This window comes from Podarcis bocagei, assembly GCF_964188305.1.
Source record: "Podarcis bocagei genome assembly, chromosome: 4".
In the NCBI taxonomy this organism is placed as follows: domain Eukaryota; kingdom Metazoa; phylum Chordata; class Lepidosauria; order Squamata; family Lacertidae; genus Podarcis; species Podarcis bocagei.
The window spans coordinates 27,037,979-27,326,336 of record NC_138128.1 but is presented as its reverse complement, the minus strand read 5'-3'; the positions used below and the strand labels follow the sequence as shown (position 1 = coordinate 27,326,336).

At 43.0% G+C, this 288,358-nt stretch overlaps 2 protein-coding genes and 4 long non-coding RNA genes across 13 annotated transcripts in view; 2 read left to right on the top strand and 4 right to left on the bottom strand.

Annotated features, from left to right (window-relative positions):
• LOC308585174 overlaps positions 1–94,858 on the bottom strand; it is a 345,848-nt gene extending 250,990 nt beyond the window's left edge. Inside the window, exons 1-2 of the long non-coding RNA XR_014007113.1 lie at positions 94,452–94,858; positions 31,419–31,499 (exon numbers count right to left, since the gene is read on the bottom strand). This is a non-coding gene — a long non-coding RNA (uncharacterized lncRNA). The remainder of the gene's footprint in view (positions 1–31,418; positions 31,500–94,451) is intronic.
• Positions 94,859–118,836: 23,978 nt separating this feature from the next.
• Positions 118,837–134,118, bottom strand: LOC308584944 (zinc finger protein ZIC 4-like). 8 transcript variants are annotated; one of them, XR_014007051.1, is made up of 4 exons: positions 132,709–134,118; positions 127,407–127,874; positions 124,874–124,999; positions 118,837–118,851 (listed from the first exon to the last, which is right to left on the bottom strand). XR_014007051.1 is itself a non-coding variant. In XM_081190333.1 (4 exons), the coding sequence occupies exons 1-4, from the start codon at positions 133,895–133,897 to the stop codon at positions 126,871–126,873; spliced, it is 1,566 nt and encodes a 521-aa protein (XP_081046459.1). In that variant the 5' UTR covers positions 133,898–134,116; the 3' UTR covers positions 125,009–126,870. The 8 variants fall into 8 exon arrangements, 6 of the variants coding, with proteins under 6 accessions (XP_081046457.1, XP_081046460.1, XP_081046459.1 ...); XR_014007052.1 differs by lacking the exon at positions 118,837–118,851 and adding an exon at positions 123,202–123,631; XM_081190333.1 differs by lacking the exons at positions 118,837–118,851; positions 124,874–124,999 and adding an exon at positions 125,009–127,015 and having other exon boundaries at positions 127,532–127,874; positions 132,709–133,347; positions 133,459–134,116.
• A 4,357-nt stretch (positions 134,119–138,475) lies between these two features.
• Positions 138,476–147,569, bottom strand: LOC308585225. Its single transcript, XR_014007170.1, has 4 exons — positions 147,124–147,569; positions 145,122–145,185; positions 141,325–141,409; positions 138,476–138,511 (listed from the first exon to the last, which is right to left on the bottom strand). It is a non-coding gene; the product is annotated as an uncharacterized lncRNA (long non-coding RNA).
• Positions 147,570–147,639: 70 nt separating this feature from the next.
• Positions 147,640–153,154, top strand: LOC308585006 (zinc finger protein ZIC 1). Its single transcript, XM_081190457.1, has 3 exons — positions 147,640–149,691; positions 150,815–150,978; positions 151,891–153,154. The coding sequence occupies exons 1-3, from the start codon at positions 148,701–148,703 to the stop codon at positions 152,086–152,088; spliced, it is 1,353 nt and encodes a 450-aa protein (XP_081046583.1). The 5' UTR covers positions 147,640–148,700; the 3' UTR covers positions 152,089–153,154.
• Positions 153,155–157,961: 4,807 nt separating this feature from the next.
• Positions 157,962–179,473, bottom strand: LOC308585197. Its single transcript, XR_014007139.1, has 3 exons — positions 179,254–179,473; positions 178,203–178,268; positions 157,962–158,994 (listed from the first exon to the last, which is right to left on the bottom strand). It is a non-coding gene; the product is annotated as an uncharacterized lncRNA (long non-coding RNA).
• LOC308585187 lies at positions 161,654–252,943 on the top strand. Its single transcript, XR_014007130.1, has 2 exons — positions 161,654–161,972; positions 252,253–252,943. It is a non-coding gene; the product is annotated as an uncharacterized lncRNA (long non-coding RNA).
• Positions 252,944–288,358: the final 35,415 nt, after the last annotated feature.

The window sequence follows — 288,358 nt, the reverse complement described above, 5'->3', positions numbered from 1 at the left end:
CCCTTTTTTAAAATGCTGACTCTTGTGGGGGTGGGGCAGGTTATTGGGTTGTTGTTTTGATTTTATGCATTTGATATTTTATGTGAACTGTCCTGAGACCTTCAGGTATAGGGCAGTATAGAATTTGAAGAAGAATTTGAAGAAGAAGAAGAAGAAGAAGAAGAAGAAGAAGAAGAAGAAGAAGAAGAAGAAGAAGAAGAAGAAGAAGAGGAGGAGGAGGAGGAGGAGGAGGAAGTGAGGGAGGCATCACCATGCTTCACCAAGGGATATGTTGCACGTGTATGTATGTATGTATGTATGTACATATGTATGTATGTATTATTGCATTTAATAATAATAATATCTTTATTGTCATTGCCCCCTTCGGGAACAACGAAATTACTTGACTGCTCCATAAAAACACTAATTAAACAATACAGTATAATACAGCAAGGGAGATTAGATGACTTTCAAAGTCCGGGCTTCCCATTCAGGGCCGGGATCGCTCTGGAGAAGAAGCTGTTCTTAAGACGGCTCGTTCTTGTCTTCATCATCCTGTATCTCCGTCCCGATGGCAAGAGCTCGAAGAGACAGTGACCAGGATGTGATGGATCTTTTACTATGTCCAGTGCCTTCCTATGGCACCTTGTGGCATAAATCTGCTCTAAGGTGGAGAGTGGGCAGCCAACAATGCTCTCTGCTGCCTTAACAACCCTGCACAACCCCATCCTGTCCCGGGTAGTACAGCTTCCGTACCACACACATAAGCCATAAGTGAGCACGCTCTCAATGGCACAGTGATAGAAGGCAAGCAGCAGTTTCTGCGGAAGATGGTTTTTCCTTAGTATTCTCAAAAATTACAGTCTCTGCTGCGCCTTCTTCACAAGCCCCCTTGTGTTGACACTCCAGGACAGATCCTCTTGTAATTCAATGCCCAAAAATCTGAACGTTGTTACCCTCTCCACACAGACCCCATCAATCAGAAGTGGCTGGACTTTGCTCTTCTGTCTCCTGAAGTCCACCACAAGCTCCTTTGTCTTCCTTGTATTTATGAGCAAGTTGTTAGCTCTGCACCACTCTATCAGCCCACCTTTCCTACAAGGAGCTCAAGGGGGCAAACCTGGTTCTATTCCTCCCCATACTATCCTTACAACACTCCTAAGAAGTGAGTTAGGCTGATAGACTGTGACTGGTCCAAAGCCCAAGTGTTCTATGGTTGAGCAGGGATTTGATCCCTAGTCTCGCAAGTCCTCGTCCAACACTCTAACCACTACACCACGCTGCCTGTGTGTGTGTGTGTGTAGATGATAGATAGATAGATAGATGATAGATAGATAGATAGATGATAGATAGATAGATAGATAGATAGATAGATAGATAGATAGAGAAACAGAAAAACAAAAACTGCACATATGTTGTTACTACGATTATGATTATGATTATGATTATGATTATTAATTTATTTACTGCCTTCTGAACACTGTCTCGAGGGAATTTACACATAAGATAATTAAAAGCAGTGCTTGTGCAGGTGAGAAAAAACAGGGAGAGTATTCTGGGTGGCGCTCAGGCTTAGAAGGGAGAGCTCCTGAGGCACAGAGGAGCTGGCTGACAGTTGACCTGATCTGTGGATTCAAGAGCTCTCGGCTATCCCTTCTCAGGCCAACATTGTGATAAAGGATAGTTTTGAATGCACTGATCAGCCGAGCTGACAGCCCACCCAACCTGCACCTTCAGGGGCTGCCAATTGTTGCTCCTCAGGTGGAGCAGCTGCCCAGAGCTATCCCACCTGCCTCCTGAGAATGGAGAGCTTTGAAGACACAAACACATGCACTAACAACATTTTGTTGCGGGCCCTTTGCCTGTGTCCCTACTTAAGAAAGCATCTCACTGCCCATTCTCTGTTCAGTTGGAGAACAGTGGACAATTTGGTCGAAACCTCCCCCTGAACTATAAATAAAAGGAAAGCAATCAAGCAAACACAGCTCTCAAGATACAAGTCTCCTCTTTTTAGCATTCTGACAAAAAGACGGGCCGTTTCGTGCGAAAGAGCATTCAAGAAAACATGTTGAGCATCTGTGGATGTTCATGCCTAACTAGAGCTGCCATGTCTTTTCATTCCCACTGTATTTTTTGCGAGCACTGCCATCACTTTGTGGGACATCACTGAGGCACCATACAGTGACCACTGCAGAGAGACAGAGACAGAGTGTGGTGTTCTTTCTTAATCATGGTGATATCACAGCCAAGGTGCATCAGCACCATCATGCATGCCAGACACAATATAATGACTTCGCACAAGACCCCTGCCAGAAAGCATTTACAGTATATCCCAAACGCTTCACTGTCAGACTCTACTAATAATTTGTAAAATCGCCCCGATATATTTCTAGGCCTTGCTTTCCTTAATACGAGACACAATCTGAGAAAGTTCGAGACTGACTCCAGGTCATTTTGATCCATTTCAATAGTATGCTAAAACTGCAATAGTATTTTTGTAATGTAAATTAATTTGGGAGGTAACTCAGGGAAGGCAGAAAACAGAAAGAAGGTGGGCAGAAATCAGTGACTGTTTTGAAATACCCAGCTGAATAGCTCAGGCCTGCTTTCCATGTTGTTCGGAAGTAAAGAGAACTCATAAGTAAAATCTATAGACCAGGCATAGGCAAACTCGGCCCTCCAGATGTTTTGGGACTACAACTCCCATCATCCCTGACCACTGGTCCTGTTAGCTAGGGATGATGTGAGTTGTAGTCCCAAAACATCTGGAGGGCTAAGTTTGCCTACACCTGCTATAGATGCTTCTGGATCCTGCACATAGATGGTATTTGCACATTCCATGAGATGCACCTTCAGTGGGAAGCTCCCTTTGAGAGAGGTGTATCACAGTTCTCACTTGTAATGGGTATGAGTTACTCGTGCATAAACTGGTGCCCTTCTCGGTTAATTTGCCTTGTTAAAACTTTCTGACTGCACAGCCCCTTCTCATGGTGGCTGCCTCAGTCACTGGCAGAATCCGTCAGTGGGCGTTTCTTGAACCTCTTCCAACATAAAAGTTGTTTGACACCCAGTCTCCTCCTCCTCTCACTGCGCGGGAGTCTTCTGTGCAGGGAAGGCGTGGGTAGCGGAGGACCTGGGCTCTCCTCACTGATGTCCAGTGAAGAGTCCTGGATCCCTCTCTTCCACTTCCCCCATCTGCCTCCCTTTATCCCCGGTGTTGCGCTGATTGGTTTCCCCCTCTACTGAGCTGTTTCTCCCCCTGCTGCTGGGTCCTTCGCCAGCATCATCTGGGAGCCTCCCCTTCGCCTCTCGCTCCAATGTCAGTTCCCTGACATCACTGAACCACATGTGCACACAGAAACTATAAAAATGTGCCCAGCTCTTCGTATCAGAAGTCATAGCTCATCAATTCTTTTTTAAAAAATGTAACCAAATCAAACCACAAGCAGCTGTCTAAAATAAAACAAAATGGTCTAGAAATGATCTAAAAAATATATATTATTTATTTATTCATACATACCAGTACATACATACCCCACCCATCTGGCTGGGTTTCCCCAGGCACTCTGGGTGGCTTCCAGCAAAATTTTAAAATACAATAATTCATCAGATATTAAAAGCTTCCCTAAACAGGGCTGCCTTCAGATGTCTTCTAAAAGTCAGATAGTTGTTTATTTCTTTCAGTTGTGGTGGAAGGGCATTCCACAGGGCGGGCACCACTGCCGAGAAGGCCCTCTGCCTGGTTCCCTGTAACTTCACTTCTCACAGTGAGGGAACCGCCAGAAGGCCCTCGGTGCTGGACCTCAGTATCTGGGAAGAAAGATGGGGGTGGAGACGCTCCTTTGGGTATACTGAATTCTGAACTGAGTTACCTGCCTCCAAAGCTAGCAGCCTGCTTACAGAAGCACACCTAAGGTCCTTTGCACCCTTGGCAAGGAGCTGTATTGCAGTCCCAAACAAGGAGGTATATCGGTTCCCCCCACCCAGAAAAAAACTGAGAAGCGGGCAAGTTTGCCTGGGCAGGGTGAATGTGCTTCTTTGAGGCTTGAAAGGCGTGCCCTTTGCTACTCTCTGCTTTCCATGCACTCCTGCAGCAGTAGCTCTTCCATCTGGAGATGCTGGCAGATTCCTTCTGTGTAGGGCTGGCATATGTCGAGGTTTTCCCTGACACGTCCGGGACTCGGACTTTCAAAATGGTTCAAGGAGAGAAACTGTGATGCCAAATGCTGCAAAAATAAAGCTCAAAGACTTTGTTTTGTGAGATGTTACCAAAAAAAAGAGCTCAACAGCTTGCCCAGGCCACAATTTTGGACAAAAAATAAAGGGGTCAACTTTGTCCAGATTTTCACTTTTGCGAATATGGCAACCCCACTTCTGTGGTCCAAGCAGGTGCTGGAGTACTGAGCCTGGGTGGGGTGCTCTGGGTGTCACAGGAAGATTCTAATGTATGACGAGTGATTTTAGTGCCCCCTCCTGCTCTTGAGCCCCCAGCAGGGGCTGTTTTTGACAACCCCTAGGTATGCCTCTGCTTGCTTATACAGCCATACCTCATGTTATGTTTGCTTCATGTTATGTTCTTTCAGGTTATGTCCCGCGGCAACCCGGAAGTACCGGAAAGGGTTACTTCCGGGTTTCGCCACATGCGCATGAAGCCCTAAATTGCACTTCACGCATGCACACAAGCGCCAAATCGCGCCGCGCACCTGCGCAGATATGGCGTTTCAGGTTGCGCTCTTTTCATGTTGCGAACGGGCCTCCAGAATGGATCCCATTCACAACCAGAGGTACCACTGTAAATTGGAATTTGATGGAGCTTACCCATTCAACAAAAGCAATATGTTAAATTCTTTCCAGGATTGTGCTACTCTAACATGCAGGTTTGGTGACAGCAGCCACAAAATTAAAAGATGCCTGCTTCTTGGGAGAAAAGCATTGACAAACCTAGATAGCATCTTAAAAAGCAGAGACATCACCTTGCCAACAAAGGTCCGTATAGTAAAAGCTATGGTTTTCCCAGTAGTGATGTATGGAAGTGAGAGCTGGACCATAAAGAAAGCTGATCGCTGAAGAATTGATGCTTTTGAATTATGGTGCTGGAGGAGACTCTTGAGAGTCCCATGGACTGCAAGAAGATCCAACCAATCCATTCTGAAGGAAATCAGCCCTGAGTGCTCACTGGAAGGACAGATCGTGAAGCTGAGGCTCCAATACTTTGGCCACCTCATGAGAAGAGAAGACTCCCTGGAAAAGACCCTGAAGTTGGGAAAGATTGAGGGCACAAGGAGAAGGGGACAACAGAGGACGAGATGGTTGGACAGTGTTCTCGAAGCTACGAACATGAGTTTGACCAAACTGCGGGAGGCAGTGGAAGACAGGAGTGCCTGGCATTCTCTGGTGCATGGGGTCATGAAGAGTCAGACAAGACTTAACAACTAAACAACAACAAGAAACATGCAGGTTGCATGTTAGAATATTCAGCAAAATAAAAGAACCTCCTGACATACACAAACCAGGATATCCGGGACAAAGGACAATGTTGCAGTGCCCAGAAGCTCCTGTATCCCATCTGCACATTCAGTGAGGCATTTGACAGGGAGGCATTCCTGCACTGCTGGGGGTTGGACTAGATGACCCTTGGAGCCCTTTTCTAACTCTATAGTTATTTGAGTCTATCTGGAAAGGAGTGCTTATGCATAGGCAGATGTATGCATGAAAGGGCTCCTTTTTCAGCTTTTCCACTGAGCACACAGGCATGAGGGTTCAAAGCAGGAGGGTGTGTTGATGTCAGTAACAAGAGTAACACATACAGTCCCACTCCACCTGCCATGCATTTGCTATATGCATGGAGGGAATACCTGGATGGGTTCACACCACATAGAAAACTGCTTTGAAAATGAGGGGGCTTTCAAAAGCTACTTCAAAGGCTGGGAGTGATGCAAAAGAAGTCAAATTTTGATGTGTGCAACATCCAGGCTCTTAGCTAAAAGCACCTTTTTTGGATCACAGGATATGTGAACTGTTTGTAACCTGCAATTAGTAATGATGTACAGTCCTGAGCTGGAACAAATTTACTTCCATTTTTTTCAGGATTCTGAAAGTTAGATCAAATATTCAGTGCCTTCACTAAGGAATATCTCTGACTTTTTGTTATGGCTATTTGACATTCAGAAAACTTTGATTTCACTGTTTGAAAGCTGACTTCAGATTTTAATTCTCCAGAATTTTAATGTTTGACCATTGGTATTGAATAGTATGTGACAGCAATGTTTGGTATTTGACAATAGCTCATGAAAATTCGTTTCTGACGTTTCCAAAGAATCAAAGCAATTTCATTCTTAAGACCTGCCAAAAAGTCAATGCAATTCTAAGCAATGTTTATAAAATTCAGATTTCATAGGATAGGGGTAAATTTTACATGCAACACTTTAAAGAGGAAATCCAAGTGGAAGCACTGGGATATTTTTTCAGCAAATTTAATTTATTTTGTAAATTCCATTTCATATTTAATTCAATCAAACATATTTATCCATTATACAATTTTTATTGTATTAATGCAGCAACCTAGAACCTTTCCAGTGTTAAATAAAACACTGTTCCTACTCCTAATTTTACCCCTGATTTAACTAGGCCCTCCCCAGTTCATCTTGTGTCAGTGATGACGAATTGGAAGCATCATACAAGGGATCTTTAAGTCCTGCCATCTATGTATCTAACAGAGATAAGAGGTAGCAGCATTTTATTAGTTTTTCTACTTCTCAAGTTCTAATCTCTCCTCTCTCCCTGTTCATTTCTATCTTGGTTTATCTCCCTCAGGTCAGTGATTTAAGACCTGATTAGGGTCCTATTCAGTGTGCAGAATCATCACACATTTAAATTATGAGGTATCAGTCCCTCACACCATATTTTTTAATGTATTTGCTTAACATAAATGCACCTTTCTTAAGAACCTGCACTTAGATGCAGATGACACACAGTATAAACTATTAGAGTGTTTAACATGCTTAAATCTTTATATGTAAAATAGGAAAATATGTGTAACAACCACTAACTGCATATTTCAGTTTCATTGGAGGGGGGGTGCAGTGTTTTCTCCCCTCCTATCAGCTGAAAGATACAAGGGAGAAATTTATCTTGTATATTATCTAATAGGCCTTCCAGAATGAAAGACCACAGGAGGTAAGGCTAACAAAATTAATATGCAAAGAATTTCAACACTAGGGGCCTATAATTTTCTTGTAAATGGTTTCACTTTAAGGATGAAACAATATAGGACAATACCAATTTCTTTCTGGCTTTCTTTCTTCTTTTTTTGCAGATAGATGGAGCTTTAAAAAAAAATTAACACATGACAGCAGGTGGGACGAAACTAGACAAGTGGATATTCAAAGTAGGCAGACTGCAAATTTGATTTGCTTAGCATTTTGCTAACTGATTTGAATTCATTGATATGTTAAAAACAACGTGGGTAGGTATATTTAATTAAAGCTAGATTGGCTATCATTCAGACCTGAAGTAAACATTTAGTATACTTACAGAATCATTAAAATGCATGAAAAACAACATAGGCTTCAGAATAAAAGCCTGACAACAAGAATGTGGGGATTCAATATAAGGGATTATAAATTTGGTTCAGATTCTACTGTCATTATGTGATATCTCACCCCTAACTGTTAAACTGAATCCATTATTTACTGTTGGCTCTTACATCCTCCCTTTGCCACCTTCTCACCCACCCTCATCTCAAAGAAGAAAACATGTTTATACTCAGGGACATGTTACACTGTTCCAAATAAAGGAATCTGAAGTCACATGGTCAGTGGAGGTTAAATCCATTCTTGCCTAGGTTTATAAAATAATCTTTGGCGTTACTTGATTCATTCTTCGGAGCTACTTTGTAATCAGTCAGGAAGAGCTAGGTGTTGTTTGTCTTGTAGTAAAGAGCTCGATATGATTAGATTTCTAAAATATATTCCAGCACCCCAGGAAATAGTTCAATGCAGTGCTAGTCCTATCAATTTAAAATAGGTTAGTGTCAGACAGCCTTTGAAACTAACAAATCAGTTCAGTATAATTTGAAATTTTAAAATCAGGACTTTGAAGAACTGTCAGGCTGCACATCTTGGTCTGATTTTCTCATAATTTGACATTCAGATGTGTCCAAATTCGATCTGTTATGGCAAGAAGACAAATGAGTTGAAATGCTTGCATTGCTAAAGAATGCTTTTTATGTTGCAAAATTAATAATTACATAGGGCTGGACTCAGAGAGTTGAGAGAGGGTTGGGTCTAGGGGTGCCTTTCCACTCATAGAAAGACTCATTCTGTGAACAGAAGGATGCCTTTGGATGTAATCATCTCCTCTGGATCCAACATATAGTCTTCTGGGGGATTTCTCCACCTCCAGTAAGAATTGTGCAATGGCATGGATGCTAACTGGAAATAAATGCTTGTTTTGTATAAGAAGTGATGTTCTCAACTGAAGAAGCTGGCCCCAATCTACAGACCACTGTCCTAGATCCCATAATCTGCTGTGCATTGGCAACGCTATGTTGGGGGAACAAAAACCACTCCCGGTGATTGCCATATAGTAAAAGATCCCTGCATCTGAATTCACATCAGTTTGGACAGCTGTTCAGAGAGGAGAGAATAGCTATCTGCACCCCACTCCCACTGTGAGCATCTCTATAGTCAAAATACAATCATCACAGAGGAGGAGATCCTCCCATTGCTCTCCAGTCAGCACAAGATTGCTTCTAGGAACACAGAATCAAAGGGAGCTGCTATACACTGAGTCAGACCATTGGTCCATCTTGTTCAGTGTTGTCTACACTGACTGGAAGCAGCTCTCCAGAGTTTCAGGCAGAGTTCTTTCCCAGCCCTACCTGGAGGTACCAGGGTTTGAACCTGGGACTTTTTGCGTACAAGGCATGTTCCACCACTGAGCTGCAGCCATTCTGTTTCCATGTGCAGTGGTACCTTATAAAGTTATTTATGCAAGAAGCAGGACAAGGGACCATATATTTCTGCATCCCATTGATGGTTTGCACATATAGAACGGCCATATGTAACATCTCCAGCAGTTGTGCAGGAGATTCAGAAGAATTGTATGTTGGCAATAACAGGGGGACATTGTCTCTGTGGAATGGCATAACATCATTATAATCTCTAAAACTCCTAAACAGGCTTGAAAGTATACACAGTCAACAAACCCTGAGCCTCAAATAAGCATCTGCAAGTAATTGGTTTCACTTTCAAACAAATCCTGATAGGAATAAAAGTATGCATATATGCTGAAGCTTGCACAACTGGAGATTTGCAGCACAATTTTCATATGAGGGTAACACAAATGGAGTGGCTGGGTTTTAGAAATATGCACAAGACACATAAAAAGGACCCCTGACTGTTAGCTCCAGTCACAGACGACTCTGGGGTTGTGGCGCTCATCTCACTTTAGTGGCCGAGGGAGCCGGCGTACAGCTTCCGGGTCATGTGGCCAGCATGACTAAGCTGCTTCTGGCGAACCAGAGCAGTGCACGGAAATACCGTTTACCTTCCCACCAGAGCGGTACCTATTTATCTACTTGCACTTTGATGTGCTTTTGAACTGTTAGGTTGGCAGGAGCAGGGACTGAGCAACGGGAGCTCACCCTGTCACGGGGATTCGACCTTCTGATCAGCAAGTCCTAGGCTCTGTGGTTTAACCCACAGCACCACCCGCGTCCCACAAGACACACACACATCAGGTAAACTACTGAACTGAAGGAGCACAATACACAAAACTGCTCCAAGATGCTTTCTTTGCAAAGTCTGAGCACATGAAGAAAATTCTTTACATACTTGAAAAACAAGCTGAGTATAATTATTTATTAAATTTCTATGCTGCCTTTCAAGCGAATATCACAGGGTGGTCTACAGTCTAAAACAGTGTTTCCCAACCACTGTTCCGCGGCACACTAATGTGCCGCGAGATGTTGCCTGGTGTGCCGTGGGAAAAATTAAAAAATTCGAAAGATTTTTTTTTTAAGTCAAATTTTCGATTGGGGCGCCGTCACTAGATGTCCCCTGGGGTTCCCTCCCTCCCTCCCACTCTGCGCCTCCCTCCTCCTCCTCCGGGGAGGCCCTTCCTGGCTCTCGGCCAAGGCTTGGCGGCTGCCACTCACTCACTCGCTCGCCCACCCGTCCCTCCATCCCTGCACCCGGCCTCTCCCCCTCCGTCCCCGGCGCGGGGGCTGCCGGGATCCGTAGTCCCCTCGCCCTTGGGCTCCGCGCCCGCGCGGGGTGCGCAAACTACGTTTCCCAGCGTGGCCTGGCGGGCCGGGCATTTTGTTTGAAGCGCTCTTCTCCCGGCCATGGAATGAGCGCAGGGGCGGCGGCCGGGCGGGCAGGGGCTCTTCCGCGCAGACCCCGCACAGCCTGCCTGCGCCCCCGCGGAGATCGGGCGGCAGGATGGAGCCCGGGGATCCCCGCGGAGGCGGAGCGGCGGAGGCGGAGGCTGCCCCCCAGGTAGGGCTGCGTCGGGGGTTTTTTATTTTTGCAATGCTGCATCCGCGCCGGAGGGGACGCATCGGACCGCGGGGAGACCCCTTGGCGGGCGTGCAAGGCAATGCATGCGTGCAGGCGTTGCATGGAGTGCAGTGCAATGCAATGGCAACGCGGCGCCCTGCATGCATGCATGCAACTTCCACCGGCGCTCCGGACTTGGCAGGTGAGGGGGGTCCCCAGTGGGTGGCAGAGAGAGCCGGGAGGGCGAAGGGGAGCCGGGGGGGAGCAGCGCTGCTCCCCGAGCCGAGCCAGGGGGGAAACTTCGGCGTCGTTGCGCCGGGTGTTGGAAGCGGAGGCTGGCGGGGGCCCCTCACCTGCAAAACCTGGTCGCCTCTCATATATTCCGTGCATTGCATTCATAGCCCACTTTCTCCTCCAAGGAGCTCCCGGGGGCGCGCGTGGTTCTCCCCGTGTTATCCTCGCAACAACAGCCCTGCGAGGTGGGTCAGGCGAGTGGCCCAAGGGAGCACCCAGGGATTGTCCTGGCCAGGTGGGGTGATTTGAACCCTGCTCTCTGCCCGGTCTTCGTCCTCATTTAGCCCCCACATGTGCATGACTGTGCATGACTGAGGTTTCCCCCCCTCGTCTTGGCTATGGTGTGAGTCTGTCCTGTTAATTAATGGGGTTCTGCCTTCGGAGAAGATGAGCCAGCCCTCAAGGAGGTGATTATGTAATTTGCTAGCAATTCATGTCCCTCCCGGCGTGACGCTGCGCGCTGACGTCACGGGGCTGTAATGGTGGTGTGCCTCGAGATTTTTTTCATGAAACAAGTGTGCCTTTGCCCAAAAAAGGTTGGGAAACACTGGTCTAAAAGTGAAAATCACTGACACTCCTTTTCCTGGCTTGAAGGTTCCCCTGAGCCAGAAGTAGCCACCCTAATAGTCTCCAGCTCCCATCAGTCTCAGCCAGCATGGCCTATAGTCAAGGATGATGGGAATTGTAGTTTAACTAACCAGTCAGAGAACTTCCCATACGGTACTAATTTGAGTATGGACAGGTGTGAATTCTATGTGAAGATGTGTCACATAGGATAAAAAGAAGGAAGTGTATGACTTATGTTGAATTCCCATTCAGGCAGAAATGGGGCCAGAGTCATTATTGCCTGCATGTGGAACGACTTTACAGGAGTAGATTTAGAGCTATGGTATTACAAAGTGTGGCAAATTGCTTTTTTAGAAAAATTAACCCCTCAAATTGGAGCAGCCCAAGGTCTGGTTTTGTTTTGTTAACAAAGGGAAGATAGAAAATTAATCAAGGGAGTTAAAGATGATGCCCAAAAAAGGAGGTAGAAGCAGAAATGTCAGTTAGATAAGCAAGAAGGAAGCCAAACTAGGTTGATGGAAGAGACCAGGGTGCAGAAAACAAGAAAATATATGCATCTAAAGATGTGTTAATTGCATTACAAGATTAGTATAAATGCTGTATGCTGTATAACTACAAATCATTATATGCATTTCAGTGAATCAGCACATGTAGAGTCCACAACAAATAACATTGTAGCAACAAAACAGTGCTTAACTTGGAAACTGCAAAATACACAGACAGAAAAACAGGGGTCTATCGCTACTCCCAAGGCTGCTTTTCACATATATATTTTTTTAAGCATGACATGTTGCAACTTCATTACATTCATTTGTGTGCAATGTGCAGTTCATTCACTCCACAATTTTGCCCTCCCTGATCAATCAACTAAAATTTCAGTTGATTTATCCCCCAATTAAGCTGGTTAAAGCTTACAGCCCCACTATGAAGTTATTCACATATTTCAAAGGCAAACTCTAGCATGCATTACCTTATAAATATAAGTCACTCTGAGTTACCTTATAGGAAAAGCAACTAATAAATACCATGAATAATAATATTATTAATAATAATAATGTAAAATGGATACAGTAAGCCCATATGGATTCATGCAAGCTTTAACAAGACCCATTTCCCACCTCAAACCTTCTTTTTCTTCATCTTAAAGGGGCTTTTTATTTTAAAAAATAAATAAATCAGGACCTACTCAAATCCACCAAGATATTTAAATACCAATTGCCTTGGTGATTATTAGTTCTAGGGGACTTTGTATTTAATGTCGCTGCATAATTTAGGACTTTGATCTGTGGTCCACAATAACAATAGCAACAAGAATGTATTATTTATAAGTGTATAGTATTGCAAGTTCAAATTCTTCCAGAAGACTAAAAATCAAGCTCCATTTGTTCAATACAAAAAAGCTTTTGCAATGTAATCTCAGCAGGTTGATTGGTGCATTACATAATGCAAAATGTGTGGGGGTTGTTTTTTAAAAAATCTTTTTACATCCTATAAACATGTTAAACATTTGGGGTGTTTGTTCCATTTCCCAGTGCACGCCTAATGTATGATCTTGTGCAGTATTTAATAAATTAATGGAGGCAATATAAAATTGAATTACTTCTTCTATAATCAAATTAATTATATATTAACTGTTCCCAGGGCTATAAAATATGAATGCCTACTGACAGCAGTTCTTGCATTATGCTGCAGTTTTCAAAGAAAATGGTGTTTCCCCTAACAGAACGAAAATAAAGTCTATAAAAAGAACTGCCAAAAATCCAGTACAGTATCACACATAATCCTGTTTAATTGTGCTTTCGTCCTTAAATAGTCACAAATCTCATGGTATTGGGAAAATCGGTTTTTCTCTTTTCCTTTCCTTGGAGTAAAAGTTATAGTTTATATAAATTGGTTTTTCAGTGGTTATTACTATGGGCATACATCAGTCACAAGGTTTGATTCAGGCCCTTTTTGGTGCTTCATAAAAAAAAATCTGCCTTGGCCTAAGGTGCTTTTAAGCTGCTGGGTTCATTTTGGCATCTGCATCATTCACCATTGAGAAATTTACTCATTCCCCCCCCCCCCTTTTGATAGGATGAAATTTGCAGGCAAGGTCACCCCTTCTGAAAGCATGAATCCAAATTTCAGAAGGGTAACTGGAGCAGGTTTCCTGCAATTCCAGCCATTACAATTTTGGGTTGATTATAGAGTAAACTGGTTTTCCCCAACCTTATGTCCCCATATGAAGGTGATGACTAAACCCCCATCATCCCCAGTCAGCATGACCAATAATTAGAGATTACAGGAGTTGTAGACCAAGAGCATCAGATGAGACGTGGTTGGAGAAAACTGTAGAATACAAACCAGGAATGTAAAACATGTTTCCAACTTACCTTGCTGCTATAATAATTCTTAACAGCAAGCATTCATAATGTCTCTTTAAGATTGCTGCCTTTAATTGCAGTACACGATAAATACCTATATGCATTTTAAAGGCTTTCATTTTAAAGATGTTCTCCATGATGTGCTGTTATTTGAAATTTATTCCTATAAGGATTTATCTTTTAAAAATTCTAGGTTTCCTACAATTCTAATCTTTCTATATTTAGGGAGATGTTGACATGGTGAAAAGTTTCAGGAGGGCTATCCTATTCCAATATGGTACTATATGATTCCTTTGCACCTTTGCCACATCCTTTGAATTACACCACAGTCTATCACAGCATTTCCCAACCTTGGGTCCCCATATGTTGTTAGACTACAACTCCCATCATCCCTAGCAAACAGGGGGATTGGTAAGAATGATGGAAGCTGTAGTCCAATGACATATAGGACCCAAGGTTGGGAAAGGCTGACCTATCATATGCAATAAGTTCATTAAAAACATTAAAGCAAGACTGGTTCAAGACATTTTGCTTCCAGAGGCAAAGGACAAAATGGCGTCCAAAGCCGATGACATTATACTGGGGCAGCATCCTCTGCTGCACACAAGGGCAGCAAACTATTTTGGAGGAAAAGACAGACCTCATGGCAAATACAGCTCTTTCTGACATCTTTCTATCATTTTCTGCCCCCACCATCCACCACCTCATACAGCTGCCTCACTCTACCTTTGGGTAGGGCCAGCCCTGCCTTAAAGAAACCTGCAGCCAAATATTTGCCTAGATATTTCATACAATGTGTCAGCTTCAATCTCCCTTGAATCTGCTCTTCCTGGCCATGACTACCTTTCCTTTTCATTATTTCAGTTTCATGCCATCCTCTTTGTTCTTGTGTACAACTTCATCTCCCAGCCTCTATTTCTGTCTCTCTGTCCTCCACCACCACTATTCTTGGTCTGATGACTTCTCAGGCTTTGCCTCCCTTTTTCTAGGCATATGCAGCTTCCACTCTCCCCTTCCTTTTGCTTCTGTAGGATCTGCAAAGCTCAACCAATGGCAGGCAGAGTTTCTTTTGCCTGCCCCTTCACCTCTGTGACATTAGAATAACTCAGCCAATCAGTACCCAAAGCTTCACCACAACAGACATCCCAGAAGCCTACACCACAGTAATGCTGAGCAGGGCTTTCAGTATGGCTGCCCCTATTCTGTTGAACAGCATTCCTGTCAAGATACAAAAGGCACCAACTATCTGCAATTTTTGGAAAGAACCGAAGAACTTTTTGTTCCAAAAGGCTTTCCCAGCTGAATAAATGTGTCTTTTTCACGTGTGTCCACTTGTTAGAGTTTTGGTGTTCTTTCAAATGTATTTATTGTTTTGGTATTTTTAACTGTTTTTAATTATTTTATATGTAGATCATCTTGAGACGATGGTTTGAAAAAGTAAAGGTAAAGGAACCCTGACAGTTAAGTCCAGTCGCAGACGACTCTGGGGTTGCGGTGCTCATCTTGCTTTACAGGCCAAGGGAGCTGGTGTTTGTCCACAGACAGTTTTTCCGGGTCATGTGACCAGCACGACTAAGCCGCTTCTGGCACAATGGAACATCGTAACCAGAGTAGCCCACAGAAACACTGCTTACCTTCCCACCAGAGTGGTACCTATTTATCTACTCTCACTTTTTGGTGTGCTTTCGAACTGCTAGGTTGGCAGGAGCAGGGACTGAGCAACAGGAGCTCACCCCATCACGGGGATTCGAACCGCTGACCTTCTGATCGGCAAGCCCAAGAGGCTCAGTCGTTTAGACCACAGCGCCACCCACATCCCCCAACAATGGTTTAGAAAGCAACTAATAAATCAATGTTAAATAATAATAAAAAATTCATAATGCATATGTGTGTGTGTTCGTGTATATTTTCAGATGTTATTTAAACTCTAACTTTTTAATGTGAATGACTTTAATATGACTTCTATTCAAACAGTAGCAACTTGTAATCAACAAACATTTTCGTTCTTTCTTTCTTTTTATGATGCTCCGTATAAATGAATTATACAGAACTTTGAGAACTACTGAGAAATATCACATCATTAAAAAAAATATCAAGTTCCCTAGGGCTCATGTGAAGCACTAGAATCTAGATGATGAGATGAACCCAACTTCCACATTATTGTAAAACTGTCGCCGACCATGCAGGGGGAACGATGGCTGCATCTGTGGCGCTGCAGATGAGAATATTTTTCTGCTGAAATAGGACATCTGGCACATAAAAATATTGTTTTCTTTGTCAGAAGGAGTGCTAAGGATGTTGTATATAAACTAATAGCTGTGGGATACGTTGCTACAGAATGCCTGTTTAAAAGGCATTTTAAATAAGTGTGATATAAATCCATTTTTTTCTCCAATTCATAACATCCCTCTGTTAAGTCAGTGTTCCATTTATTACAGTGTAATTTTCTTCAGGCAGGAAAGCTGCAAACTTGTTTACCTTGCAATTGATTTTATTTGCCAAATTACACACCAAATTGTCCCATGGGCTTGCTGAATATATGGGTGCTAACAATGAAAAATGTGCATAGTTTTAATACCAACTTTGTAAATTGCCTTAATAATAGCCTGTGCGATGCAATAGTATTTTCAACCAGTACTTTTAATTTCTAGCTCATAAAGCCTTGTCATTGAACCCCAAGGGTGTAGCTATAAAAGTAAGATTTAATTTTATATATAATGTAGCCTAAATTAGCTTTAAAGCAATAGGAGAAACATCCGGTTCCAAGAGATAAGACTGAAATTATTATAACTCGATGAAATTTCCTATAGTAAAATTAATCATTATTTCTACTTCAACATAATTTGACATACAATTGAGACTAATATAGATCTAATCAGAGCTTATACTTTAAATGACATTGTAATGGCTACAAGGAAGTTATACAAAAGTTCACTGTGGAAGTGTTTTGAACGCATCTATTTTCTGTCATATTTCCCATAGCACTATGAATTTGTAGCAGGATCTTGTTCATGCAAAAATTCCTTTTCATTTACACACATGTCTCTTTGAACTAAATAGTGATCAGTTTTAACAAGCGTGTCTTGTCAAAATGAACAGAGGTACACAAGGACATAGAGCGATCATGTTTTTAAGAGAAAACAGATGACCCTTCCTATATACAGTCCTGGGAGACATGAAGCAACATTAACTGAACTCCTTATGGTAGGTGGCAAATAACATGATGTGTTATGTAATGTGATTCATCTCTTTAGCTCTGGTGAGCATGATTTTAAAAAATAAAAATACAAGTAGTCAGAGCAGGGCAACCAGCAGTGGAAGATGTAATCCTTGCCCCTACCACAGTCCTTATCCAAATCAGAAATCTCCCAATGAGGGCCAATTCAGACTGGGACCACCAAAGATAGGGGGAATGTAGTAACACCTCTCCCCCCCCCACATCAGTGCCCCCAGGCATACCGGCTACAGTGGTACCTCGGGTTACAGATGCTTCAGGTTACAGACGCTTCAGGTTACAGACTCCGCTAATCCAGAAATAGTATCTCAGGTTAAGAACTTTGCTTCAGGATGAGAACAGAAATCATGCTCCGGCAGCGCAGCAGCAGTGGGAGGCCCCATTAGCTAAAGTGGTACCTCAAGTTAAGATCAGTTTCAGGTTAAGAATGGGCCTCCAGAACAAATTAAGTTCTTAACCCAAGGTACCACTGTATTCATAGTTTAAAAATAAAGTGTGCTAGGGCTAAAGATGATGAAACAATTTAAAACAGGGTTCAATGGAAGGAGGCAGATGCTACTAACAGCAGAAGCCCCAGTGTCTCCTCTTTCTACAAAGGCTTGACCAAAGAGGTATGTCTTTAGTTTGAAGAGGAGTTTGGATTTGATATCCCGCTTTATCACTACCCTAAGGAGTCTCAAAGTGGCTAACAATCTCCTTTCCCTTCCTCCCCCACAACAAACACTCTGTGAGGTGAGTGGGGCTGAGAGACTTCAGAGAAGTGTGACTAGCCCAAGGTCACCCAGCAGCTGCATGTGGAAGAGCAGGGAATCGAACCTGGTTCACCAGATTACGAGTCCACTGCTCTTAACCACTACACCACACTGGCACAAAAGACAGATAGCATCTGACAGAGATGCATCTTGGAGGGGGCGACCACAGGCAAGGCTGTCTCACATGCCCCAGCCCCCAAATCACACTTGGTAGATGAATTGTGAGAAGGACCTCTCCTGTTCCAAATCTAAACTGTCCCACTGCTCCTCGGAAGATTCAGCATCCTAACCAGGAGCAGGGAGATGGGGAGGCTCCCACCATTCCTCATCTGTGCAGCTCTCCTCAGCTCGGTCCCTGACAATACCCAAGCAGGTTGATTTGGACTTCTTGCAGATATATGGAAACTATATCAGTCAGGATTTTATATATCAGTTTATATTTGGGCTACGAAGTGAAACAAACAGTGCAGATGTTTTAAAACTGTTGTTATGTGTATCCAGCCAACAGTGTCCATCCCGCATCCTAGCTGCTGCATTCTGTACCAGTTGCAGTCTCTGGGCTGCCTTCAAGAGCACATTGCTCTGGAAATTGCAACTGGAAGTTGTCTATACAGCAATGGCTGCAGCTGGCACACCTAGCCACTGAAGCCACTTGGGTTTAAGTGGCAAGGTTAGATCCAGCAACAACTCCATACTAAGCACTTCTTCTTACAAAAGGAGTGCAACCCTGACCAGAGCAGTTCATGTCCCCAGTTCCTGGATCTAACAACCCACCCACACATAGCACTTCTGTCTTAGCCGGACTCACTTTCAATTTATTGGCCCACATCCAGCCTATTACTGCCTGCAAGCAATGGGCCAGAATCTGAACTGCTTCTTCCATGATGATACCACAATCAATTCTATCAAAACCCACTGAGAGGTCAAGGGTAATGACCCTGTCTCCTCCCCCATTAAAGGTCATCAGTTAGGACAGGCATCTCCAAACTCAGCCCTCCAGATGCTTTGGGACTACAACACCCATCATCCCTAGTTAACAGGACCAGTGGTCAGCGATGATGGGAATTGTAGTCCCAAAACATATGGAGGGCAGAGTTTGGAGATGCCTGAGTTAGGAGAACCTAGACAATCCTAATGCCATACCTGAGTCTGAAGTGAATTGAAATAGATTTAGAATACAGTGGTACCTCTGGTTACGAACTTAATTCATTCTGGAGGTCCATTCTTAACCTGAAACCATTCTTAACCTGAGGTACCACTTTAGCTAATGCGGCCTCCCACTGCCGCTGCACTGCCAGCGCATGATTTCTGTTCTCATCCTGAGGTAAAGTTCTTAACCTGAGGTACTATTGCCGGATTAGCAGTCTGTAACCCGAAGTGTTTGTAACCCATGGTGTTTGTAACCCGAGGTACCACTGTATCCATTTCCTCCAAGCATGACTGTAGTTGAACTCCCACCACCCTCTTGGGTACCTTGCCTGAAACAGGGATATTAGCAGGTGGGGCATAGTGGTTCAACACTTCTGGGTTCAAAGAGGTCCTCTTGAGTAGGAGCCCACCATTGTCTTTTCAAGGGTAGATGGTGCTTCACTCCACCATAGCAAGGTGTTCACCACTCCCTGGACCTACCCAGTTGGTCTCTTATTTCTCATGGTCAAGACTGTGCATATGGTAGGCCTTCCCCTTTGAGCATCTTTCCCACATCGTCACACCACAATAGTTGAAACTGATGTAACACAACCTGACTACATAATGCTCCAAACACTATTAGAAAAGAAGAAGCATTTCATTCTTGCAACATCAAAAAAAAAAAATGTTTCTGATTTGAGAGAGAGAGAGAGAGAGAGAGAGAGAGAGAGAGAGAGAACAGATTTCACTCATTAAGAATTTGGATCGAGCAAAACAATAGTGTTAATGATTTGTTTATGACTCATTAAAACAATGATATCACCAGAGCTAAAGCATGTGTCCTTGGACAGCCCATGTTGTGTACTTTGAAGCCCAGGCTTCAGTCCCTGCTCTCTCTTTTTGAAATTGGCATAGAAATGGAACACATGTTTAGCTCAAAATGGCTTCTGACTGAACTGTCTCTGTGGGGGGTTTCTGTAACATAAAGTAAAGTTAACAAGCACAAGCACTAAATCATGGTATGTGATGAACAATTGCATCAACAACAATGAATGTTTGTACTTGGGTGCTTTGCAAAAATGGTTGCTGATTTTTCTCATAACGTGGCGGTTTTAGGTAGAATAGGCATTGGATCTGCATCAACACAATTGTCAACACAATCAACTTTCCTCAAGCTTCAATAGTGACTGAAAGGAGAGTAGCATTTGTCTTACACTTAATGGTTCTAGCCAATATTGCTTGATGCCCCCCCAAAGGTCACCTTAGTCAAGTGCTTGATTATGGGGGGGGGAACCTTCCCCCAAGATCACAAGCACCAAGATCCAACAATCCTTTATCAGCTGAATGTGGAATTAACTGAAGCAATTGGCAAAACATCCCAACCAAGGGCTTTTCTTGCAAATCCACAAAATACAGATCAGTTCACTCCTTTGCATATCCCTTTTGAGTGATTACCATGTATGAGTCATCAAGATGCTGATACACAGATGGTCATATCAGCCCTACAGATTGCCTCTCAAAATCAGGAGGTGTCACTGGTGACAGATGATACCAACATCCTTCTGATGCTTCCTTCTGGTGACACATAAAGCCAAACATGGCAAACATTTATAGCCCTGCTCAGTTGTTTTCTATCCCATTTTGAACAATAGGAGAGCAAGGAGTGGGGCTGCAGGTGTAGCCCCAGATTAATATTGCACACTTGATATTGTGCATACACCAAAATGTCTGTAGAGAGAGACCTTGGTGCATATAGCTGTAGGCATATAGTGCATATAGCTGAAGACTTCCAGGGGATCTGCAAACCCCGTTTGCACAGACATCAGGGGAACAGCATGAATTGTTATGGTAGGCCTACTTTGACACGGTCCAGCTCTTTGCTCCTGTGTTGTTCAACATGGGAGTGGAGAAGACTCAAACAAGGTCCATATAAGCTCCAAAAGCATTATATGCTTGTCAAATATAAGAGACTTTTGGGGGGAAATATTGTTCACCACAATTTGTTCCTCCATGTGGGTATGATAAGCATGTCTGCTTCCTTTGACCATGGCACAGCTAACTTTCAAATGGTACCATAAAAAGCCAGATTACAAAATGAGAAGATAAGTAATAATAAGCAATAATAATGAATGGACAAAGATTAAAGGTGGATAGGGATGCAGGTGGCGCTGCCGGTTAAACCACAGAGCCTAGGGCTTGCTGATTGAGAATGTCGGCAGTTCGAATCCCCGTGACAGGGTGAGCTCCTGTTGCTCAGTCCCTGCTCCTGCCAACCTAGCAGTTCGAAAGCACATCAAAGTGCAAGTAGATAAATAGGTACCGCTCTGGCAGGAAGGTAAACGGCATTTCTGTGCGCTGCTCTGTCATGCTGGCCACATGACCCGGCCACATGACTCTGTCATGCTGGCCGGCTCCCTCAGCCAATAAAGTGAGATGAGCGCCACAACCCCAGAGTCAGCCACGACTGGACCTAATGGTCAGGGGTCCCTTTACCTTTACTTTTACTTTAAAGGTAGATAAACTCACCAAGCTACATACATTGCTACAGACACGAGATCTGAAAGAGTACGGTTGGAAAACTCAGGCTTCTTTTCTTCCTACTATGTCTGATAAAGCACTTATTCCTGGTAATGTTATGAGTGCCATACTTCCTTGATTTCAATGGCAGATGTGACATCGGGGGGGGGGGCGTTTTGCAAAAAGTGGCAGCTTGTCCTTGGCAACATAAGCGAAGAATCATGGATTTTTGTATTTTGGAGAATGTTTTTTTTAAAATGTCAACAATTTGTTTGTGTCCAGATTTTCACTTCTTGAAATACGGCAACCCTGAATAATGTGCTTAATGTAATCTGATTTCAAGCAGGTGTCCAGATGGTACAATGGTTTGCTCATCCCATAGACGTGGCTTAGAATGTGTAACAGCGTATGGTTTCACACGCAGCTAGAAAGGCGAAGACACAGAAGAAACTGCTGTTGAATCTGATTAAAATTATGGCTTCAATAATATCTAGTGCAAATGGTGTCATAGTCTAATCCTATAAATGGAAGTCAACAACACAATATGATCATAAACTGTTATGTTGTTCCTTTTTTGTACGTAAACAGAATTTTTTTTAAAATAATAATAATAGTATTTGAAATGAAATATGTTTTGTTTCACACCAAATTTCAGTTGTTGCTATTTTAAAAGTTATCATAGCGCATCGCAAACGTTTTAGGATATATCTTTCTCTGCCCCTTTCATTTAAGTCTTTGTTTCTGTACCTTTTCTTTTTTCAGGAATAACCTACCAGAAACTTTAAAGAATTGTGTGAATGGTCGAAAATGTAAAACCTCTGGGCCTTGAGTGTGGTCAGTAGCAAGGCCAGTAGCAATGCCTCTTTTAGCCCTCTGCGAGCATCATTGCTATGAAAAGGAAACATAAATAGAAGTGGCTGTGTAGCCACACTTTTAACTCCACCCCTATTATCATGTGGCTCCTCCTTTATGCTCTTGTATTTGCTTAACATATATAAAGTGGTACCTCGGGTTACATACGCTTCAGGTTACACACTCCGCTAACCCAGAAATAGTACCTCTGGTTAAGATCTTTGCTGCAGGATGAGAACAGAAATTGTGCTCAGATGGCGCAGCAGCAGCAGCAGCAGGAGGAGGCCCCATTAGCTGAAGTGGTGCTTCAGGTTAAGAACAGTTTCAGGTTAAGAATGGACCTTAACCTGAGGTACAACTGTGTAATGTGGGGAGTCTCCTATGCCTGTGAAGACTCCCAACTCATTTTAGAACACTAGAAGATCAGGATGCTAAAACATTTGGGGAGCCTCCAGGAATACCAGAAGCAAAGCATGCAATTAAAACAAAAAATTACATCCATTGTTCCTAACAACTCTACAGAAATTTAAAATGACGCATGAAAAAGGCACACTTCTTAACACATTGCATTACGGGCTTTTATGCAGATCTATTTATTATTGGACTTTTTCCCCAGGTTCTCTTTCAGCTCTGAGCTTTCAAGACTCAAGTTAATTCCATTGGAGTCAATATGTACCCAGATCCCTTAGAAAAGAATGTGATTTACTCTTTTTTATATTCTTTTTGTCAGATGATCCACAATAATGCTTCTGTTTCTTTGATGCATTTTGCTTTGATTCTACTGCTATGTTTTGGTTTTGGTTGCATTATTTTGAGCAGCAAAAAAGAGGACACATTTGACTACTACTTTTAACTATGGATCACTATGATGACTGTACCCATGAAAAAGAGGACATGCCCTGGAAAAAGAGGACATATGGCAACCCTAAATTTGCACAACCTAAACAATATGTTTTATTAATTTATATGAAATGAACAAAATAATAAAAAGCAAGGGAGAGGTGTACACTCACACTCTGTCTCTTGGGGAAGGGGGGAAGAGGTGAGCCAAGAGGGGTGATGCCCTGGGCACTTGCACAAAAATCCAAAAGTACCCACGGGCCTCAAAAGGTTGGTGACCCCTGGCTTAAACACTCCAATAGATTGTCCAAATCCTCTGCTCTCACAGCAGATCCTAAGGAGATAGCAGGCATCCCCATGATGCTTTTCAGAGTCAAAGCCCACCTCTCTGACTTCCTTCTCTGCCTGTCTCCCTGGCAATCAAAACTGCCAGTCTATGCTCCACACAGACTCCTAGCTTTCATCATCCCCAGCTGGGAGAGGAGAGAAGATGAATCACACTTTCCTTAGCCAGTTCTTGAGAGCCATCAGCCTATAATTTCCCTAACAAAAGAGATACTTGCTAGGGCCATTAAGATAATCCCTAGCAGTCCTGCTGGTCTGACCACTTTAGCAGAGCCTTGCCCAGATCCCAGTCTTACAATCACCAAATTGGAAGGGGCTCTGGAAGTCTCTCTCTCTCTCTCTCTCTCTCTCTCTCTCTCTCTCTCACACACACACACACACACACACACACACACACAAAACTTCTTACAGCTGCATCAAGAGTATCAAACAGTTGCTTCACCCTCAGTTAGATCAGCCAAAAATGAAGTAAGCTGGTTACTCATTAGTCCTGCCTGCCCTGTGGAATGCTCTTCCATCATATGTCAAACAACTGTCTGACTTTTAGATGTACAGTAGTACCTCGGGTTACAGACGCTTCAGGTTACAGACTCAGCTATCCCAGAAATAGTACCTCAGGTTAAGAACTTTACTTCAGGATGAGAACAGAAATCATGTGGCGTCAGTGCAGCAGCAGCGGGAGGCCCCATTAGCTAAAGTGGTACCTCAGGTTAAGAACAGTTTCAGGTTAAGAACGGACCTCCAAAATGAATTAAGTTCTTAACCCGAGGTACTGCTGTATAGGGAAGTTTCTAACGTTTGATGTTTTACTGTGGTTTTATAATTTGTTGGAAATGGCTCAGAATGGCTGGAGGAACCCAATCAGGTGAGTAGGGTATAACTATTATTAATTATTATTATTAATTATTATTATTAGTAGTAGTAGTAGTAGTATTACAGTACTATTACTATTATTATTAGCAACCAATCAGTTAACCTCAATTGACTTTGACCAAATTAATAAATATGGAAGAATAAACCAGAATCTCAGCTGCAATCAAATCCAAATATAAGAGTAGTCTGAAACCATTTCAGATAGGTGATAGTAAATTTACTTGCATTAACACATCTTGGAATTTGATTTTAACAGCTTGATAATTGCATAAACTGATTACCAAGTTGTTTAAGTAAGTTAATCTTCCACATCAGAGAAGCATTGCTTTTTTGCCTCTTAATATGAACATATATCTGTTGGAACCAGTTCCCAATGAACAAACTTAAGTGGACATCGATCACGATGCAACCATTTTGATAAAGTTCTAAAAGGGGGGAAACAAAATGGCAGCTAGGAACGTTCTGCTTAATGTAACCCCATGTGATCCCTAGCTGTTGATTACAAGTGACAATCATCGTCAGACTTCATACAGAAGGTATTTTTCTACAGAGCTTGTATTTGATTGCTGACTCAACGTCAGGCTCCAAATAGAAGCTGGTATGCCACGCAGTCCGTCTCTCTATGAACTGTGCAAACCATTTATTGTCTGACTCACATTTAAAGAATAAATTGCAGAAAGAATGTGCCAAAACCAGCAAAGGGGGGTGGGGGTTGTCCATTAATCAGGAACTTATAGGTGAAAAGAATGGGGAACTGTTTGTTAATTGTGAACAGCAGTTAATGCATTTGATTTCAGGACTTTGAATGACTCTCAGCTGTTCTCATGTGGGTCTCGCATTTTTCTCAAAGCTCACATCAAAGTTGATTTAAGTTGAAACATTTATTAAAAAGCTGCAAGGGAGCTTGTTTTTCTCAAATCATTTTATTTAATACTATGATATTCCTTTAAAAAATATAACAGCTTCCTTTGCTTAAATGCCTTATTAAAACCAATATTTCATTATATACATCTATATATATGTATATCTTGTGTGTGTGTTACAAATGAGCATAGTTCTGAAGTTCCATGAAGTTTGGCCAGTGTACATATTTTATCCCCACGCATGTCAGAACTGTTAGCACTAAATAGACATGTTCATCTTGTTTTCTATAGTATTATTTATAAGGTGGCTTAAAACATTTTTCTGGGGGGGTGATTTGAGACCAGTTGTCAAATGCTGATACAACTTTTTTCTCTCTTGTTTTCACTTCTACAGTGGGCATTTTCAATGTACGATTTAGATCCAAAGTTCACTTCCTCCACTGAAGGAAGCATTTGGTTACAACCCACAGACCCTCCTGGCAGAATCCAGACCTGGCATAGGCCAGAAAGGAGTATGGAAATTTAACTGATGCCTTAAATTTGCTTTCAGTTTATATTCACAGTCTCCTCTGGGGAGAGGATGAAGAGTGGACACCATAGTTGTCTCCTTTTCTCACAGGACTGATGGTGCACATGTGGAAGGGGCCTTGAAAAAAATCCCATATTTGATATATTGCTCTCTTGGATTCACTGATGTCAAGGGTGTTGAGAACGAAAACACCCACAGTAGAGAAAATGTTTCCTTTGATCTTCAGTTGATCTGATGGCCAGAATATACATTAAGCTCTAGGAACCATTCCGTGTTGACTGATCTTTAGCCACTTCTCCCTTTGGCACCTGGGCCAACCTATTGTGGCTAAATTAACAGGTTATAATTATAATCATTAATAAATTAATGGTTGGCATCATTGGAGCCAACACATTTCATCGTTGGAATGGGCAGCAGAATTAGGTCAACATCAAAGGCTCAAAATTTTACACAGGAATTTTTTTAGAATTCAGACTACATGAAATTGTTCTCAAATGAGTAGGAAATTTACAGCAATAAACCACTTAAAAAAACTTTTTACTCTCACATCTTTCAAATCACACACACATGTGGGACAGGGTGTTCAAAAGTGTTTGTACATGTAGGTTATTTAATGCCTAACAAATCAGACTTCTAAACTAGTCCATTAATTAGAAGATTGAAAACAACTGGTTTAAAGAAATTCTCAAATATTGGCAACAGACATTTAACTGGGTACATTTAAAATTAGCATGACCCTTTACATAAGTAAAATAATGAAATCATACTTAAAGATAGACTGTTGTAAGTACTGTGTGTATTCATACACTAAAACACTTTTTGCCTTCTTGTGTCCTTCACTGCTTTCTGCTGCAATAAGATTTTTTTTTTGCTTATTTCGACTAGGAACATAGGAAGCTGTGCATGCTCTAACTCAGTACTAATAAAAAAATTCCTTCCAGTAGCACCTTAAAGACCAACTAAGTTAGTTCTTGGTATGAGCTTTCGTGTGCATGCACACTTCTTCAGATACCTGAAGAAGTATCTGAACAGATATATGTTCATATTAAGAGGCAAAAAAGCAATGCTTCTCTGATGTGGAAGATTAACTTACTTAAACAACTTGGTATCTGAAGAAGTGTGCATGCACACGAAAACTCATACCAAGAACTACCGGTAACTTAGTTGGTCTTTAAGGTGCTACTGGAAGGAATTTTTTTATTTTGACTATGGCAGACCAACACGGCTACCTATCTGTAACTGTAACTCAGTACTGTCTGCACTGATTGGAGATGGTGAGCACTGAACCATGAAAGTAGCCAAGGAGGGGGCGGGAAGGGGCAACTGCCCCCCAATTCAATAATAATACATAGCAAACTGAGGTTCTGCCCCCCTAACAAAAATCCTGGCTACGCCCATGGACGAAATCTGGAATCTTCTGCATGTACATGTTTTAGCACTGAGCTACAGCTCCTTCCTCTAAATGTATTCTCTATCAAACCCTCTTGCCTCCTGAAGTGTTTTGCCTACTTTCTTTGAATCCCTTGTAACACAGGGATAGAGAGCCTCCCATTGCCTAGACAGCCTACATCTCTTTTCAAATGGACACACTGCAGGGTAATGGAGAATCAATCTGCCATGAGCTTTCATTTTCGGAATGAGACAGAAGGATGCCAACGACAACAATTTCTCAAGGGTAAAATATATGTATTAGATGCAGGTTTTGTGTGGACTATGTAGGAAACACCTGCACAGTCTCCAGGGATTCCAGAATAAGGTGGTGTGTGTATGCAGCCCAAACAAAATTACCCTGAAAAGGAAACCAAAGCTGCAAGTTTCAGAGGACAATCCCAATCCAATAGAAGTTAACAGAAACAAACTTCATAGAAATTTAAATTGGAGCCTAAAGCATAAAAAACCCTAAAAACAATTTCAGCCCACTCTAGAATGAAAGTTGGATTAAAAGCTTCTAATTTACTTCAAACGTTTTCTAATTTTTCTTTGCTTTTCTCTGGCAGTTTGGTTGTTTTTTTTATCCTAGTTGGACTTATTTTGTGATTCAGACTGCTGAACTAATTTGAGAGCATTGCATGTACTAAAAACATTTTTTTTAAAAAAAAGGCTTTTAGCACCCAACATCTCTCATGTAGGGACAGTTCATAGGGATGAACAGGCAGAGATATGAGATAAATGCTCAATGAAAGAGACCACTCATGGGACTGACAACATAGTCTCTGAAGCGCTCTGAGTCTGTTAATAAAGGTAGCTGAGATTTTTAATTGAAAGTTGAAGGAAGCCTATAAATGGCTTAATCAGGTCATTGACAGACACTGGAGGGTTTTTCCCCCAAGGGTCCACCACTGCATTAAACCTCTACTTTTAAACAAGATAAATTCTAGAGGCAGCTTGTTCTGACAGCAAGGAAAGGCCATACAGAGAAAGCATTGACTTTGTAGATAACAAGATCAAGATTACAGCCCACTGAAATCAATGGGAGCTTAAGTCGTCGACTTTTATCGACTTAGAAGTTCATCCAAAAATATTTTAAAAATCAGCGTCCTGAATGTATGCACCCCTTGGAGTCCCATAGTGGGCAGTGTGACTTATAGATGTTCAAGTGGGCTGAGGGGTATATTATTAGCATTCTATTATCATTTTTATTACTTCTAATATCCATGGAAGACTTTGGTCTATTAAGTGTGCTACCAATCCTTATAATTCACACCCCAGTCGTATACTAATCTTCAGTTCATCTAAGCACGTATTTTCCTAAAACACAAAATCAATGTCACTAAAATACTAGAACAATATATTTTTATGGAGAAGAGCATTCTGGCAATTGCCCTCTGACTTTAAGTGCACAGAGAAAACGTAGTATGGCAAAAATAGTGAAGCAACAAAAATATTGAGAAGCACATAAAGGCTGCATATATTCCACCCAATGCCAAACCACATAAAATTTCAGATAGCTCCAGTGATCAAAACCAAACCAAACCAGTGACTGAAACCAGGGATGCCCCGAACCACTACTGGAAGACCAGGATGTCCTGTTACTGCACAGACATGAGAGTGTTACAGATATGGGAGTTATTCTATACCAGCTATCTAAGTTAGGCCACTCATACATTCATGGAATTGTAGAGTTGGAAGAGACTTTGATGATCTTCTAGTCCAACTCCCTGCAATGCTGGAATCTCAACTAAAGCATCCATGACAGATGACCATCAAACCTCTGCTTAGAAACCTCCAGTGAAGGAGAGTCCACCACATTCAGTTAATTGCTCCTGTTTAATTTCTCCTTGTTTTTGGAATCCTTGCATAAGTATCTACAACAGTTAAAGATGATAAAGAGTCATCTTAATGACTACCTAATTTAGTGACACATGAATTTTCGTAGACAAGTTCATTAGGTGCACTGAGCTCCATGCTCATCAAATGAGATCACAGTAGTCCATATAATTGCATTCCCAAAGGTTTAATTGAACGTTGAATCTGTTCAAATCCATCAGTCTCATTTTAGGATCACTGTGATCACAAGAGTTACTCTTCCTAATGATCCCAAAGTCTTCCTAGAGTGTTTACAAGAACTGAAGTAATCTTCACTTAATTAAGTAAGAATTCTGTTTCAGATGTGAGTGAACATCCAATTTAAACAAAGAAATACCAACTTAAAAAAAAACCTTAAAACTTTCAGATCAGCGAGTGGACTAAATTTTAACACTGCAGAGAACCCATATACACAGATACATTGGATGCACAATGGATACTTTTTAAAGATATATGAAGTCAGTATAATAATTACTAACAGTGTTTGCTATTAAATAAGAGGCCAATTTTCCCAGCATCAAACCCTGGGTCTTTCCACATCAGTAAGAATTTTGCTACTGAAAGCAAATATTTCATCATGCATATTGTAAGACTACACGTATCTAAATACTGTATTGAGCCAAGGTGCTAATATGGATTTCCATGGGAGTGTGGGATGGGGGAAACTTACTCCCATAGATCAATTTGTTATTTTCTAAAGATGATATTCATATTTCCAATATCTAAATCTTTAGACAGCTATCTAGATGAGTATATGTATACTGTATAATAAACTATTTTATCTCCTGCTATGAGACCTTGGGCAGATCCACACCATCCATCTAAAGCAGGGGTCAGCAAACTTTTTCAGCAGGGGGCTGGTCCACTGTCCCTCAGACCTTGTGGGGGGCTGGACTATATTGGGGGGGTGAATGAATTCCTATGCCCCACAAATAACCCAGAGATGCATTTTAAATAAAAGCACACATTCTACTCATGTAAAAACACGCTGATTCCCAGACCGTCTGCAGGCCGCATTTAGAAGGCAATTGGGCTGGATCCAGCCCCCAGGCCTTAGTTTGCCTACCCATGAGCGAAAGCACATGCAATGCACCTTTAAAGCATATGACTTCCTCCAAAGAATCCTTGGAACTGCAGTTTGTTAAGACTACTGGAAACTGTAGCTCTCTGAGGGGGAAGCTATGGTTCCCAGAACTCTTTGGGTGAAGTCATGTGCTTTAAATATGTGTTTGATGTGCTTTAAACCTATGGTGCAGATCAATACTGCGTGGCCTTTTCTGATGTACTCTACATGTAACCACTAGGCTCCCTGTCAGTATAAGACCACCTAAGCCAATAAATACCTGCATAAACATGTGGCAACATATTGAAGAGGCATATTCGCAACATGAGCTACATAAACCCATTCTCTAAATGGGACTATTTTAAAAGATCTTGAGTACAGATGTTTCAAAGTGGAATTTAAGGTCTCCCTGGGTCTCCCTGACTGGTGATCACTCTATTATAGGCTTAACTCTTTAAAGCAAGAGTTCAGGTGCTTGCATTCCCCTCCCCGTCCTTTCACCCGACATGCAATCATTGTTACATTTCAACACACTTCTCTCTTTTTTCCTTTTTTCCCTTTTTGGTACCTAGCACCTTACACAAAATGCAAACAGCTGCAATTTCACTGCCCAACCCTTCCTTCTACCCTTCCAACATTTGTTCTGTTAATGTAGGTTAATTCGGCAAATAACACTTCTGTAAATTGTTCTTGCAAACTGCTACATCATTTATGTAAGGACTTCCGTGAACTTTGAAAAATTAATGCCTTTAATTTTGGTTGATGGCAACATCACCAGAGCTCTGTAAATTGCACTTTAATGAGATTTTGCTACAGGGGATAATCTGCTACTGACAGAGTAACATCTTGAAAACATCTGTAGACCTATAATTTCTCTATGACGATTAGATCCCACCACAAGACTCCAAATACAGAGCCGAAATAAAGGGGGAAATGCAAAGTTCTAAATGACTATACAACCTGTTCTTTTGCAAAGAAGAGATACACAATGAAAAGTTTTGTGTGCTCAAAATAAATCAAATTTTCTGACTAATTAACATTTAGCTTTATTTAATTAAGAAAGACTATTACTGTCTCCACTGCTGTGCATCTGTATATAATGAAGGGAACAGCAGTAGGTATAAGATACCACGGAGGGATATGCCCAAATATCTCTGCACTATAGGTGTAAAGGAACGTCTATTATTGTTAAGTAACTGACATCAGAGTCTTTCTTTAATGCTCTCATAAATAAATGGAAGATTTTCACAGATGCTTTACACATATGGTTTCTTATTTGTCTCTGATGGAGACCGGGAGTTAGATTAGGTGTCAGAATTAAATGATTTAAATAGACAGCTGCATAATGAAAACTACTAAATAACACCTTTTAAAACAATTTCTATTTATAGTGATAACTGAACTCACAAAAGGGTGATAAATCTTGCCCAGGTTTGCTCGCTGTTTCAAATCCATCCTTTTGAAAAACTTCAAGAAGAAATCTCCATCCTGCAATTTGAACATACAAGGAGGAGAGTGATTAGGTAGGATAAAATAAGAAAGAGAGAGTCTCAAAATCCAAGTCTAATTTTAATACAAGAGTCAAAAAAATTCCTTCCAGTAGCACCTTAAAGACCAACTAAGTTAGTTCTTGGTATGAGCTTTCGTGTGCATGCACACTTCTTCAGATACACACAGGTGTGTATCTGAAGAAGTGTGCATGCACACGAAAGCTCATACCAAGAACTTTAAGGTGCTACTGGAAGGAATTTTTTTATTTTGACTATGGCAGACCAACACGGCTACCTATCTACTACTTTAATACAAGAGGTTTTTTTTTAAAAAAAAGCACTTGGAGAAATGTCAGTGAAAAAGATTTGAGACTAAACAGAAGTCAAGAGAAAAGTAATCTTGTTTGTTTGTCTGTTCGTTTTCTGCATTCATATGCCACCCGAAACAAAGAGGTGTCTTGGCATTCAATCAATCAATCAAGAAGGTCTGGACATTCCATTTTAATCAGCATATATTCTAGCATCAAGAGGTGACCGTGGCTCTCTTCAGATGGTAAAGGGATGGAGGCGCCAGGTACGAATGCATTGACTCCACCCCTTCTGACACCTTTACTCATGCCATGAGTCAGAAGGTAGCAGTTTGACATGTTGAAGCTTTTGTTTCCATGGGGACTACCCAGGAGTTTCCGAACCCCAATTAGGCAGAGCTTTAAAATGTGTTGGGAGCCTCCACAGAAACAAAAAGGGGTTCCTGCAACATACAGTCACAACCCACAAGTCGGAAGGCAACAGAAATGGGAATTGATGTTGGATGGAGCTGGCTCGCTCATCTCCAGCGACCTCCTTGCATGCAGGGTGCCCTTTCTTTCACAAGTGGTATATCGACTATTACTAGCTTCCGTCAAATGAGTTAAACGGAGCAAGTAGCACAATTCATGGAAGGGTCTTTTTCATGGTGGCTCCATGTCTATGCAATGAAATTATTAATCATTATTATTATTATTATTATTATTATTATTATTATTATTAGTTTGTGAATTGCTTTCTGTATATAAGTCCCAAAGTGATTTGCAAACATAGCCTGGGGAGGAAAAGCTGAAATGCATTTTTTAAAGAAAGAAAAAATACAAGAACAACCAAGTACAAGAACATAAGAACCACCCTTCTGGGGGAGGCCAGTGGTCCATCTAGACCAGCATCCTCTTTGAGAAGCCCTCCAGCAGGACTGGAGTACAGCAGCACTCTCCCCTAATATAGTTTCCTGCAGTGGCTACCAGGCATGTTTGCTATATACTAGCTCCAGTGTCAGAGGTGGTATGCTGAGAATGATAAATGGGGAGATTGTTGCTTTGTTCATGTCCTCATTCATGCCAGGCTTTCTATAGGCCAATGTGAGAATAGAATACTGGACTAAGTGGACTTTTGGTTCCACTTCTGTTCTTCTTTACTTATTACTGAAGGAAAATAACTTAATTCATAATATAAATTTCTCCTTCCCAGGCCTCATAAAAGGTGCCATGTATCCACAGAATGGGACTTCCATTAATTTGACGATATACATTTGAAATATGTTGATTCCTAATTCAAATTTTAAGTTTGCAATCTGCATCACGTGTTAGTGCAAAACAGCAAATTAAGTCTTCATGGAAGGATGCTTTTGACCAGCTTTATACTTCAGCCTCCAAACTTGAAAATTCTTATACGGGATTTCACATTTCAACATTAAAAGTAAATGATTTTTAACATGGGGAATCAATAATGGCAAAATTCTGCTTTGATTCTCTTGGAACTGCTTTCTTCCTTTCAGATCCCCACCCTGTATAAGGCCAAATTCTTTATAGATAATGTATTTGTGTTATTATAAATAGTTATTTGTATGCCTCATTTCAAAACATGCTGTCCTTAACTACCCTCCATTGTTATTATTTATCTTATAGGCAGACTTTCTTGACAGTCTTCTGAAGCCAGTGAACAATATAAACATTAAAATGCAATAGAATTATACTGTATCCAAACCATTTTTAAACAAAATAGAAAGATGCATCAGCGAGCAGCAACGTTCAGCAATAGCTTCAGACAATGGCAACAATTTTTCAGAAAGATATTTATTAACAGCATTTTTTTAGAAGTAGCCATCCTTCTTTTACAAGGTTACCATAATCAGAAACAGACATTCTGCATGGACAGCAGTCTTAAGAGAGACAAATAAACTGGTTTTTCATCACTCCCTTTTCACCACTTCACAGTTACATGTCAGTCAATTCATGTGATGAGTTGCTTCTGGATCCATGTTGTGGAGAAGTAATCCTACCCAAACTACACTCTACTGGGAGCTAACAGTGATGCCACAGTTACTTCTGGTTTAATTCTCGGGTTCCATGTGGTCCCCTCAACCAAACGTTATGGTTTGATGTGGGAACCAGCCATGGAAAAGCTACACCCACCTTGCTCCAGAAATATAGAAACTTGGTCTAAACGTTGCTGAGAGAGCCTCTTTATTGCCTAAGCTAGCTCAAATTAAACAGTTGCAAGAACAGGAGTCTTTCTTTTTCTTTTCTTTTTTTTAAGAACATGAGGGATGGCATCATCTGCCAGAGCACCTGGTGTATGAATGAGGGGATAAGAAGGCTTTCAAGTGTTATCATTGCTGCTTGCGACAGAGGAAATCAGAATGAGGAAACAAATCAACCAGAAGTTGGACACTCCTGTCCTTTGATAGGGGCTTTAAATGCCAGCACTACTTTTCAAAATTGTTTGCGTTTCTACCATATAACTAAAGGTCGCATTTCAACTCAGTGTCTTTCCCAGGCTCCATCACACTTTGCCCGCTCAACTTATACCGCCAAGAGTAAGCACGACTGAGTTAAAAGGAACTTATTCACAGGTTACCATGCACAGGGTTGTAATAATCCTACATGGCCAATCAGCGCTCAGTTCTCCATTGCCAAATTCCAACACGCTAAGAGAATTGGGTAAGGGTACTGTGGATGTAGCTCTCAAACTGTCGTGATAAGCTCCTGCACTTCAAAATTTACCAGTACACCACAGATAGCTATGATATAGAGCTTTCTAAAAGAGCTGCCTTCTAAACCCACCTTCACATAAAAATTACCAGTCAGTTAAAAGACGAAAGCATAACAATGTGAAATAGCTTCATCACGCTGCACTGTCTCAAAAGCTTCCATTGGCTAGATTTTCAAATATCATCAACTATAATCAAGGCAATGCTCTTCCCCCCAGCCCCCCACTTTAGTGCTCCATATAGAGAAAACCGATTTCCTAGCTTCTTGGACGTTTCTATCTGTGTGCCACCAGTTGCTTCAACTCGCTACACAGCAACCATTCAACCATAGGGGATTTGATGCATAAAACACAGAGTTACCATTTCGCTTAAGAAGAAAAAAGAAAAGGCTATCAAGACAATAATTTTCAAAGCTGCAGGGAAATGCTATGGCAGAACACGAAGACATTCTTCTGCAGGGGGAAGCTCATATATTCCTTAGTTAAGCGGACCACCTCTCGTAAAAGGATCTCCCCAAACTCGCAGACGTTTGTACAGGAATGGCATTTAGTCCAGCCATTTGCAATACCTCAGTTAATAGCTGCTTGTCCAGGACTTTGAGCCTGATAAATGTTCATTTATCTGAGCCAACACCAGCATGCATTTTAGCTCCAATCACAGAATGAAACCCAGTTAGTTTTTTGGCAGGCATGGCTTCAGATCTACAGCCCCAACACCAATGAAAATTCAGATTTGGCTGCAGAAAAGGGCTCACCAGTCTGACCACAGCTGGCATGTTATGGCAGTAATTCTGGTGTGCTATTCATCAACACAATATAGACCTATTTTCCCAGTGGTCTAGTCCTGTTCCTGGTAAATGAAATAATGCCAAGACCAGAGGCGTGTTGGTTTTTTTACTGCTACAGTAAGTAGGATTCTAGCAGCAAAGACGGAACTAGAATGCAACATCTGTATAGATCACAAGAAGATAGAGAAACAGCACTATTGCAATAAGTGACATATCACCAAAATTAGATATGTTTCTGTATCTCCACAAAAAAACCCCAACCCCCAATTATTATTGTTGTTGTTGTTGTTGTTGTTGTTGTTGTTGTTGTTGTTGTTGTTGTTGTTGTTATTATTATTATTAACACCCCACCCATCTGGCTGGGTTTTCCCAGCCACTCTGAGCGGTTTCCAACAAAATCTTTAAAATACAATAAAACATCAGACATTAAAAACTTCCAAAACATAGGACATCCATCATTTTGCACATTGTGTTGGTTCTATAGGAAGAAAGTTGGTTTCTGTTTTCTACACATACACTCGTGACTGGTGGAATAAAACTCGACACTCGTGTTGATAATGAAAGGTCCAATCAAATCCTGGCCACTGACTGACAGGGCTATGCAAAGTGGCAATGCCATTGTTGCACCCACAGCCCTACTGCCTGTGCTGCCCAGGGCAGAAGTGGGGCGGGAAGATTGGTGCAGCTGCTTTGACCTGGCCTGGATTAGACCGGATGCCATCATGTAACACAGTAAAACCATCTCAGGATCCAGTGGGTCCTGGGCCAATTAAGACACTCCCCACTTTTGTTGGGGCATGTGCAGAGTGCCCCTGCAACACACCAGGAGAGTGTGCCAATGGAACAGAAAACCACCAGACAGTTCAAGGTAGGGTCATTTCCTTTACTGACAGTATAATGCAGTATAATCCACAGCTTATAGGTTACATACAGTAATATGCAGTCCTTCCAGCAGCATACAGTCTCTTTTCAGCATCCCAAGATACACTAGGCTCTGGCCAAGGACAGGGGCCGAGAGCAAACTTGCTTCAAGCCCAAGTGTATTTTATACTTTAGATTGTGCTGAGTCACTCTCACATGCTTGCTGACTCACTCTCATGTGATTAACCAGTTGCAAGTGCAAGACAAACACACCCAGGCATGGGGAATGCACCTGTTAGAATATATGGCATTAAAGTGTAACTACATTTTTTAATATTAAAAAATCTGTGATACAAATAATCAATGTTGTGAACTGATTTTCTAATGCTAGGCAACTTGGGGAATCTTGGGGGTGGGGAAAGATGTGTTATATAAATGAACTGAGCAAATATCTACATACAATGCAAATGCCTTTGCGTAGAGTAACATACCCTGAAAAATAAACTGTGCTCTGAGAATGCATATCCCATGGAAGCCAATGGGAATTTGGTCACATTACATGGAAATAGCGAGAATGGAACCTTTGCCTTAAAAGCTGATGGGGGTTTTCCCACTCAAAAGATCTGGTTTTAAGTAAGTTGATTGTTGTATCAAAGATACATCTGAATTTTAATTGCAAGTAGTATTTCTAGGTTTGGTAGTTTGCATCTGTTTTCCTTGGGAACGTGTTACCAAGATGTGTACACAAGCAGAGCTCATCATATGTTACAATTAAGGGGAAGCATTTCTAAATACATCTGTTATGGTTTTTGAGCTCTTAACAAGCAGGGAGGTCTTCCCTCTGCACAGCTGATTGAATAATGGTTAGCATATATTTTTAGAAAGTACGTCTGGAAATATATATATTTTTTCCCCTGATCAAAATGAAGGTGTCTCTCCTCTTCTTAGCACTGCCAAGTGTGTGATTTACACACAGTTTAATTATTCAGATGTTTATTATGTTCTACATAATGAAATTTGGACCCTCATATTTCCTTCCTACATGCTCAATGCAGGCTGCAATTATAGCCACAGATATCTGTTTATTTGATGAATTTTGCTTCTTCGGCATAGTTTGATAAATATGGAAATAAGTCAAAACCTACTTTATATACAGTAATTAAAGTGAAAAATCTAGTCATGATGCAAATCCTTAATTGGACTCCAGGAGAGATATGCAGAATTTCTCTTTAATAATATGGGATGACTGGGGACAGAAAAACAAAGCACACTAAAATATGGTTTAGAAGAACAATTAATCACAAAACAGAAAACAACCAATTTAGCATGGCTCATTCAGTGACTCTCAAGGCTCAGGTAATGTTCTTTTAATCATCTGCCTCTAATATTAAGGTGGTGTCATGTTCTACAGAAATAAAGCACAATAGATATTCTTGTATCCTGTTAGAAGCATGTTCCCAGTTTTAATTTGTAAACACCCGCCTTTTCAGACAATCAAATTGCTCGGACTACTTAATGACATGTAAGCGAACGATCAAAGTAATGTGTAAAATGGCTTAAACTGTGTTATTTAATGCATTAATTCATTAGCAGAAAACTCTCTACTTGTCTCAGGGTATTCTGAATGGCTTCCTGTGCATATTTCATTTAATTTTAATAAAATGCAAACAGCACCATTAGGGTGGTATGTATGGGTTGTTTTTAGCCCAGGAAGTAGCATACATTTGTTAGGCAATATTAAATTAATGCATATCAGGCTAATACAGTCATAACAAAAACAGAAACCTACAAGGGAAAAATAATAATAAGGCAAATGAAGAAAAGGTTCTTTTTCAAGCACTGAATATATAGTTAATCAGCCAAAATTAACCATCATTGTCACTTAATTTGATTGTGAAAATATTGTTCTCCATATAGCTTTGTGTAATCTCCCATTAGGGGATGATGAGCATGGTTTAATGAGGAGATGCTGGATTTATTGCTCTACTTTATTTAAACTACAAACTCATACGATCTTGGGGAGGTTGTTTTTATTTGTCTAGGGGGTTTCCGTTATTCTCTGAGTTTTTCTTCCCTTCTTTTGCTTATTTTATCTTAAGTATTTCCACGACAATGGCAGTTGCCACTGTGTGTCTTTTTTATTAAAAAAAATACTAATAAAAGGAATGTGGATTAATATTTGTCTCTCTCTCACACACACACATCCGCCTTAATTATACACCCAAATGCCTGCTTTGAGATCTAAAGCATTTTATAGAAAGTATTAACTGTCTGGAGAACTGGGATTCTTGATTATGCTGCAGAAAGCCCTGTGGTCTGTCACATCATCAGAAGGACTAGTCTTCTGTTGCCCAGATGTGCCCATTGGTTGAATCCATGACTGCAAGCTACCATGCTGAGAGGAACTGAAATGAGAGAGGCTTGATGTTCACTGTTCCAATCACTGTTAAAACTCTTTCTGAGTGAGGGTCCCTACCCTTCTTTGACAGATAACCTAGTTTTAATGTTGTCTTCTCTTGACCACCCTGAGATGACCTGCTACTTTTTTTGCTGTGCACCTGCCATAAAACTTAAAAGCTTCAGAAATGCCTCTGGCTTTGAAGTGTCCTAATAACAACAATCTAACCTTTGATGAGTCCCACCCCCTTCCTTGTGCCACATGCTTGAACGTCTCAGTTAACCTAAGTGCCATCTGAAAACTCTCCATTATTACAACACAAATCAGTTTATAAAAATGCAGTCATTGTTTCAATCATCCTGCAAATTAAGTTGGTGTACATAATGACAAGTAATTGACACACCTATAGGATGATTTGGATATCTGTGTCTGATTCCTATGAATTAAAAAAAAAATGCTGATTAGTTTGGTTACCATACACAATACATTTTAGAAGTTAATCACTGCCTAGCTGTATTCCTTCAAATGCAGTCTAGTTGTATTATTCCTTTGACTTTGTGAAACAGCTGTTGGCTAAGCAACATCTCTAGCAAGTTAACAGTGATGACAAGTGCCTCTTCAAACCACTCCTTGAGACAGTTGTGTGAAGGCTCACTTCCCTCATGGACCGTGTATACTAAAATCTATGGACTCTGACTTTACCATACTGATGCAAACAGACCAAAGAAAAAAAAGGGGGGGGAAATGTCCTGACAATTGAATGTAATATGTATCCAAGTCAACATTCAAACAACTTCTGTGTATGGCCCACTGAGTGGAATTCAACTGATACAGAAATACTATGCAGGAGATATACTGTAAATAGTGATGTAGGATGAACTTTTTTTTCCAGAATTTCCCACAAAATTTCTCACCATTTCATTTTCTGTGTGGAATATTTTCTGTTTCATCAGTTCATTAGTAACAATGAACGGAAGCCAACGAAACATTAATATTCTTAATAATGTGGACTAGACAAGGTAACTGTTAGGTGGCTTTGTAGCTGTCTGACTAACTGAACCCCAAGAGTGCTAGCGAACAGTTCCTTGTCATCCTGGAAAAAATGACAAGTGGGGTGCCACAGGGTTCTGTCCTGGGTCCATTGTTCCTTGACATATTTATAAAGGACAGGGATGAAGGAATTGAGAGTATGCTCATCAGATTTGCAGATTACACCAAACTGTCAATGTGGCAGAAGACACAACAAGGATGACCTTCACAATTGGAGAACTGGGCCATAACTCACAATATGATTTTCAGTAGGGACAGATCTAAAGGTTCTACACTTAGGCAAGAAGAACCAGCTGCACAAATATAAGGTGAAGGAATCCTGAATTGCCAGTAGTGCTCGTGAAAAGGATCTAAGGGTCTTAGTAGAACACAAGCTTAACATAAATCAACAGTGTAATACCATAGCAAAAAAAAAAAGCTAATGCTATTCTAGGCGGCATCAACAGAAGTATAGTGTCCAGATGATGGAAGTAATAATACCATTCTATTCTTCCTTGAACAGACCACGCCTGGAGTACTGTTTCCAGTTCTGGGCACCACAATTTAAAGAGGCTATTGACAAGCTGGAACGTGTGCAGAGGAGGGCAACCAAGATGATCAAGGGTCTAGAAACCAAGCCTTAAAGGGAATTGTTATAGTTGGGTATATGTTTAGCCTGATAAAGAGGAGACTGAGAGGAGATATGATAGCCATCTTCAACTATCTTAAGGGTTGTCACATGGAAGATGGAACTCTGAATGGTAGGACCCAAACCAATGGCTTCAAGTTGCAATAAAGAAGATTCCGACTAAACATCAGGAAGAAATTTCTGACAGTAAGAGCTGTTCGACAGCAGAATGGTCTCTCTTGGAAGGTTGTAGATTATCCTTCCATCTGTCATGAATGCTTTAGATGAGATTCCTGCATTGCAGAAAGTTGGACTAGAATCAGGCGTAGGCAACCTAAGGCCCACGGGCCGGATGCGGCCCAATCGCCTTCTCAATCCAGCCCACGGACAATCCGGGAATCAGTGTGTTTTTACATGAGTAGAACGTATGCTTTTATTTAAAATGCATCTCTGGGTTATTTGTGGGGCATGGGAATTTGTTCAATTCCCCCCCTCAAAATATAGTCTGCCCCCCCACATGGTCTGAGGGACGGTGGACTGGCCCACGGCTGAAAAAGGTTGCTGACCCTTGGACTAGATGGTCCTCAGAGTCCCTCTAGCTCTACAATTCTATGATTCTTTGAATATCAGCTCTAACACAGTGAAAAGACTTGATTCCTGTGACAGGACAACTCTCATAAGAAGCTGACTGACATGAATGGTACTCCCCATATTGACCACAACAGAAGCCATGATACTAATCCAAGTGGACCTCCTTTAAAAAAACTACCACAAGCTGAGTGCCAATATGTTTCCTAAGAGTCATCTCATTTGAATCTTATTTCAGGATTGGAGCCAAAAAGCAAACAGTCTGACTGACTGTTTAAGGGTAATGTCAGTTTCACAAAGATGCTCTCTGTTTAGAAACTGCCAGGGCTTGTTTGAATGAAATTTGTCCTCAATTGGCTCAGTGTTCTGGCCTGTGGCTCTTACAACATTGCCAGAAAGAAAGAACGGACTGAGTGATAATGGTGGAACCAATATACATTTTTTCCTTTGTGGCGCAAGATTCAAAACTCTTTGTTCTCTGCCCCAAATCCAGCATCTGTGACTCTTCCCTGGGTGACAAGCACAAGCCCTTGAAAGACATATGGAAAATAAGTCCTCCCACCACCATCACCAGGGGGAAAAATCATTGCTTGGTTTGGAGCACCAGCAGTTTACTGAAACTCACTCGCTTACAACAATGTTCTTCAAGCTTGGATTCCCAGCTGCATCTGGTCTACAACTCCCAGCATTCTTGACTAAGTTGGCTGTGGATGATGAGATTTGTAGCCCAAGAACTCCTGGGGACTTAAGGTTGAAGTGCATTGATTTAGAAGGATAGGTTCAAAAAAGGTTCTGTAATTATAGAATAAAATTATCCTACTCCTATGACATTAAATGTGTGCAAAATCAAAGAGTGAGCAGAATCGCACCCACAATCATTACTTCTGACCTCTACATTCTGTGTATTATAATTACTACTACTACTACTACTATTTCTTAAATTTGTATCCCGACCTTCCTCCTGAAGCAGCCCAGGGCACCAAACAAACATTAAAACAATACAGATAAAAAATTTAAAAAGCATATTTAATACCATTAAAACCATATGACATTAAGGATATTTAAAAACAATTTTTAAAAGCAGTCATATACCCTCACAATAATTTCAAGGTTGCCAGTAACAACCTTGAAATTTGACTCTCTGCAGAATACGGAATTGAGATATGGCAATCTAGAGCTATGCTTGTCCCTCACATTGTCAGCCTATAGGCGGCAACTGAAGACGTAGCTTTCCTTTGGAATTTTGGAAATTAGGTATGTGAAGAGCCCATAAATCTGATATTGGCCCACTGCTGTACTGAAATTACAAGGGTTGTAATTTTTGTGTATATTGGGGAAGTGTTTAGGGTTTTTAATAATTAGGAACATGGGGAACTGTCTAATACTGTGTCAGATCAATAGTCCATCAGTCTCAGTATTGTCTACACTGACTGGCAGTGCCTCTCCAGTGTTTCAGAAAGAGCATCTCCCAGCCCTACCTTGAGAGACTGGGAACTGAGCCTGGGATCTTTCCCATGCAGGGCAGATGTTGTATCACGGAGCTATAGCCCTTCACCAGCTCGTGGCGCTTTCAGTTACTGCTTTTCAGCTAGAACATTATGTGAGCTATCCAGGTATCCTGTGGGATGAAGGGCATTGGGAAAATGAAGTAATAATAATGAGTGAAAGCAGCAGCCACTCCCCCTCAGATACCAATGCATTGATTATCTGCCCCAGAGGTGGCAAACCTATGGTCTTCCAGATACAGTTGGACTACAACTCCCATCATTTCTGACCACTAGAAATTCTGGCTGGTGCTTAGGGATGGAAAGATCAGTCTATTTCTGGTCAGTGTCAATATGTGATTATTCACAAGTCTGTTCCATTTCATTCCATTTCAGCATATGTGTGTGTATTTTGTTAAGATTTCGGTTACCTCAGGATTTACTTTCCTTCAAAATAAATGTAACTTATTGGCATTTTCACTGGCTTATGTTGACACCAAGAGCCACTGTCTCATCAAGTTATGTGTGTCAAACCATCTCTTTCTTACACACACATCGTAGTTCTGAGTCTCCCTCTTTCTTAGACAGTACATTTAGTTTATATTTCACCACATATTTTAGCACTTAACTTGGTTGCAAGTAAAAACATCCCAGAAGTCTTTTTAAAAAGTTATCCTACAACAGCATATAATATATAATGCAACAGGAAAAATATAAAAAAAATCCCCCTGCAGTTTTACTAGTACTGATGAAAGCCTACCCTGGTGGGTGGGGGCGGGAGTGAGTGTGTGAGAGAGGGGGGGTCTTTCTTCCTAATCCCTAATATGTTTTAGAATTAATACTCACTGAATTTGTAACAACCCAACACAATTCTGCTGAGGGTGAAGTGTTGTGTGTATATACAGTGGTACCTCGGGTTACAGACGCTTCAGGTTACAGACGCTTCAGGTTACAGACTCCGCTAACCCAGAAATAGTACCTTGGTTTAAGAACTTTGCTTCAGGATGAGAACAGAAATCGCGCGGCGGCTTTGGGATGTGCCATTAGCTAAAGTGGTACCTCAGGTTAAGAACAGTTTCAGGTTAAGAACGGACCTCCAGAACGAATTAAGTTCTTAACCCGAGGTACCACTGTATACTGATTACTTTTCAAAAGGGAGAGAGAATAGTTGTTCAACCCATTTGGGGATGAAGAGGATGAAAACGCTTTCAAACTTCTAACATGAATTATAGAATTGTAGAGTTGCAAGGGATCCCGAGGGTCATCTAGTCCAATCCCATGCAATGTAATGCAATGCAATCTCAACTAAAGCATACATGACAGGTGGCCATCCAGCCTCCGCGTAAAAGTCCTCCACCTCCAGAGGGAGACCATTCCACTGTTGAACAGCTCTTATCACCAGAAGGTTCTTCCTGCTGTTTAGTTGGAATTTCCCTTCTTGGAACTTGAAGCCATTGGTCTTACCCTCCAGGGCAAGAGAAAACAAGCTTTTTCCATCTTCCACATGACAGCCCTTTAAATATTTGAAGAAGGCTATCATATCTCTTCTCAGTCTCAGTTTGGTGTCATCTGCAGTTTTGATGAGCATCCCATCAACCCATTCATCCAACTAATTTCTAAAGACATTGAACAACAATGATCCCAGGGCAGAACCCTGTGGCACCCCACTTGTCAGTTTTTTTCCAGAATGATGAGGAACCATTCATGAGCACTCTTTTAGTTCAGTTAGCCAGCTACAAATACACCTAACAGTCACCTCATCTATCCCACATTATACTAGCTTATCCTCAAGAATATCATGGGGGACTTTGTCAAAAGCCTTGCTGAAAGCAAGATACATTACATCCACAGCATTCCCCTGATCCACCAAAGCTTGTAACCCTATTTTTTTAAAAAATCACTTTTGCTGGCATGGCCACTGTTTCTTTTCCTTTCTGAACAATAGCATTTCCTAAAATTATTTTATTTATCTGTTTTTTTACAACAACAAAAACAACAAATCTCAAAATGAGCTAAAAAAGGTTATAAATGCAAAACAACAACAACAAATGAATCAGTAAAACCATAACCAATACTAAAAGTAAATTAATGTTATATTTGGCATGATACTAGACTTCTTTGAGATGTGCTACATGTGATGACACATTGATTGATTGATTGATTGATTGATTGATTGATTGACTGATTGATTGATTAATTACAATTTCCCCCAACTCACTGGGTCCCAACAAGGTTTTCCTGAATAAGAATTGATTGAGCTTTGTGTACCACTCCACAATTTATTCACATCTGTTTCAATGTAATCGTATTAGGTGGCATAGCTATAGCAGCTAATGAATTTCCATGAGAACCCTTTTCCAAAAGAAGATGCAAACAGATGCCAACGTTTAAGAAAACAAATTTAAGATTAGAAAAATGAGAAACAATATTTAAGAATCAAACAGTAATCTAACCTAGAGGTTACCAGAGCATATCCAACAGTAGTTAGGCTGTTCCTGTCCAAATAAGGGTGCAGTTGGGCCACTGAGGTCACCTGAGGATCCAGGAGTACAGTGGTACCTCGCAAGATGAATGCCTCGGAAGACGAAAAACTCACAAGACGAAAGAGTTTTTCATTTTCTTGCAAGTTTGTTTCCTTTTTCTTAAAACCGCTTGAAGAGGTGCAGTTGCGACTTGACCGTGCTTCGCAAGATGAAAAATTCGCAAGACGAAAAAACTCACAGAACGAATTAATTTCGTCTTGCGAGGCACCACTGTAGCTTTAAACTATGTACCCACTCCAGAGGAAGTGTAACCCCATCAAGAGCAGGCAACCCCATATCCATCTGGTCTAAAGAACCACCCACTAACAGTGCCTCCGTCTTATCTGGGTTGAGCTTCAGTTTGTTGGCTCTCATTCAGTCAATTACCAAGGCAAGACATTGGTCCAGTACATCTACTGCCATGTCCGCAGATGTAAAGGAGAAATAAAGCTGTGGGTCTTGCAGATATGAACCACACATGTCTACAAATCACTCCCATTCAACTTTTCAGACAACCACAACTATGGGGATTTGAAGGTCCACTAGAGAGAGATGGCAATAGAGATTATTCTACTGGTATCCTCTAACACATACCTTAACTACTTCTACATTTGAGCTATGACTTTATTAGAATTGAGGTTGATAAGGAGCATAAGAAAGTTCATCTAGCTCCACATTGTCTTCTCTGAGTGGCTGTAACTCTCTGAGGTTTCCAGCAAATATATTTCCCATCACCTACTACCTGATCCTTTTAACTGGAGGTGCTGGGGGTTGAAGCTGGGACTTCCTGCATGCTAAGCATGTACTCTAACTCCATGCTGTGGTCCTGTCCCAAATGCACAGATGAGTAGATAATACGTTCAAGCACACCAACCTGTCCAAATTCTGAGCTTGAGAAAGCAATGTGCATGAATCATAACTGACTTGCTTACAGATGAAATCAGAGATTTCCCAAATCACTTCACATTCTCACGATACCACTAAGAACATGAAAATCGAGGGACAACTCAAAACGCATACACTTTAGGAGGCTGTGAGGGCTAAAGTTCATTTTGTAGAGGTTATAGGGCTCTTCTTTGTACTTTTTGGCTCACACGCAAAAATATGAACTTGCCCAGTGAACCATCTCTGTGCTCTTTTCAGGGTGGCGGGGTAGGGAAAAACATGCCATATGTTTGAAGGCATTTCCCTCTCTTCTTCTGCCAGAGAACGGGCAGATAGCCAGAACCTGCTGCAAAGAGGCAACATTTGGCATTTGGAATAAATTCATCAGACGCTTCACTGAGGCAGACTCCAGCTAGCACTCCTCTTTTGACATTTTCTTATACTCTGTGATATTTCACACTACCGGTCTAATGGTGGCGACAAGAACAAACACTGTGCAAGGAAGTTCTATTCTTGATGCTGGAAAACGTTTTCTAGATCTAAGCGAAAATGTGGTCTGTTTCCCCCCCTAACAAGGGCTGTTATCATTTCTAGCATTCCCTATGTTTGCAATTCAAATGTTTAAAATGGCTAGAATGTTCTTCAGCTGTCAGTCCCACATTAACAATGTTTCCAGGGGAATTTAAATGTCCAAAGATGTGACATTATAGCCATGAAAGTCGTGACAAGGAGATTTCTCACATCAACATGTTATCTTTGGGTTTTCCTCTGTCTAAATGCTCAGAGCTAAATTGGCATATCTTGAAAACACTGGCATTAAGAAATATAGGAAGATGTCTTATACTGAGTCAGACCATTAGTTCATCCAGTGCAATATTGTCTACATCAGTATTCTTCACACTTTCAGATCCAGGAACCACTTTTCAACCAAAAATTCCATGTGGGGACCTATTTCTTAATCTTTTGCCATATATTTGCATGGTGGTTGTGCTCCTTCTACCATCTACCTTGGATCAGACCATGACCCGCTTTATGGGCCCCAACCCCCCATTGAAGATTAGTGGGCTACATTGACTTGCAGTGGCTCTCTAGGGATCCAGGCAAGGATGTCTGAAGATGTAAGGGATCGAACCTGGAACATTCTGCATGCAAAGCAGATGCTCTATTCCACTGAGTTTGGCTCTTCCCTAAACTGGCTCTGTTAATTTCGACCTCGTTTAAATCGTCCTTCAAGAAGTAAAACTAAAACAGACACCATGTTTGTTGCTTGCAGCCAAACAGTGGAAACAATGAATGAATGAATATACAAATGCGCAATGCTGGACTCAGGTACAAGAGTGTGGAGGAAAAGGGAGAGGTGCGAGTCCCATCACTTTCCAGAACTGAACTAGGAGACTCTCTCAGGCCTTACCACCTGTCCTGACTCTTAATTTCCAGATTTAAAATAATTTAAACCCCTTTGGATCTGGAAGGAACCTGATGGAAATGGGACTGTGACTGGTGGACAAGAGTGTGTGTACATCCTCTACTCCCAGTATGTTTCTGTGTGCTTTTTGGAAAAAATGCACTGTATACAAATACAGTTTGCTCTTATATGACACCTCATACCAACGGATAAATAAATATTAGATATGTGCAGGCTTTAGGGTCTTATCTTCATTGACTAGGTTTGTCATCCATACTGTTTGTTTCAATAAATCCAGGTTTTGTGGATATGCTTTATGTTTAAAAAAAGATCTGTAACCTCTTGCTTTAAAGTTGGGATCCCTGTTGGGAAATTTAAAAAGATAGCTACAAATTACATAAAATGCTTACCAGCAAACCACTGAGAAAACGAGGAGTGAACACCTTGATCTAATCAAAATAAGCATTGTACAAAAGTCATCCAGCCTTAATTTTTCAAAAGCTATTAGGCTTCAAATTAAATGGAAAATGAAAATAAAAATGAGCTTGCATGGCAAGTGGAAGCTAAATTTGGTCCATTTTTGTTGGGGGGGGGTTATTCTGCTTTGCAAGCCCTTGCATTTACCATTTGACAATTCTTCTGATAAAACACTTGCTGCAATCAGGTGAAGTAGGTTATTAATGGTTCTAAAAAGATATACAGGATTGCCTCATCCTGAGGCAATTAAGGCTGCAAAGTAAGTGTATTTAATATCTCCAAGGGCCTGACTATAATGAAACAGGTGATCTTTCTAAAATTGCTGTTGTTTATCTCATTTAGAAACCTTTTACTTCTTCTTTTAAAAAAAATAATAAGGACTCCATGACTTCTGACTCCTTTGGATAAAACAGTGTACCCAAAACTTTTAGAAGCAGAATCCCCTTCAGGAAAATTAAACCTTTCAGACATCTAACATTTTGCCAAGATGTGTACATTTCCAATGCCCCTACATGCTGTCAGTTCACATTCTGAGGGCGAATGCAGTGAAATATTCCTTTTCTTTTCGCATATACTGTGACTGACAGTGAAATGGCCTCTCAAGAGAATTCTTTGGCTTGGAATAGAAGAGTGTGAGGTATTGTTTATACGTCCTATCCAGTGATAAAAATTGATTACCTATTTGGTCATAACATTTGGTCAGTTCTTAAAGCTCAGTGATGAACCAGGATGAAATATTTCTGAAAGAACGCCATCATGATCTCCTGGGACCCCATACATATCTTTTCATTTCCAGTTTCACCAGTACTCCACTGATTCTCCTGCTGCCAAGTTTGAGGTTTCACTAGTTCCTTTGTTTCCTTCATAGACGGAAGGGTGTGAGGGGTGTGGAGGCAATAGTACTTTCTAACAAGGGCATAAAATCATTTGGCAGGATGGGAAGTATTGCAGAGCACCTCCAAATGACGTTTTTATTTAGCATTCTTTCTCATTTGTTTGCTGAGAGATTAGACTATGGTGGCTATTTAATGAGCATTCATTCTGATTTGCTTGCTGGGAGGTTAGTTGACATTGCATCAAAGCAACTGTTATCCCATACTTTCAAGTGCATTTTCCTGACACTTTCCTTATCACAAAAAGTCTTATCTCTTTTTAGGGGAGGAGGAGGTTGTTGCACAAAACCTCCCAACCAACTAGAATCGTACAACCTGAAGACACCAATACATTATTAAATCCCACCTAAAATGAGTGACCATCTGGTAGCATCCTAAGCTATAACCTGCTCTCTCTCTTTTGTTCTGTCAAGTCTCTAAATATCCTTTGCAGCGTTCCCTACTCTCACAGCAATGCTCTACATTGGGTGCTTCCATGACTCCCTGAATCTGCCATGACTGTTTCCCAAGTTTACAGAGAAAGATGAAGGATGCCACAATTATGTACTTGCCCTGACAGGTAAAATTGAAATATAAAACTTATCAGTCACTTTATTTCAGTAGATTTCTCTTGGATATTTTGGAATGCGTTTAGTCTGGTGCTATATTGGAGGTGATGCCCTCCAGATATTGCTGAGGAACATCTCCCATTATCCCTGATCATTGGCCATGCCAGTTGAGGCTGATGGAAATTGTAGTCCAATAACATCTGGAGGGCACCATATTGTGTACTTCTGTGAGCACTCTTTCCAAAGCCTGTTCATATATTTTTGTTTGTTTCCTACCACGTGGTTAGTATCGCTAGTGATTGGGGATGTATAGTTCATTGTCGGAACTGGTGGCCTGCTGCTAATGAAAGCTGGTCCTGCTAGTCTGAAGGCTGCATTACATTTATTTTGAATATAATAATCATCTGCATACTCTATGTATTGTCTTGGGAGATAATAATGAGAAACTTAAACAAGAAGAAAGAATAAATATGAGAGCCTTTACAGAAAAACATGATTGCATTACCAGATTTAAACAACTCTGCTGCTCACACAGTATGGATAAACAAACATGCAAAAAAAAAAAAGTCCAGAGGAGTCACAATTTTGCGACTTCTTTTATTTAAATGCCTTCTGTGCTGCCTAATAAAAATAAAGGTGGCTAGAAAGGTAGCTAGCCAACTCCAAACTATTAACCAGGACTGACTATGGGCATAACTTGGGGTTTTGGTGATGCCATAAATACCAATATCAGGGTCAAAATAGCAAGCATTCAGGGAAGCAGAATGGAATCATATCCTACTGAACAGCAAAATTGCTGGAGGAGGAAGGCCTCGAAGTCTAGACAACTACAAATAGCCTCTAAACCTTTCCATTTAAAGGTGTCATGGGGCAAATGAGGTGCCTCACAGTACTGTACTCATGTCTGGAGCCCTTTGTAGCTATTGGGAAGAGCTTATTCAGCCTTCTGACAATTTGCCTCTCTAGGCAAAATGTCAAAGGGGGTATATTAATCTTCCAGGCTCATGGAAGATCTTTCCTTCAAATTACCATGCATTCTCACATTTGGTTGCTCATTTCTTCTTCCACTGACAGATCCAGGGCAGGGGCCCAGGCACCTGTTCTCAGTTTCTCCCCAGAGAATCCTAGGGAGAAATAATCTTAGCCTGGCCTTTACAAATCCCATGCCTCCTCCTTCCACAGTATCCTTGGCTCCTTCGAACACCATATGTTCCCGATGTATTATCTACTAGAGACTTAGGCTTGGGACAATCGAGATCAATACTTGCTTGTGGGAACCATAAAAGCCACCCTTGCTCACACATTATTCATCAAGAAATCCTAAGGTGTAGAGGTGGGCAGGTCTTTATTTCTGATGGTCAAGACTCAGTATTTGTTTTCTAAAACTGCCACTCAAATCACAGTGATTTGGAGAAGGGGAGTTGAAGTAAAGAGTTATTCTTCATATGGGTCATCCTTTGCCTTTGAACTTTGGCTGTGAGAGCAGGCAATAAGCAGCAGAGGTGGACTTTTGTGGTGGCATGCTTTTTTCCCTCTTGTGAAATGAGAAGCCACTTTGAATGAAATTTGAGATCATTGTTGCTTTACAATAAAAAAGCAAATGAAATCCTTATGGCACTTTGGAGTGCTGACATGGGCAGTGTAAATAAAATGAAAGTAACATGAAATCAGAGCTTATTCAACATTAATTTTATGGATTTGCATATTGTGGAACTGAACTTGACTGTTTGAAAAGTATGTGTGGTCCCTTGTGTGGGTGTTAGGTCTTTGAACATTCAGCATGCTCAAATGTGCTGGAAGTCAGTCTAGAATGACTTCAAGGTAGTAATTCAAGACAGAAGGTATGAAAGTGAGGCCATGCCTCTGCAGTTCTGGGGGGCGGCAGGGGGAATCACAGCCAACCTTTATCCCATCCATTGTCGCAAGAAACTCTGCGAGAGAATGGTATTTTCCCAAGCTTGCATCATCCTTGCACACATTGGTTTCCCACAGCTCAGCAATCCATTTCATTATTCTTTCTTCTAATAATCATCAGTCAAATGCCACAAATCTTTGCCCCCCACATCTCATTCCTGGCATCTGGTAGTCAGAGACGCAAGTCATAGGCAGTCTTCCCCTTGGATGCTATAGTGCGCAACCAAATATGTTGGGGAGGAAGTCTTTGAGGAAAAACAAAACCTTTTCTCCTGGGACACTTCTGTGCAGGCCATGCATAGCCTGTCATGTACATTCTGCCAAGAGGCGGGGGGGGAGGGACATTACATCATGAATGGATGAGGACTCGAAATAAGTTCCAACTTGCGAGCCTGAGAATAAAGGAAGATATACATATAAAATAATAATATCCAATCTATAAGGGGAACACCATTGGATCAGACCAAAACCTGTTTTCTTCGGACACTTCTATGCAGGCAGAGTATAGCCATTTTCAAGTGGGTCCATTTGTGGGAACATTGGGAACCACTGATCAGTACCATACAGTAATAAGGGGCCTTTTTTCCTTTTACCCAAGAGCTTTATTCAGCCTTTCCCAACTTTTCAAGGAATGCACACACTGGGCATACACAGTTTAAGAGGAGGGTTATTGCCCTCTCTCCACTTATTAAATGTCGATCTGATGACTAGGAGGAGGTGATTTGAATCCCCACCAGAATGCTGAACTCTGTCCACTCAGCACTCAATCTACCTTTCTTTCCCACTGCCTCCAGCATCAGGGGCCGGGGCAGAAATTGTGTTGGGGAGTTGCCACCCTTGCCATACAGTGTCCAGTAAAAATATTGAATTCCACCTCTCTATAGCAGCAAAAGCGGGTCGTTTGTTCTCACAAGCACCGCCTCCGTGAGCCAGATCAATGGATAAGAGTTCCCCTTTGCATATGGGAAACTAGAGCTGCGAGGGTGTGATTCTGGCTCTCACACTGGAGCAGGAATTCCAGCCAGGGCTCAACAGAAGTTGCTGTGGATAGGCGGAAATTCAGCACGTGACGAATTGCCCATCACTGAATCTCCCGCTGGGAAGTAACCACACCTCTTGAATACCTGTCCATCACGCAGTTATTAAAGGCACATGTGAAGTTCTGCTAGAGCAGCAGGTGCCAATCCTACGACCTTCCCCTCCAAGTGACATTTGATCAGTTTCCATTCATACATAAGCGGCTGAATCCACGTCTAACTAACCGATATTAAAAGCATTCACAGGAGCCACTATGGCGCAGTGGCTAGAGACCTGCCGTGTAATCATAGACATTTCTACTCAAGTGAGCCCATGGGGTTCGCTCTCAGACAAGGCGGTATGGGAGCGCTGTTCACACCTCCTCTCTGCCACGAATTTACCTAGCGGCCTTACGCACGACTCCCCATCTCAGCACACAGTCGGCATTATGGCGTGCATCGAACAACCTTACAGGGTTATTGCAAGGACTGAAGCTTAAACGCCCACCCCACCCCCCACCCCATGACAGCATTTCCTATGCCTTTACGAGTTCTGCTAAGAAGAAATTTTGGAAGTGACTGTTTCCCCGGCAGGATGATGAGTATGGCAAAAAGTTTCGCTTGCCAAAATTCTGCACAGGCAAAACAAACATTGACACCTTGAAGAGCTACCCAGACCCCTTGAAAATACCCAGAATTGTTGATCAGCAGTGGTGCACCCAGGGTTATTTGGACTATGGACTTATTGGGGTGGTGGGCTCTTTAGATGTGTCTAACTTCAAAGTGTGGTTAAGACAGCTTTTGCTTTTGCTTTCTTGCCTAATCTTCGGAGTAGGACCCCGGGCTTCTGCCCTCTGATTCTGACCGCACCACTACTCTGGAGGCGCCACAAAGGAGCTACGCGTAAAAGCTGGACGGGTCCACTCCACTCCACTTCCTCCCCGCCCCCCAGGTGGCCTGGCAAGAATGAGAGCCAAGGAAAGCGCCCTTCTCCCTCGCTCTCCTCCCGAAGGAAAGGGGGGGGGAGTTGACACCAACTCCTCGGCAAAGTAGGTTAATGAGTGTCTCGCCGCGCTCTCCTAGCAGCGCGCCTTCCTTCAGGTGCTGCGCGCTCGAATCGGTCTGCTTTGTTTCCCCCTTGCCCGGCAGCCCAGAGTTGCGGCATATTGATGAATTTTCTCTCCGGAACGCGCTGAAATTGACTTCTGGGGCTGCCGCCTCGACTTAGACCTGGGAGGTGGGAGAGGGGAGCTCCAGTTATCAGGAACCTATTAGCAGCGCTCGGGCATGTCAGGTACGCGCCGCGGTGCGCTTCGGAAATGGAGCAGGCGCAGGAATCCGGGTCGCTGCTCTAATTAGAGGCATCCGGGGTGTGGTGGCGTCTGCGAGAATCCTTCGCAAAGGATCCTCCGCCCCTAACGGGATTAATAATAATAAATAATAACAATAATTTTTATTTTGGCTTGGTTTCCCCAGCCGCTCTGGGCGGCTCCCAACGAAATATTAAAATACAGTGGTCTGTTAAACATTAAGTTTCCCTAAACAGGGCTGCCTTCAGGTGTATTCTGAAAGTCTGGTAGTTGTTCTCTTTGACATCTAGTGGGAGGGCGTTCCACAGGGCGGGTGCCACTACCGAGAAGGCCCTCTGCCTGGTACCCTGTAACTTGGCTTCTCCCTGGGAGGGAACCGCCAGAAGGCCATCGGTGCTGGACCTCAGTGTCCGGGCAGAACGATGGGGGTGGAGACGGTAAATGTTGCGCCCAGGGTTTCCAGGGAGGCTTACTCGTAAGGAAAGTGGGCTCTGGGGCCCCCTCGAAAAATCAAAGAGCCCCGGATTCCGAAAACGTTGCTGGCGAGTCAGCAGTTTATGAGCGTCTCAGGACTATGGAAAAGTGCAGACAGATGAGCCGGTCTGGATGAAACCATCCTCTTTCCGCTGAAACTGACTAACCTTAAGACAGACTGGAGACAAAGTAGGAGAAAGCTTTTCGTAGGCAACAACCGCTTTTCGCTCCCTTGCGCGCGCATAATCTACGCCAGCCCCCAATCCTCTCCTCTGCGCAGCCATTATACTTTGACATAGGATCAAGGAGCCATCTCCGAGTTCGTAGGGAGATCCATAGGCCATTGAGAAAAGCAACACGCATACAAATACTGCAGTGAGGATCACGTCACTTGGATTTCTTCTTTTTTTTTTAATCCAAATAATTTTGATTTGTTTTTTGGATTTCTGCTGGTCAGGCAGCTGTTCATCAGGAGAAGGTTTCCCCGGCACGGGGATGCTGAATAGTGAACGCTGCATCTGTTGAGTTTCTGCTTTGACATGAAAACACAAGGGGCAACAGCACGAGGAATTACCCCTCCACCTTTAGATACTAATGCTACCATCCCGAACATATTTCCCTGGGAACAGAAGCAGCAGCCTTACACCGCATCCCTGACCACGAGTCATTCTAGCTCAGTTCTACACTGACAGCAGCTCTCCAGGGTTGCAGCCAAACGTGTTTCCTGACTTGGAGACGTCGGGATTTGAACCTGCAGCCTTCTGTATGCAAAGCAGGTGCTCTGTCACTGAACGTCGGCCTCATTTAGTATTGACGCTTGTTAAAATCAACCCGATTTAGATTGGCCTTGCTCAGCCTGGCTCCTTCCAGGTGTTTTAGACTTTCCAAGGCTGCGCTGACTGGGGCTGGTGGGAGTTGTAGTTCGAAACAATCTGGCGGGCACCAAATTGAGGAAGGCTGCTTTAGGACTGGACTGCCAGGCTGCAGTCCTGGGCACACATTCTTCAGGGTCAGCTCACCGGGTGAGACTTAACTTCTGAGTGCATCGGGTTGGGCTGTAACTGATTTCAAGTGACAAGAGGTAGTTAGGATTCCCCGCTTTCACTGCATGAATCTGTTCAAAGCGGCTGGTTGGCAAGGGGAAATGGTGCCCTAAAGCCACTTTGGGACTGCATGTGCACGAGAAAATATGCCACTCTCATTGATGTCACTGAATGTGGTCAAGAAAACCATTTAAACCAGAACTCAATCTGTTGATTTCCCAGACACCTTCCTTGAACTTACGATTGATTGTACATTCTGCAGCCAAGATTCCAGCACTACTCCTCGAGACCACGCCAAGGGTCTCCAAAGAAAGGGCATGGAAGCGCAATACGGTTTTAAGAGACGCGGGTCGTCTCCAGCGTTTTTGAGATCCCTGTCAGATTCTAAGGGCATTTTTTGGGATAAAGAAGCACAGTCTAGCATGAAATACAGGGGACTTAACTTCCAAAAAAAGATAAAGCATCGAAGAAACTTATTGCGCATTAAGCATCAACACGTTTATAAGGTTTCGTTGATGTCACAGACGAATCGCAATTATTATAAGGTGCCACAACGAGCCTCTTTGTTAATTTAGCCTCAGCTAGTTTACAGTGCAAGTGAATTTTCAAAGGTCTATGAGCTAACGCATATTTTGCCCTCGCTGGGACAGCAGCGAACAGAGATTTGAAGCGCAGCCTCGGATCAAACCATCATTCTCTGTTTCTCCGACGCTACAGCAAGCGGGCGCGGGGGCTTCCTTGGGAGTAAAGTTCCATCCAGCACAATGTCGCTTCCGAGGAAACAGACACAGAGGCGGATTGAACAATACCTTGGCTTTTAAATCAGAATGATGAGAAAGTCCTGGCTTCATTTCCCCACCTTTATCTATAGCCGTCCAAACCCCAAATCCTTGGATTCAATCCTAGACAAGGAATGTTATGTTCCCCATTTCCATCTGGGGCAGCGCGTCTGTTATAAGAGTTACCAAGAGCGCGGGGAGGGCAGGGTTGGGCTCGCGTTCTGCCCGAATTGGTAACTCTTCTAACATTTCCGAAGGGGCGACACAAGAGGAAGGCGACTCTCTTCCCCACGAAGCTGATGTCTTGAAATGAATGTCTTCACAAAAGTGTTCAGCGGCCTCAGTATCAGAGATGGCAGCCAAACACCTGTTCCCCAAGCAAGTTTTCTTGGATGAACACGTGGATTTACTGCCTACTAGCTCGCCTAGCCTAAAACCCAGGGCTGGGGTATCTGAGCTGGACTACGCTGCCCATCATTTCTCATCATTGGCCAATGTAGCATAATGTTTAGAGTGTTAGGCTAGGTCTTAGGATACCAGGGTTCCAATCCCCACTCAGCCATGAAGTTCACTGGGTGACCTTGGGCCAGTCACCATCTCTTAGCTTAACCTACATCACAGGTTTGTTGTAAGGATGAAACGGGGAGGTTGAGAAACACGTTACACCACCTTGAGATCCTTAGAAGATCAAAATGGTATGTAATAAATAAAATCAAATGAATAAATTACCCATGCTGGCTGGTGCTGATGGGGGAGTTAGTATTGCTGTCTTCGTCTTCACTCTTTCCTGAAAGTAGTAACCTAATCCTGTTTCTATTATTTCTTCAGACGTTAGTCTCACTGTGTATAATGGAGCTTGCTCAGAGGGAAGTGTGCATAGGATGGCAACATCTGCCTAAAAATATGTTACTGAACTTAATCCACATTCTTCCCCTATTACCCTAAATCCAATCTATTCCTCTTGAGTTTACAACAGGAAAGACATCCTATTTAGCCCTTCCCATCCCTATCTCTGGTGCTCAGATTCTGAGGCTAAAATCCTACAGTGGATCCTAGACATCTCTACCTAGGCATAAGCCCCACCGAAGTCAGTGGGACTTATTCACAGGTATGTGAGCCTTAACTTGGATCTTATTTGCAGATAAGGGGGCAACCCTGACCGCGTCTACGCAGAAGTAAGTCTGCTGAACTCAGTGGGACTTGCTCCTGAATACACATCCATGGGGTTTGCTGTTAATAGTATAATAGAAATGTGGTGCTAAATGTTTAGGTAGAGTAAATATTGGGATTTAATTAGAACTTGTATGTTAAGCCTGGGCTAAAAGACAGTTTCGATGTGTATTAGAAAGGGGTTTTGAGGTGTTTAATTAGGGTTTGTGTGAGAAAGCTGTATGTCAGGCTTTAAGAGTGTAATCAAGATCTATGTGTATTGGAATGTATGTGTACCTACTTCTGAGCATCAACAATTAGCATGTGAAGAGGTAAACCTCCTAAGTGTATATCGGTCTTTAATCCTGCTCAATCAACAAGTGTTGATGAACTCAGGGGAACTCCTTTGTCAGGTGACACCTGGGGGGATAAACTAAACACTTCAAAGCATCGAAAGAACTGACCATTGGGATGCAACTGAATAAAGAAGGCTTAGTGTTTAGGAACAGCAGAAGGAGTGGACTGCTGCACTGCGGTGGGGAACAAACCCCTCTTGAGATGACCATGCAGAGTGAAGGTGTAAAGATGCGAATAAATCATATTTCTTAACGCTAGGGCAGCATCCTCCATTAGCCAAAGGAGCACAAACCCCTTGGGCTCTTGCCACCGCTCGCAGAGAGGGGCAGGCACCTGACTTTTGTAACAACAATACATTGCTTACAGGTGAGTGCCAATTCATTTGACTGGAGCTTACTTCCACGTAAGATGGAGTAGACCAATTACATTTTTTATTCCTGACCATTTCCGTTTCAACCTTTGCCTACAAATTACCAGTCCCAACTCTTTGGAGTGAGGAAGGCCTGGACGGTTACTGAAATAAATGAATAAGTTCACCTACCACCACCACCACCCGAAAGACAGCGAGGCGTACTTTAAATTGAACTTCGCCATGCTCCATTCCTTGGAAATGCTACTTAACTCTTATTCCCTTGGAATTTACTCCCGACTAAACATTCTTAGGCTGGGGGCGTCAGTCCCGTGGCCTCAGAGGTTTTAAGGCTACAGTCCTCAACGCATGTCCCAGGAAGTAAGTCCCACTGGGCACAGTGGGAGCAGCCGCAGCTGTTCAGGGAGGACTGGGAAAGCCCTTCACCTCGACAGTGACTACCCGTTCGCGCAGACAACGCAGAGCTATAGGCAGTGGCGTAGCGTGGGGGGTGCAGGGGGGCCGGCCGCACCGGGCGCAACATCTGGGGGTTAGGGTTAGGGGGCGCAAATCCACGGGTTAGGGAGCGCAAATTACTTGCCTTGCCCCGGGTGCTGACAACCCACGCTACGCCACTGGCTATAGGGACCAACGGTCTGAGTGTTGGGTCCCATCTTCCTCTCCCTCTATCCCTACACAGGATTTAGCAGCACACTGATTTAGGAACTAAGCGCAGGGTGGCTTATTTTGCCGGCGTTCGTTCCTGGGCCCCGCTCGATCCTAAGCACTCTTTTATGGATGTCTGTTCCACTGAGATGGCTTCAAGCTTTCTTTCTCCCAAACTTCAGGGTATCCCTAATCAATGAAGCGAGGAGCAGGGCCTTCACTGAACTCTATTTCGTCTCCAGCTTTTTAAACGGAACCAAAACTAAAATCTGGGGTGTTGGTATGGTTGGTGGGGTCTCCGGCTACCTCAAGCGCACCTGCTTAACTGGCTTGTGGGTCAGCCAACCTGGGATCCAGGGGCCGGCGGGGTAAATAACCCCCCTCGTGCCCCCCAATACCACCCACACCCCCAGAGGCTGACTGAAAGCCGGACCCCCCCCCCTTACAAGCCAGCAAACTTCTTTGATCGCGAAGTGGGGCTGACCAGAAGCTATGAGGGCGCGGGGGGAAGTTTCTCGCGAGCGAGGCAACAGAGAGACGCGCTCCATTTTCCTTGCTGTCGCTTTCCTGCTGCCTATTAATTGACGAGAGGACACGCAGGGCCGAGGATGGGGGATAATAATCGTGGGATGATGAGCATCAGAGCCGGATGATGATCAGGGGGAGAAATGACAAAAGGAGCGAGAAAAGTTGCCCGCGCGCCTTCCCCGCTGCTTGGGCAGCGCCGCGCTCCTCCGAAAACGTCCTAGGCAGCAACTTTTCCTTGCCTCGCCTTGTTTTTCCTTGGCGGGGAACAAAAAAAAGTGTTTCGGACCTCAAAAACAGCAACAAGAAGAAGAGCCCTGCGTTTCCTTTATGATGATCATCGCCAGCCACAATCATAGTAATAAGAGAAACCCTGCCTAGGCAAACGGCAGGGCATTGCATCGCCCCGATGTTTTTCCCCTAGAGGGCTTTTTGCAAAACTTTTCTTTTCTCTCTCTCCCTCTCGCAATCACGACAAACAACAACAACAACTCTGGCGCTGCTGTTCGACGCAGGGCGTGGAGAGGCGGCGGTCGCGGCTGCTTGGCGGCTGCTGCTGCTGCAGAATCTGGCCGCAAGATCTATTGGGCAGACAGATGGAATTCCCATCGCAGGCCGGCCAAAGGGCCGCGGACGGGACGCAAAGGAAATCCAGCCACAAAGCAGTTCAAGCTTCTGAAGTCCCCCGGGGTGCAAGGAAGGGAGTTGGGGCTGGCTGGCTGCAGCTCAGCGCGAGGCGGGGGGGGGGGGAGGTGAAAATAGCGAGGAGCGCTTAAGCCAAGCACTCAAAAGTCTCGCTGCCAGGGAAGCCCCTTTATATTTGAGAACAAGCGCTGAGGGTCTTACCTGGGGGCTGTACTTTTCGGGTGCTTATTTAATTCAAACCGAAATTCATTTAAGTGGAAATCGTGTCCTGTTGACCTTTGGCAGGTGTCCGAGCAAAAGGCTGCGGACTAACTTACTTAAAAGCCAGGGTCATTGAAGCTGATGGGATTTCTTTCCCAGTAAACAGAGTTGTCAAGGGTAGGGGCCCCCTCCCTCAATAGTTGTTGTTTTTTTTTAAAAAAACTGGTTCATCCAAGGGAAATATCAGATTTCAGACGAAGTATTATTACTTCAGATGTTCTTACACTGTTTGTTTGTTTGTTTGTTTGTTTGTTTGTTTGTTTATTGCTAAGTGCCTTTGCCTTCCTAATCCTAATTTTGAATGGCCCACCTTAAGGCAACGTTAGCACTATCACTTTCCCCTGATTTCAGCGGGAGAGTTACGCACATGCTTAATTTGCTCCTAGTTGTTAAGCACCCTTTCCTGAGAGTAAGACGACTGAACCAAGCAGGGCTTCCTTCTTAGTAAACAGGATTAGGAATGAGCTGTACAATACAGTGCTTAAAGTTGGCGGGATCGTGCCCATAGAATCTATAAAGTTTATAGATTTATGGTAAGAAGATCCCGTCACCCTTCTTTTTTCTTTCTCTTTTTGCAAAAAGGAGAATATTGTTTCATTAAAAAGTAGGACAGCTTATTCATCAGTGATTTGGCGTCATGTTTGGTGAAGCAGTTTGAGGCGAGGGAGAGGAACGAAATTATTCCGGTATGTCATGTATCTGGTGTGGAATTGCAATCCACAGCCCACTGAGTGGAATTAAGCCCACTGAGGCACGTTCCAGCCAAAGTCAAGCGCATTTAAAGCTGCGATCCTAGGAATTTCCACTAGAGAGGGAGACCAATAGAATTTGATGGGACTTACTTCTGAGTAAACATACAGATGCATAGGGATGCAGAAGTGATTTACGTTTGACTGGGTTGGGGGGAGGGGTTCCTGATTAATCCTATATAACTGCAGAACTTCCAATCCTAAAGAAATGTATTTGAAAGTCGCTGTTTTAATTATCTGACAATATTTATATGCTGCTTAATAGACAAAAACCTCTAAGCGGTTTACACCTACAAATCCCATCTCATGCAATTGGGCTTGCACCCAGGTAAGCGCGCTGTATGATAAGGATTGTTCTTACCATGATACTAAGGCTTCTTTGCTGTTTTTCACGCACTTACACGAGAGCAAGCCCCACTGAACTCAACAGGCCTTACCTCTGAGAAAACATGCATAGGATCATAGGAGCCAACTTCTAGGGGCGGTGGGAGCTTCGGCCCGCACAATAAAATATTTGAGGGGGCCGGGCCCTCACAAAATTAATGCGCATTCCCATTCAAATGGTGTGTGTGCACTGCCTCATGTGACTGATTATGCAGGGAGGGGTTGACCTGGGCCGTCACAAAATTTTATTCAAGTTGGCACCCCTGCATAGGATGGCGCGCAGTGAATCTTTTCAGTACATAAAAGGGTAGGAAGACTTTGCGTTTTCTTCCACATACGCGTGGAGAGGGTTTGAGCCTTAGCCATGCGCCAAATAACATCACAAGTTTACAGTTGTGTTCCTGGTCTTTTCCTGCAGCCCCGATCCTATGCACGTTTTAGTGAGAAGGAAGTCTCTCTGATTTCGTCATGTGTTACGTCCAAATAAATGCGCTTAGGATGGCCATCCTCGACATTGCGTGTTTCCTCCAAACACACTCACACGTTCTTCTGGGGGGGGGGGCTGCCTTCCTTCTTGAAAGCAGTTGATGAAACGCTTCTAATTGCTCCAGCCCGCCATCCATTCAGGAGAACAAAAGTTAACATCATTTGACTTAATTAAGTTTTGTTCGTCGCTCTTTTTAAAAGGCCAGGTCTGTCATGGTTGTACAGACAGCAAGCTGCTGGCGTCAATTCCCCAGAGCAGCATCTGATACCGTTCAAAGTAGGTTACCCACCTGTTGGCGGGCTGTGCCTCGTTTATGGGGCGACGGCTTTTTAGCTCTCGACAATTTAACGCTTTGAGAAAGCCGCAGTTCGTCTCGGGTTTCCTAGATCCGCTGGCAAAGTGAGATCCTGCTGTCTAGAGGGCTTTGAAGGAATCTCAGTCGGACTGCCCAAAGTTCAGCGGAGGTCAGGGGAAAATCAGGGACCGCGGGGTATTGTTGCCACCTTTGGGGGCTGTCGCGGCTCTTGTGTCTTTGGCACCTGCGGTGGCAAGGAAAAACGTCTGCAGGTGAAGGTTTTCCGCCTTGCAAGATGCGAGGGGGAGAGGGCGGGTTGCTTATTTCTGTGTTTCGTAAAGCTGTTAAAGGCACAGGTGCCCTGATCTTTTAAAAGTTGGCAACCCAGTGTGCATTTGACTTTTTCTAGCAACTGGTCATAGAAGCAGCCCCAGTATGCAGAAACAGGAGTGCAAGAAATATGTATTTCAGCATGAGGTAAAATAAAAGTCTCTTCTAAAACAAAGAAAAATATGAGATCCCGAAATATCCCGCGTGCGTGTATTCTAAACCTGTGCCTTTTATCCAGCAGTGGAAGATTCAAAACGCAGCTAAACTGAGATGCCAAAATGTAGGCCACATTCATAAGCATATTATTGCTTGGAGAGGGGAAGGCCGAAGTTCAGTGGTAGGGCACCTGCAATGCATGCAGAAGGTCCCAGATGCAATCCCTGGTATCCCCAGGTAGGAAGGACTCCCCTGAGAGTAGACACTGCTGAACGAAGGTGGGCCAATGGTCTGATTCGGTCTCAGACAACTTCATACGTTCCTAAATGCTGGATAGCTCACTTGGTTAGAGCGTGGTGCTGATCACACCAAGGTGGCAGGTTCGATCCCCGTATGGGACAGCTGCATATTCCTACATTGCAGGGGGTTGGACTAGATTATACTCAGGGTCCCTCCCAACGCTACAGTTCCACGAAGAGGGTAAGTGACTATCCTGTTGGCCTCATTAAAAAACTTAAGGCATGATCTGGCCAGAGTTAAACAACCCTGAATGCAATTATCTAGGAGAGAGCCCCACGGAACACATACCCTATCCACACTGACTCAGAAGTAAACCAGAGACGGGAAATCTATGGGATGTGCGCCCATGCAAATGGTGATGGGTTCGACTGGTGGGCTGCAGTAGAATGCGCACTCCATAGGATGCGAGTCCTATTGAAAGCACTGGGACTTATTTCCTAGGAACCAGGCATAGGATTGCGCTAATTGCCTTTAAAATAAAGGGATGTCCGTCTGTCTAGACTAGACGCACCGTGCGCAACGAGCTTTCAACGCCTGATCATAATAAGTTAACAAACCGTGAATTGGAAGAATAGATGAATGGAACTTCCCCCAAATCGAATTTCCGCCGGTTTGTGGGGGTGGGGGCGATGGGGCAGAGTGCGATAGGGGTGCCTCTGTGCGCCACGAGAACCAGTCTCCAGCTTGTGGGGTTTGAAAAGACTGAGACGGTTTTGAAGCGAAGCTATCCATCATCTTCACTAAAGTTTCCCGATTAAAAAGTTGAGCTTCGGAGGGGACTTCAAAGGCTAAAGTCCTCCTGCATAGACTACCAAAGAGATTTCTCTGACTTGTTGCAGGAGGGGGGCGAAGATAGGGGGCTTGACAGGGGTCGAAACTTGTTTGTTCTGGTGTCTATATCTGTCACTATCTGAAGTACAATCCAGCCAAGACGCAACAACAGCCCTTGGAATTTTTTTCTCCTTCTTCAAAAGCTTCAGATTTAAGAAGTAGATGTGGGGGCGGGAGGGAGAGATTATCAATCAAATTAAGCAGTTCAGAGGGGGGGAAATAGCCTATTTATTTAAAGTTATTCTGACAATCCCGTTGCCAGTTTCAACAATCTTAGTACAGATATGCATTTTGCCAAGAAATTTCCCACAAGGATTGAGGTTTTGGCACATGACTCTTCAGTATATTAGTTCAAATTATGTCCCAGTGGTGTTCTCTCTTTTTTCCATTTTAGTCCCGAAGGTGTTCTAAGAGCCAGATGTTAAAAGGGTGGTTGTTTCTTTCAGTAACACTCCGCTATAAACTCTTTAACTTTGTAGTTCTAGGCACACTTACTTGGGAGAAACTGCTTTCACATACGTAGGATTTCCTTCCAAGTATTGTGTAGTTAAAAATCCTACTGATTTCAGGGGAAGAGTTAAGCAAATGCCTAGTTCTCACTCCCGACTGATATCAAAGGGACTTAGTGCAATCCTAAAATGTCTACTCAGAAGTAAGTAAGTTCAGTGGAAATTACTCCCATTATATAGGATTGCAGAAAATGACTTAACCTGGACTGAACCGTGTCCCTTCTCATTCACTAGGGCTGCAGTACTGTATTTAATTATCTGTATTTATATATATATATTTCTACCCTTCCTCTTCACCTGACGGACTCAAGGCGCCTTACAGATAAAATAAGAACCGCTAAAAACATAGGGAGGAGAGGAGATAATTAAAAACCGATTAAACATTTATCAAATTAAAACTTTATACAGATATAAAATCTATTAAAATCACACCAATAATTAGTCAGTTCCCAAAAGCCTGTTGGAACAAGAGAGCCTTCACTTGCCGCCCAAAGGACAGCAATGAAGGAGCCGGTCTAGCTTCTCTAGGGAAGGAGTTCCAAAGTATGGGAGCAGCCACCAAGAAGGCCCTCTCCTGCAAGTGGGGCCCAGAGAAGGGCCTCCCCCAAGATCTCCAAACCTAGGCAGTTTCAGATGGCTTGAACCTTAGCGGTTGTCGGGCTTTATCGGTCATATCCAGGACTCTGAATTGTGCCCAGAAACAGACCGGTAGTCAAAGGAGCTGTTGCAACAGGGGAGTTGCATGCTCCCTATAACTGGCCCGGGTCAGCAATCTAGCTGCAGCTCCTTGAGCCAGCTGAAGTTTCTGAGCACTTTTCAAAGGCAGCCCCACGTAGAGCGCGTTACACTAATCCAAGCCGGTTGTAACTAAGGCGTGGAAGAGAAGTCCCCCAGCACCACCTTCGGGTTGGCCCCTCTAGGAAGGAACGGCGGAGCCACTATAAAACAGTGCCCCCCAAATCCCTGTAGTCCCTTACCTGGGAGTAAGTCGCATTTGAACTCAATAGACTTACATCTGAGTAAACATGTATAAAATTGCTCTGTAGCTAATGTGGTTAGATGTACTGTTTCCTACCTTCTTCCTGTAATTTCGTGCTTAGGATCACTTTCCACCCATCCCGTTCTTACGAAAGATGCTTTACAACAGGACTGGGATGAAGTGAAACAAGCGCAAAGAACTAAATAAATGTTAATAGCGAGCCGCTTCTCTTATAAACGGAATCTTGGTTTCAGCAAGGAAAAAAACACCTTGGATTTTCAATTTACAGATAGCACTCTAAAGATTGCCTAATTGTATCTGACCCCACCTTTCCACTTACCAGATAAGAAATTAATGCCCATAAGATAAATACATTTGTTCCTGTTCAAAATAATCCTTCGCAAACTCGTTGTGAAACAAGTGTTTGATCATCTTTCTCGATGATCTTGGGACCGTTTGGACCTGTTCTCAGATACTTAGTGTCTTCCTCCCATCCACGCTAATGGAAGATTTGAGGGCAGGAGGAAAAACAGAATGACTGGTAAACCACCCTAAGCGTATTTTCTCCCCAGTTAATTCCGTGGAGTTTATCCTCTGGGAAGTGTTCCTAGGACTGCAGTTTTAACCATCGAAGGAAGGGGGTTTGGAGGGGGGATGGGGAGGAAAATGTTTAACGCAGCACTTTCTGATCACTTGTAAAGAAAGAATGTAGATCCCAAACCGTTCTGCAAAATCGTCTTGTGTGATTCATCAGCACAAGCAATTTGCGCTCTTTCCCCCCTAGAACTGCCTAGCAAAGCCTTTTGAATGCTGAAAAGTTTTTAAGCTTGCAGGTACTTAATTGTTTCCGGTCTGAGTGAATTGCAGCCACTTAGTTTTCAGAAAGACAATTAAAAAAATAAAGAGGGGGGCAGTACCATAAGGAGAACATTCTGGATTTAGAACAGAGTCTTCAGCACCGTTTTTTCTGGTTACATTTATTTGAAAAATGTGGCCTGCCCTTATGCAAAACTTTGGATTTGAGTGCATTAACATTTAAAGCACTTCAAGCTTCTTTATTGTTGATCTGGTGTATCTTAATGTGTGATTTCTGGAGTGATTTCCCTTCGATTCTAAAACTGCAGTTGCTGAGTGCTCAGTCGCTCGCGAGCAAGTCCTGTCGGAAGCTGACTTCTGAGTAAATCCCGACAGACTCTTGCCGGAGGAAATGCAGCTTATGGTTCGAAGTTGTCTTCCTGTTACCTGGATCTCAACAGCACCGAAACAGATGAAAAAGGGACGGGGCGGGGAAGTCTGGATCTTCGTTTGCTGGCTTCCTACTCCCCCAGCGTTGCAAATAAGCCATCAAATCTCCGGCTGAAGTTTTTGCTGGTGGGGAGGGCGACCGCTCCAACTTGTGCCACCTCTTGTAACTTTAAAACGGGGGAGGGGGAGAACTTTTCACAAAGACAAGTACGGGGGGGGGGGAGGCTGGGATGTGTGGAAGAAAGGGAGGAGAAAGCCAGAGAAAGAAAGGGAGGGAAAGCACCTCTGTTTAACAAGATAATTCTTGCTTGCAGTTTTATTTCTCCTTTCGACTTCCTATTCTTTTGTGGCGTGACACGGCGCTTTTTCTTTCCCCATCGGGGACCCTTTTCTCTGCTCCGGCTCCCCCTATTCTGAACTGTTTTACAGGCTGGCTTTGTTACTTGTCGGGGCGGGAGGGGAGAGGAGGGAGAGAAGAAACAGCGGAGAAAGTCCCGCTTCCCCAAAGCAGCCCCACCAGCCTCAGGGGGCTGTGAGGTTGCCTACGCATGCAGAACATCCCAAGCTGTTTTTGTGCATCGGGCTGGCTAGGGGGCAGCGGGGCGCTTGCACCCAATCTTCCCTCGGACAATAGGAGGCTGGACAGCTGCACTGCCGCCACAAAAGCTCCCCTCTTCTGCCCGCTCTGTTTACTTAGTGTTGCTTGTGACCTCTGGGCTGCACTTGTTGCTAATACAGATGCTTATCAAGCCCGTTTAATTGGCTTTCTTCCTAACGCGAAGGCCCGGCGCTCTTTTCCTTTTTTTGCTCCCCCCCCTCCCCCCTGCCAGTGTTTCCAAACAATTTAATTGACTCTTCGTAATATTCATGTGCTTTCTCTCTTCCATGTCTTTGTTGTTCACCAAAAGAAGAAGAAAAAAGTGAGAGATTGGAAAAAGCTGGGGTTTTTTAATAAAAAGAAAACTAAATATGTGGTTTCCCCAAATCAGGAAAGTGAGGGGATAAGAAAAGGAGATTCCAGGTGTATTTATAAGTGCAGATCTCCACGGGAAGAAGTGGTATTTGAGAGAGAGAGAGAGAGAGAGAGAGAGACACCCAAGTGAGTTTGAGTTGAATGGGAGAAGTATCTCCAGAGATCTATGATATGGAGATCTGGAAAGAAACCTAGACCTCTCTTCCTCTCCCTGCTCCCCCGCCCCCATTTATTCTGTTAAATAAGCTGAAAATAACACATCCAATAATTTTTGAAAATCTATGGAACTTATATGGGAAGACCCACAGGCTCCCACAAAGCTGTGCATGTTTCTTTGTGAAGTTAGGGGACAGTGACTATGAATAACGACATGAATCAACAGCAACACAAAAAGCCTTTGATTTCACAGTCCAGAAAATATGAAATGTAAATGAGTACAAGGTTGTTCCTATTCTGATGTTTCCTTATCCTTATCCTACTTAACAATAAAATGTTGTTGAAATAAAAGTTCAAAAGAAATGTTAGTTGAATAATGGCACAAACATATACATGTCTACTGAGAAGTAAGTCCCCTAACTCACTAGGTAAGTGAATGCAAGACTCAGTCTTACATAATACACACATATATATCATGGATTTATACACATGTGTGTTGCATATGTGTTTACAATAAGATGATAAATACAAACAAAACAATTGTAATGTAGCCAGGAGAACCCCAGTTCAAATCTCACCTATGTCCTGAAAAAGGTTGCCTTAGGCCAGAGGTTTTCAAACTTCTCGAGTCCAGGGCTCCCTTGAACAACTACCGTATTTTTCGCTCTATAACACGCACCAGACCATAACACGCACGTAGTTTTTAGAGGAGGAAAACAAGGAAAAAAATATTCTAAACGAAATAGTGGATATATGATTTTTGTGGTTCATGCTGTGGCCACAGACATGTGATCTGACAGTGAGTTTGGAGTAGCCCAATGCAAAAATCCTGAGGAGCCATGTGGATCCATGCTTTGTAACCACAGAGGAGGGAAGGAAAGGGAACCATGGATCCTCTGCTCACGACTGCAGCAGATCCCCCCTGCCACCCGCAGGCATTCGCTCCATAACACGCACAGATATTTCCCCTTACTTTCTAGGAGGAAAAAAGTGAGTGTTATGGTGCAAAAAATACGGTACATTCTTTTTGTGGCACGCCTGTGGGGCTCAGGAGCCCAGCTATGTTATCCCTTGCCTACAGAACTGCCAGCCCCTCACTCTTTTCCCAAGACCTTCCCTTGTGGAGTGTTGCCTCAGCCTCCTCTCCCCTCTCATTGGGAGTCCTCCAGGCAGCTGCTCCTGCTGCCTTCCCTGGTCTCTGAGCTGTCCCCACTCTGCCCCAAAGAGAGGTGCCTCACAGGGGCCTGGGAAGAGGATGCCCCCAGCCTTAATGGTGCAATGGAGGCTGGCCAAAGGTGAATGTAAGGCCAGCAGCACCTTATCTTGAGAAGCAGCAGTGGGTGCTGCCAGGCCTGCATGGTGGAAAGGCTTCCCTTCAGCACCAGACATTCAGCTCCCAGGCAGGCCTTGCACACAGCAAGCACAAGAAAGGCCAACACAACCCCTGCCTGCCTGCCTGCCCAGCCTCCCTCTTGTCTGTCCCTTCCCAGCAGCAAGGACTGGCTGGCTGGGCTCCCTCATCCAGTTGCTTTCTTACTCCGAAGCCACCTCAGCTTCTGGCAACCCACATCCCCCGGCCAGCCTCAGAGCACCATTCGCCCTGTGGAACTTATAGCCAGGGCTGCTGCAACAAACAGCTGTGCAAGCCTTTGGGAGGCAGAGGGAGGGAAGGAAAGAGGGACAGAGGCCAGTGTTGTCCACGGCACCCTTGACCACCATTCAAGGCACCCCATGGTGCCATGGCACACTGGTTGAAAACCACTGCCTTAGGCAAATCACTCTCCCTTAGCTTCAGCATCTTCTCATCTGCAGTAAGATGGTAATGTGTGACTTTTGTCAACTTTACAATGTAAAGAGGCATGGCTTTGGACACTTTGCTAAGTGCTATATAAATGCTAAATTTCAATATATAATCTATCTAGGACACCACATATTGTCATTTTAACACTTAGTATAGAGCATTGTCCTATACAAAACAGGACTTTGGGTACAAATATGGTTCTCTAAAAAGCACAGGAATCCATCCTGGTCCAACAGAAAACTTTCAAAAATCTGCAGCCAAGCAATACCTGGATTACGACTGATCAAAGTGTCACAAATCAGTGAGCAATAACTCAAAAGCCTATTCACTGTTTTGGGACATTCTGTTGGCCTTAAAAACAGTATTGTCCAATTATAAATATGGGGAAACTATATCTCTGTCTATGCTGCTGGATTGTACAATCTGGTAAAATACACACCTATGTGCACATTTGGGCATACATATTATCAATGTGGCCCTGAACCAGTCACAAAAGGACTGCTGGAGATGCATGCTACTTTCCTATCTGGCATGGAACCAAGTAGTACTGTTTTCCTATTGAGATTGTAATCTCTTCACAGCAGATCTGACTCTTTAGGAAAGCCCTGGTGTGAAAAGGTAAATCCAACCCTCTGGCGTCATCAGCTGAGATTCAAGACTACCTAGTGTAGGACAAGGAGTCATTCAAGAGACCTTATCTAGAAGATATGTAATACTGCCTCCCAGGAGCTAGCTCAAAATTACTTCACACTACCAAAAGAAAAAGAAAAAAGGATGGGGAGGTGCAAGTATCAGGGTAAAAGTTTCCTCTGTCTATCATCTTCAGCTAAATGATACTGTTCTTTGGACCTCCAAAATCCCTGGTAGAGAGAGTACAGGCCTACTTGGAGGTGGTTTTCTGCCCTCTGCTATGTATCTTTAGAATTAGCAATACAACAGAGAGGAAAAGTATTGCTATGTTGCCTTCTCTTCTGCTGGTTAAGTTACGGAAGAGGAAAGAATGCTTGGACTCACCAACCAATGAAAACCAACAATTTAGTGCTACCTCATTGTGGATAGGATTAAAAGGCAAGGTACTCATCCTTTACTGCTTGCATTAAAGCCAAGAAGACAAGATCACGCTGCTGGGATGCACTGCCATACTAATATTTGAGATAGAAGCTCAGCAGAATAGTGGCATGGATGGGAATGATGACATCACCACCCTATTACACATAATACAAGCTCTCCTTCCCCGACTTGGAGTAGTTGCAAAACTCACTCATCTGCGGCTGGGAGTGGAGGTTTAGCAAGTCATTGTTACTTTGGATAACAGACAGGTAACTGGAACATTATACACTGCTGGTAACATAGGCTCAGCAAAGTGCATGAAGTGAAAGGATGGTTGATGTTAAATTTATGACCCATCCTTCATCCATGGTGGGTTACAACAATTTAAAATTCAATATTAAGAACAGTTAAAACAGGGGCAAGAGAGAGACTCAATTCTAGTGGAGGCATTGTCCTGATGCTCAGACCTTGGCCACTCACATGACTGCCACTTTAAAGCTTTGAATGCTTGCTCAGCAGGACAGTGTTTGCAGGAAAGGTCTATACCCTGAGATTCTAAGGTTGTATATGAGTGCTTACCCTTGTTGACCTCTGTAGAATTTATTTCAGAGTAAATGTCCACATGATTGCACTTCACATATGTTTACTTGGATGCAAGTCTCACTGAGTTCAGGGGAATGTAATTCCTGTCACTATGCTTGGATTTGTCGCCTTCATACTTGGAAAGCCATTTCACATTCAGAGCAGTAGAATCCATTTCCCACCAGGTGTTGTTGTTAATTTTCACGGTAGCCAAGTTTGCTAATGACATCAAATTGTTAGGTTGGTAAGAATAGAAAAGGAACTCCAGAAGGATCTCTCTAAAGTGGGTGACTAGGCATTAAAATGGCAAATGAGATTGAAAGTTAGCAAGCAGATTCATTGGGACAAAAATCCAGATACATACTTATGGGGTCTGAACCAGTGACTGACCAGCAAAGGGACCTTGGGGTTGTGTAGCATGGCTTTGTGAAAATGTTGATTGGGTGTGTTGTGGCTGTGGAAGGTGAATGTTAGGACTCTGGCGGAGGAAGAGGAGTGCGGGAGGAACACACTGCCCCCAGCAGCATGATCCCCAGGGTGCCATCACGGCTGACCCCCCCCCACCTGTGCTGGGTGCCCCGCTGTGTTAGGATTAGGGTTAGAGTTCCTTAAGAAAGGGACTGAAAATAAATCAGTATCATAAAGAAGTTATACAAATCTATGATGTGACTGTGCTTAGAATAATGTGTTCAGTACTGGTCAAAAATAATATTGCAGACAATAGTAAAGGCTCAGAAAGGGTCAACTGAAATTATATTAGAGATGGAACAATCCTCTTTTGTAAAAAAGTTATAACGATTGATGCCTTTTGGTTAAGAAAAACATCAGGTAAGGAGGCGGGAACATGGTGGGGGCATATACAATCATACATTATGTGGAAATTATGCTCCTTCTTTCATAATACTAGAATTCAGGGTCATCCAACGAAGTTGAAAGTTGGAAGATTCATGACAGACAAAGGAAAGTACCGGTACTTTACATAGTGCACAGTTAAACTATGGAATTTGCTCCCACACAACATGGCAACGGCCACCAACTTGGATGGCTTAAAAGGAGCTTTAGATAAATTTCCCGAGCTTTATCTGGTTACTAACCATGATGGCTGCATACTGCCTTCAGTATCAGAGGTGGTATGCCTCTGAATACAAGTTGCTGTGGAGCACAAGCAGGGGGAGTGTTATTGAAGTCATGACTTGCTTCTGGCCTTCCTATAGTATCTGGTTGGGTACTGTGATAACAGGAGGATGGACTAGAAGGGCCTTTGGTCTGATCTAGCAGTGGTATTCTTTTGTTTTTATGTCCATCATTACCAGCACCATTATAACTTTTGCTTACATGCATCTCCTCCACTAACCCACATTCAACTCAAGCACAATCACGTATACGGATAGCACCAGGAAATAATAAAATGAATTGATTTAAACATAAAAAAGGTATGAAAAGGGCAAAAGGCCCCAAAAGAGACTTGGAAAACTGCAAAAAGGGTGATAAAAGAACGGGGAAAGGTAGCAATCCCATCAGCCTTCGCACCAACCTGTGAAGAGCTGGAGTTTGAGAAAGGAGGTTTGGGAGGCGGCAATTGTGGTGGAGTATAGTGGAGTTTTTCTTGGCAAGGATTTGGTTTTTTAAAAAAAGATTGTTGGAAGGAGTTTTTTGAGGAGTTTTATGAGATGACACCAGAGGTTTAGAGAATGTTTACAGGCTTTTTTGATGGTGTTCCCCACAATACGCCATTTAATGTATATGTGCGGTGGTACCCAGGAACGTAACCCCTGTGTACGTGAGAGGAGACAGCTGCATTTGTTTTCCTTCTCAAAATCAGTTCTAGGTTGTTGCTGTTGTTTTAAAAAAAAATGCAGCCTAAGAGAGAAAGTTGATGGTTGCTTATTTTTGCAAAATCCCTGAATTCGGGTTCCAGGGAAGCCCACTTCCCTCAGGGGGCTTGCTTGCTTGCATGTTGTGGCTTTTCCCCCCGCTTTGGAAGTGCTCTTCCCGTTGACCATGTAGTATGGTCTGGTGTTGGGACAGCGCCTCCTCTCAAGGAGAAAGCTTAGCTGGGTCTGCCTACGCGGAGGGGAGGGGAGTCGGCAAACACTTTGTAGTCTGCCTCGTCCATCTTTAATTCAGAGACGTATCTCTAACTCCTGGGAGCGCCGCCTTTGATCTCTTTCGATTCCACCCCCTTTTTTTCCTTTTAAAAAAAGCATCGGATCTGTGTTATGGCCTAAAATTCCTCGCTTTTCCATAGAAACATCTCCATTCCTCGGGGATATTGATGTTTTCTTCTTCCTAGGGGTTATGATATGGTAAATCAAATTCAGAAAAGCCGGGACAATGGCCAGCATTCATCGGGGCTGCGGCGGAGGGGCGGCGAGCCTCGCTCCCGTCGCCCAATGAATCAAAATATTGTTCCGCCGCCGGCTCTTGAAGGCCTTTCAGCGCCTCCAACTTTGCGCCCGGAGGCAGCAGGTTGCGCGTTGCCACGGCGACCCTACTGTAGGCCGCCAAGAATAAGGCCCGGGGAAAGGGAGGCTCCCTCTCGGCCAGGCCGCCACTTCCGATGGAGCAGCCACTCGCCTCGGGGACCTCGCCTTGTCAGCGCAACAATGGGCAGCTCCTCCGCCGGCTCAGGGCTTCCCTCCTCCCCGCTCCCTTTCTCGCCTTCCCTTGCCTTTGATCTATTTAAACAGAAAGAAAAGAAAGAAAGAACAAAGTCGGCGGGGAGGGAGTTTGCTGGGGGGGTGGAGGGGAGAGAATGTATTTATTTATTTTGCAGATGCACAGCGATTTTGCTTCAAGGAGAAGGAAGATCGGGGTTGCCCTTCTGCTTTCTGTTCCTGCCCCATAGAATGGCCGGCTTTTTCTTTCCCACTTTATTCTTTTTCTTTTTTTACACTTCCCCTTCGGCAATCTCTAGGGAAAAGACGGTAGATAGTACAGACCCTCGGCCTCCCCCACCAGTGCTCCTCTATAAAGAGGGGGAGACACAGGAAGTTCGTGTTCTCCGCCAGGGGGCGCTGAAGTGAAACAGCCTAATAGCCCTTCCGGGTCAAAGGCCACAATGTGTGTTAATTCCATATTATTAGTTATTGCTATCATCATGCTACGCTGAAAGCCGTCAGGAATGTGCACACTCAACAACAGCGTGGCTGCATTTCCTTTGCAAATCATGCCATCTCTGAATCTAGATATTTCAGCACAGCATTACAAAATTGCTCGACGAAAACGTTAGCTCTGCCTTAACTGATTTTATTAGAGGTGAAGAAGAACGAGAGTCGGTATCTGCTCTCTGAAGCATCCTTGCCTGATATTCAGGGATAGTTTATTAGTACACCCAATATTATTTATTATTAATCGTGTCGTTTATTAATCATTTATAAAGCCCTTGCGTACAGTATTTTTTTTAACAGACAATATTCAATAAAGATGAAAAAGACATTTAAATGTCACAGGACTGTGTTTCTTATTATTGGAAGAAGAGGAAGGTTTTTTTTCCTTTTTAAATCACTTGTCCGTTGGCATTTCTTTTTCTCAGACAACTTTACTGACACAAAGTTGACATAAATTCAACAAGCATGAAATGCCTATTTAAAATGGGGAATTGTCACCCATTTTATGAATACTACCTGCACTATTATTTAATTAATTGTGCTATTTCTAGTAATGCAGCCAGTCTTTTCTAATGATTACAATTTCCTGGCTCTTTTTAATGTGTGGTGCAGATGTACTACTCTGTCTAATCCTAGCTGAACTGATTGATCTATGCAAACTTTGCATGAGTAACCATGAACAGAAGCTTTAGGAATACTGAGCTTGCTTTGAAGCCATGCTTTAACACCCCGCCCCCCGCCCCCCACTTTCTCTAGGATTATATGAGCGCTTGAAATATGCAACCTGGGCCTATTGTTTGTTTATTAATTTATTAGCATTTGACACGGTGTCAGTAGGAAAAGTTGGAGTGCCGGTGGGATTTTTGTTTTGCTTTGTTTTTTAATGTTGCTCTGGAGGGGAGGGATTTGACATCTCTTTCTTCCTCTGAAAAGAGACAAGAGATGGTGCCACAGAATGGGGAAATGTGAGTGGAGAGTGGACTTGAAACTGTGAAGATTAGGCCTTTTCCCATTTTTTGCCACATCGCTAGGGCAGCTTTGTACCTTCATTTGTCCCGCTTTACTTACTTACCAACTTACTTATTTTTGTATGAATGCTGTTTCGCACCCTGTATGTCTGAATCAGAGATTCCCAAACAATTACAGTGGTACCTCAGGTTAAGTAGTTAATTCGTTCCGGAGGTCTGTTCCTATTCTGAAACTGTTCTTAACCTGAAGCACCACTTTAGCTAATGGGGCCTCCCGCTGCCGCCATGCCGCCAGAGCACGATTTCTGTTCTCATCCTGAAGCAAAGTTCTTAACCTGAAGCACTATTTCTGGGTTAGCGGAGTCTGTAACCTGAAGCGTATGTTACCGGAAGCGAATGTAACCAGAGGTACCACTGTACCAACAACTATGTGTTACCCCCAAAATAGTCATTTCTTTTCAACAACCTTTTTTTGTCTTTAAGCGGGAATCTGCAAAGACATACTTTAAATAAGCATCACCACATAACTGCGTACACACCATACATTTAAAGTGTGTGCGCACACAAACAAACAAACACAAAATCCTAGGAACTGTCGTTTACCCCTACCAGAGTGACACTTTTCAGCACCCTTCAAAAATGACGGTCCCAGCATTCATCAGAGGGGTGTTTTAAATGTATGGTGTGTACAGGTTCTGCTGTGAATGCATTCTCAAAACTCTCTCAAGACAAGCTGTAATGGAAAAGGGCCTTTAACTCCCTTCCATTCATGACTGCCAGTCTGAGTAGGCCAGTTGGGCCAGAGGCTTTCAGGTAGCCTGTCACCACTACCCTCTTAAGAGCTGATGTAAAAACCTCTTTCCCTGGATAGGAGTGCTTTCCGGGGATCCAAGGCAGATATTTATGAGGAGAAGCCAGTGAGATGTGGGTAGCTTATCTGTCTCTCCCTGAGTCCAATGTAGTTTGCATTTTTCTGTCAAACCCCACTTATGGACTGCACATGGTATGGACCAAGCTGAGTGGAAGATTCCCTTTGAGAATGGCCTCCATTCAGGGTCCCTAAACATCATTTGCCATGCATTAGCTGTCATTCTGTGTATCATATAGAGTATAGCTACATCAGAACCATTCATTCTTGGTTACAGATGGCACTATCATGGATTCTCTCCACACAGTGCAGAGGATGCATGTAGTAATTCTTTACGTCCTCTGCCTGGACTGGAATGGCACATCCTTTGTCTGGCCATAGCTATCTATGTAATGTCCCAATTGGATTTCTGTAAGGTGTTATATGTGGGGCTTCCTTTGAAGACAGTTTTGAAGCTTCAGCTGCCACAGCTGCCAAGTATTTTGACTGGCACAGTCAATTTGGATCACATTTACCCAGTGTTAAAAGAGCTGCGCTGTCTGCCTGTCCGCTTCTGAGCTCAGTTCAAAGGAATGGCATTAACTTTTAAAGGCCTAAATGGCTTGGGACTATGGTACCTGAAGCAGTACCCTCTCCTGTTCCATCCTGCCTGCATTCTCAGATTGTCAGCCAAGGCCCTTCCCTCCGCCCCCCTCTCCCACTGCCCTTGTTGGATGTGGAGTAGGAGGACACCAAAAAGAGGCCCTATGCACATATGGCACCCACTCTATGGAATATCTTCCCTAGGATGGCTATGCTTTTATTTTAGGTGCCAGACAAAGCTTTTTCTTCTATTTCACAGGCTTTAAAATTATACACATTTTAAAATCTTGTGGGTTGCTTTGTGTTTTCTGCTAGCTTGGTATATTTCTAGTTATTACTATGTGATTTCACTGCTTTTGGTATTTCAATTGCATATAATGTTTTAATTCTGGTGAAGAGCGGTATACAGAATTTTTAAATAACTCATTTTATCTGGATATATATATTTTATCTGGATATATTGTGTTATAAATTTGTTTTTATTGGAAAATTAATAAATTATATATATTATAAAATTATATATATATAAAATTTATTACTTTTCCAATAAAAACAAATTTATAACACAATTAAACATTAGGAACTCATCACACGTCTTTTTTCTTTTAGACTTCCATCAACATGTCTGATAATTTTCTGTAGTTATTACATATCTTCACATTTCTTAACTTATCTGGAGATTTTAGATGTACTTTCCTGATCCCAAAGTTATTAGTTGAGAAATGGGGGGGGGGGGATCCATGCAAACAAAAATCTGTTTCAGATTGAGAAGCTGGTGTATTTAAGATGAATGATTTCAGGAACTCCGCTGATATCCGCTATGGACTGAGAAAAGCCCAGGATGATGGAGAGCAGGAGTAGCCCCACGCTCCTCCCCTATGTGAGATCTGCTGCCAACATAGGGCAGAGACATGCAAGAAAATGGGGCAGGGGAGAGAGAGAAAGAGAGGCGCAAATGAGAGAGGGAGGGGTAGATTTTATGTTCTGTGCTGGGTTGTGTCAGCTCATGTGACTGAGCTAACACACTTAGGATCCAGCACAAATTTCCCCCTCTATTGTTCTACCACAACCGTGCCCCTTTTTGGGGACTCACACTGGCCTTGGCTCAGCTGGCTGATCCAGAAAGTGCAAGTTACACTGGCTGTTTGGCTGAGCTGGAGTTGGGGATTTACCGTATTTTTTGCACCATAACACTCACTTTTTTCCTCCTAGAAAGTAAGGGGAAATGTCTGTGCATGTTATGGAGCAAATGCCTGCGGGTGGCGGGGGGGATCTGCTGCAGTCGTGAGCAGAGGATCCATGGTTCCCCTTCCTTTCCTCCGTGGTTACAAAGCATGGATCCACATGGATCCTTAGGATTTTTGCATTGGGCTACTCCAAACTCACTGTCAGTTCACATGTCTGTGGCCACAGCATGAACCACAAAAATCATATATCCACTATTTCGTTTAGAATAATTTTTTTCTTGTTTTCCTCCTCTAAAAACTACGTGCGTGTTATGGTCTGGTGCGTGTTATAGAGCAAAAAATATGGTAATACTGGCTTCTTCTTCTTCTTAATTATTATTTACTTATACCCCACCCATCTGGCTAGGTCTCCCCAGCCACTTCCAACAGGAGATTAAAAATACATTAAAACATTATTATTATTATTATTATTATTATTATTATTATTATTATTATTATTTACACCATACTGCAGAGTAACACAGTATTGTTACCCAAGTTGCTGAAGGGGGGTAGTGTATGATAACCCTGAAGTGTAGTCCAGTATTGTTAATTGATTTTTAAAAACAAAAAACAAAAACTGAAATGCAGTGAGGAAGGGGCTGTGAACTGCACTGATTGTAGCAACACTAAGCCTACCTAAATGCGAATTGGCTGAGCTAGAGATCTGCTGCATCCTAAAGAGCTCCTGCCAGATCTTGCCATGGGATTGCCCAACAAAGCAGGGAATGAGGAGGATTTTTAAAAAATATATAGATTGATTGATTGATTGATTGATTGATTGATTGATTTTCTCACTCTCACCCCCGCCCACACTCCCTGCTTTGTGTAACATCTTGTCCGATGACAAATTCTGAAGAACTCAAAAGCTTGCTCAGCTTTCATGATGTTTCAGTTCTACTGCCCAGCTGTGGATCTTGGAGCTTTTTCTCTTAGGAATCAGTAATCCATTTGGCTTTTCACATATAGTTTTGTACATAATGTGATGTTACAGTTAGTTAATGGTAATGTCCTGCTATTGGACAGGTGAACAATCTCTGTTGGTCTTGTGACCCTTGGATCAATCTTCTCCCAAAGGAGACAGCTGTTGCCAGACTTTAGCAAATACATACAATACATAGTATAAATACATAAACACACACATAATGTCACAGCAATATTTTGCTTGCCCAGACTCTTCCCAGACCACTAATCTCCAGTTCCTGATTCTGGATAAAATACTAACCCCCAGATCAAGCAGGATGAACAATTTAGGATGTGGTGGATCTCTGGCTCAGCTGGCTGGTTCCCAGTGTAAGTTAAACGAGCAAACAGGATGGTGTAATTCAATGGTGTAACTCAAACACTATTTAAATGCTTGTTTTTTCTCTGTCAGGTTTAGGCAGGCTCAGACTTATGCCTGAACAGAATTTGGACCCAGTGTACTTTACACTTGCTTAACTTAAAGGTAAAGGTAAAGGACCCCTGACAGTTAAGTCCAGCTCTGGCAAAACCAGAGCAGCGCATGGAAACGCCATTTACCTTCCCATCAGAGCAGTACCTATTTATCTACTTGCACTTTGACATGCTTTCGAACTGCTAGGTTGGCAGGAGCTGGGACCGAGCAACAGGAGCTCACCCAGTCATGGGGATTCGAACCGCCAACCTTCCAATCGGCAAGCCCTAGGCTCAGTGGTTTAGACCACAGCACCACCCCTATTCCTTTGTTTAACTTAAAGGTAAATGTACCCCTGACCGTTAGGTCCAGTTGCGGACGACTCTGGGGTTGCAGTGCTCCTCTCGCTCTATATGCTGAGGGAGCCGGCGTTTATCCTCAGACAGCTTCCGGGTCATGTGGCCAGCATCACTAAGCCACTTCTGGCGAAACCAGAGCAGCACATGGAAACGCCGTTTACCTTCCCGCCGAAGCGGTACCTATTTATCTACTTGCACTTTGATGTGCTTTCGAACTGCTAGGTGGGCAGGAGCAGGGACTGAACAATGGGAGCTCACCCCATCGCAGGGATTTGAACCGCTGACCTTCTGATCAGCAAGCCCAAGGCTCTGTCCACTCGCTTCACTTAGGCGAGTGTAATTTACTCTGGCTTCCCATACATAGGGCTGCTCCCTTATTGGGCTACTTTATCTCTTTGGTTGTGTTTTCACACAACCATTAGACACTTCAGAAGTATCTACCCAATTTCTGTGGTTTTTACATATATCCTTTGACCAGGAGTACATTTTTCCTTAAAGCAGTATGATTGTCTATTAAGCCTAAAGATTTCCTCTACTGAGTTTGAGAAAGCAGTTCTTACAGTGGCTGAAAGGGCCCCCATGGGAGAACTCACCCTGGTTTACTGCCCTTTCTCACCTCTTTATTGGAAATTGAAGCTTCATCCAAGCCCATAAAAACAGTGAGGTGTGAGGATGTGGGAGAATGCCTTCATCAGTCTATATGTGTTGCTACTCATTTCCCTAAGTCCAAAGGCACACAGCAGAGTCGACTTGGCATCAGTTGTTCCAGCTTGCTGCTGTCTTCACCTGAGATTCTCTCACCATGTTTGCTGCTGGGAGAATAAAAGCCTCCTGAACTGTTTCCCAAAGGAAATGTAAAAAAGACCTATGTGAGGAGGAGTCAAGCTGAGAGGGAAGGCGTCAGGCTTGTGCATCCACAGGAATTTTTCAGGGGGAAGTAAATACTCTAAGCGAATAACCAAACATACATAAGTGTCAGCAGAGAACAGATCTACAATTTCTGCTAGATCAGGTGACTGAGTGGGTAGACCTGGCTTTCCAGGTCCATCCTTCCATTGGTTCTCAATGGGTAGACCTGCAGTCCATCTATGGGTGTATGCAGCATCCAGGCAACCTCTTTCTCACTCACTTCTGTCCCTGGCTTCCTTCACAGCTTCCAGCCTTCAAAGAATTGCACTGTTGCTTTAATCATTTCAAGTTGTGTTTTTTTAAAAAACCAAAACAGTTAACAATACTGGACTACACTTCAGGGTTATCATACACTACCCCCTTCAGCAACTTGGGTAACAGTACTGTGTTACTCTGCAGTATGGCGCAACCCATACTCTTACTCTTAGGACTGTTCTGCCTCCTGCAGTGTGGCATAATAATGATGGATTTAATCAGCATTGGCATTAGCAGAGTAATTCTTAAAGAAAAAAATACAAACTCATAAGAAAACCTTACTTTTATGAAATAAGACCTAGGTTAGAATGATCATGGGTATCTTCCTTTATCGTTACATTTTATTTTTTTACTTTGCACACTCCCCACCTCCCCATCACAGCTACCTGTGATACCTGGATACCTGAATTGCTTTCTGTTGGGCAGCAATAACTTCTCCACCAGGAAATACCAACAGAAAGTGCTTAAAAAACAAAACAAGAGTCTACATCATGAGCGTTTCATTCTAGCCTTCTCTTTGTCTCATTGGCTGAAACGGCTTTCCTAAATGCCAGTCATTGCTATGGATTCATTCATTGTCTAAAAACACTGGAAGGTGGGAACAGGCTAGCTTCTCACAAAACAAGGGGTGAGAATGGCACCTGCATGTTTTGATTCATTTGCCAGGTTCAACAAATGGTAGAAACTTAGGCAGCAATCTTAACCTACCCCCCAGCCTAATGGGGCTTTATGGAGCAGTGGGACCACCAGACCACATCTGCATCCCTGCCATGGCAGCTGAGAAGGTCAGATAGATCACTGTGCGAGCCTGAAATCACACCCAGTGCCATCACATGCAGTCGAGGATTGGGGCTGCTGCTACTGGGGCATTTCTGCCCACCTGCACATTTGATGGGCAGGAGGAGGAGCTCCACATCAGCATGTTTATCAGGCAGAAAGAAGACTGGCAAAGTCCAGCAGTGTAGAGGCCTGTAGTGGTTCAGACAGAGATGAGTGCTCTGTGATATAGAGAAAAACTGTGGGGTGGGGGCTTAGGGAAATGGGACTGCAGAGAGTCCTTTGGGTATGAAAATTGGAGGGGGGAGATGCACCAGGGAACTGTGGTAACAGGGAAAGAGGAGCAAGCATGCATTATGGGGTACAGAGAGAGGTCTGTAGCGGTTCAGAGAAGTCTGTAGTGATAAAGAGGAAGCATTCAGATGGGAAAGCAGAGTTAAGAGCGAACTGATTAAAAAGAAAGCAAAGAGTTATTGTTAAAACAACAACAACATTTAACCTAACAATATGACCTGTTTGCATTTGGTTGTTGCTTTTTTAAAAAAGCAACAGCTATATAACATATAATATATCTATCTAACTTATTTATTTAATATAAATATACAGTAGCAGTCAGATTGATTGGCGTTCCGCATCCCTGGCTATTTTATTTCCAAATGCTAACAAGAAATTTGCCATCTTTTGCTGCACCTGCATGCTGAGCTGTTGCTCTTTTGCTGATCTATCCAGTAGCTCAAGATGTTGCTGCTCTGTTGGGCCCACAAATGAAAAGTCATCCAGCATGCGTAGAGATCATGACTTCAATCTAACTCTCTTCTTATTTAAGGTCAAAGAACAGTTCCCTGAACAACTGAAACCAGCCTCACAAGAGTCTCCATGGAAGTTCCAAAGATCTCTTTAGACCTTTGGTTTATTTGGTCATATTGAGGGCACAACTATGCAGCAAATATATACCTGTTTTTAATAAATCAATTTACCTGCCCCAATGCTTGTAATTGAAGTTTGGTAGGGATTGCAGAGAGAATCACATGCTTAAGATCCCTAGCCCTCACTTGCTGGACTACATAGTTCCCTGGCGAAAGGGGGTGACTATCAATCCAGTTTAAATCAGCAAAGTAAATAAATTGCCCTCCCAAAACTGGTATAGATAAGTTTAACTGTTTCAGCTTCCACCTGACAAGAACTTTAGTTACGGACAAGGTCACATCCATGCCATACATTTAAAACACATGTCTCTCCCCCCACTCCACAAGACTCCTGGGGACTCCTCACAAAGCTACAGTTCCCAACACCCGTAACAAACTACAGTTCCCAGGATTCTTTGGGGGAAGCAATGTGTTCTAAATGTATGATATAGATAAATCCCTAGTCCCTTCACAAAATGCAAACCTAGGTTTTTAGGAGACTTTCTCCCCCGGAAACGTGAAGGACTTTTGCCTTGTGAATTTGCTCTTAGCTTTAGTGTGGAAAGAGTTGGAAAGTCACCATGGAGAGCAAAGATGTAGGGCTTTGCCTATACATGCATGGATGGGGGAAGGGAAGCTCAGAACAGCATCCTCTTCATTTCCTAATTCTCCCTAGGCCCTCAGGTGAATTGCTTTGGAGGAAAGCTATGTGGTTTCCATGGGAACTGTGTGTACCAAAGGCTATGGATGCTTGGAGATTTGCCAGCCAACAATTTGGGAATCTGGGAGTAGAAGGAGGTGGCGTTTTTTGTTGCCTTTTTAGCTCCTACTTCACTGTAAAACCAGCTTCTCCTGTATCTTTCATCCTCAATTGGTCCTAATACTGGCATCATGACTGTTGCTGTTGTTATGGAAAAGGAGAATGGTTGCCTTAACCATCCCCATCTTCTTCCTTTTGCCAAAAGAGAATCCCACAAGGGGTAGCTGTGTTGCAGCAAAGAGCCTTGTGGTACAAACAGGTTTGCTGTGGCCTAAGCAGGAGCTAAGCTAGACTACCGCTTATGCCACAATACATCTTATATTCTAAATAAGAACTTAAGGAACGGCTACAAAGCTGTATTAGATTGTGTCTGACCAAACGGTCCGTCTAGCTCAGTATTGCCTACATCAACAGACAGTAAATTTCTGGGGTTGCAGGCAGGGGACACTCAGACCCCAACCTGCAGCTTCTGGGGATTAAACCTGGGACCTTCTACATGCAAAGCAGAAAGCCAAGGTTTTCAACCAGCTTTCTCTCTGTTCGCTTTCAAGCCTTTGAGCACCCTGTTTAAATTATTTCTGTGAAGATCATAGTGTGGTGAGAAGCAAGACAGTTCAGTTACCTGCACATCATCAGACACACACCTATCATTGCCAAATCTCAGAGCCTCTGAACAGCTCCTTTGTTGTGCAGCTGTCCAGAAGGCAAAGTACCACCTTCTAGGGAAGGGGCAGGAAACATCAGGGCCAGGGGCCAAATACCTCTCTGTCTGGCCCTTGGGGTCCTCAGTAGACCCGCTCCTACTCTCTTAGTCTGCTTTTGCTGGAATGTAGCCTTTGTGGGATGTGATACATAAGTAGCAGTCAAGTACAACATTCCTTGTTTTCCTAGAATGGGCATGCAAGGGAATGTTTGGTCCAGCCAGTGGAAAACTTCCTGTTTCCTCCTGGCTGGGACATACTTCCTTTTGCATGTGACTAGAGATGGGTGTGACCTAACCAGTCCAGGTAATAGAAGGGACAGGGCACGCAGCCCCCCCCCTCTCTCTTTGACTTCTTCAGTCGTTGGAGCAGCAGTTTTTAGCTAGAAATGCTCTCTTGGCTCTCAGCCAACAGAGGACACTGGAACTATCTCCATATGGGATAGATCCACATGTATATACTTTGTAACTAAGAGATCCAACTGTGAACTGATGTTGTGAGTAAACTTCTTTTTTATACTTTACACAAGATTGTGGTGTGTTTATTCTTTGAAGAGGGATATAAGGGAACTCACCAGAAGCCTAATATTGAGAGGCTTAAACAAGCCTGCAACCAGCTATCTGCTGTGCGTTTAAAAGGGGAATGTGAAACTCTGCTAAGTAAAGGAACTTGCTAGTGCAAGTTAGGAAGGATATTACAGTAATAAACAATATTTCCTCTCCTGCTTCCCTGAACATTCTAGCAGCCTTGATCTATGCTAATTCTCTTATTTGCTTGGATGAAAGATGGGAAAGGGTGCAAGTGTATCTTTTTATGCCTATAATGTAGCCTGCTATACAAAAGAAAGACTCCTGCCCTTTCCTCTGACCACTTTTGTCTCTGGTGCCCCAATGCCAGTGCCAGACTGTTTTAGCACTCTAGGCAAAGCTAATTTTGTAGAATTATACAGAAGGCACCATGAGAGTCATCTAGTTCAACCCCCAGCAATGAAGGAATCTTTCGCCCAACATAACCCATGACCCTGAATTAAGAGTCTCATGTTCTACCAACTGAGCTATCCCAGCCTTTCACCCTAGGCAAGGATAACTATCTGCACCCACCCACAAAATGTCTTGCAGAAATTATAAAATTATTTACTATATAAAAATAAAATGTTGTTGTAAATTTATAAGGCATAACCAAAACTAATCCATATAAAACTGTGCCCCTCAAGGGACAGTATTGTGCCCCTCTGAAGTCTGCACCCTAGGTAGCTGCCAAGTTGGCCTTACAATAGCACCAGCCCTGGGTTGCTTCCAGAAAGTTCCCCAGGAAAGAATGCAGAAAGAATGCATCTCCCTGGGTGATCATTAAGCCCTCTGGCAATTCAGATGCTGCAGGGTGTCACAGATGGCTGGATGCAGAGGAATGGTGGCAGGAACCAGCTGGGGAACCCCCAAAGGAAGAAGGTTCAGAGACCATGGATTGGTGGTGGGACAACAATGGGTGGTCAGAGGGAGAAGACTGGGAAGAGGAGGTGTCAGAAGCTGAAGAGACAACAGGGCTCAGTGGGTTGGAAGAATCTATGGCAGAGAGAAATCCAGAAACAGAGGCAGAAGCTGAAGCAGGTGAGTGGATAGGCCAGACCAAGAGGCAGAGATGAGTCTCACTACTGAAAAGTCATGGGTATCTCCACCTCCTGCTGTAACAAGCAACTGTCCCTGCAGGTCTCCCAGAACCAGAAGAGGCATGAAAAAGGAGGAGAGCCTGGTTGTATGCAGATGCCGTATCTGATTGCTTGGGGGGGAAACTATGCAGAGAAGGGGACTACGCCAGTGTGGTGTAGTGGTTAAGAGCGGTAGTCTCGTAATCTGGGGAACCAGGTTCGCGTCTCTGCTCCTCCACATGCAGCTGCTGGGTGACCTTGGGCTAGTCACACTTCTCTGAAGTCTCTCAGCCTCACTCACCTCACAAAGTGCTTGTTGTGGGGGAGGAAGGGAAAGGAGAATGTTAGCCGCTTTGAGACTCCTTAAAGGGAGTGAAAGGCGGGATATCAAATCCAAACTCTTCTTCTTCTTCTTAAGAGGAGGCAGGGACTGGTTTTCATGGAGTAAGACCACAGGAAATGAGCTGCTGTGCTCATCAGGCCTCTCACTCAACCACGTCTGTGAGGATAGTGTTTTGCTACTAGAGAGTCAACTCCATCTTTGAACTGTGTGATTACTGTCCATCACACTCATGTGACACTGTGGTGCAACTCCAGTCATTTCTGACCACTGGGCCAAGCTAGCTGGGGCCAATGGAAGCTGGAATACAGCCACAGCTATAGAGGGCCATGGGGCCCTGCGACTCTGTTGTTGCTGAATCTAGGGTGCATATACAAATCAAGTTGAGTGTACTGGGGTGGAGCTATTAAGATCCCACGTCCCTGGCCCTGGAAATAGCAAACATTGGGAGCCCACCTGTCATGGAGCAGAAGATCTGAACGGCAAAGGCTCCAAGAGGTGGAGAGGACAGCGCCTCCTCCCCAGCCAGTCAGGTGAGAAGCAGGAGACGTCGTTAACAGCCTCGGTTCTGCCTCCTTGTAAACAAACACGGCTCCGGGAGGGAGGAACAGCCTCTGACCCCGAGCTGCTTGTGGGATGGCCCTGCTGCCCTTCTCTGCGAGAGGAGGAGTGGAGAAGAAAAGCAGGATGCTTAAAAGGGAAACAAACAAGATAGCAACAAGGAGCGGGCGGGGAGGGGGGGCGGAAGTGGTCAGGAGAGCAAGTGCAAGAGGAAAAATTCTGTTAGTATTCCACTGGAAATTAAAACATAATTGAAATAGAACCTTTGGGGTGTTCCAAGCGCTTAAGTACAACAACACTGCAAGGTAGGTCAGGATTTGTCCCTCTTTGCGTTCAAAGAGCTCTAGAATGCGGGTGCTAAGCGATCTTTCGGGGTGCCTTGGCAGGAAGCCCCGTTGGTTTTCATTCTAAGCAAAGCACTTCAGACAAACGCCTGCGTAACAGTGCACCCTAATATGAGTCCACGCGGAAGTAAGGCTCATTTTCAACAAGATACGTGTGTGCAGGATTGCGGCTTAGGAGTTTTGTGCAGCTCCAAAACCTACATCGGTACAGAAATCGGTCAAATAATACTTATCCCCTTTGACGGCTGATATAAAGGGTCTCCCCCCCCCCCGCCGCCTCAAAATATGCCCATCTTCTTTCCTTCTGCTTCCATTATGTCCGTGGTTGGAAAAAGAACCAGAGTCAAAGCCTTTTACAAACTTGAAAGAGTTTGCTCCAATGTAGTTCAATTAGTAACCGAGTGATTGCTCCAGTAAACAACTGCAGGTAGTTTGGTAGATAACGCACACACACATATATACACAAAGAAATAAACACGCGCGCACGCAGACATACACACAATGTGTCTGTCTCTATGTGCAGCCTGGGGAGAGGTTTTGATTATTACTTTTTGCACAGGTATTAACCAGAACATTTTGTTTCAACCGGGACCGATCCATAAGAAATGTTTCAGCCTTTAATGAATTCAACTCACATGTAAAATGCAATGGACATGCTAACGGAGGGAGGGGGGTGGGCTCGATCCTGTGCACGTTTCCTTCGAAATAAGTCCCGCTGAGGGCGGGTTATTCCCAAGTGCATAAGTTTTCAGCTTTGAATTTCGCCCCAGCCTGCAAAGATGTCATAAAACTGCGATCCTGAGCACATTTGTTTGGAAGCAAGTGCCACTGAAACCACCCTTACGGTGGGGAAAATCACACAGACAAAATTGGAATATGTATTCTATATGTGCTTAATTTTTGTTCCTTCCTTAAAGAAACCCACCAAAGCCCAAGTTCATCACCTTTTTCGGATCGTTGCGAGATATATAACTTGGGACTAACTTTAAAGTCCTGAGAGGTGCTGGTACAGTATTTGCTAAGCTTTAATTATTTCACCGCTAACCGTTTCGGCGACTGTCACTGATCGATATCCATTAAAATGTTTTATCACAGAAGTCTGGATCGGGTGAACTAAAAACATCAGAAGGTTATATGATCCTCCTGTTGTTGAAAAACGATGGCATCACTCCTATTGGTTTTGACGGTACTCTGTTAAATAAACTCTTAGAGAATGAAAGTGTCCTTTTGGAACAAAGTGATGTAATGAGCATCTTTAATAAGAAGTAAAACAACAAAAAACATGGTCTTTGAATGAGGGATCTAACTCTTTTTATTGTGTTACCATTTCTTTTTTCTCTCCACCCCCCTCCCGCTTTAGTCTAATTCTTTATTAAGAGCTCCAGGTTGTGAGAAAGCACCAAGCACCTTTACATCTCAATTTTTCTTCCCTGACATTGGCGGCGGAGGGGGCGGGGAGCGGGAGAGACGGGTTCCCTATGTGTCAAGGTTGTAAATTTCCTTTATTGGTTACAGACTGGACAAAGTCCAGGCGAGGCAGCCTAGAAAGCTTCTGGAAACATAATGAGTGGACAATGGGGCCCAAATGTTATAAGCTCTCCGGAGCAACCGCAATGAAATTAGCAAGTAATTACAAGCTTCATTGTTTATGTAGCAGACAGTTTAGAAGGGGGGGTGGGGGAGGGATGGAAATTCAGGAGATATACAGTACCTGGTATGATATAATACTGTGCGTGAAAGGTGTGCCCTTTTTTTTTAATCACATCGTAATTATTTTTAAATAAAACTTTCCCATGCAAACTCTGATTGGTATCTCATAGGCATGCTAACAAATATATTTGCAAATATATTTCTTTCTTTTCTGTTCGGGAGAGCAGTGACCGAAAGAAGCGAGGTTCAACTTTTTGAAACTTCCAAAGCTGCATAAGGAAAGCATTACCGAAACATATTGTCAGCGCAGTTTCGCAGCCAGGATTTGCAGTTACCCGCAACCTAAGCACTTTGACTTTCGCTGTAATGTACTTGCAAGTCAAGACGTTTATGGCGTTCCTCTTGGGCACACGCTCCTTGGAAAGGAGTCCCAGGGAAATCAGTGGCAGACTTCCAAGCCATAGATCTCGGGGAGGAACGTCAGCGAAACCGAGTTGCAAGTCGATGTGCCTCGGGTGGCAGTTTAAATTGATTTGAAGTCAATAAAGGGGTTGCGGACAGCGATGTTGAACTCTTATTGCACCTACTAAAACTGAATTACGGTGTAAATGCAAGCATGTCTACAACACGTAAGTGTTGTGTGTAAGTGAGTGACTTTAAATCTACGTGGAGGGCACGCGTGCCAAAACAGGATTCCTCGACAGTCAGTCCCACAGAGTCTATGAAGCTTATTGCTTTACAAAACTGCAACAGTACCTACCTTTACCTGGGTGTAAGTCCCATGAAACTCAGTGGGGCTTACGGCTTCCTATCCCTGCATAGAATTATGCCCCTTGGTGCGCTGCTTAGGAGGACCTGCTCCGAAGTAAGTGTCTTTGACTTCAGCGCGACTTACTTCTGAGTAGGTGCTCATGGGATCTGGCTGTCAGACAGTTCATCTTCTAAGCAAAGTTTTCTCTAATGATTTTTTTTTTTTTTTAATGTTCTACTATGCCTCCTTACAACAAATAACCCGTTTCCTTCACTGGGGAGTTTGCGAAGGAAGCGGGAAGAAAGTTCAGCTTGCAATATCTCTCCCGTTCATGGCAGAGTACCAAACGAAAGTCTGTCGTCACTGTATTTGCAAAAGCCTCGTGGCTGACCTTCTCCCAGATCGCCGCCCCCCCCCCCGCACCCATTTCTACTTAATCGGCGCTGTGATCCTCTGACTCGTCCTGCCTCGGAGGTGGCGATCCCTGACTCATTTTCCTCTAATTTGGCCAGCGACGGCTTTCCTTTCGTTCGTCAACACACAGCTCCCCAGGAAAAATGCGAATCAGAAATTGAAACCTGCGCTCTTTTCCTACTTAACTGTCCAGTTCGACGGATGTTTACTCAAAAGTAAATCCCGTTGCCTTCAAGGGGATTTACACCTGAGCAAATGTGCGTGGAGGTGCAACCTAAACCACCTTTGCTGGTGGCCTGCAGACTTCCAGCCGAACTCAGGATCATTGTCTGCACGCTTCCTTGAGAGTAAACGTCCCATGGGGCTTCCCACCGATGCAAATAGATATTTTTCTTATTTGTAGTAGCCTCCCCCCTCTCCCAAATTTCCGTTGCTGGTTAAAATTCCCTAGGGAATATCAGGTACCTGCCATAATCTACACTCTTACTCGAAAGTAAAAAAAAAACAAAACCCACCAATGGCGCCAACTTCCAATTAAATGTGTTTCGTATCGCTATGCGGTAGGCGAGCAATATTACTGGAGGGCATCACTAATCCCTGAATTTTAAGTGCACGTGTGTCCTGAGCGAATCAGCCACGCGGCAGTAAGTGAACAGAAAAGCTCGTTTCAGCCTATAGGGGGAAAGATGGATACTTCTGCACCAGGTGTGACACGTGTCAGCAAAGCACTGAACTGCGGTATTGTTTTCAGGCTACCTGGAGCTCTGGAAGAGTGACATTCTATTTTGTAAAAAAAAAAAAAAATCGAGTGTAAACTCGTGAGAAATCATTGGGACTTATTTCCGATTCAAGGTGCTTAGACAGCAAAATACACCTGAAACTGTCATTTGCAAGCCGCCCCCACCCCACCTCCGATATGAATGGGAATTGCGCAAAAGCGCTACGGTCCCAGCCAAGGGGGCATGCGTGAAACAAATTCCCAACTGATCGATGCGAACATACTTCCCAACGCGATCCAACAGCCAAGCCTGAGTATTCATTATACATTATTAGCAAAATTATTGTTGTTTTCTTTCTTACCCCACCCCCTTCATCAGAAAGAAGGTCCCTGGGCGGGTCATAACACATTTTTAAAAACCCATAATACAATTAAATCCATTGTGCTTCGGCTGCAACTGATGACGGTTAAGGTTCCTAAATGCATTTGCTTTCAAAAAAGCAGCGGCTGAATTGCTTCTAAACAAACCTTTTGAGGATCACGCTCTTAGGGGCGCAATAATTTAAACTGGAACCGCATGGCTTTAGAGTCTGAAATTCATCTGTTAGAATCTTTACGCGGTGAGTTGGGATGTGTTAATGATCGGCAGTTAAACGTGTCCACTTTCCTGATGGGGAAACTGAGAACTAGTGGAGCTGTTCACAGTCACAGCCATCCACTCTGCCCTATTCTACACTGGTTCACACCCACAGGAAACTGAAGTGCAGCATCCAGCGAAGAGAATATTGGAAGAGTCTGATGGAAAATAGGTTTTCTATCAGGCCATCATCTTTGGGCAGAGCTCTCAGTTTCCATATCCATAAAATGGGATATTAAAAACAGACCATGTACTGTGAGGACGTGAGAAAGCTCTTTGAGCTCCGACAGTCCTATAAGAGATTAAAAACGACTTCCGAAACAACCAGAGCAGCAAGCTAATGCAGATAGCAGTTGTTTTCTAAAGCGCCAAACATTCTGCTATAGAAAGGAATGCCTTTACGTGGCTAGAGAAAAGTAGTTCACAAAATGTGAAGGTTTCCCCCTCCCAGGTTATTTACATACATATAGCAGTGCATCAAAGAACTCTTACTCGCGGAAAGACCAAAACGAACAAAATTCATTACAACGGAATCACATCGCCGTTTACTAACTAAACAGCTTGATCTCTCCAAGAATTGGAGCTTTTATTGGCTGGTAACAAGAGCAAAAAAAAAATCAAATTACGAGTTTATTATTTTTTAAAGTCATCGTCCTCATATGGATCCTTCATTTTCATTCTAACTCAAGGGTTACAGGAGGGCAATGAAAATGCAGGAGGTTTCCTCCCCCACCCCAGTCACTGCAAGTTCAAACGGAAGACGCTCATGACCAATCAGCATTAACAGCTACGTGCATCCCGTTTGCGCAAGAATACATTCATATGAGTGTCGTGTGTACGCATAGGAAAATATATCGAATGGGTTGCGAGGGCCAAAGGAGGGTGAAGCTACTGCTTCCCTTTCCCCAGAGAAAGAGCCTTGCCTTGCAGAGATCCTCTGTAACCTGCACGGGACTAAGACACCAGCCCCAGGGAAGGAGCCACGTTTCCACCCAACCCAGTTCCTCCCGACACTCCTGCGAAGGGAGCCAGAAATCCTAGAAAGCCTTACTCGGGAGTAAGCGACCCTGAACTCACTGAGGAGAGAGGGTGCTGGCTGCACCAGCAGTCAGGTTCCTTCGAGCGAAGGGTTGAGCTGCCCTGCTGAAAAATATTAAGAAGGAACCGTTTTGACTCCCTGGGTGGGGTGAGGCATTTCAAAGCTTCTAAGTCGTAAGGGGAGGTCGAAGGCATCTAGCAAACCCAATTCCCAGGTTGCCTATCGAAAGAGAAGCCTCACCTCCTTCCAACTTAACTGTTTGAAAGGCATTTGGCGGAGAGGGGTGAGGAGAATGCATCCTTAATGCGTGGATACCCTATAAAAGAGGAGTGCCAAAATCCTGTGCACAGAAATACACGTATACCTAGGTATAGACATACAGTATACCAATCTTCATACTACTCATTTCAATGAAATGTACTAAGGCAATATATCCTGGGAATGCTGATTTGTTTGGGAGTAAGTGATCTTTTTTACGAGTGGGCCTGACTACATCGGCCTGCATATGCCACGGATCCACCGGATCCTATTTCAGTCTATCTGCGTTCTAGACCACACTGGTCCTATTCTATAGTATCAACCCTTTCATTCATTTATTCTCTTTTTCTTCCTCCTCAAGCATTAGCAGCGTTTGAGTCTGGTTCCTCGACACATGCGTGGCTCGCTACTAACATTTCCTGTGCACGCGCGCTCCTGCACATTCGCTGCTGCGGGTTTCCTGGCCCTCGGTTTTTTTCTCCCTGTTTGTTTGTGTTCGGGTGTGCGTGCGAGAGAAACAGAGAGAGAGAGAGAGAGAGAGAGAGAGAGAGAGAGAGAGAGAGAGAGAGAGAGAGAGAGGGAGAGAGGGAGAGAGGGAGAGAGGGAGAGAAACAGCGCGCGCGCGCGTGTGCTTTCCCGCTATGGATTCCCTTGTATTCTACCAGTTAAACGGCCGCCTCTTTGACCAGCAACTAGCAATCACCCGACATTAATTTATACGGGCTTTTACAAATACCTAAGCCATTTAAAATGCTGCGCTGGGGTTGTTGTGTGTGTGGCAGGGAACATCTATCTATTGAATAGGCGGTGTCACACGGTAGCAGGCTCCCTTGTCAAGGGTGATTGTGTTTTAGGCAAACATTTGAGCAAACATAAAGGCAAAGGTCAAGGACTGTTCAGTTGCAGGGTGCGCTTAATTCACCTAGCTAGCCAATGGGGGCAAAAGTTGCGTTTTCTGCTAGTCCCACAGACCAAAGCGCGGAAAAAGGCATTAATCCCAGGGATCGCTTGTTTCTTCCATCACCCTGCACACTGTGCAAGCTTTGGTTGGGGGGCGGGATAGTGGGGTAGAGGGACTTCCGCCCCAGGCGAACTCTGTCCCCAGCGCATGTCAAAGAATCTATTTTGTTGCAAAGGAGCTAGTCCGTAGTTTTAATGTGGAAACGCCCCACTACCCTCTTTTATTGCTTATTTCTTCCCCAGGAAGGAAAAGGAGGAGGATTTTACGCTCTCTTCCCAGTTTTTGGAAAGAAAAGTCGGAATCAGCATCCAAAGGAACCAGAGTCTTCTAAAAGTGAAGCCCAGCCAATTACATGGGACACAAATATGATGTCATATTTTACGCACTTAAGAGCGAGGCACCTGAGATGGATACTGGAGAAACAACCACCAAGGGCAGCAACAGGAAAACGTGCCCAAGAGAAAGAGACAGGCAGGTGTAGCTGGGCTGCCAACAGGATCTTAAGCACCGTGACGCAGAAGCAAATCCGGTCCCTTGAGTTCAATGGGAGTTACTCCCATATAGTGGTACTTAGGGCCGCTCCCAGAAGACGCAGTGAAGCCGGAGTCCTTGCATTTAGACGAAATCCACCATCCTGAACCGACAAGCCAGTCAAAACAAAGCACTAAACCAAGACTCCGGTTTTATTTCACATGCTAAATGGGCTTCCATTGTAGCTTCAACTGAGTTCTGTGGATGGGGGTGGGGGTTGATGTCTATGCTATGTAATGCGGTTTCACTCCGAGCTAATCTGCTTGGGTCGTATTTTCTCGGCGGCTGGGATTATTTTGCTTAAATGGGGGGCGGGAGGGGGATCTTTCCTATCTGGAGACTGACGAGGCACAGCGCAAAGGAAATGGCTGTGCATGTAACGTAACACACATAAACAGTTCTTAAAAATGAAGCTAACTCCCCAGATCACCCGCGTGGCTTCTCCCTTTGAATAAATAGCCCTGTTTGAACCAATGGCTGAGCTTCTGGAGAAAAAACCTCGCGCGCGTGTAGAACTTTGGCTAATACATTCGACCCTCGGCGTCGTGGACTTAAGTGGAATCCGGTGTGTGATGCTGACGATATGATTACATGGCGCTATACATTGCAAAACGCGCAGCTGCACACGGGCTTTTTGACGAGGGAACTGGCAGCTTGTCTTACAGCTGGATCCTACGCACGTTTACTCGGAAGTAAGTGCCACTGAGCTGAGCGGTATGGATCCTCTTAAAGCAAACGCCATGGATTTTCGCCACGTATATTCACACAATGCACTGCTATTATTTACTACATAGTTTTTAATTAGCAAATTCCTTTTACAATATGTCTTGTTTGCCCCAACAACAGCAACCCTGCTAGTTGGGTCAGTTTTGTTTTTCTCATAGGCCAACACACACACACACACACACACAGGATTCCTGCAGTCCAATCATAGAAAGTTTGCCCCCTACCTATTCATGCTTTGAATGGGAAGTAGGTCCCGTTCAATTCGATGCGGCTAAGTTCTAAGTGTCAGTAGGACTCCACCTATCGTTTACTTCCAGGTGTGACTCGGATCGGGGCCTAAGATGCCACCCTTCTTCCCACAATATATCAAATAAATAAATAAAAACCACGAGCCCACCGGTTCCCCATGACATATTGAATATCATCTCATTCAAACATATTAAAATCCCACTCCCTAGGAACCCACTGAAGTAGGAGATTGGGGTATAAAGCATCTTGATTTAGTTTGAAAATAATCCCGAAGTGAAGAGAATAGGAAAAAAATAAAATAAACAACAGCAAATCAAATCTAAACAGGATCCAAGACATACACAAATCATATCTCTATATGAAATGAGTTGGGAGAACATAAGCAATCCATCAACTATATATCTAGAATGTACATCAAGCATTTAAAAAAAAGGGGGGGATACACTTGAAAATACACCGAGGTAAAACAAAATGAAAGATGAAACTTACCCCATGTGTCCATCAAAAACAAACACCACCAACCCCCACCCCGATTTCCTCCTTCCTCTTGCAGACACTTCCTGCTTCCTGGCCCTAGAGTCAATAAGGATTACTACAAGGAGGAGGACCGGGGGGAATATAAATAAAAATGCAGAGAGATATAGAGAGAGTGTGTGACTTGCTGCAAGTTTGGAAAGGATGGAAAAAATAGTCATCAGAGCAGCTGGGGTCTCCAGGCAGGCTGCGGCTGTTTCTCTGAGATGGCCCAGGCCCCGGCTTCGCCTCGCCACCTGGGTCGTCTCATAAGCTAAAAAAAAAAAAAAAAGTTTGGGGAGCGAAGCGAGCCAGTGCAAAGTTGTTTCCAGTCGGGACACAATCAGTGTTTTGCTTGCTCCTTGGTGGCGCTGGGGGCTTTTTTTTTTAACACGCACCTCTCATTTCAGTTAACTTTTTAAAGATTAGAAAAAGCAGCTTTAGTTGGAGGGGGGGAGCTGTATGGGGTTTCTCTCTCTGTCTCTCTCTCTCTCCTCCCTTCCGGGAGACTTTCCTCGTTATTCATCTGTTTAGTCTCCTCCGCCGCACAAAAGACTATCAGCTGCGTTATGAAAAATGGTCTAAGCCTAGAGAATGTCACAGTGGTCGACTTATTATTTTAGCCTCCTTCTTTAAAAAAAAAAACTCGGGGAAAGTTTGCTTTTGATGAATTCAATAAGAGCGGGGCTTCAGCGGAAGAGATTTTAAGAGAAAATCATACAGCATGGGGCCACAGCTTAGAACAGCCAGATGGCCCGATAGGTAGACTCGGCTGACTCTCCCTGTTGCCACAGCCAAGAGATAGAATTACCAGACTTCAGCTTCTTAGCTCTCTCAGCCCCCCACCCTTCCAGCTCCTAATCTACCTTCACTGCCACACCATGACTTGTTGGGGGGGGGGCTTATATTCACATTACTATATAACATTTTCATATTTTATATATGGAAAATCGTTATTGTTGTTGCTGTTATTTCTTCCACGACTTGGGGGGGGGGCAGGACTTTAGGTTTATTTTCATGGGAGCGGGGGTGGTTTAAGGAAACAGGTTCAAAAGAGCCAATGGGTTATTGGAGAAGGGATAAATCAGATCATTATTTTAATCTCGGTTTCTTTCTGACTTGTAAGGGAGCGGAGGGAAAATTGATGTAAGTTGGTCGAATTTTCTTTGTCAGTTATTTGTCCTCCCTAAGCCTCTTCCAGTTCTTGTATGGTTGTCTGGGGTAGGGTGGGGGGTGATTCAAAGAGACAGGCAGAAAGGGTTGGTGTTTTATTTAAGCCCCAAATCCCATGCCCACTTGTTTGGAAGCAAGTCCCGCTGCATTAGTAGCTAGGATTGTTTCGAAGTAAATAGGTACAGAGCTGAACTACACGCCTTTATGCATATTTACCTGGAAGTAAAAGCGACTTGCCCCCCCTACCAACAAGTAAATGAGCCTCGGATTGCATTCTTAAACAAATCCAGACTAAGAAATCTAATTTATCCTAGGGAGCTGCAGATTCATGTGATGAAGTGAACTGTGGCCCCCGGAAGCTTATGCCGCGAGAAGGTGCCACAAGATTCTTTGCCATTCACTCATTCAATGCATCCATTCTTTAGAAAGACATAGAAACACTCTTGTTTACTTTCACTGCTTTCCTTCCTTTTTTGTTTTTGTTTGGGCTGTTTAACTTCTGATCTCCCTTTTGTACCCACTGAAGCGAAGGTCAGGAGAGACCCTTGCCCCCGGGAGGACTTGTATCCACGGAGAGAAGTGGCCATCCCAGGGGATAAAGATCACCAGCCTCTCGCCCTCTCGAGGTGAGCTCGCTCCTTCTCCCAATGGCGTCTTCTTGCTCGCTCCCGAAGTCACACTCCAGGCCCGTCGCGGAGCGGCCAGTCTCTGGGTACCTCCGAGTCTCTTCGGAAACAAACGCCCTTCACCTTTGCCCTTGTCCCCTGGGAGGGGTGGGGAAGAATCCCAGGCTTCCCCGGGGGCTCGGCTAAAGGGCTGTCCCTCGTTTGGCTCCATCAACATTCAGCCCTGGAGGCGGCAAGGAGCTCGACTGCACCCACCCATACGCGACCTCGAGGTCAAGGGCTAAAGTCTGCCTTGGTCAATTCAACTGCCTGGCAAGTTGGCCACCAAATGCATGCCATCAAGCGAGGAGGACCTTGAAGGCAGCTCCTTGTGCTTCTGTAAAAACTAAATAAATAAAATAAATAAAGTAAGTAAGTAGTGGCTAGACGCTGATCCTGATGCCTCGCGTTGCAAAAGGAGTAGCAAAGGTGTGGCACCGCTGTAAGGGACCTGGAGTTTACATAGGATTCGCTGTTTCTCTTTCTCCCATCCTTGCTTCCCAGTCCCGTATCCCTTGCATTACAAACAATAAGGAATCTCATTCGTGTATGTGGTTAATGCCATTCATTTATATTCTGTACACCCTGCTTTTAAAGGTAGTCCCCCTCAAAAAAAACTTGGGGGTGCGCTGGGCTACAGGTATAGATGTTTCTCGCCCCCAAAGACTTTTGGGTAAGATGGGCTGCGCGCGCCGGTTGTCTTTGAGCAGCTAGCTTGCTTCCCAGCCTCAGTTTCCCAGCAGTAAAACGGACATTGCATTTACCTGTTTTTTACAGGGCTATGACTATGTAAAACAAATGACGTGAAATAACTTTAAGGCTGCAATCCTCCAGACACGTCCCTAGGAGGAAGTTCAGTGAACTCAGTGGGGCTTACTTCTAACTAGGCAGCTATAAGACATCACTGCAAACGCATTTTATTGCATTGAAAATGATGCACTGAAATGGTTACTTCTTTTACAGCGGCAGGCTGTTAGTGCCAATCCCCCATTTATAGTTTTGCATTTGGCAAAAGTGCAGAGTTAAAACTCGGGGAGATCTTTCTTGCAGTATTCTCCCCTCCCCATGTAGAATTATCACTATACCAGCAAGTCAGGTTTCTACCTCTCAGTCTCTCCTTTCCATCTGTGAAATGGGAATAATACTGACAGTACCTCAAGGCACAAACTAATTGTCTTCTGTTTTGTATTTCAAGAGCGAAGAAGTAATAAGGAGCTGTTTTGAAATCCAAATTTTATTATATGCCATAGAGAGACAGATGATAGATATAGATAGATAGATAGATATAGATAGATAGATAGATGATAGATAGATAGATAGATAGATAGATAGATAGATGATAGATAGATAGATAGATAGATAGATAGATAGATAGATAGATAGATAGATATAGATAGATAGATAGATGATAGATAGATAGATAGATGATATAGATAGATAGATAGATAGATAGATAGATAGATAGATAGATAGATAGATAGATGATAGATATAGATAGATTAGATAGATAGATAGATAGATAGATAGATAGATAGATAGATAGATAGATAGATAGATAGATGATAGATAGATAGAGATATAGATGATAGATAATAAAATGTACCAGAAGCTTCAGGCAAAAACTGAGTAAATGAAAAATTCCCTCTTTACTGCTTACAGTGCTCTCATAAAGAACAAAATGTTGATAAACTTGCACCTCTATTGTGTAAAGTCTGCCTTCTCTTCCCTGTTTACTTAATCCAATGTTATGCAGGAGTTGATGTCCCCAGGATCAGAAACATAAGTTTGTCACAAACGCAGCACTTTTATCTCTGTGGGAGCACTGGTGGAGCTAAAAAGTCAATCTACAGTTCTTAAGAGAGAGAGAGAGAGAGAGAGAGAGAGAGAGAAGAGAGAGAGAGAGAGAGAGAGAGAGATGCTGATGATGGTTCTATATTGCTCGTGCAATTTGACAAATAGAGAAACTGAGACTGGGAAATAAAATGACAAATCCCTTCAGATTTTTGGAAGGTTTGTTACTGACACTAATAGGGAGGGATTTGCCCTTGGCCACCGTTCCTCTTTAAGAACTGGACCGATTGTCACACACCGGTCACTCGAAGTTCTCATTGTTTGGAATAAGAGGTACTGGGGTCAGGCCTAGTTGGGAGTCGTGTGCTGTGTCCAGCAATTCTCTCCTGGACCCTCTCCTTCTTCTCCCATTGTTTAGAGTGGACGTGAAGGGGGGGGGACTCTGAACATGCTCAAATGCTCCCTGGTTTTTGTTATTTCTTGGACGTGCCAGACTGACTACGAGAGTTGAGAAACGGGCTGATCTAGAGGGACCCCCAACACAAATTTTACCTTGATGAGTTCCTGCATCTGTTCTCCAGAACCCATGAATTATTGGTCTCTAATTAAGATGATAAGGCTCAGTAAAACAAACTTCCTATGACGACTGAGGATGTTTTTCAGCTGCAAGTCGTCGCTTGAAGTCGCGGTTACAGGTGGTGACTCAAATGAGTTCACACTAATTTTGACACGCCACATGTGGATGTCCAGTTCACACAAAAAAACCTGTTGCTACCCCTGATAGCTATGTCGCACGGCTGAAATCCTGTCATTTCTCTCATGTATACATTATGTGGAAGTGGATATGTTGAATATTATTCATTGGTTTGCATTCTGCTCTATTGGGGGAAACATTTGAAAAAAGAGACAGTGTAAGCTATTGGTTAGAGTGTTGGGCCTGGGAGGCCAGGATTCAAACCTCCACTCAGCCCTGAAACTCGCTGGGTGACCTTGGGTTAGTCACACTCTCTCTCTATCAAATAACCTACCTCACAGGCTTATTGTGACGATAAACTGCGAAGGAACCATGTATGCCACCATAAGTTCCTTGACAGAAAGTTGGGATATGAATAGTAACAAAGAAGTGATGCACGGTCTATATAAACATTGCATGCCCACTATCTACTAATGCACATATTTAATAATTGATATACAACAATAACTTTCCAGGTCCCACTTACTTCAACTGGAATACTTAAGTGTGGGCTTAAGGCTGCAACCCTCTACTCATTTACTTGGGTGTAAATCCCACTGAACTCAATGCAGCTTGGTAGATATTTATAGGATTGCCCCATGGATCTCGGTCATTGAAATCAATAAGGCTTATGAGCTTATCTTTGGTTGGATCGTAGTACCCACGTGTTTAAGCTGCAATCTTGTATCTACTTAGCTGGGAGTACACCCCATTCAGTGCTACTTACTTCTCAATTGAGATACACAGGAGTCTATACTGTTGAGGTATATAAAGTAAAAGTCTATATGCGTTCAGGTAAGTTACGGTATATTAGACGGTGCATGCTGAGGATATGTGCCATTTAATTGTTTATCCGTTTCCCCACCCACAAAATACGCTTGCTTTTGATTTCACACCAGCTTCCGATTTCATTTGTTTCTTTTCTCTTAGGCATTCAGGTGTAGCCACTGCCCAGAGTCGCAAAAGTCACTGAGTCGAAGTAGATCCGGGTCTCCTTGAAGTCACAACGGGACTTCGTTGGAGATATTCCACCATTTAAACAGGACTTTGAGTTGGGCTGCACGTCATCTAAAAGAACTTCACAAGCCATTTGCAATCCGGATCAATGAGGTCTTTTGTGGCACCCAAAAATAAAATAAAATAAACGGCACCGCGTGGACTCTGGCGTTTCTGAGCCCTGAAATTAGCCCTTTCGCTGGGTTTGTTTTAGTGTTAGGAAGAAGAAGAAGAACGAAACGAAAAAAAGGAAAATAACAAAATAACGAGCAAGCAATTCCCTCCCCCAATCCGTTGACGTACCAACGATTGAGAAAGGGTCTTATCCAGAGATAGTAGGGTAACACTTCTCCTACTTGACGGGCTGCTGCCCTAAAAGCGTATGTCTCATTTCATTCCACATAAATAAATTACAGTATGTTGACTTTCCATCATAAGCGCCAGAGCAAGTTCTACACCTGCCCTCAATTGACGCGGACCATCGCGGTTCAGCGGGTCGGGCTGAAAACTGGCGAGTATTTGGGGCGGCAGGTTGATATATTAAACAGCAGTACATTATTCAAAGTCTAAAAAATATGCCAATAAAAAGCAGGAAATATACCCCAGTATCCTCTTACGTGTATGCGAAACAGGTAATACTCCTGTTTCCCCCTGGATAATGGGCAGGTGGAATCTTAAATCAGAATCTAATCTGCAAGTTTGTCCTGTTTCATGCGTTTTTCCATGTTAGAGACTTAATGCACTTCCCATCTTCCAGCGGCGTTTCTCTAGGATCTTTCCCCTGTCATTTTCCTTTAAAAAGAAAAAAAGAAAAACGAGGGGTTTTATGGGTCGGGAATGAAGTAAGTGCTAACTTGTTTTACAACCTGTTGAGCATCTTTGTTCGGCAATCGCGGGGGTGCGGGTCCGAAAGATCCAAGAGGATAAATTTCATTTTCTATTCCACTAACTCCTTCTTGACTTGAGTAATTTAAGTAAACGATCTGGGGTCAACAGTTAGCAGCAAACTTTAGCCCGGATAATTTAAAGCTGCCCAGCAGCTCAAGAACTCAAACCATTAAAATGTGGCAATAATATTTAGCTGCCACTGATTTCAGGGGCAAATCTATGTGCGGTTTTTGAACTGCGTTTGCATTATTAAACTAACTTTCACGGACTGAACTCCACAGAGTTTAAAAAACTAACGAAAATTCTGATAAATTGAACTGTTTGGGTTTAAAGCGATTTAATTCACATAAATCAGCAGGACTAACCTGGCTGTAATCCTAAACACATTTACTAGGAAGTGATCCCCATTGACCACGGTAGGATTTCCTTTAGAATGGCTCTGTGAGGAAGCAGTCGTTTGCACAATTACTTGGGAGTAAATCGCATTGAATTCAGAGCGGCTTACTTCTGGGTAAATATGCACTGGGGCTAGGGCTACGAATCGGTTAGGGCTAAGTAGTTCCGTCTAACTTTACCCGTGGAAGGTGCAGTCATCCACAAATCAAGACGTCTGAAATACAATAATTTATTCGAGGGACGGTTTGTTTGCAGTTCTTCTTTAATCACCAGCGTCACCATCCTCTGCCCATCCTTAACAGATCCCACGACACAGGTTATGTTGTAAACCGCCAGGCGATCTTCCGATGAAAGGCGGTATAAATTATTATTATTATTATTATTATTATTATTATTATTATTATTATTATTATTATTATTATTATTATTATTATTATCATTATTATTATTAAATTAATAACGCGCCGTGCTAAAGGGGGTGGGGGGAGGGATCATGTGGGAGCTACAATCCAGTTAAATCGATGCCCTGAGACTAACTGGGACAGAAGTCCTAAGTCCTAAATAAACCTTGGGGGCGTCACATTAGAGTCTGGAGAATATTTTTTGAGGGGTGTAAATAGATACAACTTAAACTAGTGGATCTTCCAGTTTCATTCCAGAGATGTTATATCCTTTGAAATAATTGGACTTGCTGTCTGATCTTGAACAGGAGAACCCTAAAATTCGTTCTGTTTATTTCAGAGGAACCTATGTACTTTGTTTTAAGTCCTAAGCTCTTGCCTATTTTCACACCTCTGGTTTTATTGACTACGAACCCAGACTACATATACCTAAGCTGTCTAAACCTTCCAGCAATAAACAAGTCGTCGCCTTGGGAAGAACTCAAGTGGGTTATAAATCCGTTAAATAAATAAATTATACAAAATCCCTGGCTTGAAATTCTGTTTCTAAGGGGAGAGGTATTTGGCGACGCACCCAACGGGTTAAAATAAATTTGCAGAGCAACGGTAGGGATACTGTTCAGTAGGGATACTGAAACTAGAGCGCACACATTTACCAACTCCATACTTTCTTAAAGGCCATCGGATTTTTTATTTTATTTTACTCCTGAAAGAAGTCCCCTTGTCCTGACCTGTGCGCCCAAGTGAAAGGTGCGAAGGGGGATTTCAGAGCGAGTTTATTCCAGGGCTTCCGCTGGGCACCTTGGCCTTCATAAGACCATGTGTTGCCTTTTAAGGACTTGAGAGACCAGCATCGCAGTTCAGCCGGGACCCTTGGGGAAGGCGTTGCGAGCCAACGTGTGGGATGTGGTCATGTCAACAGTCGATCTCAGATTTCTTGCGAAGGACTGCCCGGGGAATGAAAAATGCAAAGTTGGTAAGGCAATAGCTTTTATTGGGCTCAGCCTTTGTTGGTTTGAAAGCGTCCAAAGCTTTCGAGCTGCAGAAAAAGATTAACCATAAGAGGAAAATGAGAAGGCTTGCAAAGGGGAATAAGGAAAATGAAGGCTTGCAAATGAAACATTTCTCTCTCACCAACCAATAGTTTCGATTCCGCCAGTCTCCTCTCATTATGATTATTAACCTTTTGTCATATTGTTTTACTGCTGTTATTTGGCATTCATACAGGGCTATCAGAGTGCATGGTGCGTTACAGGGTAGCCTGAAAAGTAGATCCCTGTCCCCGAGGCGCTTACAGTCTACAGGCTTCTTCGATTTTAATATACACCCGATACCTTTTAGCTGCTCGAAGGAACTGACCATCCTAAACACATTTAAGCAGAAGTGCCTGTTAGTAGAAATCAGTGAGAATGGGAACCAGAATGTGCACCAGATTTTGAATCGCAAAGTAAAAGCCAGGCATACTCGGAGTGGTGTTAACTGGAAGATGGTTGGAATGGCCAGTGTATTCAATGGACTTTGCTGCATTGTGAAGTGGATTACCAACCAGCTTTTCAAGTCGAACGTCGTTGGCGGGTGATCAGCCTTTACTAGAGCAGCTCGGAGCCCGATTCTTCACCTGAATTAGCATTACCCTGTGAAGTCCCTGGGACAGGAAGCGGAAGTGGTCGCCCAAGGCCTGTTGCTGAAGCGTTTGGATGGTTGGAGTCGGACGCTGGCAGTTCTGCCTTGTGCATTTGATCTTTCTTTCTTTCTTTCTTCTCCTTCCCTCCCTCCCTTTCTAGCAAATGTCAGTAGCTTGCAACTTTAGTGCTCTGCAGTTCATATTTCTTGCCCGAGGTCTATCACTAGCATTAATTGTCCCAATAAATTGAGATATAGTGTGCATAATGCAATGTAACAATATGGTTATATTCCACGTGTAGACTTAATTAAGCTATTTGCAGCCTGATGCTGCAAGCCAACGGGTGTGCAAGTGGATTAACAATGTACTGTTCTCCTATCCTCAGGATGGTGCATAATTACTTTACTGGCGGTACATATCAATTTTTGATGATTGCAGAACACATGCTCACTTTACCAACAAGCGCTTTAATAACTCTCCATTGTGTTTTTAAAAACCGTTGTTTGGAAATATTTGGAAGTCTCTGCAAACAATTTTATAGCTTCTTAGCGCGTACTTTAATGGCTCCAGCTTCATTCCCGATGTATATTTTATAAAGTGCAAAGGCTAACGCGTCGTCCGCCTCCCAGGCTGGGGATTTGGAGTTCCCTCCTGCCACTAACCCCTCCACCTCTGTCCCTTGGCCTGCCCTGCAGAGCCATCAGTTCAACTGGTGCAAGCTGGGCTGCTCCAGCTCTCCAATATGACACAAACGATGGCCAGGCAAGAAATGTTATTCGGCTCTTCCCACCGCCCCCCACCCCGTCTCTTTTTCTCCCTCCCTCCCTTCCCCCCGCCCTTTCCACACCTTGAACTGGAATTAATAATTCAATGAGAAGAAGACAAAGAGCCTGCATCCACTCAGAGACTCTGCTGTCTCAGGTCACCTCGTTTTCCAAAGCCAAAAAAATACAATATATAGATATATTAAAAAGTCGGCACGGATCTCCATAGTGTGCCCCGGAGCGCAAGGGATTGTGGGTGCCCTAGCTCGGCAGGGTTCCCGCGTCCCAGACCTCGCTTATGAAATTTACCAACAATTCAATTACTAAATTAACAAAACTCGATTACGCCACTGGGAGGAGGAAATATCCGACACCCCCAGAGTAGAGGACGGGCAGCCGAAGAATCTGCCTTGCCTACTGCTGTTTATCTGAGCACCGTACAATATGTGGTTGCATCTCAAAATCGCTGCATTCAGCGCTCTTGACTTGGGCTGCAACGAGCTGGGGCAGTCAAACGCCCTGAATTGAGGCCTGCGGTATCCTCTCCTAGTATCTGTTCATATCTCAACATGAAAGGTCCCTGGTTCAGTGGTTATAGCATCTGATTTGCATGCAGAAGGTACCAGGTTCAATATCCCGCACAATCAGTGTAGTGACTGGGTTAGATAGAGTAGATGAGTCAATGGTCAGACAGTAGAAGTCAATGTCATGTGTTCCTACGGAAAGTGAGAGAGAAGCTGCCGGTCAGAGACTACACTAATACTGGGACCAACGATCTGATTCATTTCAACCTCCTTCCTTGGAGGTTTCTAAGCAGAGGTTGGATGACCATCTGTCATGGAATGGGATGTATCATTTATTACTAGAGCAGTCAAGTACAACATTTTCCTGTTGCCTAAAATGGACGCACAGGGGAATGTGGCTCCAGACAGGGAGGAGTTCCTGTCATACCTGCTCTGGAGCTTCCTCCCCCTGTGTGTGACCAGGTAGATGGGCATGACTCTAGCTGACCAGAAAAATGGTTGGCTACACAACCCATCTCTCTCCTGGACTCTTACTCTTACTCTTGGACTCTTGGTCTCCTGACTCTTAGCCAGCTTATGGCTTAACCTTCACATAGAATGGAGCTCACAAGCAAAAAGTCTGAAACGTAGCTCAGACTTCTTTTCACTGTAACCACAAGATAAAGCCTGCTTTTAGTGCTGTTAACTGAATGTGAGTAAATGTGAGCAAAACTTTTAAAGAAGACTGTGTTGTGTTGTTTTTATTAAGAGGGAAATGAAGGATAGACTTACCAGGGACAATCCAGACTGGACAATCCAGACTGGATTAATTAATTAATTAAAGGATTCTAAGGAACCATCAACTTGCTTCCAATAAGCTGCAGTGGGAATGTGCTCTGCTGTTTACTCACTAGCGTGAGTGAGGAGGGATAATATCAAAACAATATATCCTCTCCTACCTTCCTTAACATTCCCACACTAAGAATCCTGCATTACAGGTGTTTGGACTTGATGACCTTTGGGGTCGCTTCCAACTCTATGATTCCTCCCAAGTCACCTTCCTATGTTTCCGCAGAACAGTTGTGCTTTGCAGTAATGCCAACGCCGTCTTGAGAACTTGCTGGTGAGCTACAACGGTGCACACAGCTAGGTTGCCTGGACCCCACAGAACTTCTTAGAATGTAAGCTCCTAGGAGCAGGTTTACAACCTGTGCCTTTGAAGCGTGGTTGGCTAAGGGCTTGGCCCGAGACCCTTCCTATCCTAAACGTTGAAGTGTACATGTTATGTGTTAATGAAGGTCCAACTCACAAGGGCGGAAGGTGACTTTGGGGTAATGTTGGGCATGCAGGAGTGGGGAGGCTAATAGTCGACAAGCTCACTGATCAAGGCCCGGGTGAATCAGAAACTTGGGTCCATGATAACAGGGCTGCAGTGGTGAGGGTAATTCTAGACACTGGGTTTAGCTGTTTTAAGGGCGCCCCCACTTTAGATGGCAAAGTGCATGACTTCACTTACTTCAAAATGTGCTGTGTTTCTAAGCACCCACATCAGGAGGAGATTCAGTCAGACCAGGCGCCGGTTTGTGCGTGTAAAATGGGCGTCGGCCTCCTATTGGCCCATGTGAAATGAATCAAGAGCTGACTGCTCCATTTACCTTTACAACGTGGAGGTTCTTGAAATAAAATAAAATATTTCGGGTTCTTGCTCTCCCCCCCAAAAAAAAAATTAAGGTCAGAATTTTATTTTATTTTTTGAAGAAAGCAGTAAAAAGAGTGGTTTGTTCTTGTACCTGAAGCAGGTGATGTTTATGTAGAGACATCTGAAATGACAGCAGGAGAGGAGGCCAAATCTAATCAAGCCTAATAAACCGTGCGAGTCGAAATGTCATTAAACCTGATCAAGATGAGTCTCCGAATCGCCGAAAAAGGTAAATGCCTTCATTAGGGTGATCTCTGAAGACTGTCGAACATTTCATTAATTTATAATTTATGATTGTTTGACAAATATTGAAAAGTATGTAAATATGAGCGGGGTAATGTCTTTTCTGCGGGAGATGAGGAAATGACCCAAACGGTGGATGTCTGCAAGATTACACACGAGGTCCCATCTATCTGCTCTCAAACTGTGCCTTCGCCTTTCCCCGCGACATATTGTGCGACTGACAAGTGAAATAGTGCAGATAAACCAATGGTTTAAAACGTAATAAAGACAACAGCTATTTGCATTTTTTACATTTTATTACAAAGGTAATTTACTATGACACATTTTCGGGATGTCATCTCTAGAAAACATTGCCAAGCAATTAGAGAAATGTATACAACACCGAGGAGCCCGGGGTGGGGGGGAGAGAGAAGTCAGATAAAGGAGAATATTATGGATCATCAGAGGTTTTCTTTTCGTATAGTAACACATAGATTGGGGGCGGGGGTTCGAGGAAGGGGACCAGTTCAGTGAGAACAGAGGCCAGACCTTAACACAGAGAGGGCATAATAAAGCAACTTGATTCCATGCGGAAGGAACGTGGAATAACTTTCTTGTGGTTTAAGAAGCCTGTCTAGATGTCTCCAGGGAACTCTGGTCAGAGGTGGTGGTCAGGTCTATGGGTCGGGGTGAGCAACCTCCCGCCCAAGGACTCGCTCTGGCGCTGAGCCTATTCTCATGCAGGGGGCAAGGAAGAGAGTGGGGAGGGGAGAGAGAAAGGGGTGACAGAATGAGAGAGGGGAAAAGAGGGCGCCTTGTCCACTCCTGGCTTTGGTCCTGCCCACTGCACTGAAGAAACAGAAAAGGGTCGTGGGCCGGTTGACAGTATGACTCAGGGACTCCATCACGCGAGGAGAGGACCATAAGAGGGTGGGGGCGCAGCTGGAGTAAAAATTTAGAAAGCAGCCGATCTCAACAGCAACTTTTTTTGCAAATGATGCTGCGTCTTCGCCAGTCCAAGCTCTTCGCGTGTATTTGTGGCGTTGGCTTCTGGAATTGCTGTTTGTTTTACAGGAACGGTTGCTACCCCCAGGATATGGTGTCTTTACTTCTGTGAAGCCCGAGACTGTGAATGATTACTCGGAAACAAATCCCATTGTATCCAATGAAGCTTCTTTCCAAGGAAGGGTCTATAGGATTACCCTGGAGTTGCTAGCATGTGTCACTCCAATAAGTGTCAAAGGATGAAGTCTAGGGGTTCAGTTAAAGCGACCAGCGTTCAGCAACTAAATCTTAATATCCTTCATTTCTACCTCCGCCCACTTCGCATTTCCATTCTTTGCTTAGAATATATAGTAAAATCTCAGCCAGCCTATAAAAAGAGGTTTTATTACAGAATCTGTCCAGGTCTTTTAATCGTGCATGATTTAGACAGGGGGGAAATCTTGGAGGCCGCCAGCAGATCTTGTTCCCTACTGAGAGACAGAGTGTCAGAACCCCCTTTCTTCACACCTCTCTCACACTCTCTCTCTCCAAAATTTGTCACAACTGGAATCCGATTTATTGGGGAGAGGGTGCGGTGCGGGCTGCCTTGAACCTCAAATCTGGTCTCAAGAGTTTAAAGTATCAACTACCCTTTCCACCGAGGCTTTATAAAGTAAAGGAACTCCTTTGACATGCCTCCAAGTTTATAAGGGCTTACTTCCAGGGAGGCGTGTGTGCATGTTAACACAACTGACGTCGTCTAAATTTAAGCTTTCGGAGAAAGATTACGGAAAATCCCGAGGAAATTGATCTTTCAAATATTTTGTTCAGCAAGAGTTTGGTTTCCTTGCGGCAAATAAGAAGGAGTTGACCCCTCCGTGCTCCCTCGTTCTAAGGTTTTGTGGCTTTCAGCTAACACGCGAATCCAAACTATATATCCGGAGTAAAATCTCACTGATTTCAGCGGGTCCTGCTTCCCAGTGGAAGCTGCTTAGGGTGGCAGGCCTCAGGCTGACCTTAACTCAGTGCCTTCGCCGCTTTCGGCTCTACGTGTTTAGTTATACACCTGAGATGTTTAAACACATAACGTGTGAATAGGACATCCATGGGTTTACAAGCAGCTGTGTCACACAGGTACGCACTACAGGGAGCATTGTTTGACTGAAGCTCTCTCTCTTTTCTTTTCTTTTAAAAAAGGCTATTTGTCCACAAACTCGGGTTTCCTTTTGCGTAACGTGTGAAGCGGCTCTTAGAACGGAGATTGATTTTTCTCTCCGGTCTGGTCCTCAGGGAAGGTTGCCTTTATACATCTTATGTGCAGAGGTCAAGACCCAAGAGCTTTTGACCGGCAAGGAATAAAGGGAATCCTGGGAAATGTGTCTCTCCTTGAAATATCCCTATTCCGCACCACCGCTCCAATTGTTAGTTTGCACTTATGGATGAGATTAGGGAGGCTGTGAGGTTCTTACTCCTCTTTCTGCAGCATCTCCTCAGCGAGTCTCCCTTTCCCCGCCTCGGTCAGCTTGCAGCGCGGCTCCACCACGTGCCGCCTAAGGTCAAGGGAAGGGCGTTTCCTGGCTGGTCGAGTCTGATGCACCGGCTGCAGGACTTGGAGACTGGACAACTGGGCGGTAATAAAGAAGAAACACTCCGTGACTCTGGGAGGGGGGAATCTGGACTGTAAACTGGCCAAAGAACTTGGGTAAATCCTAGGGAGAAATCCCCCACTCCTCTTGAACACCGCCCACCCATCCATCCATTTACTCACTCACTCACTCACTCACTCACTCACTCATTCCTGGCCACCGAGCTTGCGCAAGAGAATTTCCCACTGGGCGGCCGGTACCTTCCTCGGCCAGCAGAGTCCAAGTTCGCCCCTTCGAAGTGGCCGGCGCCTTTGGAGGTTTACCGGACGTGTCAGCCCCGCCGGGCCGGCCAATCGCTGGGTAACAAATGGCCACGGTGAAAAGACCACATTGTCCTCTGGGCGCAGCAATCCATAAGTGGCCCCGCTTCTGGCTGAATGGCCGGTGTTTTGATGACTTATAGTATATGCAAAAACAAACTTTCCCGCGGTGGCCTTTTTAAAAGGGGGTGGGGAGAATCCGTCATGCTTTCCTTTCCCAAACAGCCCCGATTATTTTAAAAAGAAAAGGAGGGGGGCGAAAGAACACCCCGAAATGATAAATCGCGTGGCAAAGCTAATGGCTGGAGGGCGCGTTTACCAATTCATAATCATTTATTCTTGGTGATGTATGACCCTTACTCTTAAATCTCAAAAGCTTCTATTTGAAGGTGTAAATAGCTTTTTTTTTTTCCCCTTGCAGTAAACCTTCCTGCATTAGCAGTGATTGATCTCCTGTACAATTCGTCCCAGAGTGCTATTTTAGAGGGGGAACACTGGCTTTTGGAGATTAACTGGGGAGTCTGTTACATATTAATGAAGTTCGCAGATATACTAACGTTTTGGTAATTTAGTTATTTGTGTCTATCGCTTTCGCCGTTATTTTCTCTTAGACCCCCGCGGTTGTTATACATCGAATTAAAAAGTGGTCTTTTAGCATCATTTTTTTTTCTTCCAGTGGCAACTAAACGCCATTTAATGGGAAAAACAAATGTTGACATGCCTCTTTGAAGGAAGTATATTTCCTGGCAAGACATCAAAGTGTTTTAAACTGTATTGGCGGGCGGGTGCGGGAAGCGGGCTGGGCGAGATCTTAGCTTTCTATTAGTCCAAGCCTACGGTAATGTCAGGAAAAAACCGCTTGGTGTTCCTAGAGGGGAGGGGAGGGAAGACGACAGAGAAAGGTGGAGAGAGGGGAAGCTGGCTGGAGGTTTCTGCTGGATCCACGTATACCTGGGGATTTGAGTCATGTTAGGTAACCACCAGGCAGCGATGGCTGCTCAGATTCTGAAACTGCGAGTGCATGCCCCGAATTGGGGCGTAGCAAAGGAGAGCAGTGCATGCAACGCGAGAAAGTTCGCCAATGCAACTGGCACATGTCAGAAACCGGAAGGAGGGATCCCTGGGATGAGAGGGTCAAGGCCGCCCATTTCATTACCAACAGCATTTTGAATCCGCGTGGATTTCAATGGTCATGAAATCTGGTGCCGCTGCTCTGGCTCTGTAATCGGTGAGAGCTAAAAGACGCTGAAGCTGAACCGTCAAGACACCTTGAGGAGGACCGCCGAGACAGGAGGTCTGCAGGAAGGGGAAGGAGAGTTCATGCTAACTCCCAGCAGCTTCTGTTTGATATATTAAGGATTTGGGCGGAGTGGCGGAGTTTGAAGACCATTTGTTGCGTTCCAGGAATGATGGTCCAATAATAGCCAAGGAATATAGTCCTCAGTCCACCTGAGATCTATAATACATTTGGGTGAATGGGAGTTAACCCTTCTCACTGCCTATGGTACATAAGATACCTCATTCCTAAGCTTTTGCAGGAAAGTCAATTGAAATGACCGACTTAGGCCTGTTCACACGTGCAAAGTGTGAAGGCATTCAGTTTGTTGGAAAATATGTGTCTCACACGACGAAATTTGTATAGTTGAGGTCAGGGAGGCTCCCTCCCAGCCGAACTTCGAGTGCCTATTGGAGTCCTTAAAAAAAGAAAATCCAGCAGGCATTTTAATTGAAGTCTGATTTTACAATTTTAACCGAGTTTTACCTTTTCTGAATTGGAATTCAGGCACACTGCTCACAGATGAATGTAGATAAGCGGTATATACCTAAATCATCTAATGAAACAAAATAAAGAGTCAAAGTGACAGGACTGATTGCAGCTACGAGTTGAGTATCTCTACCGGCGAATCTTCACCTGTGTTTGTTACTGCCTAATGTGCGGGATGGCTCTTACCTGACGGGGGCGGTGTCATCTTGCAACAATCATAACCTGAGTTTATCTCAGCTGGAATGTCCAAGCCCTTTCATTTGAGAATGAGGACACGGTCGCCAGGAAGGGTCTGCTACTGGAAGCTTATCCGTAGAGAATGTTGGGGAGGGGGCTGTAATAAGGACACCATGACTCCCTCTCCCACAGGAAGCTCAACCTCAGAGCACCCTTTTAAGATGAATCACTTAAAAACGAAGAATGTCCCGTTTGCAGTAGCCTATCGGGAAATAAGAGAAGCATCTTTATATTAAGATTTTTCAGAATACAGGCCTTTTTTTGGGGGGGGGGAGCAACCAGTCTTCACTCCAAAAAACACATAATTGTTCCTCAGAGATGTTCAGAGAAAAATGTCCAGAGGTGCTGCTTCTTTTTAGATTCTACACATCCAGCCTGTTGTTGCTGTTATGGGATATGCCAACGACCTGTTTTCGCTTAGTCCCATTAACTTCCACCTTAGAGAGCGATCTTACGCATGGCTCCTCGAAGGTAAACCCTGCTGTCTTCAATGGCGTTTACTCACGAGTGAGCGTGCTTAGAACGACAGCCTTAAGCAGGTCTTTTCTTATTCGCCTTTGACTATAGCTAATGTCCTCTCCTGATATCCCACCCCACCCGCCTTGTCCCTCTGCTGTTTTATTGTTGGATTACGATTCTATTTGTATGGACAAATTTTAATTGTGCCCCGCTTGGGGAATCGATATGATTGAAAGGCGAGCTAAAAATAGACCTAAACAAACAAACAAGGCAAACATGGCTACGTTAAAGAAGCAGAGCAACAGCCACTGCCTTGTTGCTGTCTGCTCAGATACCCAAACATAAGCAAACAAACCTCGCCACTCCGATAGCCCTCACCCTGTTCAACCTAAGCTTCTGTATGTTTGTTTACTCCTTTCCGCTTGGTTCAAAGAGACTTACTTCCGGGTAAGTGTCCATTGGGTTAAAGACTCGGAGTACAGTCCTGTCCATGTTTATTCAGAAGAACTAAGGCGCCTTGAGTTCCATGGGATTTGCTCTCAAGTAAGTGGGATTAGGATTGCAAACCCAGTGACAAGGGTTGCGCCTGATTTGTGCTTTAAAAACAACAGCGAGGTTTCGTGTTACACAGGATTCTTCACCTACAGATGATCGGATGATTAAAATAAAAAAGCAAATAAAGTAAATAAAATATATTCTCATTGTTGACCCCCAGCTCCTTTTTAGAAAGACAGGCACATATTATTATTATTATTATTATTATTATTATTATTATTATTATTACGGTTATTATTATTAGTAATAATAATAATAATAATAATAATAATAATAATAATAATAATAATAGCAGTAGTATTCTTACCCACCCTTCACCATAAGATTCCACCGAGGGTGGCAGCAGTGTAAAAGCCCACTATTGTTTGTGGCTGTGTATTCTGCGTATGTGTGCATGTGTGTACATGTACGCCTACATACACACCATATGTATACCCATTCCTCTGAGTCCTCGCCCGTCTCTAAGCAGTTGACTTTAATGCTCCGGGTTTTCTTCGTCCTGAAAAATGTGCGGGTCTTTTATTGTTTCTGTAGAACTATAGAAAAGGAACTGAGAGGAAATCCCTCCTCTCTTCAAAAACAAAACAAAACACTAAACAAAAACTCAACTTGACCAAGGGGAAATAGCTGGGGATTATTTGCTTGGGACTTCCAAACAGCCGGTGGAGGTGAATGACCTCCCATCACAACGTAACATTTTTGCGTTTACTTTTTGTTTTTTCCCCGCGGGCGGGGCAATGTATTCCCCCTTGAAGGAAAATGTGGTTTGGACACTTTTTCTTCTTTTATTTAAGAAGAGAGAGAGAGAGAGAGAGAGAGAGAGAGAGAGAGAGAGAGAGAGAGAGAATGAGACCTCAAAACGATGTTACAATGAAGAAGAAGAAAAAAACCGGACAAATTAGGAGCCATTTTCCCTGATCAAAGGCAAGCAAGCGAAAACGAGTCTGGGCATTCAGCGAGCTTGACTTATTCAGACAACTTCTTTGGAGAGCAGGGCCAACAAGCGTGTCTTCCATTGAAAAGGAGCCTCTATTCAGGGTGCAGGTGCGAAGTGGTGCGGCGCATCGGGCACATTATGCGGAGGTTGTTGGAGATTAGTGCACAGCCTTAATAACTAAAGCGCTTGATTTACATTGGGAGGCGGGGAAGGGGGGGGGGAGAACTAAGACTCCTCATCCGTGAAAGCAAAATCATTGAACTCCTGATCATTTCGAGTGCTCGTGATATCCTAATACTTGGCATTGTTCTGTGGAAGAAGAAGAAGAAGAAGAAGAAGAAGAAGAAGAAGAAGAAGAAGAAGAAGAAGAAGAAGAAGAAGAAGAAGAAGAAGAAGAAGAAGAAGAAGAAGAGGAGGAAAGTCTCAGAGCATTCCGGATTGATTCATTTACAGCCAATGAACTCTGCTCCGAACTGGGGCGGGAGGTGACGCGGGAGGTGGTTCTGGGACAGGAAATGAAAGGGAGAGAGAGGGAGGTTTTCCATTTGAATAAAGAAAGCCAACTCCAAAAGATCCCTTCCCTAAAAAAAAAAGGAACCTCCCCCCCCCACTATATTTGCATACAGTGCACCAAAGTCCAGCCGGTCTCTCCCCCACCCAGCCCCTGCCCCGCCTCTTTCTCCTCCTATTAATATTCCTTCCAAGAACCAAAGAACAAACTTTGCCTTTCTTCTTGCAAATACAATTAGTTGCAAAGGCAAACCAAGGGGAGGAGGGAAAGAGAAATGGACCTCTGCCTACGCTGGATCGATTCAGTCACTCGCTCACGCGCAAACACATCATGGAGTGAATCTGGATCTGACCGAGGGAATTCCAAAATCCTTCGAGGAGCGATCCAACTGTCACCGATGAAGTCTGTGTCAAGAGCCCCGCTGCCCTGGGCAGAGGGAGACACAAGTCAGTTTGGGATGTGGGGCTTGGACCTTTTAGGTGGTGGGAGAGCAATTGAAATGGAACGGCCAAACTCCTCTTGCTGACAGCCCATTAAGTCACGAATTGAAGGGCTTGGGATTTCAGCCTTTGACAGTTCATTTCTATAGCGGTCCCACCGATTTGAGCGGAATTTCTTACCTGCGAGGAACGAGTCCTAAGAATACCTACAGAAACTGGGTAGGTTTAGGTGACTTACTTCCAAATAAACATGGTGAGAATCGGGTTAATGTTAAGCTGCACTTGGGTTTCTCCCACACTGAACTAAAAAGGGTTGACACCCACCTTACACTAACACCCCACCTTTCTTCCAAGGAGCCCAAGGTGGCGTAGATAGTTCTCCCTGCCCTCATTTGATCCTCGCAACAACCCTGTGAGGTAGGTTAGGCTGAGAGTCAACGGCTGGCCAGGGTCACCTAGGGAACTTCATGGCATGTGAGTGCCTTCCTCCTCTCCTCCAGACTCTTCGTAACCAGACTCGTCAGGAGTTAGAGGGCGGGGCTTCGGGTCAGGGGGCGTGACCAGGTGTGAGCACATGATGCAGCTCCCTTGATGAAGAGATATAGCAGTGCCTAGAATGGAGACGTCCTGGAAATGCTCTTTAGGCCGCCTTCAACCCGGTCGAGGTAATGCCAGTCGAGTATCTGAAAGCCTTACAGTGCTTTCCAGCATATACCACCAGAACAATCCTCAGTTTCTTGCGTTGGAGAAATAATGACCACACTGCTTGAGGTCAGATTTGTTGATATTTTGGTGCGGCCCAAGCCTGCGCACGTCTATTTAAGAGCAAGTCGAGATGGGTTGAATTGGCTTCATTTCATTCCATGTTTATGCTACCCTTCCTTCTAGGGCAGAGAGGGGCGCACATATTTCTCCACTTGCCTCTTACTGTTTAACAACAACCCTGTGAGTTAGGCTAAGCTGAGAGGAGGTAACCGGCCCAAGATGGTGCAGGGAGCTTCACAACTGGGTATGGGTGGAGAAACTGAACCTGGGTTTTCTTGAGTTGTAGTCCAACAAGCAAACAAGCTACACTATACTGACGGGAAGAGTGAAGTGGACATAGGATTGCAGCAGCGTCAGTATGGTGGAATGGTTTACTAGTTTACTCCCAAGTAAACGCCGCTGGACACAGCGGTATTTACGTTTCACTAAAAGTAGTTAGGATCACACTCTTAGAGGAGAGTGTTTAACTACAACTGGGCTTTACAATGAAAAACATCTGATAACTCTCCTTTTTTAACTCTCCTTTTTTTAGGACTGCAGCCCTAAATTAATAGGTTTAAATCCCATTTATTTAGCTTGTGGGCAACCTTCAGAGTAGACTTCAGGGGCGATCCTAGCCTCATTTACCTGGGAGCAAGTCCATTTGATTTAACTACTTATGAGTAGACGTGGCTACGTTTGTTCTGTTAATCTGCTAAGGGCCTAATTCAGAAACTTTATGCTTGGAAGTTGGAACATATAACTAAACACCAGCGATGCTTATTCCACTGCAGCCCCTCCCTCCTGGAATTGCCTTATGCCAGGATTACATCCAAAGGAAACATTTTTCTCTTTTTTTAAAAAAGACAAATAATTAATGCTAGTGGCCATCGCTGATATCCACGTTGGCCACCCATTTGAGAATGTTAAGAGAGGAAGTAATTTCTTATAAACTACCTATCTATTATAATGGAAATATCTACGGCTTCCCTGCCTCCCACCCCTCAATTTAAGAAAGAATCTTATTGGCATTTCCATAAGTTCTCCACGAGTATAAAAGCCATATAATGGGAACAAGGTGAGAAAGCTGTTCAGCCTTGTTTCACCAAGAAAAGGTCGTAAGTCAGGCAATTGGTGTCTGACCTGTCAGGAGAAGGTATAAAGGCTTCTTTCATTCAGTCGCTCACAATTTTCTCAGCTCTCACAAAAGTGTTTTTATTATTCTGTTTTCTTACCTCGTCCCTTAATTAAAAAGCTGAATGATTAGAATAGCACCTGCATAATGTCTGGACCACGGCTGCATACTAATTCAAGAGGCTTTACATCTCGTAATTATAACATAAAATCAGAGATTGAATAAAACAGAAGGATTGTGCCCCTAAAGCCCTGCTAATCCCCTTTAAAAGAGTCTGCTGAAATAATTCAGAACACTTTCCGGAAGTTGGATTACCGACTCTCTTTTTAACTTTGCACAATGAAATGATATTTCACACTTAAAGGAGTGTCTGAATTTTTACAACTGTTTCCCCCCCTCTTAAATTGGACCGTTTCCTGGACGATTAAAAAAATAATCTGAGGTACTCCCTATCCCCAATCAAACGTTGCTGTTTTTCTTTTGTGTGCTTGTGTAACACCCACCCACACCCACACACCACCAACAACATTTTCAAGTTTAGGAAAAATACAAGCAGTTGTAGTAGGGACCAGATTTATCAGGATGTTTAGCAGCATAGCTAAGCTATTGCTAAGGGAGAGAATAAAATTGTCACGGGCTACCTGGAGATATATTGTTCTAGCCATATCAATAAATAAATATGCTAAAGAGTGCTGTAATATCTTCAAACTCGACACTTGTGAATAGATTCGGAGTCAATAAAACAATGGCACTATGTTGCATGGCTACATTTTTCGCCTCTCAAGTAGTTCAGTTGAGATTAATGAGATTGATTCAGATGAGGTGGGTTGTGGGGTTGTTTTCGACGTTTCAGTGAAGAACAACTTTACCTAAGCCTTGAGGTAGTCAGTTTTAAAGAGGAATAATATAAACGGTTGGCTTATTATGTGAAAGCATCTGAGAACTCTGCCACCATTCAGTCAGACGAGAGTAAGTGTATTTAAACCGACTGAGCCACACTGAAGGCCAATGAAACAGGTAATAAATGAAGCCCCTCGCTTAACTGGGCTGTGGATCGAGGTCCCCAACACTCCAAAACATACAGAGAGAAAAGGGACAAAAATATTGGGAGATAATATAGGAAGTTCTCACGGTTAAGTAGAAATCTTTTTTTTAAAAAAAGTATATACGTAACTGAAAAGTGATCAGGTTTCTTTCAAAAAGGGAAGGAGACGTTGGATCATTCAGTAATTTTCCAAATTTATGCATTGATCGAGAGGTTTATTCCACCCCCATATTTAGGAAACGTCACATGAAATATTTTGAATCCATTTCCCCCCCCCTAAGAACTTGCTAGAAATTTTGCACGTTCTGCAATCTTCATCGATTTATTTGCTCTTAAGAGGAAGAAAGATGTGCAGAAACAGTTTTGAAAAAGTAAACCTACCTTCTTCAAACTGCATTTTGAATGCTACTGACGTAGCAGTGGCGATGGGATTCAGCCAAGGTTCAAAGGTTAATTTGCAAAAGAAGGAACTGCTCTTTCAATATATCATTCAGGATCTATCCGTGAAAATAAAACATTTATAATGATGCTGATCATTTTTGCATTGTTTTCACTCTCTGTGTGTGTTTTTAAAGAACTAATTACCACATACTGTAGCTGCACAATTCCCGAATTTTCTTTAGTTCCTGAACATGCATAGAAAGAAAGGAAACATTTTGCACCTTTGCAAAGGTTGCAGCAGTTCTTTTGAATAAACAAGTAAGAAGAAGGGAATAAAAAAATCCCGATGATGTATCATTTCTGCATCCTATCTCTACGGAATAGGAATTATATTATATAAAAATGAATTCTTTTCTATCAAAAGAAGACTTACTCTTTGGTTAAGAGGTTGCATGAGGCTCAAAGGAAGAACGTGCTTTAAATAGGTGTCTGCATGTCTCCATGCATTTTCGCCTTCATTTGGAAATCACCATTCTCAGAAGGTAACCTAAAATAATGTGAGTGTAAGCAAATGAACATATGACCCAGATAACATGCTGGGATTTAAGTGAAACTGGGGTTATTTCTGGTGCGCATGAGAAAAGTGGGGAGTGAAAGCAGGAGAGGACACTCGATTACCTTTAATTCCCTAATTTTACTCTGGTTTCTATTACTTCTTCCTTTGGTTATGACGCCAACAACAGGACTGATGTACGTGGGAACGCCACGATGCTAAGTTCACGCGACTGTGTGCGCCAGTTGTAGCGTGTATCTATCTGACCTGTAATACCCAGTCATCTCATTGGACCCATCCTTTGAGCACATTACATGAAATCAAGGCTAGGCTTGCCTCCCAAATCCTTATGTGTGTGTGCTTAGCGGTCAGTACCACTTAGAAAGTTAAGCGTTAAGGTTTCAAATCTCTCTATTCTCATCGACATAATGGAACACTCTGGCCCTCAGGGTGCCTAGTCAGCATAGACGACATTGCCCCTCGTTTCCATTTGTTGTAGCTAGCTACTGGATGTGAATATACCGGCAGTGGCGTAGCGTGGGGGGTGCAGGGGGGCCGGCCGCACCGGGCGCAACATCTGGGGGTTAGGGTTAGGGGGCGCAAATCCACGGGTTAGGGGGCGCAAATTACTTGCCTTGCCCCGGGTGCTGACAACCCACGCTACGCCACTGTATACCGGGCCTGAAAATGTGTAAAACACAATCCACCGGAGGAGCCTCTTGTGCAAGCCCCATTGAATTGTATGGGAAGCAGGCAAGAAGACGAGAGGGTACTCCTTCACTCCGTAGTGACACGACCCCTGGTAGATTTCAAGAGTTGTTTCGAACAAAGATTTCAGGAGAGCAATTCATGGAAGCTGTGTTGTATGCCTGCAAACGAACATGGCATGAATTTCTCTGGATCTCCACGTAACACACTACACATACATCGTTTCTTCCAAGAGCGCAGGGAACTTCGCACAAAGTCAACTTAAATCGTGGCTGCGTGGCTCGCAACCTCTAACCCGAAAGTGTCCATTGTGTTCCTCCTGGCAAAACTTTCATTTCTGAAACATTCCTGGTCCTTTACTCGGAAAGCGGAAATGTCTTTCCAGGAACCGGACCAAGACCCGAGAGCCAGCTTCCGCCTGACATTCCCTGACACTACCTTCGAATCTAACCGTCTCTACGCAAGAAGCCGGGCGGCGAGGGCGGATCATCACCACCCCCCGGGTCATATACTTCTAGAGAGAAGCGCGGGCCATTCGTTTTTATGGGCATTCAATTAAAGGAGGTTGCAAAGACCCCGAAGGTCCTTTCTTCTTCTGCCTGCCTCCCCCCCCCCCAGCCCCTCTCCCTTGTATAGTGTGCCTGGGCGGAAACGGGGCTCGGCCGTCCTGATTCATATTTCTAATCTTCATTTCCTAAAGATACAAATGGCCTTTTGTGAAATGAATGGTCTTTAATTAATGCGTCCGCACAATGCAGGGGCTTGCATGGGGATCGATGCTAGAAAGCAACAGGGGAGGAAGCCATCCGAAATGGATTGTCAGCATTAAAGGAAGAAAAAGGCAGCAGCGTCTATAGAAAAAGCAGGGAAGCCTGCCCACACGTCTCTCCCCATGTTGTCCGAGGGAACCTTCCATGTCTTGCTGACTACAGCCGAGTGCAATGATGATTACAGGGCTTCTGTCTGCGATTAGGGGCCATATAACTCTTGGCTTTAATAGTCACCGACTCTCCAGCGTTGGGTTGGGGTTAGGGGGCGTTGTTTTGTTTTGTTTTTTGTCGTCGTGCTTCCTACTCGCCAACCTTGCCGTCTGTAGAACAACCCACATTCCCCTCACTTCCTTGATCTCCTTTCCCACGTTCCACTAACCTGGTCTTCCTCTACCCCACCTTGGTCATATAGTTCGGCTTTCTGTAGATGCATAGTAACACAGATGCATTCTGTGAAGAATGCAAGCAAGGAGTGTGAGGAGCACAACTAAGGTGGAATGGAAGCCTCAACACACTTGCTAGAGAGTAGCACAGGGGGACTTGCTTCCGAACACACCAAGGAATGGGCAGTCAACCGATCGCCCTATCCCAGCTTTACTCAGATCTAAGCACCGTTTGTATAAGCACACCTTCCTTCCCAGCAAAAAGGAAGTGCTACAGACGCTAGCCATCACACACATTTACTTGGGTGTGAGTCTCGCTGATTTTAGTGGCCTGTCCTTCTTTTGTGCAATGACAGCCCTATCCTATATATAGCTTGCTTGCTCCAACTGATTTCGACGGGACTTACTGTCGAGTGAGCGCGCATAGGATTCCGGTCTTGCACTGATAATATTTCCAAGCAGGAGAAAGGCGAATCAACGACTTGCACAATGCGCATGTGCAGCAAAACGCAGTAGTAGGCATAGACAGCTAGCAGCGTTCGATAGATAGATATATACAGTTGTGGGAAGGCGGAGAAATTTGAGGGGACTCATTATGGACTATTCACATTGAAAAAGGGATTGATTACTATCTGCCAGTGAACTAACTTCTTAAAAACAAGACAATCCCACCCCCGCAGTTCTGGAAATATTTATAAAAACAAAACACTAGTGTAGTAGAAAGCAGATATTATTTTCCTGCGCCAAACCATTTCTTGGGCACCATAGCTTTCCAACCCTAACTTGAGAGAATCGTTTATCATTTTCTAGGGGCATTGTTGAAGCCACAACGGATACTTGATTTTCAAAGAATCAGCTGGAAGGGGGGGGGGAGAAAAGAGAAAAGTAAAGACGAATTTAATCACAAAGAAGCAAGTTTTATATTTCTCATGGAGGGCTTTATTTTAAAAGTACAAATTATTTCTCCATAAGATTGAGTTTTCAGATAGCAATGACGTTTTCATCCAATATTCGTTTTTTTATTTATTTAAAAATCCATAACATGTCCATAATATTCCAACAACAATAATTGCTATTACATCGCATTAGAAACCGACCCAAATTATACATGGTTGCTGCGTAGAATTGATTTTTCCTTTTGCTGTTTAGTGTACAAGTGATAGGAGGGGATTGTTAAAAGAAACTTTTCAGAAATAGCACGGTAGGGCGAAAAATAAAACATTTTAATTCATCTTTATAAAAAGAAGCACCGAAGCTTCGTAAATATTTAAAGATACAATAACACTACGCAGAATTTGTACAAATATCCTTTTAAAATAAAGAAACATTAAACCCCTGGGGGAAAACTGCATCTATTGGTAGATTGGAAACTGAATTTGGATTATAATCTTCCTTTTTTGAAATCAGTTTTTTAAAAAATGAGATATCCTTATGTACAGAAGTTCCTGTATTCAATAGTGAGGAATCATTCATTGTGTGTTTCCTTACCCAATCATCCTAGAAGATGTAACCTGAAATTTGGAAAGTACCTAGGAGAACCTCTCCCCCCCCCCTTTTTAAAACCTATACTATCTATGCAGAAGTAAGTGACACTGAGTTCAATGGGATTTACATTTACTCCCGGGTCAATGTGTATCTGATTGCAGCCTTACAGCTCAATCCTCGCTTACCCACAAGTCCCACTGTTTTCAATGGGGCTTACTCCTATGGAAGCTTCATTAGGAGTCATCCTTACTCCGCTATCTTTTCTCACACCCCCTTTTAAGAATGATACCAACGCCACGATTTTTCTCTCCCCCCCCCCACTCCGTTTTGCTGAAGTCTCAACTTTTGGAGATCTCAAAAACTTCCTCACTATTTTGTGACGTTTTTGTTGGCCTAATAAAAGTATTGCCCTAATACTATAGTGTGGGTGGGTGGGAGTTGCGTTGTGTTTCTTCTTTTGTCTATATTTTTCATTCTGATTAAGGCAAGTGCTATTTAAACCTCAATCCTGAATAAATGCCTAAATTTAAGATGAATCTCACTTATTTCAAAGAAGCTTATTACTTCAGAAATTGTTTAGGACCACAGAGTCCCGCTGGAAACATTTCAAAACTAAACACGATACATAGAAGTCATTATTATTTATTTCACTAGGACTTATTTCACATATGGATTGGAACTGATGATGTACAATTGGTTTAAACGACAAATCCTTCTGCTAACTGAGGTATGGACAGGGTGCTTGCGAATTCCTAAGACGGCCTCCATAATGCAAGGCCCAGTATCTTCCAATAAACAGGCACCAGTTAAACCACTCTTCTTTCCTCAGCCTCTGAGCCAACAAAAACTTACTGGGATCACTGCCAATAGTTTACACTCAGCACTTGGCTGCGACAAAAGAGGGCCCAACAACGATGCTACCATTTCATGGGGACCCAAAACTACCAGTGTGGCAGAAATGCTAAACTGGTGAGCAGTGCATTCTCCAAGCCACTATCTCATTCCCAAAGACATCTATGGACTCTTGAGTTTGGTGTTGTTGTTGTTTTTTCCTCCCAATTGAGAGTACCAAGTTGCGGAGTGAGTGGGATGCTGTTACTTTTCTTTCCACTCGCTGATAATAAAACATTGAGACATATGGAAGCCATCGCTTTGAAGGCGTAACCATTTTAGTGCACTGCAGTAGAGAAACGTGCTTTTTAGTAGGTAGTCTCAGCATTAACACGAGCCGAGCCTGCAATAAAGGCATGTACGAGCTGTTGCATTCTTTATACTGGGATAATGGGAGGGTAGCGAGGTTCAGCAGCTACAGACTTGGTGTTCATGGACGGCGTTCGTAGGAAGTTGGGTTTTGTGCAAAGAACAAAGGCTTGGGCAGAATTCAAGCCAATGAGTTCGGAATAGAAGATCCAGTTCCTCTGGGGCTGAGAAGTTCGGAAAGCAGAAGGGATCCTTTCTCGCTCTCGTTCTCCACCCCCCTCTCGTTTCCCCCTCCCACCCTCCCCACCCTAGAGCTACACGCCCCCCTCCACCTACAGAGAGACAGACATAGGCAGACAGACGTAGGTAGATGTATGTATCTGATTGTATACTGGGACATTTTCTGTCTCCATCCCAACGTTATCTTTTAAGAAGTTTGGTTCCATCTCTTTAGAAACGGTCCCAGCTAACGGGGCAGAGGGAGTTTGACAGAGGGGAGAACAAATCGCTGACAAAGAACCTTTTTACGTTTCATCAGCGTTGTTAGGGCGACGAGGAGGAATTTCTCAGATAATAACTCCCACTTCAAAGATTTTTCAGCTCAATAGAAATTGGACCATCCTTTTTTATTCAGCCACAAGGGCTAGCACTAAAGACGACTCGACTGTTTGAATTTTTTTTTTGTTCGGCGTGTTTATTTTTCCCCTATTCACTGGGGTACTTGGATAAAATAAACAAGAAGACAATTACTGGAACATGGACTTCTAACTTTCCCGGGACCGTGGCCCATCGTCCGTGGCCTCAGACTTGGGAGTGTCAAGTTCTGTAGCCCTGGAAGGCATTAAACCCTAATTTCTTGGGACATGGTTTTTGCCACACACCTAGGATCTAGTCCTTGTTTGTTTCCGTGAAAGAGTCAAGAAATTCAGAAGATTCCTCAGTCTTTGTTCTGGAAATGGCATCCCTTTCTAGTTCAGTCTCTATCTTCAGCAGTGTGTGTGTGTGTGTGTGTGTGTGTGTGGATGTGACTGTGTGTGTTTACAAAGAAGGAAATAGTGTCAAAAAGCAACTTAAAGCCGCAGCATTCAGCAAGGAGCTAGATCCTAAGGAGGATGGAGTCAGACACAGAAATATCGAAATGTTACTTGCAAAGCAAAGATCAGCAAATATATACATTTATGAATAAGAATAGTGACACCAGCTACTGTTTGGACCGTGCTTGTAGGATGTCTTAGGAGGGTTAAGGCTAGGGGCGTGGAGACAAGAGTTTTGTGAGCTCACTAGTAAACAAAACTGGTCCACTACTGACTTGCTCCTGAGCAGTCCTATTCTAGCCAGATGGGCTGCTTTGAACAAAAGTGGGTCCTCTACTATTGAGTCCCAGCCCAGCCCCAGATTTCCATGGGTGCAAAATTTCACTCGACACTGGTAGCTCTTATAAAACCGCCTCGCCCCCTCCCGCCCTCCCCTACTTCGGTTTCTTAATCGCAAAGATCCAAGATGCTGCAACAAAAGCCCTCCTTAGAGAGCAAGCCAGCAAAGCAAGCCGAAGGGGACGAGATGGAGGAAGTCCATCTCTGAGGAAGAGCAGATTGAATGTATTAAGCTAGCATGAAACCAAAGGTCAGTGCAAATGTATCTTAATAGACTGTCTCGAATGGAGTGTGCCTCCTTTTCAAGGGCGCTTGCTATTGCTAGGCTCATTACCATAGCGATCCTAACGTGGCATGTTGATGCACCATAAAGCTCACACTTTCAACCCCCACCCTCCAACCAAAAAAAATAAAATAAAAATCAGAGCCTTTGAACAAGGCCGGGCTTGATTAGACCTTTCTCCTTTTCTTTTCCCTCCTTCAAACCCATTTCCTCGCCTTTAGAAAAGTCGCCATCAAATCCCAAAGGCCGTCTCTGATCATGGCCCAGAAGGAGAGAAACAAAAGTGAACTGGCGGACGGCGATTCAGGCGGCCCCCTTTTTCTTCCTGACATTCTTATCCATTCTGATTATGGGCTGGAACAAGGACCCCCATTCGCGTGGGGGTTTTCTTGCCCCGGAAATTCGGAGGGAAAATATGCATACTCCACGTCCATCACGAACACAACATACAAATGTGTGTGTGTGTGTGTGATGTGGTTTTGGCACTGTTGGGGTGTTTTCTGTTTTTTTATATATACATCGGTGAGGATGGGAGAAAGAAACTGAGCGGCGAGGGGATGGGGAGAATGAGAGAGAATCTGTTAGACCTAAATATTATGTCCTTCATGAAAAGACTGGACGGGCTCCAGACTTCGCTTTTCACTCTTTTTAAGTATGACTTGCCTATTGCTATAGAAATCTTAACTCACCATGAAGATTCACCGTTGCGAAGAAATACTTTCATTGTGAGAGACTGCTTTGATGTCTAAGGCATAAGATGCGGGGCTTTTCAGCTGCCTCTGTCTAGATTACCTTGAGAGCAACGGGATAGACATCTGTAACAAGCAAATGAAAAATTAAAGGTGATTAGCCTACACATCCAAAAACCGCTTCTGCAAAGAAAGAAATCAAGAAGAAAAGGGAGAGGGAGGAGGAGGGCCGAGGGACGGAGCCGGGAGGGGGCAACCCAACTCCAGACAAGGTGGAAGCATCTTTCGCAGATGGCCTCCATCCATCCATCTCTACCTTCTCATTTCCACGACGGCTCCACTAGATCAGAGGGAGTAAACGAGCAGCAGCAGTAATGGCAACGAATATCTTGTTTTAATTTTTATCCTGAGAATCGGGACGGGATGGTTATTTCTTTGTTTGCTATGTTTCGTCCATTTAACTCGACGATCTATTAAGGATCTCTCGCTGAGGCAGTGAGAAGGAATGGGGAACCAAGTCATGCACATTGTTCAAAAGGTAGATAGGTGATAGATGGATTGATACCCAAATAGGTAGACTTTCTTCTATTTTTATTTTTTTATTTTTTAAATGTGAATGCCTGAATGACACCAACCGCCCCATCTTCAGACGTAAGTACCACGGTGTTCACACTTCACTGGGATGTCCCAATGAACTCAGTGGAACTTACTTCCGAGTAAATAAGCATATGGTCCTGCTGCACAAGGAAGATAGAGAGAAAGAAAGAGTTCAGAAACGTGGGAATGTTAAGGAAGGTAGGAGAGGATATATTGTTTTGATATTATCCCTCCTCACTCACGCTCAGAGCACATTCCCTTTGGAACCACATTCTAGGCAACAGGAAAATGTTGTACTTGACTGCTCTAGGGATAATACATTCCACAGGAAATAAGAAATTTCTGTTGCTGGTGGTGTGTACATGGCTAACCCAGAGACTGGGCTGGACGTTTTGCTTCACTCTCCTTCACTGAACTGAAGGAAATGGCTTTGTAGAAGTGTTTTGGCTAAGATCTTATAGCGCCTACAGACAAATGGGCCTTTCCATAGTTTAAAAATCGATTAGAATGAACCACGCCCCCTCCCTCATTCCTAAATATACTTCCTGTAAATAAGTTTCATTGAAGTATATGGGTCTTACTACAAAGTGATGCGTTTAGGAGCTACAATCAGTAAATGAAATCCATATAATAATATTTCCACAAGCATTCCACCCCTCCGTCTGGGGAATTCGCTAGAGACAAGGACTCGCATAGGGCTGATAAGAATCATATAGCTTTAGAGACCTCGACATATGTTCAAGATTTTAAAACCATTTTATTTTTACCTTTACAAAAAATAATAATTAATATTTCGAATTGTTATTTTACATAACTACTGTTGTGCGTTTGAAAACCAGACCACCACTGGGTTTACACCACGGGTTCAGAAAAAATCGACACGTCGTGAATCCTTTTGGACAATCCAAGCAACTCAACACAATTACGTCACTCATAACAACTCCCCCCCTTCTCTCCAATTAACATGGATCTCACCTTCCATCCACTAAGGAATCACAAGAACTCACAATTCAACAGAAATAATGCGAGGGAGGGGAAAGAGAAAAGGAGAATATGTTTATGCATTTAAATCCATTACTAGTGTAAATTAAAATGTACCATAAATCATTAAGCCACCCTTGGGTCTGTTTTATTAGTGACAAGTGGGAAGAATATACTGGTGAAAAAGGGGCAGTAAAGAGATTTCCCCCCCCCCGAAAAAAACGTCAACTGAACTGGTAAATTAATCAAAGTATTTAATTGATCGATTTGTTGTACAGTTCGGTAACAAATAATATATTTATAGATACTGATGTTCCTTTTTGGAAAAAAAGCACACGCACACAGCCCCCCACCCCCGCCAAGAAACCCAATTAAAATCCAGACACTGGGCTAATAAAACTGTCCAAGAAAAAACACCATCACAAGATACCAGCACCGACGATCGCAGCTGTACAGCTAGAAATCCGTATTAAAACACTTTGGTTCATTGATACAAAAGGATGTTTCCATTCAAATCGAGGCCATTGTAAACGTATGGGAAGGAGTTGGTCCGCGGAGTCTGCCCTGGGAGGGTGTAAAATAAAAAGAAGAGCTCATGGAAAGAGGTGCGGGGAGGTGGAGGTGGCGGGAGGGGGGGTCTGCTGTCCTCTGTGCCATAATAAATACAAAACGGGGGTGGGGGAGAGAGGGAGGAGGTTTGTCCACCCCCCCCCCATGTATCTTCTCTCGGATAGCCTGTGCAGCATTTCTGATCGAAGGTGACTGACTGGGGGAAGAGGGAAGAGGCTGGGGAGGGGGGAGGGGGAGGGGCTTGCTCCCCAGGCCTGGGATCGATTTCCGCCCCTCCCCCAAGAACCGGGCCTTGCCGACCCGCCGTTCGTCCAGTGTGAGCCAAGGATCCACAGCACCCCGAAAAGAACAATGCAGTCTCGCCGCCGCCGGCGGGCCATCCTACCGTATTGACTTTAATAAGTGGGCCGGGGCTCGCAGTTCGTGTAAGCGGCCTCTCCCGGGTGAGGTGACGGAGAGTTACTGGGTGGAGTCGGGATGCCGCTGGCCCCTGAGCTCTGACACACGTACCATTCGCTCAGGTTCGCTGCCGCCTGGGTGGAGGAAGCCGCTGCGGGAGGTGGTGGTGGTGGCGGCGGCGGCGGCGGCTGAGGGGGCTCCCGGCCGCAGTCCGACGACGGCGACACCAGCGACGGGGTGGACGACTCGTAGCCCGAGCTGGGAGGTGGGGACTTGCAGTGGACTTTCATGTGCTTCCGCAAGGAGCTGGGGTGCGTGTAGGACTTGTCACAGCCTCGCACTTTGCAGTTGTAGGGCTTGTCGCTCGTGTGCACGTGGGAATGCTTCTTCCTGTCGCTGCTGTTGGCGAAGCGGCGCTCGCAGCCCTCGAACTCGCATTTGAAGGGCTTCTCGCCTGCAAGGAAAAGAGGGAATCCAGGGAGACTTTGCGTAAAGGACCAGGGTGGGGAAAGGTGCGGGTGTGCGGGTTTTATTGGGGTGGCGGGGTGGCGTGTCTGCAGGTCACAGGTTATTGAGCGATGAGCTCTTGTCGCCCTCGCCCCACCTCGATTTCCCAGCAGTGGCCGTGGAGCCAAAGCCAGCAGAAGCGCCTAGCAGCACTGTATGTGAACAGGATTACAAGGGTGTGAGGAGAGATCTCTAAAGCTGTGGGGTCTTCTGAAATGACAAAGGGGGGAAGCTTCCTGTGTGAGTTTGTGTGTTCATCCCTATCAATGCCTGCCTTCCAGAGGAAGGGTGGAAATGTTCCAGGCCTTGGATGAAGGGCCTGGGGCGACGAGGTGGGACAACGCTTTCTCTTCCCTAGGCTCCTTGTCCATCTCGCTCGCTCCTCTTATCCGTACCGTGTCCGTATGGACACATATTTCCCATCTCACAAATGCCCCTCCAAGCTCTCTCACCTGACAACCCCTTTACTTCAGAGATGGCTACATAACCTAGGTTAGGATCTGAAACCCCAGAACCTACGGATTCGTGGCCTTGTGGTGCATAGCTTCTTACTAGTCTCGGGCACTCCCACATAAACAACTCCACATGCTGCAAGGCGCCTTCTTCTTGCGCGCGCACACAGAGTCGCACAAGAGCTCACATTTGACCTTGCCAATAGGCTCTGGAGGAAAGTGGGATTGCAAAGTAGGCTTCGGAGGAAACGATGAGCAAATGTCAGCAGCCAGCTCATTAAAACCATCGTTTACATATACCACGGTTGAACCAGTGTTGCACAGGTTTAGAAATCTATCGATCTATCTATCTATATCTAACTCTATCTATCTATCTATCTATCTATCTATCTATCTATCTATCTATATCATTATCTATCTATCTATCTATCTATCTATCTATCTATCATAACCTCTTTCACCTCTCTCAAATTCATATGGAAATAACTAAATTAATACATAACTTAACCTAAAGGCAGTTCTGGTAGTTTCTGGAGAATAATCTACGATAGAGTATCTTTCCACTTCATATCCTTAGTATAGATTAATGATCTAGAAGTATCTCAGTAGCATTCTGCTCGGAAAGCCAACGCCTTACTGAGTAGGCCAAGATTTCATTTTGCTATCAAGGAAAATCTGCAGAAACTAACAGACCGGGACCTATTTAGCAGCGGAGAGAAAGAGAAAAACAACGACGCAGTCCATAGTGCATTGTCCATGGGAGAACTCATTGATCTGGCTAGATGATATGCATTGGAAACATATTAAACACCATAAGCGGGATGAGATATTGGAAAGGTGAGGAGGGGTGAGAGACGGAAGGAAGCCAGATTCCCCAGGAAATCTACTGGAGATAGTCTGTACACCAAAGGCTGCATGGGCGATTCTTCACCGATAAAGGAAAACACGTTGAAGCCACGTGCTTTGATGTCTCTACGGGGCACGGATGCCTTATTCTGAAAAACCAACAGACAGAGACGCTTGCGTACGAAAGTCGCGCAAAAAATGATATAACGCACATTTGACAGGGATGGGAATGAAGGTCAGGATACTATGCGTTTCTTAGAGGCAAATGTTGCCAAAATAGCAGGGTAAGTGCATATGTGTGTTAGTGTGTGTTTGTTTGTGTAGCATTTTAAAAACATGAGTTCCTTAATGAGGCCATGTTGTATATTCAGACTTCAGCACAAAACATTTTTTTTAATTAAAAAAAGCTGTGTCTACTGAATATGCTAAGGCTAAAGTGTTCTTTAAGAAATGTTGGTGGGGAGCTAAGCAACTGCTACTCCCCCCCCCTACAAAAGCATTCTCTGTCAGTGTAATGATTCAGGGAAATCCGCCGTGCTGGACGGCTAGTTATTACAAAGAGTAAAATATGGTTCCACATTTTAGAGAATATCGGTGGCAAATACCAATATTGGTCTCAGGCCTGCGAGAAAACGACGTTTTTAGCAGGCTAGGCATGACAAGTGAGGCTCCGTGTGTACCTGCATCGAAAGGTATTTACTCATTTTGCTTTGTTTTGGCGGGGAGAGAAAAGAAAAGGAAGGTCATCTGTATATTTTGACGGCTCTTTAAGTATTTTAATTATAGTTCCTTGTAAAGAAACAGTTTGACCTTCCGCTACTCAGCTGAAATAACAAATCAAGCGGATTGGTGTAGCACAGGCAAGCAGTAAGTTAGGAGGCCCTGGGGAGAGGCCCCGTCATAAACCCAGCGATCGGGCGGAGTGAGTTACATCGTGGTATAAGACCGGTCTTGTTTCTCGCGAGCAACAACAAAAAAATAAATAAAAATGGCCAGCTTCCTTCCACACCTCGGCACCTTGGCAGAGGTAAATAAAGGCCTCGGCCACAAGAAATGATTGCAGAAAGGGGCTCTTCCTTGTTGGCTGTAGCGCATTATCTATGAATGGTTTCAGGCCTAGGGTTAATGTTAGAGTTCCCCCTGTTAAAAGGACCGGATTCCCTGCGCGTAAATATGTATCGGTCAAAAGGAAATGTGCTTGAATGTTTGTCTCTGACCCGCCGCACTTTTGAAAGTGTGTGTTTGGGGGTGGAGGGATGCGGCGGGGGGGAGAGGAAGAGAGGAAGCGAGGACTGAGGAAGGATGGGGGCAAGGGCGCGCGCGCGCACACACTGCAGCGAGTCGACACCGCCATTTTCTACCCACACTTGTAGCTCTCACAGGACTCGCTGTGGAGAGCAATACGTACAGCTTGGAGATTTTAGCATAATCCTCCCAACTCTGGGACTGGATTAAAGTATTTGCAAAATTCTCGAGGGGGAGGGGAGGAGGGATATTGAGCTTGCCAGCGCCAGCACTATAAATTACAAGTTAAAACATACCTCTCTTACTGCGGCCTAAACACCACCTTGGTCACAATTGTCCCTTGGCCAGTTCTGATGGTAAGGAAGTGATTTTTGCTTTCCTTCTTTTGATACCTGTGCTACGTTATTGTGAATTAAGTTCGTTCTCTCTCCCTCCCTCCTTCCCTCCCTCTCTCTCATCTCCAGAAACCCATTCCTGTCTGCCCAGGCTCAGGGAAACGCAACGTCATTAATATTTGAGAAGGCAATTATTTTCTCGTTTAAATCTAGAACTGTCTTCATGAATAATTTGCAGGAAGTTCTATTGCCATTTCAGAAACATTTGGGTTTGAGAACTTAGGGCGGGGTGGGTCAGTCGAAAACGCTGCATTGTAGTAAGGCCTAAGGATTCCACCTCCACTTCTCCCTCTCTCCACCCCAAGCCTAGCCCACCACCACTGCAAAAATAAATTAATTAAGCAGGGAAGTTCAAGCGAAACGACTACATAATGTAGTACATTTTGAATGCTGAACTCCAAGCCCGCACCCTTCCCAGGCACTCAACTGGTTGCACTGATGTAGGTCAAATTTACCAAGAATCCGACCATTTTCTGCTTCATAGACTTCAAAGGAGAAGGCGGCTAAAGGGCAGTAAAAGTTTGTTTACTTAAGAAAAACACTGTAATTAAGGGATGAACTGTGCTCTTCAGTGCTTTCCTACCTAACACGAAGATGCCTTGGTGTCATTCGCATTATTAATATTTTAAATAAAATAAGTAACAAAATATTCTCCATCAAATGCACAGCTTTATTTTAAACGTAGTTTTTGGAGGGGGGTAGGAGACTAACCTAACCATACTACAGTTAAGGCTACGACATTTTAGAACTGCAGAAAGAGAGAGAGAGAGAGAGAGAGAGAGAGAGAGAGAGAGAGAGAGTCGTTGGGTTGTAAGGATATCTTACAATAGGATTATGTCGTTTTCCTGGGAGTTTATAAGGCTGTGGAGTGTGTGTGCAAAAAACTGCACAGTGGAACGGATTTAATTTTCCAAAAGGGCTTATTTATTATCTTCTGGTGTGTGTGTGAGAGAGAAAGAGAGTCGGATAGGAAGGAATGGAGTGGAGAAGGCAATAAAAAGCTAAGAAGACCGGCTGCTAAACTAACTCTCTACAACTTCACAGGCTGAATTTGGAAGTCTGAAAACTTTATACCGCCAGTTTCATTCATTCACCACAGATGCTTCTGTGGATTCCGAGGTCAAAGAGGGTGTTGGCAAGGTCTTCCCCTTCAAATAACTTTCCTTTCTGTCTTAACGAGAAATTGTTCCTATTTCTGACAAAAAATTCCTTCATAATTCTGGCCAATGACCGTTCAAAAAGAACATGCTAGGAAGACAAAATTAACTCCAAACACACACCACTACTCCCCTCTTTCCTTCCCAGGTTCCTAAAGAGCACCTTCCCATATTTCAATCTCCGTAGCACTTTAAGAAGGAAAAGGCTCTTACGAAGACTTGGGATGAAACATCGCAGGGTTCCTCGTACAAAACAAAAAGAGGGGACCTTGCAGCTGTGCTTTTCTCACAAGGAAGGCGGCAGAAGCAGCATCCCAGCAGCATCACTCAAAACTGCCTAGACAAGTTGCAACTTCCATTGTTCGCTCCTAATTTGCGAGCTTGCATCAAGATTGGATGCTTTTCCGTCTCTATAGGGCTTTTTAACTCTCCCCTCTCCAGGAAATCCCGATCTAAATCATGGAAGACCTTTCTTGCATACGCACATACACATACACGTCAGCATTATGCACACACACGCCTCAATTCTTCAAACGAAAGACAACAATCAAAACAAACTATTGATCCGGTCTTCATTGGCTAGTATTAAGTCTATGTAGAATTATAGCGGGCGGGGGTGGGGGAGATCGCACATGCAGCAGATAGTTGAACAAAACACGAATGAAGAAAGACCTTTCCATACTGACCTGTGTGCGTCCTTTTGTGGATTTTGAGATTTTCCGAGCGAGCGAAGACTTTCCCGCATCCCGGGAAAGGACAAGGGAAAGGTTTCTCCCCCGTGTGGACTCGGATGTGGTTGACCAGTTTATATTTGGCCTTGAAAGGCTTCCCTTCTCTGGGACACTCTTCCCAGAAGCAAATGTGGTTGGACTGCTCCGGCCCTCCAACGTGCTCCACGGTGACGTGAGTCACCAGCTCGTGCATGGTGCTGAAAGTTTTGGAGCATAATTTTTTGGGAGTCTGGTCCAGTTCGATCCACTTGCAGATGAGCTCCTGCTTGATGGGCTGCCTCATGTAGCGGAAGAAAGCCCCAGGGCCGTGGTGTGGAGCTAAATTCACGTTCAGGTTCATGCCACCGTAGCCGTGGAAGGAGGAAGCAGCAAAAGGATCTGTCCTGGAGACTGGTACTGGCGTGAAAGGTTCAGACCTGGCATACATTTCTCCAGGTAGCCCCAGCCTTATCTGTCCGTTTAGATGGCCACCTGGAGCTGCATGGGGAGGTTGCTCATGGTGGAGTCCAGTAAAAAGCGAGGGAGTTCCGGCTTCTGAGTGGTGGTGGTGGAGGTGGTGGTGGTGGTGGTGAGCATGGTGTCCGGGGTAGCTACCTGTTGTTGAGACAAACATTCCATGGTGAGAACCTGTAGCAGCAGAGTGTTGATAAGGGAGCCCTGGCATGACTGGGGCTGTCAGATCTCTGCGCAGGAAGAATTCCCTACCTGATGAAAGAGCATGACTTGGGTGAGGGACTGCGTAAGGGACTGTTGTTGACTGCGCCGGGCCAAATGCTCCTGCTGGACTGGGTACCACCTCGGCTTGGCCTGTCACAGGATGGTGGGGATGAGGCTGAGGGGCAGGGCTGAGCTTAAGGGCCGCTGAGTGATGAGGAGGATGAGAGTGGTGGCGGTGGTGATGATGATGATGGAGAGGATGGTAGTGGTGCCCCATGTGTTCTGACCGGAATGGACTCAGCCCGAGGCGGCTTTCTGCAGCGTACTCCCCAGGGTGCGTGGGAACCATGGAGTGGGGATGCCCGGCGAAGCCTGTCATGCTCTGAGGGGAGTGGTGATGGTGGCGGTGATGACGATGACGAGGAGCCCCTGCCAAGCCTAGTAATTTCAGCGCCGTGTTCCGTTTGGAGAGTGAAGCAGAGTCCATTACTGGGCTCCCCCAAAGCCTCCAAGCTCTCCTGGTTCTACTACAATTCTAAAAAGTCACCTGACGCCGAGGAGGGGGCAGCGAGGGAGAAAGAGGAAGAGCGAAAGAGCGGTGGAAAAACTTTTTTGAAAGTCCCCCCCACCCGCAAAGAAAAAAGGTTTTTCCCCTCCCTCTCTCTTGGTCTGGACTATTTGGCTTTGTTTTGTTTTTGCTCCCCGCTCCCCCCCTTCCCCTTTCTTTTCTCCCCCTCCTCTTCCATTATTGTGTGTGTGTGTGTGTGTGTGTTTTTCCTCCTTCCTTTTTTTTTTTTTTAATGCCTACGTGGAATCCCATACGCTTTGAGAAGCAGCAGCAGGACGCTGGGAGGCTACTGAATAGCGCTTCACAGACTAGGCTCCAACCCAGAGAGCTAAACAATCAGGGCGGTCGCTGATTGGCCGAAGCTGCCTGACCGAAGTCAGCGCTGACAGGTCCCCGCTGAAGTCTGAAAAGATTTAGGAAGGGGTAAAGGGGCAGGGAGGGAGGAAGAGGACTCGGGAAGCAGTGCGCCTGCGCTGCGTTTGTGGATAATTCCCCCCCCCCACCAAAAGCTCCTTTCCTTTCTCCTCCTCCTCTTCCCCCTTTGCCCCCTCCCTCTCTAGCCCTAACCAGTGCGCCGAGCTTGTCCGATGTTTGCATTTACTCCCCGCATTTTGTTTTTATCTGCGTTTAACTGATTAAGGGCCGCTGGAACCGTCTTCCCCAGACGAAATGAGGGGTCCTCCGAGTCGTTTACGCGCTAATGAGCAGTGGTTGCCAAAGGAGGAACAAGGCCTTGAGCAAGCGGCGGCAGCAGCTCCTGGGAGCGCCGGGGAGGCGAGGCTGGCCGGCGGGTGGCTGTTGCTTTCTCCCCACCCCTTCCAAAGACGCTTTCGTTGTCCCCGATCATCTGCTTAGAAGAGCCAGGCGCTTGGAGGTATCCTGAGTGATCTCCTGACTCCTGCACGGCTTGGATCGTGGCTCAAGCCCCTTCTGCTTTCTGTTCTCTTGCTAGCCTCCAACCATTTACTTACACACACACACACACACACACACACGTTCTCCTTCCACACCCAGCCCTGTCTCTTTTTCTCACTTAGCCTCGTAATGAGCAGACGATTTAATGGAGAGCTCAGATCGGTGTCTGCTTCGGGGCGGACTGCCTGATTGGCCACCGAGCAGCTCATTGTGGACTAACCAAAGTGCAATTCTCAACTCCCTTCCAGTTTCCTTCCTGCAAGAGCAACAACAAAGATGGAGAAGGGGCGGGAGGGGAGGAAGGTAGCACACATCACACAGGGACTTTCACAAAACTTCCGCTCTCGAGGGACAGGGGAGGGGGGGGGGCGAAATACGGCTAGGCCAAGCCGCCGCAGAAATCAGCAGGGAAGGAGGTAGGGAGGAGAGAGACTGCCCGGAGAAGGTCTGCCGAGACGTTGCAAGCTCTCCTCCGTCCCCTTTCCCTGCCCTCACAATCGCCCAGATTATGAATGAATCCGAAAGACAGGAGACGCGCGGGGCTTTCTGAGACCGCCTCATAAATTCCTTTGCCTACGACCCACCATTGTAGGAAGTAGAGAAGCGCGCAGGTTTACCAGGCCTGTTTTGCGCCAGGAGCAAAAGTCTAGATTATTTTCTTTAAAGCAATACAGCGTTGGTGGTGGACCCCAAACCCCGGGCCAGGCAAGATGCTTTCGAGGGATCCAATCCTACACACACACTACCTCCACCCTCGCTTCCTAACCTCCAGCCCAACCGCGCCATCAATTTAGACTGCTGATTATTTATAGCACAGACAAATCTCCGGGACTCCCGTCCCCAACAGAAATGGGCACAATGTGGAAGAGACAGGCTTTGCATACAGAAGTCGTCCTGGGAAGCGGAGCTGGGCAGCTAGGTATTTAGATTTCTGACACTTGTTGGCGGCCCAGAGAACCAGACCTTTAAAACAACAACAAAGGCTAAAGCTCTGCCACATCTTTCATTTCCCACGATTACACGATATTTATGTCCCCCTCCCTTTAAAAGTAATACAAAAAGTCATACCTAATACCTGCAATTAACTGGCGCGTATAACCCAATCCAAATATTGCAAATCATTTCAGGAGGCTTATGCAACTAATAAGTCTCTGACCATCTGAAGCAGCCCTGGATGCGTGTGAAACATCGTGTTGAATCCCTTTGCCTCTCCCTGTCAAACGCAATCGCCCACATTCATTTATAAGGAGCAATTAAAAGATCAAGTCAATTTAAAAAGCAACCTGTAGATTAATAGATAAATCTATCGGACGTTATGATGCTCACATTTGCTCACTGTCAAAAGGAAAATAAACCGATTGCAAGTGTACTGTATCCGTGATGAAAATAAAAGTATAGAGTTTATTATTTTTACCCCCACCAAAAAAAAAGTCATTGAAAGCCCTTCCAATAAATGCTGGAACCCGATATTACTGAATTCAGGTAATTCTGTTCTCCTCCATTTAGCGGGATAATATCAAAATTCGGCCTTGAACTCTGGACCTAAACTCCTAAACGTAAAAGTTACTTTAAGTATACCCACTTTCTGCAGAAGGGCAGCTTTCAATGTTACTTAAAATCCAGTAAGAAACACGGCAATTTTGAGAATGTTTTCCCCCACTGAACAAGCAGCATTTTTTACTTTTAAATGACATCCTGCGAAAAGAGCCCTTTATTTTTATTTTATTTTTAAAAACTGAACCATTTGGGCAAAAGTAAAATGCAAAATCGACACGTACTTTTAAAAATAATATTCTTTCTCGCTTTCTGTCCCGTGTTAATAGCTGCACAAGTGATGTCCTGAAACCGAAAGCCGCTCTTAAGTTACTTGTGGTAATGCCCTGAGTATTAGTGAGGTCAGTGTTATTAAAGATGCAATCACAACACTCACTTGAGAGTAATCCCAACTGAATTCTGTGGAAGTTCCGAGGAAACATGCATAGGATGGGCTTTAACTCATTTCAGATGCAAGACTAGGTGGTGAATTAAAAGTGTGTGTCCCCCCTCAAAGGAAGTCACATATTAAAGGAGAATAACATCATTTCTCGGGATACAGAACTTCAGTTTCAAGAGTAAATATTTCTTTCTCTCATCATCGCAAAATTTACATCCTGTCATACAGTAAATAAACTATCTGAAGCCGCACTGAACACTTACAGCTTTTCCACCACTATCCCCTCACCCCCCAAAAAATATTTGAACTTTTTGTTTTTATTTTTTAAAAGCAACGTTTAGCTATAATGTTGAAACAGTTGCCAGTCACTGCATTTTAGAAAAATCACCCCGGAGACAGACCTTAGCAAACATCAAAACAATTTCTTGGGATATTCTAAAGTTGCTAGCTAAATGTTGTTTTTGTATGCTTGGGAACAACAATTCCCGACTCAGGCAATTGCCAATCAAATTTACGTAAAGCAGAAAAATAGGAGCCTGCCTCCTATAAAATATTTTTGAATTGCTAAATCGTGGAATATCGAGTTCAAGATGTACGACATGCATAAATAATTATCTAAGAAGCATCTCATTACACTTTATACCATAGCGGGAGTTATATTCTTGTTTTTGACCATTTTTGTACAGATCACAATACTGAGGATAAAATAAAAGGCAGCTAAATCGGTATTTATTATTGTATGAATGTAACGCGCGCGCACACATTGATGCCCCGAGGACCTGAAAAGTTACACACGCTGTAATTAACTAGCTCTCCTTACGTAACATGTTTATGTAGACAACTTAAACCCCCCAGTAGTTCAAGACGACCTTCCCTTGCCAGTTTCTTCGCCCTAAGCCAAAAACATTTCGTCTTTTCCTTCCTCATCCCTGACCATCTCCGAAGAAGATCACAGAAAGAAAGAAACGTTATCGGAAGCAGGACTCTGGAAGGCTGTTACTTACAAAGGTACTGAGAGTGTGACTTCCAAATAAAGCTGTTTTCCTCATCCCTCCTTACAACCACTTCACCTCTACACTCTTGACATCCTTCAGTCCTGACAGTCCTCAGTCAAGGGAGAAAACATCTGGAACAGTTTATCAATATATATATATGTTACTATCGGTTGGCTTAGGCCATTCTAAAATATTGGCATGGCTTCTTGTCAAACGCTAATGGCTTTATCCGCTCTTACTTAAAACCCTGAGGTTCCTCACAGGGGTTTCCCCCCCTTGTTCCCCCCTCTGCTTGCATGAGTCCAATGGAAAAGAAATGGCCCATGGTGTCTCTCTCATTATATTAGGTGAAGTTAGTGCTCTCACTCCTAGCATTTGTTGTGTACCTTGGGAGACATATCTCTGTGCGTGTGTGTGTGTGTGTGCGCGCGCGCGCATAAAGGAGACAGAGCAGACAAGTGAGGGAGGGTGGTGATGCAGATGGAGCTGTACACATGACCAGAAGGCGGAGGAAACAGAACGAGGAGGGCTTGAACAAAGTTGCAGAGTTATCCAGGAGACTTGCATCTGCGCTGCAGCTCTTACCTGTCTAATGTGCGCTTTTCTTTGTGGTTCCCTCAGTGTGTGTGTGTGTGCGTGTGTGTGCGCGCGCGCGCGCGCGCGCACGGTTCATTTAGTAGTTCATTTTGCCTGCAAAACATGTTCTGTATATTGAGTAGATAAAACGACCAGAAGAGCAGAATAGCTCACCCTTCCACAAATAAACAAATCGGGATGGCAGGGACTCCCCGCCTTATATTTTTAAACTGTCATGGCCCTCATGGACGCATTCCACTTCTAATATAAATACTGGAGCTGAGGAACTTGATGACAAGGAGAGCTGCACTTTGCAAGAATAACGCCCAGCCCAGTTGCGTTAGCATGGCCACTAGCCAAAAGCAGAATCTAGACTCCCCAAAGGCAATAAGACTGTTTGGTTACTAGCTCCATTGGACTACTACTGCTGCTGCTGCTACTACTACTGCTGCTGCTGCTATTAGCTTCCCACCGGAGGACCGCAGCCGCATACGGCGTGGAAGAGACAATTAGAAGTCCTTGCACGTTTGTCCACAAAATGTTTTGCGGATCGCAGTTTCTCCCCCTACTGACTGTCCTGGACAATGTGGCCCAATTGTAAAGTATTGGCAAGATGCCCTTTACTCACAGAGCCCAGTTAAGTCCACCTATTGGGACTATGTAAGCGGGTTTCAATGAGATTGCTGCGGCTTAACTGTCTTGTGAACTGGTTTGAGGATCCTAACAACTTGAACACCGTGGCCCAGTGGTTTGGGGGGGGGATCACAGACTTGCCCTGCCAGACAGTTAGTAGGAGAGAGATGAGGTTTGTTGAAGAAAAACCCTCCTATTACGCACACACAACCACATTGACAGCACCTACTAATAATCATTGAAAAGCTGAACAAATGACAATAGACTTCTTCCGTTTCAGGTTTTGCTTATCATAGCCTAGGAAATAAATGCATACCAGAAAGTAGGCAGCAAAGCAGCCATTCTGCCCTCTGTCTCCCACTGACACCAGCGACAATTATGTCTGCTTAAGTGTCGGCAGGATTGCCGCCCAATGGCGTGTTCTGTTGCTTCCAGTGACCTCAGGGACGAACTGGAAAAGATGTGGTTAAGATTTCTGCATAAGAGAAACCACAGTATTATTTCTGTAGGTTGGAGATTCAGCAGAAATCTGTTGTGGGAAGGAGATTTACACTCCCCCCCCCCCAAATACCTTCTCGATCAGTTCCAAGGATCAACAGCCTAAGAGTCTGAGGTGCTTTTTTGCACTCTAAACCTAGATATAATCACATTTGTAGTTTATATTATCCTATCTTCCGCAAGGAATAGATTACATTTCTGCATAAACACGACACCTGGCTGATTTCCCCAATAAATAAGTAAATACAGAATGGAAGAGTGTAAGCTTTTTTAAAAAACAACAACAACAAATAAATAAATAAATAAACTTCCTGAACTTTAGAGCAATCATCTGGTCTTATACGCTGCCAGTATTTTCTTTACCCCATCTCTTTAACAGAGTTTATAAGGCTGTATCTGCTAGCAGAATCTGACCTTTAGCTTTTAGTTAAAACAGCCAGATTCTCTGGGCGATTGAGACTCGCAGAAACTTTTTTCGCGTTTTCTATGTCTGTCTCGCTGAAGGGTCATTGAATCAGTGTAGGGAAGTGGTGACCTTTCCGAAGAAGGTCTTCACTGCTTATGAAGAAGGAAAGTCTTGTGAATAAGGGATTTCTATGCAACTCTACCCCTTTCCACTTCAAAAATCGCCTGTAAACGCAAATCTTCAGGGTGCACTACGGACATTGTCGCCTTAATTCGAATAGCAGCGTAGGAATTCATAGGAAAAGGAACCAGCCCGATAAGAGGCTTCCTTAAGCTGAAATATACGGGTGCAAGACTTGTGTCGTGCACATGATTTCGAGGGAAACAATCCATTTAAAACCCAAGTTATCTGGGGGATTAACTGAGTTGTTGATGGGCTGTAAGAGAATAATACAGGGGGAAGCCCGTGTTTCCTGATCACCTATTCAGCATTTAGGCAGCCGGGAGACTTAAGAGAAGGGACGGAATTCACCAAAATCAAGAAGAGCCACGTGGAAGGATTGGTGAAGAATCGCCGCAAGATAATGATGAGAATTAAACGTGAACCCTCCCTTTTATTCAGGAAGGTATTGGCTCAGAAAATATGACGGAAAATACTGATGTAAAATAAAGGAGAAATTCTGTATCTCTCCCCCCCCCCTTTAATATGACCTGCCTTTTATTGCTGAAAACTAATGTCTAACTGGGCTAAGCTTCAGGAAAAGATGACAAAGCAGGTAATATGTAGAAGGTAATGACCAGTTGTGAAGATGGGATGGCTCCAAATCCTCTTCCTCCCACCAGTTCAGAACGTGAATTACTGAAGATCAACCCAATCAAATGTTTATTTCAAATGGAATACTTAATCTAGTGCCCCAGATTAAGGTATTCCTGTCAGATAAGATGTCAATCAATGCCCTACTTAACTCCTCGCATGGTGGAAGTTGGGTAGCCAGCACATTGTGGAAAGCTGGTATACCGGGTAACGATGATACATATCATGTAAACCCCATCGCCAAGATCAAAGCTTTCTTCTTTAATAGGATCCAATACATGTCAAACCTCATTCCAATCAAATCGCCCGTAAATTAATGCAAGATGAATATGTCATAGAATAATGTGACAATGCAATCACAGAGGGTCAGGGGTTGTTGTTTCAATGAGAGAGTTGTCAAATATTAATTCTAGAACCTCCAAATGAATAGGCAGAGAGCAGGATTAAGCGCTTGCTGGTGGGACCTTGTGTGGCTGATTTGCGTTCATGCAAGCAAGTTAAACACTATAGGGGAGGAATCATATATTGTCTTTGGTTTTTTTTTGGTTGTTTTAAAGAAAGTCATATTTTAACTTACTTGACTGTCCCAGAAGGTTTCTGTAAAGTCGTTTTCTTTTCCTCATTACAAGGGTAACCTTGTGCCTTATTTTCTAACTTGGTTCCTGTTCAGGAGAGAAAAGTGGCAATATTTTTTAAAGTGTCTAGTTTATATGCAAGTGATAAATAATTGAAGAATGGCGTGAAATCTTTTTTTTTTTAATACCCCCATCCCGAATAAAAACCTCAAATTGTTTTGGAACTCAAGTCTTTGTGTCGCCAAAATATGGCAGAAGTAAAGAAGGGGGGGAGGGGGAGAGATGGAAGAGGTGGAATATATTTACAATAAAACATTTCAAAACTTCGTGCATATATTACAGAACAACCCTAGGGCTGATTTAGAGGAAGAGATAGGACAGGAGATTTCCAGAATTCTGCTTTGATCTGACACATATCTCCTGGCTGAGCACTGAGAAGTGTTACCACCGACGACGCTGCATTGTTTATGGACTTTTCAGAACTAACATTAAACTTTTCAGCGCTAATATCGTCGTGTTTGTTTGCAAGACTCTTCCAACCAAAGATGGGATGCTTTAAAGCTGCCACTTTTGCACCGTCCAACTCTTACTTTTCAAAGGAGAACCAATGGCCTGACGGTGCCAAGAGAGGAGCTCTCAGTGCAGATACTAAGACTTAAGAGCAGACTTCAGAAAGCAATAGATTCAGCCCATGACTTAGTGCTAGTGGTTAATGTGAACAGTAAAGTAGGAATAATAGGAAAGAGTGACGATAACCCTTGTGCCAATTGCAGAGGAAGTAAATGACCAAGTCTAAATATTGTTGCAGGAGCTCTTTCTGGATATATATTCCTGAAAGGGAGATAGGGAGGAGAGGAACATATACTTTATATTATTTCATAAGAACCAAATAATGCAAATATTTGAGCTCAAAGAGGGATTTTGTATAGGTTTTGTATAACTGTTGTTTTTTTTATAAAAAACTACATTAGAAAGATTTCCAATGGGAGGGAGATAAATAAATAAATAAATAAATAAATAAATAAATAAATAAATACTCTTAAAATGCTCAGTGAAGTTATTGAATCAAGGAGGGGCTTTATATGGGATGCCCAAACTTGACACTTTTGAATCATTATAAATTATTATGATGCTATTAATTATTTTTATTCTGAAATACGTTTTAATTTTCAAAAATAAACAGATGTGTGGGGGGGGGAGAGGCCAGATTTCCTCAAATACTATCAAGATGGAGTGCAACGTCTCCGCACATCATATCAAATTTGGGGTTATTATTAACACCGAAGTAGTGCTCTGACCTGAAGAAGGGAAAAGATAGGATTTCCTGTTTCTTTTTGGCTCGAAAAAAGGAGAGGAAATAGGTGCAAGGTCCATGAATGTGGAAAAAACCCTGGCATTATATACCTTAACTTCAATTATTAATACTTTCCCCCCTCCTACTTTAAAGTTTGATACGCACCTCACCCGAAATTTCAAAATAGGGGGCACCGTAAACAGCGTCTGTTTACAGCCCGAACTCTTTCTTATATATTCCATTCCAGAAGTGCATGAGATTATTTTATTGTGTGAGATGCACTTCTGAGATGAAATGGAACAAGCCTGTGTATGTGTGCGTAGGTGTTTGTACGCGCGCGTGTGTAGTATTTACATCCAGAAAGGCTGGACTTCTACTGCAGGTCGGCTAGTCAACAGCCTCTATTTCCATACTAAAAACAATTTGGCAGCACTCAAACCATGTCCGGTAACCCGACTCTCGATGCAGCCAGCCATTCTAATAAACTTCCAGCAAATCTTTTACAGATCCAGCTGACTCTTTGGAATACCATGCGGAATTTGAGGGTTCTTCTTATGAACTATTTCCATCCTCAAACGGCCTAGTTGAGGCAAGGGAAGCTGCAATGAATCCACCTCCCCTACGCATATTGTTTTAAAAGCATAACATATATTTTTCAACGCTCTGAGACTGAGCATACAAGGCTCAAGGTAATCCTAAATGTTTTATAGAGTAACTCAGAAGACACTTGGACAGATCCTGCCTTTCAAGAGCTAGACAAATTGTTTGCGGAGAACATTAGAGCAACTCTATTCTTGGACGAAGGTTAGGAAATCAGGTTGAGCTAGTCGTTCGAAACGGAAGGGCGAACCAATGTGCACAGAGGCGGGGGCGCGCGGGCGCGCGGGCGCGCGGCTACACACTCGAGTCATTGTCCCGGATACGGTGGGCCCGGCACATGTTCCCGGTCGCAGGTCAGAGGTCAAGCTCCAGGGGTGTTTCCAAAGCCGGCCACTTCAAGAACTCAAGCCTTCAACACTTATCCAAACTGATTAACTACATGATCAACAGTAGCCAAGGAAATGCAACGGGCTTCACCGGTCTCGCCACTGCGAGAAATAGCCAGACCAGGATAGTGTGTGTGTGTGTGTGTGTGTGTGTGTGTGTGTGTGTGTGTGTGAGAGAGAGAGAGAGAGAGAGAGAGAGAGAGAGAGAGAGAGAGAGAGAGAGAGAGAGAATGGCGGGGGAGATGTGACTTTCGTGGAAATCCCTCTCGATTCCCTTTAAGACTTGGATAGCCTAAAGCTCTGTCGCCCTCCTCCTTCTGATCCAGATTTTACAGATATTCTCTTTAAAGAATAAAATAAAAATGCAGCAAAATAAATCAGCGAAAGGGTTTGGTGGTGGTTGTTTTTTTTAAAAAAAACCAAAACCAAACAACACCATGCAGATTGGTAGACATTTTTGCACGAATAAAAAAAGAAACAAGGAGTTAAATGATGGTGGAGTGGGGTGTTTGTGTGTAAGGGGGGTGGGAGTGTCACTCGATTACGGAGAGCTCCTGATCGAGATGGGAATGGAAGGTCCATTGTGAAAAGCTTACGAAGTCTTGGCTACTAGACCTTTAGCCACAGACATGGTTAACTCCTTCCTAACTACGCAGGAGAGAGTGCCTGAAACAGAGAAACTGGTGCCGAGTTCTCAAGGGGGAGCAAGACCTGGGCTGACCAGTCCCCGCCTCTCGGTTCCCCCCTGCACCTCGAGCCCAAAGCAGCGACTCATCTTCCACGGTTGGGAGGCTGGAGCAGAGGTGGACCGAGATAACCGCACTTCTCTAACGCTCGGCACCCTAGGGCATTGTCTGCTTAGGATACACACTCTGATGTTCTCCGCCTCCTGTTCCCTCTCTTCCGAGGCAATCGCATCTCTTTCGCTGCCCTCTCTTTTCTCCGTCTGCCCTCCTGTAGTGGGCATTCAGCTATAGGGCGCTTGTCCCAGCGGCACCATGGGAAGCACTTTGATCACAAACGCCCCGATCCACTTGGCGGCGTGGACCTTCGGGTCGGGGAAGGGAAAGCCCTGCCCGCCTTTGGCGGTGGGGCCAGGTGCAGCTTTACCTCCCAGCAGTCTCCCGTGGAGGAAAGTCTCTGCCCACGTGCCTGAAAAGGTGCCAAACCACATCCGCAGAGTATGTGCGAAGAGGGGGGGGCTCCTAAGGTTCATTCATGCACATAACAAGCCTCCTGAAGGTGAAAGGTTGCTCCAGCGCTTGGCCTGACACTGGCAGAAGGGAAGCCGCATTTCCTAGCCCGCCCCGCGTCTCCCACCCCTTGATCACCACTTCAGTCACTTACCCCACTCCACCTGTTGAAGCGGAGATCCCCTCATTTCTGCCTAGCATGTCAGAACTGACCAAAAAAAGTGAAGAAAGTCGAAAGACAGAGGGAGACGAGAGGAGAGGCTGGGGGGTGGGTGGGATAGAGGGGGTAGGGTGGGCAGCGGTTGGATCAAAAAAAACCAAAACACCTCTTGGGCGACTTCATCGAGGCGGTCATCCTTCATTTCTTCATTTCTTGCTTTCTGGGAGCAGCTGGGGATTGTATGGAGAGGCAGAAATGAACCTTCAGGATGATATTTTAATGGCTTTATATGTCACGTTGGTGCATGTGGCTTTGAACTGGAGCAGCTTTCGTTTCCTGCAGAGAGCATGCCGCAAATCCCACTTGATAACTTCTGCAGCCCACAACACTTGCACACAGAGCGCGCGCAGACACACACACACACACACACACACACACACACAAATGGACTTTATATCTGAACATGTTCCCAACAGCAAACAAACAAACAAACTTTGGACTGTACCCTTCCACGGTTGTTGACTCTTGAGATGGGGTTAAGTGTTGCTCTGCATTTTGGAGAGGCGAATCTATTCCCTTTTGCTAACTTCAAGTATGTGTAGATTATTCTCTCTGGGACCAAACTTTCCTGAGATTCTTGCCCGTCGCTCTGTAATTAGGCATACTAGAGCGAAAGGGCGAAAGAGCGAGATCTCATTACATATACCAAGTCTAACACATGAAAACTCTTTATATTCCTTATCAAGGGAAGATGCTTCAGACCTGTTGCTTTAGGACCTTAGATGTGTGCTTGTATGTATGTATGTGTGTATGTGTTTGTATGCGTCTGTGTACACACACACACACACACACACAAACATTGTGTGTATGCGTGCGTGCGTTTGTGTGTGCAAGCCTTCTTTCATGCAAGCAGCATTACCTCCGCTATCGGTCAGAAACTATGAAGCCGTGCTAATAGAACTGCCCCGAATATCCTCCTTTATGCATTGAACGTACTCAGAAATCTGATATATAGTATTACACTGCCGAATGGCAGTAAAAAGGTGGTTTTTGTTTTACCTAAATCAAACAGTGTGGCCCCCCCCCCACATTTCACTGAAATATACAGCTCTGAAATAGGAAATATTTTTCGTGCACTTTTATCTGCCAAGGGAATTGATTCCTAACTCCTTTAACAGAAAACAGGATAAATCAGGTTGGGGAAAAGTCATAGCGAAGTCACATAAAGGCTGGACAAAGGTTCAAAACCCGAAGGGCTTTGATTTCTAGTTAACATTTATTAACATCCCTCTCCCTCTCCGTCTAACACACAGGCTTACATTTTCTGTATTGGGGTTGGGGATGGTCCAGGTTAAAATATTATTATGTGTTTTTTTTAAAAAAACAACAACTAAAAACACTGTTCTCAGCAAAACGCACTCTTTCTCAAAACTACACGGGCATCACAGGGAATAACATACCCAAGTTGCTTTGCTTAATTGATTGAGTCACAAAGATTGTCTCTTTTTAAGTAACCATACTTCTACATCTCGACAATCATTTTAATATATAGTCAATGGGTCTTTGTAACAGGAACAAAGAAGAACTATCCGTAGTTTTTCAATAGACTTGAGTTGGGTAAAGGCAGGTTAATCGAGGGGTTGCATCTAGAAAACAAGCAAGTGTTGTATGTTTGCACTGAATCCAAATGTCTGCATTTTCCTAACTAAATCAAAGGGAGTGTTATTTCTTTTTCTGCTCACTCATCTGAAGGTAAGTAAATTTTCTCTGGCGATCACAAGCTTGGTCAGCAACAAAGGCGCCGCCTGCTTTTTCCACCGTCCTGGTGTGGCAAGTTGAGGAATTTCAATAAATGTGACAAGGGTGACTGATTTGTGAACTAGAAAAGGTTTGAGCGTCAGAAAATTTATATTGCTCCTATCTAGTGAGGATTTCAAATACATTATAAAACCCCAGGATCCAAAAGCTCCATGCAGCACAGAAGAGACAAAAGCAACTTTTGGGGGGGGGGATACAGTCTTTTTTTTTTTTTACCTGAATGAAAGAGGTCGCGTAAAAAAGAAAGAAAGAAAAACAAGAAACAAAGTGCAAGGAGATACAATAACAACACTACACTACACACACACACACACACACACAGAGGCAGAAAGTTAAGCGCTCTCACCCACCTGCCTTTTGATGGGTGCTAAAAAATAATTCAGAAAAAACAAAGTGATGGAACGTTACAGCCGTTTCCCCACAGAAATCACGCCTGCTGTTTTAAAGCAAAATCTAATGTAACCAACACATGCGTTTTGGAGAGCATCTGAAAGAAAACAAGGAGGAAGCCCAAATGGAAAAGGAGCAAGTCACAAATGGACTTCCCTGGGCAACTCCTTAAAAAGTTGTGTTGTTCAAAGATCTCGATCTCCAGGAACCAAGCATCACCATCACAAGAAAGAAGGAAAAGATAGGCACAGGAATAACATCTACATCTTTCTACATCTCCATAAAACAGCTATAGAAAAGAGAGCTTTGGAATATTGCCGAGCCGAAATATATATCTATATATTATATATGTTTATGTATATAAAAAGTTGCTACTCCTGTACAAGCCTGTTTGTCAAAAGCGATGTCAATGCGCTTCACAATACCTGGGATTGATGAGCTGAGCTGGCCAATCAGGAGAGAAGAAAGGTTTTGCGCACCCTTAGTTGGAGAGGAAGGAGGGAGTTGCAAGCGAAAGTGGGAACCGCCAGGCACCAATGATCAGCGACGTCGGTCTTTACGTAGCTCCTCCTCCTTCTCCCATTCATCAAGGGGGGGGGACGGTGTCGTCTTTTCAATTCATTTATCTGCAGGAATGATTGCCGCTATCAGTCTCGCGTTCACCGCCCGGCTGAGGAGGTGAAAGTTTCTCCCCAGGAAGATAAACCGCAAAAGACAATATTGTGCATGATTTGCGCCGTTTTTTTTTTTTTAACAAAGCAGGGGGAAAAAAGGAAAGTGAAGGGGGGAAAAAAGCCCAAGGAGGGGGAAAAGAGACGGAAGGGGGAAAAGAGTGCAAGAACTGGAAGAGAAGAGAAAATTGCTCGCTAGTCCGCTACATTCCTCTAGCCTCTTTTTTTAAATTAAAAAAAAACCAGAACTGAAGGAAGTTTAATTTTTGTTTTGATCCCCCCTCCCCCCGTCTGAGCCTGTTTCCTCCTCTCTCTTCACCATTGTTATTCGCGAGCGGAGTCTTCTGAATCCTTTCCCTCCTTCCCATTGAACCCCCCTGAAAAAGTGCAGTCCGAGAGGCAAGAGAGGGGGCGATCGGTTTTTCTGTGCGCGCGCCGATGTCTTTTTTATTCTTATTCTCCAATTTTTGCAGCTTCTAGATTTCTTCCGCGGGCTCTGCCCACCCCTAAGCCCTCACCCACCCTCTCGTTTTGTGTGTGTGCGTGTGTGTGTTTTGGGTGCGCGGGTGCCGAAGGGGGAGTTCCTGATGTGGTCGCTTTAGTGGTGAACGTCGCGCGGACTTTTGCAAGAGAAAGAGAGAGAGAGGCTGCTTGGATTGGCGGCGGCGGCGACGGCGGCTCTCTTCCTCGTCGGCTGATCCGGCAGTTTGTTGGCTGCTGCTGCTGCTGTTGCTGCTTACCCCCACTTCTTCCACGTCTCCCACCCCCCCTTTCCTCCTTAATTTATATTTTCTTAAATCTTATTTCATTTTTGCATCACTTTTCCTCGGCGGTTGCTGGCGCAGCTGCCTGAGAGCCGGGAGAAGATGTTGCTGGATGCCGGACCGCAGTACCCCGCCATCGGAGTGACGACCTTCGGCTCTTCTCGCCACCACGCCACGGGCGACGTGACGGAGCGCGAGGTGGGACTGGGCATCAACCCTTTCGCCGACGCCGGGATGGGCGCCTTCAAGCTCAACCCCAGCAGCCACGAGCTGGCCTCGGCCGGCCAGACCGCCTTCACTTCGCAGGCCCCTGGCTACGCGGCCGCAGCGGCGCTGGGGCATCACCACCACCACCCGGGCCACGTCGGCTCGTACTCCAGCGCGGCCGCCTTCAACTCCACGCGGGACTTTCTCTTCCGCAACCGGGGCTTCGGCGAGGCGGCGGCGGCGGCCAGCGCCCAGCACAGCCTCTTCGCCTCGGCGGCCGGCAGCTTCGGCGGACCGCACGGGCACGGCGAGGCGGCGGGCCACCTCCTCTTCCCGGGCCTCCACGAGCAAGCCACCGGCCACGCGTCGCCCAACGTGGTCAACGGGCAGATGCGCCTGGGCTTCTCCGGAGACATGTACGGCCGGCCGGAGCAGTACGGCCAGGTGACGAGCCCGCGCTCCGAACATTACGCTTCGCCGCAGCTGCACGGCTACGGCCACATGAATATGAACATGGCAGCCCACCACGGGCCGGGGGCCTTCTTCCGCTACATGCGCCAGCCCATCAAGCAGGAGCTCATCTGCAAGTGGATCGAGCCCGAGCAGTTGGCCAACCCCAAAAAGTCCTGCAACAAAACTTTCAGCACCATGCACGAGCTGGTGACTCACGTCACCGTGGAGCACGTCGGCGGGCCCGAGCAGTCCAACCACATTTGCTTCTGGGAAGAGTGTCCCAGGGAAGGGAAGCCTTTCAAGGCCAAATACAAACTGGTCAACCACATCCGAGTCCACACGGGGGAGAAACCTTTCCCGTGCCCTTTCCCGGGATGCGGGAAAGTCTTCGCTCGCTCGGAAAATCTCAAGATCCACAAAAGGACGCACACAGGTACGTTCCCAAACCAACCGACCGGGCCGAGCCGCCCGTTGCCTGTTGAAGCGAACTCTCGCGCTTTCCAAGGAGGAGGCAGCTCAAAACAAATCAAAGGGGGGAGGGGGAGGGAGGGGGATTAGGGAATAAATATAGGGGTGGGGGGCTCCTTTCTTAAACAAATCCACACCAAGAGCCGGATTCAGTTCAGCTGGTGAATTAATTGGCACTATAAACCAAACATTGCGTTTCTTTTTCTTTATTTTTTTTTTAAGTGGGAAAAATCAAATATAAGGTAGGGCTCTAAATGTTTCAGGGAAAAAGGGGGAGATTAGGGTGTGGGGTGGAGGGGAAAAGATGGCAGCGATCTGAATTGTTAAAATTTATTGGTTTTAATTAATTGGTAGTCGAGGGCACTGACTGTCTTACAGTGAGAAATCCTGCTAAATATATGGCTACCTAACCTCAGCTTTCCTTGCTATCTATTTCTCACCCTCTGTAAATATTTAATTATGTGGGGCTATTGTAAGTAATCTGAGCTGTACGAGTTTATGTATTATTACAAGGAAACGTGGGGGCTGGGAGCGCTGAAATCACTCGCAAATCACCAGCTCCCTGTTCTAATATTTCTTGTGTTGTCTTTTCCTTCTCCCTCTCCTTTTGGAAAAAGAAATTCCACAACCTGTCGTGTGTTTATCTATTTTTTAAAAAAAAATATATCTAAAGCTGGCGCTATTGTGATTTGAACAGTTTAATCAGAAGTGTGCAATGCACTGCAAGTTTAATAACTAATACTACAGTGCAGCCGTGGAAGGTTATGTGTACACTACGTAATAAATAAGGAAAGGAAGGGAAGGTAAACAAACGCCAAATTTAGCCATAAAAGTGGCAACAAACCTTCCCCTCCTTCCAAAACTGTGCGCAAATGTATTCCTTTGCCAGGCGTTCATTTTCTGGTGAGATGCCACAGTTCGCTGTTTAAAAGAAAGATAAGAAAAATGGGAAAAGAAAACAGGCTTTGATTTAATTTACTCTTGTTCAGTAAAGTGGGGGTTAGAATTGGTTGTAGGTGTTGCTCCATACTATAAAAATCTAGGTGCCAGATTTCCAATTAGGTCGACTTTGTTTGTTTTTGTAATAGGTGAAAAACCCTTTAAGTGTGAATTCGAGGGCTGTGACAGGCGCTTCGCCAACAGCAGCGATCGCAAAAAGCATATGCACGTCCACACTTCAGACAAACCTTATCTCTGCAAAATGTGCGATAAGTCCTACACGCACCCGAGCTCCCTCCGAAAACACATGAAGGTAAATGCTAGACGCAGTTTCCTCCCCCCCCCTAAGCTCTTTTCATTGGGATCTGCTTGGGCCGGGTGGCCTTCGCCTCTCTCCTTCCACCATCGACTTTGCACACCGCTATTTACTGGAGGAGGGGGGAGGGGGGAGGGAAATAAACATTTATTCCTTATAAACAGTAGTTTATACAGTAGTGACGCGACGTTCCGGACAGGAAACTGGGAAACTAGCCCGTATTGTTCTGTCACTCTGGAAAGGTTTATTAAAGGAGAAGTGATTACGTTTGCTTAAAGGCGTGGAAAGTCTTCGTTTCTGGAGACCCGGGATTCCAGTTCTTTACGCTGTAAATTGTCTCACAATGGATCCCGGTTTGGGCTAGCCTGGGGTTGTGCATTGCTTCAGGGGGAGAATTTAAAGAAAAAGACTCGATGGGGAGTCTGAAGGGACACAGGCAGGCATAGAAACTCTGGGTTTCTTGTTCAAGCCTCCGCTAGGATATCGTTCTTCTTTTGTGTATCCCAGGGCCGTATTTATCTTGCATGGCAGTTCCCTGAAATTAGCTGAGAACAGGCGATCTCGGTGTATAGTTAAGTTAAGAGCTCGGCGTTTCTATGAGATCAGCCAACATCCTGATTAGCGAAGCAGTATTTCAAACTTCACGCTTCCCCCGCGCCGCCACCCTCCCCCCACCGTGGCATTTAGAGTTCAATCTGTGAGCTCAGCTCCGTGATTTAGCATGTTGGGCAAGTAAATGGGCCAGATGCATACGTGCATATTGTTTGCATGGGTATAACAATATTTATATATTTATCTAGCCAGGGGTATGTGTGTGTGTGTGTGTGCACCCAGCGATACACGTATATCTATGTGTGAATCCACACACACTTCAAGCATTTCCCTTTGTTATTCATTTCTGTTTTCTAGGTCCACGAATCGTCCTCCCAGGGGTCTCAGCCTTCTCCCGCTGCCAGTTCAGGCTATGAATCTTCAACCCCCCCAACAATCGTTTCTCCATCCACAGAAAACCAGACCACAAGCTCCTTATCCCCTTCATCTTCAGCAGTCCACCACACGTCCAGCCACAGCACGCTCACGTCAAATTTTAACGAATGGTACGTTTAAACAAACGAACAAACAAATGCAAATCCAACCTATTTAAAAGACTCCAAAAATTAATGAACACTTTGAAAATCGATCTTTTTGTGTGTTTTGATTTTTTTTAAAATGCTGCCCATAGACCCAGGACCGAATCAAATCAAGAATTCTCTCTCTCTCTCTCTTTCTCTCTCTCTCTCTCTTTCTATCTATCTCCCTCTCTTCTTCAATTTCTGTTTTTTTGTTTTGGTTTTGTCGTGTTTGGGGCAAAGGCTTGGAAAGCAAATGGTTTTTTTCTAGAGTGCGTGAGAAGAGCAGGGTTATTGGGCCATCTTGCCGATGTGCAGGGCTTTTTAATGGAACCACTGACTGGAGTTCTTCAACTGCATGTCTCTTTGGGCAGCGCCTTGTTTTCTGTAAATACAGAAATACTAGCTTACAATGTACTGTTTGATTTTGTAAATAGTTATACCACAAGTTGAATAAGGGGATACGTGGAATTGTGGTCTTTGCATATATATGTGGGGGGAGGGGAATAGGGGAGGGGGATAGGGGAGGAGGTTGAAAAGTGGGGGGGGAAGGAGGGAGGAGGTAGCAAATCATCTATTTGTACTGAATGGCAAGGATGTTCCAGTAAATGTGTACCAAAATGTGAATTACTTTGTATTATTACAGTCTAAACGTCGACCTAACAGAATATTATTGGTATTAATGTGCTTTTTCTTTTGTATAAAGTGCAAACATTTCGTCCCAAAGTCCAGTCTAAGTAGTGCAGTAAAATGTTGTTACACGTCCTGTCAAGAAATTCGTATAGTGCAAGCCTGGATCTGCGTGTCAAACTGTTACATTTGTTTATGTAAAGTGGTATTAAAAAAAAAAAAGCTATAAACTATAACCTGTCCATTGCTTTTGGCAAATACAACCACATACTGTATATACTTCCTAATTTCCATATTTATCCGCATGTAAAGGTCCGGTTATACATGTTACAGATATTCAATATTTATGGCTAGAAGAATTGGTATGTACAATTTAGTTTACAGAACTGTTTGGTAACATTTCGTACCTTATTAAAGATTCTGAAATCCCATAATCCGTGGTAGGAATCCTTATTGACTAAGCCTGCTGCTCTGCTGCAACTTAGCTAGTTTTCAGGACAGTAAACTACAGACTGGACCAAGAATCCTGCCCCATGACTTCCACTCCTTATCCTACTGTACTACCATTATGTCATCACTAGACCAGCAAATTTGATATTAATGTGATAAATTGATGTGCCCCTGCTGGCATTTAGGGTAGGGTGTAATTAGTATTTATATAAAACCTTATGAAACAAAAGTTTTGGGCTGCAATATAATTTAAATGACCATTGCTGACTCCTAATAATAACAATAGCAACAACTACAGCAGAGTAGCAATAGATTGCATACGACCATGCAAATCTTGTCGGGGGGGGGGGGGAAGGATGAGGTGTTGCCACAATATCATAAAATGGATTTGCTCTTTGCTACAATCAGTAATTGCGAAAATAATTCATATGTTTAAATTTGAGAAGCTTTTAGGTATTATTTAATCTGAGTCATTTGAAATCACAAGCAGTCTTTTTTTTTATTCTTGCAAGGCCTTCTGCGATCCTCACCTCTCCCCCCCCCAAAGCCACGCCATTATATTATATTATATTCCTCTGTTTAGATGCTCCGTTCTGTGTTTGCAGTTGGTATATATTTTTTACTATAATTTTGCCAGAGTTGTTCCTTACAACAGCAGCAAAATAAAACAAACCCAGAGAGGGTGGGAGGGAGTTTATGTAGTTTGATTATCTCTTTTATTTCCCCCCATTTACTTAAGAAATTCGTTCCATTGGCTGGCGGTGATACAGTAAATTTGTAAATGAGAAGACAATATATATTAAAAAAAAATCTAAATTACTTGTGCTTAATGACTGTGGCAGAACGCCTTTTTCTCTAAATCAGATTGTCTTTCTTGCAGTTTAGTTTGATAGATTTGCAAGCTGTGGTGCTTCCGTTAACTTAGCGACGCTTGTAGGAACCGCTAGGCTTTGTTCCTTGGTGTAGGTTGCTTGATCGCCCCATTAAGCAGACAACATATCAACAGACAACACAGATCACGAGCTCTCTGTGTTTGGGATATTATGTCACAGAGTGAATTGCACCTGCTGACCTCTCTTGTAGGCCAAGATGGCATTTTAACAGCTTCTTTTAAAATATAGATATTTAGAAGTTCAGCGAGTCAGCCGCAGCATCAACGGCGATGAGGATTTGGGGATAGTGAAGCTGGTTTGGATCCCCAAGTTATCTCAGTTCTTAATACGCATGTCTGCTAGCTACTCACAGTATATATTGACCTGGTATATATTTATTATTTTGTGCAGGATTTTTGTAAACAGAGTCATGGGGGAAGGAGAAGCTTGTGTTTTGGTGTTTTGCTGGAATGTTTTACTTAAATCTACATAGGTCTCTCTGGACACTTAGGAAGTAGGATCTGGGTCGCGGAGATGTGCTGCGATGTCTTATAGATCTTTTCAGTCGGAAAGAAACAGTTAAGAAATGGTAGAGCCTGTTTTGTGTGTTGTTGTTTTTTAAACTTCACTTCCTAGAAAATGTTATTCTAATGAGAAGCTCATTTATCAGCTCTTCCAGTGCAAAGAGCGCCACCTTGCAGGGCCTACAGATACTGAAAGAAGTTCGAGAGAACCATAGAGGCTGAGACACAACCCGGAGGAACTGCGGCCGAAAGACACGCTGGGTATTCATTTAACCCTAAAGAAATGCAATGATAAAGTTTAGTCGTCTCTAGACCGTTAGCCTTAGCGGGAACGTAGCAGTTTCAGCGATTTAGTATGCGAGCCTAAATGGAAAAGGAAAGAAGATATAGGGCAATATACAGTATTATCTCCCTTACCCGCCCACCCCCAGCATGATTGAAAGGAATCATCGTTTCATTTTTACAAAATCTAGAAGAATCTTAAAAGATAAATGCCATAGCTTCTTTGGGTGTAGATTTTATTATTATTATTCACCAGTGGTAGTTTGTTTTAGAAATATGTTTTATCTGAATGGATTGCCTGGCTACCAATACCGAGTATTCTGTCATTTTCAAATCAGACGATTTTGAACATCACTAAAACTAAGTTCTATCTATGCTTGAAGTTGTATTGTAACCCACCCCCCGCCCAAAAAACCCCATAGTATCCCCACGACCTATAAAACAACAGGCTTCTCGGAATAACCAGTCAGCCATACATATTTGGTTACACAACTCAGCGATGGGCGCTAGAATGTTTTAAAAGTTTAATACATTTAATTACAATATTGCATCTGTCTGGTTTTGAACAGATAAATAGACACGCACTATTTATATGTATGTGTGTGTTTATACACACGCGCACGCGCACTCTCTCTCACACATATATGGAGAGAGATCGTGGCTTCTTGTAAGAATGCTTAATTAACTCTTTTACTGAATAAATCAATACCTGGCGAAGATCATTATTTTTTAAAAAAAATACTTGACAAGAATGCTATTAAGAAGAGAGGTTGCATTAAATGGCCTTTTAAACTCCAACCCAGTCTCTCATTGTGCGGGTACTTTTAATGTCTGCTTCGTGAGATGTATATTTCATACTTTTCTTCATGGGCTATTAGGTATGGAAAGACGTGAACGCTGGCTGAGAAATATGAATTGTTAGAGTCTATTTAGCAGAAACTCCAGACAATGTAGAAGCGGGCTTGTGGGGCATGGAGAGCCGCGCGTTTGGATTATTGAGGCAGCAGCCTGTAGCTCAGATGATGTTGTTTTATTCCCAGACTCCGCGTCATCTTCCAAAGGATGTAAGATTTCTGTACGCCAATGCGGAACCTTTGAAGACCACCCAGAAACACTGTCCAAAATGTGTGGATATGATTATGTTCGTGCGGGTTTTATAGGCACACACACAAACCGCAGGTAGACTTCACTGGCTGCATTCCTGGGTACATTTACTTGGGAGTAACACCCATTTAACTTAGTATAATTCACAGACGAGTAAACACGCAATAGAAAAGATCATACTTTTATCATGCTTGCAGGCAGAAGCTGTCTGCAACCTGAAGTTTTCATAAATATTTACGTTTTAAACTATTTTTTCCAATGCTATCAATCACCCTCCCATACTTTCTGTAAATGGAAAATAGGAGCCCGTACTTGCGAGATAGGGGATGTAATCAGAAGCAGACTTTGAAGTAAAAACCACTGATGTCAATACGATTAACTTCTGAGTATACATGGTTCTGTTAAATCTTAAAATTGAGCTTTTTAAGAAGGAGCTACATTCGGAATAAAGGGTTTTGTAGAGCAAGATCACGTGGAATTTCGACAGTAGTAGAGTGGCCAATCTGTTGCATGCTTTACAACAGGAATAATTGTGTTTACAAACGTAAAACATAAACTGCAATTCTCTCCTGTTGTTGTTTAAAAAAGAAAGTTGCTTTGCTCGGGAGCATATATATACCCCAATCCTACATAATGCAGACTCTTGGTTTCCGCCTGACATTCCACTGAAACGATCAGAAAACGAAATTCCATTTTGAATTATTGATTTTTCACGGAAATCTGACTGAAATTCCCATTTATTTTCCTGTGAAATTCAGTTGATTCTACTTCAAAGTAACTGTTTCGGATAGGAGTCTACGGGCAGGAGAGGGAAGAGGCAAATGAGAGGGCAAGCTGGCCTACAATGTGAGCTCTCCAAGGGAGGCGGGATGGGGAAGTAGGGATGGAATAGTTCTAAATAATAAACTTGACGCATGGTTTTCTTTGAAGTTAGTATGACAATCCCCCGAAAACCTATATGGGAAGATCTATATTTCTGGCAGAGGAGTGGTAGCTGGCGTCCTTTTGTCGAAAAAGGGAATGCAGTTGTATTTAAAGGAACTGAGCGCAAGAAATGGACGGGCACTTTTACGCTTTTTCTACTTCATATACCTCCGTATACCTACACTATCCACCTATAACCGCATTAGTGCCCTGTTCGGTGTATTTATTTACTTGGCTGTGTTTATGTAGCCTTTATGCGCACATTAATAGACCTAACCTGCTCGAATGATGTAAGAATAAAAAGATATTGAGCCATTCACCAGTTACAAAGAGTTAAAGAGAGTCAGATAACATTTTCGAGAAGAAAGCAAAATAAGGCTATGAAGCTTTTGATGGCGAGTTGCGAACAAAGGGTGTGTGCAGAAATTAGTTTTTTTTTATTTAAAGTAGGCAGAGGACAATTTATTTATCACTCAGAAATCGTGACAAACCCACTCTTTTTACACCTGCTGAGATTCCTTTACATGGGTTTTCGATAGGGCCTCCTAGTTATGGTTTCCCCTGTTTATATAAAACTTTTGTTTGGGAGCTAAAAATATACCAGATACATACATAACTGTTATCTAATGTGCATCTAATGGACAACTATATGGTTTAGCTGTAAATTTCATGCATACTGGTTCAAATCACATATCCCTGCTTGTTTTGCATTTGGTAACTTCGCATTTTAATTAATTCTTATGTGGCTTTCCTCCCACATTGCCTCTGATGCTTTTTTGTGTGGTCTTACCGTAGTACACTCTTCCCCTCCCCCTCCCCCTGTTTACGCTGTCTATCCACCACACACACACACACACACACACACACTCCTCACTCTTAGACGTTTGCTACTTATTCCACTTGTTAACTTAAGTGTGTGTACATGTATGATTATAAAGAGACCAATATAATAACATAAAGAAATGCTTACTTCTCTATTCATTTTAGAAAATAAATAGGATGTGCACACGCATGCACGCACGCACGCGCGCACACACACACACACACGCACACATTATGCTTCTTGTGTACAATTGTAATATGCCCATTTCTTAATTTTATTATGTATATCTAAATCTATCTTTTCAATCTGTCTCCTACACAGTACATAACACAATACATAAGCACTAGATGGTCAGGATATAAATCTTTGTGTAAAATAATAAACAAATAATAAACAATTCCAAAATAATAAGTCAATTCAATCTTTAAACCCACCCTTCCCCTTCTAGGTTCTGTAAGTCAGGCCTGCTTCATCCTCGATTAACAAGAAACAGGATCATGTGAAACCAGAGGGCTATTTTTACCGTGCAGCTGGAAGCTGTCATCAATTGGTAACATTTATTTCAGCCTTAGAATGATAGTACAAAATAGCATGAAGTTTCCAGATGACACCCCTATTGGAGGCAGTGTTTTTGAAGAATAATAAATCAAATTAACTACCCAATCATGCTGGCTTCTCCAAGATAATGTGTGTGTGTGGGTACACACGTTATCCTGGAAGAGTCTCTATTTATATATGTGTAGTGTGTGATAATCTTGCTTGCTAGGACACGATCCGGCAAAAATAAAGCACTTTGAAGTCACATTTATTTCAGTGGGAGTATGAAGCATGGGCTTATACCACTTCCCTTGCAAGCAATGTGCTTAATATTGTTATGCATAACAATTATTTAAATATGGATTATACAAGACAGACGTATTCAATACCTGTGCTTGTTTTTGTTTGAGAATGTCCTTCTACGACCCATTTTTTTTTTTGGACAATACTTTTAATGATATTTATTATGTGTCACCCAATTCGGTTATTTCTCATGTACGTGCGTTTTAAACCGAGACAATTTAAAAAGGCAAAGGGCAACGACAGAGAAATAGGGAGGGAAAAATAAATAAACAAACAAACAAATAAATTGCATTAAACACACACATACACACATCCCCCGCCACACACAAAAAAACCAAATAAACCACTGTAAGGCCACGTGGTTTCTTTTCGATACTGCTTCTTTCACGACAAGTGAATCTGGGGATTTGGAGATAGGTAACGTATTCTGCTTTGCTTTTTGTGAAGGAGAGTTCCTGTAAAACAAGAAAAGACCACGTTTTTAGAAGCTTCGCTGTGCTTTCTGGCTACATCGGGGCTGCCAGCGGTCTCTTAAAGAGTTTTCTAATGCCACACATGAAACAGGCTGCTCTCTTTAAGAACACACAACGCTTGGCGTTAGATGTAGACTCGACGCGCATGCGCCTTCCTCAAGCTCGGGCACAGCTTCCACGTGCTGTTGCATATTTATAACTCTCAGCACTTCCTAAACTGTCTAGAGAAGGTAACCACACAGAGCCTAAATCATCGGGAAACCGTTGGCGAGGCTCCCAAAATAGTTTGGTAGGGGAATATGCACGTATTTGTTTTCAGACATCTATGGTTTAAGCAATATCGTAATACAACAAGGCCCAGAAGGTTCATAAACCTTGACAGATAAACAACAAACATTGTAACACACACCCCCACCCGGAAAAAAACCCCGAGAGGCTCTATAAGGCGTCGGCAGCAATAGCAGCAGCAGCAACAAGACCATTCTCAAGGAGCTTTCTGTGATCGCAGCTACTCCATGAACAATCATTCCACATCGGTTGAACCAGGAAGCCCTAGAGTTGCCACGCAGTACTGTTTCTGAAAGAAAACTTTATTTTTCACTCTTCTCACGACCCCATATATCCACATCACATAATGTTATCAAATGCATTTTATTCCACGGTTAGGTGGGCCCAACCACGCCTCTCGAATAGATCTTTCCTTAGGCCCCAGCGGTGGCTTTTTCGCTACAGAGTGAGACCCTAACGCTTAGCTCTGGCTTGTCTGTCAAATATCCTCCAGTCTGTCCCTCCTCCCTTTCTCCCAAGCCTCTACACGTCGGACGAGCACAACCTATCGCGTTTAATGACTCCTTTAGCTGGACCCCTCAGCACTAATAATTTTCAGATGAGATGTCTGCCTAGGCCAAACGCTTTCTCTGGTCCTGGGTGCTGACCAGGAAACCCGCACATTCTCTCCGTCATTCCATCTACAAAGGGGCGTAATTTACTTCTAGATCTGCTCCTACTCTTTTGGAATTAAAAGATAAACAGCATGAAATATGACTGGAACCTCGGACCTGGAAGTGCAGTGATTTCAGTTGGCCTAACTTTCTAGGTAAATGTGTCATTTACAACTATTTAACGTGTGTGTGTGTTTAAAATGAGAGTAGAGCCACCCTAATAGGCCAAAAGGGAGAAAAAGCTGCATAAATAAAAGATGACTTTCTTTTTAAAAGAAGCTATTGTTTTCTAGCCCATTGTCATAATGAGGAAATCACGCACCAGGTACGCAGCAGTGACTGCTCGAGCTATGTTTAGCCAGCCTTACAACTCGGTCAAAGCTCTTGGATTTCACCCTTCAGCGTGCCATTAAAGTCTGTAAGAGGGCACTGACTTAATGCTTAGCGGTACTTAAGCCTCTCTGAGTTATAGGTGGGACTAAAGGCGTGTAAAATAGATGGCACCTCATACAAGACAGTGGAACCTCACTCGGAGTCAGCTTTGCCTCTCTCCCTCCCCCCCCCCCAATATAGACACACACACACACACGAAATCACCAATTGTCGATGACAATTTCCTCTCATCCAGTTCACCTCAAGGTGACATCAGGTTCAGACTAGAGACTCATTTTCAAAGTTAGTGGCTGGGCTAGTACGGGTGGAGTGAAAAGGCTACATGAATAGCCTTTGACCACATCTCATTTGTGGACACTCTCTCTTCCTCCTCCCATATTTCTTGCCCCCCTCCTCCCGTAATAAAGGACCTGCCATTATGAAGATTATTTCGCCCTAAAAACAGCAACAAAATAAACAAATCTCTTTGGCGTTCCATTTCAGACCCCTGACATCTAAGCACTGGATGTGACAAGTAATAACTCTGAGCCTGCAAATAGGAATAAAGGCTTAAATCTACTGTCTCGACTCCGATATCATTTACAACCATTTGTTTACACCAGGTTGGAATTTAAAACTAGAGACCTTTTTAAAAAAATGTAGACTTCAACGACCGCAAATGTCTGTCGCAGTCCTACAACCCTGCGCCCACAGAGCATATTTTAGGCAGGATAACGTAAGAGATTTTGGTGACTTTTAAGAAGAGGATTGAAGCATAGAGAACCACACGCGCACACACCTTGATCACGTGTCCAGTCAATGTCTGTGTAAACAGATGGATTCGTTTTGTTCAAAACGTGGGTGGAGAAACCTCCGCCCCCACAACTGTTGATCATCTTCCTTTTTATCTTCCTTATTTAAGATCACTGCATTCTAAAAACACTGTTGCAAGGTTACTTTGTTTACGCACATTAAATTAGCCTCTTAATCTATACTTCATAGATCCAGTTAAACCCCGGTTTCTTCTTCCAAAATAAAGATGTATAGATACTTTTTTTCTTAGGGGGGGAAATATTAAAATGCTAGGGTAACAGAGAATAAAATGCAGAAACACAGAACAAGATCCATAGTTTGATGTTTAGACCCTTCCCTTTCAAACTATCTAGCCTATTTTAGTATCTCTTTCATTCTTTTGGCCAATAATTAACAAGTACCCCCCCAAAAAAACCCCTACACTAGCCTGGAGCTTTGTTTGAAAGCTGTTTTGTTTACAAAATAATATTTATTGTCAGGAGATTTTCCCCTCCCGCCACATCTCTTACCTCCGGAGCGTTTAGACTTTTCGCTTAGCTGGAGGGAATGTGGAACTGAGATTTGGCCCTGGATATAATCTCCCCGTCTCTTTCCCTCTCCCTCTCTCTCCCTCTCCCTCTTTCTGTATAGATCTGGCACGGCTTTGCTCTCTTAACTCCCAGATCTTTGTTTCGGTGGTGGCGGCCAGAAAGAGCAAGAGAGCGCTGTGCTCTCAACTTCCCTCTGGCTTCCTTTAAAAACAACAACACACAAGTCCTCTTCCAACTTTTCCTCCAGTTATTCACTTCTCAACCCTACTGACAGCATTTGCCGAAAATCTACACTCCAGCTTTGGTAAGTGATGCGTTGCTCCATTGCAAAATGGCACTGCTCGGATAGCCTCTGCGCGCGCGTGTGTGTGTGACGTGTGGAAGAGAGAGAGAGAGAGAGAGAGAGAGAGAGAGAGAGAGAGAGAGAGAGAGAGAGAGAGAGAGTATGTTTTGTTTTGTTTGCGAGCAGCGTTGCCCAAGTACTTTCACATCAAACAGGACAGAGTTGAACTATTGTGGCGTTTGAAATCGCAACAGGAACAAGCATGATCACTATCTGTTGGCTCGGACAGACTTTATGGCACGAAAACTGAATCTGCCCAGCAACTTTTTGTTGCTGGTATTGTTTTTGCTGGAGCTACTTTGAGGAGATCGAGGCCATGATATTTACATTTTTTTATACCAGGGCGTAATAACAAAGCTGTCACGGTGCTCTGAGATAATTCATTTAGGATTTAAGGGCAATTTAATATTATTATTAATGTTATTAATATTAATCACACTAGCACACTAGCACTAGTATTGTTGGAAATAATGCACCTAAAATATCCTTTTGCAATTTAAATGATATCTGCATAGAGCGTTTTCCAGTCTCCTCCAATACACGTTTTCACATGAACTTAAACTATTCTTATGAATGGCTTCTTAATGCGCCCATTCTATTAAATTGTAACTCGGAGTGACTGGAACTCACAGGTATTTAGAAAAGGTTTAATTTGAATTCCACCTTAGTACCCCCCCTTTCCTTTCCTTTCCTTTTTTTTTAAGGAAAGGAAAGTGAACATAACTGCTGTGTAGAGTTGACCTTTCGTTGACACGACTTGGTAGGAGACAGTTTGCAAATGAGGACTGGATAAATTAGATACTAAAGTTAGCGGGGTTTAGATGGTACCCGGCGATAAATCCACTGGAATTAGCCAGAGAAGTAGTTAGCCCTCGAGGTCTGAAAGTTTAACAAAGTTCAAGGGAGTCTGAACGGCATCTCGAGAGAGCCCTGGAAATTACAATGGAAGAGAAGATGATTCCCTCGGGTGAAAAAGCACAGGCAGTAGCACTAGCGGCGGCGGCAGCAACAACAACAGCACCTTCAAGTTCATTGCACTTTCCGCTTCTCGAAAGCTTTGGCTTTGGTTGTTCTCACTTTTCTGTAGTAGTTATAACAATAGCGTGGGCGCAGTGATTTCAGTTCTTAGAAAACCCAGCGCCGAGCAAGCGTGTGAAACAGTATGCTAACAGTTGTGCTAACAAGTGGTGTTACTTTCTTAACGCTGGAAGTGTGAACGTATTGCATTCCTCAAAAACAGCGTCCTTTAAAAAAAAAGTGGGTCTAAATAAAGAACTTCGCGGTTTATAAAACTGCACACCGAGTTTACTCGTGGATTCAAATGGATCCCTACCACAGGGAGGGGGTGAGACGTTGGCTTCCGGAACAAAGCAAAAGCTGCACAAACAAACAAACATCACAATAAAAGCCATTACTCTTCTTGCCCGCTCTCCCCTCCATTCTCCTTACGGTGTTTACACAGTTTAAAGGAGCTAGAGATCATCTCGCCCTTGAATGCTTGTTCGTGTTATTAAACTTTATATATTATAAGACCCTCATATCTTTGGGTAGGTCTTAGTATGTGCTTTGTTTTTTTTATAGCATTGGTGTTATATTAAAATCAAGCTGTTTGATTTGATACGGTAATACGAGACTTCCCACTGTCTGAAGGGCGAAGACGAGGTTCAATGCTAGAAAATGTCAATATAACTGCAGAGGACCGCCCCCCCCCACTTCCCTTCGCACACCTGCCCCCGGCTCTGTTAACTTGTCAAAGGTTACTTAGTGAAGTCGTGCCACGTACTGACAACTTTTGCATTGGACTAATGTCTGTAAGGCTACAATCCTATCGATACATACTTACCTGAGAGGAAGCCCCATTGAATACATTGGGATTTAATTCTGAGTATCACACAGCAATGCACTGTAAGTTGCCTTCGGTAGGAATGTTCCCCTCCCCCTCCGATCAACATTTGGTGTGTGTGTGTGTGTAGACATTTAACGGTTTTCTTGCCCACCTAGCATCCTAGAATGGCAGATTCCACGAAGTCCACGTTTTCAACCATTTTAACTAGCTAAATTCTTCCTGCGCCAGGCACACGTCAACGAAACTTACTTTTATGCAATTTTGAACAAAATCTCGTGCCAAACTTACTGTTTCTTGGAAACAGAAATAAATGATGTTGACTAGGTAAGAAGCAGCGGGCGATTTTGCATTCTCTAAGCTGGCAAATTGTCTATTGTTAGACAAATTCTGGGGTGACTGGTGTAGAAGTGAACAGCCCCCTCCACCAAATTAATTATCAGCGAGATTCTGCTTCGGTTAAGTCCTTATCCTGGTCGGAAAGAGATTTCAGCTGTGCATAGATAGAGCTCAATATCCCCCCCCCAAAAAAAGGTCTTGGACCCCATTCTTCCACACGATTTTGGGGGAGACATTGCCAAGCGTGCTGGGGAGCAAACCCCTTTCATAATAAATGCAATGATCAAGGAATGACTTTAGGCTAGAGGGATGGTGGATGTCTGACAGAGAAGTGGAATCGCACTCAGGTCACATTCTTTGTAGTCAGGTTTTGGTAAAGTACCTGGCTTTCCCTATGATATATACAGTGCGCTATATATGTCCATAAAACAGCAGATACGCATCTGTTATTGCCCCCAGTCTTAGACTATGCTGACAAGGTCATGGCAGTCTATGTGGAAGAACGGCATTTCGATGCTAAGTACATTAACATACTGCATTAGAGTGAAATCAAGGGGACTCGCGTCCAAGGAAGTGTACTTAAGAGAGGAGTATAAGACGTAGGAGCCTTAGTTGCAGCAGGTTTCCTTTAGTGGATGAAGCGCCCTCCCCGTCAAATATAAAGTAGGTCTGGCCCTGGAGGCTCTATCTTGAACACTCGTTTTGGCATATCGTCTAGCCTATAAGTAAATGCGGAGTAAAAGGACAGAGGTATTGGAAACATATTTTAAGTTTGGCGAAAGAGTAAGCCTCAAATCACAAACTGCAGCCTTTCCTGATTTAGTTCGGACCGCCCAACCTTAGTTAGCGCAGCTACCTGGGTGTAAATCGATCTGAAGTGCATAGGAATGACTACTCGATCCTAAACAGTATCTAAAGAAACGTGATTGATCTCATTGGGGCATAAGTGCTTTTCGGACAGCAGCTGCGATCCCATATCCAGATCACATCACCTGAAAGTATTCCAATCCAAACTGAAGTCCACGAGACTGGAGTTCTCATTGAAGTCAGCTGAGAATGAGGCTCACGCAAAAGGACTTTCCGGTGGATAGTACCCAGCGTGTTTAGGATTCGGGTGTAAACTGGTTCAAATCCAAGTATTGCAATGTGTTTGCATTGGGAACAAGCTCAGATATCTGATTACATTGTTGATATTACAGAAATCTACCAATCCATGTTCAGGAGGGAGAGGTGCCAATATCGCTGTGTGCGCGTTCAGACCTCCACACACCCTGTACTTTCTTTCAGGTCGGATTTGAACTCTCTGAAATCAATTCAAATATATATTTAACATAAACGGGGTTTCTATAAACACAGTTTGGTCGGAATACAGTTTGGCTTGCTGGGGGAAACATCACCTTAGGATGGTGTGCGTGTATATAGAGCACTTGTGTAGATATACCACATGTGTATAAATTCGCCACCAACAGCCATAACCCGGGGAGAAGATGGAAACAAACTGGGGGAAAAATCAGAATAGAAAAATAATGGCAGGTTTAAAAATTGTCTTAGCAGAACAACTCATCTAAAAGCGGAGTGGGTGGGTGTCGTCTGACAATATCCTGAAAACAGGCATATGTTGAAAATAAATTAGAATTGCTATCAGTTCTATTTCAATCCAGTTTTTATTGCAAGGCACCACATAAAAGCAGTTTGTAAACACTGTCTATACTATCTTCATCCTGCAGTCTGTCATTTTTAGACGGTTCTTTGTATCTGCAGAACATTTAGTTAATTAATCATGCTTGCGTTTTTCTTTTCTTGTCTGGAATCCACAGTTTAAGGAATGCGAAATGGTTCAGCGTAGCGCACGCTTTTAGACGACTGTTTACTGTCTACTGCTGTTATCTCTACTTTAGCATGCCGGCTGTAAGAGAGAACTACGACATACCTATATGTCTGGGCTAATGTAAAAAGGATAATTTTAGGAAAGGGAAAATGAAAGATGGCCCATTCATGGAAAAAGGGCAACTCTTCTCCCCATAGCTAATGCCAGATTTTCTACTGACTACTCCAAGAATACAGTCTCACCTAACATCACCCAACAATCAAGCACCATGGATTTCAGCATGATTTTCTTTCATATAACAAGGAAACCAAGATCGGTGTGCCAAGTTTTTATTTTATTTTATTTGGTAGACTCTTTAGCATCTTTCTGTTTCTTAGCCACCCCTGGGTTCGTCTTTTCGTTACTAAAGCCAGCTTGTTGGGGGGAGCCACTATGACGAGCACCTCTTTAGCCTAGTGTTTGTGAATGAATTCCATTGTGTCTATCTTAAAACCAAAATAAGTTGCTGTATGACGTAACTGTTTTGATGTAAAGTTTATGTAATCAGGAGGTGCAGAAGAGTCAACAGAACGTGTTCTAAATTTGCACCTTTCTCATATAATTAGTTTTCTCCCTCTAACGGGAGGTTAACCTCCCCCCCCCCCCAATATCTTTAATTGTTGAACGTTCCTGGTTGCAAGTCATTGCAGCCATAAAGGTTAGATGTACGATGGTGTGTTTTCAGAGACTTGAAAGGGGTTTCCCAATCCATGCACTCCATATTAAGTGGCTTGTGGATTGGGCTCACCATTAGCAGCAAGAGACAGAAAATATTTTCAAGGTATTAACTTGCTAATAGCCATAAGGTGTGATCGCTAGGCTGCATTCATCCATCTTCCCTCTGAATCATTTGAGAGGTTCCTGTTGTTTTATTGGGAACAGGATCAGACCTTAAATTGAAAGTGGGAAGGCAGTAAAAACGATTGCACAGGTACAGGGCTGCTTTTGATTATTATTAATTTTTGTATTGAGGACTTAATGTACCTGGTGGCACCAATTATTTTCCTGTAGTCACTAGCAAACATTTCATTTTAAAAATAAACATATTTGACTTCCCAAAAGACTGAGAAAGTAGAAAGTAAACACCTCCAACACCAGAATTCATCAGTTCTTTATCTACCTTTAAGGTAGAACCTTAACTAAATAAACACAACTGATTTCACTGTTTTGAAAAACAATCATATATATATGTTTAGTCAGAAGCAAGTTCCACTGTGTTCAGTGGGATTTACTCACTTGTGAGCATGTTTAGGATTGTAGCCTTAGGGTTTTATAGGCCTGAAGGAGATCCTTAATAAGTACCGTAAGTGTTAACATAATAAAAACGCCATCAAAATAATACCTGCATAATGACTAATATTTCTGTTAATTGCTTTAAAAATGATTTCTGACACTGTACTACAGAATCAAAAACAGGCTAATGTCATTCTAGTACTATTATCTAATATTCAAAATACATGAAATAATTTTAATTCACTCACCCCTTTTAAATGATAACTTTATAACAGAGGGTGTCAAAAAAACCCCAAAGAATTATGCATACCATAATTTTATGATTAAAATCTTCATGCAGAAAGATTTCTTTTGAGTAGGAGATCTTCTACATCACAAATTCAAATACTGCAATTCATATGAGAATGCATTCCAAAATGTTATATGGGGCTTTACTCTATCATACCAGGCCAAATCATTCCTTGTTACTGAAAAAAAAATCTCATTGATATAAACTGTATTTTCTCATATCAGAATTTCAATTATATTTAACCATTGAGATATTAGAACTCATATTAAAAGTCATACACACCATCACAAAGTTGCTTAATAGGAGATAAAGAGACCCTGGAATAAAAATATAAAAACAGAACCAAAACCCTACCCTCAGAAAACACTGAAAATCTATCTGGCAACCATATGGAGTGTTTCACTCTTTTCCACACATCCTTTTGATTATCTTATAAATAAAGCCAGAACTCCCCCTACTTGCTTATTTAGATATATATCATTATCAACAGATTTTTAAAAACAACAAATAACTTCAAATTCATATTTGTGCATTTAAAATACACCTGTGGGCCACTAAGAAAAAAAATACTTGGCATCAAGTATTTTTCTGAACAATTGGCTCATATTCTGTAACAACTATGCCATATCAGATAGGGAATATGATCCAACACAGAGTTAGGTCTTAGTTAAATATTCTTAAAGCTGTGTTGGATTGTGACCAGAAAGAATATGTACCTTAAAAAAACAACACCCCACCATCACTGCTACCGTCATAATGCTATACTAATAAAATGTATTATATCGTGGGGAATGAAATTGATGCCTTAGGAAAGCAATGCCAGAAAGCAAACAGAATAAACTCCATTCTTTATAACTGTGAATTTACTTGGTATTTCTTTATGTACTAGATGTATGTGTCTTTCTTTTTCTTCTTTTAAGTAAACAGCACAAAACACTAGCAAGTGGCTAATGTCAAACATTAACAAGCTAACCAATGTCAAACGCACACTTTATTTTGTAAATTAGTTAGAAGCATCTACATCACTGTTGCTTGTTTATAAGTTAACATGCCCAATATCAGGTCCCTTTGGGCAAAGATATGTTGTCATGAGCTATTTTCTTTGGTTATCTATTGATACATCATTTAAAAAATATGTTATCAGTGCATGGTTCTTATTCAGATTGGGTTCTACAGTTATATGCATATAGCATTTTTGCCTGACAATACTGTATAAACATACGGTGTTACATTGTATGTGCCAAAAATTCTTATTCTGTGATTAACAAAAAAGAAAACAACCGTATGTGTGTAATTTTTGTATTCTGTATAAATGCACTGTATATTTTATATTATCGACTCAGTATCTGAGGGTCTTTTTATGTGTGTGTGTAGAATGTGGGATTTGTTTTCTTGTATTTTTGCAAAAAAACACACCTGTGCAGTGAAGTGAGAAAATGTGTTATTATTAAGGGACAGTGGGATACACAAGTAGGAGAAAATTAAAGCCAGGTAGCAAGTGAAATTCCCACTATGATCTATGAGGGCTAGTATCTTTCCTTTTTTTTTTATTCAGAAGAAAAAGGATATCAGAGAGGAATGCCAACTCTAAACCCGACAGCAGATCCTATGCAGAATATTCGAGAGAAAGTGGGGAGAGGACAAACTAGTTTATAATGCAGCCTTATTGCATGTATTTTCATGGAAGAGAAATGATCCATTTGTTTTTGCCTTTATCAGATTCAAAGCAAGCAGTTTGAATTCCCCCCAATATGTGTACTAAGTGCATAAAGTATTTTGAATAAATGCCATGAAGCTCTTTGGTAGCTTGCAATTACTGTAGCACTGGGACTGTGCTTTGTGTGTGACTATAAATCCTGCAAGCTAGCACTGTTATTTCTAACACACCATGCTGGATTTTATATAAGTCTGTAGGTTTTGTTCCAAGGAAAACAAAATAATGAAAGAATATAAATATTAGATACCATTGCTCCAGTGTATGGTGCTGTAAATCTCTGAAGGTTTACAAAGAGGCACTGACAACATGTTGTGCAGCTGCATGTAACACCATTTAATGGTCTGATTTGATGAACTAGTTTCTCAGCACCTCATTGACAATCACTGATCGTACACAAACAAGTTTTGGAATGTCCCATAGAGCTTTTCTAACACCCTTATTATTTGTTCACCCTAAAATAAATTCAAAAGCCCCAATCCTTTGCTGCTCTTAACTCAGAGAACAATATTTTATGTGACTTCAAGGGGAGTTGCGTCTAAGAGGATGCTGAAATGCTGTCTGTAGCACCTCTGTGCAATGTCTCCACTATTTCCCCCTCAACAATTTAAAGGACAAGTTGACAGTACTCTTGGACTGTGTGAAAATAATACACATTTCTACCAGGGCTAGCCATAAAAAAGACGTCTCCAACTTCCATAGCTCAACAGGTAATTTAGGCCACCTTGTCATAGGGCCAGTAAGAGATGTTTCAATGCAATGCATTGTATATGCAATGCATTTGTGATAAGCAGCACACTGTATGCTGAAAACATTAGGGCACTGGAATAGTATTACAATATTACTATACAATCATATTAGATTGGCTTCAGAGTGGTTAAAAGGTTGCAGACGTCCTCACTTTCAGCAAAGCCACTGCAGAAGCCCAAAGGCTTGCAGCCTATTTCTCTCACCCTATTATCATATTTTGTGCAATTGTGTGACCTTAGCGGATGCACCCCAATTGGACTCTATGGCAGAAAGTATAGAAATGCCAATTAAAAATAACAATCATTATTTATAGGTACAAAAACAGGCAGTTTTTCAATTCTACCAAAACTGAGTTTCAGAGAAACAAATGATGGGGAAATGTGCATGGATGAGGGAAAGAGAACAACTCTGTAAGTGTCCCGTGGTAGCTCAGCTGACCGAGAATCACCTGAACCACTTTTACTGGAGCAAATAGTGGACACAAATGTGCTAGAAAGCGATGAGCCAGCACAGCTCCAGAGAGGTGAAACAACAGCATTATAGATATAGACCAAGTGGGGATCTTTGAAATGTAATAATAAGCACATGCAAACATGATATATACATAACACACACACACACACACGTTTGCTTTTCCAGCATTAAGTTTGAACTCCTTCATTAAATTCTGATTCTCAAATTAGGCACAGGCAGTGAACTTTTTGATTGAACTGCATATGGCAACTTAGTATACTTCAATGAGGTTAATTCAACTTAAATAAAAAAAATACAACATCTTTATTGTCTTGTGGATCACACTTTTATTTGGCTCTGTCACCTACCCTGTTCCCATGAACTCAGGGTGGTGCTGTAATTCTGAAGATGAAAAATGGAACAGAAATGTGTTGAAGCGGGTATTCTAACTTGCCCTGTACATGTTTATCGAATATCTTTTGTATGCACAGAATTCCACTGGTGCCTCTTCCTCTAACATGAGAGAGAATCTGCTTTATCATAAGGCAATGGTCGTGTGATGGAAAGTTTGTTCATAGATGTCCATAGGAGGAGGATAGCAGCAAGGCTTTTTATGATGGTACTCATAAGAAAGATCTATAAAAACCACAAGAATGTAAGCACCTGAATTTGTGCTTAATTTTATATTGATTTCTTATGTGTTTTTTTTTAAAAAATATTTGTATGCTATGCTACTTATAGTAATAAATTATTTGTATACCTTAGATTACATTCAATATGACTAATTTCTCTTAAATTCTCAAAGCTTTCTTAAATAATTTGTGAATTGTACCACTGGGCACTGAACAACCACAATGATTAAATGAAGTTTCTGATATGGAGAAACATCATAGACATTAATGTTGCCACAGCTAATAGAGTTTAACAATCACATTGCTAGATGTTCTGTTAGTTGCATATGTTAAAATTGTAATGAAATATGGAGTTCTCTCTGTGCACGGTAAATGTATAGCTAGGCTATACAATAAATATGTTATATTTATTAAAGAAAACAAGGGATCACACTGCAATATTAAAAAAGGTGTGTAGGTAGAACATAATAGTTTCTATCTTTTCAAACAGCACCTTCTGAGAACATATGTGGGTTTAAAAACAGTTGGAAATTGAACATAAAAAAATCTCAGAGTATTGATGCATGCTTAAATAGTACCATAAAAGGAATGGGTTGTTTTCAGTACCCAGAAATTGCACTTTTGTACTGGAATACAATTGCACTTTTGTACTGGAATAAAGTCAAATGAATGCTTGTATCTAAATTTGGATGAATGAATGGGTAGACAGGGCCACCAATAGGAGGGTACAGGGTATATACATGTACCAGTCCTGAGCTAGCAGGGTCCTCAGACTCGTAGCTTGAAGGAGGAGATTATTAGTTGGACATTCTGAAGAAAGTTAGAGCACAAAACAGAGTGGCAGCTCTAAGGTTCACTACTTGGCAGGCAGCACCATTGCTAATGAGATTTAATCACTGTTTCTAAGCAATCAGAGGAACTGCTCTCACCCTGGGATGTCGGAGGTGCCCCCTCCCAGAGGAGCAGCAAAAGCAAGAGAGGCTCATGTTTGCTAGCCTGATGCTGGAGGATCCTGGGGTTAATGTTTGTTTAAGCACTTCCTGTCATGTCCAGATTATTTTATTCACTCCCTAAGTGTGCTGCCCATACAAAATGAAACACAATTTACTGGCTTTGATATGTTTTACTCAAAAATTGTGGGTTAAACCACAGAGCCTAGGGCTTCCGATCAGAAGGTCAGAGGTTCAAATCCCTATGGCGGGGTGAGCTCCCATTGCTTGGTCCCTGCTCCTGCCAACCTAGCAGTTCAAAAGCATGAAGTGCAAATAGATAAATAGGTTCCGCTCTGGCGGGAAGGTAAACAGTGTTTCCGTGTGCTGCTCTGGTTCTCCAGAAGCGGCTTAGTCATGCTGGCCACATGACCCAGAAGCTGTACGCCGGCTCCCTCGGCCAGTAAAGCGAGATGAGCGCCGCAACCCCAGAGTCGGTTACGACTGGACCTAATGGTCAGGGGTCCCTTTACCTTTAATCCTTTGAAAGAGATTAGTCTTCTTTCCTACAAAGAAAAAAGGGCTCTGTTGGACCCTGTCTCCCAGTTTTCCATGTCTCCCACTCAGCCACCATGGGTTCAGTTGTCATCACTGGGCTGTTATTTATTAATATGCAGTACCCATTAAAAAAAAAAACAAAAAAAGAACCAGAAAACAACTTACAGCTGCAGCAAGTTAAAATTCCTATAGACCATACACAAATAAAGATGTAAAAATCATTTTGCTGTGCTTGATAAAAAGTATATCAAGGAAACCAAAATGATTTTCATATTTGTTTTGCTGAGAGTTGTGAAATTGCATATATCAGTTGCTTGTTGTATCTTGATTTAACTCCCAGGAGCTCAAGACTATGTCTCCCTCTCCCCCTTTTATCTTCATAACTGTTCTTGGAGGTAGGCTAGGCTGAGAGTTGGTGGCGCAGACATCAAAGCTGGGAAACCGCACACACTTAGAGGTGTGTGGGTTGTTGTTGTTGTTTTCTTGTTATTAATCAGGGTTAGCAAACATTTTTGGTTTTGGTTTTATTTTGGTATTTTGCTGTAAATATCAGGACTATGAAGTGCTGCAGTTAAAACAAAGGGGCAGCTATGAATCACATTATATACTTCTATCTTGCTTTTCCACTCAGGAGTGCAAGGTTATGTACATTATCTCTCCACCCCGTCCCACTTTTATCTTTGTAATAGGATCCAAATAATAATAATAATAATAATAATAATAATAATAATAATAATGGCCCTGAGAGGTAGGCTAGCATTGGCTTTCAAATTTTGTTGGTGCCCTGTGTGAAACCAACATTTGGTGCCCCACCACCTTCCATTCTAAGTCATTGTTGTAGCACCCCCCTGTAGTGCCCTCTCAGCTCAGTGCCTGTGTGGGCGAACTGGTCATGCTCCCCTAAATCCACCTCTGAGACTAGGATAAATTAATACAGTGGTACCTCAGGTTACTTACGCTTCAGGTTACATACGCTTCAGGTTACAGACTCCACTAACCCAGAAATAGTGCTTCAGCGTAAGAACTTTGCTTCAGGATGAGAACAGAAATCATGCTCCGGTGGCGCAGCAGGAGGCCCCATTAGCTAAAGTGGTGCTTCAGGTTAAGAACAGTTTCAGGTTAAGTATGGACCTGCGGAACGAGTTAAGTACTTAACCTGAGGTACCTGTTTATGTACATAAGCAATAGTTCTTGCCAATAGATTGAGAGACTGGGAACATAATCCAGAAACAATGTACTGGGCCAAGGAAATCCTGCTGGTACCTTTGGATAGACAAATGGAAGCTATTTGTGTATAGAGGATCATGTAGCCCTCTAATAAAATTATGCAAAAAAGGTATATGTGTTTGAGAGAAGGCAGACTTTCAAAGCATCTCACAAGTGTGCAAATGACCAAATGATTGCACATAGACATGCTGAGGCTGCACATATATGAGAACAGTCTAAAAAATTACCCCAAACCTCAGCAGTAAGGAAGCACTGGCCACAGCAGGCCTGTTAAGATTGTATGACTGCGGACTCTTAAGCTTGTCTGAGTTTTTCTTATGCATGTAAGCCTGTACTGTTTTTGTATCATTTCAAAATCTACCAAATATCATATGCTGACAAGAGTCTTAAGGGAACAAATAGGATAAGAGGGAGCATTTTGTTCATTTTATGGAACCACTTGTCATTGAAAGTGTTTTATGATTCTTATCTCAATCATTGTTCAACAAACTTGTACAGTAAATTATATTATTATTCCTAGATTTAGGACTTGGAGAACTGTGGCTGAAAAACAGTGGCATTTTCCATGCAAAAGAATTGATTAAAGCTGCAATCCAAGACTCCCCCTTACACTGTGGGGGTTTGGCTTGAGTGGAGGCATCTCTCTGTCTGCTTCTGCTAGCTCAGCTGGCCTCCTGCTACTTGCAAAGCATGTGGGTGGTGTGTGAGTGCAAAAATTGTTGTAGCCCAGAAGAAGGCACTGAAAAGTGTTGTTCCAAGGCAGGCTTAGCAACTTCAGGATCCTCTGGATCCCAAGCCACTCTGACAGCCAGCACTGGCAAGAACAGCATCGGATCCAGGGAGAACCACTATGCCAGACTGTGAGATAACAAGCCTCATATAACCCACTTGCTGAAGTCTAATTAATGCATGAAGGGGGTTAACGCTATAAAGCAAGCTGTCCTGTTAGCAATATGGCTTCCTCTCACTTTGGGAAATAGGGTGTGAGGAGGTTTGAGCTGGTTGTTGCAGCTCAACCACATAGCTCTCACCAGCCACTCTTGTATATCAATAATTTAGGAACTTTTACCACTTCGCACCTAAGCTAACTTTTATTGCCTGTGCAACTTTTCTGACTGATTTATGGGAAAGCACATGAACCTGACCTTCGAAGAGTTTGCAAGTAAACCATTTTTTAACTTACCAAATGTGTGGTCTTTTCCTATGTTGGGGGAATTGGGAAATTTCAGGATTCACTTGGAACGGCGTATTTTACAGTTCTAACAGCAAATATTTTCCCACACTTTACTTGGCTGAATATTGTGTGACTTTAAATCTCTGCTGCAGCTCTCTCACCAAAGAATGCTTGCCCCAAACTTGGATCTTGGCACCCAGGAATATTTGCATCAACACAGCCTGGAGATGGGTTAGGGATTGGGCCCAATCTGCATACCCACCCTTCTACCACACTGGAAGTAACAGTCCCAAACTGTCTTGCGCTGTCTGAGATCATTCCCCCCCCACACCATTGAACAGGATGGTTGTACACTACCCTGATATTTTGTATCGTGGTATATGAATACTTAAATAAAAAAAATAAAAAATAAGAGAGCACATTTGAGGGATTAAGGAAACAATCCAAAGCAAAATCTGTTGGGATTTAGGGATCTGGCAGATTTCCAGTTGAACCAGGAGCATCCTGGCATAGCTGGGTTATTCCAGTAACTCTCCTTCCTAGCTGGAGATTCACCAATGTATTTTCCCCACCCCAGCTGAGCCTCAGGTGGCTGAGCTGAGCATGGCAGATCTTAAACTAGTTTAAGACCCCCCCCAAAAGGGGTGTGGTGTGGCACATGCAGGACTGGAGAGGGAAGACTTCCGATGGATACTAATCTCGTTCAACTCAACCACATGTGACCAAGCATTAGTTAAGCTGGCAGAAAAGATGGAATGGCAACCTCCCTAAAGAAAGATGGGAGTGAGCAACTAGGTTTTTTTAAAGACATCCCCAAACTCAGCCCTCCAGAAGTTTTAGGACTACAATTCCCATCATCCCTGACTACTGGTCCTGTTAGCTAGGGATGATGGGAGTTGTAGTCTCAAAACAGCTGGAGGGCCGCGTTTGGGAATGCCTGGCTTAGATTCTCCCAGTCAGAACACTTGAGATGTCTACTATTATGTGTAAGTGATATATTTCTTAATAATCAGCAGCAAGGTATTTCAGTTATGTGAAAGGAGAACCTCTTATTCCTCACCCAAAGGATCAAAGTAAGGATGTGGCACATTTGAAACAAAACTGGAACTTTATTTACACTCAGTGAGGGTTACAGCTTAGTGCAGGCATAGGCAAACTCTGGCCCTCCAGATGTTTGGGACTACAATTCCCATCATCCCTAGCTAACAGGACCAGTGGTCAGGGATGGTGGGAATTGTAGTCCCAAACATCTGGAGGGCCAGAGTTTGCATATGCCTGGCTTAGTGGTTACTCTCTTAAGGCACAACACTTCATTTCAACCAAACACTCTTAACAAAGATAGTTAAGAACTTAAAAAAAAAGTCTACTTTAAAACGGTCTCTGAATAGTCATATTCCTCCTAGAATAGCTATTGGACTTACACTGCCAGTAAAACACTGTGAGACCCTTCTAGGATCATTACCCTGCCCTCAGAGAAACAATCTAGGTACTCCTGCCTAGCTAACCCCAAATTCAGCCCTAGCCAGTCTTACTGCTCAGCTAGCAGTAGCCCTGCTCCGGAACAGAGTTTGGATCTGGTGTACCTCATACTACCTTGTTTTACATTAGCTTCTTGTATACAAAATTGCTCCTTTCAATAGTTTTGATAGGACTTAAATGAGGTAATTCAGAACTCTATAGAGAAGAAACACAGTGAATCGTGCCCAGAGGACTTTAGGAAGCCACAGTACATATTGAATTATTGGGTAGTTATGCTTCTGATAGACCATCACTGGCACCAGTTGTAGCCTTTTAATAGTCTTGAGTTTCACATGCAAGACTTTGTAACAGTCAGTCCCTGAATATACAAAAGCACACATGAGGGATGCTAGATCTGAATCCAAAACATCTACGTGGGTCACCACTGCCACCAAACATCCATATATTTGTATACCATCTATCTTTCCTCTTACAAAATCACACAAGGAAGGATATTCGGAAAGAAACTGATTGGCCTTGACCTGCAATGCACATTTCATAGCTGAGCAGGAATTTGAACCTAACATTGTGGAAAGCTTTCAAACAGCTTTTAAACAGTGTGCTTTCGAACTGCTAGGTGGGCAGGAGCTGGGACCGAGCAACGGGAGCTCACTCAGTGGCAGGGATTCAAACTGCCGACCTTCTGATCAGCAAGCCCTAGGCTCTGTGGTTTAGACCACAGCGCCACCCGCATCCCCTTTTAATCAGAGCTAGATATGTGTAAACCCACTAAAGTAAATGTCCTTTTGTACGGCTAACTCCCTGGTGGTGACAACTGGCCACTACCTTTGCTGCTATTATCATTTAGCAAGTGTTCAGACACTGAGTTGTATGGTTAACTTGATTTCAGTGAGTCTACTCTCAGTGCCACTAAATCAGTTTTAACACAAATTTACAAGTCAACCAGTTTATTATTATTATTAATTTAAGTTCCTGTTCAAATTTTTAGTCTGATTAATGACTGGAAAACATAAATTTTAACAAAAGTTTTTACAATAAATTGTTAACAAAAGTTACTCCAATAAAGCTTATCATTTTCTACAATTTAGGATTATAGGTTTGTTTCCTAAATATTATACTTTTGAGGGTTTTTTAAGTAATATTTAGTATTTCACTATTCAATATCTAGTAACAGGTACTTGTACTTGCTGCTGTTAAAATTCTGCAGAGAGCATAAAACTTTTCTATGTCTACTTTTATCTTCATTAAAGACAAACATCTCTTCAATTTTTTTTTTAACTCAGTAAAGAAGACTGAGAGGAAAAGACACTGATGGCTAACAGTTAAGGTGCCACCAGTGAATTATTTTTACATAAACCTCAATTGAGTTAAATCATTTGGCAGACTATTCTTCTTGCATGATAGAGCATGTGTTGAGTTAAAAGACATTTTTACAAGGTCGTATGGAAACGGGGCTAATACGATCACAATTTTTCAGGTTCTGACCTTATTGCTGTTGTGCACTGAGCCTACAAATTGGACACTTGCAACCCTATTACATGAAAATAAATTGGAAATGACATTTTATTCAAGCAGATATATATGTGCCTCTTGATATTCTGAGGAAAGGGCATTTAACTTTTATTTACTGCTCTAGTAAAATGTAATTAAATAGCAGCTATGTTGATATGTCAGGATAGGCAATGATACAATAGTCTCACTTACATGTCTGGGGTTGGTTCATCATTTTGCAGCTGAGTGAATCCTTCATGAAGTCAGTCAAGATCCATCCTGCAAAGCAGTATGAAACATATCTACATATATCTTGGATTCAGGCTGAAATATATTTGCTTGAAAGCAGTTCCTACAGATTTTAATGGAATGCATTTCAGTGGGAAAGGTGGAATAGCAGCTGCAGCAGCTGCTGCTGCAGCAGCAGCAGCAGCAACAACAGGGAAAAATATTTACTTCTGATTCTATCAAGATAGAATCATAGGTAAAGGTAAAGGGACCCCTGACCATTAGGTCCAGTCATGGACGCAGTGGCGTAGCGTGGGGGCTGCAGGGGGGGCCGGCCGCACCAGGCGCAACATCTGGGGGTTAGGGTTAGGGGGCGCAAATCCACGGGTTAGGGGGCGCAAATTACTTGCCTTGCCCCGGGTGCTGACAACCCATGCTACACCACTGCATGGACGACTCTGGGGTTGCGGCGCTCATCTTGCTTTAGTGGCTGAGGAAGCCAGCGTACAGCTTCCGGGTCATGTAACCTGAAGTGTGTGTAACCTGAAGCGTATGTAACCAGAGGTACCACTGTAATGTGGTTGATAGTCAATGTGACATACAGGCACAGGCCTTGATAACATATCCCCTCGTCTTTTTGCCACAACACAAAGTAGCAATTGAAATTAGTGATGTTACTGAAATTCATATTTACCCAGTTCAGTATACAAATGTGTCACAATGGTAATTCTTGGCTTCAATAAGAAGTAAGCACAATTTCCTAAGGAAATGTGTAAGATGCCACCATGTGAATGCGTCAGCATGAAGATACATCGTGTCCTCCCTAAAAGAGGACACGTGTTGCGGTGAGACCTGGAGGCTGACCTCCTGGTTGTGGGTGGGTCTATTGGATAGCCACAACGCCCGATTGGTAGGTCCCTCGTTGCTGGGTGTAATCTGGCCAATGGGATGCAGTCTAAATGGTTCGAGGGACCTATTTAATCCCTTGCACATGACCCAGAGATTCTCTTTCACCTCGTGCAAACAGAACACTCACTTGTGTTACCGTTTTCTGGCAAGAGATTACACAGGGTAGCTTATTTGCCTAACACATCCACCTGCTCCCTTCCTCACCAGCAATCTATAGTTATCATACTGGAGCCAAAGAGCTTAATATTCAGGCCTCAGCTGTTCACTTTCCCCTCAGCTTTCTCTAGTTTTTGCCTCACAAGTCCTTCATCAATGAACTTTCTCAACTCCACACTATTTCTTCCAACTGACAGTTAGCTGTCTTTTCTTCACTGACTGGAACATCCAACCAATCAGAGCCTGTTGCTTCCCAGACCAATCAAAATGAATCCAAGTGATCCAGCCCTTCTGTCTATGAATACAAACTGCTGTTCTCACTCTCTCCCCCCACTTTCAAACCTATCACCAAACAGCTCCTGCAAAACAGACCTGTGACATAATAGCAGCCCAAGGCCTCAGCTATGACAGTTGACTGGGGCTGTGTCTAGCTAGCAACATCTGGAGAACAAGTGGCTCCCCATCACTGGTATAAGGAGAACTAATCCAGAGCCTCTGTTGCACACAGTCTGTAGGCAGAGCCAATATTGTTGGCCCGTCATACTCTGCTCTTATTCACATCTGGCCCCTGTTGAAAGTTAGTTGTCAGCCAGAGAGCTAGACAATCCAGTAAGCAAAATACTTAGTTTGAAGTATGCAGGAATATATAGCAAACCACAGTGAAAATGCAGTTACTCCAGAGTAACTGGTGTGATTATTTTGAGTATGGAAGTAAGCCACAAACCACTCAAACCGGGAGTTTAGAATTCCACTTAAATGGGTGCATATTGGCCTGATAGATACAACTTAATATTGGTTTCTGTTTAAAATGCCAGGCTTCAGGCTTTTTAAACAAATATAATAATCAGAAGCTGGGGGACAAGTTGTAGTGAAGAAAAGGCATTTTGCACAAGCTTTTAAAAAGCAGTCCATTCATTGCTTCTTACTTTCTGGGTCTGAGACCTGACATTGAATTTAGGTTCAGAGACAGAGTCTTGGGCAGCCTTGGCTCAGATTAAACCTTTGATCCAACAGACATTTGCAATGCAGTCTTATACATGCATACTTATAGTAAGTCCCACTGAGTCCAAGGTAAGTGGATACAGGATTACAGAGTTATGCAGAAGGAAATCAGGATCTGCCACTGTCAATATGGAGCTGTACAAAGTCATAGCTCCCTGAAAAGTGTTCAGTCAGCTTGAAATTTGTTGCAGTAATACTTTAAAAATGTTTAGACATGCATTGAAAACATCTTGGGTGTGCAGGCTCAATACAAGTTCAGGAACCTGATTTCTCAGTGTTACCAAATTAGCCTTAGCCTGTGATCCATATGCATGCTATCAGCTTACCCAGCTCCTTATTCTTGCTTATAGCTATTACTGAAAAGGGAGGAATCAAAATACCTTGTGGTGAGAAAAATTGTCGAATGAATTCTGCCAGGAAAATTAAGACCTGCAATGGCGCAGCATACTTGCTATGGGGAAGATGGCAGGTCGGTGACTTAGCACACTTTTGCGTTCCTAAATGGGGATGTAGCCTTGTGAGGATTTATCACCTAAGCAGTTTTGGTCTTGGTTTATGGTGAGCAATGGAGAAACCTGCTACAGGCTTCCATGAGAGGTGATTCTTAATGGAAGAGATAACCATGAGCTGATATTGCAGGTATGTAGTATGAATAAGCAACAGGTTGTAGTCAACTATGATGCCTCTACTGATGAAGACTTGGTGAAGGATTTAGACAATGATGTGCAGATTTGTGGCAAAACTTGATGATAAACTGAGATAGGGACATGATATCCTTATTACAAGAATGTGTTAGTGAAATGATTGGTTGGGATTTATTTATTTTAAAAAACCCAGCTTCTGGTCATGTTCACGGATCAACATGTTCCCTTTCCTCCCCTTTTTTTGTAAGCTCCTCTGGGTAGCTATTTCAGAAGAACAGGCTATAAATACTAAACAACAATATTGCACCAGAGTCTGGATGTGTGTACCAAAATGACAAACTACATTGAAAAAGGATGGTGATGTGGTTTGGAAGACAAATTGACTCCAGCTCCTGTTGCAAAAAAAACCCATTTAAACCAAACCTAACACCAGGCAGACAAATGCAATCCATATGTGCTGACAGACTGCAGAATTGTGGGAAAGTTGCCAGCTGCCTTTGGTCAGCCTCTAGGACTCAAGTTTGCAGGATATATAATGTGCAAGGCTGGACTACAACTGGATAGCTCAGCCTCACAAGTGATGACCGTTGCTTTGGTAGTAGCTTAGCACACTTTTGCTGGTTTCTTTCGCTTTCCCACCCCTTCAGGAAAAGCAATTGTGCTTTTACCTCATCGAAGCCAGATATATTCTGGCTATATTTTTCTACACAGAAATAAAGAGGAATATGTTTGCTACCAGGTTGTCACTCTAATCTGTGAAGGGCTCCCATTCTCCTCACAGCTTAATTGCCCAAGGCATGGCCCAGACTTCACTGATGCCAGAGACGAAAGCTTCCCTGCTCCCGGTCCTGGTCTCTCTTTTACTTTTCCTACTGACAGACTGCAGCTTGAACTCACACTGTTTTAAAAAATGTAGCCTAACACTGACAACTGTTGAGCCCCTGGGCACTTAATTCCCAAAGTTCCAAGTGAAAAATTAAATAAGTATTTAGCTGGCATCTAAAGGCCAACTTACCAACTTATCAAACAACAGATAGTTAATCAAACAAGACCATAAATAAATAGATAACAATAAAGAATTGAAAAATCGAAACAACAATTGCATTTTAAAGCATTCCATTTGATGGTTGTGTCTTGGAAACCCCTTTGGCACTAGATTCCACTCGGCAAAGAGTTCTAAGCAATCCGAAACTCATGAAAACTCACTTTTTTGCACAGTTTATTGAATAGGACTTCCAAATGACCGGCCGATTGCCGAGGGTCCTGCAACCAGTCATCAAATGTTGGAGGGTTATTCTGACCTTCACTTCAAATATAAAGGGGTTTGAGTTCCTCTGAATGATGGGCTTCTGAGAGATGTTGAGAAGGTACTGTACATCTTCTCCATTAACCATAGCTCTATGGTGGGAAAGCCTGGACCTGCTGAGAGTCTTTCTGTCATGCAGAGTTTAAAAGAACACAATTCCATTTCCTACCAGAATCTGGAAATTTCTCTTTCATTCTCATCCAATTTATATTCCACTTTTTCTACTCCCTCGACTACCAAGGTTCTCTTCTTAAAAGGAAATGGAATGTTTTTCAATGGTAGAGAGATTAGAGGTGAACCTTATTCTAAAACGAACACTGCCCTGTTCTTTGGCTGCTGACAGAGTTGCTGTTCCATGCTTCAGTCTATCAGCGCTTATTCATGCAACAAATATGTAGGTCCTAAGGTGTTACGTGCTTGGGAAAATTTACCCTGAAAGGAAAAAGCTTCCTACATTCTGCCGAGAAATCAGGCCACCTAACAAAGCTATTTTTAGTGTGCTTGTTTTCCTTAAAGCAGTACATGTGGAAACACATTGTAGTGACTTTTTTGTGCATGACTTTGTTCAAAACAATTGTCAGGCACCCTTTCATTGAGGCGTTAGGTTTAGACAAAACCTTCCTCTAAGAATATGGTTGGTGTGCTGACATGCTGACATTTTGCACCTGACCCTTTTTTTAAATGTACTGTTATGTTTGTGAGAAAGCCAAATCCTTCATCCTTTGTATGTATTTGTATATATGTGGCTTAATGCAATGGGGACCATTTTTCTTTCAGATCAATATATGAATACATTGAACATCGAATAAATATTCCAATTGCCCCTGCTTTTTCTTTTCTTCCTCTAATACAATATTAAATACAGCATCATACAATTTGAAGGGAACCTTAGGGTGATATTTCCTGAACTGCATAAGAATTCATTAAATTTAAATTATATCTGACAGATGTTCACATCTAATACCTCACATACAATCTAGTAGTTGCCTTACTAAAGCTTTTGACGGAAAGATGATGGGACCGCTTAAACAATTTGCTTTTTCAGAAGTTCCTCAGGTGTTTTTACTTTGGGTGAAGGTCACACACTAACATATATAACTTCTGTATTAAAAAGAACTTGTGGACATCCAATGAAGCTCAATGTTGGAAGATTTAGGGCAGATAAACAAAAGTATTTTTTCATACAGTGCATAGCCAAACAATGAAACTTGCTTGCCCAGGAGGCAGTGATGGCCATGAACCTGGATGTCTTTCAAAGAGGATTAGACAAATTCATGGAGGAGAAGGTTTATGACAGCTGCTAGCCATGGTGGTTATGTTCTACCTCCACACCTGGAGGAAGTAAAGCTTCTGAAGACCAGATGCTGGAAACCATGAGAGGAGAGAGTGCTCTTGTCTTCATGTTCTGCTCCCTGGTTTCCCACAGGTATCTGGGTGGCCAGTGTGAGACCAGGATGCTGGACTAGATGGGTCATTGTTCTGGTCAAGCAGGCTCTTTTTATGTTCTTATGTTTAACATGGAAGTAAAATATGGACTACCCTTCAAAGAGAAAACTGAAGAGTACAAAATGACTTGTTAGATGCTGAAGTCGAGCAAACACCTGGGATGTCAAAATGGTGGTGTGAAACCACTTCTGGTGGTCTACCGGCCCTCTACCAAAATTGGGTGCCTTTTCTCTCTCAGACTTGGTGCCATTGCTAGAAGGTTTTCGAGGCACAGGAAACAGGAAGAAGCACTGCTGAGCTCTAAGATCTTCTGGCAATGGTGTCATGCCAGAGGGAGAAGAGGCGCTTTTCCAAGGAGAGTTGTCCTGCCCCTTGCATTGTGTGTTGGATGTGTTTCAATACCACAAAGTGACAAAACTGATTCTGTTCTTAAAATTGTGGTGCACAATGTGATTCCAAAGCTGTACTTTACCATCCTAGATGGAATGAGACTTTGTTAATGATTTCCATCAGCTCTCAGGTTAAAATATGAATACATCAGATATTAAAAAACTAATTTACCTTAAAAAGCTCTATACTTTATTAACACATCATTGTGCATATTTGAAAGCTACAAGTAAGTGCTACATATATAGATAGAATTCATTTTCATTGCCCATTGAATATGATGGAAATGGAATTTGTCAGGAGGTTGATTGATATCTAAAAGTGTTTTGTTTTCAGTGACTGGCACTGCTGAGTTACAACCATCTATCATCTAACAGGTAATTAGCCAGATTTCTCATCATGAGCCTTCAATCCTGCTGTTTTATTATTGAAATACCACAAATCTGTAAGCATCTGAATACAGATGGATTTTCTTGTCATGGACAAAGACATCACTTTGCAACACAGCTCTCATATGTTTGAGTATCAGTGAATTCAATGAACTGTAAATTAAAAATATTAATACAAATGCAATACAATACAATACAAAAAAGTGACAAGTGGGGTACCACAGGGTTCTGTCCTGGGCCCATTGTTGTTCAACATCTTTATGAATGACTTGAATGAAGGATCATCTAGGGGGTCTTAGTAGACCACAAGCTTCACATAAGTCAACAGTGTGATACAGCAGCTTCATTGGAAGTTTTTAAGTGGAGGTTGTATGGCCATCTATCATGGATGCTTGAGTTGAGATTCCTGCATTGCAGGGATTGGACTAGATGACCCTCGTGCTCCCTTCCCTCTGTACAATTCTACGGTTCTATGATTCTATACAACCTTTGGGTTTTTTAAGAAATTGAAACTGCTACCCATAGCCAAAGGGTCATTTTCTATAATTCTTTTGAAAATGCTTCATAGATTCTCTAGAATCTCTTCTAAAAACATGGAACATTTCCAGGAAAATATGGATGTTATGGGGGGCAGGAAAAATCAGACTTTACAACATAACTATTTGAGAGACAGACCCATAAGTAAGATCCAACAGGAATCTTGAGTATCTTTGGAGAGGTTTCATGTACAACCCATTCCAGCAGAACTTTTATAGATCACTGCTTGTGCCCAGAATGCTGTTTTAGAACTCATTCCAAGACTTCAGTTTATGGTAACAGAATGTAATATATGCATCTCTCTTCCTGTATAAACATACACTCTGCTCACTAGTGGAGGAAGCCCTTCTCAGAATTTGATTCATAATGTTAAAAGAGCAAGGCATATATACAAGGATTTCAGTATTATGGCCACAATTTCCTTCTGTTCTTCCTTCCTTGCTTTTAGAGAACCATGCATGTTTGTTATTTTTATATTAATATTTCTGTGGATGTTTCAAGACACTTGATTTTAGTTATTCTGCTACTGCTGACTGTTTGCCTAGAGTGTTTTACTCTTGTTTCATGGTTTTCTGTTATGGTCATGTTCTGATATTCAGTTTTATTCAAAACATATTGAATTTACACAAAAGACAAATTTCTTACACTCATAGTAGCAAATTAAGAAAGTAAGAAAGATTTCTTTGGCATATTAATACATGCTTAATCCTGAGAGAGAGCTCAGTTTTTTAGAGAACAGCTTTTCCAGGACCTTTCTTTTAAGAATTTAAATAAACACACGCAAAAGGCCAGGGCTACTTTCAAGAAGTATTTTCCTGACCTCCAGTCACTTTCTCTATTTTTTAAAAAGTGCTGAGCGGTGTGTGATTTTTTTATTTATTTACTTTTTGTTTCAGGTGCAAAAATGTTCAAGACCAACACTGCGTACATAAACAAATAATTTATTAATTACTAATGAAGGCTATCAGAAAGAAAACAGAAACAAGCCTTTAAGAAAATGAACTAGATGAACAGCTTGCACAATTAAATATTCCAAGTTTCAACTTTGCTCTCAATGGATACTTGACAATGGAAAATTTGTTGTTTTTAGTACATCAGAGATAATGTTTGCAACAGGATGCAACTGTGTGAACAAATATTTGCAAAAGATTGTATTAATGTTCTTCTGCTTATAGGCAAATTGAAGTTATCCAGCTGCAAGTCTAACTCAGGGCTTTGGTATGCCAATAATGTGGGCAACTTCAAAAGGTCTAAAGGCCTTTTTTTTGCTGACTGCATTTAAAAGAACACACACAACAGGAAGTTTTAGAGAAATCCGCCCCCCCCCATCTTTTTATAAAGTTGTAAGCCAAGCCAGGGCTAAACTCTTAATGAATCTTAAATGTATGGCATTTCCTCAAAACGTTCAGTGCTGAATGTAGGAAACTTTCAGTGCTTTCATGATATTGACTTGAAAGTGATAATTAAAAAGAGGGCCAATAGTTTATGAAGTTTTTTTGTATACAATAAAATTATTTTACAAATAAACTATACCAAGACATTTTGCATGAACAGTAAAAGTCTAACACTTCCCAAAACAAAGGCAACATCTTAATACATTGCTGCATAATCCTAAGCATGTTCACTCACAGGTAAGTCTTTTCTTCCATAGGACTTAATTCCTAGGAAAAGGGTTTTAGATTTCAGTTTTATAATAAAATACTGTGAAACTCACTGTGTTCAACAGAGTATATTCCCAGGTAAATGCTTAGGCTTGTCAATAATATATTTTAGCATGCAATCCTATACTCACCTATCTGGAAGTAAGGCCCAGTGAAACTAATGGGGCTTATTTCTGAAGGGAAGCATAGGATTGCACTGACATAATTTAAATGACTGAGCAGTAAATATTAATGATTTTTTTGTTGCTGTATTGCACTGCATTTTAACTGTGCATCACTTTGAGTGGGTTTTTCTCCCTTCAAGGTGACATAAATAAACAACAATTTCAATATACAATAAACCACAAAACCCTAAAATAAGAAGCAACATAAATACAGAAAAAAATTCACCAAGTCTAATTGCACACAGGATGGAGGTGAAGGGCAAAAAACCTACTCTGGACCAAGGGACCCCAAATTCTACATTGAGTCTTCAAAAATTACACAGATGTTCATTAAATCACATGTATTTTATTTTGTTTAGTGTTACAGTCCATTCTTGCAATCTTTAGCTCTTCTTATTTTGGGAGGGATATTTTGACAATGATTGCTATGGCAGCAAACTAGGGGAGACAAAAGTAGAAGAAGAAAGGTCTGTATTTATTGGGCTGTATGGGCTCCATTTTTGGAAACCAAGAGTGGACACTTGTTTCATTTTTAGTGAAGGGGGTCTATTTCCAAAGCAGCACTTTGTTGGTTCAATAGTTACTAGATCAGGACAAAGCATTATAGTTATATAATTTCCCCTGAAATGTGTTTTAACAATCTCTGGAAGGCGCACGTGTCTTATTTCTAATGTTTTACATTAGGAAGCACTTAATTTCTGCCTGTCCTGGTCTGCACATGCTTTCACTTTTGCCCCCTTTTTGTTAGTTTGCTTTTGATCTAACTTTAGATTAGTAATTTCCTATTGGAAGGCATCTTATTTTTTTATTATTCTTGTCTGGAGAGTGCAAATGGAATATTTCTCTTCTGGGTTGCCCCAGTCTTCTTGTCCTCCTATTCACTCTTCAGCTGTGCTGAATCTAAAGACCAACACACACCCATGAGTGACCTGTTTCTTATTGTTTGCTTAGTACTGAAAGAACACTGAGTATGAATAATCAACAAAAGTAAGCCTGTACAGCTGTCAAGCACCCTGATTCCAGCTTTCCATGTGTGTGCCAATGAAGGCTGTCTGGGAATTTCTTCATGATGGCAGATGCATCAGATCAGAGAAGTTTCAGGACAAAAGAACTAGGAAGGGGGCCAAACATATGAGCAACCTCAGCTCTGTTGGCCAACCAGTTTGCTGACTTAGTAGTTCCACTTCTAGTAGACTCTTATAATATTGTAGGTAGTGTGGGGAAATGTACAAAGGAAATATAATGATCTTAACAGGTCCTTAATCCATCAGAAACAAAAGGTGGAGAGATAATGCTCAGCATGCTCAAGCCTATTCAAAGCAATCAATTCAATCATTTCTAAATCGTTATTAAGATGTGGCTTCCACATTTGTTTGTTTGTTACATTTGTATACAGTGGTACCTTGGTTCTCAAATGCCTTGGTACTCAAATGTCTTAGTTCCCAAACTCAAAAAACCTGGAAGTAAGTGTTCTGGTTTTCGAACATTTTTCGGAAGCCAGACATCTGATGCAGCTGTCGGCTATTGTTTCCAGGGTGCCTGCACCAATCAGACTTGGTTTTCAAACATTTTGGAAGTCAAACGGACTTCTGGCATGGATTAACTTTGGTGCTTTTGTTTTTGCTATTTTGCATTTTTGTTTTAGAGCCTTTTTTAGTTAATTTGTTTTTGTGATTGTGTGGAACCCAGTTCAGCTACTGATTGATTGATCAATTGATTGATTGATTGTGTGACTGCGGAAATGGATAAAAGCTCCCTATCCAAACAATAACTGCCATCAGTGCAGGTAAGAAAATAATTTAATTTTAATTTTTATCATTACAATACTGTCTTGTGTATTTTATAGTACAGTACATTGATTATTGCTTTCATTTTATGGTTCAGTGGTCTCGTTAGTAAAATTTATGTTAAATTGCTGCTTTAGGGATTGTTTTTTAAAGTCTGGAAAGGAGTAATTTGCTTTGCATTACTTTCTATGGGAAAGCGTGCCTTGGTTTTGGAACGCTTTGGTTTTGGAACGGACTTCCAGAACGGATTAAGTTTGAGAACCAAGGTACCACTGTACTGCCCTTCATCTGAACATCATAGGGTGGTTCACAACATAAAAATACAACATAAAAACACAAAATATACAGTAAAAAAGCAAAACAAAACAATAACCCCCTTCTCACAGACACATTTAAAAGTCCATATAATATTAATCAGCCCAACACCTGGTTGAAGATAAATGTTTTTGCCTGGCACCAAAATATATGCAATGAAGGCACCAGGTGAGCCTCCTTGGGGAGAGCTTTCCACAAATAGGGAGCCACCACAGGAAAGGTCCATTATCATGTTGCCACCCTCTGGACCTCTTGTGGGAGAGGCCCTTGAAGAAGAAGAAGAAGAAGAGTTTGGATTTGATATCCCACCTTTCACTCCCTTTAAGGAGTCTCAAAGCGGCTAACATTCTCCTTTCCCTTCCTCCCCCACAACAAACACTCTGTGAGGTGAGTGGGGCTGAGAGACTTCAGAGAAGTGTGACTGGCCCAAGGTCACCCAGCAGCTGCATGCGGAGGAGCGGAGACGCGAACCCGGTTCACCAGATTACGAGACTACCGCTCTTAACCACTACACCACACTGGCTCAGATGATGATTGCAGGGTCTGGTGAGGTTCTTATGGAAAGGCAGTCCTTGAGATATTGCAGTCCTGAGCCATTTAAGGCTTTATAGGTTATAGCAAATTGAATTGGACCTGGAAACTAATGGGCAGCCAGTGCAGACAGGCCAGGATCAATTTAATATGCTCAAACTGTCTTGTCCTGGTGAGAAACCTGGTTGCCAAATTCTGCACCAGCTGGAGTTTCTGAACTCTCTTCAGAGGCAGCCCTACACACGACGAGCTGCAGTCATCTAACTGAGAGGCTACCGGAGCATAGACAACAGAAATTAGACTATTCCTGTCAAGATAGGGGCACAGCTAAGCCACCAACCAAAGCTGATGGAAGGCACTTCGCACCACTGAGGCCACCTGAACCTCAAGAGACAGTAAAGGATCCAGAAGCACCCCCAAGCTACGTACTCACTCTTTCAGAGGAAGTGGAACCCCATCAAGAGTAGGCAACCTCCTATCCATGCAGTCAAGGCAACTGCCCACTAACAGTGCCTCCGGACTGAGCTTCAGCTAGTTGGATCTCATTCAGTCCATTATTGAAACAGGACATCAGCAGCACACCTGCAGATGTAAAGGAGAAGTGGAGCTGTGTGTCATTGGTATATTGCTAGCAACGTATTCTAAACATCTGGATAACCCCACTCAGTGGTTTCATGTAGATGTTAAACAACATAGCGGCTAAAACTGAACCCTGAGGAACTCCACATTGAAGGCACCACAGGGCTGAAGAGCACTCCCCAAGCATCACCCTCTGGAAACGACCATCCAAGTAGGACTGGAACCACTAAAGCAGGGCCACTAACCCCTAACTAGGACAGCCACTCCAGAAGGATACCATAGTTAGTGGTATTGAAAGCTGCTGAGAGGTCAAGGAGAATTAACAGGGACACATTTCCCCCATCTCTCTCCCGACAGAGGTCATTATACAAGGCAGCCAAGGCAGTTTCCATGCCCAAACCAGGCCCAAAACCCAACTGAAATTGATCTAGAAAATCAGTTTCACTAAGCGATGTTTTATTTTCTGAAAGATGTAACACTCCTGAGTTTTGGAGTTAGGTGGGATGAAGGCGGGGATCTAGGAGGTGTGGAAGGGGCAGAAAAAGAGAGATTAATTGTTTTAAATTTAAGCTTCCTCTCAAAGGAGCCCAGAGTGTCATATAAACAAATGATAAAATAAGATCTAAAAAAAATCTTAAAAACCCCAATTCAGTTACAGGTGCAGACTAGGAAATGAAGAAAAGAGAGTTAGATACCATATATCATTTGATTTATCTTGGAACCTCAATGCTATCCTTAGTCTCTGGCTCTTGCAGATTACGCCTCTCTCCTACTTCTCGCTCTGGTCTTTTATTATTGAATCATTCTGTGCCCCCTAGAATCTACCCCCATCAGCAGGCTGCCTGCATTCTTTATACTTGACCTTTGCAATTACATAATTCACATAACACTTTCACTCCAGGCAACCACCAGGATGCTAAACATTTCTTTCTCGGTACAGCAAGTTTATGTTACGTGATGCTATATAATCAAATTCCTTTATCATATGGGTTACTGTGCTTTGTTTTGTTTCAAATAATTGCAGCTTCAGCCTGGTCCCTGATATTGCATGTGCAGATGCAATTTAAGATTTAAAAGTGAAATGGAGCCTGTTTTTGAATCTCAACAAAAATCCTTGCTCACAGAAAACTAGCAATGAAAGATCAGGGAAAGAGCCTTCTCTTTCTGGGAAAAACTTCACCTTGGGTTTCTCCTGATTGTGAATACAGTGGTACCTCGGGTTACATACGCTTCAGGTTACACACTCCACTAAGCCAGAAATAGTGCTTCAGGTTAAGAACTTTGCTTCAGGATAAGAACAGAAATCGCGCTACGGTGGCAGCAGGAGGCCCCATTAGCTAAAGTAGTGCTTCAGGTTAAGAACAGTTTCAGGTTAAGTACGGACCTCCGGAATGAATTAAGTACTTAACCCAAGGTATAAGAACAGTATCATGTTAAGTACGGACCTCCGGAACGAATTAAGTACTTAACCTGAGGTACCACTGTACTGCAACGAAAATAGAGAATGCTTCAAGGTGATATGCTGGTCTCTTACCAGGATCACAGGAGAGTGAGGGTTCACACAGCCCACTAGCAAGACAAATGGTTGGGGGCTTTCTCCCTTAAAGGCTTTCACTATTTATACCAATGCTAAACTAAGCATAACATTGCTGTTTAGCAGAGCTGCTTTCTTATGTAGGGACTGAGTCATGCACAATTATTATTTGTCCTGAAAGCCTCATATCAAGGAAGTTAGGTAATGCAGGTCAAACACAGTATGTCTTAACTAGCCCAGCATGTAATACTATCTCTGTGTGGCAGGACAAGGAGTGCAAATTGTATTTTGAGCAAGCATATTTCTTCAAGGCTTTAAGGAGCCATCTGACACTTTTGGAAAAATGAACTCTAGGACGAGGAGAGAAAATATCAGGCCAGTTTTATAAAATCCTTTATTGATTTCAGTGGTTCTGTGTAAATGGCCAGTGACTTATCCCTAGTGATGATTTATTGAATATCACCACATTAATACATAGATCTATTTAACAAGTATACTGCTAGAGTAATCAGTCCAAAAAATTAATAATTGAGAAAGCAAGTGTCATTAGAGGCTAAGGAAGCAACTTGTTTTGCACAGATTCCATTATTTTCAACAAAACTTCTGGAGGAGGCAGGAAACATACGATGACTACAGCATTCTCCTTCCCCATGAACAGGAGAATATTTCCATGCCATACTATCAACTGCTCTTGAAGTATGCTGTGACCAATTATAGAACCATATCCTTTAATATTTATAACAAACTTGACAGCTATTCTAAGTAGGATCTTGTATTCCTTATACATTCCATGTCAACTAGTATTTAAAAAAAAGGTAAAGGGCCCCTGACAGTTAAGTCGAGTCGTGAAAGACTCTGGAGTTGTGGTGCTCATCTCGCTTTACTGGCTGAGGGTGCCAACATTTGTCCGCAGACAGTTTTTCCAGGTCATGTGGCCAGTATGACTAAGCCGCTTCTGGTGAAACCAGAGCAGTGCACGGAAACCCAGTACCTGTTTATCTACTTGCACTTTGACGTGATTTTGAACTGCTAGGTTGGCAGGAGCTGGGACAGAACAACGGGAGCTCACCCGGTCATGGGGATTCGAACCACCAACCTTTCGATCGGCAAGCAAGCTCTAGGCTCAGTGGTTAAATTTTTACTGCTCTCCCTTCCCTTCCATTTTCTGGAATGCCTAACAGAGCAATCCAAAACCCCTGATCCACCATGCTGGAGGACGGAAGGAGGAGGAGGGTCTGCCAGCAGGGAGCTCTGCTGGTTGTAGGGGGAGGCCTGCTATTGAGGATGGCTGAAATGAATCCATTCAAACAGTGGGCAGGCAGAAGCTACCACTAGCCTTATCCCTGCCGTGGTAATCAGCAGAACCCTCCCTCACCTGTGGCAAATGGAGCATTTTCAGTGTAGGGGAAGGGCAAAATTCAGCTAGCTCAGAACTGCAGCTTAAAGATTATTAGAATTGCCCAGAGCAACTAGAGGGAAACGATTAAAAACTAATTAAAACAGTAAAAAAGTCAGTTTGATTTTCCACTTGGTGTACAACTATAGTGGGCCGTGAAGCCAAATAATACAAATGCATTTAAATACACCTGTATCAGCACCACTGGGCACCTTCATGTGCCCCAGCTGCAGCAAAATATGTCTCTCCCATATCAGTCTCTACAGCCACAGCAGAAGGTTTAAAGGCACACTCTTCCCTTGTCTTCTGAGACAGATGGATGCCAATCAAATTTTAAAAAATGGAAGACTAAATAGGTTTATGACATAAATGTACAGCAAAGTATATCACATAGTCCATGAAACAGAACATCATTCTCAGGATATATGTAAACCTGGGGACAACTTATATGATCAGTTCAACTGATAGATTAACCAGGAAGGCATAGATGTGGCTGGCAGCAATCTCCATTATTGCAATACAGTGGTACCTCGGGTTAAGTACTTAATTCGTTCCGGAGGTCCATTGTTAACCTGAAACTTCTGGCAAGCGATGGGCTGCACCTCACAACGGTTGGGAGAAATGTTTTTGCCAAAAATCTCAGAAACCTCATCAGGAGGGCTTTAAACTGACTAATGTGGGGGAGGGAGACAGTGCTCCTGAAGGTAGGAGTCTATCAATTGATGAAGATGATCATCCAAATGTCATAGACCAAATGGAGCAAACAGCACGCAGACCTAGTGGTGGGAGGAAAAAATCCTTAAATAAGAGACATGGGGGAATGATTAATGGACTTCAATGTCTGTACACTAATGCGCAAAGCATGGGAAATAAACAAGATGAGCTTGAGCTCTTGGTACAGCAAACTAAATATGACATAATAGGCATCACTGAAACCTGGTGGGATAAGTCCCACGATTGGAATGTAATAATGGGGGGATACAATCTATTTCGGAGAAACAGACCAGACAAGAAAGGAGGAGAAGTGGCGTTATATGTCAGGGATGTGTATACCTGTGAAGAGATCCAAGATTTAGAACCTCAAAGCCAAAGTGAGAGCATTTGGGTCAAAATTAAGGGAGAGAAGAATAACAGAGACCTCATTGTGGGAGTTTACTATAGATCCCCAAGCCAAACGGAGGACATAGATGATGCCTTCCTGGAACAGATGGCCAAGCATGCAAAAGGAAGGGAGATAGTAGTAATGGGGGACTTCAATTACCCGGATATTTGCTGGATGTCAAACTCAGCCAAGAGCATAAGGTCAAACAGATTCCTCACTGGCCTTGCAGACAACTTCATTGTCCAGAAAGTGGGAGAAGCAACAAGAGGAACAGCCATTTTAGATCTGGTCCTAACCAATGTTGATGACCTGGTTAGTGGGGTAGAAGTGGAAGGATCATTAGGCGCGAGTGATCATGCTCTTCTGAAGTTTACTATACAGCGGAAAGGAGCAGCCAAGCATACTAGGACTCAATTTCTTGACTTTAAAAAAGCCGACTTCATAAAACTTAGGGAAGTGCTGGGTGAGATCCCATGGACAGTAATACTAAAAGGAAAGGGAGTTCATGATGGCTGGGAGTTTGTTAAGAGGGAGATAGTAAAAGCACAACGTCAGGCAATACCAATGAGACGGAAACATGGAAGGTGCCTAAAGAAGCCAGGGTGGCTATCTAAAGAACTTTTAACTGAGTTAAGATTAAAAAAGGATGTGTACAAAAAATGGAAAAGGGGGGAAACCACCAAAGAGGAATTCAAACAAATAGCCAGCACGTGTAGACACAAAGTCAGAAAAGCTAAAGCACAGAATGAACTCAGGCTTGCTAGAGAGGTTAAAAGCAACAAAAAAGGCTTTTATGGGTATGTTCGTAGCAAAAGGAAGAACAAAGAAACAGTGGGGTCCCTCAGAGGAGAAGATGGTGAAATGCAAACAGGGGACACAGAAAGGGCTGAACTCCTCAATGCCTTCTTTGCCTCAGTCTTCTCTGATAAAGAAAACAATGCCCAACCTGAAGAATTTGGAGCAAATGATTCAGCAAAGGAAACACAGCCCAGAATAACTAAGGAGATAGTACAAGAATACTTGGCTAGTTTAGATGTATTCAAGTCTCCAGGGCCAGATGAACTGCATCCAAGAGTATTAAAAGAACTGGCAGATGTGATCTCAGAACCACTGGCAGTCATCTTTGAGAATTCCTGGAGAACAGGCGAAGTCCCGGCAGACTGGAGGAGGGCAAATGTTGTCCCTATTTTCAAAAAGGGGAAAAGAGAGGACCCAAATAATTAACCGCCCAGTCAGTCTGACATCAATACCAGGGAAGATTCTGGAGCAGATCATTAAGAAAACAGTCTGTGAAGACCTAGAAAGGAATGCTGTGATCACCGATAGTCAGCATGGATTTCTGAAAAATAAGTCATGTCAGACTAACCTGATCTCGTTTTTTGACAGAATTACAAGCCTGGTAGATGAAGGGAACGCAGTGGATGTAGGCTACCTTGATTTCAGCAAGGCATTCGACAAGGTGCCCCATGATATTCTTGTAAAGAAGCTGGTAAAATGCGGTCTTGACTATGCTACCACTCAGTGGATTTGTAACTGGCTGACTGACCGAACCCAAAGGGTGCTCATCAATGGTTCCTCTTCATCCTGGAGAAGAGTGACTAGTGGGGTGCCACAGGGTTCTGTCTTGGGCCCGGTCTTATTCAACATCTTTATCAACGACTTGGATGATGGACTCAAGGGCATCCTGATCAAATTTGCAGATGACACCAAACTGGGAGTGGTGGCTAACACCCCAGAGGACAGGATCACACTTCAAAACGACCTTGACAGATTAGAAAACTGGGCCAAAACAAACAAGATGAATTTTAACAGGGAGAAATGTAAAGTATTGCACTTGGGCAAAAAAAATGAGAGGCACAAATACAAGATGGGTGACACCTGGCTTGAGAGCAGTACATGTGAAAAGGATCTAGGAGTCTTGGTTGACCACAAACTTGACATGAGCCAACAGTGTGACGCGGCAGCTAAAAAAGCCAATGCAATTCTGGGCCTCATCAATAGGAGTATAGCATCTAGATCAAGGGAAGTAATAGTGCCACTGTATTCTGCTCTGGTCAGACCTCACCTGGAGTACTGTGTCCAGTTCTGGGCACCACAATTCAAGAAGGACACTGACAAACTGGAACGTGTCCAGAGGAGGGCAACCAAAATGGTCAAAGGCCTGGAAACGATGCCTTATGAGGAACGGCTAAGGGAGCTGGGCATGTTTAGCCTGGAGAAGAGGAGGTTAAGGGGTGATATGATAGCCATGTTCAAATATATAAAAGGATGTCACATAGAGGAGGGAGAAAGGTTGTTTTCTGCTGCTCCAGAGAAGCGGACACGGAGCAATGGAGCCAAACTACAAGAAAGAAGATTCCACCTAAACATTAGGAAGAACTTCCTGACAGTAAGAGCTGTTCGACAGTGGAATTTGCTGCCAAGGAGTGTGGTGGAGTCTCCTTTTTTGGAGGTCTTTAAGCAGAGGCTTGACAACCATATGTCAGGAGTGCTCTGTTGGTGTTTCCTGCTTGGCAGGGGGTTGGACTCGATGGCCTTTGTGGTCTCTTCCAACTCTATGATTCTATGATTCTATGAACTGTTCTTAACCTGAAGCATCACTTTTGCTAATGGGGCCTCCTGCTGCTGCTGTGCCGCCGGAGCACGATTTCTGTTCTCATCCAAAGTTCTTAACCTGAAGCACTATTTCTCAGTTAGCGGAGTGTGTAACCTTAAGCGTATGTAACCTGAAGCGTATGTAACCTGAGGTACCACTGTACCTGGAAAAAGAATGAATCATTCACCAAAATTGCTACCAGGAGTACTTCTTGCCCACCTTTGCACATATAGAGAAAAAACATGGTTGAGTCCCTTGGGTGAACAATATGGTATGGATCTACCAATTGTCTACGTTTTGGATATTTTCTGAGAGTATTTGGTAGAGCCACAGTGGAAACAGGAAGCTGGCTGAGAAGGAGAATGATGAGCCTTGTTCTAGTCTCCAAGATCTAAAGTAAAAATAAAAATTAAGCTTCCATTGGCAGAAAATATGAAGGGCAATAAATGCAGCTTGACATGAAATATTGGCAGAGAAACTATTATTCATGGCCTATTTGTTAGCAGTAAAATATATGAGGGAAATTTGGAACTAAATAACCAGTGACAGATCTTGTGAGTTTGTGGAAAGTGTATCGCCTTCTCTGTTCACACTACAGAAAGGGACAGGTTTATCATAGAAGATTGGAAATGTGGCTTGGAACAGGATGGCAAGTTGGAAAACAAGAATTGATTCACATAAGGCTTTGGGTTTTACCACATCAGGAGTTACTGATTTGCATAGTTCATAAAGTGCAATGCGTTATAAAAGAGTAGCACATGAAGAGTAGCACATGAATATTACCCACTGTCAGAAAAATATATTCTTGGGAGTAACATGATCATGGATGAGGCTTCATTTCATTTTTAATTTGTATACCACCTTTCTATACCACTGTACTCAGGGAAGCTTACAGCCCAATGATCTGACAAAAATAATTATACAACAAATATCACATTGTGATCCTAGATCAATTGAAAATATAATTTTAAAAATCAACAAATTCAGGAATCCATTTCACATATAGACAAGATAATATCAGTGAAATATTAGCAAGGAAACAAAATAGCCCCCATCAGTTCCAACAAATTAAATAGTTCCAAACAACATAACCAAAAAGGCAAAAACAAAATGGCAGAGACCATGAAGAAAAAACAACTGAGCACCTAGATCCTTCCCTGTCCTGCGGAACTCACACACCCAAAGCAGAACAGCAATACCACCCAGACCATTCACATCCTGAGAACTCAGCAACATCTACTCCATAGATTCCAGATCAAGATGGTTTTAAATTGGCACTGCAGCTACACTGCTGTAGCTGAACTTTCCCAGTCTCTTACTACAGTGAAAACATTTTAGTTTGTGTGTTGTGGATTGTATATTTGTGGACATTTGTATGTTGCCTCCATATTTTGTTCTTACGTTTACCGTGACCAAACATATTGGTGTATATGCTTTGAGATTTTATGGCTAATTTACTTATTTTTCTTTGATATGGAAATCCTTAACAAACAACTCTTATAACCTCTTTCTCAAGTCACTCTCAAATGAATAAATATCTGCAGCGTGGGAAGGGCGAAGCATGAAAACTCAGCCTTCAGCCCCCAGGTATTTCCACTTCCGCTCTCCCTCTGATCCATGTACAACTATATTGCATGATGTCTTTCTATGTATGCAGATGCGTTGCCTAACCATGCATGAGCAAAACCTGCAAAATATAATGTGCCATTGGCTCTTAGTCTCCCAACAAACTAACACCAGCATAGACCTTATTTGCCGGACCTGCACTGGCTGCCAATCAGCTACCAGGCCAAATTCAAGGTGTTGGTAGTAGCATATAAGCTCAGGCTCAGGTTACTTGATACACCATATTATCCCATATATTGCCAGTAGCTCACAGTGGTTTATGGGAGAGTTTCTCCTGAAGGTGCCAAAGTGATCAGAAGGCCTCTCTGCAGTGAAAACAGAGTGACAACCTCTGTTCTGTGCAATAGGATTCCTATTAAGATATGACAGGCACCCACTACCTGCACTTTCATAGAATCCTAGAATTTGTAGAATTGGAAGGGACCACAAGGGTCATTTAGTCCAACCCCCTGCAATACAGGAATCTTTTGCCCAATGTGGGGCTCCAACCCACAACGCTGGTCCCAGAACAACTGAACACATGCAAAGCAGGTAAAACTTTCGTTATCCTCTTCTGCTTTGCTTTGTCACTGCTCCCTCCTGAAGGGAGAAGAGAGATGGACCCACTCACCACTGATTTGTAACAGCTGTCCTTGACAACAGACTTCTGGGTGGGGTGGGGGTGGGGTTAAATGGGAAAATTAGTTGGTTCAATGCAAATGATTTCTGGATTAGGGCAAGGCTGGAGTTTTGTTTATTTGCTACTGAGTGGGTCAGAGTATTGCTTTGTTTATTGTGAACATTGTTTGCTACTATTTATACTGTTGATATGTCCCCCCCATGCATATTATGTTACATGAAATTTTAATGTATTCTATGACCCCCCCCCCGGTATTATGTATTGTATATTTTTCTTTGCTGTAAATTGCTTGGAGACCTTTGGGTGGCAAGCGACTAATAAGTTTAAATAAATATTTGTTGTTGTGGTTCAAACCAGCCCTGCCAGCTGAATTAAGAGGTCTCTACCATGGGTGCTTTTAAAACTGTTTCTTAGCTTTTTACCTTATATTTTCGACATCGCCTTGAGACATATATGTGCAAGGCAATTAATGAATAACAGTAACAATAGTACAATTCTATTTTTCATGTTTGGAAATGTTTTAAACTGTTTTTCAAATGTTTATTTTATTTTTAATTCATATGGGTTCCCCCCCCCCCCGATATGCTTGTCACCCTGGCCTCCTTTGAAAGGAATGGTAGAACATAAAATTAAGAGAGAAACTCTATACAGGTCTACACAGAATAAGGCCCATTGTTTTAAAGGGGTCTTACTCCCAGGTAAATAGGTATGTCATTACATCGTAACAGCACAAACCTGCCTATGAATATTTGGAAGTAAGTGTGTTTAGAGTTGCAGCTGGAGACTTCCACTCAGAACTGGGGTTTTAGCTTCTTTGTGAATTTTCACTTTCTGTACAGAACATATACCACCTAGTTTCTAGACTGAAGCCCAAGGAAGATAATTAAGGCATTCATACTTTGGAATAGAGTAATACAGGAAAGGGGTAAAAATCAATCAATCAATGGTATGTCAATAGAGTAAAATTCTTAGATGGTGAATGACTCTATAAACATAATTCAACATTCAAAAAATAAATCTTTCCAAAGGAACTTACTGTTGCCGTTCATGGCTACAGCTTTAAGGAAATGTGAAACAGTGACATGTGGCACTGAAGATTTCCTACTACATTTAACAGCAATGCATGTGTGTGTTATATGACATCCTTTCATAAATCCTAAATTTACACAGTATGCTAATGCTTGATTCCATAATTTCTTTTTAGAGTGATTATACCCTGCTGCTATGAGCAAAGGCATACTAAAATCAGTTTTCTATGCTTTTCCAACAATGAAATGGAAGCCAGCACACCACATAACCAATACTTACCATATGTTAGAAGATAATCCAGTAGGCTTCAGTCGCTGATATGATTTGCTTAAATAAAAATCCCCCGTTTTTAAAGCAGTAACAACATTCTACATTTTTTATATATATTATTCCTCCAGCAAGCTGCTAGAGAAATGATACTATTAGACAGAAAAATGATTTCCCACCCTGTACTGGTTTATTTTTATTGCACTTGCTATGACATAATTCTAGCTAAGATGTTAGGAGTGGAAATGAGCATTTAAACCATTCATTGAAATTAATAAAAACTCACACATTTTATTCACCACAACAAAATACATGACACAAAACAGCCACAAGATTGACCTGGTATATTGCAAGTCATGTAAAGCAATTAAGCAGAGTGTGATCTATATGCAGTTAAACATTATAAAGAATTGCATATTTCATGGTAAGGAAATGAACATGTGTGATACATTGTCCATAAAGTTGCCAATTCATTATTATACACATTGCACATTAAAGTTAGTCGGGTTCTGACATGGAGCCTATCTAAGTTCATCAGATGCTCCCAGTTTGTGCATCCAATGAACTCATTTTGCTGGATGCTAAAAATGTTTTTATTTTTATAAGCATTCAAGGGTGAAGATGACAGATAGATGGATAGGTAGCCGTGTTGGTCTGCCATAGTCAAAATAAAAAAAAAAATTCCTTCCAGTAGCACCTTAAAGACCAACTAAGTTAGTTCTTGGTATGAGCTTTCGTGTGCATGCACACGAAAGCTCATACCAAGAACTAACTTAGTTGGTCTTTAAGGTGCTACTGGAAGGAATTTTTTTTTTAGATAGATGGATAGATAGACTGAACCTTACTTGTGCTGAGTAGCATATCAAATGACTGAGTGAATGCAAGTGTGTGTATGTCTCATCTACTCAAAACGTATGGTCATTTCATAATTTGCATCACCTTCCCATTTATTGCCCGTCAGTTGTTATTGTCCTTGATTTCTTTATGCACGAGGAATTATATTAACAAATTGTTGGGACATGTGACCCAGAAAATGTCACACCACGTGACTTATAGTGCAATTCCTTCCAAGTTCACTCAAAAGTAAGCCCCACTGTGTTCTGTGGGGCTTACCCTGGGGCCCTCCAAATCCAGCTTAAAATTAGTAATGCAGATCACAAACTCCTGATCCATGTGTTGGTGCTTCTTCAGGGTGATAGACAGCTCATGAGTAGGTCTATGCCATCTGTACCTATATCATCATGTCAAAGACTAAATTCTGGCAGACCTCTGTGCTAACCTTTACTTGAGTTATATGCAGCTGGGACTGAACACTGTTTGGGAAAACTCCTAGTGCTGGAAGCTTGCCAAATACTCCTATTGTATTCAACAATATCATTCAATAGACTACCAACGGCCCAAATCAGTAACTCAAATTTTAGCTGTTTTATCAAACAGAATAATTTGATTATGTAGCTATAGTATCATAGAACACAGCTCAAGAAACTTCAATGCTAGTTGAGTTTATACAGAATGTTTTTTGTTTCCCCCCCCTACTTTTTTTTTAATACAGGGGAGGAGAGTGTAAAACTTAGAATAATATATTAAATATGAAGCGCAAACCAAAAGGTTACATTAGGCATGCTCAAGGGCTTTGCATGTCAGAAGACTTCTCACATTCCCCACCCCCCCTTGGGACATCAGAAACCCTTCCTCGCACCACCACATTGTATGCCACAAAACTGCTTTTGAAACTACTATGGTTTACTAGGTAACATTGGCATACTGAAATAAAAAAAAATAATCCACATGCTTCTAGGAAGTCAAATATGAACTACATGGATTGCATCCTTTGTGTCCTGCATCGACATTGGGTATTTTGGGAATATAAGAAGAACCATGGAATTGTAGACTTGGAAGGGATCACGAGGGCCATCTAGTCCAACCCCTTGCAGTGCAGGAATCTTTTTGCTCAGTGTGGGGATTAAACCCACAACCCTGAGATCAAGAAATGGGACAAAGTCCCATCTAGTCTAGCATCCTGTTATCATATTGGCCAACCAGATGTCCATGAGATGACCCAAAGCAGGAAATGAGCACAACAGCACTTTCTCCATCTGAAATTCCAAGCAACTGGAATGCAGAGGCATGCTGTCTCGGACAGAGGAGGTAGAACAAGCAAAACTAGCATGGCTAGGAGCCACTGACAAATACAAACCTCCATGTATTTGTCTAATCTTCTTTTAAAGCTGCCAAGTTGGTGGTCCTCACTACCAGTTGTGGCACCAAATTCTACGGTTTAATTATGTGTTGTGTGAAGAAATACTTTATTTTGTATGTCCTGAATCTTCCAACATTTCGCTTTATTGGATGCCCCTGACTTCTGGTATGAGAGATGGAAAAAAGTCTTTTCCATCCAGTTTCTCCACAAAATGCATAATTCCATATACAGTGGTACCTTGGTTTAAAATCAGCTTAGTTTATGAACAACTTGGATTAAGAACGTTGCAAACCCGGAAGTAGGTGTTTTGGTTTGTGAACTTTGCCTTGGAAGCAGAACATGTTCCGCTTCCTGTTGAGTGTGTTCCATTTGTAAATTGAGTCTTCTGCTTCTATGGGAAAGCACGGCACGCCATGGTTTAAGAATGCTTTGGTTTAAGAATGGACTTCTGGAATGGATTTAGTTTGTAAACCAAGGTACCACTGTACCTCTATCAGGTCCCCTTTACTCTCCTTTTTTCTAAACTAAATAAATGCAAATGTTGTAACCTTTTCTGCAAAGGGTTGTTGCTCCAAACTCTTGATCATTTTGGTTGCCCTTTTCAAACTTCATAGTGACAATTTTGTGGTGAGGTGTTGTGAACTGTGTACGGTATTCCAAGAGCTGTCCCACCAAAGATTTACATAACAGTATTACAATATTCACAGTTTTATTTTCAGTTCCTTTCCTAATGTTTCCTAGCATGGAATTTGCTTCTTTCACAGCCTGCCACATGCTGGGTCAACACCTTCATCAAGCCATTCATTGCAACCCAAGGTCTTGTTTTTGGTCAGTCACCACCATTTTAGACCACATGAGTGTCTATGTGAAATTTAGATTTCTTGCCCCAACGTGCATCACTTTATACTTGTTTACACTGAGTTTCATTTGCCATTTTACTGCACATTCACTCATTTTGCTGGGTTCAGATCTTTTTTGTTTTGTTTTAACCATTCTGAACTATGTGGCACCATCCCCAAACTTGGATACCTCACTGTTCACCCCTCACTCTGGATCATTTATGATTTAGTTAAAAAACACAGGTTCCAATACCAGTCCTTGAAGCACTCCACTTTCTACAACCTTCTGTTGGAAGAATTGCCCGTTTATTGCTTCTCTCTGGTTCCTGCTTCTTAACCAGCTAATGGTTCACAAAAGGATTTCTTCCATGGCTGCTAAGTTTAATCAGGAGTCTTTGGTGTGGTATTTTGTATGACTAGGTAAAGGTAAAGGGACCCCTGACCATTAGGTCCAGTCGTGGCTGACTCTGGGGTTGCAGCACTCATCTCACTTTATTGGCTGAGGGAGCCGGTGTACAGCTTCCGGGTCATGTGGCCAGCATGACTAAGCCACTTCTGGCGAACCAGAGCAGCGCATGGAAACGCCGTTTACCTTCCCGCCAGAGCGTTACCTATTTATCTACTTGCACTTTGATGTGCTTTCAAACTGCTAGGTGGACAGGAGCAGGGATCGAGCAATGGGAGCTCACCCTGTTGCGGGGATTCGAACCGCCGACCTTCTGATCAGCAAGTCCTAGGCTCTGTGGTTTAACCCACAGTGCCACCCACTTTCCTTGTATGACCAGCAGGCTAGATATTTGTTTTCCCACCCCAATAAAGTCAAATTTGACTGGGGGGCCATAGCAGGAGCGAACACAGCCCTCCCACCATCAGCTCATGTTACCCAGTGATACCAGCTGTTTGACAGGTGAGTGTGGTTTGGGGAAAGTTGGCCTTGTGGACCAACTTGAACCTTGGTGCGCCCAGAAAATTCAGGGAAATCACATATTTCACATATTGAAATATGTGAAGTGGAATTGCATTGCTATATTTGCACTTTGTATAAAAAAATTACCATCATATTTGTTATTCTGCTTAACCTATGACAAAATAAGGGCAAATTTCCTGTAAATGGAAGCAAAGACTCTTTAAAGATGTGTTGGGTACTTTTATGAAGAAGCCTAGAAAGGTGACAGAGATGCAGTTGACCTCCCCAAGGCACTCGAGGCACCTATGCAGGTAATATGACCTCATTTTAGCATACTAGGGGGGACCAGGGCCGGATTTAGGTTTGATGAGGCCCTAAGATACTGAAGGTAATGGGGCCCTTTATATGTCCAGCTGTCCTTTGTCAACAACAAATTGTTGCTGTTTTTTGTGTTGAATATATGCTATATGGTAATGGACCTAATAGGTATCTAAAGCAATTTCCACATAGCAAAATAGGTATTTTATCAAAGTAATTGTTGAACTGAAATGTAATTAAGAAGTATATTGATAGTGAAATACAATTAAGAAGAAGTACGGTATAGTAATAGTGAAATACAATTAAGAAGAAATATATTAATAGTGAAATAATTATTAAGCTCCAACTGTATGTAGGTTTTATTTTATTTGTTTATCTTATATTTTGGAAATGTACATTCATTTTTTCCCCTTAAATTTTTTTTGGGGCCCCCAAGAGTGTGGGGCCCTAAGCTGTAGCTTTTTTAGTTACGTAAAATCCAGTATGGGGGTGGGAACCACCTTGAACCAACCCAAACCAAGAATTTCACTATGATTACTCCAACTCCCATCAACACCAGCTAGTATGGCCAATATTCCAGAAAAATGTAGTCTGAAAATCTGAAGGACAGCCACCCATTCTTCAGTCCTACCATACAGAACCATGTCTCACTAGAAACAGTTCAACAGTTATTATCTAACCTCTGTCATAAAAATATTATTAAAGTGTCCAGAAGGATTCTTCAGTTGTTCAGGAGACTGTATATTTGAGCACAGGGATCTTTTACATGAGGCACTCCATTCATTTTAATGCAGTACATGTGCAAAGAAATGGTTATGTACATCTTCACTGAAACAAATGGGTTGGGGTTCACACTGGATTTCGCATGACCATAAACACAGCGAACATAGCAAGCATAAATCACTATTGAGTTCCATATCTTGAAATATAAATGCAGGTACAATACAGAGTAGACCATTTTCCACCCTAAATGTTAATGTTAAGAGGTAAACTGTCTGGCCAACTTTAGCAACTTCCTTTTTACAGGCATGCTGAGGATATAATTTAAAATTGCAAATACATTTGTGACATATAAATGTCACAAAATTACATATCATCTAGATGTCAAAGAGTGGGAGGACTAATGACTTCCTAAAGAGAATCCAAGCAAAATATATTAAAAGAGCGAGAAAATTAAATACAAAACATATGAAATGTGGTACACATTTGATGTCATAATCACAATATTTAAAGAACATAAATCCAGATTTATGACCATTACTTCAGTGCAGGAAATAAATATGTATTCTGTTAAAAATAGATTGAAATGTGACCCTGTGTCATTAATAGTCTGCATTGTTTTATTTTTTGTGAAAATGTGGGGCAAAAGGGTTCAAAAGCAGGGTTCAGCTGAAGCTGTTTAGCTACACATATTCAGGGCCTGCCCTACCATTAGACAGAGTGAGCCAACCGCCTCAGGCCTGTGTTATTACTTGAGGTCCTTAAAAAACTTAATAAAGTACTGAAGAGACAATCTTGTCATCTAAGAAACTGAAATACACTGTGCTGTGTTGTCTACACTTGATTTGACATGTCTCGAACACATGATTGCCATTGTTGCACTTAAACGACGGCAGTCGGTGGGTGTTCTAATTATTACTGGATAGTTTATTTTTCACATTGCTGCTCTACTGCTCCCTTCACTAGGAAATCATATCGCTAAATGGATCAGTTAAGATTAAATTAGTCAACATAATGGTAATCAAAAAATTGTTCTGACCTTTGGCAGAAAAACAACAATGTGCGACCTTGAAGCTTCAAGAGGAAAGAAGCTCGGGAACCCTTTCAAGATTACAAAACAACAACAACAACAAAAGGATGGCAGCTCTTTATGAAGAAAGGAAGCCAAACACCCAGTAATGTAAAAATCTTACATTAAGAAAATAATGTAAAGCGAATAACTACAATAGGCATATCTCCCGTTAGACATTTTTAGGCTTATATACTATTTAAAAAGGCAATGTAATTAGGACTTATTAGAAGTAGCTAATGTTCCTTGAGTTTTAAATAGTCAAAGAACAATGCATTTATCTGCCTTTCTTTTCAAACCAGATCAAAATGCTCCACTTGACAGTATTATAACATTTGTGGAAAGGAAGCAGTGTTAGCATAAGATCCAAAGCTCAACAGGGCTGTGATCTGTACATGCAGTTCAAGGCATGCAGGTACCACCTATAAAATGCCCTGCTTGCACAGTGGCAAATCTCTCCACTAAGTCTCAGTTCTAGTGATGTATGGAAGTGAAAGCTGGACCATAAAGAAGGCTGATCACTGAAGAATTCATGCTTTTGAATTATGGTGCTGGAGGAGACTCTTGAGAGTCCCATGGGCTGCAAGAAGATTCAGCCCGGATACTGAGATCCAGCGCCGAGGGCCTTCTGGTGGTTTCCTCATTGCGAGAAGTGAGGTTACAGGGAACCAGACAGAGGGCCTTCTCGGTAGTGGTGCCCACCCTGTGGAACACCCTCCCTTTAGATGTGAAGGAAATAAGCAGCTATCCTATCTTTAAAAGACATCTGAAGGCAGCCCTGTTCAGGGAAGTTTTTAATATTTAATACTGTACTGTTTTTAACACTTGATTGGGAGCTGCCCAGAGTGGCTGGGGAAACTCAGCCAGATGGGCGGGGTATAAATAATAAATGATTATTATTATAATAAACTGATCCATTCTTAAGGCAATCAGCCCTGAGTGCTCACTGGAAGGACAGATCCTGAAGCTGAGGCTCCAATACTTTGGCCACCTCATGAGAAGAGAAGACTCCCTGGAAAAGACCCTGATGTTGGGAAAGATGGAGGGCACAAGGAGAAGGGGACGACAGAGGACAAGATGGTTGGACAGTGTTCTCGAAGCTACCAGCATGAGTTTGACCAAACTGCGGGAGGCAGTGGAAGACAGGAGTGCCTGGCGTGCTCTGGTCCATGGGGTCACAAAGAGTCGGACACGACTAAACGACTAAACAACAGCAGCAACAACAAGTCTCAGTTCATACCAGAGAAGTCAGCCACACTGATCAAGAGCTCTACATGCAGTCCAAGATGCACGTGAAATCTCTACATGTTAGTTGCCCACATTCACTACAAGAAAAGCCACAGGTCTGGACCAACAAGGAATGCAATTGCACACACTGAAATCAGCAGAGAAGCCTATGCAAGAGAACTCTGCACATAAAATTCTCCACACTTAAGAGGTTGCCGGGTTTGAGCTATAGCTACTGTCACATACACACACGAACTATTCAGTCACGGCAAGCATTTTATGGACTGCAATATTTTGCATACACCTGAAAGTAAAATCTGACCGACTCTCTGAAACGGATCGGCTTTCATGTCCTTCCATGGTTACAAACTGGTTTAAAAACAGAAATATTTGTTCTCATTGACAAATATATCAGTTCCTTTCATATCATGCAGACCTATGGAATTTTTGCTCAAGGTTTCTCTTCTTCAGCCACTTAATAATATTGAAACAAAAACAACTGCACCTAACATATTAATAATCACCTCGCCAAATTAGTTGGCACCAAGAAATACATCACAAAAGACCATGGTAATGATGGTATTTTGGTAAGAATGCTTATTCTTCAGACTGTGCTAGAACAGACTGCCCTGCAAAGATGGGACACTGTAGATTAATCTAAAAGCCTTATTTTTGTCTTTTCATCAGGGTCAGTTGTTTTGATAGGATGCTCTCTTCAGCTTTCCTCCCCTCTATCAACAACACTATGTTTATAGTTAAAATAGCTGTAGGAAGAAGTAATGTCAAAAATGTCCACAATGATCTTTAAGGTCATTGTAATTTCAACAAATCTGCTATTGAACTGGAGGGAATCTTAAGGTTTAATGAAGGATTAAAGTCTTTTTGACTTAAGAAAAGGAATCAGTTTATTTGCAGGGGCATTTTCGCTGCACATCACTTTTCCAGCTCTTTCTGGAATTTGCTTTCACATAAGTCAGTGAAAAGAACCGAAATGGAGTTCAGTAAAAATAGGGTCGTTATATTGCCTTTCATTTGGATATATTGGTGTTAATGTATAACCATAGAGATTGTGCATGACTTTTACTAATTAGATCACCTCAACTATTCATCTGACAATGTTTGAGTTTATATTTGACTCTGCAGATATAATAGCATTGAAGTATATTTCCCCCATCACTTTCCTAGCCTCATTTTGTGCTACAACTGCTACTAAGAAAGCTCTCTCCCTAGCTATCCGTTAGGCAGAGTGAGACAGCTGCCACAGAAGCCAGGGAACGGTGGCAAGATGGTGGAGGGCAGAGCTCTGTGGGTCATGTGAGCTGCCCTGCATTCCCTAAGCTAACCTGCTGCCCCCAAGTTTGGAGGTGTTGGTCTTTTTTATTTTTTAATAAAAAAATTTTTGGTTATTACATATGTTTTCCAAACATAACATCTCATCTTATACAGTATAACAAACCTTTGGTTATCACAGCCTAGGACTTCCATCAACCTCGACTAACGGTTTTCTAACTTTGTTTCTGATTTTTTATTGCATTTTAATAGTTATTGCTATAAAATCCAAATCCTAAATAAACTCCTTCTTAGTCCTTTTTTGCAATAATTCATATAGTTCTCCTTACAAAACTTCTTGCAACCCTACGAGCGATGTCAATTGATTACAATCGTCTCTCAAATATATCATAAATTTCTTCCAGTCTTTCAGGAAAGTCTGGTCTTGCTGGTTCCGTATTTTCCCAGTTAATTTCGCCAACTTGGCAGTGGAGGTGTTGGTCTTGTCACCTGTGCTGAAGTAAGAGCTAACTGTCAGTCTGGTTGGCTTTTGTCACTGGAATGTGAAGAGACACTGTCTTGTTATCTGCCTGAAGCAGCATACTGTTTTGGGCTGGCCCACCTAAATATAGAAGACAAGGTGTACTTGTGGAGGGCTTCAGATAAAGAACAAAGGCTTCTAAAATAAAGGACTGACTGAGGGAGATCATGTGCTCTATTAGATACTAATACGTACATTTATTGATGTTAGGCAAGTGCTGTCGTCGTGCTCCTTTAGATGCCTGTTCAAAACTCTTCTGTTTTGGTAGGCATATCCAGAAACATGATTTTGCTCTAATGCTTCTTAAATTTCTTTCAGATGTTTTATAGCATTTAAATGTTTTGAACAGTTTCAATATTTCTGTTTTATTTTCAACGTTTTAAGTATTTTTTGTTATGGAAGGGTTTGCCACCACTTTGGGAGGTATGGTGGGATATAAATTTAAATAACAATGCATTTATATCTTTCATACTTGTTAAGTTTTTTTAAAAAAATATCCAAAAGAAAAGAGATATTCACTTGTTGCAGCTGGGAAACATCTTTCGCTTAGAAGCAGAACTATGTGCAAACCTTTTGCCAAACCTTGTTTAACATTTGGTATGGGCATATGGGGCCAGATAAAACTGAATTCAGCCGACAAGACTGTCACTTGGCCATCTCACAAATATCTTGTGAATTAATGCTTCACCTTCAAATCACACCAATCTTTCCCCCCCAATTTATCTATTGTTTGCTTTTCTGACTAGCTAGTTATCATTCATACTGATTCTCCCTTTTGCAGTTCCAGGCAGTCTTGGTACAGAGGAAAAAACTCCCCAGTCTTGATATGTTTTCATTGGCAAATAACTGATTCGTGAAATCAGTTTTCAGGAGCTTCTAAAATATGTATGGGTTCTGAGAATATGATAGTTTAGCCATTCAAGATTTTGTACACTGGTAATTCTAGAAACTCGTAAACTGACAACAGACATATGGGAAATGCTTAAAACTGTTTGTTATTATCAGAATATGAAACACAATAAGCCACTAGAGATATCCATATGAATTTATGAATGGCTACAGTGAAGAAAAACCAGAACAATACAGTCATGACAGTAAGTACTGTCATATGTGTCTGCTCAGCACTTCCAAACCTTAGTGGCAAGGGCAACACATGGTTTGAAAACTGCAGAGAAAAATAGTGCTTGACTCTGCTGGAATAAATATTCTAAGGAATGCTCATTTGCAGGGCAATTGCCACTCTGATAATTAGGACCTCCAGCACCAAAGATGGATCCCCAAATCAGGGGCATAGTTTGTGAGGAGGGGGAAAGGGGGCATGGATCCCCAGGCACATGATTTTTAGGGGGCCCGAGCCAGGCACCCCCATGCAGGGATTCCTGTCCTGCCCTGCCTGCTGCTGGGGGTCTCTGAGCCCCGAAGCCCGGCCCAGCCTTGCCTTGCCGCTGCGTCCCCAGCCCCCTCAATGAATGGCCACCTCGCCAGCATGGGGGCGGGATTTGCCTACCAAGGGCCGCAATGGCTGGTCGGGCTCCTCCCTGCATGGGTGGGCAGGGGCGCAGCACAGCCCCAATTGGTTGTGGTGGCCAGGGCTGAGGCTGGCACACAGGCTCTGTGAACTCTCTGTGCCCCAAGTGTGCATGCTCAGCAGTGTTGGCGGCGAGGGCTGGCCTGGTGTGGTGGATTCTGTTGGCCCTGTGTGCCCTGCCCCCACCCTGTGTGCACCAAAAAAAGGACACAACACCTCTGTCCCAAACTTCAGATCTGCTCCTGCAGAGGGACTGCAACCCCATCCAGTACAAACAGCTGACTTATATCCCAGTCCTGGAACTGCTCACCCTCAAAGTCTCTACAGAGCCAGCCAGAGATGTTTTGCTGCTGCAGGCAATGTGTCCCTACGCTGCCCCTGTCCCAACATGGAAGCTGCCCCCACATCTGGTCCCCCCCTCTCTGCCCCTGCTATCGGCCCTGTCACCTCAACTGAACCCTTCCATGCTCCCACCATGAAACAGTGGCAGCGGCGATGGCAACTGTATGGTGGCAGTGTTGCACTGGCAAGGATGGGGAGGGGGTTGTATCTGATACCCAAAGTAAGTTGCATCATCTCCCCTCATGTATGGACTCCCCTTAGGCCTCTGACTTAATAATCAAGCATTGCCTCCTTCCCTCCCTCTGTTAGTGGACGCTTCCCACAGGAGTAAGAGTGCAATAAGTATATACAGTGGTACCTCGGTTCTCAAACGTCTCAGTTGTGGAACATTTCAGAACCTGAACACTGAAAACCTGGAAGTAAATGCTTATATTTTCGAATGCGCCTCAGAAGTCAAATGGCTTCCGCTGCATGTTTTTCGATTTTCTCAATTGCATTTGCAGCCAATGCTTTGTGTTTTCGATTGTTTCAGAAGTCAAACAGTCTTCCGGAATGGATTACGTCCGAGAACCGAGGTACCACTGTATTACCTAAACCTCAGGCTCAGGAACTAAATATGCTCCCCACAACCTCTGACTTACTAAGATTTTTTTATTACCAGTTTATTGGCCCTCATTGAGCCCACCACTGTATCCAAACCATGTACTAAGCTTTCCACAACCACACTTGATTAAGATGTAACAGACAAAGTGAACTAGTGTCATATGCATACTGATGATACTGTGCCCCAAATGCATAATGACCAAATCCAATGGCTTCATATAGATATTAAACAACACTGGGGATAAGATGGCACACTGTGGTGTACACAGTACAACTGCCAACTATTTAGCTTAGTTGAGTCAAGTGTACGGGGTCTAAAAATACCTCAGCGGTGTTTCCAAACTAGGCCTACAACTTCCAGAAACGCACAGTCAGAAGACATAACCGAGCACGTACAGATTCTCCATTTTACAATTTAAAGAGTTTACACACAAAGACATATACCGTACATTTGTGCCTAAACATGTGATTTGCCAAAGAGGTTGCAGGAGCGGTGTAAATGGCACTCCCTTTCTCAAAGCTGAAGCAGAGACACTATAAAAGGAACATATGAATGCCTTCAATGAATATGCCAGAATCATCCTGAAAAGTATTTAAATGCTTTAGATTAATCGGAAATTGTGTCTGATCCCTCCTGTTTTCCAATGATTTGCATGTGTTTAAAACAACAACAACAACAGTGAAACAGGTTAAATTTAAAGATTATGTATTTATGTTGGTATTTGCTTGTGAGAGACTGAGAGAGAAGGGAGCGAGGAGAAAGAGAGACAAATGTGTCAGTTGTCTTCTGGACCATCATTGTGTTCACATTCTTTGAATAAGTTCACACAATGCCATTTGAATAAAGCCAGAACAAATTCTACTTGAGAACTGCATGGAACAAATGTGGAACAAAGGGGCCATGTTATACTCTTTAGTGACAGAACAATGGCCTTGTTACTGTTTGATCTGTTCCTTGCAGTTGATTTCCTTCTTTGCCCAAAGGAGCAAGTTATATTGCAGTTCAAAGCTATGTTCATTTGCTTGAACCTTGACACCCCTTTTCGACAGATTTAAACAGTTAATAAAGGAATCGGCTTTTGTCTTCTAAATGCTAGACTCTACCAATATTTATCTTAGGAACAAAAGACGCTTTTCCTAGAGATGCATGAATTGCTTTGGGACATATGCAGAATCTTGAGCATTGTTAAAAATTGTAACTTCAGGCAAGTATACCACAGATTTTGAACCAAGACTCATTTACAGACCATGAAAAGCTCATTGTTAAATGTGCATATTACATTTGTGGTTTCGTTGTAAAATTGTGCAATATTGCAATCTAGAATGTGCCTAAACAGTGGAACTTGCTGAAACAAAGGTGAACCTAAAATTCAAAGGGATGGACAGTGCAAATCCATAGTGATCTCAGCTAATATAGCTTTCAGCTATAATATTAATTGGAGGAGTAATTCACAGTTCTAATGGATTGCATTGAAAATACAAACAGAATATTCTATCTGCAATTGTCCTACCAGTGTCAGTAGCCTTGATGTTTTTTATATAGAGATGGATTGAAAAACATATTTTGCTGTCGTTATTGTTGTTAACAACTATTTTATTTCATCTTGCCTAATCCTATTAAGTGTTAAGAGATCCACGGTAGCGTACAATATTGAGAGTACAGTAAACATACACTAATTTTAAAATGTTTAAAATGCAGAAGTCTCTAAGAATTATGGGTCTCATTCAAATTAAAATAGATTATAATAATTAGCTATAATATTTTTGTAAAAATAATAATTAATAAGATCTAAAAGGTACATTGAGTTTGACCAAACTGCAGGAGGCAGTGGAAGACAGGAGTGCCTGGCATACTCTGGTCCATGGGGTCACGAAGAGTCGGACACGACTAAACGACTAAACAACAACAACAACAAAAAGTACCTGTCTTTCATTGCTGGCCAGATTAGAGCAAGTCAGAATTTCTAGCATTGCGGACACTGCAGAGAGAATGCCTTGTGTTCTTTGCCCATCACACTAATATAAACCATTGCTAAGTGTTAATGTGCAAATGTTCTGGTTTCCAATGAGTTTGCAGTCACTTTGCTCCTCCCTGGGCCTTTTAAATCAGCATGACACAGTAGCTAAGCCAAAGTTTGGCTTAGCATGACATGCAAACCTGTAGCTCAGTTTTGTCCTATGCTATAGGTTGTCGTTACAAAGTCATGGTTAAGGTCGGGAGAGCATAACCATGATGCTGGGTTCGGACAACATGCTAAGCTAAGATTTACACCCACCCACCATAAGATTTAACAAAGCAGGTGTGAACTCCTTACCAGGAACCAGTATGTTCTTAATAAGCCATACTCTGGTTTACTGTGACATGTGAACCTGGCTACTAAGTTAAATGTACAACCTGAGAACTGCCTTCAGCACACACATTTTTGATGTATTCATTAGACACCTCTGGCAAGTTGCTGTTTTCTAGCCTCTTTTGGAAAAAGAGAGAGAATAAGAGTGGCCTGCAACATAGGATTAACAGACTACAACAATACACTGTGCACTTTATAGCTGCAATCCTATGCACCCTTTCTTGTTGATAAGGCTAATTAAATTCAGAAAGGCTTCCTTCATAACCACCATTTCTATGTACACGTACTTAGAAATATTAGATAGGTTGTAAACATGCTATGAAAGTGTATAAAACTAGATTTTGAAAACATTAAGTTTTATGTCTCAGTATTCCATCCAGTCATAATTTCTGAGGAGAGACACAGGTATGGTGTCTGGAATGGTATTGTGAGATCTACTTTTGCCTCCCAAATATATCCAAGTGTCTGATTTTTAGCCATGAATATTAAACATTGTTTTTTTTAAAAAAACATTCATTGGGTATATTCATGGTCATTATAAGTGGAATACAGTATACTTTTTAAATATATCTAAACATATAGCATTAATTCTGCTTAGCGGGAATAACTACAGCACATCCCATTTAGAAATTAAATCAGGAGTCCTAAAATTTTATAATTTTGTATCATGAACTTCCCTTCAGGGCTTTCCAGATGATTTTTTTATGTGCAATAAAAGTGGAATTGTTGCTTTGTAGTCCAAAGGTCTTTCCCCAAGCTAACACATCTGTTGTGGAGTAATAACATGATCCCAGTGTTCAAGTGGCAATATTTTGTCATTGGGAAAATGGGATTTCCTCCCAGTTAGCACATTATTTGAGTTCCCCATGTAGTGTTATTGTTAGACCATTACATGTACCTCTTGACCAATGACGAAAACATCACTTGTGATGACGGACATACATTAGGCTAGATTTTTTTTTAATATATAGATAATTTTTTTGATAGAGTTACTAACTTGGTAGATCAAGAGTATGCTATGAAATGTAAAGTTCTGCATTTAGGCAGCAACAATCTTATGTACAAATACAGGATGGATGACACTCAGCTCTACAGCAGTGCATGTGGAAACATCTGGAGGATTTAGTAGACCTTGAGCTAAACAGGAGTCCAACATGCTAGCTGGAAACACCAGCCAATTCTAGGTTGCCTCAACAGAAGTATAGTGCCCAGAATGTGTGAAGTAATTGTATGTCTTGCTCTGTTTTGCTTTTGCCTGATCTCACCTGAAGGGCTGTTTCCCGGATTGGGCACCACAGTTTAAGAAGGATTATCAACAAACTGGAACATATTCAGAGGAGGATGACAACTATAGTGAGAGGCTGAGAAATCTATGAGGAAAGGCTGAAGGAAATGGGCATGTTTATCCTGAAGAAGAGACAACTAAGAAGCAATGTGAACGCCATCTTCAAATATTTTTAAAGGGCTGTCATATAGATGATGGAACCCATTTGTTTTCTGTTGTGCTAGAGTATAGGACCCAGTGCTTTTTTTCCTTAAAAAAATGTTTAGGGGTACTCTGATTTTCCTACTGATATTGAAATGCTGCCCCTCAATGAGGCCAAACTTAGATTCACAAAGTGTTTAGGGGTATCTGTACCCCTGCATCCCCCCAGAAAAAAAGCACTGGTAGGGCCTAACAAGAAAAAGGCTTTTAGGGCATTAAAAATAACTTTCTGATGGTACAAGCTATTTGAGAATGGAGCAGGCTGTCTCAGAAGGAGCTAGACACTGCTTTGGTGAAGGTTTGAAGCAGCTTCTGGATGGCCAAATATTAGGGCTGCTGTATTCGTGGATTTCTTGCCTCAGCAAGGGGTTGATCTTTGAGATCCCCTCCAACTCTATGACCCTACAATTCTGATTCAATCAAGGCTAGTAAAACCTAACATGAGAGAAGCTCATAACTCTCCACAGCAGCACTCCATCCATTCTTGGGATGCTAGCTTTATAACTAGAAAACTTTAGATTCAGTGCTATGCAGTAATCCAAGCAGAGGACTAGAACTGAGAGTAAGCTAAGCACAAAGTAGGCTGAACAGATTTTTTTGGGGAAAAATTATATACGTGGGAGCCATTTGGGGCAGACAATGAAGTTGATTTAAAACTAGCCAAGTGGCAACTGCAGCTTTTACATGTGTGATGACTACATAAACTTGTTTGCTCTAGGAATCTAGCAGTGACATCTGTATATGGAAAAACACAAAGCTGCAAGCCCAAAGCATATATTTAGCCTGTATCTACAAAACTTGCAGAAGAGCATTAAATCAGCAAAATGAAAAGCAACCAACAACCAGACAAGAAACATAAAATGAGCTGGCTACTCTAAGGCACAGCTACAGTAATTATTTCAGTCTTTTGCTTACGGGTATACCAACTGTTTACAATTTACTGTTTGGCAAAGCTGGGTGTTCTCATTTTCCCTCCTGGTTCAGGAGTCAAAAACATATGTTACCTTTCATAATGAACTCGTCTAAGATTTGAAGCTATCCATATTCATGTCACAAGAAATGTTTACGCGAGAGCAAAATGCTTGGATATCCAAATAAATCAGAAACATCTCAAAGTTTATATTTCCTTATGCTTCCTCGGCATAGTAAAGCAGAGAAATGTAGTTTAATTAAAAACAAAAACAAAAAAGCCTTTTCAAAAATCATTGCACTCTCAAAGTAATGCAAGCTAATGTGTAGTTTCGCCATCCTCTAAAGATTTATTGCCTATCAATAGATACAAGGAAATGTAATATAATCATATACTGTACACACCTTGCATATTTTCCATCTTCTCTGCATAAATTATATATTCATTTTCATAATTATACTCTTATTTCTAGTTTTAACATAAGATGCTATTAACTCCTGGGTGCCTATAAAAATATTACTGTATTATATACCTATGCAAGTAATGCTTGAAATCTTTTTTTTTTTTTAAGGAATCTATTTATTTAGATTATGGCTAGATTGATTTTCAACCTACCCATGACCTACTATAATGGCCATCTGTGTAAATGGTTACTACTGGAAAAAGTCCCAATTTACAGCAAGCTGGTACTGAGCAGGATTCAGTGTTTGGCATATAATTTTTGAGCATTTGCTGTGCCATGTCAGAGCAAAATTGAAGGTATGTTGGGGAATCAGCTTGCCTGGCTAGCCGTAGCTGTGCTTTCCCCATAGCTAATGGTTGCCCAAGAACAATATTACTACAACGGTACCTTGGTTGTCAAATGGCTTGGCTCCCGAACAAATTGGCTCCCGAATGCCGCAAACCCGGAAGTGAGTGTTCCGGTTTGCGAACATTTTTTGGAAGCCGAACAACCGACACGGCTTCTGATTGAGTGCAGGAAGCTCCCGCACTCAATAGGAAGCTGCACTTTGGTTTTTGAACTGTTCTGGGAGTTGAATGGACTCCCAGAACAGATTAAATTCAACAACCAAGGTACCACTGTATAGGAATTCAATAGGAATTGTTGACAGACTACCAATTTTTCAAATATTAGATGTTTTATACACTTGTGGCAATGCAGTAAATACAAGGAGCTGCACCCACACAGTGCCCTTGCCCAAATACAAGGACCTTAGACCCAACAGGAATCATTCACTAACTGAAAACCCCCACCCCAGTGCTGCTCTTCCTTCTCCTTGCTGTCACCTGTGCTCTCAAGGTGAATGAGCCGAAGCAGCTTTCACTTGCATTGCCCTCCAAGGGAGAGCCATGGAGAAAAGTTGGCCCACTCCAAGAAGACGACTCAAGGGAAGCAGCAACAACAAAGAGAAGGCAGGTGAGGCTATTGATGGAGATGCCACTTGAAAGCCACCTTGCCCAAACCCAAAAATGACAGTGCTTCAGGGTGGTGAGGTGACTATCCCTTTTCATAACAGTACACTGCACTGAAACCAGTGGAACTTGCTTCTAAACTGATGAATTTAGGACCAAGCACATGTCATAACGTGGGGGGAAGTGTCTAGGAGATGCAGTCAAGTAGTCAGAAGTTTGCTATCTACATCATGGATAAAGTTGTTGATGTCTTGTTTTAGTTACCAAGATGCCTCTAGTTAGACTGTGCTTTCCAGCCACTCTGTATAGAGACTTGTTGTTTACCAGGGCTCTATTCCACAGGGTCATCTGTTGATTTTGTTACTTCATTTATCAGCCAAAGATCCTCATGCATCTCTGTCTGCACAGCATGTCCTGTGAACTCTCTAATATCCCATATATTCTAAATGTCCAGGATATTAGAATACTCTGTACATTCCATTGCCATGAACATTGCATAATGTCTTCTAGATTGTGGCATGGTTGGAGATGAAAGGTTACATTATGTTTTTGCCATGCAATCCCAGATATTTCTTCCAGATATTTATGATACCAGTTATGCTTGAAGTAGAATTGCTGTACTGTGGCTTCTTGAAGCACCTTAAGGCAGACTTTGCCAACCTGAAGCCTTTGCTGGAGCTGGTGGGAGTTGTAGGTTAAAATCATTGGACAGCACCGGATTAGCAGAGGCTGGTGTAAGGTGTCATGGACTTTGAAGACACTCAAGCTCAGAAAGCAAGGGAGAAACGTGCTAAGAAGAAGGCACGCTTGGAAAATCCACACCGTGATCAACTCCCGCTCGGGAACCAATGCCACCACTGTGGAAGCACGTGTGGGTTCAGAATTGGCCTCCACAGTCACTTATGGACTCATTGTTAAAACCGTGTTTATGGAAGACAATCTTACTCAGCTACGAGTGATCGCCAAAGAAGAAGATGGGTTAAAAGGGGTTACACCCTTACTATGTTTCAGTCCTGCTGTTACTGATCTAGCATGCACAATTGGCAGATTCATTCAGTGCATGATAGGACTCCTACCTCTATAAGAGCTTCCAAAAATATCGTAAGTTGGAAGGGGCCATGAGGGTCACCACCTGCCACCCAACCTCTGCTTCAAAACTTCCAATGATGGAGAGTCCACAACCTCCTGAGGGAGTCTGCTCCACTGTCAAACAGCTCTTACCACCAGAAAGTTCTTCCTGATGTTTAGTTGGAATCTCCTTTCTTGTAACTTGTGTACTTTCTTGTATACTCTCAATTTACCTTCCATGCTGCTGGTCATGGAGTAGCGCAGGAGTGAAAATGTCAGAAAATGCAATTTCTTCCTGCTGCACTCATTATTATAAGAAACGCTGCTCCTGATGAAAATTATCTGTTATATCCAACTATTCAGAATTCTCGAGTCCCATACAAAATCCAGAAATCCAACAGCAAAGTGCATTCCTTCTCTGTTAGTCAGGTAAAGCTAATGGTGGAAATGTAAACTAACATAACATAACAACATAACATAACATAATTAAAATAGGAGAAAATCTGTTTTTATTTCCTCAACTTGGAGGCACTGTTCCCGCTTTTCAAGTTTTGTTCCTTTGGACCCTCTGTACAATATTGATGAGTAAAGCTGGTGGAATTCTGCAACAAGCAAATCCCTGTGTCAACTTATATTATTAAGCAGCAGCAACCTCTTGCTAAAAGTGATTGGGTGAAATGGTGCTGTCAGCATGGTTTGCTAATGCATATCACATGTATCTAATGCCTTGGGCCCATCTGTCCTCACTGGATTTATGCATTTCACTCAGGCTTTTCTGCGAAAGGAGAGGAATGAGTGGGGGAAGGGGCTGTTGCAGTGTTGGTATGCGGCAACATTGGGCACTTGTTTTACTCTTTCCCACTGCGAGACACCTCATGCTTGGAAGGGTGCAATTCAAGGAGCTGACTGCTGGTGAGAATGGAAGGCTTTTTGGTTGAAATGACGACATTCTTGCCAATGAGTGATTTCATGACCCAGAGCACACAGGAGAGCCAAAGTCTTTTGCACACATCCAGAAAAAGGGCCTTGGTCATGAACTTCACCTGTAAATACTGTATATATGGCAGCTGTTTTACGCCTACATATGGTGGTGGTGGAATGCAGAGGTGGCAGTAGCCATATTGCTATGTAGCAGGTACAGAGCTATGTAGCATTGCCTGCAGAGGCAGCATGTTAGGGAACAAAACTATCAGCCAAGCGTCCTAGAATTCCTTCTATGACTCTGAGGTGTTGGACTCCCAGCAATCCACAGGCAAATACTTGCTTCCATGCATACTCCTCTCAATCTACCTAATAAATGGATATGAATAGTTTTAAATCAGCACCTTATTTTATGATGTGAACAGTTGGCCAGTCTTGTAATACTGGATGTTGTCTAATTTTGCTGTCCCTTGATGTGCGGTGAAGAGTAAGTGGAAGGCACGCACCAGAGTCATCGTACCCCAGCTGCCTTTAGATTCTGTTTGTGGCAATAGGTCTTAACCTTATCACAGTTCTTTTAATGATGTTTTTTCTGTTTAATTTAACTGCAAATCATATTAGCAGAGTTTTGACTGCTATGTCGGAGAGCTTAAAAACCGAAGTTATTTCAAAAGCTAAGAATGTGTCAAGTCTGTCATGTTTAGTCAATATGATCCATTCAAGTGTAGAGCTGTCAGAGAGGACAACACTGGCTGGTGCTTAATCTGTTCACTTCTGAAGAGGAGTAAAAAAACACACAACGGACTTGCAGGATAAAGTAATAGTTTTTGATCTATCATGGTTACAGTTAAATAACCAATTTGTGGATTTGTTAAGGGTACTAAGCAAGGCGCAGAGGTCTACAATAGAGAAAATGCATAGTACCACAGTATATTATGCAGTTCAGGGATTGCCAGCGTGGTGCCCATGGGCTCAGCTGCACCCTGAGGTCTTCCTCTGGCACACATAGAACCTCTGAGGCTCCCCACCTTGTCGTCCTCTTGGTCATGGGACGGTGAAAAGTACATAGATGTGAAGGAGAAAATTGGAAAAGTACTGGTATCTCTTTCCTACTTCTTCTTTCACCCTTATGCCCTTATGTCCATTCTTAACCTGAAACTGTTCTTAACCTGAACACCACTTTAGCTAATGGGGCCTCCCACTGCCGCCGTGCCACCGCCATGTGATTTCTGTTCTCATCCTGAAACAAAGTTCTTAACCTGAGGTACTATTTCTGGGTTAGTGGAGTCTGTAACCTGAAGCGTCTGTAATCTGAGGTACCACTGTATTTCTACTGGCTCTGACTTTCAGTCAGATCCCTTGGAAAGGTCAAGTATGAGTAAATGAGCTTCCTCTCTTTCTGTGTCCAGATGTGCCTACATACCTAAAAAGGTTAGCATACCTTGCTCTAGTCAGTGGTGCCATCAGCAGGGCTGGCCCACCCATGAGGCAAGGTGAGGCAGCTGCCTTGGGTGGCAGGATTTACAGGGGCAGCAGATCTGGTCTCCAAGGAATACACCACCTGCTCCTGCTGCAGTGGCTGAATCTGCTGCATCCTTGGCAGCCCTCTTCCAATACTGACTCTACAGTGCCCTCTTAGTGAATAGGAAGCTCTGGTGGTCTCCTCCCACTCTTGTTCCTGATGTAGATAATCATTCACCACTTCTTCCCTGGTGTACCATTTTGTGGTTTGCCTCAGGTGCCCTTGCCATCAGGACAGGACTTTGGGGCAGGAGGCCAGGGCCCCCCTCAGCAAAATGAGGAGGGCCCTAAAAAAAAAGCAGTATTGAATCACAATGCTTTGAAGTAATTGAAGCAAAACAACAGAATTGTAGAGTTAGAGGGTGTCCTGGGGGGTGGTCATCTGGTCCAACAATACCCTGTAATGCAGGAATCTCAGTTAGATCATACATGACAAACGGGTATCCAACCTCTGCTTAAAAACCTCCAAGGAAGGAGAGTCCACACTGTGATACAGATTGGCTGCATTGGCACATCATGGCAAGAGAGGGTTCCTGATTTATTGTGGTTTATTGTGCAGAAGCAGCACATGGATCATGTGGCCCAATCACTCAGGCTTTGGTCCCCCATTCTTATTTGTATACCACCATTCATCCGAAGATCACAGGGCGGGTAACAACATTAAAATACAAAAACACAACACAAAATGCACAACAACACAACACAACAATTAACCCCCCTCCCACAGACACACTTAAAAGGCCATAGAATGGCTCAGGGGGTCACATAACTTCCCTGACATGAGTGGAAGAAACAAGCCTAGAGGAATATGACAGTGACTACTTGATATTCCCTTTATTATCAGGCAAATGCTAGGCACTATAGGAAAGACAGAAGGGATTCAATATCTGTGCATTGCATGAGGCAGACTTAGCCAATGTGATATCCTCCAGATGAGGTTGGACTCCCATATCCATCACACTCAGCCAGTGTGGTCAGTGGTCAGGGATGAGGACAATTGTAGTCCAACAACATCTATATTTTTTTTATAATAGTTTTTTTATTTGCTTTTTTCCAGGGTAAGAATACAACATCAGTAACACAACAAAAGCGGTTTTACAGAAAAGAAAAGAAATTTTAAAGAGAAAGAAGAAATTCACTTTTTCAGATCAATTTTCATAATCAACCAGACTTCCCCACGTCCTCCATCCCCTGCTTTCTTTACAATAAAAAATAAACAGCAAATTAATACCTTATTTCAGTTGTTTTTGTGTTTTCATTTAGTTATATAGTCCATAATTTATACGTTTCAAAATCTTAAAACTTAGTTTCAATCATTTACCAATTTCAATACTGAAGCGTGTTTATTCCAAAGCACTTAGCAAACTCTCAACATTCATATAACTTATAATGTTTTTGTAAATAGTCCTTAAATTTTTTCCAGTCCTCTTCCACTGCATCTTCTCCCAGGTCTCGGATTCTGCCTGTCATTTCGGCTAATTCCATATAGTCAATCAGCTGCGAATGCCATTCTTCCAGCGTGGGTAGTTCCTGTGCTTTCCAGTATTTGGCTATAAGAATCCTTGCTGCTGTGGTTGCATATAAGAAGAAAGTTCTATCTTTTTTTAACACTCTCTGGCTCACAATGCCCAGGAGAAAGGCCTCTGGTTTCTTACAAAAGGTGTATTTAAACACCTTTTTCAACTCGTTATAAATCATTTCCCAAAAAGCCTTCACCCTCGGGCATGTCCACCAGAGGTGAAAAAAAGTTCCTTCAGCCTCCTTGCATTTCCAACATTTATTATCAGACAAATGGTAGATCTTTGCAAGTTTGACTGGGGTCATGTACCACCTGTATACCATTTTCATAATGTTTTCCTTTAAGGCACTACATGCCGTAAATTTCATACCTGTGGTCCACAACCTTTCCCAGTCTTCAGACATAATGTTGTACCCAATATCTTGTGCCCATTTTATCATTGCTGATTTAACTATCTCATCTTGGGTATTCCATTCAAGCAACAAGTTGTGCATTCTTGAAAGCACTTTCGTCTTAGATTCAAGTAGTTCTGTCTCTAATTTTGATTTCTCCACCTGGAAACCAATTTTTTTGTCCTTTTTAAAAATCTCAAGAATTTGGGCATAATGAAACCAGTCTCGCACCTTTCCTTTCAATTTTTCAAAGCTCTGCAACCTCCAGGTATCACCATCTCTCTCAATTATATCACAATATCTCAACCAGCCACTCCCCATATTACGTAGTTTTATGGCCTTGGCCTCCGTCGGTGATAACCACCTCGGGGTCTTGCTTTCAAGTAAGTCCTTGTATTTAGTCCAGACAATAAATAAGGCTTTCCTAACAATATGGCTTTTAAACAATTTATGAGACTTTGCCTTGTCGTACCACAAATATGCGTGCCACCCATACACATTGCTGTGCCCTTCTAGATCTAGGACATCAGTGTTTTCCAACAGAAACCAGTCTTTCATCCAGCAGAGAGATGCAGCTTCATAATACAATCTTAAGTCCGGCAGGGCAAACCCCCCTCTTTCCTTTGCATCTGTTAATATCTTAAATTTTATTCGGGGCTTTTTGCCCTGCCAGACAAATTTCGCAATATCTCTCTGCCACTTTCCAAAACATTCCACTCTGTCCACGATCTGAAGGGTCTGAAACAAGAACAACATTCTTGGCAATACATTCATCTTTACCGCAGCAATTCTTCCCGACAAGGTAAGTTTCAATCTTGACCAAGTTTCCAAGTCCTTTTTAATTTCTGACCAGCATTTTTCATAGTTATCCTTGAATAAATTCAAATTTCTCCCAGTCAAATTAACCCCCAGGTACTTCACTTTTGTAACCACATTTAATTCTGTTTCCTTCTGAAACCCATCTATTTCTGCAGATGTCAAGTTTTTTGCCAGAACCTTAGTTTTTTGTTTGTTCAACTTAAATCCCGCCACCCGACCAAACTCAGAAATTAGTTCAAGAGCTCTTTTTGTACTGGTTTCTGGCTCCTGTAGTGTCAAAACCAAATCGTCTGCAAAGGCCTTAAGTTTGTATTGCTTTTCTCCGACCTGTATTCCCTCCACCAGCTGATCCCTCCTAATCCAGTTCAGCAAAACCTCCAGGACAGAAATAAATAACAAGGGTGATAGAGGGCACCCCTGTCGTGTCCCTTTTTCAATTTTAAACTCCTCCGTCACCACACTGTTTACTATCAATTTAGCCTTTTGTTCTGAGTAGATTGCTTCAATACTATTTTGAAACGCCCTTCCCACTCCCATCCCTTCCATGTAGTCCAACAACATCTAGAGGGCCCCATCATGCTAACTGACTCTGGTCTATAGCACCCCTAAAGTCAGTGGCGTAGCATGGGCGCCAGGGGGGCTGTGACCCTGGGTGCAAAATTCAAATCCCAATTTCCACAGGGATCCCCGCCTTGGCAAGTGCGGTGGAGCAGTTCAGGCCCATGGTGAGTGGGTGCAGCGGAGGAAGGCGGGCAAGGGGTGACCACAGTGCAGCCCAACCTGGCACTGTTTTCTGTGGGCATCAGGAGGATTTGCCCACCAAGGGCTGTGTCGGCCAGCCAGGCTTTCTCTGCATGGGCGCAGCCCCACTTAGCTCTGGTGGATGACGTTCTGGTAGCATCAGCGGCTTGCTCACCCTGGTCTCTGGCAACCCATGCTACACCTCTGCCTACAGTTACTGTATGCCTGGTCTATAGTTAAATGCCAAGATAGGTAGAGATGAGATAAGTGATTGACGAATGCATCAATTTCTTTTTAGTTTGAGAGAACCTTGATATTTTGGGATACAGATAGAAACAAACCTGTTCAAATGCAATGGAATGAATTTGATGCCACCCTAATGGGTCTAATTACAGGTGGAGATGAATCAGCATACGGGGGGAGGTTCATAAAGTATCTACATGGTGCTTAGAGAATAACTTGCACATAAATATTAGCAAGACAAATGAGATGGTGTCGGACTTTCGGAGGAAGAGAGGGGAACTAGCCCCGTTGTATATCTCGTGTGTGTGTGTGTGTTTGTGTGTGTGTAGAGAGTCTCTTCCTTTAAATTCCTGGGAGTTTACCTTAGTGAAGACCTCACTTGGAAAAACAATATAACTCAGGTGGTTAGGAAGGCCCAACAGAGACTCCATATTCTCAGGGTCCTGCGAAAGAACAATGTTAAACAGCAATTGATGACCTCCTTCTTCCAGTCCACAATAGAAAGTGTCCTCTCATATTGTATCACAGTGTGGTACGTTGGCTTGACAGCCATGGACAGAAAGACTTTACAGAGGGTGGTAAACACAGCACATGATATCATGGGCTGTCCCCTGAACCCACTAGATGACATTGCAAGGGATCGTTGCCTTAGGAGAGTGAGAAAAATTCTCAGGGACGATTCACACCCTGGCCAGCACCTCTTTAATCTTCTACCCTTGGGCAGGAGATATAGAAGTATAATCAGTCGTACTAACAGTTTCTATCCGTGGGCTGTTGAATGGAAAATAATATAGTGCAACTGACTTTCGGGGTTGGTGTGTGTGCGACAAGCACAGAGGGTGCAATGAGATTGCGTGTTTGGGGGGGGGAGGCTCCGTTAATTTGATTGTACACAGGTTGTACATTGACAATAAAGATATTATTATTATTAATAATTATTATGATGTTTGTGGGCCACCCAGTTTGCTTGTTCTTCCTGAAAACAGTGTACACATCATCACCACCTATTTCTAATTTGCCTGATGATGTAGGGCATTAATTTCCCTATTTTACAGACAGAGACATGAAGCTGAACTTGACTTGTCTATCAGCCAGGAGGTTATTTGCTGCATGTGGTGGACTTTTGTGTTTCACTCAGTTTGAGTATGCTCTGGCCTGCATACTGTATCAGACTTTAATGGGACAGGTGCCAAAGTAAGAGTATGCCCTAGAGTTCCCTGTGACAGGGCAGTCCCACAACTGAAATTATAACCTGAAATAACTGACAGCAAAAAATCTCTTACTTTGCATGTATTCTCTCTGCTGACCTTCACTGACTGTGACTTTGCCTGACCAGAACTGCAGCCTTCCCAGGACATAGGATGCAAGATGGTGCGTGACAACACCAACCTAGATATTTGTGAACATGCTGCAGTTAAGGGTGGGGGTGGGGAGAACCACAAGAGATCTTTAAACGCAACTGTGGAGAAATGGCAACAAATAAATAACCAATCAATCAACCTTGCTAAAAGTTATAAAGCTGATGGAAGTATGGTTCTAGTTCAGGGGTCAGCAAACTTTTTCAGCAAGGGGCCGGGTCCACTGTCCCTCAGACCTTGTGGGGGGCCGGACTATATTTTGAAAAGAAAATATGAACACATTCCTATGCTCCACAAATAACCCAGAGATGCATTTTAAATAAAAGCACACATTCTACTCATGTAAAAACACGCTGATTCCCGGACTGTCCGTGGGCCAGATTTAGAAGGCGATTGGGCTGGATCCGACCCCTGGGCCTTCGTTTGCCTACCCATGCTCTAGTTAATGTAAAGCCACTTCTGCCTTAGGAGGAGGTGGAGTTGCGGGCACTCACAACCCCTTCATGTGCGCAGGGGTGTGGTCAGGGGGGGGATTCCCGGCTGCATCACTGCCCAGGCGACCAATCCGATTGCTCTGGAGGTGTGGCCTGCTTGATTTAAGCAGGATGCAGCGGGAATCTCACCCCTTTTCGCGCTTCCAGCTGCTCCGGTTTTCCCACCCTCCCTCCCTTTAGGTTTTTTCATCTCTCTCTCTTTTTTAATTTTATTGACTATTTTCACATAACAAATTATTTCAACAATTGCATTCCCCCCCATTCCCCCCTCCCACCCCCACATATTCCCCCTACCTCCCCCTACGACTTCCCTCAGTTCCTCTTTCTGGTTTATTAACATATACTGTTCTCTGCATATTATAAAAATGTGAAAATCTCTAAGTTATCCATCTATTATGTTAACAAATAAATTTGTGTATGTTTATTCAAAACCTGCCAAGGAGTCCAACTCATTTTGTTGTTTTTTTAAGTACTTTGTAAAAGGTTCCTATTCTTCTTTAAAGTCACAGGTGTCCTTATCACGTAGTTTTTTCATCTCTTGACCTTGCTATGGACTTCGGTTGGACGCCGTCGAGGGGCCTGGTAGGACTTTTTCCAATTGGCCAATGGGCACTGGCCACTTGGTTTTTGCCTACCTCATAGCAAATCATCTCAACTTTGTAAGGTTTGGTGGTTAGGCACTGGAATATTTCTGGAGAAGAGAAGAGGGGAGGTAGCGCCATCACCTCCCCCGCACATTGAAGGGTATTCCGTTAAAGGATTCTGGGGGCCTGGCCCTGTCCGAAGCCTGGGGAGGCTAGGGCCTAAGGCACGACCCCTATCGGTGGCCCTGGGAAAGCTCCTAGTTGATGTGCATCAGCAGGACTCCCCCTACTGGTGGTTAACCCTTCCCGGACTTCGCGCAGACGGGTGGGAGTCAGATATACCGGTAGTTGGTTAGGTCCAATGCCTAAGCCAACACTACTCACAATCTGTAAACAATAAAGTTGTTGCCTTTTTTAGCCTATTAACCTAAAATATACCCGAAGGAGCGTCTCTACCCCCATCGTTCTGCCTGGACACTGAGGTCCAGCGCCAAGGGCCTTCTTACGGTTCCCTCACTGCAAGAAGTGAGGCTACAGGGAACCAGGCAGAGGGCCTTCTCGGTAGTGGCACCCACCCTGTGGAACGCCCTCCCATCAGATGTCAAAGAGATAAGCAACTACCTGACATTCAGAAGACATCTTAATGCAGCCCTGTTCAGGGAAGTTTTTAATGTGTGACATTTTAGTATATTTTTGGTCTTTGTGGAAGCCGCCCAGAGTGGCTGGGGAAACCTAGCCAGATGGGCGGGGTACAAATAATAAATTATTATTATTATTATTACGTTGCTGTCAAGTGTCTTTATTGGCCCTGTTTAGGGAAGTTTTTAAGGTCTGATGCTGTATTGCTTTAAATATTCAGTTGGAAGCCACCCAGAGTGGCTGGGGAAACCCAGTCAGATGGGTGGGGTATAAATAATAATAATAATAATAATAATAATAATTTATTATTTATACCCCGCCCATCTGGCCGGGCCTCCCCAGACACTCTGGGCGGCTTCCATAAAAACCAAAAATACAGTAAAATGTCACACGTTAAAAACTTCCCTGAACAGGGCTGCCTTAAGATGTCTCCTGAATGTCAGATAGTTGTTTATCGCTTTGACATCTGCTGGAAGGGTGTTCCACAGGGCGGGCGCCACTACCGAGAAGGCCCTCTGCCTGGTTCCCTGTAGCTTTGCTTCTCGCAGTGAGGGAACCGCCAGAAGGCCCTCGGCGCTGGACCTCAGCGTCCGGGCAGACTGATGGGGGTGGAGACGCTCCTTCAGGTATACTGGACCGAGGCCGTTTAGGGCTTTAAAGGTCAGCACCAACACTTTGAATTGTGCTCGGAAACGTACTGGGAGCCAATGCAGGTCTTTCAAGACCGGTGTTATATGGTCTCGGCGGCCGCTCCCAGTCACCAGTCTAGCTGCCGCATTCTGGATTAGTTGTAGTTTCCGCGTCACCTTCAAAGGTAGCCCCACGTAGAGCGCATTGCAGTAGTCCAAGCGGGAGATAACCAGAGCATGCACCACTCTGGCGAGACAGTCCGCAGGCAGATAGGGTCTCAGCCTACGTACCAGATGGAGCTGGTAAACAGCTGCCCTGGACACAGATTTGACCTGTGCCTCCATGGACAGCCGTGAGTCCAAAATGACTCCCAGGCTGCGCACCTGGTCCTTCAGGGGCACAGTTACCCCATTCAGGACCAGGGAATCCTCCACACCTGCCCGCCTCCTGTCCCCCAAAAACAGTACTTCTGTCTTGTCAGGATTCAACCTCAATCTGTTAGCCGCCATCCATCCTCCAACCGCCTCCAGACACTCACACAGGACCTTCACCGCCTTCACTGGTTCTGATTTAAAAGAGAGGTAGAGCTGGGTGTCATCCGCATACTGATGAACACCCAGCCCAAACCTCCTGATGATCTCTCCCAGCGGCTTCATATAGATGTTAAAAAGCATGGGGGAGAGGACAGAACCCTGAGGCACCCCACAAGTGAGGGCCCAAGGGTCTGAACACTCATCCCCCACCACCACTTTCTGAACACGGCCCAGGAGGAAGGAGCGGAACCACTGTATAACAGTGCCCCCAGCTCCCAGCCCCTCAAGACGGTCCAGAAGGATGCTATGGTCGATGGTATCAAACGCCGCTGAGAGATCCAGCAGAACTAGGAAACAGCTCTCACCTTTGTCCCTAGCCCGCCGGAGATCATCAACCAGTGCGACCAAGGCAGTTTCAGTCCCATGATGAGGCCTGAATCCCGACTGGAAGGGATCCAAATGGTCCGCTTCTTCCAGGCGTGCCTGGAGTTGTTCAGCAACCACTCGCTCAATCACCTTGCCCAGGAATGGAAGATTTGAGACTGGGCGATAGTTGGCCATCGTGGCCGCATCTAAAGATGGTTTTTTAAGAAGCGGTTTAATAACCGCCTCTTTCAGCGGGTCTGGGAAGGCTCCCTCACGGAGGGAAGCATTCACCACCCCACGAAGCCCATCGCCCAGTCCTTCCCGGCTAGCTTTTATAAGCCAGGATGGGCAAGGATCCAGGAGACAGGTGGTTGGTTTCACTCGTCCAAGCAGCCTGTCCACATCCTCGGAGGTAACAGATTGAAATTGATCCCACTCAACTTGACTAGACAGAACTCTAGCACTCTCCCGCCCCGGCCCTGCTCCCACGGTGGAGTCTACTTCTTCCCGAATCTGGGCGATTTTATCTGCAAAAAACTTTGCAAAATCATTGCAGGAGAACATGTGGCCCGTACTGGGCCCCGATGTTGCAGGTGGTTCCGCTAAATTGTGAACCACCTGAAAAAGTCTCCTGCTGCTGTTTTCTGCAGATGCAATAGAGGCGGTGAAGAAATTCTTCTTCGCCGTCGCTATCGCCACTTGGTAGGCTCGACGTTGAGCTCTAACCTGTGTCCGGTCAGATTCGGAATGAGTTATCCGCCACCGGCGCTCTAGCCGTCTCAACGATTGTTTCATTGCCCTCAGATCCGTGGAAAACCACGGGGCTGTCCGGGCTCCATGCAATCGGAGAGGGCGCTTCGGAGCCAAACAGTCAATAGCCCTGGTTAACTCCACATTCCAGCGGGCCACCAGGGAATAATAATAATAATAATAATATTATTATTAATATTAGGAATAATAATAATAATAATAATAATAATAATAATAATAATAATAATACATTGGGGGCGGTCAGGAGCTTGCCACGCAACTACCCAAATACCTTGCACTTCTGCTTACAATTTTTGCTGCAGCATCTTTACGGCTGTTATAATATGCAAGTTCTGTTAGTTATGGCAGATTGATACATATATCCTAATGACAGCTTGAGTCAGTGGGAATTTTGACTGAGTAATTGCTAAAGGTGTGAGCCAATGGTTCATGCTCATTATTGTTTTCATTAGAATTCCCCATTACAAACTTTAAAAGATACATTATTTGTCTTTATCTTCATGTTACGCCCACCCCCCCCCCCCCCGCCCCACATCCCTTTTGCATTGCAGAATACAATCTGGGAAAATGCATGTGCAATCTTAATTGTTTGACTTTGTTTATCCCATGGAGAAACCAATACAGCACTTACAGTAATTAAGATATTTTTTCTGGTCTTCTCATTTTGTTAATGATATCTTATTGAAGGCTGTGCAGTAATTACTGCCCACCGAGGTACACGCTCTGAAGCAAACTAATGGCCAATGACCAATAATGATTACATCAGTAATTATCTGTTATGAAGTATAAGCAAACAGCAAAAAAGTCTGAAATTAAAACCAGTGTGTTTGAAGCTAAAATTACTCATCTTATTAAACAATACTAAAATTATATTTGCAATTCATTGGAAAAATATACAGTAAGCTGCTTTCCTCAACTGAATACTAATGTTCTAGTTGTTTTCCAATTATATTTCCAAAAATATTTTTTTTTCAACCCGCTGCCTAAGGAACAATTGAAAACTGTAAGTGCCATTTTTTCAGTGGTGATTCTATTGTTAATGTTGTGGGGGATTCTGGGTAAACCCTTTAAAATGCATGTTTAAATACTTGTGTCCCAAACTGTACATTTTGTTGTCTTATTAATACATCTTAAGAATATAACATTATATTCCCCACTCCAAAAGTAAATGGAAAACCTCTCCCAAGGGCAGGGCGAGACTGAAGTAAATAGAAGCATTTTACAAGGAAATACATTCCTGTCTGCAGTATTTGACAAAACATTTGTAGCTTCTAGTCCCCAAGAAATTAAATATATAAGGAGTTGCATAAGCAAAATAAAGACAACCACTCTATTTCTATTGTTGTAAATGCACTGTAGGGAATTTTTTAAAATTTCCAATATATTCAGACATGTTATTGTCTACCTTTTCATAACCAACAGCACTGGTATGAAAAAAAAGTATTGGATAAATAATGAAATATTCTGTGTGTTCCTTTTCAGCCATGTGCCTGATTTTGACCTCATGCAAACTGTTGTTGAACATTATCAGCACTTGAAAACAACAACAACAACAACAATAATAATAGAAATAATAATAAATCTTTGGATCTTAGGCCTGGTATACACAGACATCAGAATGATGTGGCAATGTGGCAGGAGTCTGAGGTGGTAGAATGAACTGTTCCATTTCAGACATCAGGAGGAGGGAGGGATCACATTTTCAATGCTTTGCTACATAAAAGTAATAATGAAAAACACACACCTTCCAAACAGAAAATTAGCACAGCAGAAAGCAGGCAGGATTGGAACATCTTTGTTTGTTTATAAATGCAGTAGGGGTTTCATGCCAGGGCGTTCAGAATAAACTTACATACAGTGGTGCCCCGCAAGACGAATGCCTCGCAAGACGGAAAACCCGCTAGACGAAAGGGTTTTCCGTTTTTCAATGTGCTTCACAGGACGAATTTCCCTATGGGCTTGCTTCGCAAGATGAAAATGTCTTGCGAGTCTTGAGATTTTTTTCCGCTTCCCCCCCTTTTTCTAAGCCGCTAAGCCTTTAATAGCCTTTTAGCCGCTAAGCCGCTAAGCCTTTAATAGCCGCTAAGCCTTTAATAGCCGCTAAACCACTAATAGCGCTAATCCGCTAATCCGCTAATAGGGTTGCTTCGCAAGACGAAAAAACCGCTAGACGAAGATACTCGCGGAACGGATTAATTTTGTCTTGCGAGGCACCACTGTAAACTGGAGTACATAAACTGGTACACTCCATTATTCCACCTCATAATTTAATTGCTTTGTTTGGCTGAAAGCGTAAAGAAGGCCTAAGCCTGTGCAGGTTAATTGCTCATCCCTGGTATACATTTCAGTCAGTAGGCAATTCTGGGCTCAGTTGTATCTGGATAGAGTTGGAGTTGGAGTTTTCTGTGTCTGCTTTGTACTTGTTGGAGAGAGAAGGTGCACCCAGTAGAGGGGGGCAGGCCTCCCCAAATATTTTCAATGAATGGGCTGGGCCCCTTCAAAGTTTTGTGGCATCCGTGCGCGCATGCTGTGGGGCATGTTTGCATCATGCACACAAACTGCCAGGCATCTGCATGACACATAAGCATGGCCTGCGGCACGTTTGTGTCGTGCACACACATCCCACAGCATGGTGACGCACACAATGCAGGGGCATGCGGATGTCATGTGCGCATGCTGGGGGGTGGGGGTGGGTGTGCTAACACCATGCACACATGCCTTGGGGCCAGGGCCAGATTTAGGTTTGATGAGGCCCTAAGCTACTGAAGGTAGCTTACAACAAATTGTTGCTTTTTTGTGTTGATTGTATGCTATATGGTAATTTATGGACCTAATAGGTATCTAAAGCCATTTGCACATGCAGAATGTAGGCACCCTATATATGGAAATAAGCAAACCGGGTAATATTTTGGGAGCAGGCTAGCAGGTGGGGCCCATTACTTACATCATAGGAGCCTACACAACACAAAACACTGTTGCTGTATGTGGGTTTTATTTTATTTGTTTTTTATCTTCTACAGTGGACGCTCGGGTTGCGAATGTGATCTGTGTGGGATGCATGTTTGCAACCTGCAGCATCTGCAACCCGCAGCGGCACGTCTTGCGATTTGGGTTGCGATTCGGCACATCTGCGCAAAGCCCAATTTAGCGCTTTTGCGCATGTGCGACCGCTGAAACCCAGAAGTAACTCGTTCTGGTACATCCGGGTATTGGCGGTCCGCAACCCAAAAAAATGCAACCTGAAGCATCTGTAACCCAAGGTATGACAGTATTTTGGGAATATACATCCAGTTGTCTCCCCTTTAATTTTTTTTGCCCCCCCCCAAGAGAGTGGGGCGCTAAGCTATAGCTTGTTTAGCTTATATGTAAATCTGCTTGGGGCCTGCACACACAGCATGCTGAATTGCATGCTTCCTCGCATGTCCTGCACAGAATGGATCTGGAAGGCCTCTTGGATGGGGCAACTATGTTTTTGAATAGTGGGAAGTTTGAAACCAGTCTCTCTTGAGGTTACAGTGTTGCATGCAAGTTAGGGCTCCTTGAATCCCATTGAAGCCTATATAGTACATTGATTTAGAACAGTGGTGTCCAAACTTTTTTCAAAGAGGGCCAGATTTGATGAAGTGAAGGGCTGACCAAAGTTGTTGACCTTTTGTTTTTTTTAAGGATTTTACCCCATAGGGGCCGAATTAAACCGACCGGCGGGCTGGATTAGGCCCCTGTAATGGACTTTAGAAATGCCTGATTTAGAACATTGTGTAACCAATACAGTCATACTTCAGGTTGCGTTTTTTTGGGTTACGCACCCGCCGAAACCCGGAAGTACCAGAACGGGTTACTTACGGGTTTTGGCAGTTGCACATGCACAGAAGCACTAAATTGCACTTTGCGCATGCACAGAAGTGCTGAATTGCAACCCAGGTTGCAAACACTGCGGGTTGCGAACATGCATCCCGCACGGATCACGTTCGCAACCCAAGCGTCCACTGTATGTGTGCATGTTCATGCAGGTTTTCAGCTTATCATGTCAGAGTCGTGCACCAGGGGGTGCCAACCGTTTTGGGCTAGCGGGCACATTTGGCATTCTGAGACAGTGCCCTGGGTGCCAGTCAAAAAAACAGCTGCCCTGGGATGTGTGCCATCACACAAAATGGCAGCTGCATCTGAAACGGCAGTAAAAAGAGACAGGGACACAAAATGGTCCTCTATGGGGAAAAGGCACCAACACCACCTACCACTTTGTTTGCTGCTCACAGAGATAAGCGTTTTGCACATCTCTTAGAGGACGGCGGGGTGGATGGATGTCCAATCCTTGCATCCAATAAAATGTGGGCATATTTAACAGGGTGGGGGTGTTCAATGTAGTTGAGGCTAAGCAAGTGCAAATGCGAACTGAGCAGGAAGAGCAAACGTCTCTTGTGTGTTGTGCATTGCTGGGGGTATATTTACTGAGACTTTTCTGGTGCCATGAGAGGTACGGGCAGGTGCACTGGTACCTGTAGACACTGGATTGTTGACTCCTATAGTGTCTCTGCTCTGGTATGAAGTTCTATTCTGTAATACAGGAATAGGAAACCCTTGGTTCTCCATGTGTTGTTGGACTACAACCCCCCAACCTGCATGGCATATGGCAGGGGTAGGCAACCTAAGGCCCATGGGCCAGATGCAGCCCAGTCGCCTTCTCAATCCAGCCCATGGACGGTCCGGGAATCAGCGTGTTTTTACATGAGTAGAATGTGTCTTTTTATTTAAAATGCATCTCTGGGTTATTTGTGGGGCATAGGAAATCGTTCATTCCCCCCCTACTCCAAAATATAGTCCGGCCCACTACATGGTCTGAGGGACGGTGGACTGGCCCACGGCTGAAAAAGGTTGCTGACCTCTGGCATATGGTGTGAATAGATGGGAAATGGAGTGCAACAATATCTGGAGGGCCTCAGTTTCTAATGCATTTAGACAACCCTCTGTGTCCAACCTGGGGATGCGGGTGGCGCTGTGGGTTAAAACACAGAGCCTAGGACTTGCCGATCAGAAGGTCAGCAGTTCGAATCCCTGCAATGGGGTAAGCTCCCATTGCTTGGTCCCTGCTCCTGCCAACCTAGCAATTTGAAAGCACGTCAAAGTGCAAGTAGATAAATAGGTACCGCTTCGGGGGTACCCTTTACCTTACTGTGTCCAACCTGCTTCTTCAATAAGTTCATAAAAGTTTAGGAAGGCCAGCAAGTATGGAGAATGAAAACAGCCTGCAGAGTTGTGGCTGATATTGATCATCCTGGTGAAAATAGCAATATTTGTGGAAGGGATTTGCATTGGGAATGCAGTGTGGAAGGGTTAACTCCCCACTCCCCAATCTGGATCATGCACCTAGGACTGCTATTTACGTTTAAAAAAAACCAAGCACACACACAATTGCTAATTGTCTGAGGATCATTGTGCATGTTATGCTAGGGCTTTGAAAGACTTGTAGGAAATGCTTTGGCTGTAAAAGGAATGGCTTGGCTGCCTTCACCTTAAATCTCCCTCTGCAAGGAACATTCTGCACTCATTGTCACTGCCGTAAGTCTCAAGCCACACAACTGAAGTCAGTTCTCCAAATGGAGTTATAAATCTGAAGCAATTGAGAGCAAAATCTGACACAAATTTAAACCCGGTGTAATGTGTTTGTGCCTTTATATCTGGCAGCAAATTTGGCCCTATATATTTTATTCCTAATTCTCACCTTAAATCAGTTTCAAAGGCTCAGCTGAATAAGATATGCCTCTGTAAAGTGTGTTTTAAATTAGGAGCTGGTGAAATACTGTGCTTTTGATTCCAGGATGAAATGTATATCCCCCTTGGAAAAAAATGTGTTTACATTGGCTGTTCCCCCCCCTCCCCACCCCCTTGTCAAGAAACCAGGATCCAGAGAAGGGAAGAGCTGGAACAAAAACCTCTTTTTAGTTCATCCTCCAAATTTCTTCTGGGTGCAGAGAGGTGGTTTAAAAGGGCAGGTTCTATTAGGCCCAAGTATTTCTTTCGGGTGGGGAAGGAGTTTGGTTGCTTTAGGAAAGAAAAAGAAAGAAAGAAAGAAAAAACAAGGCTTCCAACTGGTTTTAATTTTATTTGTAATGTTCATGGGAACCAGCCACACATGCTTGGCTGAACTCAGGACTCAGATTTTTGGCAGGTTTTTTTATGAGCCCATCTTGGCAGGCTTTCAAGATGTCCAGATTGCTCACATTATATTTGAATAAGCACGACTCACTAGTTTAATCTGAATTGCCTGGTACACCTCTCATTAGTGCTAGTTAAGATGGGAAAATCATAACAGCACAAAGTGTTGCCGTCGGAGTTTGGCGGGGCTTGCCTGTAAATCTGCAATATAAAGAACTTTTAGGACCTTTCTGTGTGAACATTTAGTGTGTAAATTTATATTACTGCTACCATGGAAGCAATAAAAAAAATAAATCCTAACCTCACTGGCTTGAAAACTATCACAGTAGCTGTGTATCTCTTTGTTGGTGTGGCTGTTTTAATCCCACAAAAAACCTGTATGTAGACGTAGAGGTCCAATGGGATGTAAGTGATGCATATGTGTGTGTGTGTGTGTGTGTGTGTGTGTGTGTGTGTGTGCACGCATGAAGGATTTCAACCTGTCATCTGTCTGGCTTACCGCTGTATCATTCAATATGAAGACATTTAAAATCCACGGAAATCAGTATCACAGCCTGTGTGCAAAATCTGGAATACCACCGTTAACTAATGCTTTGTCCATCTGAGAAAAACAAAGCAAAATCTCCAGCAGCAAACCTGCTCCCCCAAGTCTGGTGTGGTAGCGTCCTATTATCACATCTGGACTACTGTTGTCAGCATATTGGCCTAGCTAGCCAACCATTAACTATTTCCCTTGTAATGATGGGACAGAATCAATAACTATGGCAACCTCCAGACGGCTGCTTCCCCACGGCTGATTTAGCACTGTAGTGTTACACCAGAATTAGGGCGGGAAGGGGGGGGGGCGTGTTGTACATCGCAAGGAAGATGTGCCAAGTAATGCAAGAGTTTGTGCTACAGATTCTCTGGACTATGCCATCTGTACTGGTCCTGCTAGCTCCCCCAACCTCTCTGCCATTTGGACTGACGGTGTCCATCACAGGAATCAGCCTTGCCCTCATCTGGCTTGCGGGTATCAGCTGTGCTGAATCTGTGAGCCAGACACTCTGAAAGTTCTCTGTATGGAAGCATCCACTACACTCCAGCTTAGCATTTCTGATTATGCAAATTGCACCTGCTACCTTGATTATATGTAAATAGCATCAGGGGTTGTGTTATTCAGGTGTTAACAGATTTGCATGGTAAAGGTTTCGATAATAATTTGCACTTGCCCATATGCCGTGCAATCCTATGCATTGTTACTCAGAAGCAAGTCCCACTGCTTTCAATAGGGCTTACGCTCAGGAAAGTGTGCAAAAGAGAAAATCCAGTGTATAGCAGCCAGTTTCTGTTTCTCTACCTGTAAAATTCGAAAAATAATAGAATACTATATTTTATGATTAAAAGGAGCCTCGTTATGTCCCCAAGGTCAACTGAACTTGCAAGACCAAAGCAAAATTACAGCTCAGCACCTCTACCTCTTGAAAATCATTGCAGGTTCCTTGCATATTAATTAAGATAACATTACCAAGTCTCCTCTGCTAGGTAGCTTAGAACAAGGATTTTGCAAGCAGACCTTGGAAAAATTAGATTGGAGCTAGGTAACTGGCCAGGTTTAGCCAAGTTTTTTGACTGACTCCTATTAAGTGTAGATAATATTTCAATCAACGTTTTAGCCTTAAAGTGCAATAATACAATGGAGTCAGGCCTGGAGCCAGCAATTCTGTGCTTTGGGGAGGTAAGGTGGTATGTAATCATTGCAGAACAGCCAGGCCATAAATACTGTAAATGGCTGAAATGTTAATTTGTGATTTAAAAACAATCTGAGAGACAGAGAGAGAACTGCCAAATGAAGCTGGAACATGTTTGTAAGAGAATATAGTTCAGGACTACACTGCTATTGGAAAGCCAGTGAATAGGCTTGCCCCTTTCGTATGGCAACTGGCACTCTCTAATACTGTAAGTACGATGGGCTGGAAAAGCATGGAATTTGAATATATTGCTAGTGAATGGAAGTCCAAGTGGCAGGGGCGTAGGAAGGGGTGTGTGGTGGGTGCGATTCACCCTGGGTGTCATCCCCGAGGGGGTGAAAAAAGGCACACCACAGGCGGTGGCACTTACTGTGGAGCTTGGCCTGCAGCGTGCCCAAGCCACATGTCTTTCCTAGGAGTGAGGCTGTGGCTAGAGGCCCCTCGCTGCCCAAAACAGCAGCATGGGACTTGTGTCTGCCTGTGGAATCCATGGACGGATCGCCGCGGCACCCCTGTGGGCAGCTCACCCTGCCCCCGTTGTGCAGATCGCCACAGTGCCCCCATGCACGGATACCCCTGCCCCTGCCGCTCCCAGTGCTGGAGCAGCTAGCTACGCCCCTGCCAAGTGGCATAGGACAAATTCTGAGATCTTGGCTCCCGTTTCCTACCTGTACATCAGGCATTGGTTTAAAACAGATTTTCACACAGACATGTGAAGGAGGTCTGTAGCTTGGGTGTGCTTATTAGTATGACCACTGTTGAACTGTTTTAAATTTAACTTTGCTTATGTTTTAAGCTAACGCTTTACGTGGTTGTTCCAATCTGCTTGTTCATTGCCCTGAGATCCTATGGGATGGGATGAAGGGTGGTTTCAACAAATAAGCAGCAGCCAAATCTCTTCCCACTTCCTCAAGCAGCATCTTATGTGCCATTTTGGCTTATTGGCCTCGTGGAAACTTTCACAAACTGGAGTCAGCCATATGAGAAAAGGACTGGATACTGATGCATCTAATCCACAGAAGTGAGATGCCTAACAAATAACAGTAACTATGTAGCTGAAAACAGCCACTGTCTTCCTTTTGCTGTCACCCAATACATGCAGCTAAGCTTTTGGGAGGAGTGCGTTCAGCCACTGTATTAAAATTGTCCAAGAACAAATTGAATAGTTTACTTTTTATTCTGTTTGTTAAACATATAGTGCTCAGATTTGATTCCTGAATGTACCCACTAAAAGAAACCATGACACTCCAGAATAAGAGATTGGAGGATTTTTAGCACATTAAAAAAAATGTGCCACAGAATTTCAAATTTTGCGTTTATGCTGAGAATAGGAATGAATCCAAGGGAGAAAGGAAATTGATTCACTTAGATTCACTTTTCACTTGCAGCACTGGTATTTCTTCCTTATGTTTTAATTGATTTATTGGCTAGAAGAACATCACTTCCTACACACACACACACACACAGAGCTCCCCAGCTCCTTCTGAAAGCATTTCAAGCTCAATATTGAAGGACTGGCTGGATCGCGTTTTCAAGGGCATCTGTTCCTGTCTGCTGCTGAGGATGGGGCCCATAGAGCAGACTGGAAAGATCCACCTAGAATTGCTTGAATTAAGTCCTTGCACCTGGATATAATTGTCGTGCTGCTGTGCTGGGGTTTTCTTAAGCTACTGGTAAAACAAATTAGCTCATTTTAACTGGCATCCAGTAGGGAAGCACACAACTCTCCTCATAGAATGTTTTTCAAATAATTATTTTTCTATTGCCAGCTTTAGCTCATGAATATTTTCCTAAGGCTGAGCGAGATTTTATTTTAAAAGGCAAAGCAGATGCAGATAAATAATAAAAAAAATCCTATTCCGGGCCTCAATGTTAGCATTGCTTACAATTGGGATGTGAGATTTGTGTAGCCTTAATTGTATTTTTCTCCATTCGTTCCTTATCCCAACATAAAAGCCAGATCAAAAGGATTGTGTCATGTCAGTCTAAAACAAAAAGAAAGCACCTCTCCTCCCCTGCAACCTGTAAGCCCTGCTATATATGGTTCAAGTACCTCCCTAGTAGGATTTTCCCAGTAATGATATAACTATTTTATATTGTGGCATGAGGAAGGATCAAGAATCTTCTATATTCAGAGTATGCATTTATGTGTGCTATGTGAGTGTATATAAAAACCACGAGATATCATTTCTTGGTGCATTCTGCATGTCTTACCGCAGTTGACTGCAAAAGCTTGCCCACATTTTGAGAAGTCCACTGAAGTCCACAGGACTTCCACTGGAATACATGCCAACAAGTATGTTAGCTTGACTTAGTTCTGTAAATGGCAGAGTGTTGAGAGAAAGGAATCAGGATTAAAAAGGTAAAGGGACCCCTGACCATTAGGTCCAGTCGCAGACGACTCTGGGCAGTGGCGTAGCGTGGGGGGTGCCAGGGGTGCCAGCCGCACCGGGCGCAACATTTTGGGGGGCGCGTTTGGCCGGCCCCCCTCAAGGAAGCGAGAACCTCTCCAAGGCACAGCGTGCCGTCGGTAGAGGAAAAAAGCCGCGCAGCAGCAGCAGCAAAGTCGGGAGGAGGAGGAGGTGGAGCGAGCCTGCTAATTCCTTGCAAAGTCGGGAGGAGGAGGAGGTGGAGCGAGCCTGCTAAGAATTCCTCGCAGCTGGCCATCCAACCTCCAGCGAAGGAGGGCCCCGCTCCACCTTCCGAGGGAGCCTGCTAGGACCCCCGGCTCCCTGCAGGTGGCTCACAACCCCCGCTAGCCTGGCCGGGGCTCGGGGAGGATGGGAGCCGCCTGCTGGGCTGGCACAGCTGCGTGTGAAGGCGCGGAGGGAGGCGCTCCCAGGGCTGCCGGCGGCCTTTCCCCGCACGCGAAGGAGCAAGGGCGGCGGCGGCGGCGAGGCTGCGCAACAGCCGCTGCGTGAGAACGAGCCCTTGCCCAGCCCGGGGGACGATCCGGAGGCCCTCTCCGAGCGCGTCGCGTGTAGCCAGCCTGCCAGCCTGCCTGCCAGGGTGGAGCAAAGCGGCGGAGTGGGGAGAGGTTGCCCTTCTTCGCACGCACCCCCCCCCGTCACGCCTTAAATCCACCCTCCCACAAACTAGGAGCGAGCAGCTGAGAGGGAACAGCTGAGAGCCACGAGCAGCTTTTTCTGAAAATGCCCTTTTAAAAAAAAAAATCCTAAAATTTATAAACCGCTTGACAGCTACAAAAGCGGTTTGCCAAGAGAATAAAACTGCCAGGAAACAGTGGTGTAGCGTGGGGGGTGCAGGGGGGGCCGGGGGTTAGGGTTAGGGGGCGCAAATCCACGGGTTAGGGGGCGCAAATTACTTGCCTTGCCCCGGGTGCTGACAAGCCACGCTACGCCACTGACTCTGGGGTTGCGGCGCTCATCTCGCTGTACTGGCCGAGGGAGCCGGCGTACAGCTTCCATGTCATGTGGCCAGCATGACTAAGCCGCTTCTGGCGAACCAGAGCAGCGCACGTTTACCTTCCCGCTGGAGCGGTACCTATTTATCTACTTGCACTTTGACGTGCTTTTGAACTGCTAGGTTGGCAGGAGGAGGGACTGAGCAATGGGAGCTCACCCCATTGTGGATTCGAACTGATGACCTTCTGATTGGCAAGCCCTAGGCTCTGTGATTTAGACCAAATATTTGAACTGAATATTTCAGAGCTCTTAAAAAGGGGGGAGGGCAGGAATTATGCTCAGAAGGGAAGTGGTGGTAGTCTTTTGTAGGCAGAAGAATAACTCATTCAGTGAAAGGTGGGGCTGCGAGTACAAATAATATGCAGATAAGTAAGTAAGTAAGTAAGTAAGTAAGTAAGTAAGTAAGTAAGTGAATAAATAAATAAATAAATAGGAAGTCATAGACTGGTTGAATGGAGAGGAATGGTGGGAGCAACCAGCTACAGAACCCCCAAGGGAAGAAGGATCAGAGCACGGGGAGTGGTGGTGGGACAACAATGAGTGGTCAGACAAAAAGAGGGAGGAGCTGGTGTCGGAAGCTGAAGACGTAACAGCACTTACGGTTTGGGAAGAGTCTGTGGCAGAGAGAAGTCCAGAATCAGAAGCAGGAGAGTGGGATGAGGGAGGCCAAGAGGCAGAGATGGGTCAGGCTTGTGAAGAGACACAGGGGTCTCCCCCTCCTGCTGTGAGAAGCTTCCCTCCCCCCATGTCTCCTAGAACCAGGAGAGGCATGAAGCAGAAGGAGCAAAGACAGGCACACAGGCACAGTCTCTGATTGCTTGTAGAAAACCCTGGAGAGGAGGAGACACAGCTGGCTGTGGGAAGGCGGAAACGTTTAATCTCGGCAACTGCTTCACGGGTGCAAAACTTCATGGAGATGAGTTGCTGTGCTCATTAGGCCTGATGCTCTTGTGCAGATCCTGTTTTTGCTAATAATAGAGACTTAATTTCAATGGGCTCGGTGTGATTTAATGTTGGCTTGCTCCTGTCAGCCAGGAAGAGTTTGGTGAGGACAAAGTTGCCCACCTTTGCCTGGGAGTGGCATCTGTTTTCTTAACAGTTTTGAAGAAGTGCATACAAATAGTCATGGCTTGCTGTTCTTTTGCCCACTATCCCTGCCTACCTTCTGGAACAGGGGTGGGGAACCTCAGGCCTTGGTGTACATATGCACAAAAGCAACCTTAGTCAGACCACACATGGATTAATGTGTCCAGTTCTGGGCGCCACAATTTAAGAAGGCTATTGACAAGCTGGAAGGTGTGTACAAGAGGACAACCAAGATGATCAAGGGTCTGGAAAGCAAGCCTTATGAGGAACAGTTGAGGGAATTGTATGGTAGCTTGGAAAAGAGGAGACTGAGAGGAGACATGATAGCCACCTTCAAATATCTTCAGCGCTGTCACATGGAAGATGGAGGACACTCGTGTTCTCCAGCTCCAGAGGGTAGGATCCAAACCAATGGCTTCAAGTTACAAGAAAGGAGATTCCAACTAAGCATCAGAAAGAACTTTCTCCTTTCAAACAAGCAATTCCCCACCTATGATATCTGCAGTGGCGTAGCGTGGGTTGTCAGCACCCGGGGCAAGGCAAGTAATTTGCGCCCCCTAACCCGTGGATTTGCGCCCCCTAACCCTAACCCCCAGATGTTGCGCCCGGTGCGGCCGGCCCCCCCTGCACCCCCCACGCTACGCCACTGGATATCTGTAAATGAAACAAACTGTACAATACTGCCTATTGAACATTTAAATTGGCTCTACACAAATGTAAACTATATGGAGCAGCAGTTGTGGGGCTTTGCAAAGTCCGAGCAAAATGCAGAAATAACCCACCAGGCTCCCTCACATCACCCATTATAATAGTGTTCATAAATGCCCAACTGCTTAATATACAAACTCAGTTGTCTCTATCCATGGAAAGTACCGCCAAATGACTTTGTTTAAATTATACCAGTACTGATTCCAGCTTTCCTTTCCCCAGAAAATTGTGACCAAGAATAGCTATCCTCTAGTAAAACCGGGCTGGAGTAAAAAACTGGCACATCCAAAATTAAACTCTGAAGCTGCTGTCACTGTTTAATGCATTCCAAATTTTGGAGATGGTTTAAGCACAAATCTCTCATGGCTTTAGGCTACAATCTGATTTGCATGCCTAAATGGCAAATCTCAGCAAATCTCTGTGTACTGTAAACTCTGTGACTTTATCCCCTACATAAGAGCAGCCTCTGTCTAGCAATAGGGATTGGCAGGAATGGTCGTTAGCCGTCTTTGTTTTTAAAAATTGAGTTCTTGTTCTCAACAAATAAGTGTTGAATGCAATGGTTTCTGTAAAAAAGAAAATACAGAATTCCTATAAACATAAGTTTTGAATTTCTGCAGTGTGAAGTCTGCTTGAAAGTCATATTCTAAAAGGCTAAGGATTGCTTTGCTACATTAGCTAAAGGTACATCTAGTGTTCTGCTTCCAATAGTGGCCAGTCTTGACACACTTAGAATTTTCTCTTTCATTTCTGTATATGCTGGATAGACCCAGACAGTAACAAAGGGCTGGGCTGTAATGGGAAGATGGGTTTTTTGTATGTGCATACATATCACAGTTCAGCGATAGAGCATGTGCTTTATATGCTGGCAGTCTCAAATTCATTCCCTGGCATCTTCAGCTAAAAAGGACCGCAGACAGACATGAGTACTGGAAAAGACCTTGGACTGAAGCATTTGAGAGCCACTGGCAGCTGGGGTAGGCAATACGGAACTAATGGTTCAAGTGTCTGGCTTGGTAAAAGGCAGTTTCAAATATATTTGCATCCATTGCTGTGATTGATGCTGGTGATTGATTGCAGGTGGTTGGACTAGACAAACCTTGGGGTCCCTTCAAACTCTACAATCCTATGATCTATGAACATGTCTACATAAATGGTGAGATCCAGTGTCACACCAGCAGATTCAAACAGATTCCCTTTACTTCCTCCTCGCTGCAGCCTCCTGTACCCCATGCAATCTGTTTGTTGCCCCCCCCCACAACTACCCAAAACAGATTTTAGGGCCACTCAGGACAGGCAGGAGAAAAAGGAGGGCCAGGAAGGTCTTAATTGAGCAAGCAGAAGTCCTTTGTACAAGTGGGATTCCACAACTGAATATATGAGCCTGCCTTTCTTTCTTTCTTTCTTTCTTTCTTTCTTTCTTTCTTTCTTTCTTTTGCTACAAGGTGTGACTGGGAAGTTCGGTGAATGGTCACAGAAATCGGACAGCGAGAAATATTCAGACATACATACCTTACAGGCCTTCAAAGTAGGCCACCTCTGACACAATGCACCATTGCCAACGTTCGTAGAACTGTTGGAAACTTCTGGAGAAGTCCTCTTTTCGTACTGCTTTCAGTTTTCTCCTCACAGCAGCTTGGACGTGTGAAATGTTGGGAAATCACTGCCCTTTCAGTGCAGATTTCAGTTTTGGAAAAAGAAAGAAATCTGGTGGGGCCAGATCAGGAGAATATGGAGAGTCGGACAACTCAGGAACCTCAGTAATGATTTCACGCAGAATATGCAATTCTTCCACCACCATTCTGACAGACAAACATTGATCCTGCATCAATAACTCACGAACTCTGTCAACATTTGCCACCGTTCTGCTCATCAACGGTCTGCCAGACCAAGGGTCATCTTCGATGGTTTGCCGCCCTTTACAGAAACACTTAAGCCATTCATACACTGTCTTTTGAATTACAGCTTCATCTCCGTACACAATTGTGAGCATTTCGTGGGTTCTTGATGCTGATTGTATGTTTGAATATTTCTCGCTGTCCTATTTCTGTGACCATTCACTGAACTTTCCGGTCACACCTTGTATATATGCGACATCCCACTTGTGTAATTGGAGTTCCCCTTCCTCAACCCTCTGGAGCTGATTTAGAGGCTGATTTAGAGGGAACTGGAGAAAAGTGAGAAGTTTTGTCGAAGAAGCAGAAGTCTGTTGCGCAAATGGAAAAGCAGTGTTTAATACAGCCCAGTGTGTGTAGGCAAAAAAAACTCGCATGGCAACTGTACACCACAGCAGTATTGACATTTGGGGACACATAACAAGCTTGATCCACACTTGAACTTGAAGGAATCTCTGTAATGCTTACATTAGGGAAAGGTAAAGGGACCCCTGACCATTAGGCCCAGTCGTGACCAACTCTGGGGTTGTGGCGCTCATCTCACTTTATTGGCCGAGGGAGCCGGTGTACAGCTTCCGGGTCATGTGGCCAGCATGACTAAGCCGCTTCTGGCAAACCAGAGCAGTGCACGGAAACGCCGTTTACCTTCCCACCGGAGCGGTACCTATTTATCTACTTGCACTTTGACGTGCTTTTGAACTGCTAGGTTGGCAGGAGCAGGGACCTAGCAATGGGCGCTCACCCCATTGCGGGGATTCAAACCGCCGACCTTCTGATCGGGAAGTCCTAGGCTCTGTGGTTTAACCCACAGCGCCACCCACGTGCCTTACATGGTTACATTAGTTTTTGTGCAAAACTTAGAATGCTGGGCTGGGAATAATAATAATAATAATAATAATAATAATAATAATAATAATAATAAAAATTTATTATTTGTACCCCGCCCATCTGGCTGTGCTTCCCCAGCCACTCTGTGCATCTTCCAACAAAGATTAAAAATACATTAAAATGTCACACATTAAAAACTTCCCTGAACAGGGCTGCCTTCAGATGTCTTCTAAATGTCAGGTAGTTGTTTATCTCTTTGACATCTGATGGGAGGGCATTCCACAGGGCAGGCACCACTACCGAAAAGGCCCAATGCCTGGTTCCCTGTAGCTTTGCTTCTCGCAGTGAGGGAACTGCCAGAAGGCCCTCGGCGCTGGACCTCAGTGTCTGGGGAGAACGATGGGGGTGGAGACGCTCCTTCAGGTATATGGGGCCGAGGCCGTTTAGGACTTTAAAGGTCAAAACCAACACTTTGAATTGTGCTCGGAAACGTACTGGGAGCCTATGTAGGTCTTTCAGGACCGGTGTTATATGGTCTCTGCAGCTGCCCCCAGTCACCAGTCTAGCTGCTGCATTCTGGATTAGTTGTTGGGAATTTTTTTTGTGTCTTCTAATTCATTTATTTTTATGGGGGGGGGGGAGTCTGCAATTGCCAATTTGCTTAGTATTTTAAGATGTTCTGTGAAGTTAAAACAACATATTTTTGTTATGCATTCTCAAGTGCTTGAACTCTGATATCAGAGACCAGCATTTGTCGTGATGTCTTTCTTGCTGAATGCTTAGGTCCCATGTCTGAAGCTTCAAGTTCTGCATATTAGGAGTAAATGGGAACGGACAAGAACAGCCCAAACACAATAGTTTTGTCTTACATGATTACAATTCTAGGCCAATATTTATGAAGAGCCAACTTCCAGTGGGAAATTAAACTAATCTGAAAAGCATAGTAAAATTCAAACCATGTACACTGGGAGAATTCCTCCAGTGTTTCTCTCTCTTTAATGCTTATTAATAGAGACAATAGTAAACCTAGAAGGAAGCTGCTTATATCCCTTTAGTTTTCATCATAACATGGGCTTTTGTTTAGAAAATCCCGTGCCAGATCTTGTCATTTAATTACTGAGCGCACATTGTGACTAAACGTGAAAAAATCACGAATGATTTCCCTTGGAATTCCGCTAAGTAAAATTTGTTACTGGACTTCTTCTTTTTTTAAAGTGCTTTTAAGGTATCTAGGTTTTCATGTTTTAGTTTGCAGTATTTTTTAACTTCATAATGCTGCTTATCATAACTAATATCTGTTTTTCTGTTCCGTTTCTCTGGCCTGATGCATTTAAAAACACATGTTGTACATGCTATTGGTCTAAATAAATTGAAAAAGTGGTATGTGTTTGGGGGTATGGGACAAAAAGTGTGGAGTGGGGGCACACGTGTCATTGCTTTCAACAAGGAAGGTTCATCAGCAACATGAGATTAATATACAAAATTCAACAGGGATAAGGTCTGGAAAAGCTGACATTTAAAAAGAAGGTGATTAAATGAGTCAAGATATCCCATTACCTAGAACACATCCACAATCCAATTAAATTCAAGTAGTGTTTATACACCAATCTGAAAGACTTTTGAATGGAAGTTATCCTCTATTAGCATGCTTAGAGTTGCAGCTATGCTCCCTTTGATTGCATCAGAGGTAAATCATTCGAAGCCCAAGTCCCTTGGCTTCATTGGCAGCACCTTTGGGGACCAGTAGTCCTTTTAAACATAAATCCCAGCATCTTTTCTCAATGGAGAAACTGGCTCAGCCACTGGTGAATGGCATTCAGTAGGTTTCTCACTGAAACTACACTGCAAAACAATGGCTCAGGTTGGTAAATCTTCCCCTGAGCTTTCAGTACTTTTTGCATATCCTATACTGGACAGTTTCCATTCATCTTGGCACTCAAAGCAAACAAATGTAACTATGCATCAGAGATGAAAGTGAAAATGCATATGTTAAATCCCAAGTGGGAACAGGCAAGTGAAATATATACATAGTGTTGCTTAGCAACAAACATGTTTCTTTTTTGGCCACAGGAACTGTGACATCAGTTAGAGAAGGCAGGCTGCATCACTTGTCAGAGATCTTCATCAGCTTCTCCCTTTATTTTGCTTGTGGTTAAAGATGAAAGTATTTTTGTGTGTCTGTCTCTCTCTCTGTGTGTGTGATGAAATAAGGTTGCAAACCTAATGCACTGGCTCATTAGTAAAAGCTAGCAGTCAGCTGATTTGCAGTGGGCATGCATTTGTAGGCAGGGTGAGGCACAAGCAAAACCAAACAAAAGCAAAGGCATCAGTGTGGCAAGTAAACATTTAAATCACTAGTGACATCACATAATAAACATACTACAATCGTACCTCGGGTTACATACGCTTCAGGTTACATACGCTTCAGGTTACAGACTCCACTAACCCATAAATAGTACCTCGGGTTAAGAACTTTGCTTCAGGATGAGAACAGAAATCGCGTGGCGGTGGTGGGAGGCCTCATTAGCTAAAGTGGTGCTTCAGGTTAAGAACAGTTTCAGGTTAAGAACAGACCTCTGGAACGAATTAAGTACGTAACCAGAGGTACCACTGTACAGCAATGGAAGGAAGGAAGGAAGGAAGGAAGGAAGGAAGGAAGGAAGGAAGGAAGGAAGGTAGGTCCATTTGGTGTCCTTGTACCCATGGAAGTGCTTTTGATCCAGTAAATATCATTACTAAGGGGAGGCAAATTTTGCCAGTTACTCCTTGAGGTTCCACTCCCCGCCAGTGCTACTTCCTACCCTGTTCTGAAATGTCCATAATTATCTGGAGCAAATTTTAAAGAAGTGCTGGAGTGCAGGGGAAGGGGAAGAGGAAAAGGGACGCAGCAAATATTGCCCCAGCTCCTACTCTCAGACATGGTACTCGGCTTCTCAGCTGATTATTCCCGAATGCTTTATACCACAAGCCATTACATGGTTTAAACATAATTAGCTGATGGGCTACACAGAAACAGGGTTCCAAGATGCATGCTTAGGGCTTTTTCTCCAGCCAGACCTCACCGAAACTCAGTTCTGGCACCTCTCTGGTGGGCGCCATTGCCGTTCTAAGAAAAGAAGGGAGGCGTTCACGATGAGTTCTAGCACCTCTTTTTCTAGAAAAATAGCGTTGGCACAAACTAATAGGTTATCTCCCTGACACACACCCATGGTTTCTCTTTTGAAGAGTGGGATGGGCTCACAGTCACTCACATAGTTCTCATCCCAAGCAACGGAACTGGGCAAGCAGGCAGGCACTCCTGTGAGTGAGCTGGATCTGCTTGCCCTGGCACCTCCAAGGGCATGTCCTGGGTGAGAGATGCTGGCCTGATTCAGCAGGGTCATGGTCCGACTCAGGTTCACATGTCTCCCTGATTCCTTGACATCCTTGTTGAAAGGAGGTGGAGGGCTGGATCAGGTGACGCCTCCTCCACTGGGATGTCTGGCTCTAGATGGTTGATTATGTCTCCCAATCCACCATTCAGCCCCTTCCTGACATCAGACTCGGTGACCTCATCCCAATCCTCTTCCACCTCCAACCAGTCCTCCCAGGACGTCCCCATGGGGCTCATCAGAGGTATCACCTCTTTAGCTGGAGAGGCACCCACTCAATCAAATCCCCTTCTGCTAGCACATGAACACAAACTGGATTCCAACCAATAAAAACATTTCTAGAGATGTAAGAATGGCATTTATGCAGCCTCATTAATCTTCACAGCAGCACGGTAAGGTAGGAAAGATTCATTCTGCCCATACTGCAGATGGTGCATGTCTCTGTGCTGCATAGTTACCATACACTTAAGGCACCCCCTCCAAGAAACTGGGGAACTGTAATTTACCCCTCACAGAGCTACAATTCCCATGATTCTTTGGAGAAAATAATGTGCTTTAAAAGTATGATGTGTACGAAGCCTAAGTCTGAGAGAAGGTGCCTTGCCTAAGGTGAGATCATGGCTGAGATGGGCTATGGGTTGAGGACTTCCTCTCGCACATCCTGAACCACTACATGCAACTGGCTCCTGTTATTAATTTTAATTCCTCTTCTTTCTGAAGTGGAAAGTCACACACACACAATGATTTTCATAATGGTATTTGTTTGAAATTGCCCACCCCCAGAAGAAAGGAAAGAGAAACTCTCGGTTGTACAGAAAAGTGATGTGTTTCAACAAAAATCTTATTCTGGGGATATATATATATATATATATATATATATATATATATATATATATACTGAAATGTCTGAAGGGCTTGGAAAAGATCCAATACAAATGTCTAAAAAGAGGAATAAGAGGCTATAAAATGTGTAAAAAGATATTTTCAGAAAATTTTATCTGATCTTTTTCAAGTCTTTTAGACATTTCATACACACCCACACCCACACACCACACACACCCAGAAGAATATTTTTTTTTTTTTGGTCAAAATGCTCTGGGCCTACTAAACCATTTCCCTGTGCACCTGAGAGTCTCTCTTCCCTCCCTGTGCCCTCTGCTCTAATTTGTGGTCTTTCTAAATTTCTTCAGTCAAAACTAGGGTTTTCTCTGCTATCTTTTGGAGGTTTTTACATTGAAGCTCTTTCAAAGAAACTCCAAAACGCCCCCCCCCCTCTAAAAATGAGGGGAATTTATCATCTCAGAAATAAATTAACCCTGTGTCAAGGCCTCCATGCAACCATTTCATAGAATGCAGCTGTAGGAAAAAGCCTGGATGTAATCAGTTCCAGACATGCCAACCTAGAGGGGCGCTTGTGTACATTCACATGGGACAGACAGGATTCCAAGTGGCTTGTCATGTACAGATGTTCAGAAAGCAACATTTGCATTGGCTAAAAAATGGATCATGGGTGGAATTTTCTGAAAAAAGAATCTGCTTGGCCATGCTGCAGCAAGACTTGGCTCATTTCTCTGTAATTCATGTGGGGGCACACATCAGGTTCCCCTGGTACACTGGAGATTCAGGACATGGGAAGCTGATCCAGAGAAGTCAAAATACTACGTAGTAAGTTCAGGGATCTAAGCCTTGTCACCACTGGGTTTTACGTCCCTGTAGCACTGCCACCTACTGGCAGGAGAAAAATGATGGGTGATGTGGGAGGCAGCGATTTCAATGTCTAGTACAGTCATTATTAAGTAGTGGGTACTACACTACATAACAGTCATACCTTGGGTTGTAAATGTGATCCGTGTGGGAGGCACGTTCGTAACCCACAGCGTTAGCAGCCTGAAGCGCCGCATCTGTGCACACGCATGACATGATTTGGCATTTCTGCACATGCGCGTGACGTCATTTTGAGCTTCTGCACATGCGCGGCTGCCGAAACCCAGAAGTAACCCGTTCTGGTACTTCTGGGTTCAACCCAAAAACGCACAACCCGCAGTGTTCGTAACCCGAGGTATGTCATTCCACACACACACACAGAGTCATACATGGCCTTATCCAGAACCACAACTGCCTTTAGCTATGAAGAGCAGATATGGATAAGATGCGGGCAGCTAGCCCAGAAAGACTGATCCAGAAGAGTGGATCAGTACTGTTGGGCAAATATGCTTAACAGGAACATGTATTGGTTGCTTGCGACCACTCTTAAACACAGCAAAAAGGCCTCAGTTTTTAACCAACAGACCTACCTTTTTATCTGTGATCTCCAAGATATATTGATGCTTTCTGATATCCCCTTGGTCAGCATGTTGGGAGTCAGCACCCCCTTGAATCATTAGCTGGGATCCTTTTGTGAAGTTTGGAGAATTTCTAGAGTTACATCGTTTAAAATTCTTCTTCTTCATCATCTTCATCATCACCATCACCAGCAAAATTGTCTTCCCACATTATATTTTATGTAATTAATGTGTCTCTTTTTTCATTTTACAGGTGAATAGCTGAACCCAAAAACAGGGGAAGCAGTCACTTCGGCCAGCTTGCATAAAGTTGGTTGTCCAACCTTACAGAGCCATGTCTTACAGAAGCACAACACGCCTCCACTGGAATTCAGGCATTTAATGTCACCAGCCCCATGCTGTGGGACATTCTTTCAGCAGAGATTTGACAGGCTTGCTAGCTTTTTGCCTTTCATGCTTTGAAGATCTTTTAATGCCAACTAGCCTGTGCCATTGTTTAAAATGTTCTTGAGTAGCCAGTCATCTTAATGATTGTGCTGTACTGCTTTTAATGGTTTCTAAAATGTGCTTTGTATTGCTTTGCACTGCCCTGATATGTGTGAGAGTGTGGTATATAAATACAAATGGAATAAAGGAAAACACTGGGACACAGCATTTTCTGGAAAAAACTGACGCAAAGACTTTGTGTGGCTAGAGGGAAAAAACACATTATACTTTTATGATGGACTGCTGGCCATTCATCTAACAAAGATTCTACAGGACAAATTGCACCTGCCGCATCCCACAGTATATGGTTGTTAACAGGTTCCTTTATATTGATACCAGCAACTTTTGGACTCTTTATATTGATATCAGCAACTTTGCTATTATTGTTTAGATCTGAACTATGCCTTCAGGTTGGGTTGAAGTGGTGGGATGGTGGGATGGTCAGTGTCCCCCCCCCCCGCCATAATAAAAAAAAACAAGACAAAAGAAGAAAGAAAAACAACTCTGCGTTGTTTTTAAAATAATAATAAAAAATGCTGGAAGGCTAGAAGCTTCTGCCTAAGAGACTGGATGCTTATACAATAGGATTTGAAGAGCAAATGGTGTGATGAAGCCAGGGAGTTGAATCCTACATCAAGGAATGTAATGAGAATTCTGTGTCCAGGGCAGCTGTTTATCAGCTCCATCTGGTTTGCAGGCTGAGACCCTACCTACCCGCAGACTGTCTCGCCAGAGTGGTGCATGCTCTAGTTATCTCCCACTTGGACTACTGCAATGCGCTCTACGTGGGGCTACCTTTGAAGGTGACCCGGAAACTACAATTAATCTAGAATGTGGCAGCTAGACTGGTGACTGGGAGTGGCCACCGAGACCACATAACACCGGTCTTGAAAGACCTACACTGGCTCCCAGTACGTTTCCGAGCACAGTTCAAAGTGTTGGTGCTGACCTTTAAAGCCCTAAACGGCCTCGGCCCAGTATATCTGAAGGAGTGTCTCCACCCCCATCGTTCTGCCCGGACACTGAGGTCCAGCGCCGAGGGCCTTCTGGCCCTTCCCCCGCTGCAAGAAGCCAAGTTACAGGGAACCAGGCAGAGGGCCTTCTCGGTAGTGGCGCCCACCCTGTGGAACACCCTCCCACCAGATGTCGAAAAGAAAAATAATTACCAAACTTTTAGAACACATCTAAAGTTGGAAACCGCCCAGAGTGGCTGGGGGGACTCAGCCAGATGGGCACAGTATAAATAATAAATTATTATTATTATTATTAGTAGTAGTAGTAGTAGTAGTAGTAGTAGTAGTATTACTGTGAGAACTGCTATTAAAAAGGTATGAAGGTCTAGCGTGGTAGCTGTGCACCAACGTTTAAGAAATGTGGTTAGTTGGAATGTGGGACAGGTCCTTCTCAGTTGCAGTACAAACTGTGCAACTCCTTTTCCCAGAGCCTTACCTGGGCCCTTCCTGATCCTTCTCTTGGCATCTGGAGAAGGCCATATCTTTTTCTTTCTTTTTGTCCTATTCCTTCAGTATTATTATTATTAAAATTTGTATAATGCCCTATACTTGCAGATCTTAGGTAAGCTCTTATTGCTGAGACTGACTGTTTCTTGGGTTTTTTTGTGCTACTTAAGGTCCTATTTCATATTGTTTATTATTTGTTTTTATTTGATTGATTTCTTCTTTTATTGCTAATTTTCCATTGTATTGCATCAGACATTGAAATAGTTTTCTCCTAAATTACCGTAAGTTTCTTTGTTTGTTTTGGTATGCTGCTTTGAGAACCCCTTTGGGGCAGAAAAGCATCCAAAATAAATATAGTACTATCAGATTCTAGCACTTAAAGAATTTGAGAAATTTTGGTTTTAAGAAAGTTTGGTAGTGCACCCTCTCTTGAAATCTCCTTTAGCAGTTGAATTAAGCTGTAATTAAGCAGCTAAAGACAACTATTACAATTGCTGATCCTCAGTAGTCTCAACACTGGCTCCAAATGCTAGTCCAAAATAATAAAGTCTGCTTTAAAATCTGTTTTAGTCCATTTCCAAAAGGAATGGACTCCTGTGGTTTGGGACAGGCACCTCAAATATCTCCCTATATTGCCTGCCAATCTGAATATGATACAGAGATGGTATTGCTAAAAAGGCACTCACAACCACTCTGTTTATATTAGAAACTATGATGGGATCCAGGATGTGTTAGAAAAACTGTGTGTCTTAGGGGATCTTAACACCTGAGATTCTTAGGATATTAATGTAATTTATCCAAGCTACAGTGGTACCTCAGGTTACAAACACCTCAGATTACAAACACTTTGGGTTACAGATTCCGCTAACCCGGAAGTAGTACCTCGGGTTAAGAACTTTACCTCAGGATGAGAAGAGAAATCGCACGGCAGCAGCGGGAGGCCCCATTAGCTAAAGTAGTACCTCAGGTGAAGAACGGTTTCAGATTAAGAACGGACCTCTGGAACAAATTAAGTTCGTGACCAGAGGTACCACTGTAGTCCTTATATGAACTTTGTAACATCAAGAATTTGGTACCCAAGTTTGCCTGTTTTTCTCTCCTCTGCCCACTGCCTTTTCCTTTTGTGCCATGTTGTTTTAGATTGCAAGCCTAAGGGCAGATACTGTGTGAGGGGTTTTTTATTTTAAAAAAATATTATTTATAAGCCATACCAAGAGCTTTCCAGCTGAAAAGTGTGGAATAAAGCTTTGAATGAATGAATTAATGAATGAATTAATGTATAAATAAATAAATAAATAAATAAATAAATAAATAAATAAATAAATAGACAAAGGAAATTATATGTATCTGATTCTGTTACATTAGGCTTATTGGACCTACTTTATTTAAACTAGAACCCAAAGCTCCACTATACAGAGCCACGTACAAAAGACATACAGTCAATAATCAAAGGGTAATCCCATTGAAATGAATGGACATGTCTAAGTTAAGACGATAAAATTCAACAGATCTACTCTGAATGAAACTTAGAAACAGTTGAATATATCCATTATTTCTAAACCTGCATGTGTACATATGAATTAGCATGTGCAGGTATTGTGCAAATCTGCAGTCTCTTTTGTATTCTTTTTGATTATTACCTTTCGCTTTTTTTGGCCATGCAAAACTGGCCACACTACCAGGTGGGTCAGTGCAAAGTCCAGCATTTTGTTGAATGCCAACCAAAGAACAGGGTACAATCTGAGCCTAAAATTTGTTTTCACTAAAAGAACTGCACTGAGGCATCATACACACCAAATGTTCAAAGCAACATCATATCACTTTAAACAGTCATGGCTTCCCCCCAAAGAAAATTGGGAAATGTAGCTTGTTCAGGGTGCTGAGAGTTGTTCGGAGACCGCTATTATCCTCGAAGAGTTACAATTCCCAGAGTAGTTTAACAACCATACCCTCTTCCCAGTAATATAAAGACAGTGGTACCTCGGGTTACATACGCTTCAGGTTACAGACTCCACTAACCCAGAAATAGTACCTTGAGTTAAGAACTTTGCTTCAGGATGAGAACAGAAATCGTGCTCCGGCAGCACGGCAGCAGCAGGAGGCCCCATTAGCTAAAGTGGTGCTTCAGGTTAAGAACAGTTTCAGGTTAAGAACAGACCTCCGGAACGAATTAAGTGCTTAACCCGAGGTTCCACTGTATAGAGAATCCATTTCAACCTTAGGCCACTTCCGATTTCTACTGTTATCATGTGCCAAACCAACATCCTGCAATTTAGCAGGGCTGGAAATTTGGCTTCTAGATTCAATCCATCTCCAATAGATTTTGGGAAGTCTTCTGTTATTTTACCTTAGCACATTTTTTTGTGCATTAGTTGTTAACTATAGCTATTCATAAGGCAAAGAAGTTAATGTGCTCTTCAAAGTATGTAATTTAAAGGGCCTGAAAGGCTGCCAGCCTTTTATATGCCAACATTCATAGATTGAGAAGCAGTGACTGCCAAGTAAAACAACAAGTGAATGAACGCACACATGCACAGGGCTGAGAAGAAGGAAGTAGGGTTCTGCAGGGCTGATAAGGGCTCTATTCTGGCAGCAAACGATATTGGAAGATCAGAATGATCGTGTGCCATTTATGCCAATTGGTAATAAGTATCCCCTGGAACAAGGAGCAAAATGTGTTCCCACTGGGCAACAGACCTCCCCACTTCACCAACTAAAGGGGTTATGAGGTGGAATTGGCCTAATAGGATCCTGAGGTCAGGGGTTGAGCTCAGATGATAAGCTTGCTCTGAGTCTAGTTTTCACAATGGTTTCTCATTTGCATTCCATAAATCATGCCCAACTAAGACTGTAATCTCTTCCCCACCTATCTGAGAGAAAGAGACACTGAATTAAATAGGGCTTACTGCCAGTGCATACCCTTCAACATTTCTCTGATGAAAATAGGGACTTCCCATTCCCTAATGATAATTTTACTATTTATACCACACACCTCTTACTGGGTTGCCCCAGCCACTCTGGGCAACTTCCAACATATATAAAAACAATAAAACATTTAACATTTAACAAAACCCCACTCCCTATACAGGGTTACTTTCAGATGGCCCAGGGATCGAATAATTAGACAGCCGCCAACATTTTGCCAGTGAAGAAAGGGACACCCTACCATATCCTCCAACATTTCTCCAGTGAAAATATGGACATCCTAAGGAAAAGTGGGAAATTCTGGGATCAAATCAGAAATCGGGATGGCTTCTCTATATCAGGGGTGTCCCTGGAAAATAGGGACACTTGGAGGGTCTGCCATTGGTGGCTGATGCCCATTGGGATTGGTAAAGTGGAAGGCAGGAAGACTAGCAGTAGGTTAAGCCTGTTGTTGTTGTTTAGTCATTTAGTCATGTCCAATTCTTCATGACCCCATGGACCAGAGCACGCCAGGCACCCCTGTCTTCCACTGCCTCCTGCAGTTTGGTCAAACTCATGCTGGTAGCTTCGAGAACACTGTTCAACCATCTCGTCCTCTGTCGTCCCCTTCTCCTTGTGCCCTCAATCTTTCCCAACATCGGGGTCTTTTCCAGGGAGTCTTCTCTTCTCATGAGATGGCCAAAGTATTGGAGCCTCAGCTTCAAGATCTGTCCTTCCAGTGAGCACCCAGGGTTGATTTCCTTCAGAATGGATAGGTTTGATCTTCTTGCAGTCCATGGGACTCTCAAGGGTGTCCTCCAGCACCATAATTCAAAAGCATCAATTCTTTGGTGATCAGCCTTCTTTATGCTCCAGCTCTCATTTCCATACATCACTACTGGGAAAACCATAGCTTTAACTATACGGGCCTTTGTTGGCAAAGTGATGTCTCTGCTTTTTAAGATGCTGTCTAGGTTTGTCATTGCTTTTCTCCCAAGAAGCAGGCGTCTTTTGATTTTGTGACTGCAGTCACCATCTACAGTGATCACTGCCTTGCCACGGCGAAGGGGCTTGAATAACTCAGAGAAGCTATGAGCTATGCCGTGCAGGGCCACCCAAGATGGACAGGTCATAGTGGAGAGTTTTGACCAAACGTGATCCACCTGGAGCAGGAATTGGCAAGCCACTCCAGTATCCCAGCCGAGAAAACTCCATGGACAAGGTTAAGCCTGAGCCTGAGCCAATGACAGGATGAGACCACGAATTCTAATTGGGTCATCATCCCTTATTTAAACCCACCATGGAAACTGGAAGAAAGAAGCCCCTTCCGCCATGCTCAGCACTGAAGGTAAACAACAAAGATCCTGTGTTTTGCAAACAGAATAATCTGACAATACAAAAGCAACACGATAGGCTAATAATATGATTACAAAGTGTTGCAATCATATTATTAGCCTACTGTGTTGCTTTTGGATTGTCAGAATGCTCAGCACTGAAGCAGCAGGAAGAACAGATCACTCCACCCTAACTTTCTAGCCTGCATCTAGGTAGTAAACATTTTTGCAGGCTAGTAACTTTTGTGGGCTTATTTACAAGGGCGCAGCAGGCCAAGGGCACAATATTGCTATATCTGTACTCTTGGTGAACCTTAAAATGTTTGTTACCAACTGTTTTCCCCCACCCCTCAGGTCAGTTTCCTGGTGCCTCAGGTGACAAATCAACTATGTGGGAATACAGATTGCAGTGGGTATACACCAGGAGAGTGAGTTGAGAAATGACAGCATCTGTTTAATGGCATGCTAGGTTGTTGGCATCTGTTTCAGGAGACTATATTGGTTGAAAGCTCCCAATGTTTGGTCCCAGCAATCTGCAGTCTGGACCAAAACAGTTCATGCAGTAATCCTGTGAACTGGTCTGATTAAAACAACAACACCATTTTACACCAGCATAGTGTAGATGAGCAGTAGGGCAAAAACCATCATGTGAAACCATCCCTTTACATCTCAGGTGAAATTCAGTCTGCCACTTTCATTGATCATATATTTTCCATCAGTGGTTCTGACTTGGACCTAAAACTGATAAGAAATGGCAGCTGAGACTGTGACTTTATTGCAGCCTTATCCCAAATTAGTGCCCTCCAGATGTTTTTGATTACAAATCCCATCATCCCTGACCATTGCCTGTGCTGGCTGGGGCTTATGGGAGTTGGAATCCAAACATTTGGTGATTGCCTCATTGGTTATGTTAGCTATACTGAAGCATCTCCTCTCTGAAACGATCACCTATGATCTCTCTCTCTCTCTTCATTACTCTCTCTCTCTCTTCATTACTTCTCCAGCCAATTTTATTTTGCTATTAAAGTGAACATCTTACCCTAGTCCATTCCCTTGAGACTTCACTTTTCTCCTTTCAAAGCAAGAGCTTGGCCAGTGCATTCCATTGGTGTACAAACTGTTGTAATGTAGCAGTGAGCCCAACCCTTGCTGTTTTAATATCTACACATGGTTCCACAAAGGTTTTGAATACCTGTAATCAGACATATCACTTCCATTTTTGTCTGCAGGCCAAAGAGAGACAGCAACACAAAACATCCACTGGGAACTAATCAACACATTAAGGTTTATTCCTTAATAAATCCATAGAGCAAACATGCCTTTTCTGCTTCGGAAAATGTTTTCCCTAAGCTTCAATAGTGCTATGCTAGAAGGGATGGTGATTATATGACCAATTGTTTAGCATGTGTTTCTAAACTGGCTTGTAATTGCCAAATTAATCTCTCCAAGGTATTAAAAGCCTATTTGCACAAATCTATGCAAGGAGGGGGGAAATCCTGGAAGGGAAAGCAAAGCACAGTACCTGAATTGATATAAAGCCCATTCCAGTGGCAAGTATTTGTTTATGGAGCCTGTTGTGGCCCTGGGAACAAGTAAATATAAGCAGCAGGAATCACAAATACAGAGACTATGCAATTGGAGGCTGTCAGGAAGCAGTATGGTGGCTTCAGGAGTTGAATTCGCCTTGCAAGAGGCTTTGTCTCAGTATGCGTAAGAGGCTTTGGCACTGTATCAGGCCTCTGGGGAAGCCACTTAGCGGGGTGGGGGATTATCCAATGGTTTACTATAGTTTGTGCTTCCCAATTCACAGCAAACTTGCTTCCCTGTCATACGCACATGTTAACTCTCTGCGTGCCTCTCCCTTGGTTTTCTGTGGGCTCCTTTGAATGTGCTGACATATGCTATTTCAAAGTGTGAGCAGGGGAGGGGGGAAAAATCCTTAATGCATGTGACTGAGTGAATTCAAAAAACCCCCCACTAGAAATCTCTGACTAATGACAAAAACACAGAGATGGGTAATTTGGCCAGCCTGAATAATTCTCCTCCGGAACTGATGTGCTTTGCTTTGGTTGCTTTGACAATCCCATCTAAAATGCAAATGAATTATGCCCGACTATAATAATAGCTGCAAGTGTTGCATGATTCCTTCCATAATATTAGGTTTACTCCTAATGAGGGTCCCCCCCCAGCCTCCTCCCTTTTCTCCCTTCTGCTCAGACACACAGCCTACACAGTCTTTCCTCAAAGCACATCAAGGGTTAAATATTGGTTTAAACTGTGGGGATATTATGCATTGTGAGAATCGCCATGGTTTTCCCCTATCACTATCAAAGAATGGCTTTTGCTTGGAAGAGAGGAAAGCGGGAGGGTGGGCAAAGGGGAGGAGGAAATCGTTGGGTGTACTTCCTGTCTTCTCAAAACAAAACAAAAATAAAGGAGGAAGGAAGCAGAGGCTCCAAAAGCATCTCATATCCATTTGCAAGTTTTCTAGAAAAAAATGTCTGAGCACAATTGAAGTGCACTGTGAAGGCACACCGCTTTTCTGTGGGATACTGTTTTTATTTGTGCTGAACTAGCCTATCGCTGCTAGAAAAAAGTGTCTCTTCCTTTACAAGTGTTGGGGTTGTTAATTTTATTTTTAAAGAATATCCTGATATCATACGGTAAGTCTTCTGAGGGATGTGAAGTGCAGCAGTCCCAAAGAAACAACAGCAATTGTTTTCTAAGCCCTGTTAAGGCAATAAAAAAAAAGCCAATTCCTTATGTAGGTTCAAATGTAGCAGCTGGTTTTGGCTTTATGAACCATGAAAAATAGTTCCCATCTGGAAGCTGATGTTGAATAAAGATGCAACAGTAAGTCTGCATCTTATAGGAAATGTATATACATATCCAGCTTGATGCTTCTTTTCATTGTAAAACGAGGGCAAGATGTTACACAAGAGGTGGCCAAAGTCATTTATTTCCTTATTAGGTGTCTAAAGGAGATATCAGCAAACAAGCTCTTCCTTCTTATGATTTTCAGCACTTCTCAATCATTGTTCAAAACAGAACCTTGCTCTTAGCTTTATTCATTGAACATCGAGGCAAGTTCAACCTACTTGAGTTACACTAACGGAAAAAGAAAACTCCTATGATTGATTATAATTCTATATTAAAGTTCTGGCAGTAAACAATGGAATTTGTTTATTGTTTTTAAAAAAGAGTTGTTTTAAACTGTTGTTTTAATGTTGTAATCTGCCCTGAGACCTTAGGGTGAAGGGTGGATAATCAATAATAATAATTATCCTGCAAATTTGCCCTTATAAAGGAACCCCAGAAGTAGCAGGTGTGATAGGTTCAACTGTCCTGGAAATTCCATGCCAACATATACCTGAGAAAATATACCTTGGGACCAGTTTACTTGAGGGATCGCCTTACCCTATATGTGCCTGCCAAACCACTTTGATATGCAGAACTGGCACATTTACAAGGGCCACATAATGTGCAAGGAATCCATCATTCAATATTGGAGCTCTCTGCCCGTTGATATTAGACAGGCACATTTACGGTATGGTTTTTGGCACCTGCTTAAAAAAAAATTGCTTAAGCAAGACTACCTGAAAATGTAACATATAATTTTATTGCGCATATCTGTTTTGTTGTTGTTTAGTTGTTTAGTCGTGTCCGACTCTTCGTGACCCCATGGACCAGAGCACGCCAGGCACTCCTGTCTTCCACTGCCTCCTGCAGTTTGGTCAAACTCATGCTGGTAGCTTCGAGAACACTGTTCAACCATCTCGTCCTCTGTCGTCCCCTTCTCCTTGTGCCCTCCATCTTTCCCAACATCAGGGTCTTTTCCAGGGAGTCGTTCACTTCTCATGAGGTGGCCAAAGTATTGGAGCCTCAGCTTCAGGATCTGTCCTTCCAGTGAGCACTCAGGGCTGATTTCCTTCAGAATGGATAGGTTTGATCTTCTTGCAGTTCATGGGACTCCCAAGAGTCTCCTCCAGCACCATAATTCAAAGGCATCAATTCTTCGGCGATCAGCCTTCTTTATGGTCTAGCTCTCACTTCCACACATCACTACTGGGAAAACCATAGCTTTAACTATATGGACCTTTGTCCATATAGTTAATCTGTATCTGTTTTAATCTCCTGGTTTTCTATATATTTTGATAAATTTGTTTTTAACACTTGATTTTATCAGTGTAGTAAATAAAACCATTACCCGGCATACATCTCATAGCCTTGGAACCCAGTCCTATAAATATGTGCTTCTGGTTGTGGCATAAAATAGCATGTTGTGTTCCATGTCACATTCTAGTCTTGGCTTAAGGAGCAGAGTCACGTGCCGCACGCTGCCCACTATGAGAGAAAGCCCCACTCTGGCCCCTTACTTGCACAAAAGGGGGGCATGTACAAGTTTCATTGGTTCCCCATAATCTCATGTTTAGCAAAATACCATCCATGGCTTGTCCCTGTCTCAATCTCATTACTTGCAAACAGAGAGGCTACTGATTGCTTCATTCCCCTAGAAAAGACAGTAGGAGCCCTTACTCCAAATCCTGATAGGAAAGGGGGAGATAGAGAAATAGACCACAAAATAAAGGCATGCTTATATGAATGTATGTTAATTTGGGAGCTAAAAAGCCAAAGAGATCATGTATTCGCCCAGGGTTTTAAGTAAAGCATGCCATCTTTATTCATTATTTCCACATACAGTGGTACCTCGGGTTAAGTACTTAATTCATTCTGGAGGTCCGTACTTAACCTGAAACTGTTCTTAACCTGAAGCACCACTTTAGCTAATGGGGCCTCCTGCTGCCGCCACACCGCTGGAGCACGATTTCTGTTCTCATCCTGAAGCAAAGTTCTTAACCTGAAGCACTATTTCTGGGTTAGCGGAGTCTGTAACCTGAAGCATATGTAAGCCAAGGTACCACTGTACAAAGGTTAGTATAGTAATAGTGGTCCTTTGTAGTCTGAAAACAATCAAAGCATTTTTTATTATTATTACCTGCAGCAGTTTTCAAAAGTCTTAGCTCCTCACTCCCTCTCCAAACAGCCTGAGTTGGTATTTATCCATTTTATCACATCAGTCCCATCATATTCTGCTGTATGTGGAGACCCAGCCTTGCTTCCAACAAGAGACAATAGGCTTGTCTGTCATTTATATCCTCCCTGTGAGATTTTATTTGTGTAAATATCCTACATTTCCCAAGCATTCCCAAAACAATTATATGGTTTAACCTGGGTGTGAATGCAAGTGCTTCCTTACTCTTTACTTTACTTGTAAAATATGGAAAAGGACTAGGAATCATAACCAATAATTGCATTTTGAATTTCTAAAGTGCGCCAGGCCACTTCCTCCTTGTCAGTCACATTCAACAAAGCCCAAGGCAGCACAAGGCTGTTGCCCAGTAGATGTGCTATTATTTGGTAAAGTCAGCTGATCAGGCAGGATATAAATGAACTAAATAAATAATAGAGTAATTCATTGCAGGAAACTTAGAGGTTCTTGAATATCCATCTATATACACTGGAGGAAGAAATAGCTAAGGGAATCCCCAGTCCATTCCCTTCCCCCGAATTATGCTATGAATCATGAAAATATTTTGAAATAAACAGATTAGACAGGAAGAGATCAGACATGATTCCCTGGAGGTTTTCCAAGAAATGGTTGGAGAGACATCTGGCAGGAGACGCTTCAGAACATCTCATCTCAAAGCCAGGGGGTTAGACATGATGATCCATTGGATCCCTTTCATCTGTGTGATTCCATAATTCTCTAAGCTGACCCATATGGCAATCCGACTCCAGTTCTGGGGAAATAATTTCCATGTACATCCCCTGGGAAAGTTGCTCCCTTCACTTCAATTCATATTGCACAGCTTACATTGGTACGTGGACTGCATTTAAGGAAAAGTGCTTATCATGTTGCACATTGCTCACTAACTAGAATAGAATAGAATAGAATAGAATAGAATAGAATAGAATAGAATAGAATAGAATAGAATAGATTCTTTATTGTCATTACACAAGTGCAACATTGTACAAAGTGCAACGAAATTGGATGCCATCCCTTAAAACATCAAAAGCAAAACAACAACAACAACCAAACAAACCACATTCCAGCCACACCCACACCACACCCATCAAACTCCCAGGTCACACTATCGAGTTACAGCATTCAAAAAGGCCTGGTTTTTTTTACAGCTGATAGAGCGTTGGGAGCACTGTTTTAAGTTCAACATGGTTGAAGTCTCCCGCAATGATGTGCACAGCTTCAGGATACTTGTCTTGCTGGCTGCTGATAAGGACCTGCAGGCATCCCAAAGCCAAGTTGGCATTGGCATCTGGTGGCACGTACACACCAGTTAACATAACAGCTGTGAACTCCCTAGGGAGATAGGCTGGTCTACATTTAACAGCCACATATTCCAAATCCGGTGAACAGTGACTGCCCACAGTCTTCGAATTATTGGACCAGCATTTGTTCACATATACACACAGCCCCCCTCCTTTGGTTTTTCCGAAGTCCATGCCTCGGTCATGACGATGTACCGCACAGCCTTCCAACTGAATAGCTGTGTCTGGTATGGACGGTTGAAGCCATGTCTCAATGACAAATAAAACGCAGCAATCTTTTACAAGGCTGTTCTTTGCTGCCTGCAGCCTCAATTCATCCATCTTGTTGGTAAGAGATCTCACATTAGCAAGAAATATGCTAGGGAGCGGTGGTTTAGATGGACTCCTCTGCAATCTTACCAGGACGCCAGCCCGACAACCTCGCTTTTGCCTCCTGTCTCTACGTCGCCTTCGCCTCCTCCCTGGAGGCATAGTAATCCATGGAGAGCCCGGTGGCCTGGCTACTCCCACAGGCACGTTGTCTTGGCGAAAATAATCAGCTCTTATAATAATCAGCTCTTATAATAATCTGTAGTGGGTTAGCATTTCAGGATGGCAGACAATGAGGTTGTGTGCTCAGGAGAGCTGAATAAAAATATCTTCCCAGTTTTTTGAAATAATTGTCTTTAGAATGAAAATTTGTGCAGTTTGTCATATTCAGATGTACAGTGGTACCTCGGTTTTCGAACGTAATCCGTTCCGGAAGACCGTTCGAGTTCTGAAACATTAGAAAACCAAAAACTCAGTAGCCGACAGCTAGGCCTCAGGATCGTGCACTCAGTGGAAGCAGCATGGCATGTTCAACTGCTGAGGTGTGTTCTAAAACCGAAGCATTTACTTCCGGGTTTATGGCATTTGAAAACTGAAGTGTTCGTCAGTGGAGACATTCGAAAACCAAGGTACCACTATATTACAAAGCATAGGATTGGGGGATCCCAGGTTCATCTGTCCACTCAGCTATGAAGCACAATGGCCTCTCTTAGACTAGTCATTATGGGTGATATTAAACTAACCTTCCCCCCCTCTCCCTTTCTCCCATCTGCAAATCTGTTCTGGAAGATTGGGGGAGCCCCATAACACGCTGCAAGGTGGGGTGGGCAGGTAGAACAGTCTGCCACTCACAGAATGTTCACCTTAGTGCTCTGTTGAATGCAACCCTATACCTCAGCCCAGCCTATCTCCAAGGGTTGTTGTGATGATAAAATTGCTGATGGCGGGGAGAGAAACCATGTACACAACTTGACTTTGTTGGGAGCCAGTAAGAGATATATATGTAGAAAAATCAATTTCCCCAGCTCAGAATGTAAGATGAGACTCAGTAATGCCTTGTAGATGCCTGCAGAAAATTTACTGTCACCTCTGATTGATGATGAACATCTAATCTGTTTGTTCAGCTATATTTGAGGGGTAGCCAATGTAATGCCTTCTAGATGTTGTTGGACTACAACTTCCATCAGCCCTAGGAAGTGTCATCAGGAGTAACAAGTTATTGGAGTTGCAGCTCATCAACTTCTGAAGAGCATCACACTGATTACCCCTGAACTATAGGGACAACACCTGCTTCAGAGGCACATGTGCATAGATTCTTCAACATTAAACTTCACTTTCAATAAATTCTCATTGACTGATGTAAACTATGTGACGAGATCACCCATTCTTTTCTTTGGTCCATACCTTCTGTGGTGGGGTCAGTTTTCTCAGTTGTTTCTTGCAATGTGCTGCTGTCCCTCATTCAAGCTGCAAACCCTCTCTGGCTCCTGGGTGCATTTTTTCCCAGGTATCTGTTGTCTATGACTGGTGATGAGAGCTATAGTTTCCAGGTGCATGTAAGCAGCGCCAAAACTTATGGAGGGCACCAATTTGGTGAAGGCTGCCCTGGGTGATGGAGAGTTGCAAGAATGTTCCCCCCTCCTGTGTGTTCTGTTTCAGACAATGAATTCAAGTTTACCTGAGACACTTTATTTTAAATGCTGACAGCAGCTTCCCCAAAAAACATTCGGAATTCGGAATTAATTTCTGAACCCAGATCCTTATGTAAATCTGTATTCCTTTAAAATTATTTTGAAAAGAGTTTCCCATAACCACATTTCTGCATCTGATAATTATGTAATTTGAAATAACCAAGGTTCAGATTGTGAGAGTACAAAGTCTATAGAGCTAATGAAAATACAGAAGTAGAACTCTATGTGCTTTGGAGCACAATGCAAAGTACTGTATTGGTGCTGACCATTAAAGCCCTAATCAGCCTCAGCCCTGTATACATGGAGGAGCACCTCCACCTCCATGATCCAGCTCAAACACTGAGGTCAGCTCCAAGGGCCTTCTGGTGGTTCCCTCATTGCGAGACATGAGGTTACAGGGAACCAGGCAGAGGGCCTTCTCGGTAGTGGCACCCGCCCTGTGGAACGCCCTCCCAGCAGATGTCAAGGAAATGAACTGACTTTTAGAAGACATCTGAAGGCAGCCCTGTATAGGGAAGGTTTCTTTTTAATGTTTGAGGTTTTATTGTGTTTTTAATATTTTGTTGTGAGCCACCCAGAGCAGCTGGGGCAGCCCAGTCAGTTGGGTGGCATATGATGATGGTGATGGATTTGGTTTAAAAGTGTGTAGTGGAAAATCCCCGAGCTTGCCATAGCACTTTTTTGTTTTTCAAAATGAGATTCAGTTCCAAAGCTGCCTTTCCCGAGCCGAGTAAAACAAAGGGATGCAATTATTAGTGCAAATACAACAATTAAGCAACTTTCAGGTGCAGAAATGGTTCTGCCGGTTTGCAGTGGGCAGTGGCCGTCCAAGTGAAATGTTTAAACAGCATTCTTCCACGCATTCTCCAGATTCTGGAATTCCTGTGCAGACACCCCCGTTTTATCCATGCTTCCTAATTGTGTTGCTTTGTCATTTCCACACAGTTTCGTAACCCGTGCCCTCCTTTTGCTGCCAGGACTCTTCTCTCTTGTCTTCTTTTGTCGACATTGCTATTTTTTTTCCTTTTAACTGCTTTCTAGGGGGCTTCTATATTGCAACTGTCCTGGAGCTGAAGATTCTCAGAGGAGGTGCTGAATCAAATTATTCTGGTTATTTGTACCAAGTTGCCTTCAACATGCAATTGGGGCTGGACTTACTCCTAACTTCTCCTTTGGAATGAAACATGGGAATAAAGTATAGATGAACACTTAAGGGTCCTTGTGCCTAGCCAGTGAGACTGGGAGTGTTGGCCCACCTTTAAAAGTTGGCTGTGCCTCATCCCCAGTAACATTTTTCATGGGGCTATGGCTTCTTGCCCTTTCTGTGTGGTGGCTGTGCAAGTGTTGCTGGGTACTACTTAGGCCCCACATAGGACTTTTTTGGGTGGTGGTGGTGTCAAAGCCTTCTTTCACTTACTCTACGCTCCCAGAGACAGAGTGCCTTTCCTCAGTTCAGCGTGGTCATGGGATCTGTCTAGTTAAGCAGTGCTTATTGTGGCTTAGGTAGTATAAAAATTAGGCTAATTTGATTAGCGCTCTGAGGCATCAAACAAGGAACGTGCATCCAGGAGACCTGGCGTGGGAAATATTCTTGGGACAGACTGCTTCATGCCAGCCCACAATACTTACATTTGTACGTAGGTATGTGTAGGTGCGTAGGCCAGCTTCTTATCACACCTCTAACATGAAAAAGCTAAGGACAGCACCATTGGTTGGCCTTGAGTTTCAGCCAAGGTAGAGCAACCACTTATGCATTGCGCACAAGTGCAAAAGAGAATGAAAGAGGGCGTATATTTGCAGATAATGTGTATATAGGTTTTCTGTTGGGGGAGCATTCAGGTCACACAACACGCATTTGAAGCTCATTGCTTCTCCCAAAGAATCCTAGAAACTGTCATTTGTTAAGAGTGTCGGGCATTGTAGATCCATGAGGGCAAATTATACCTCCCACGATTCTTTGAAGTCATGTGCTTTAAATGTCTAGGTCACATCCACACCACATATTTTAAGCACATATCCACCCCTCACCAAGAATCCTGGGAACAGTAGTTTGCCCATCACAGTGTTCAGCACCCTTAAAACTTCACTTTCGAGTATTCTTTGGGGGAAGTCATTAGTTTTAAATGTATGGTGTGGAGGTGATATTGATCTCCCATCTTATGGTTATTTAGCTTTAAACCAAGTTTGGAGAGCCTTTCGAAGAGAGGACTCCTTCAAACTGAGGTCTGTCCTCCAACAGCCCTTCAAATAGAAAATTGCCCTTGGTAACATCAGACACATGGTCACTCTAAGACAAGGTGAAATTACCTTGTACATGGAGAGACAGTGGGAGGACAATAGGTTCTTAAAGTTTCTCGTCTGGACCAGTTCACCTTCACTGAAATTCTTTCATTAGGAATGATTTATTTCACAATTATTAGTAACATTTGTGTCCTTGGTTTATCCCAACCATGGGTATGTGGCATGTGCAGGGATAATGTTTACCTTTTCCTGACTGGAAACAAAATGGAGGAGGGGGACGTTCCTGTCAGATTTCCCACTCCCTTTTGGAACAGCTGATGTCTTTGTCTGACTGACTGTAAGGACATCAGCTAAATGGGCTGCAGGAAGAGGTAAATATTCATGTGTCTGTATTTCTTCTGCTCACTCAAGGGGAGCAGTGGTATCCAGCGTACTAAAAGTCTTCAAATGCCGACAAATACAATTTAGCTTTGAAGGCTGCCAGCAATTCTGCAGTAGCAAATCCCATTTGTAATCAAAGGGTGAGTCATTAGCCTTGACATTTGAGAAATGAAGATTACTATGAATTTATGAAAAAGATTCCCTAAAATGTTTCCCTAGCAACTGCCAATGAGGAGCCTCGGGCATCTCTCTCAGGTCCCTAGGCTGAGTAAGGCTGGCAGCAGTAGAGCAGATTGCTTCCTTTCCTAGCACTGCTAAAGCAAGCAGTGCTCCGAGTCTGTTGGCTTTTTCCCACTCAGAGGACTCTCCCAAGAAAGGGTGAGGGGGACAGTTGCTGTGACTTCAATGTGCAATACTTACGATACATTGCAAGATGGCAGCCCCGGTTTCTTCATATATAGTATATAGCTGATCTGGATTTGTTTCTCCCACAATGTAATGGGTGCTGCTGCTTCCAAGTCTCTGGGAAGCATTGATGAGTATATGTATTTATCATACAAAAGGTGTCTCTGTGTTGGATTCAACTGACTTGGTGAGCTAGCAAAAGCCAGAACAAGGGCTCCTACTAGCACAATGGAGCTTTCTCTCTTCTTCTCTTTGCCCAAAACACCTTGGAGGGTCATGAGAAACCTCAAAACAATATGTGAGAGAAGGAAAGCCGTGTTCATTCCATGTGAAAAGCAGAATGCTTGCACCGATGGAACAATCAGAAAAGTGCGCCATTGTAATACTCACACAACACATCATTTTCAAAATACTTTTGGGGCTATTTCCAAATCTGTACTACCAGTTTATACATTGTCCGAGTTGAAGGCAGGGCATCACCCCGTGTTTTTGAGAGTTTTAGCAAAAATGGCATGCTGTTTTCTGGAAGGATAGTTATGAGAAATGATCCCAGCAACATTCCATATGAATTATGAGACTTTTATAAGCACATATCTGCACAAGCTGCAGAATAATAATGCCTGGAAGAAATGAAAGGGGATTGTGGTTTTTGGAATGGTGATTTTGGTCATAGAGTATATGTAATGGGGTCAGATGGAAAATGTTTGCTATGGACCTGAAACAGTTGCATGCACAGTCTCATTTGTTATGCTAATGTCATATGAAAACAAATATTCTTTGTTAGTAGTAATTATACTTGCCTCTTTTGGAAATTCTAGTGCACACATCCTTTATCATACTACAATACTCCCCCCACCCCTTTTTCTCTATAGAAATATAATCTATCATCTATCTATCCATTCATTACCATGATGTTCTGCTAATGTGACTATGGCTAAAGTCCTGTGTACCCTTGTTCGGGAATATGCCTTTCTAATGTCAGTATATTTTATATGTGCCTGATGATGGTTCCAAAGTGGGAAATGGAGAAGGTTGCTCTGTACACTGTACAGTAAGTAGCCTACACTGTAGGACACTTATGGTACTTTATTCTTATTTCCTGTTCAACATGTGTATGAGACTGGAGTGAAGAGATATCAGTATATTACTAGTATGCAGCAACCTCTAACCTATATCTTGCCATTTCTGTGCTTTCCCAGAGTCAGTTTTCACTGAGAGACTTAAGTATATGCAAGGTGAATTGAGGTGAATTATGAGAAGAAGACAATGAAGATGAGCAGGACTTGAGTTTGCTGGGGAAAAGAAAGAAACATCAAATATAAGATTCAACTTGTCACTTGAATTTGCATTGAGATACTATTGAATCCACTTTGGCCTGTGAATTTTCAGGATGCAATATTGCCATTTGTCAATTTGTCAATACTATTAGGTCAGAAGAAATGAACCTTGCATTTGGTGTGTATAAAACACTCCCACAGATTAATGTAATATTCCTTAGAGCTGTCCTGTAAAATGGATCACTCTCATTTTCCTCATTTTGCATATAGGTGGCTGAAGAGTGGCCTGCCTGCTGAGTTCATGACAATGGAGAAATTTTAAACTGGAACATTCTGTTTCCTGGCTCACAGGTCCTATTCTTAGAAACAGCATACCTGTTCTCTTCTAGAAAAGAAACCAGTGTTTAGGTGTGAGGCGCATTCTATTTTTGATGTGGTTAAAATCATCCATTTCCATTAGGAATATGTTTGAATGTGTCGTCACATAGTGAGAGCTGATATTTTTCATGCTAGAGCAAAACTGTAGTGGTTCGTGGTTAGTATCACTGAAGCTCTTAGCATGGTGCCTGGCTCACAACCATATCAACATATCAGATGTCAGAAAGGGGAAGGGAAAAACAAGAAGCATTTTTGCCTTCTTCCACCGTACCACCACAACAGCTGGAACAGCAAGGAAGGTACACAGCTGGGATGAAGGGCATAGAAGGATTGGAAGTGGGCAGGCAGATAGAAGGGAATATGCTTCTCTGGCTCAGATTAAAATCTGAACCTGAGAAGAATTTGGGGGATAATAATACTTATGGTACTTAGAGAACAAGTGTCACGGGCTGCCAATATTCTTATTTTTAAGTCTGGAAACACAAACTATATAATGACATCTCTAGTATGGTGCGGAAAATAACTGTTCTCAATGTCTGAGGATACAGTAAAAAGCTATATGCAACATATAACACATCTGTGGAAAAAGCAACTTGATTTTCCTTTCCACCATGCCAAAAATAACATGTGGCTTGGCCTTTAGAGAGACCTTACAAATAGCAAGTGTAGCCAATAGATAATGAACTAGTTTTGGTGACGAGAAACCTGAATTTGAATGTGATCTCCACCCCCATCATTCAGCCCAGACACAGAGGTTCAGCTCCGAGTGCCTTCTGGCGGTTCCCTCACTGCAAGAAGCAAAGTTACAGGGAACCAGCCAGAGGGCTTTCTCGGTTGTGGCGCCTGCCCGGTGGAATGTCCTCCCATCATCCGATGTCAAGGAAATAAATAACTATCTGACTTTTAGAAGACATCTGAAGGCAGCCCTGTTTAGGGAAGTTTTCAATGTCTGATGTTTGGTTGTATTTTTAATATTTTGTTGGAAGCCGCCCAGAGTGGCTGGGGAAACCCAGCCAGATGGGTAAGGGTATAATCAATCAATCAATCAATCAATCAGTCCACACTTGTGAGGTTTCCCTTGGGCACATCACACGCTCCTCAAATAATATAGTCTGTAAAAAGGAATAATAGTGACCAGATTGTTGTGATGGTGAATGAAGCAAAGATTGTAAAACATCCTGCAAAGTGAAAGTGCTATTAAATCGATAAATATGAACAACTACTTTGCTATTAGGTGATAATCAAAAAGACACCAGGAGCTCCTTCAGATAACTAAAGCCGCCTTTTAAAAAAGAAATAAATTGTGAAGCCACTAAAAAGAGTCATAGGATTGCTTCCTAGGCACAGCCAGCATATGTAACCCAGCTGATCTTTAAATGGTAGGTTAAGACTTGTTATAGCGGCACGCTAACTTTACACTGGACTTAAACCTCCAAGGACCTTGTGGATCAAAATGCCATCTTGAATTACAGCTGGAAGTGAACTGAAAGCAAGCGGCTTCTCCAGAGAACGGATGTAATTTGGTCCCTCTGAGGAGTGTTGATAAGAAAGCTGGCAGCTACACCAGCTGAAGTTTCTTCAGGCCCAGCTCTGCCAGATCAGTTCTGATTAGTAGCAGCTGCAGTCTCAGTCCGCAGCAACACTACGGACGCTGAGAACACATTCCAGATGATGAATGCGATACAGATTTGCCGAAAGAAGAACATATTTCTGGGGTATAAATATAATTACACTCCACTCTCAAAGCCGGGCAAACGGTTTCCTCTCTGTAGGTGAATGAATGGACCAGAGAGAGTGGAATTTGACTTCAGCTTCTAACCTGATTTTTTTTTTTTAAAGAAGAATACAGGAATGTTCACCAAGTTGGTCATTTCCCATTTCACTTCTTTCTCCTCTTTCTCTGCTACCACCCCAAAGGATGCAAAACCTGCAGAGTCTTTCAGGGTTTTTTTATTTTATTGTCTGAATGGAGTTCTTGCCATTCAAAATGGCTGCCACATTTCCATGCAAAAAGGCAAATAACCCCACTTTGCACAATAGGCAAGTTGAGCTCAACATACACACGACAGAGAAGCTTTCAAAATGAGTCATAAGTTAAGTGGTTAAAACCAGCTTAAACTTGCTTAATTTTAAAAGTTGTTTGTGCCCTTCTTTTTAAAAACAGGTTTCTTTCTTTCTTTCTTTCTTTTTCTTGTTGAGGGGGGAGAGAATGAGGATAGTAAGAGGGTTCTGACAAGGACTTGGAAGGGGGTATTTATTTTGTTTTGTTTTCCTTAAAAAGAAAGAACGAAAATGGGGGATGATCTAGTTAAAAAGGGGACTGGGGGAAGAGAAGAAAAGAAAACTAATAATCAGCCTCTATACCACAAGTTTCCTCCCTAACAAAAGAGCAACAGGAGGTAGATGGTGTGTGTTTGTGGGGAATCGCAGCCTTGAGGTGGTGTCACAAAAACAATGGCTAGGGAATGTGAAGCATTTTCTCAGTCCTGCCTATTGTACCTTAAGTTTCCTAAAGTGCTTGAATAATAAAAATAATGAAAATCACCCATATTCTTCCTGGAAGTTAAGGATCAGGTGCCACAGCTGTGGCCTGTGACTCCAAACTGATTTTTTTAAAACAAAAAGAATAAACTAGTTTACACCACTGCATCTTCAGTATGTAAAATATTTGCCTCCATTAGTATCACATAAGAGCCTGGACGGTCTTCTTCTTCCTCTTCCTCTTCCTCTTCCTCTTCTATGGATGGTATGGTGGCCTTATGTCCTACATTACAAAGGAAAGCCCTCTAAAAGAATCCTCTATTTGAAGGGCTACCTGGTCCAAGGCCAGTTTAATGATCAATATCCATAAGAAGGAAGAGTAGGAGGGGCCTTGAAGTTGCTCATCAACATTTGACAGCTGGACAGCAAACTGAGCAGACATGATGAATTTTAACAGGGAGAAATGTAAAGTATTGCACTTGGGCAAAAAAAATGAGAGGCACAAATACAAGATGGGTGACACCTGGCTTGAGAGCAGTACATGTGAAAAGGATCTAGGAGTCTTGGTTGACCACAAACTTGACATGAGCCAACAGTGTGACGCGGCAGCTAAAAAAGCCAATGCAATTCTGGGCCTCATCAATAGGAGTATAGCATCTAGATCAAGGGAAGTAATAGTGCCACTGTATTCTGCTCTGGTCAGACCTCACCTGGAGTACTGTGTCCAGTTCTGGGCACCACAATTCAAGAAGGACACTGACAAACTGGAACGTGTCCAGAGGAGGGCAACCAAAATGGTCAAAGGCCTGGAAACGATGCCTTATGAGGAACGGCTAAGGGAGCTGGGCATGTTTAGCCTGGAGAAGAGGAGGTTAAGGGGTGATATGATAGCCATGTTCAAATATATAAAAGGATGCCACATAGAGGAGGGAGAAAGGTTGTTTTCTGCTGCTCCAGAGAAGCGGACACGGAGCAATGGATCCAAACTACAAGAAAGAAGATTCCACCTAAACATTAGGAAGAACTTCCTGACAGTAAGAGCTGTTCGACAGTGGAATTTGCTGCCAAGGAGTGTGGTGGAGTCTCCTTTTTTGGAGGTCTTTAAGCAGAGGCTTGACAACCATATGTCAGGAGTGCTCTGATGGGGTTTCCTGCTTGGGAGGGGGTTGGACTCGATGGCCCTTGTGGTCTCTTCCAACTCTATGATTCTATGATTCTATGAGGCCACCTGGTCATCTGTGGTGTGATGTACTGCATTTCGGTTAAAATTGTAGTCACTGGGTGGAATTCAACAAAAGATTTGCTCAGAGTAGACCAACTGGAATTAATAAACATGAATAATTTGGTCCGTTAATTATAGTATGTCTACTCTGAGCAAAATTTAGTTGAATACCACCCAACGACTACAAGTTTAAACAGAAACAATTGAATACCACCCATTATTTCTAAATTCGCATCTGCAAATGCTATGCAAAACTGCAGCACCTTTTGTCCTTTTTTAAAAATAAAAAAATGATGATAAATTCCTGGTGGCCAGCATTTTGTTCCCAAATGCAGCCAACCAGTTGGTTCCTGGAAGCTCAGAGGCAGAGCATGAAGGAAACAGATGCCACTTGCTCAAACACTTGGGCTCGCTGCCTCTAAACTTGGAGGTTCTAGTTAGCTATCACTGCAATTCCTGTTGCCAGTCCTCTCCTATACGGACATGTCAATCCTCCATTTACAACGATGATCAAAGCCTGTGGTAGAGATGCAGCCAGAAAGCTAATTATGCGCTGGTTGAAGAAATGTGTGCTGTGACAGTGTTGAAACGCTTTCCCCTCTTGGCATTTCCCCTACTCTGTGCTGGATATTTTGGAGAGAGCACAGTGCAAGGAAATGGACAAAACTAGAAAAGGGAAGCCTTCAAGCACTTTTCACACTTTTTTTTCTTTTTTTGGCATTTCTTCGGCTTGTACTATATGTATCAACAGCGGCTAAAATGAAAGCTAATTTAAAACAGCTCTGTTTGCCTTTCTATCCGACATTAGCAGCCATCACACAAATCACATGTAAATGGCTAAAAGGTGCTCCTCATATGGAGAAGGGACCCCTTAAGGCTACTCAATAAAACCCTCTGGATTGTATGTCAGTGTGTTGAAGTGGTCTTCTAAACACCTGGGTAAGCACTTCCATTCCAATTTACTGCACCACTGAAAATGCTTCCAAGATTATTTGTACTGGCATAAGAACATAAGAAGAGCCCTGCTGGATCCGGCCAAAGGCCTATCTAGTTCAACATCCTGTTTGCCACTGCGACCAACCAGGTTCCTATGCAAAGTCTCCACACAGGACATGAGCAGAAAGGCACTCTCTTCAACTATGATTCCCACCAACTCACATCCAAAAGCATACTGCCCCAGGCAGTGGAGGTAGAACCTGCCCGCTGATGGAATTAAAGTACATGAATGTGTCTAATGTTTTAAAGCCATCCAATTTGGTGGCTGTTACTATCTATGGTGGGATCAAATGCTGTAGTTTAACTATGTAGTGTCCTTCTTTTGTGTGTCCTGAAACTTCAAACATCATTGGATGGCCCTGAGTCCTGATAATATGAGAGAGGGATAACAATTCCTCTCTATCCACTTTATGTACACCATGTGTAATTGTACGCACCTCTATCATGTCAACTGTTTACTTGCCCTTCCTTCATAAGGGAGTTGCTCCAACTCCTTGATCATTTGGGTTGCCCTTTTCTGAACCTCATCCAGCTCTACATCCTTTCCGAGTTGCAATAACGAGAACTGAACATAACGTCCCAAGTTTGCTTGCTCCATAGACTGGCATAAAATGCCGATAGTTTTATTTTCAGCCCCTTTCCGCATGATCCTTGAAATGGAATCCATCTTTTTCACAGCGGCTGCACACTGGGTCAGCATTTCCAACAAGCTGTCCACTATGACCCCAAGGTCTATGAGAGAGTAGGCAAATTGTGTGTGTGCAGTGATGGTGGCAGTTGACCACAAAGGGCAGCAGGCTGTGCCCCACTTTTCAGGGAGAACTCCCTGTCAAGGAGAGTAGTCTGGGCCTAGCTAGCAACCAAAGAAGTAGCTACTGCAGGGTCTTTCCCTCTTCCTGCAAGAAAGAATTCAACTCTACAAGGGGAACTCCAGAAGTAAGATGAAGGATACTTGTCCTATTCAAAACAACACACAAGGACAGTAGTGGATGGTGGGGGAAGCACACATCAGCTTCACCCACCTATCCCCATGAGCATCAACCCACCTGCTCCACCCCAGACCTTCTTGTGTTGAACATTACCGTAAGCTCCAAAGGGGGATTCTATATGCACTTGACTAAATGCACTTAAAATCCCCTTTCAGAATTTCATGCTTGACATGTGACGACCAAAATGGAATGGATGGGGCCAGCACACACGATTTGTGCCCCAAAACAGCCCCTCTGGATCCTCCTGCCTTCAGCCAGAGGACTAAGAGCAACCAGCTAAATGCACAACTAGGGAAGATCATCCTGTGCCAGCCAGCTATAAATGCATGCTTCCATTTCACCACTTTGATCTGGTCTTGTCAAATTAACATCCTGCCTCTTCATTTTCCCTTCACTCTCCTACCCTTGTAGGCCTTGGCTTAGTTCCTAGGGGTCAGAGGGAAACAGTTTGGATCCATGATGCATTGTAAGCCATGCTGCTTAATGGGATCATCACTTATACTGGAGCTTTCTGTGTGCTCCCAAGCAACCTCTTCACATGAGGTAACCCCAAGGTCTAGGTCATACAGCCTCCTGACATTCTGGAAATTCTTGTGAGTCCCCTAAAATAAACAGGTAAAAATCACCTCCAGTTTTGTTTTAGGTGAAAGAAGGCAGCAGCTGTCCTCCTAAAATGAATTGCTTCCTGGACTCAGCCCCTTTCTGTTCTGACTGAAGAAAGTCCTTAATTAAGTTTGTGGCCTCTACATTTTTCCTTCTCAACTTCTTTCACGTCCAACCTGAAGTATTTCCTGAGCTCATCTACATGACATGGGCCTATCCAATCAAAACGTGCTTCTCTTTTCCACCAGTGACTCCTTCCCATTTGCATTTATAATGCGGTATCAATACATATGCAAGAATTCACTTGATTGTATAGGTTATTAAGCTGCGCTGGGTGTTAACGCTATAAAGCAGCTCTGACTTTCCATGATGCTCCCAGCTGTAGCACCCCAGTAGGTTACATAATAAACACACTCATTACCTTGAAAGAAATCAAGAGACATTAAAAAAAGAAACAGAAAAATAATACTTACAGAATTTTTAATTACAAATCACTAAAACCTACTAAGCCACACAATAGCGAGTTATCATTTTATGCGAATGAGATCAACTTCTGTACACACCCCAAATTATAATAGCAGCCTGGGTAGATTAGCAACACTGTGTTTAGCAATATCTGGAAAAATAAACAGTACTGACTTCTTTAACAGAGAAATATGGTATTGTAGACAGATGAAGAACAATATAGAGGGGGGGGGAGGGGGGGAAAGGATGCCTAAACATATTCTTTTCCCTGTCTCAGTAGTTCAGTAGACTATTTGTATCCTGAAATAAAGCAGAAACCAATGGAAGGTCTGCTGTCTTTCAGATACAAGCTAGTTGCAATTGGATGAATTAATGACTTCTCCATTGATATTGTAATTTTTCTAGTATGCATAGAGAGAAATTATCATATGGTGGGTTCCAGGGGCCCTTGATATTCCCAGATTGGGGATCATTAGGGATGTTTTTCCATGCTAGGCCAATACTCATTGTGACTGTGTTGGTGACATAAACCATTCTCCTTAAATTGAAAGCCACTGATCACTAAAGAGGCTGGACCTTGAGCTTAAGACCTTGGTGACTGATTTGATTAGTCCATTTGAGTGAGAATAGGGCAACACAGGGGCTATGTTAATGGAACTTAAACAATAGGCCATCACTAATCAGAGACCTCAAGGTTGAAGTGAGGTTAATTGTTATGCGGGTGGCATTTGAAAAGAAGTGTTGACTAGTGTAATGCACTGTGGGACTGTAGCATTTGAACATGCAGCCTTAAGGCCAGAGGTTTTGTTTGGTTTCTCAATGAAATTTAAAGCTACATTATGCACATCTCTAAACAGGAGCCCATAGACCACAGCCCTTTGATACTGGGGAAGAACAATTGTTAATTGATAAGGCAAAGGAGTCCCAGGCACAACACCCTGATACCAAATTTCACCAAAATTTGAAATTATATTCCAGTTCCTTAATGGAACCGGGGAATAATTTCAAATTTTGGTTCAGATTGGCAGGAGCTCTAACCCATGTGCATGAAAACACAGCTTTCTAGTTACACATTTGTAAAAAATCTCCTGAAATGTTTGGGCATAGGATTTGTTTAGAATTGTAATCAACATCTGAGCTCCATTGTGCACAGCCTATGATACAGCAATGGAGTTACCTGAAAGAAGAAACTAATCTACCTGACAATACAGATATTGATAATAAAAAAATGAGCATGCAGTGCTATGCGGCACTTACTTCCAGGCTTAGCTGGATTAGACTGCAGAAAATACTATGGAATTTTAAGAAACAAGCAATGTCTTAATTTTGGCATCTGATGATAGACATCCAGAGAAGAAATGGTGTTTAACACATTCCTTTACATGTATAACATGAACGCTGTGCAAGAGAGCATTGGTACATATCCAGGGGGGGGGGGACACTGCCTTTGCTTTGAAGTTGCTTACACTCTCAAATTCTGAAAGCACAACTCAATTGCAAGAGCCATTGGCCAAGATTCTCCTCCCATATGCATCATGAGCCCAAGGGGACTTGCTAAGTGGATCATTGGTTTTAGTGAGACATCTTTCCACTGAAGTAGTCCAGCAAATCAGCACTATGCACCAGTGGTTCAGCTGAACAGCATGAGGTAGTAAATACTGGGAGGTGCCTGTGGTTGATCAGGCCATTTTAGGGGGCGATCACTGGCAAAGGAGGACAGGGCTCATGAAGCTTTCATAGCCAGGTAGAAGCAGTGGAGGCTGGTCATCAGGACATGGATGGCATGCCTTACCAGGATCTCTTCACTCACCCCTTCTTTCCTAGTGAGGAAGGCACTTCGTGATTTGCCTCAGGTGCCAAAATGTCTTGGGTTGGTCCTGGTATGAGGATTCCAGGTCCTGGTATGAGGTTTCTAGGCCTAGAACCTCTGCTCAAATAGAGGACTGTCCTCTGTAAAGTTAGGAACACATGGTCAGCCTGCATAAAACTAAGCAGTGAGATTTCATGGTTATGAAAAGACAGAGGGCCTTTTTGGTAGTGGCGCCCACCCTGTGGAACACCCTCCCATCAGATGTCAAGGAAATAAACAACTATCTGACTTTTAGAAGACATCTGAAGGCAGTCCTGTTTAGGGAAGTTTTTTTTAAATGTTTGATGTTTTATTATGCTTTTAATTCTGTTGGGAGCTGCCCATAGTGGCTGGGGAAACCCAGCTAGATAGGCGGGGTATAGATGTATTATTATTATTATTATTATTATTATTATTATTATTATTATTATTATTTTGTTATTGTCATTGTTATTGCTTTGCATGTTAATTTGCTTCTCTCCCTCCCTTGATTAGCACTTTTGTAGTAAATGATTTGTTGAATAACAAATCATATTTTTCCTTACAAGGATGAATCCAGAGTTGTTCACATGATAAAACTTCATACAGTACACAAAAACAAAACCAGTCAAAAATTGCATTAGATCCTGCAAAGACAGTGGCTTCATGGAAACCATCCTTTCAAAGAAGACTGTGCAACCCAGTCAGATGGGCAGGGTACAAATAATAAAATTATTATTATTATATCTGCTTGTTTGACTTGAATTAAAATCAATATTCTTTCTCCAAAATTTAACATCCTTTGGCAATCAATAGATTTCATAATGATAAAAAAGCATATTCATTATAAATCTTGTTATAAGTGGTGCTTGTTAAAAAACAAACCCTACTTTGGGAACTTTGAACTTTGATAGACTGAGCTATTATTGGCATCGAAAATGATTTTTGTCTTCTTCGACTATTAGGTAATTTAAAAATTGGCTTTAGATCAGTCCAATATGGTGATCAGGTGGTGGATTGATAACAGATGACAGTCCCTATCCTGTTCACCAGTTTTAGCTGCAGAGCTTCGTGAAATCATATGGAATAAACACAGCCTTGATAATTAACTGGATAGTTTTGATATATTCTTTTAAGTTTTGTGTGTCTGTTTGCCCTCCTTACATTTTTATGGATATATGGATATAAAGGCAGAATAGAAGGAATGGCCTAAATCAGAAAATGAAATTGAGAGTGTTTGATGTTTGTTTCTTTTCCTTTGTTGTTGCGAGTTTTTGATCTCTTGCGTGATGTCTAATGCCAGGTTAAATAGGTGACACTTCTGATAAAGCAGATAGCAACAGCTTGTTCCTTATGGTGAGACAATTTAAGTTACATCTGGTTTGAAGGCAAACACTCTCCATGATGGACAAGGACATTATTATAATGTGGCAAGTCTGGGAAATGGTGATGACCACTAGGATGAGGAAGGTGGTGGTGGATTCCCCTCCATTGGAGGCTGTTAAACAAAGGTTGGATGGCTGTCCCTCTGGGATTCTGTAGCTGTGATTCCTGCATTGCAGGGGGTTGGACAACATAACCCTTGGGGTACCTTCCAACTCTACAATTCTCTGGTTCAGTGACTTTAAAAGGGAATTTGATAAATTCATGGTGGTTACACCTATTGGTAAAGGGTAAAGGGTGACCAAACCATTAGGTCCAGTCAAGGACGACTCTGGGGTTGTGGCACTCATCTTGCTTTATTGACCGAGGGAGCCAGCATACAACTTCCGGGTCATGTGGTCAGCATGACTAAGATGCTTCTGGCGAACCAGAGCAGTGCACGGAAATGCCGTTTACCTTCCTGCTGGAGTGGTACCTATTTATCTACTTGCACTTTGACGTGCTTTCGAACTGCTAGGTTGGCAGGGACCAAGCAACGGGAGCTCACCCCATCGTGGGGATTCCAACCACCGACCTTCTGATTGGCAAGTCCTAGGCTCTGTGGTTTAACCTACAGTGCCACCCGCGTCCCACCAGCTACACCTATAGGTAAAGGGTAAAGGAACCCCTGACCATTAGGTCCAGTCGTGGCCAACTCTGGGATTGTGGTGCTCATCTCGCTTTGACCAAGGGAGCTGGCGTACAGCTTCTGGGTCATGTGGCCAGCATGACTAAGCCGCTTCTGGCAGTTACACCTATAAATGGTTACTAATCTTGATAACTACATACAGCCTCCAGGTTTTGAGACAGCATGCCTCTGATTACAAGTACAGTACTGAACATTTATTCTGGACTTGAAAAATAATAATTTCCCATCAATTACCGAGAAAAGAAATCACAATGATAATTTCCCAGAAGGGACAAAACATTTTGGGAGAAGTTACCATATGTGGGGTGCAGGAGTTTTCTTCACTTACCTAACTTGTGGGTACCCTTTCTTGACCTCTGCAGCATCCCTGGGTGCCTACAGTTCCTGAAAACTCCAAGGCATCCCCTCTGCTGTAATTGCAGATGGTGGAGTGCTGCCCACCATGTGCCTGGTCACTGTGGTTATTTTTTTTTTTTAAGCAAAGTCTTTTAACTTTCAAAGAAATGTGTTTGGAAAGTGGCGAGCGCATCAATCTCATGTGCTCAGCAGTCACCACCCCATTTCCCTGCATTTCAGTTAAAACCAAAAGGGAGACATCATGAGGCAATTCCTCCTATGAAGCTTTTTGAACTCAGGAAGTACAGGCAGCTGGGAGGCTACAGAGAGTTGGTGAAAACACACACACAAACACCACCTATGGCCACTTCATAACAATACATTAAATCAGGTGTCTTCAACTACTGGTATTTCAGACCCAGGACCCCATGCATTTGGGGGCCCATTTCTTAATCTTTTACCACATATTTGCATGGTGGCCCTGTTGCAACCCACCTTGGATCAGGCCACAATCCACTAGTGGGTCCTGACCCACCAGTTGAAGAGCAGCATTACATTCAACTTTGCAACCACTGAGAGTATAAAAAACATTCTAGCGAACTCTGCAAGAGAAGCAGAACAACAGAAGCCTCTTTTGCAGATGAAGAGAGCTTTTGAGAAACTGAAGGACAAATTTCAGCACAGCACTACTGAACAGAAGTTGCTGGGGGACAAGGGCTATTGCCTTCGTGTCCTGCATATGGACTTCCCAGTGGCATTGGTTTGGTCACTGTCGAAAACAGGATGCTAGACTAGGTGGATATTTGGTTTGATCCAGGAGGGTGGTTTAATTGGTGCAAATGTCCTTTAGCTTTTGAATAAGTGCAGAAGAGAAAAGTAAGAGATGTCAAAATGTACAGGAAGAAACCTGCTTTAAGAACGTTCTGCACTCAAGTGATTGTAGCAATCAAGCTGAGGTCAATCTTCCTCCTCAAGTTCCATTCATACAGGTGTCCTGTGAGTGCAGGAGATGGAAGGAAAACCATTCTTGCTGCCTGTCTTATCTGCAGTTGTGAGTCGAGGCCCCGTCCCCTGCTTTATGATGAAATAAGACACATGGACAGAAGTATTTTTGGTTAATGGGCTAAAAAAGGCCACAACTTTATTGGTTACAGAATGTGAGTAGTATTGGCTTAGGCACTGGATTCGAACCAACTATACAGTGGTACCTCGGGTTACAGACGCTTCAGGTTGCAGACACTTGAGGTTACAGACTCCGCTAACCCAGAAATAGTACCTTGGGTTAAGAACTTTACTTCAGGATGAGAACAAAAATTGTGCAGTGGCGGCATGGCAGCAGTGGGAGGCCCCATTAGCTAAGGTGGTACCTCAGGTTAAGAACAGTTTCAGGTTAAGAACGGACCTCCGGAACGAATTAAGTTCTTAACCTGAGGTAACACTGTGCTTCACTCTTGTCTGCTCTGCAGGAAGTCACACAAGGGTTAACAACCTGTAGGGGGAGCTTGTTGATGCAAATCAACTGGAAGCTCTCCCCAAGAGTCACCGGAGGGTCGTGCCATGGCCATAGCCACCACATGGGCTTCAGACAGGAACCAAGACCACCAGATTCCTTTAATGGAATCCCCTTCAAAGGGAGGGGTAGGTGATGGCCACAACCTCCCCTCCAACACATTTCCCAATGCCTGTCAAACCTTACAAAGTTGTGAAGATTTGCTACTAGGTAGGTGAAAAACCAGGTAGCTGGTGCCAATCTGCCAAGTGGAAAAAATTCCTACCAGGCCCCTTGGACAACCAAGGCGACCAACTGAGGTCCATAGCAAGGTCAGGTGTTGAATGCACAAGAACAGAGGGAGGGAGGGAGATCAGTGCATGCAGGAAACAAACAGGCTGAGCCACAGTCCTGTGCTCACTTAAGAGCGGCAAACCACGCCCCCCAGCCAGCTGAATTATAGTTCTATATTGGCTGGCTGTGGGCATGACGCGGGCCAGGGACTCTCTGTGATGCAGGGGGCCATCCACGCCCCCTGCAAAGCACGGGAAGCGAGGTCTGCTCACAACTCCTCCCCTCAGGGAAGAGGAGAGGCTTTGTGCATTGCACACATTAAATATATTTACATGAACATGTACTTGAGGAGGATTGGCTTGGGATGATTTTTGCAGGGGGAAATGCATTCTGCAAGCTGTTCTGATACACAGCCATTAGCTGAACCAGCAACTGGGAGGACAGACTAAAGTTCATGAAAGTCTAGTGGGAAAAGGTACTTTAGCAGCATTGCACCTGGAATTTACAAGATCTCAAGTCATGAGTACATATCTTGTGATGCTATTTCCCCAGAAATGATGGGTGGGAAAATGAACGGACAAAATATATGTTGTCATTATCCTTAATGCAATACATCTAGAATCCATCTTTTCATTTTTGAGAATGAACTCTCAATGGTGGTGATATAATAATGTCATTATCTTGTTACAGAATGTGCTGAATTATAGTTCTATATTATACTGATTACTCTATTAAATGCATCTGCTATAAGATTCCAGATATGAGCATCACGGTACAGCATGTCATAGTAAATCTCATTACATATTTGTTTCTCCGAATTACATAATCCGTACTCACAAGTCTAATGTTTGATAGTAAAACTGGGTGCATTGTACAAGCCAGCTGCAGTACGATGGGAAAATTCAACTATCCCAAGTATTTCAGCTGAATACCTTGCACACCAAATGACTATTCATATAAAAAACTTTAATTGCAGCTCCCAAGGGAGAGAGGGAGTTATGAGGTAGCACGAGACTGAATCTTTGCATTTCATTCTTGAGAATAAAACACTTTAATTTGCCCTGTGAGTAAAGGGGCTTTGGAAATTGAAATCAAATGTTAATTCCATGTACTGAACACTACATGGAAAATCATTTATTCTGGATGAATATATGCACCTCCCTCCCCCCAAAAAAACAGATATAAGAACTTGCCATTATATACACTATGCAGGAATATTCAGACTGTTCTATTCCTTATTTATCTTCTTGAAAAGAATGCACAAACTTGACTCCCAGCTGCTTTCCTTTAATGTTGGAAGTTTCCCCCCTTTGGCTGTTGCTGATTATATTTGTTTTTCACTGTGGCCTACAAGTTAATAAAGCATTTTAAGGAGGTCCTTGGCACCGGCTTGTGAATAGTCCTTTTAAAATCAGTAGAACTATTCACCCTCTTTAAGTATTTGCTTAAGCATCAAAGCTGATGACCCTGTTTCTGTAAGTAGTTTCTGAGCCTGTTTACCGCAGTGGATGAGGATATTTAGTGTCCAGTATTGTGCCAGATTTATTACATTGTGTTACTTGGTTCCTTAGAGTTGCAATTTGGGATTTCGGAAGGGCTTTGCCTGTCAAAGGCAGGAGACTTAATAAACAACAACAATGGATTTTTATTAGCATCCTCTCACTGTGAGTCTGATCCTGGGAGCTGAGGTGTTGTGAAATAAAAAAGCATCCATTGTGGCTCATGGAACTGCAGGGCACTCTAATAGGAGGCAGTTCTTTAACAATAATCAAGACTCAGTGGAGTGTGTGATCTGCATGTCTTTGGTCCTTAAGTTTGGTCCCTGAAATCCCCAGTTAATAGATGTCAGGTATTAAGACTGGATAAGATCTCCGACTTGAGAGTGGGAGGGAGGCTGGATGAGCTCATTTTGCTAGAGATCTGTGTTCATTTTGGAGGAAATGAAAAACTGGACTGAATGGTGCCCATTTGGTACATTATTCTTTCAGTCCGAAATGAATGCAAAGAATATGAATGGGCTCCCATCTGTACACATTCATTGCTCATTCTAGGGGTCTTGGTGGACCACAAGCTTAACACGAGTCAACGGTGTGATGCAGCAGCAAAAAAAGAGCTAATGCTCTTCTAGGCTGCGTCAACAGAAGTATAGCACCCAGATTCAGGGAAGTAACAGTCCTACTTCAAGGGAAGTAACAGTCCCATTTTCCCTTGGTCAGACCACATTTGGAATACTGTGCCCAGTTCTGAGCGCCACAATTTAAGAAAGATATTGACAAGCTGGAATGTGTGCAGAGAAGGGTAACCAATATGATCAAGGGTCTGCAAACCAAGCCTTATGAGGAACGGTTGAAGGAGCAGGGTATGTTTAGCCTGGAAAAGAGGAGACTGGGAGGAGCCATCTTCGAATATCTATAAAACTGTCACATGGAAGATGGAGCAAGCTTGTTTTCTCCTGCTCTGGAGAGTAGGACCCAAACCAATGGATTCAAGTTACAAGAAAGGAGATTCTGACTAAACATCAGGAAGAACTTTCTGACAGAAAGCTATTCGACAGTGGAAAGTTCTCCCTTGGGAGGTTGTGGGCTCTCCTTCCTGGAGGTTTGTAATCAGAGGTTGGATGGGCATCTCTCATGGATGCTTTAGCTGAGATTCCTGTATTATAGGGAGGTTAGACTAGATGACACTCAGGGTCCCTTCCAACTCTACAATTCTGATTCATTCATGGCATCTGAAAGTTGTGGGACCTCGTTTTGGCTATAGAGTTGATTTTAATGCCTACTTCTAGGGTAGAGAAGTAATATTAAAAATCCTTATTAACATTTGGTAGATCAATACAGATGATACAGCTATCTTGGGGTGTCAGGCCTTATCATCTGCCGAGTGGTAAGGAGAATTTGCCCACACAACAGGTGCAGCGGTGAGGTAAAACGTGTAGTAAATTGGCATTTGTCTCCATCTAGCCAATGTGGTGTAGTGGTTAGAGCAATCAGACAAGGACCTGGGAAACCAGGTTTCAAATCCCCATGAAGGTCACTGGGTGATCCTGGGCCAATCATGTTCTCTCAGCCTAACCTTCCTGACAGGGTTGTTTTGAGGATAAAATGGATAAGGGGAGAAACATGTGGGATGTAAATGTAATAGTATAATCTTATCACAAAATCGAATGGATGCAAATAAGAAGCCTGTGTTTGCAATTTTCCCTTGTTGCTGCCAAAGCAACAGGATTCTGAACAGTTCTGAGGTAATGCAAACTCGTACATTTGCACACTATCTGGCAAAACTGTTTATTCAGGCTGAGCCTGAATGAAATCCCCTCTTTCAATATCCCAGTGTCTCAGCACATGTGAAGGAGCTACTACATGTGAAACTGAGCAAATCAAGTGTCATGGTCTGCAAGGCCTTGGAAAGAGATTGATTTTTGCACAACTCCCTTTTAGCGTCTGCTGCGGCTTTGAGGAACAACATTAGAGATTCTTGTCACAGATGTTTCTTTCATAAACTGTTGTGGGAGAATGACATTGTACAAAAATGGTTTACTGCTCTGCTTTCATCTCTTGGGAAAACAAAGTGTGCGCTAGGCAGCCTCGCCAAATGTGCTGAAGGAACTCTCTTCATGGAGACCACAATGGCTTTAAGGATCATGACATTTACAGAGCTGATTTTAGAGACCCTCTTGGCAAATGTACAGTGGTATTTATCCAAAGTGTGTGCCTCTGAAGGCCCCACACCCTTGTTTAGTTCAGTGGAGTAAAACTAACCAGTTGGATGTTACAGAATACTGGAGATAAAAGGACTGGGCTTACACACCATGCACTGAATGAATGGTTCACAGTGGATTTGAGTAATTAATCACCTCTAACAACAATACAAAACTGCCATAGTATTTAAATCTGGATATCTGCTCTTGGATCTTTCTGTCCAAATGACAAGACTGCAAATACATGCAATCAGAGACTTGTCTCATGTTTAATGCTAAAATCATACTTTCGTGTGCGTTTGCTGTAAATCTCTGAAGTGAGGACAGTCTCAACTTAAAAACAGTTGAGAATGCAGAGTTTCCCCCCCTCCCTAAAAGGTTTTGCACAAGCTTTTGCTCTTCTATAGTTTCTATAGCAACAGAGACATGACATAGGACCTACAATATAAAAAAACTATATCCTAGAGAAAAGTGATCCATGTGTCACATGAAATTTTCATATAATACTACTTTTAAAGTAATAAACTGGAAAATGGAATTAAAAAGTATTCTTGAGCTGTCCAGCATTTAAGTTTGTTTATTTTAAAAACAGAATATGTACCATACCCTCCAACATTTCTCCAATGAAAATAGGGATGTCCCATTCCATGATAATAATTTTACTATTTATACCC

What these genes read in the sequence shown, in the direction of transcription:
- LOC308584944 (XM_081190329.1), bottom strand. Translation starts at nt 133,897, where the DNA reads ATGGACTCTGCTTCACTCTCCAAACGGAACACGGCGCTGAAATTACTA. An exon ending in CCACAAAAGGACGCACACAG is followed by an intron (nt 127,875 to 132,708) that starts GTCAGTATGGAA and finishes TTTTCCTTGCAG; the next exon opens with GCGAGAAGCCCTTCAAATGC. An exon ending in GCAGCGAACCTGAGCGAATG is followed by an intron (nt 127,016 to 127,531) that starts GTACGTGTGTCA and finishes ACACCCTCCCAG; the next exon opens with GGCAGACTCCGCGGACCAAC.
- LOC308585006 (XM_081190457.1), top strand. Translation starts at nt 148,701, where the DNA reads ATGTTGCTGGATGCCGGACCGCAGTACCCCGCCATCGGAGTGACGACC. An exon ending in CCACAAAAGGACGCACACAG is followed by an intron (nt 149,692 to 150,814) that starts GTACGTTCCCAA and finishes TTTTTGTAATAG; the next exon opens with GTGAAAAACCCTTTAAGTGT. An exon ending in CCCTCCGAAAACACATGAAG is followed by an intron (nt 150,979 to 151,890) that starts GTAAATGCTAGA and finishes TCTGTTTTCTAG; the next exon opens with GTCCACGAATCGTCCTCCCA.